Source organism: Bos taurus, chromosome 21 (genome assembly GCF_002263795.3).
Source record: "Bos taurus isolate L1 Dominette 01449 registration number 42190680 breed Hereford chromosome 21, ARS-UCD2.0, whole genome shotgun sequence".
NCBI classification, from domain to species: Eukaryota; Metazoa; Chordata; class Mammalia; order Artiodactyla; family Bovidae; genus Bos; species Bos taurus.
The window spans coordinates 6,820,076-7,108,433 of NC_037348.1; the positions used below are offsets into that span (position 1 = coordinate 6,820,076).

General features: G+C 38.7%; 2 protein-coding genes across 15 annotated transcripts; one reads left to right on the forward strand and one right to left on the reverse strand.

Moving 5' to 3' along the window:
- The first annotated feature begins 1,141 nt into the window (after nucleotides 1–1,141).
- On the forward strand, nucleotides 1,142–19,251 carry LYSMD4 (LysM domain containing 4). 2 transcript variants are annotated; one of them, XM_024981827.2, is made up of 3 exons: nucleotides 1,142–1,207; nucleotides 2,526–2,815; nucleotides 5,411–19,251. In XM_024981827.2, exons 2-3 carry the CDS (start codon nucleotides 2,534–2,536, stop codon nucleotides 6,020–6,022), a joined length of 894 nt encoding a protein of 297 aa, XP_024837595.1. In that variant the 5' UTR covers nucleotides 1,142–1,207; nucleotides 2,526–2,533; the 3' UTR covers nucleotides 6,023–19,251.
- Nucleotides 19,252–40,238: 20,987 nt separating this feature from the next.
- On the reverse strand, nucleotides 40,239–220,804 carry MEF2A (myocyte enhancer factor 2A). Of its 13 annotated transcripts, none has more exons than XM_059878953.1 (13): nucleotides 220,689–220,804; nucleotides 187,105–187,190; nucleotides 133,808–134,146; nucleotides 127,661–127,852; nucleotides 108,249–108,452; nucleotides 87,011–87,148; nucleotides 84,678–84,897; nucleotides 83,867–83,926; nucleotides 67,346–67,533; nucleotides 53,331–53,354; nucleotides 49,507–49,633; nucleotides 45,581–45,707; nucleotides 40,239–44,336 (listed from the first exon to the last, which is right to left on the reverse strand). In XM_059878953.1, exons 4-13 carry the CDS (start codon nucleotides 127,712–127,714, stop codon nucleotides 43,976–43,978), a joined length of 1,503 nt encoding a protein of 500 aa, XP_059734936.1. In that variant the 5' UTR covers nucleotides 127,715–127,852; nucleotides 133,808–134,146; nucleotides 187,105–187,190; nucleotides 220,689–220,804; the 3' UTR covers nucleotides 40,239–43,975.
- Between the last annotated feature and the right edge of the window lie 67,554 nt (nucleotides 220,805–288,358).

Below are 288,358 nucleotides of genomic sequence, written 5' to 3' on the forward strand. Positions count from 1 at the left end.
GGTAGCCTATCCCTTCTCCAGGGGATCTTCCCAACCCAGGAATTAAACAAGGGTCTCCTGCATTGCAGGCGAATTCTTTACCAACTGAGCTATCAGGGAAGCCCTGCTATCAGGAAAGAGGGGACCAAGGCCCAAAAAGCTTACAGAAAGATCACAGTTACACAGCTGGTAAATGCAGAACTGGTGTAGGTCTCCGTGCATTTTCCATAGTGCCTCAAAGCTACTGCTAACCTACTGTGCACCTTTGGGCGAGTCTCCCTTAGGAAGCATAAACTATGAACTAAGTTGGTGGAGGTGATGGAATTCCAGATGAGCTATTTCAAATCCTAAAAGATGATGCTGTTAAAATGCTGCATTCAATATGTCAGCAAATTTGGAAAACTCAGCAGTGGCCACAAGATTGGAAAAGGTCAGTTTTCGTTCCAGTCCCAAAGTAAGGCAATGACAAAGAATGTTCAAACTACTGCACAATTTCACTCATCTCACATGCTAGCAAAGTAATGCTCAAAATTCTCCAAGCCAGGCTTCAACAGTACATGAACCATGAACTTCCAGATGTTCAGGCTGGATTTAGAAAAGGCAGAAGAACCAGAGATCAAATTGCCAACATTCACTGTATCATGGAGAAAGCCCTCCGCCATGTGACACTTGATAAATTATGTTTCTTTAGTCATTGTTTGCGCGGTTCGCAGTGTTACACCGGTGGACTTTTCTTTTTTATCCTTTTGGGCGGGGCGCGGCAGAGCAAACTCCTGTGTTCAGACCAGAGAAGCCCCAGGCTGCGGAGATCCCCTCACCCTCCCACGCAGATCCCCTGGGGCTCCTTCTTGGCCGGAGGCCTCAGCTACCCTCTACTAGGTACCTGAGCTGTCGTTACATATCACAGACAGACAGGGGGTGAGAGCGCGGAGGCTCAGCGGAGAGCTGGGAGAGACAGAAGACAGGACGGGCCAGGGAGAGCGGCATCCACTGTCAGGCGGGTGTGGCGAGGTTCGGTCCAGGGGCTCCACCTGGGCCCCGCCCCGCCGCCGGCATCGGCCCCGCCCCTGGGATTCGCAGGTCCGGCGCCGACCTCTCCGCACCGCCGGAGCCGCCCATCACTGATTTCATCGGCTACCTCGCCGTTCCCGCCCCCAGACACCAGCTGATTTCCGCAGCCAATCGGCAGGCGCGGCGGCGGCGGGTCTCGGGGATCCCGGATGCTGAGGTACCGGGCCTGCTGGAGGGGGGCGACGGTCCTATTTCGGGGCAGTGGCATTGTCCCGCTTGTAGTCTGGGTAGCCAGCCGCCACTCCTGAGACTCTGAGGTCACCCTCCTGCAGCTGGAGGTGCCGCGACCCAGACTGTCGAGGGCTGGCCGGAGGTTTCTGAGGTGGAGGTCGGAGGTCGTGCCTCTGTGGAACGTTGGGACTCCGCCGGTCTGAGCAGAGGACGGTCTGCTCCCGGCTTTTTCTTAGACAGCTCCTGTTTGGGGGTCCCCCTTCCTTTCGCGGAAGGAGCTCCGAGGGGAATGGAGGCCCCGGGGCTTCTTGCAGGCGCTGAGCTCCGACGGGAACGTCCGCTCGAGCCCCGGCCGCCGCGGGTGACCCTCGGACATCCGGAGAGCCGCCTCTTACCTCCTTCCCCGAGAGCCGGCGGGGGCTCCAGGGTGCGGGGTGGGGGCTGGGGCCAGGGAGGGGTCGCTCCGTGGCCCCGCTGTTCCTAGGGGCCCGCACCCCTTCTGGCTCCCAAGAAACCCAGTGCCAATTGTTTCAGGCTGTCGTTCCTGGTTTTGGTATTTCATTTTGGAAGTTCATTGGAGCCACTTGGAGAGAGAAAAGGCTGCATTGTGGCCTCTGCACTTGTCTGGAAGTGAAAATAAAAACCAGACTTGGGAGGGTTCTGAAGGCCAAGGGAGCTGTGAGAAACCGAACGAATTCCTTAGTTTGACAGAAATCTTCCCCTTAACTTGCCTCACTTGTTACATAATGCAAGCCGTTTCAAGATCACAGTATTTAGTCTCATAATTCTTCTAAGCAAATGTTCTTAGTCTTGACCTTAAGTAAAACTACTTTGGAATGCTTGAAGAATTGAGCAATAATTTTTTTGTAAAAGGTTCTGAGTTTAAGAGTCTTAGTGCAAGGAAGGAAGTTGAGAGCAGTCCTTACCTCTCGTCAGTGATCCCAGCTGGTGCTTTATTACTCCAGGACCAAAAAGAGAAGTTATTTCTGTACATCTCTGGGTTCTGGGGAGACATAGCAATGGATGAGGAATAAAGGGAGAAGAAAGGGGATTCTTGTTTTTTGCTCAAAAATATGTAATTAGGAAAAAAATTATTTGCCTGTCTCTCCCTTCATCTCAGCCAGAATAAATACATTTTGATATTTTTTGTGCACAAAATACTCAACACATGTCATGAGTATGTGTTGAGTATTTATTTTAGGGAAAGAAGTCATCTCTAACAAGAAGAAGACATTTATCTTCATTGTAGTCCCAGAGGAATGAATATGCCTTGTGTGGAATTAACCTTGGGGTTTGGTTTTCAGTTAAGGAAATGAGGCAGAAGGAGGTGATAACCAAGACCTTCCAAAGCCCAGCTGTGGTCTGTAGGACTCCGACCAGCCACGTTTACATGTTTGAAAATGGTGTTGAGGACTCCGAGGACTCCTCTGAGGAAGAGTCCCACCGAGTGGCCCTGCGGCCCCGGGGCAAGGAGGGCCAGAAGAAGGGTGCCCACCACCCTCACCGGCCAGGAGCAGGGGATGTGGTGCTGCTGCAGCGGGAGCTGACCCAGGGGGACAGCCTCAACAAGCTCGCTCTTCAGTATGGCTGCAAAGTAAGAAACCCCACAAGAGAAGGCGCCACCTGCCCCTTGGCCCTGTGTTAAGAGGAACAGAGGCACTCACTGAAGGGTGGGGACCCTTCCTACCTCTTCTGGACCCCCAGAAGTGGTTGGGAGAAGCCTGTTTGAGAGTAAAGGACACTCCTATCTAGCTAGAGATGGAGGGCAGGTGGAATGACCTGTTTATCACAGAGAAAGGGAATTAGGAATTTCAGGTGATGGGACAGTTCCCTCTCTGCACAGTACTTCTGGTCTTCCTTGTCCTTCCAAACTGAAATTCTGAGACCTTTTTTTCTTTTGAACACATTTTATTTAATGCATAATGGGGCCAGAGATGCCAGGCAGAGTTTATCCAAGATTTCTTCGGTGTACTTTTTTTTTTTTTTTTTGGCTACTTTTCTGTTTTTAAACCTTTCTTGCTAATTGTAGCTTATTTGGTAAATTTTTGCCTTCTTTCTTTCAGAACTGCATGATCTATCCTTTGTATGCTGTGTATCTATATAACCCTGTTTCTCTCTTTAATTATGTTTTTAGCGTTCAGAGTGATTAACAATGGCAAAGTAAGTAGGAGAGTATTTATTGAATTGTTGCATTTTCTCCTAGATTCAAACTATTTCGTTTTGCTAGCACTATGCTACTATTTTCTATGGCTCTCTCCAAGGCTATATAAGCTACTTGTTTAAAAAATCCTTTTATCCTTGAAGGGTCTCTCATTTATCTATGCTATGCTAAGTCACTTCAGTCGTGTCCAACTCTGTGTGACCCCATAGATGGCAGCCCACCAGGCTCCCCCGTCCTTGGGATTCTCCAGGCAAGAACACTGGAGTGGGTTGCCATTTCCTTCTCCAATGCATGAAAGTGAAAAGTGAAAGTGAAGTTGCTCAGTCGTGTCTGACTCTGAGCGACTCCATGGACTGCAGCCTACCAGGCTCCTCCGTCCATGGGATTTTCCAGGCAAGAGTACTGGAGTTGGGTGCCATTGCCTTCTCCTAACAGGGATCAAATGACTCAACATGTTGTGCGGGACTGTTGTTTCCCACGGTATTAAACTGGTTTCCAGAGACTCATGTAAGCCTGCTCAGTTGCTAAGTCATGTCCAATTCTTTGTGACCCCATGGACTGTCGCCATCTAGCCTCCCCTGTCCATGGGATTCTCCAGGCAAGAATACTGGAGTGGGTTGCCATTTTCTACTCCAGGGATCTTCCTGACCCAGGGATCAAACCTGCATCTCCTGCATTGGCAGGCGGATTCTTTACCACTGAGCAACCTGGAAAGCCCCCTGGGACTCATAATGGTCTCTAAATTGTACTGAGATTTTTATTTGATCCTAATAATCAGCTTCTGTAGGCATACTAAATAGTTTATAGAGCAAGGGCTGAAAATTGAATCCTTTCCTACAAAGACCTGAATAGACACAGTGGGCTTCTTGGATGCTGATGTTTAACAAATCCAAAAGAACTATGTAATTTATCTAATAAGTGATCAGGTTTCCTATTTGAAGTAAATAAGTTTGATGTTAGCTTATTAGGATCAAAGACAAAAATATCTCAAGTACCTTAAGTTACAAGATATACACCAATACAATTAAATGGTAAAAGCAATTGCTAAATAATTAAAATAATGAAGATGGTCGATTTGAATGAAGTCTGTTCACTGTTATTTACATTCTAGTTTAAATGGACTTAGGAGTTAAAACCTTAGAATCTATCTCTGATGCTTTTGGTAAGTTTTCAAACAATCACTTGAGGGAGGATTTGTCTTTGACTTACATTTCCCCCTACTTTTTAAATCTTAAAGTTTGAGTATGAGGGGAGTTTGTTATGACTTCGTCATAAACTTTGTTGTGAGTCTTTAAAATTCAGGTTGCGTTCCTTTCTCAAGTCATAATATTGAAATGGAAGGTATCAGTCTGTAGTTTCCAACTTGATGCATTCTCTGTGCATGTTTCTAGTTATAAAAAGTGTTCTGAAAGCCTCAAACTGAATTAACTCTAGATTGCTTTTATTTTAAAAGTAAGTTTATAGGCCATATAGTACATCTGGAAAGGAAAACGTAGAATCATGAGAGCACACCTTTTAAGAAGTTGTTACAGATGAACTAGGTCCTAGTGTCGGTAGAGCTGGCTAAGGCTTTGTGTTTGCTGAATGCTGATATCTACTGCAGCTACTAAATTAAATTCTGATGCAGGAGAGAAGTCAGCCAGACAGGGGCACTGTTGCCTAAAAAGTTAACTGCAGAAAGGGCTACAGCCTTCTTTTACCATGAAGTGTTTCACCTTAAGGCTTTTTATTGAAGGCACACTTTAAACAAATAAATTCTTTTCCAAAACTGATCTTGAGTTGCTCCAATTTGTCAGTCTATACAAAAATTTGATGACTAAGCTGTACATTAAGGCCGAGTTAAAGCCAAAAACAATTATTCAGCCTGAACTCAATTATGTGTATAGTTAAACAGTTTTCGAGTGTTTGTCAGATTCTTAGGTGATGTGAGTGTGGACCATCACCCAGGAAGGTTAAGTGCCACTTTTTGGATATTAGTTTTAAACAGCTTTACATATTTTGTGATGTTTGTCTTCATGGCTTCCCTAGGTCGCAGATATCAAGAAAGTCAACAACTTCATCAGAGAACAAGACTTATATGCTTTAAAATCTATTAAGATTCCAGTGAAAAACCACGGCATCCTAACAGAGACCCACAAAGAACTTAGACCCCTCCTGAACTCATCCTCAGAGACCAGAGTGACCTTCGAGGAGCAGCCAGACCCACACAGAGCAGCTGTCAATGCTAGTGCCTCATCTAGCTCACTGACGGATTTCTTTAAGGGCATTGATCAGAATATTGAACATGCAGTTCAGTCAGAAATCTTTTTGAGTGAAAGTTACTCCATAGAGACCTCCAGTCAGCCACTGCTTCCTGCTCCTCCGAAGATACCAACAAATGGTGCAGACTGTGGAATTCAGTGGTGGAATGCTGTTTTTATCATGCTTCTAATTGGAGTTGTTTTACCAGTGTTTTATTTGGTCTATTTTAAAATACAAGCTACTAGTGAGACCCCTAGTATCTTGAATACAACTGCTATCCCTAATGGCTCCATGGCAGGGAATGCAGTTCCAGGGCAAGCCCCCAGATTAGCAATTCCAATGCCAACCATCCCCTCTTCAGACAGCCAGTTCAGTCAGACCACCCACGGGGGGAACTAGCTCTTGTTTCTAAGGAATCAGGCCAGCTATAGCACTTGGGCTTCTGCTAATGTTGGCCATATCTTAGCATGCTGCTTTTTTTTTTTTTCTGTGACATATGGACAGATTTCAGAAGTCACCATCATGTTCTCAGTCACATTCATCATGGGGAGTGGACTCATCCAAGCCTGTGGGAGCCAAAACATCAGCATTCTCAGCCTCTTTTACATCCAGAGAAGAGCGACAGGAGAGACGTTTGCACACGGCAAATGCTGCTCCTTGAAGGCATTTAGTGGACTGGACTCGTGTGTCTTCACAATAGCACTGTAGGCCCTCAAGTTGGACATGCTTGGAGGGAGATGAATGGCCTTGGCAGACGGACCTGCGTATGGGAGACCCTGGTGTCAGCTTTGTTTGTCTGTGTGTTGCTTTGTCCCCTGCCTATTGTGGAGGGATGACTGGCTCTGAAAAATGATGTTTTGTATATCTCCCCAGCAAAAACGGTATGCAATAATGAGATGTCACCCTGTTTCAGGGCGTGATACATTAGAGTTGTAACAAGCCCTGCTTCACATTTACACCCAGATAGCTTTTTTATGTCATATCTAGAATTTTGAAAGCCCTAAATCTAAACTGCTGTAGTATTGAGTAAGTAGCAGTTCTGTTCCTCATAATTTTAGAGCTCCTTAATCTGACACACAGGCACATTTTAAGCTCTTCCTGCGCAGCCGGCACTTCCTGGCCGGAACATTTGAAGGCCGTGGCCCAGTTTCACCTGAGGACCTTTTCCATAGTGATTGCTAACTGGATTCCCCAAGTCAGCATCCTTGGAAGGAGCTCTTTCTGATCTGTGTCGAGTGGAGTAGGTAAGGGAGAAACATGAGTGCCTTATCACCCAGGTCCCAACATGTGACATGTGCTCAAAAGAAAAACAGGTTTCAGAATTTCAGTTTGGAAGGACAAGGAAGACCAGAAGTACTGTGCAGAGAGGGAACTGTCCCATCACCTGAAATTCCTAATTCCCTTTCTCTGTTTTGAACAGGTCATTCCACCTGCCCTCCATCTCTAGCTAGATAGGAGTGTCCTTTACTCTAGAACAGGCTTCTGCCAACCACTTCTGGGGGTCAGGAAGAGGTAGGAAGGGTCCCCACCCTTCAGTGAGTGCCTCTGTTCCTCTTAACACAGGGCCAAGGGGCAGGTGGTGCCTTCTCCTGTGGGGTTTCTTACTTTGTGCAGATACCTCTTTGACGTAGTGTTTTTATTTTCTTCAGATATATTCCCAGAAGTGGAATTGCTGGATCATGTTGTAGTTCCATTTTTTAATTTTTGAGGAACGTCTGTTTGTTTTCCATAGTGGCTATACCAATCTGTAATCTCACCAATATCTCTCTTCATTGGAGAAATGTCGATTCAGGTTCTTTGCCATTATAAATTAATTTTTTTTTTTTTTTTTTTTTGCTGTTGAGTTACAAGTTCTTTATACATTTTAGATATTAACCCCTTATCAGATACATGGTTTACAAATATTTTTCTCCCATTCCATAGGTTATCTTTTTATTTTTTTAATGCTTTCTTTTGCTGTGCAGAAGCTTTTTACTTTGATGTAGTCCCATTTATTTATTTTTTTATCTTGTTTGTGCTTTAAGTGTCATATCCAAAAAAAATTGCAAACACTGATGTCATGGAGCTTACTGCCTGTTATTTTCTAGTAGTTTTATGGTTTCTAGTCTTTGAGTCAAGTCTTTAATTGATTTCAAGTTAATTTTTGTGAGTGGTGTAAGATAGGCATCTACTTTCATTCTTTGCATGTGAATATTCAATTTCCCCAGCCCTGCTGTCAAAAAGACTGTTTTTTTCTCCATTGATTATTCTTGGCTCCCTTGTGAAATCTTGCTTGACTCTATATGAATGGGTTTATTTCTGGGCTGTTGATTCTGTTCCATTGGTGTGTGGTTTTAATGTCATTACCATACTGTTTTGATAACTATTGCTACATAGCTTGTAATCAGAAAATGTGATGCTGCCTACTTTGTACTTCTTTCTCAGGATTGCTTTGGTTCTTCAGAGTCTTTTGTGGCTCTGTATAATTTTTGGTACTGTATAGTTTTTCTCTAATTCTGTGAAAAGTGCCATTGAAATCTTGATAAGAGACTGTTGAATCTATAGATAGCTTTAAATAATGTTAAATCTTCAATCCATGAGCACAGGATAGTTTTTCCTTTATTTGTATCTCCTTCATTTTCTTTCATCTATATCTTGTAGTTTTCAGTGTAGAGATATTTCATGTCTTTGGTTAAATTTATTCATAAGTATTTCATTGTTTTTGATGCTTTTAAGTGGCATCATTTTATTTCTTTTTCAGATAACTCATTGTTAGCATATAGAAACACTATTGTTTCTTTTGTATCCTGGAACTTCACTGAATTTGTTAATTAAATCTAACTTTTTTTTGGTAGAGGCTTTAGGATTTTGAATATGTAATATGTCAACTGCAAATGTTGACATTTTTATTTCTTCTTTTTTACTTCTGGTACTTTTTTTTTTCTCTTGATTCCACTTCTGATTGCTCTGGGTAGGACTTCCAGAACTATATTGAATAGAAGTTTTGAGAGTGGACACCCTTGTCTTGTTCCTGATCTTATGGGAAAAACTTTCAGCCTTTCACCATTGATCATGATATTAGCTGTGGACTTGTCATATTTATGGTCTTTGTTATGTTGAGATATGTTGTTTCTATACCTAATTTGTTAAGAGTTATTTTTTTTAAATCAGGAACAGATATTTTATTTTGTCAGATTCTTTTTCAGCATCTTTTGAGATGATCATGATTTTTATCCATTTTGTTAATGAGGTGTATCACACTGATTTATTTGCAAATGTTGGAACATCTCTGCATCTGTGGAATAAATCACAGTTAATCATAGTAAATGATCCTTTTAATGTACTAGTGAATTTAGAATGCTGATATTTTATTGAGAATTTTTGCATCAGGAATACTGACATATAAGTTTTTTTTCTTATAGTAACTTTCTTAGAATAGATAATGCTGGCCATGTAAAATAAATTTGGGAGTTTTCCCGCTTTGATTTTTGAGAATACTATCAGTAGGATTGGCATTAATTCTCCTTTAACTGTTTGGTAAAATTCACCAGTGAAGCCATCTGGCTGTGGGCTTTTCTCTGTTGGAAGATTTTTTATTACTAATTCAGTCTCCTCACTTGTAGTTGGTCTGCAGATTTTCTATTTCTTTCTGATTCAGCCTTTATAGGTTGTATGTTTCTAAGAATTTTTCCATTTCTTCTAGATTGTCCAGTTTGTTAGCATATAGTTGTTCATAGTAGCTCCATGGAGTCTTTGTAAATCTCTGAATCAGTTGTAATGTATTTTTTCATTTGTAATTTTTTTGATTTGGGTCCTTTCTTTTTTCCTTGGTTAGTCTAGCCAAAGATTTGTCTAATTTTGTTTATCTTTTCGAAGATCCAGTTTTTAGTTTCTTATCTTTTTAGTCTCTATTTCATTTTATCTCCTCTAATCTTTCTTTCCTTTCTTCAACTAACTTTGAACTTAATTTATTCTTCTTTCTGTAGTTCTTTGAGGTGTAAAGTTAGGTGGTTTATTTGAATTATTTCTTAATGTAGGTGTCTATTGCTGTGTGTTTTCCTCTTAGATCTGCTTTCTCTGCAACACATACATTTTGATACGTTGTGTTTTCATTTTGGTTTGTGTCAAGAAACTTATCTGTCTCTCTTTAAAAAGATCATATACCATGATCAAGTCAGATTTGTTCCAGGAATGCAATAATTCTTCCATATATGCAAATCAATCAATGTGATACACCATGTTAACAAATTTAAAGCTAACCATATGATAATCTCAATAGATGCAGAAAAAGCTTTTGACACAATTCAACCCCATTTATGATTAAAAAAAACTCCTTAAAAAATGGGTACAGAAGGAACCTACCTTAACATAATAAAGGTCATATACAACAAACACAGCAAACCTTATTCTAAATAGTGAAAACCTGAAAGCATTCCCTCTGAAATCAGGAACAAGACAAGGGTGCCCACTCTCACCATTATTACTCAACATAATTTTGGGAATCCTAACTATGGCAGTCTGAGAAGAAAAAGAATAAATGGAATCCAGATTGGAAAGAAAGAAGTAAAACTCTCACTATTTGCAGATGACAGATTCAAATAGATGACTGTTTACAGATACTGTACATAGAAAACCCTAAAGATACTGTCAGAAAATTATAGAGCTAATCGGTGAATTTAGTAGCATTGCAGGATACAAAATCAATACACAGAAATCACTTGCATTCCTATACACTAAAAATGAAAAATCAGAGAAATTAAGGAATCAATCCTACTTACTATTGCAACAAAAAGAATAGAATATCTAGGAATAAACTTATCTAAGGAGACATGTAAAGATGCTGTAAAGAACAATATCGCATAGGAACCTGGAATGTTAGGTCCATCAATCAAGGTAAATTGGAAGTGGTCAAACAGGAGATGGCAAACGTGAAAATGGACATTTTAGGAATCAGTGAATTAAAATGGACTGGAATGGGCAAATTAACTCAGTTGACCATTATATCTACTACTGTGGGCAAGAATCCCTTTGAAGAAATGGGGTAGCCCTCATAGTCAAAAAGAGTCTGAAATGCAGTTCTTGTTTGCAATCTCAAAAACGACAGGATGATCTCTGTTCATTTCCAAGGCAAACCATTCAATATCATAGTAATCCAAGTCTATGCCCAAGCAGTAATGCTGAAGAGCAAGTTGAACAGTTTTATGAAGACATGCAAAACCTAGGACTAACACCCTAAAACGATGTCCTTTTCATCATAGGGGACTGGAATGCAAAAGTAGGAAGTCAAGAGATACTGGAGTAACAGGCAAATTTGGCCTTGGAATACAAAATGAAGCAGGGCAAAGAGTTTTGCCAAGCAAATGCACTGGTCATAGTAAACACCCTCTTCCAACAACACCAGAGACGACTCTACACATGGACATCACCAGATGGTCAATACTGAAATCAGATTGATTATATTCTTCACAGCCAAAGATGGAGAAGCTCTGTACAGTCAGCAAAAACAAGACCAGGAGCTGACTGTGTCTCAGATCATGAACTCCTTATTGCCAAATTCAGACTTAAATTGAAGAAGTAGGGAAAACCACTAGTCCATTCAGGTATGACCTATATCAATCCCTTATGGTTATACAGTGGAAGTGACAAATAGATAAGGGATTAGATCTGATAGACAGAGCACCTGAAGAACTATGGACAGAGGTTCGTGACATTGTACAGGAGGCAGGGATCAAGACCATCCTCAAGAAGAAGAACTGCAAAAAGGCAAAATGGTTATCTGAGGAGGCCTTACAAATAGCTGAGAAAAGAAGAGAAGTGAAAGGCAAAGGAGAAAAGGAAAGATATACCCATTTGAATGAAGAGTTCCAAAGAATAGCAAGGAGAAATCAGAAAGCCTTCCTCAGTGATCAATGCAAGGAAATGGAAACAATAGAATGGGAAAGACTAGAGATCTTTTCAAGAAAATTAGAGATACCAAGGGAATATTTCATGCAAAGATGGGCACAATAAAGGACAGAAATGGTATGGACCTAACAGAAGCAGAAGATATTAAGAAGAGGTGGCAAGAATACAAAGAAGAACTATACAAAAAAGATCTTCATGACCCAGATAATCACGATGGTGTGATCAGTCACCTAGAGCCAGACACCCTGGAGTCTGAAGTCAAGTGGACCTTAGGAAGCACCACCACAAACAAAGCTAGTGGAGGTGATGGAATTCCAGTTGAGCTATTTCAAACCCTAAAAGATGATGCTGTTAAAGTGCTGCACTCAATATGCCAGCATATCTGGAAAACTCAGCAGTGGCCACAGGACCAGAAAAGGTCAGTTTTCATTCCAATCCCAAAGAAGGTTCAAACTACCACACAGTTGCACTCATCTCATATGCTAGCAAAGTAATGCGCAAAATTCTCCAAGTCAGTCTTCAACAGTATGTAAACTGTGAACTTCCAGATGTTCAAGCTGGATTTAGAATAGGCAGAGAAACCAGAAATAAAATTGCCAACATCTGTTGGGTCATTGAAACAGCAAGAGCATTCCAGAAAAATACCTGTTTCTGCTTTATTAACTACGCCAAAGCCTTTGACTGTGTAGATCACAACAAACTGGAAAATTCTGTAAGAGATGGTAACCAGATCACCTGACCTGCCTCCTGAGAAACCTATATGCGGGTTAGGAAGCAACAGTTAGAACTGGGCATAGAACAACAGACTGGTTCCAAATCGGGAAAGGAGTACATCAAGGCTGTATATTGTCACCCTGCTTATTTAACTTATGCAAAATGCTGGGCTGGATGAAGCACAAGCTGGAATCAAGATTGCCAGGAGAAATATCAACCTCAGATACACAGATGACACCACCCTTATGGCAGAAAGTGAAGAAGAACTAAAGAGTCTCGAGGATAGTGAAAGAGGAGAGTGAAAAAGTTGGCTTAAAACTCAACATTCAGAAAACTAAGATGGCATCTTGTCCCATCACTTCATGGCAAATAGATGGGGAAACAATGTAAACAGTGACAGACTTTATTTGGGGGGGCTCCAAAATCACTGCAGATGGTGACTGCAGCCATGAAATTAAAAGATGTCTGCTCTTTGGAAGAAAAGCTATGACCAACCTAGACAGCATGTTAAAAAACAGAGACGTTACTTTGCTGACCAAAGTCCATCTAGTCAAAGCTATGGTTTTACCAGTAGTCATGTATGAATGTGAGAGTTGGACTATAAAGAAAGCTGAGCACCAAAGAATTGATGCTTTTGAACTGTGGTGTTGGAGAAGACTCTTGAGAGTCCCTTGGACCTCAAGGAGATCAAACCAGTCAATCCTAAAGGAAATCAGTCCTGAATAGTCATTGGAAGGACTGATGCTGAAGCTGAAACTCCAATAGTTTGGCCACCTGATTTGAAGAACTGACTCACTGGAAAAGACTCTGATGCTGGGAAAAACTGAAAGCAGGAGGAGAAGCAGATGACAGAGGATGAGATGGTTGGATGGCATCACTGATTCGATGGACATGAGTTTAGCTTGGGAGTTGGTGATGGACAGGGAGGCCTGGCGTGCTGCAGTCCATGGGGTCACTAATGAACTGAAGGAGACAAAAAGAGCTGTGCACAGAAAACTATAAGACACTGATGAAAGAAATCAAAGATGACATAAATAGATATTACATGACTCTGGGTTGTAAGAATCAATATTGTGAAAATGAGTATACTACCACATGCAGTCTATAGATTTAATGCAGTCCCTATCACTTTTCACTTTCATGCATTGGAGAAGGAAATGGCAACCCATTCCAGTGTTCTTGCCTGGAGAATCCCAGGGACAGGGGAGCCTGGTAGGCTGCCGTCTATGGGGTCACACAGAGTCGGACATGACTGAAGCAACTTAGCAGCAGCAGCAGCATCACATTACCAATGGCATTTTTCAAAGAACTAGAACAAAAAATTTCACAATTCATATGGAAACACAAAAGACCCCAAATAGCCAAAGCAATCTTGAGAAAGAAGAATGGAGCTGGAGGAATCAACTTACCTGGTTTCAGACTATACTACAAAGCTCCAGTAATCAAGACAGTATGGTACTGGCACAAAAGCAGAAATATAGATGAATGGAACAATACAGAAAGCCTAGTGATAACCCCATCTATGGGCAGCTTATCTTTGACAAAGAAGGCAAGAATATATAATGGGGAAAAGATCTCTTCAATAAATGTCTCTTCAATAAATGTTGCTGAGAGAACTGTGTAAAAGAATGATATTAGAACACTTCCTAACACTATACACAAAGATGAAATCAAAATGGATTAAATACCTAATTATAAGGTCACAAATCATAGAATTCTTAGAAGAAAACATAGGCAGAACACGGTATGACATAATCATAGAAAGATCCTCTATGACCCACCTCCTAGAATAATGGAAATAAAAACAAAAAAAGTAGGATCTAGTTAAACTTATCTTTTGCAAAGCAAAGGAAACTATAAACAAGGTGAAAAGACATCACTCAAAATGGGAGAAAATAATAGCAAATGAAACAACTGACAAAAGTTCAATTTCCAAAATATACAAAGAACTCATACAATCCAATACCAGAAAAACAACCCAATCAAAAAATGGGGAAAAGACCTAAAAAGACATTTCTGCAAAGAAGACATTAAGATGGCTAATAAAAACATAAAAAGATGCTCAACATCACTCATTATTAGAGAAATGGAAATCAAAACTACAATGAGATACCGCCTCACACTGGTCAGAATGACCGTCATCAAAAGACCCACAAACAACAAGTGCTGGAGAGAGTGTGGAGAGAAAGAAATCTTTCACTTCTTGTGGGAATGTGAATTGATACAGCCACTATGGAAGACAGTATGGAGATTCCTTTAAAAACTAAGAATAAAACTACCATATGACCCAGCATTACCAGTTCTAGGGATATACCCTGAGGAAACCAAAACTGAAAAAGATACAGGTACCCCAATGTTCATTGCAGCACTGTTTATAATACCTAGGACATGGAAGCAACCTAGATATTCATTGACAGATTAATGGATAAAGAACCTGTGGTACATATATACAATGGAATATTACTCAGCCATAAAAAGGAACACATTTGAGTCAGTGCTAATGAGGTGGATGAACCTAGAGCCTATTATACAGAGTGAAGTAAGTTAGAAAGAAACATATATTAACACACATACACATATATATGGAATCTAGAAAGATGGTATAGATGAACCTATTTGCAGAGCAGCAGTGGAGATGCAGACATAGGGAACAGAAATTTATGGACATGGGTGGGGAGGGAGGAAAGAGAGGGTGAGATAAATGGAGAGAGTAGCATGAAAGAATATACACTACCTTATGTAAAATAGCCAATGGAGGTTTGTAGTATGAGTAAGAGTTGGACTGTGAAGAAAGCTGAGCGCTGAAGAATTGATGCTTTTGAACTGTGGTGTTGAAGAAGACTCTTGAGAGTCCCTTGGACAGCAAGGAGATCCAACCAGTCCATTCTAAAGGAGATCAGTCCTGGGTGTTCATTGGAAGGACTGATGCTGAAGCTGAAATTCCAATATTTTGGCCACCTCATGCAAAGAGTTGACTCATTGGAAAAGACCCTGATGCTGGGAGGGATTGGGGGCAGGAGGAGAAGGGGACGACAGAGGATGAGATGGCTGGATGGCATCACCGACTCGATGGACATGAGTTTGAGTGAACTCTGGGAGTTGGTGATGGACAGGGAGACTTGGCGTGTTGCAATTCATGGGTTCGCAAAGAGTCGGACACGACTGAGCGACTAAACTGAACTGAACTGAATAATTTCATAAATTATTTTCAGACTGTCTTGTACACCTATTTTTCCTTGCTTCTTATCCTGCTTTCTGTCTTTTGTATGTGTGTGTGTTTTGATGTCTTTTGGTATCATTTGCTTTGACTTATGTATCATGTTCTTTTGTGACTGTGTGTGTGTGTGTGTGTGTGTGTGTGCGTGTGCGTGTGTGCGTGCGCATGCTCAGTTACTCAGTCATGTCTGACTCTTTGCAACCCCCTGGACTGCAACCCACCAGGCTCCTCTGTCCATGGAATTTTCCAGGCAAGAATACTAGAATGGGTTGCCAGTTCCTACTCCGGGGGCTCTTCCTGACCCAGGGATCGATCCTGCATCTTTGGTGTCTTCTGGATGGGCAGGTGTGTTCCTTCCACTGCACCATCTGGGAAGCACCTTTTGTGTGACTACTATAGATTTTTCCCTCGTGATTTTCATGAGGCTTGCATGAAATATCTTAAAAGTATAACACTTTTAAACTGATATGGTTTTTGAAATTTACTCTTTTACTTCTGCCTCTGACATTTTAGGTTATTGATGTTAAAGTTACTTTTTCATATTATGTAAACCAATAGTGGATTATTGTAATATGGTTATTTCTACATTTATTTTTTCACTTTTAAACTAGAGGTGTAAGTGAATTACATGTATATTATAGAATCTAACTTTGACTATATATTTACTATTACCAGTGAGTTTTATGCTACTTTCCTGTTTTTATGGTGATAATTTGTGTCCTTTTATTTCCACTCAGAGAACTCCTTTAGCATTTCTTGTAAGATAAGTCTGCTGCTGCTGCTGCTAAGTCACTTCAGTCATGTCTGACTCTGTGCGACCTCATAGACAGCAGTCCACCAGGCTCCCCTGTCCCTGGGATTCTCCAGGCAAGAACACTGGAGTGGGTTGCCATTTCCTTTTCCAATGCATGGAAGTGAAAAGTGAAAATAAAGTCACTCAGTCATGTCTGACTCTTCGCAACCCCCTGGACTGCAGCCTACCAGGCTTCTCTGCCCATGGGATTTTCCAGGCAAGAGTACTGGAGTGGGTTGCCATTGCCTTCTCCGAAGATAAGTCTAGTGGTCATGAACTCCCTCAGCTTTTGTTTGGGAGAGTCTTGTCTCTCCTTTATTTCTGGAGAACAGCTTAGCTGGGTATAGAATTCTTGGCTGAAAGGTTTTTCTTTTGCTATTCTGACTGTATCATTCCTGGCCTGACAAGTTTTTATTGAGAAATTCACTTATGGGGGTGTCCTTGTCTGTAAATTCTCTCTTTTCTCTTGATAATTTCAAATTTCTTTCTTTGCTTTTAACTTTTGTCATTTAATTACATGTCTTGATGTAACCATATTTGAGTTCTTGGGATCCTTTGGGCCCATTGATCTGGATGTCCATTTCTCTCTTGAAATTTCTGACACTTTTAGTCATGTTTATTTAAATATACTTTCTGTACCTTTCTCTTCTTCTGGAATTCCCAGCTGATGGGAATTCCAGGTATAGATACACACACACTCTCACACACACACACATACACACTGGTTGTGTCTCATAAGTCCTATAGACTTTCTTCCCCCTTCTTCACTCTTTTTTTTTGTTTGTTTTTGCTTCTCTGATAGATAATTTCAAATGTCTTGTCTCCTAGATCATTTATTCTTTCCTCTGCATAGTTGAGCTTGCTTTTGAAGCTCTCTTGAATTCTTCAATTCAGTCATTGTATTTTTCAACTCCAGTATTTCTATTTAAGTTCGGGTTTTTGGTTTCTTTTTCTTTGTGGAACTTCTTGTATTGTTCATGCATTGTTTTTTCTAATTTTGTTTATTTGTCTGTCTTTGTGTTCTTCTGATTTACTAACCTTCCTTAAGAGAATTATTCTGAATATATTGACAGTGCATAAATCTTTATTTCTTTAGGGTCAGTTATTGAGCTTGAGCTTTATTAGTTTCCTTTGGTGGTGTCACCTTTACCTGGTTTGTGTGTGTGTGTGTGTGTGTGTGTGTGTGTGTGTAAATTCCTTACCTGGGTGTCTGAACATTTGAATAACTGGTCTTCTATTCCATACTTTATATGTATCATTTGGCAGAGATAGTTCTCCACCAGTCAGCTCAGTTTGGGTTTCTGGGCTTGTTTGCCCCTAACATTTTGGGGCAGGTAAGGCTTACTATTAAGGTCTATTTTGGGATAAGGACACTGCCTGGTGGGGCATGTGGAGCTTCTGGCTGAGAACAGTTGGGTTGCAATGGTGCCTTGGTTCCCTGCAAGACTATAAAATAGGCTTCATGGTTGCCTAAATTCTCTAGTCAGGCTTACTAGACAGTTGATAGAGGAGCCTATGAATTAGCTTACTTATTTGGAGAGTAGCTCCAAATAACCTTGCAGGTGTTCCTGGCCAGGCTTTCTGCAGGAAGGGGCCAGGAGCTGTACTCAGCAGTGGATGGGGCTATGAAGTAGCTCCATGACTGGGTAGAGCTGGGGAGCTCTCCAGACCCAAAAAGGCTTTTGTTTGTGATCTCTCCCAGTTGAACCAGTTTAAAATGGTGCCACTGGCTTTGCTCTGGCTACTTTTACTCTCTGCTCAAACATAATTGGGCTATGCAGCCTCCAGGAGTTCTTCCCAGCCTTTCTGGACAGGTGGGACGGCAGCTACCCTGAGTAGTGGACTGGGCTGTGACTCACCAGGCTCCAGTGATGACAAGGCTCTTCTTTTAAGGATCTGAATCGGGCAGACCTGACCATGCTGATGGTTAGCCTGTGCCATTTTTCAGGCTCTTTAGACGAGCAAAGTTGCTGGTTGGGACTATTACTTGAGCACTGCAGGTGGCAGCTTGGTCTGCCAAGATCTGAGTGCTGGTTGTAGCAGGACTTTCCCCACTTCTCTGTCACAATCAGATTCCAAGAGGTCAAGCCCTGCAGAATTCCCACAACCCCCATGGGATGAGAATGGCGTAGGGGCTCCCAAAGGGAAACCCACAATGCTGATGGGACTGGATGTCCACCCTTGGCTCTTTTTTCCCGCTAGAGGAGCAATAGGCTCAGAGAAGACATCTTGGCTTCATACTGTGCCTGTCTGTGGGCCAGTCGTGCAGACAGCATGTAGCTATTCCTCTTACCCTTCTAATGCAGTCTGTCTTGGTCTCTACAGAGCTTCAGTCTTACCCCTCTGTTCTTGAATTCTCTCAGTAGGTGTCTCATCCATGAATTATTAGTTGTTCTTCTTGTGAGGGTGAAGTGAAGTCAGGAATGACTTATGCTGCCCTCTTAGTGATATCAGGCCTTAAACACTTTTCATCAAGTCTAAGTTCTTAGTTGGGTTGCCCATCACAGTTTTTTTTTTTATTATGGTAAAATATATATAACATAAAGTTTACCATTTTAACTGTTTTAAGTGTGCAATTCCATGCTATTAAGTACACTCATAGTGTTGTGCAATCATCACCACAACTCTGATTTTCCTAAACAGAAACTCCATTAAAGAAAACTCCTTCTCCCCTTTCCGTAGCCCCTGGTTGACTTTCCATATCTATAAATTTGACTACTGTAGTAGTACCCAATTCCATGTAAGTGAAGTCATACAATATTTGCCTTTTTGTGTCTGGCTCACTTAGCATATTGCTTGCAAATTTCATGTTTTAGCATGTGGAGTAATATTCCATTGTATGTATGCACCACATTTTTTTTATCCATTCATTCACCACTTGGCTTGCTTCCATGAACATAGTTTTAAAGGGATCCTTTTAAGTAAATTTGCAATGTTTCTTATGCTGTTGATCAGAAGAAAGTCATAAACCTTACATTTGATTATTATTTTTGGTAGAAAAAATTTATAATTTCCAACAAATGTTGTCTTTTTCTTTTCTTCCTTTTTACTAAAACAAACTTCCTCACTGATTCATAAAATCTAACTGTTAATACATGCCTAGCTCTGTTGGGGATACAGCTGTGGGTAGTGTCCCTCCCCTGGTAAAGTTTATCTTCCCAATAGACAGTAAACAAGCACAGTCATTTCAGGTATGAAAAGTGCTGTGCAAGTGCCATAAGGGAATGTGCTGGGGCATACCTGTATGGGTACAAAGTCACTTTTGATCTGAACTGCATCCATGTGCAGGATCCTGAAAAGTGAAGTGAAGTTGCTCAGTCGTGTCCTACTCTTTGCAACCTACAGATTGTAGCCCACCAAGCTCTTTCTGTCCATGGGATTCTCCAGGCAAGAATACTGGAGTGGGTTGCCATTTGCAGGCAGATGCTGTAACCTCTGTGCCACGAGGGAAGCCCCAGGATCCTGAAAGATCCCACCAAATAGTCCTTACTCACTTTATTTGCACTCTGAAGCCTTTGGGAGAAAAAATGTGTTTAAAGTTTCAATGGACAGGGATATACACACACACACACACACACACACACACACGGAATACTTAGGAGGCATAAGAGGGGAAAGCCAGTCAGATATACATAGTCCATATTTACCTCAAGAAAGAGAAAAAAGGAAGAAAACCCTCAGTGTTACTGTTTAAAATGTAGCCTGGCACAGAGGAGCTTTGTCCAGACTTCCAACTGTGGACTTCCTATTTAAGCCTGGTCTCTCTAGGTGGTTTGGTGGCCGGAGTATCATCTGGTCCAGAGAACAAATAATCAGCACTGGAGACAGTTGTTGTGGTTTTTGGTTTCTTTTGACTTTATCTATCTAGCTGCATCAGGTCTTATTTGAGCACACAGGATCCTCGTTGGATCATGTGGGATCTGTCATTGGGGCACACGGAATCTCTAGTGCTGGTGCCTGGGCTTAGTTGCTCCATGGCATGCATGCATGCATGCAGTTGTGTCTGACTCTTTGACCCCATGGACTGTAGCCTGCCAGGCTCCTCTGTCCGTGGGATTCTTCAGGCAAGAATATTGGAGTGGGTAGCCATTACCTTTTCCAGGGGATCTTCCTGACCCAGGAATCGAACCTGGGTCTCCTGTATTGCAGGTAGATTCTTTACCATCTGAGCCATGGGAGCCTAATTCTCTGATCATGGATCTAACACACATCCCCTGCATTGCCAGGTGGATTCTTAACTGCTGGACCACGAGGGAAGTCCCTGGAGACAGTTTTTAAGAGAACAGGTAAAGCGGCAGATTTCTGGATAAGCTTAGTTTTTGGAGTCGGATGGTGTTAGAATTTCAGTTTCCCTGTCACTTGGCTGCTGTTAAAATGCTGTCATTTCAGGGCAGCGTTTGCAACCCTGCCAACATGAAGCTTCTATCAGAGGGTTTGCTACTTACTTGTAGCTATTGTTCAGGAGCAGTGCTGGCCTGTTCCTTCTGGGTTTTTCTCCAGCTACAACTCATGCTTTGATACCAGTTTTCTAATGAGCAAAGAGTAGCTGCCACTTCTTTCTCCAGGCTTTTTTTACCCCCATGATTACTTGGAAGTGTTCTTCTGATGCAAGCCAGGAGCTCCTTCATTATGGACATCTTTGACTAAATAGTTGAAACTGTGTGTAAGATGGAGTTTAAAAATGTTCACTGTCCCTGTCAGGAGCATGAAGGATATTGATTCCTGTGGTCTGGCAGGTTCACCAACACCCCCATGTCTGGTGCCCTAGAGGGAATGTCAGAGAAGGCAGTGGAATGGACTAATTTATCTATTTAAGTGACACACAGAGCACTACCTCTGTGCAAGGTCCTGGCTGGGGTGACTCACAGAGGTGAGGGAGGTGTGGCCTGGGAGTTATCACCTGGGAACAGTCAAGGCTCTGTGCAAGGCCTGGACTGCAGTGGGAGGGAGAGGTGGCAGGAGACGTCTAAACCCACTGAACTGAGAGAATAGCCACTCGGGTTGACAGGGGAAGGAGACTGAGCCCACTGTAGGAAGTACCCAAGCAGATGTGAAGATTTCGTTTTGGGAAAATACTAAGATGCAGCCCTAAGAGTGAAAACAATCATTAATCCATTACACTCATCAGATGCCAGATAATGCTCTAGGAGCTTTATACACACTCATTTCATCCTCACAATGTCCTTGTGAGGTTGGCACTTACTATTCCTATTTTACAGATGGAAAAACTAAGCCAAGAGTACATAGCTAGTAAATGGGGGTGCCAGGAGTCCAGCCCAGGCTGACGGGCTTAGGAGCTGCTGCTCTTAATCGCTTTACTCAGGACCTTGCTGCTCTGCTACCTGGGTGACTGTCCACTGTGGGGCTGGGGAAGGGCACTGACCACATGACCAGGGCTCACAGACCATGGTGGGCACTTGAACCTTAACTGCCCTTGGATTGTGGCTTCACAAAGTGGGGTTTGGGGAGAGGGCAGCAGAGAGTGAAGAATTAAGAAAATTTACTGGTTCACATGGGGCACTGGCCATGCAGTGACAAGAAAAGTCAGGTCTACTGCCTGAACCGTAGGAGAAATGTAGACTCTGCATTTTACCTCCCTGTTTTCTTGGTAGTGTCCCTGAGCAAATGAGCCAGACTCCTTGGCTGAGAAAGAAACCTCATTTGTGTCAGTAAAGTAGTTTCCCTTAGCTATTTCCCTGCCAAGACCCAACGCCTGGTGACAGGACTCCTCCAAGCTTATTTCCAGAGAGGATGTCTGGCTGTCTTCCTCAAGCTGAGCAGGGACACAAGGGACAGAATCCATTTTTGTCCATTCTCCAGGAACTGAGTACAGACTCTTTGCCTTCCTACGCAGCCAATTAGGCCCCATGGCCCCGGGAAGGACTGGCATGGTGGCCACGTGCAGCTCCAACCTGTGACCTCTGCCCTCTCCCATCTGTACTCAAAACTGTGCAGGGGCCTTGAGGGATTGCCACAGCAGTGCTTTTTCACACACTCAGGGAGACTTTCTCAGATCTTCAGAAAACACTATTATTTTTAAAGCCCATTCACTGCCCCTGAATAAGGAACACATGCTGTCATATCCATTGGTTCATTCATAAATCTTCCAAAGCATGAGTTATATGTCAGATCACCAGATATATGTGATAACAAGATATGATTTCTGCCTCTAAGGTATGTGTAAATCTAATGGGAAAGATAAAGCCTGTGTAAAAGTGGTGATATGTCAGAGCATGCTTGGGTCCAGGAGAGGGAAAAGGGTTTGATGACACTCAGTTGGTAAAGTAAGAAAGATTTTCTAGAGAAGTTGGTATTTCCTTAGTTGGCACCTGAAGGGTGGGTGGAATTTTGTAAGATGATAATGGATGGCTCTCCCAATGTTCTAGTGATGGACAAAGACCTAGAGGCTGGAAACCAGGAAGATCATGTGAACAGGGAACTGTGAGCGGCCTAGTGGTCTGGAGTGAAGGAAGTGTGAATGAACTTGTGGAAAATGCTGCAATAATAGTTTGGGGCCAGCTTATAGACAACCTTGAATTCTATACATAAATGATTTGGACATTATTTGATGGACATTGGCAAGGTATGGAAAGTCTTTGAACAGTAGAGAATGTTGGTGAGCACTGACTTTAAGAATAGTAATCCCACAGTTTTGGAGGGGAGAAACCTTAAAAAGGTGATGTAGGTCAGTATTGGCAATTTGTGGGTGTTTTTTGGGTTTTTGTTTTTGCAGGTGGTAACTGGAGATACTTTATTTTTCTTTTACTTGTTAAAAATTGAGGTATAGGGACTTCCCTGGTGGTACAGTGGATAAGAATCCACCTGTCAATGCAGGGAACACAGGTTTGATCCCTGGTCCAGGAAGCTTCTAAGCCCCTGCACCACAACTGTTGAGCCCACTCTCTTCTACAAGCCACAGCCACTGGGCCTGAGCACCCTATAGAGCCCGTGAGCTGCAAATACTGAAGCCTGTGCACCTCGAACCCGTGCTCCGCAACAAGAGAAGACACTGCGACTAGAGACAGCAGTCCTTGTTCTCCGCAACTAGAGAAAGCCTGCGCAGCAACGAAGACCCAGCGCAACCAGAAATAAAATAAACAAATGAACTTTTAAAAATAAATTTTAAAAATTGAGATATAGCTGATATACAATATTATATATGTTTCAAGTGGCCAATATCATGATTTACACTTTTTAAAAGTTATACTGCATTCATAGTTATTTTAAATGATTGGCTATATTCCCTGTGTTGTCTGAGAAATCTTTGTAGCTTATTTATTTTATGCATAGTAGTTTGTGCCTCTTAATTCTCTACCCCTATTACGCCTCTCCCCATTTCTGTCTCCACATTGGTAACTGCTAGTTTGTTCTGTGAATCTGTTTCTGTTTTGTTATATGCATTCTTTTTCTTTTTTTTTTTATAGATTCCCCATGTAAATGATGACATGTAGTGTTTGTCTTTTCCTATCTGACTTATTTCACAAGCATAATACCCTCCAGGTCCATCCATGTTGTTACAAATGGCAAAATTTCATTCTTTTTTATGGCCAAGTCGTGTGTGTATATATACACACACACACACACATATATATATATACACACATATATATACATATATATACACATATATATATCACATTTTTATACATGTCCATCAGTTGATGGACACTTCCATATCTTGGCAATTGTAGACAATGCTGCTATGAACATTGGTGTGCATGTATCTTTTCCAATTAATGTTTCTTTTTTTTTTTTTTTTTCCAGATACCCAAGTAGTGGAATTTCTGAGTCATATTGTAGTTTTATTTTGAGACACCTCCATAATGTTTTCCTCAATGGCTGCACCAGTTTACTTCATACCAACACTGTACTAAAGTTCTCTTTTCTTCACATCCTCACCAGTTGTTCTTTTTGATAATAGCCATTCTAACAGATGTGAGGGGAAAACTGTGGTTTTTAATTTGTATTTTTCTTTTTTTCCCCCAAGACTTATTTTATGTTTTTTAAATTTTTTTAATTGGAGGAAAGTTGCTTTACAATGATGCGTTGGTTTCTGCCATACAACAATGCAAATCAGTCATAATTATACATATATCAGCTCCCTCCTGAGTCTCCCTCCCCTCCCTTATTCCACCTTACCCCTCTAGGTCATTACAGAATGCCAGGCTGGGCTCCCTGTGTTATATATAGACTTCTAACTAGTTATCTATTTTATACATGTATATATGTCAATGCTACTTTCTCTGTTCATCCCACTCGTACCTCTCCTCACCGTGTCCACAAGTCCGTTCTCTATATCTGTGTCTCCATTCCTTCCCTGCAAACAGGTTCATCAATACCGTATTTCTAGATTCCATATACACGCATTAATATACTGTATTTGTTTTTCTCTTTCTGACGTCACTCTGTATAAAAGGCTCTAGGGTCACCTGCATTTTTCTCATGATTCACAGTGTTGCTCATCGTTTCATAGGCTTATTTGCTATCTGTGTGTCCTCTTTGGAAAAGAGGTCTTCAAGTCTATTCAAATCTTCTCTCATTTTTTAAATTGGGTTATTAGCATTCTTGATGCCAAGTTGTATGAGCTGTTTATATATTTTGGATATTAATCCCTTACTGGTCATATAATTTGCAAATATTTTCTCCCATTCAGTAGTTTTTTTCATTTTGTTGCTAGTTTCCTTTGCTGTGCAAAATTTTAATTAGGTCCCACTTGGTTATTTTTGCTTTTATTTGTTTTAGAGACAGATTTGAAAAAAAATATTGCTGTGATTTATGTCAGAATGTTTGGCCTGTTTTCTTCTAGCAGTTGATGATTTCCAGTCTTACATTTAAGCCTTTAATCCATTTTGAATTTATTTTTGTATATGGTATTAAGACATGTTCCAATTTCATCCTTTCACATGTAGCTGTGAGTTTTCCTGTGCCACTTATTGAAGAGACTGTCTTTCCTCCATTATACATTCCTGCCTCCTTTGTCATAGCTTAATTGACCCTAAGTGTGTGGATTTGTTTCTGGTCTCTCGGTTTTGTTCCACTGATCAACATGTCTGCTTTTGTGCCAGTATCATACTGTTTTGATTACTGTAGCTGAAATCAGGGGTGAGTGATTCATCCAGCTCTGTTCTTTCTCAAGATTATTTTGGCTATCCCAGGACCTTTTGTGTTTCCATACAAATTTTAAAATTATTTATTCTAGTTCTGTGAAAAATGCCTTTGGTATTTTGATAGAGATTACATTGAATCTGTATATTTCTTGGGTAATATGGTCATTTTAGCAATATTAATTCTTCCAGTCCATGAACATTGTATATATTTCCATTTGTGTTTTCTTCAGTTTCTTTCATCAGTGTCTTATAGTTTTCCAAATATAGGTCGTTTACCTTCTTAGGTAGGTTTCAGTTCAGTTCAGTTCAGTTCAGTTGCTCAGTCGTGTCTGACTCCTTGCGACCCCATGAATCGCAGCACGCCGGGCCTCCCTGTCCATCACCAACTCCCAGAGTTCACTCAGACTCACGTCCATCGAGTCAGTGATGCCATCCAGCCATCTCATCCTCTGTCGTCCCCTTCTCCTCCTGCCCCCAATCCCTCCCAGCATCAGAGTCTTTTCCAATGAGTCAACTCTTCACATGAGGTGGCCAAAGTACTGGAGTTTCAGCTTTAGCATCATTCCTTCCAAAGAAATCCCAGGGCTGATCTCCTTTAGAATGGACTGGCTGGATCTCCTTGCAGTCCGAGGGACTCTCAAGAGTCTTCTCCAACACCACAGTTCAAAAGCATCAATTCTTCGGTGCTCAGCCCTCTTCACAGTCCAACTCTCACATCCATACATGACCACTGGAAAAACCATAGCCTTGACTAGACGAACCTTTGTTGGCAAAGTAATGTCTCTGCTTTTGAATATGCTATCTAGCTTAGTCATAACTTTCCTTCCAAGGAGTAAGTGTCTTTTAATTTCATGGCTGCAGTCACCATCTGTAGTGATTTTGGAGCCCAGAAAAATAAAGTCTGACACTGTTTCCCCATCTATTTCCCATGAAGTGGTGGGACTGGATGCCATGATCTTCGTTTTCTGAATGATGAGCTTTAAGCCAACTTTTTCACTCTCCACTTTCACTTTCATCAAGAGGCTTTTGAGTTCCTCTTCACTTTCTGCCATAAGGGTGGTGTCATCTGCATATCTGAGGTTATTGATATTTCTCCCGGAAATCTTGATTCCAGCTTGTGCTTCTTCCAGTCCAGCGTTTCTCATGATATACTCTGCATAGAAGTTAAATAAAAAGGTTGACAATATACAGCCTTGATGAACTCCTTTTCCTATTTGGAACCAGTCTGTTGTTCCATGTCCAGTTCTAACTGTTGCTTCCTGACCTGCATGCAAATTTCTCAAGAGGCTGGTCAGGTGGTCTGGTATTCCCATCTCTTTCAGAATTTTCCACAGTTTATTGTGATCCACACAGTCAAAGGCTTTGGCATAGTCAATAAAGCAGAAATAGATGCTTTTCTGGAACTCTCTTGCTTTTTCTATGATCCAGCGGATGTTGGCAATTTGATCTCTGGTTCCTCTGCCTTTTCTAAAACCAGCTTGAACATCAGGAAGTTCACGGTTCACATATTGCTGAAGCCTGGCTTGGAGAATTTTGAGCATTACTTTACTAGTGTGTGAGATGAATGCAATTGTGCAGTAGTTTGAGCATTCTTTGGCATTGCCTTTCTTTGGGATTGGAATGAAAACTGACCTTTTCTAGTCCTGTCACCACTGCTGAGTTTTGCAAATTTGCTGGCATATTGAGTACAGCACTTTCACAGCATCATCTTTCAGGATTTGGAATAGCTCAACTGGAATTCCATCACCTCCACTAGCTTTGTTCGTAGTTCTAAGGCCCACTTGACTTCACATTCCAGGATGTCTGGCTCTAGGTGAATGATCACACCACCGTGATTATCGGGGTCATGAAGATCTTTTTTGTACAGTTCTTCTGTGTATTCTTGCCATCTCTTCTTAATATCTTCTGCTTCTGTTAGGTCCATACCATTTCTGTCCTTTATCGAGCCCATCTTTGCATGAAATGTTCCTTGGGTATCTCTGATTTTCTTGAAGCGATCCCTAGTCTTTCCCATTCTGTTGTTTTCCTCTATTTCTTTGCAGTGATCGCCGAAAAAGGCTTTCTTACCTCTTCTTGCTATTCTTTGGAACTCTGCATTCAGATGTTTATATCTTTCCTTTTCTCCTTTGCTTTTTTTTTTTTAATTTTATTTTATTTTTAAACTTTACATAATTGTATTAGTTTTGCCAAATATCAAAATGAATCCGCCACAGGTATACATGTGTTCCCCATCCTGAACCCTCCTCCCTCCTCCCTCCCCATACCATCCCTCTGGGTCGTCCCAGTGCACCAGCCCCAAGCATCCAGTATCGTGTATCGAACCTGGACTGGCAACTCGTTTCTTACATGATATTTTACATGTTTCAATGTCATTCTCTCAAATCTTCCCACCCTCTCCCTCTCCCACAGAGTCCATAAGACTGTTCTATACATCAGTGTCTCTTTTGCTGTCTCGTCACAAAAATAAACTCAAAATGGATTAAAGATCTAAACATAAGACCAGAAACTATAAAACTCCTAGAGGAGAACATAGGCAAAACACTCTCTGACATACATCACAGCAGGATCCTCTATGACCCACCTCCCAGAATATTGGAAATAAAATCAAAAATAAACAAATGGGACCTAATTAACCTTAAAAGCTTCTGCACATCAAAGGAAACTATTAGCAAGGTGAAAAGACAGCCTTCAGAATGGGAGAAAATAATAGCAAATGAGGCAACGGACAAACAACTAATCTCAAAAATATACAAGCAACTCCTACAGCTCAACTCTAGAAAAATAAACGACCCAATCAAAAAATGGGCCAAAGAACTAAATAGACATTTCTCCAAAGAAGACATACAGATGGCTAACAAACACATGAAAAGATGCTCAACATCACTCATTATCAGAGAAATGCAAATCAAAACCACTATGAGGTACCATTTCACACCAGTCAGAATGGCTGCGATCCGAAAGTCTACAAATAATAAATGCTGGAGAGGGTGTGGAGAAAAGGGAACCCTCTTACACTGTTGGTGGGAATGCAAACTAGTACAGCTACTATGGAGAACAGTGTGGAGATTCCTTAAAAAACTGGAAATAGAACTGCCTTATGATCCAGCAATCCCACTGCTGGGCATACACACTGAGGAAACCAGAAGGGAAAGAGACACGTGTACCCCAATGTTCATCGCAGCACTGTTTATAATAGCCAGGACCTGGAAGCAACCTAGATGTCCATCAGCAGATGAATGGATAAGAAAGCCATGGTACATATACACAATGGAGTATTACTCAGCCATTAAAAAGAATACATTTGAATCAGTTCTAATGAGGTGGATGAAACTGGAGCCTATTATACAGAGTGAAGTAAGCCAGAAGGAAAAACATAAATACAGTATACTAACGCATATATATGGAATTTAGAAAGATGGTAACAATAACCTGGTCTCCTTTGCTTTTTGATTCTCTTCTTTTCACAGCTATTTGTAAGGCCTCCCCAAACAGCCATTTTGCTTTTTTGCATTTCTTTCCTATGGGAATGGTCTTGATCCCTGTCTCCTGTACAATGTCACGAACCTCATTCCATAGTTCATCAGGCACTCTATCTATCAGATCTAGGCCCTTAAATCTATTTCTCATTTCCACTGTATAATCATAAGGGATTTGATTTAGGTCATACCTGAATGGTCTAGTGGTTTTCCCTACTTTCTTCAATTTAAGTCTGAATTTGGCAATAAAGAGTTCATGGTCTGAGCCACAGTCAGCTCCTGGTCTTGTTTTTGCTGACTGTACAGAGCTTCTCCATCTTTGGCTGCAAAGAATATAATCAATCTGATTTCAGTGTTGACCATCTGGTGATGTCCATGTATAGTGTTAGTTCTTTAATATATTTTGGTTATTAACCCCTTATTAGATATATGGTTTGCAAATATTTTCTCCTATTCTGTAGGCTGTATTTTCATTTTGTTGATTGCTTCATTTTCTCTGCAGAAACTCTTTAGTTTGATATTGTCCAAATTGTTTAATTTTTATTTTGCTTGTGCTTTTGGCGTCATATCCAAAATATCCTTGCTATGACCAATGTCAAGGAATTTTACCCTGTGTTTTCTTCTAGTTTATGGTTTCTGGTCTTATATTTAAGTCTTTAATCCATTTTGAGTTATATTTTGTGACTGGTGTAAGACAGGGTTCTGCTTTTATTCTTTTACATATGAATATTCAGTTTTTTCAGCACCATTGACTGGAAAGAGACTATAAAATTTTCTAAGCACCATTTAAAGGAAAGAAACTATCATTTCCCTATTGAGTATTCTTCACTCCGTTGTCAATATTGGTTGACTATATATCCAAGGGTTATATTTGGGGTCTTGCTTCTGTTCCATTGACTTGTGTGTCTATTTTATTTTGTCTGCACAGGGTGGGTTGCAGGATCTTAGTTCCATGACCAGGGATTGAACTATTGCCACCACAGTGAAAGTACCAAGCCCTAGCCCTGGACCACCAGGGAATTCCCTGTATGTCTATTTTAATATTAATACAACATTTTGATTACTGTAGCTTTGTAGCATTGTTTGAAATCAGAAAGTATGATACGTCTTTCTTTGTTCTTCTTTCTAATAGTTTTGGCCATTTAGAGTCTTTTATGGCTCCATACATATTTAAGGATTTTTCTTCTATTTTTCTGAAAAATGTCTTTGGAATTTTGATATGGGTTGCAGTGAATCCACAGATGGCTTTGGAGATGATGGACATTTTAACAATATTAATTTTTCCAATCCATGAATACTAGTTATCATTTTGCTTGTGTCATCTTCAGTTTCTTACATCACAGTTGTAGTTTTCAGGTAAAATAAATTTTACCTCTTTACCTATATGTATCCCTAAGTATTTTATTCTTTTATTTGGTATTATGAATAGGATTGTTTTGTTTCTTTTTCAGATGTTTCATTGTTAGTGTATAGAAACACAACTATTTTCTGTATGTTGATTTTGTGTCCTGCAACTTTACTGAATTTATTAATTAGTTCTAGCAATTTTAGAATTATGTCTTTAGGATTTCATATATAGATATAAGATCATATCATCTGGAAGCAAAGTCAGTCTTACTTCTTACTTTCTTATTTGGAGGTGTCTGTTTTTTTCTTGCCTAATTTCTGTGGCTGATATTTCCAGTATTATGAATTGCAGTGGTGAGTGTGCACCTTTGTCATGCTCCTGGTATAGGGTAGAAGGTTTCAGCCTTTCAGCAGTTGAACATAACATTTGCTATAGAGTTGTCATGTATGACATATATTGAGGTAATTCCTTCTATACCTCCTTTCTTGAGCATTTTTATCATGAAAGGATATATTCTGTCAAATGCTTTTTCTACATATGTTGAATTGATCATATGATTTTTCTTTCATTCTATTAAAGTGGTGTAGCATGTTGACTGATTTGCATAGGTTGAACCACCTTGTGTCCAAGGATAAATCTCTCTTGATCATGGTAAATTATCTTTTCACTCAGCTAAATTTAGTTTGCTAATATGTTTTTGAAACTCTTTGCATCTATCTTCATTAGGGATAATGGCCTGTAGTTCTCTTTTCTTGAAGTATCCTTTTTTGCTTTGGTATCAGGGTAATGGTACCTTGTAAATGAGTTTGGGTATATCCCCTCCTCTTCAACTTTTTTTTGGCAATAGTTTGAGAAGGATTTTCATTAATTCTTCTTTAGATGGTGGAATTCATCAGCAAAACCATATGGGTTTTCTGTGTTGGGAAGTTTTTGATTACTGATTCAATATTCTTACTCAATATTGGCCTGCTTAAATTTTTCTATATCTTCAGTAAGGTAGATTCTGTGTTCCTCAGAATTTTCATTTTTTTTCCCTAGGGTATACAGTTTGTTGGTGTGTAGTCATTGCTCATGATCCTTTGTATTTCTATCATTTGTAATATTTTTTAATTTCATTTTCTGATTCAGTCTAGCTGAAGGTTTCTCAATCTTATTTTCTTTTTAAAAAACCCAGTTCTTGGTTTCACTGATTTTTTTCCCTATTATTTTTCTGGTCTCTATTTCATTTATTTCTGCTCTGATCTTTTTATTTCCTTCTTTTTACTAAATCTAGGCTTTGTATGTTCTTTTTTCCCTAGTCCCTTGAGTTGCAAAGTGAAATTGTTTGCTTGAGTTTTTTCTTTGTTAAAATAGGCAGACATTTATCACTACAAACTTCTCTCTTAAGACTGCTTTTGTGGCATCTCATAGGTTATGATATGTTGTTCTTCCATTTTCATTGGGTTTCAAGCTAACTCTTAATTTCCCTATTTCTTTTCTGACCCATTGATTATTCAGTAACATGTTGTCTAGTCTCCATGTATTTGGGGTTTTTCCAGCTTCCCTCCTGCTATTGATTTCTGGTTTCATACCACTGTGGTTAGAAAAGATACTTAGTATGAGTTCATTCTTAAATAAGCTAAGACTTCTTGTGATCTCACACTTTAGCTTCCTGATCTATAACAGTTTAGTCTGATGGCATATAAAAGTTTTATCCATCTATTCCTCCCCCCCCCCCTTTTAGGTTTTTGATACCATTTACATATTTTATTGTGTGTTCATTAACAAATTGTTGCTACTTAAGCTATGCTTCATACTTTTGCCATTTAGTCTTTATCTAGAGTTAACTAGTTTGCACATCACCATATTACTGTATTTGAAATCTTATTATATCCTTTACCAGTGTGTTCTATGTTTTCAAATGTTTTCAGTCTGTTAACTAGTGTTTTTTTCTTTTTTAAGCTTGAAGAATTCCTCTCAGCATTTCTTATAATATAGGTTCAGTGGTAATGAGTCCCCTCAGATTTTATTAGGGAAAGACTTTATTTCACCTCTATTTCTGAAGGACTTTACTGGGTAAGGTAGTCTTAGATGGCAGTTTCTCTTAGCACTTTAAATATATCATGTCATTTTATCCTTGCCTAGTATCTGGTGAGAAATCTGCTAATAGCTTTATGGAGTCTCCCTTGTATAAGAGAATTTTTTCTCTTGCCATCAATCTTATCACTGTGTTTTGGAAAATAATGTTTTGGATTGGTGACCTGTTAGCTTTATGAACTTGAATGTCCAATTCTCAGGTCGGGAAATTCTGAGCCATTATTTCCTTAAATAAGCTTCTACACCTTTCCCCCTCTCTACTCATTCTGGGACTCCAGTAATATGTACTTTATTTCTTTTGATTATGTATTAACTCCTGTAGGCTTTCTTTGTCCTTTTCATTATTTTTTCTTCTTGCTTTTTGAACTGCACAATTTTAATCAATGTCTTCTTGCCCACTGATTCTTCCCTCTATTTGTTCAAATATGCTGTTGAAGGTCTTTGTTGAAGACTTCAGTTCAGTCATTGTATTCTTTGGCTTCAAAAAAAATTTTTTTTAATGTTTTCTGTCTTCATCGAGCTTCTCATTTTGTTCTTATATTATTTTCCTTGTAGTATCAAATTGTTTATCTGTGTTCTTTTATTGTCCTCTGAGCCTGTAGAGCAATTATTTTTAATTATTTGTTGGGAAATTCCTGAATCTCCATTTGTTTGGTCTGGATATGAGGCTTACTGTATTCCTTTGGTGGAGACATGCTTTCCTGGCTCTTTGTGATCCCTGTAGACTTCTGTACGCATCTGAGAATTTGAAGAGGCAGTCACCTCCACCAAATGTTATGGGGACTGATTCTGGTAAGAGAAGCCTGTCACCTGTGGAAAGGGGAACACCAGATTGTGTGGTGACCCCTGGTCTAGTGGCACAGGCTACATGGTAGCACTGGATCCAATGGAGATGTGATGTCTGTCTCAAACCAGTCAGATCTGCAGTACTGACAACTGTATTCCTAGGTGAGCACTCAGGGGTCTGAAATAGCTGCAGGAGATATGGGCCTTCTAAGCTGTGCCTCCTGGATCAAGTAGCTAGGGATTAGGGCAGACAGTAGTGGTGGCTGGAGCCAGTAGTGTGTCCATACTGTGCTGCAGGGGCCATGGCTGGTGCTTATGTAGAGGCAGAGGTTATTTTCAGGCACACTTGAAGTGATGGGGGTCAAGCCTGGCAGTAAGATGTGGGTCAGTGGTATTTGTGAAGGACCTGGGTGTCCTGTGGCTTCACACTCTCCCCCCAGGTATGCATTCTGCAGTGGAGGATAGTGACGGGGTTATGCCCGGGGGCATGCAGATCCTCAGCTGGAGGAACTAGCTACACAGGAGCCTGGTGGTGCTGGCCAGCAACAGAAGACACGGTCTCATCTGGACTCAGAAACAGCTGCTGGGGGCCCTGGACACTGGTGCCCTCTCCTATATGTTTTCTCTCCCCCTGGCTAGGCACACTGCAGTGAAGACCAGGGGTGGGGCTCAGGCTGGAGACATGTAGGGGCACTGTTGGAGGGGCTAGTTACAGGTAGGTGTGGTGGTACTGGCCAGGGACAGAAGGCAGGGTCTGATCCAGGCCTGCAAGCAGCTGCAGGTGCCCTGGATGTCCATGTGCTACACTCTCCCTGGGGCGTGTGTGCACTATAGTGAGGGCTGGTGATGGGAGTTGAGCTGTTGGCATGCTGGGGCAAAGCTGGAAGGGGGTCTTGATAGGTAGGCATCTTGTTGCTGCCAGTAAGGGAAGGCAGGGCCTGATCCTTGCCCCAAAGTAGCCTCTGGGGATTTTGGCTGTCAGGATGTCTATCTGTGGCTGTACCCCCTCATCTCTCTGTTTATGTGCTACAGTGGAAGCCAGTGACCAGCGTTAGGCTTGTGGCCAGTGTCAGGCTTGTATATACATGTGGGCATTTGGAGGGTCTAGTCCCTCGCACAGAGCCAGTGGTGAGGGTCAGGTGAGGGCACAGAGGCTTGTGTCTTACATTCATGGAGCTCCTGAAGCCAGAGTTTGCTCCAGGTGTAGTTCCCAGGTTCTGGTGGAGGTGAGGAGGGACTCAGGTGTCTGACCCCTTTGTGCAGCCACAGGGACCTTGGTGCACTACCAGATGCAGGTCCAGGCTCTGACGGAAGGCAGGAGAGGGAGGGGAGGGTGGGGAAGCAGGGACTGGAGCAAAGTGCAGCTGGCTGGTGTTCAGAATGTAAATGGTGTGGCTGGCAAATAGAGCAGCTGGCTGGTGACTTCAGTGGTAGAAGCTGCTGAGTTTTCCTGTAGGGCAAGTCTCCCACTCAGGGGACTCTTCATAGCTAGGAAGTGCCTTCTTGCCGCTGAATATTGTCTTGGATGATGGGATAATGCAGAGGCAAAATGTAGTATTTGTCTTCTCTTCTTGTTCAGTCATTCTCAGTGTTTCATTTTTTGTTCCATAGTGTTGCTAAAATTTCGAGAGATCTGGAGTGGTTTTTGTCAATAGCTGCCTAATCATTGATCTTTGTTTGGGGTCCGGGAAGCTGGTATGTCCTACATAGCCATTTTCCCCCCAGAATCTATTTTATTATCTTGCCCAATTGCTCTGGCTAGGACTGCAAGTACGTTGACCAAGAGTGGAGAGTGGGTGTCCTTGTCTTGTTCCTGATCTTGAAAAGCTTTCAACCTTTCACTGTTGCATGACTATGGGTTGGATGGTTGTGGGTTTGTCATGTTGAGGTTTGCCCTTTCTATACTCACTTCATTGAGCATTTTTATCATGAAAGGATGTTTTGTCAAACCCTTTTTCTGCATCTATTGAAATGATCATATGATTTTCATCTTTTATTTATTAATGTGATTTATCACATGGTTTTATTTGTATATGTTGAGCCACCCTTATATCCTAGGGATAAACCTCACTTGATCATAGTATCTTATCCTTTTAATGTGTTTTGCTAATATTTTGCTGAGAATTTTTGCATTTCTGTTCAGGGATACTGGCTTGTAATTTTCCTTACATTGTCCTTATTTGGCTTTGGTATCAGTAAGTCCTGGCCTCATTAAATGAGTTTGGCAGTGTTCCCTCCCATTCAATTTTTTGGGAATAGTTTGAGGACTGGCAATTCTTTAACCAGTAGGATTCACCAGCAAAACAACTGACCCTGGGCTTTTTTTGTGTTGGGAGGTTTTTGATTACTGATTTAATCTGTTATTGGTTTAGTCAGATTTTCTGTTTCTTCCAGATTCAGTCCTGGTAGGTTGTACGTTTCTAGGAATTTATCCATTTCTTCTATGTTGTTCAATTTGCTGGTATGTTAAGTCTTATGATCCTATATATTTCTGTATTATCAGTTGTAATATCACCTTTTTCATTTCTCATTGCATTCTCTTCTATTCTTAATTAATCCAGCTAAAAGTTTGCCAATTTTTTAATCAGCTTTGTTTTGAATCTTTTACATTTTTTTCTATGATCTTTTTTTTTTTTAATGATCTCTATTTCATTTCCCCTCTGATCTGTTGTTCCCTTCTCTCTGCTTACCTTGGCTTAGTTAGTTCTTTTCTAAGTTCCTTGAGATGTAGTTAGGTTTTTTATCTGGGATCTTTCTTTTTTGTTTATATATGCATTTCTGGGCTTCCCTCATAGCTTAGTTGGTAAAGAATCCACTACAATGCAGGAGACCTGAGTTCGATCCCTAGGTTGGGAATTATCCCCTGGAGAAGGGAATAGCTATCCACTCTAGTATTCTGGCCTGGAGAATTCCATGGACTATATAGTCCATGGGGTCACAAAGAGTCAGACATGACTGAGCGACTTTCACTTCACTTTATATATGCATTTATCACTATAAATTTCTCTTTATGAATCACTTTTGTGGCATCCCATTAGTTTTGGTATGTTTTGTCTCCATCTGCATGTTTCAAGATATTTCTTGATTTCTCTTTTTTGACCCATTAGTTGTTCAGGAGTGTGTAGTTTATATTCTGTTTATACCAGATACACTGGAATGATTAAACCAGAAGCTAGAGATTAGTTATCAGTAGAGGGCTGGCAGAATTCAGGGAAGGGGTGGGGTAGCAGGGGTGAGAAAAGAGTGACAATACTCGAGTATCTTTTGATAGTTCTGATTCTTACAACATATTGAAGGCAATGGGAACCTATTCCAATACTCTTGCCTGGAAAATCCCATGGATGGAGGAGCCTGGTAGGCTGCAGTCCATGGGGTCGCTAAGAGTCAGACACAACTGAGCGACTTCACTTTCACTTTTCATTTTCATGCACTGGAGAAGGAAATGGCAACCCACTCCAGTACTCTTGCCTGGAGAATCCCAGGGATGGAGGAGCCTGGTAGGCTGCTGTCTATGGGGTTGCACAGAGCCTGACACGACTGAAGTGACTTAGCTGCAGCAATGCTTCAGATACCATTCATTCATCTCCCCTCCAATAAAAAACAACCAGCATGAGACAGAGTGCATGTATGCTCAGTTGTCTAACTCTGCAAACCCATGCAAAACCTGCCAGACTCTTCTTTCCATGGGATTATCCTGGCAAGAATACTGGAATGGGTTGCCATTCCCTCCTCCAGGGGATGTACCTGAACCAGGGATTGAACCTGCATCTCCAGCATTGGCAAGTGGATTCTTTACCACTGAGCTAGCCACCTGGGAAGCCCATGAGGGGAGGGTACCTGAAGTAAAAACATCAACAGATGGTCCTAACTATATATTATATTGAATAACAACATGGAAGGTGGTTGGGAACTAAAACTACGGAAAACACTGCCCTCAACGGATAAATGTAAGGCCAGATGGAAAAGGAACTATACAAACGCTCTAATCTGGTCAATAAATGTTTCTCACTTAGGTGTGGACTGGCAATTTTTTTTGGCTTCGAGTCATGCAGGATCTTAGTTCCTAGACCAGGGATCAAACCTGTGCTCCCTGCAGTGGAAACACAGAGTCCTAACACTGGACCAACTAAGTCCCTGGACTGGCAGTTCTAAAACTAATGTGTACACTAAAATTGACGAAGTAAGTAAAAAAGATTGCAGATAGTAAAGTCAGGTTCTTACCTGAGGAGAAAGAATTTACAAATAAGGAAAAGAGAGGCTAAAAGGAATCCTGTGAAGTTGAACTGAAATCTAAAAGTATTACTATAAAACTCATGTTTTTCCACATACATGTTTAGATAACTAGCTGCAAAATATGGATTTGTCTGTTTTCAAGAGCATACATGAGTGCTCAGTCGTGTCCACCTCTGCGCAACCCCATGGACTGTAGCCTGTGAGGCTCCTCTGTCCATGGGATTATCCTGGCAAGAATACTGGACTGGGTTGCCATTTCCTCTTCCAGGGGATCTTCCCCACCCAGGGATGCAACCCACAACTCCTGCATTCACAGGCAGATTATTTACCACTGAGCCACCTGGGAAGCCAGTGAGTGAACATACCTACATTTATTTCCTAGCTTTGGCTGCAGAGAGGGCCAAAGAGCAGTGATACTCTAGTATCAATGAGCAAATAAAGTGCACTTACCTTGGTTTCTATATGGCATTCTCCAATACATGGATCTAGGAATCTTAGAGAGGTGGTTGTTCCAGTACCTGGAATGAGTATCAGTGTTTAACATCTTGCCAGAAAGTAAAGAAATGCTTAAAAAGTGGGAAGGAGCTTTTCCAAGAAACATCGGCATCTACCTGAAGGAGCTCTTAATGACCAAAGCTGGAATAACTTCAGAAACAGAATGATAGTACTAGATTATAACCCAAAGGGAAAAAAAAAAATCATGAATCCATTATAATAAAATAAATTAGTGGGGAGAGGGACAGCTCTTCCTTACAGAAGTCCAATTAATAAATGTAGAAGAAATCAGGCAAATACTTCAGAAATTAATTATTGTAACCAAGCAGCTAAAATTATTAGGTATGTTCGAGAAATCTATATAGTTTCAAAGTATCTCCCCAAGATACTTATCAACAAGGAAAAGACAGTAACTCTACAGTGGAGAAACCCAAAAGAAACCACTTAACCAAGTGGTCATGGTCAACATCACCTTGCAAACATACAACATCATGAAATGCATGATGCATTACGGACACACCTCTGTGGTATTCCTGCCAAAATGCATGCTCATTATAATCATAAGAAAACATCAGACAAATCCACATCAAGGGAATACTATTCAGGATAATTGATCAGTATTCTTCAAAAGCACCTTGTCTTTTTAAAGACAAGAAAAGACTGGGGAACTATTACAGAGACATAACAACTAAATACAATGTGGGATCCTGGGTTGGATCCTAGATTAGAAATAGTGGATAAAGTGGTGAAATTCAAATAAGGTGTTCAGTTACTAGTGTTATATCGGTGTTAAGTTCTTGCTTCTGATAATGGTACTGTGCTGTGCTTAGTCGCTCAGTGGTGTCCGACTCTTCGAGACAGTGGTACTGCTGCTGCTGCTGCTAAGTTGCTTCAGTCGTGTCCAACTCTGTGCAGCCCACCAGGCTCCCCCGTCCCTGGGATTCTCCAGGCAAGAACACTGGAGTGGGTTGCCATTTCCTTCTCCAATGCATGACAGTGAAAAGTGAAAGTGAAGTCGCTCAGTCGTGTCCGACTCTTCGCAACCCCATGGACTGCAGCCTACCAGGCTCCTCCATCCATGGGATTTTCTAGGCAAGAGTACTGGAGTGGGGTGCCATTGCCTTCTCTGAGTGGTACTACGGTTATATAAATATTAACATTAGGGAAAGCTGAGAAAGGGACATATGAACCTACTATTTTTTCAACTTTTCTGTAAGTTAAAAATTAGTTCAAAACTAAAGTCTAAGAAGAAAGGTAGGAGAGGATAATATGGTGAAACCAGTTAGTGTAACTGACTTTTTTCTTTCCCTAGCTACGTTTGGACACTTTGGTATTCACAGAGCAGCCTGCCTGTGGAGTCTAGGACACGTTCTCGAAGCTGGTTCCTCTGGAAGCAGACACTGAAGTGGAGGTGGGAATTCACCCTGGCAATGTGCAGTCCTGGGCTGGGACCCAGCTCTCACACTGTCTGGGGGCACATGTCCACTCAGCCCCTGCCAGCCCCTCCCTGGAGTGCTTCAGGTACCCGTTTGGAACCTTCCAACCCTTGTGTCAGCTGGCAGGAACACAGCTGTCTCCTCAGTTCTACAACCAAGTGGTACTTTGACTCCTTGTGAGAGACTGGACAGGCAGATGGGAGGTGGCAGGAGCCATCCTGCTGGCAGAAGGCCATCACTGTAAAACCATTTTCTTGGCTGGTACCAGTCAGACACAGAATCAACTTAAAAACAAGACAGAGCCTAGAGGAAGACAGGATGCATGGGAGCTAACTAGGAAGTCACAGTGAATTGATTTCAAGTAGCTGCAGCTGTGATTATTTTTAGCCACAGGCTTCAACCAGCTTTCAAAACCGGCTAATCAGAGTTTCACAGTAGCTAGCAAGTAAAGCCAGCACAAAAATTTAGCTTTTAATTTAACTGACAGCAAGAATCTGCTTAGCTGGGAGATGGCTCGGAAGGCAAATCAGAAGAAAAAAACTTTTCACCGCAAGTTTAAGATAATTTTTCACATCTGCCACTTTTGAAAATAAAGACTTATTTAGTAAATCTGTTTCTGCCACCCCAGCTCAGTATTATGTATGCATTTTGGGTAAAACAAATCATTTCACCACCTAAACTTGAAAGAAAAATAAACTGATGACAGTTAAGTTCTAACAGATGCCCCACATCCACCCCTGCACTCTAGTAGCGTATCCTGCAGGAAGCTGTTATCACAGCCTGAATGGGTTTAATGTATCCACACCAACAGGCACAGAACAGCCAGGCTGGCCGATGCTGGGACCAGATTGCTGGCTGCTTCCTGAAGGGTCCAGGGCCGCCCAGGAGGAGAGGCCTCAGGAGCCAATACAGGGGGGTGGGTGGGGCGCTGTAACAATTTCCTCGACCACATCTCAAAGGAAGTAAAAGGGACCTGCAGGCGGAAGAGGTTTGGGAAAGGGAAGGGAAGGGAAAAGAGGGCGACTGGTGGCAAACATGACAGAGTCTGGAGTACACAGGAAAAGCCAGTCCGTCTTTACTGTAGTGAGTGCAGGATACAAATAGTTTACAACAACCTCTAACATTTTCTTAACCATTTGATAAAAAGTTCACTATAATATTTATTGTATAATGAAGGAAAAAAACAACACATTCAGGGAAAAATTGAGATTAACTTATTTTTTCTTAAAAGGTTCATCTCAAGGATGGCAACAAAGTCCAGCTTGTGCCGCCAAACGGTTTTACATGTTCAAACCGTGTACAGCTTCTTGTGTGAACTGTTGACTACAAACATTTACCAAATACATAAATCTCTTTTAAAAAAGCCATTTTAAATATAGCAAAGCAGTGTCTTCTTGCACAGCAAAGTGAAGAAAGTTTCTACAGAGAAATAAAAGTTTTACATTTGTAAAATCTTTTTCACATTCTAATCATCTAGCTTCTTATGATCCGATGCCAGGAGTTTTCTGGTTCCTTATTTACTATGTATTTCTTGTGCGCATGATGGTTAATACAGAAAATATGTTAATGCTTTATTAGCTGTCCTTACAGTAAAAGGAAATGGTAAAACATATATTGTTCTTTTAGAACAAACCCCTGATTTAGTCTCTTAACACAATGGACATAATTAGGGCTCAAAAGATGGAGTTTTGATTGGGACCATCTGTAGACATACAATGGTGACTTTCCCTTTCAATGTAGTACCAGGTAGACTGCTGAAGGAAGTACAGCTGCTGGAAACCGTACTTGAACCAGTGCAATTTACTCTAGCTTTTTTTGTTTTTGTCTTTTAGTAATAAAATACTTCATCTGCAGGGATAAAATTTCTTGCGATGGTGTCATACAAAACACAGGAGTCCAAAAAGGGTAAGAAAAGTAGGTTCTAAAGTAACGTGGTTCGTGTCTTCCCCACTCTGAGCTGGTTCCCACCAGGAGATGCGTGTGTGTAATGTGTTCGTACATGGGGCGAGAGTGCCTCTGTCAAGTCCATATGCTCTAAGTCACACTGGGCATATGAGAAAAGGGTTAACAGTCAAATACTCAGTTCCTGAAAATGGAATACATTGTTACTTGGTCAGTGTAATTGAAATACAAACTCCGAGCCTTGGTAATATTATTTTAGAAAACAGTAGTTGTACTGATTATAAACCTGCATAGAAAGAAAGACTATTGAGATACAGTCAGAAAAGCCATCTCGTAAGGCACACAAGAAAATAGACAGTAAATGTGAATGTGTTAACTCCTATCCCATGTACAGCAGAAGTTCATGAACATGCATAAATAACAACCAAAGAAGCACTGAACACTTCAAAGCTATAAATGGTTTACAAAGTGGTAAGGATTATCTTGGAAATTCAGTGTTGGGAAACTGCGTTGTTTCAATTAGGTGTGATCTCATGAAGAAATGTGCCTGTAAGTTGTTCAGTAAAATAAGTATATTTAAAACAAAACAAAACAAATCCATTCTGAATAAAAACCAAATGTCTAAACCGATGAGAGGGGAGAGTGTATCACCCTCCCTTTTTTGGCCTCTATCAAAATTTACTACCCAAAATGTCATTAAAAACAGAATTCCACTTTGCAGCTGTGAATGCCACAAGTTTATCCTGTACCTAACTACCTATGTGTCAGCCAGGAAATCTGGCTGATGATTTGTCACAAACAGCATATGAGGAAAATGTCACAAGGAACGCAATTTAGGGGGAAAAAGCAAAAACGTAAGTAAAAATTGTAGGTAGCTGCTTAATATTAAGTTTAAAATATAAAATAGCAGTAATTTTCAACCCTTATTTTGAGTTTCTCAAGAAAACGAGTATTTAAAAATCGACGATGAAAGATATACAGGACTTTGAATTTTGTCATGGCACAAGCCCAGGGAACTGCCGAACTTGCTGTCACCACTTAGCTGTCTTCCTGAGAGAGTAAGGCCTTGGTCAGCATCTCAGTTGAGGGCATCAGGATGGCAAGAGTCATGCCAAGGATCTGCACCATGAGAGGACTTCTCCCCACACTGAAGTGTCATTCAATGCACAGAGTGTCCAGAATGATAGTTATCTTGTAACCAGCTGCATCAATCTATTTTAAAAGGTCAAGAAACAAAGATCCCTTCCCCCACAAATATTCTTCCCTAATCATTTACCACTTATAAAACCTTTGTGCTCATCTACTATTTTGCCATTTTCTCTAATATTAATTAAATTAGGTCAGTTTTTCTACTATATTTTTTTTCCTCACAAAAGGCAAGTTTTAAATAATGCCTTATAAAATCTGTTACAACACATTTTTACATTTATGCAGGATGAACTTAACATCAATTTTTTTTGCCACTTTGCTATTTATATACACATATAAAATATATAATAATGCTTAACCCATACGGCACAAAGATTACAATGTAACATCACACATTCACCACCAGTGAGGGGAGAAACCCCTTTATACAATCCTCTGAAAAGACTGGGCCAATAATTAAAATCCAAAGTACAGTATATTTAACAAAATAGTAAATATTAAACAGTGAATACTCTACTTAATAAGGATCTCGCCTTTTCCCCCTAAATTGGCGGCAATCCACAAAAATATACTTTTTAATCTGGTGACCATACAATACATAGGTACTTACATCAAAGGTGATAATATATTTAAGATGCTATATACACAAAGAGTTTGGCTCAACTTTTAATTTACATATAGAATAATAAGTGTTCATGGCTTTTTTTTTCCAAGGTTCTGCTTGCAAGATATTTTTGTTTTTTTCCCCCTCTCAAAATAAAAACTAAAAAGTTAAAACAAGATAAAGCTATTCTCTAAAAAAAAAAAAAAAAGTTACAACATACAGCTTTGGCTTATATAAATAATTCATAGCAGAATGTGTTCAAAAGTAGTGAATATAATTTTATATATAGTCATCAATTTATAAGGGTGTTTTCTTTTATATAAAATATACATGAGCTAAAATCAGTTTCTTTAATTTTATGATATGAATGTAAAAAGAAACTTCTGACATATTCCAATTATAACTTAATATATTAATTTACTGTTAATGCTCTATATCTCTAGGCTAATATTTTCTGAATATCTCATGCGTGTTTTCTATTCTCTCTCTTTTTTATTAGCTAAAGATCACTTCTTTGACCCAATACATTTTTGCACGTGCAAAACAGTTATGTGTGGGGCTTTTTTGTTATGTTTTTTAATATCAACAGCCCTTTCCCATGCACCTCTTTGCAACAGAGACCCATGCCAGGTTGGGTAATTAATATAAATGACATTTTATGTACAGTATTGCTTTCTTGGTTCCTGCTTTTCTACTGCTCTGTTCTACAAAGCATTTTTCTTAAGTAACTACAGTCACCGCACAGTTAAATAAAACAAGTAGGGGCCCTCTAGGTTTCTGCAAGCTAGTGTGGGAGAATTATATATAGGGTACATGTTTCTCTGCAAAAACTGGTTATCTTATGAAACAAGTAGTCCAAGGAAGTGCCAGACTAGACTCTGCCTACAGGGTGCTGTTTGCCGTGGTACGCACACCTGCACATCTACAAGAGTTAGCAGGTAAGTGCCTGATTCTGTGTACGCAACACACACCCACACATACACACACTCACACCCACATACATATATATGTAAAGGGATATATATGTATGTATGTACATATAAATATATTTAACTCATGTCCTTATTTACCAGTTTAGATATGTAGAGCAGTTCACTGCAGTAACACAAAGTACAAACACCTGCCTGGAAGCCTTAGGTCACCCACGCATCCATCCGCATCCGCTTTACGGAAGGGCTTTCTCTGTCCTCAGAGTTTGGGGGCCGGCCGAGCACAACGGGAGAGTGGAAGTCGCCCCGCGGATCCTCCCGGTCACTGCCGTCGTAGGAGCTGCTGGAGCTGCTCAGACTGTCCACAGGGGAGCGGCCCACCTCCTGCCGGGGCTGCGGCTGTGGGGCCTGTGGCGGCGGTGGCGGCGGCTGTGGCTGCTGCTGCTGCTGGAAGCCTGATGGGGTCATTCGATCCCGGGGAGGTGAAATTGGTTCTGACTTAATGTTGATGTTTTGGTTGGTATTAATGGATAAATTTGAACCCTGAGATAACTGCCCTCCAGCACTGAAGGAAAAAAACAAAGATCTGTTAGACAGCTGGTTTGTGACTGCATCTGCACGAATGGGATACTACAGATACCACCTGACTGACAGAGAGCCCAGGGTCTGAAACACTGCCATAACTCCCCAAGACTAGTTTTGGTGTTTCCTGCAGTGCTTCACACAGAAAAAATAACATATTCCTGGTAAAAACAGAAATGAGTAGTCAAGATTTCTAGTGGCTGGTTCTGTTACCTTAATCTTGGTACTTCTGTGGCTGAAGTTTCCAAAACAGTGTCAGTGACTGACGCGCGGGGACCAAAGTGGCAGAGGGACAGTGGCACCCTGACCCCAACTCCCCCTCCGCTCTGCTCTGCCTCTGTGATGACACCCGCCACCTACACTCACAGCAGCTCTCAGAAGGCAGCCACGTCACCCCACTCTCCAGACGAGTCTCAGAAAGGCTAAGAGAGTGGCTCAGAGGAGGACACAGTAAAGTGTGCACACGCCTCTTCCTCAGCCTGAGCACCAAGCCTTTTCTGCCTGCCTTTGCATGGCTATTTTTAGTATGCTCATTTAGGATGCTCTGCACACGCCCGAGGGCCAAACACCTGTGTAAGCAAAGAGATTTCCCTCAGATACCCTGGCCATTTCTCCATGACATAGTTCCCGAGTTGATGACCAACGACAGTGTGTACTGTGGAGCTACCAGGATGCAGGGAGCCTCTCTGGGGACTTTTAGGCCAAGAGGCTGGGAGGCCGGGTGTCCCTCGTATCCTGAGCAGGAGCGACACAGCTAACCTGTTACGCTGTCCCCTCTTCTGGACCGTTCTCCTCCAGCTTCTCCTTGGGCTGACTATTCTAGTTTTACCAAAACACCATTCCTTCTCTTCCTGCTAGTGATGCCTGTCCTTCCTGAGCACCACTGTAATCCCTTTTCACGCAGTCTGTAAGGAACATTCTCTTGCGAACCCTTCCTGGAGAGGTACAATGTGTGCAGTGGACTGGGGTCAACCACATGAATCCCCCATAGCCTGACCCATACATAAGAAACCCAGCCCCTACCACCCTTCCCTACGATCCAGGGATAAAGCAACGGGCACAGCTCATTTTCTTATTCTGTCTGTTGATGTTAACCAAAGCAAGGAAAGAGAAGGGTGGCAGGTAGGCCTGAATACCTTCAGGTTACCTTTCTTCTAACAGTGGAATGAGACACAGGTTGGGAAGCGTAGGTAGAGGTTTGGTGAAAACATCTAGTCAGTTACTCACACGAGAGAGTTGAGGGCTGCTTGTCCTAAATGGTGCTGCTGCCAGGCAGACACCTGTCCCAGAGACAGCATTCCTGGCGAGTTGAAGCCCTGCAGTGCTGACAGGTCTGCACTAGTCAGCGAGTAGTCTAAAAAAGAAGGAAATGTTGCTTGTGTGTGTAATAAAAGGACCATACAACACCTGCTTTTCAAATAGTTGTGCCCATAATTTTCTTAGTCTGAAAGAAGCCAGGTACTTCATAGCATCAAAAAACTCCCTTTGTGCTTAGTCGCTCAGTCGTGTCCAACGAGCCCCTGAGGCTCCTCTGTCCATGGGGACTCTCCAGCAAGAATACTGGAGTGGGTTGCAATGTCCTCCCCTCCAGGGGATCTTCCCAACCCAGGAATAGAACCCAGGTCTCCTACATTGCAGGCGGATTCTCTACTGACTGAGCCACCAGGGAAGCCAAAAACAAGCTTATGGTCTACAACTGACAAAAAATTTTCTTTCGGGAGGTTTCTAGGACCTAGCTATATTCAGTTGTCTGGGATTATTTCAGTAAAAAAGGTTTCAATTTTGTACTAAACATTTATAGCTTAATTTTTCACAAAAAGTTGAGATACTTATTCCAGGATTGTAAACAGAAATAATAAAAATGCTGTCACTAAAAGATGTTCCTATACAATTGCTATTTAAAATATATATGCCCACCACTACCCTCATGAACAAAAGAGAAAACACTCCAGTTCATCCTGACTACAACTAGTTCAGCATGTCTCATATTTTTGAAGTACAGGGGAAACAGAAAAGATTCAGGACCCCTTTTCATGGGCTGTCAAGCTTAGTGACATAGACAGTATATTCACTATCATACAATTAATTGCATTTTTTCGAAGTACAGGAACTGTCAAAGATCCCTGATTGCATGCAAAATGAAAGTTCATGAAAAACTTTGTGTTATAAGACATAAATGCTTCAGTCATAATCATTTTGGCCAAGACATAGCATGTTAGTTATCACTCACATATAGAGTTATTTCAGTTCAACATTAACATTTGTTTTTTTCCATTTAGTTCTAAAGAGAGGTGGCAAAAGCTCTTCTACTTTTAACTTCTTTTTCATGTCTTGAGAGAAGTATTTAAAGAAATTAGTCTCCCTGGTGAATTAGCATTTTAAAAAAGAACCTGAGTTTAAACAGCATAGCTGTGCTTGGGATCTTTTTTCAGTCACTGCTCTCTAACATTGCCTTGCCCCTCCCCACAGAAGCTGGGTCGGGGGGGTCCATCACACTGCGCCTTCCACAGTGCCTCCAAGTCCTTCCAACTACCCACTTGACATGTCTACTTGTCATGATGTTTCTCCAGACACATCAAGTCTGACATGATCCCACTGGACTCATCATTTCCTCCAAACCTGCCTCTCTCTAGTAAATGGCACCAACTCTCCTATAACTGTTCATGCCAAATCTGTGGGTGTTACCCTTGATACTTACTTCCACCACCAACAATCAAGTCTAGTCAATTCTAGCTACTGTCTCTCAAGCCTGCCCACATCTCACCGTCTCTATTGCCACCAGCCTAGTTCACACCTTTAGCACTCATTAGTTGGACTATCATAGTAGCCTCTTGTGTGGTCGCGCCATGAGTGCTGTAGTTAAGTGATCACACAAAACAAATATAGTCATGATACCGCTCTGCTTAAAACCTTTTTATGGCTTCCCAATGTCTCAAGATCATGTCCAAAAGTCCTCCGCAAGGCGTATGCATCCCAACCTCCCTCTGTGGTTTCAACTCTACAGCCATCTGGCCACGTCAGCCATGCTCCTGCTGCCTCTGCACACAGTGCTCCCCGTTCCTGGGGCACTCTCCCTACTCTGCCTGGCTGAGGCAGGTCGAAGCCTCTTCAGGTCAAAGCTTCAGTATGGCCCTTAACAGGATGGTGATAAATTACTCCTAGAGCTATTTGTCTTGTGTCTTTCTCCTCTGATAGACCCTACGTTCCATTGTTAACTGTGCGCTCCTGTATATTGCCAGTGCCTGGCACAGTGCTTGTCACACAGAACACACTCAATCAATCTGTGCTGAATGGATCCATGAATAAGGTAAGAAGCTGGGAGTGATCTTACAGATGGGCATGAGGAAGTGTCTATATGATTCCTCCACACAGAACTACTGTACTTTTTGAAATGTTGCTCATTTATTTATCCCTGTACTGACTGACTGGCATGTGTTTGATTCTTAACTATGTACAGAAAAGTAGTTGATATACTAATGAAAGACAAAATATAGATGCATGTTTTAAAAAGATAAATACATTAAAGATAATGTGGTAACATTAAACAGAACAGGTGCTCTGAGAGAGAAGTAAGTAGTTACAGGAGTGAGACTGATAAGGGATGGTTTCAAGAGAATGTGACTCCATTTTTGTGTTTTGGTAATTCCTTCTGGACTTTGGAAAAAATATTCTTTAAAGCCAATGGCATTTCTAAAAACAAATATAGTGGGGTATCTAAGTTTTCTACTGGAAAAACCTGTCATGAAATGCTCAGTAAACTGTAATGTAATGGTGACACCCAGCTCAAGAACCATCTCCTCGGCCAACGCTCCTCTGAACATTCTAGCTCACAAATTTTCTACTTTCCTCACCTTTTAAAGATCAGAGTATAAACTGGTAACCTCAACAACTCAGGACTTCGCCTCCATAGGTTACCAACTTGGGTATGTCTCCTTTTCCAGAATAAACCTGGGAGAAAATGTATGTCCCTAGACTAGTGTTGCTCATATAGCTGGTGACCAGGACAATGAAACAGAATTTCTATGAACGTATAATCCCTGGCTTTACTCTAGATTTAGTTGATGGATTTGGACATTTTTTTTTTTTATATTGATTGTTGGAAAAGGTAGTAGACATTTCCTAAGAAGCTTTCTTTTCAACAAAACCATTTAAAGTCATTTTTGTTTTAAAAGAACTACTTGGAATTAAAGCAGCAATCAAATATATTAATGGCTCTGCACCCCTCAGGGAGCTCCACAGAGCAGGGTGAAAGACTGTGCTACAGCATTTACCCTGAAGTCTGAAATTAGATGATCTTTATTAATCTATCAGAATCACAAAAATGCCCTGCCCTGTGGTCTCTGAAAAACTGGCAAGGTATTTTTAACTCTTTCTCTCACTCCTCCTCCTTTTGAAGCATCAGGTGTTTGGCTCAGCTAGTGAGAAAGGGAAGCTCCCCCATGTGTCCTCTGCCAATCCCTAAATGGCACATCTAGAGAAACCTTCATACATCGGGCTCTCCACACAGCACTCCTCCAATCACTGCAGTATTTTTAAACTTATCTAATATACTCCCTAAATAGGGTATTTGTGGATGAAAAGTCTAAATACCATGAATGAGTGAAAAGCTCACCTCAGAGGTGAGGAGTGACTGGCTTTGAAGAGAAATAAGAAAGCTCCTGGTCTTGCTCCCGAGGCACAAACAGTAGAAACCAAACGGGCTATCACAGGGAAGAAAATGTGACCTGCTGACACAGCCACCTAGATCCACCTCCCTGAGTTCCGAGGTCCCAAGGGATGCTGTCTTTCCCAAGGTAGGTTGACACAGCATACAGAAAAACATCTTATTTTAAAAGCTTGGAAGAGTGAGATGCTATGTAACAAGAACTACATAGAAAACACCAAGTGTTTTGCTCCGTTTGCTATGCGTCATAATTTGATAAGAGCTAGTTGTTTCTCAGGGGTAAGCAGAAGTTCATGCTGGGGAATCTTTCTATAATCAATGTGTATTGTGTAATTTTTTCAAGACTAGCATGTGTTTCATTAACATATCCAACTGTGAATCTAAGAAACTTGAAATAATTTCAATAAATATATTTTTTAAAAAATCACAAAAGTACACACTGAAACAAAACAAATAAAAAAACCCCACAAAAGGAACAGGGCAGGCTCACCTGTGTTGTAGGCAGTTGGCATTGCTGAGTACACCAGGCCCTGCGGAGGCAGGCTTGGAGTTGTCACAGACACCACTGGGGTAGCTAGGGGTTGAGTGGCTTGAGAACTGCTTATCCTTTGGGTATTCTGTGAGAGAGTAGAAAAAAGTGTTATTCTATGAGTATTTATATTTAAGCTTAATATTTAAAATAGAACATTCAATTTAAAAGTGACATTTTTCACAGTTTTATGATGTGAACATCATTCCCTGAAGCAAGTGATTATGTGAAAACTTTAAAAATACTAATGAGAATAACTATTTAATTTTAAGGGATGTATTTTACATTAATCATTCATTTTCTCCTAGTGCCTTTTTCAGAGAGTTTATTGATGTCAGAGATACATCCTTAAAATAGAAAACTTGCATTAGGGCTGATAACACTTATATGTTAACATAAATGAGGATTTGATGCCCCTTATAAAGACTGCCAGGCTACCCTACCTAAGTAAGATATGTGTAGATTTTAAATACCTGAGGATAGCAAGGTTATCTGTGTATATATAGATTATAAGTCCATGAGAGTCCAAAAGAGTTCAAAACTACTTCTATTTGCTGGATTTACAAATTAACAGGGTTTTAAGTCATAGCTTACTAAACTGCAGCTTGTATTCATATTTCCTTCCCTGAGATCCTGCAGTTAACACACACACAAATATGTATATGTGTATGTATTTAGATATAAATTTTTATTAAGATTTTTCTAAAGAGCAGTTTTAGGTTCACAGAAAAATTGATGAAAAGGTACAGAGATTTACCATATACTCCCTGACACTATACATGCAGAGCCTCTCCCATCATCCAACATTGACCTGTTTTTTAATGGCAGACTCAGCCACGTATCCCTTCTTCAGACACTTATGAATGGAGAAGCTTTGAGTATAGAACTTTTAAATAAAATATAACACTTCTCATAGGGCTGCAGATGACCAATGGTAAATGCTTGCTGACCAACAGCATCTACATAGCATCCTATCTACAGTGGGAGTGAAACAAAATGAACTACAGAATAATCAAGTCAGTTTAAGACAGTCACCATTCTCTAAGGGTATGGGTATGAAAGAGCAGTTTCTCACAACGCGCTGCCTCAAGCGAACACGTTCTAAAACTGAGAATCAGTGAAAGAGAGACTCCAAGTTTCATGTGGTTAGAACACAAGAAGGCTAAAGCATAACTCCAGGGTTTTTTTCTAAATGAAGAAATTACAGCCTGGTAACTGACATTTAGGGGGCCTAAGCCATATCAAAGTATAACTCAGTGCCCTTGAGATTACAGAGAGTCAGGATGTCATTCAGTTTTCTCTATCACTATTTCAAATGGTAATCAGATTGAAGACCTTTGGTTAGATCTAGATATTTCATATCTCATTTTATTTTTTTTTAGTTTGTATTTTCTATCCAATCTTAAGTTAGAGGATATTAGAAAGACCACTCAGGCTATACTGGCCTGATTCTTGTCCCAGATTCACTAATTCCTGAGCACTGGAAAAATCCTTCACCCTCTCCAAATCTCTTTGGTTGTAAAGCAGAGAAGATGGTGATCGCTGCACTGCTGCTTTGCAGTACTACTGTGAGAATCTAGTAAGGCAACAGTAAGAAGTGCTTTGATAAATTAAGTACTTCGGAAATGTAAGATATATCCTTAAATTGTTCTAAGATACTCTCTGGCCCAAGATTTCTACATAACTGGCTTTTTTTGTTGTTTTTTTTTTGAAGGTAAATATCCACAGCTATTCCCTTGGAGCTGTCAGAAAGGAGAGTTGTTCTAGAATTGCAAAACTTCTAAAGGCACCTCTATAGCCTGGCTCTAAATGGGCCTTTAGTGTAGGTTCCAGGGCACTCACTTTGGGTCAGACCCACTCATGATTCTATTCTAGAGCTCAAGCCAATTTGAACAACTTTCTAGATTCTAACAGATTGTGTCTCTGATTGTGATTTGGTTCTGACACACAGAGCTCTGCATTTTAATTAAGTTTTAGAATTTGAATTAACTTAAGTTTTAGAGAATATCAATGACTACAGTTTCTGGTTAAATGTTTGTTTCTTAATCAAAAGTATTTTTATGTGCTAGATTTTAGTCTTCAAATACTTAGAAATTTACCTTTGAGATTTTGTAATTGAGGGTATACTTTAAGGAATGTAAAAGTCAACATATAACAACTAGGTATACATTTTTGTCTCAGCATCAAGTTAAAAATTTTAGTGCATTTTTGAGACAGAGATCTACTTTGAGAGAACAGAGATCTGTTCTCACAAATTTTGTCACTGAAACTTCAGGAGTCAAATACTAGGTGAAAAACACAGTATGCCATGGTCTAGCCTGGCTCTATCCATGCCCTACCTTCACCTCCACGGAAGTCTCCTAATGTGACCTCAAGATGGGGTGGTGGTGGTGGTGTGTGTGTCTGTAAAACAGTGACACTCCAATACATTGGTTCTACCCATCAAGGCTCATAATCTCAACGGCACTGATTTCCACAGCCACTAGAGGGCAACATACTGCTAGATAATTCATAAATTCACAAGGAAGCATTCATGATTAACTTCTTAAGGGTATAAATAGTGAGATTTAATCTAAGACACATTATTTAATCTTAAACTATCATTTGCTAATCATTATTGTATCAGTAAGTAAAGTATTTGCCTAAAAGATACTTAAAATCTGCACATGATATAATCCAACACCACAAGAATCCCATGGCCAAGAGATTTCCATGGATTGTCTAGTCCTTGGGGTCCCAAAGAGTCAGACACGACTTTCACTTTCATCACTTTCGGTGTATTTTAGTTATCCAATGTGAAACCACATCCAAAACTGTGAGAGTGATCACAAAGTTAAAGAAGAATCTTTAATTTTAAGGACAGAGCACAACCTTATTTGAAAAGAAACAAATTGCGCAAAACACACCAGCATGCAAATATATGTAATAATAAAATGTAAAACGAACAGATGCCTTTCCCCCATGCTTTCATGCAATCTAAACCCCTGCCCATGCTAAAAACTAAACATTTTCAAGTCTTTAGTTCCCTTAAAGTCACCTAATTAGCAGCTGACTTCGAAATCAGAAGATCAGTTCTGTGAGATTTGAGTTTTAGTTCCCAAAGAAAGAGCAACTGAAAGTTATTTTTAGTCAAATTTATTTTCTAGAAGAAAAGCCAATAGAAATCATTTGTTTTTGAAAAAAAGTAACAGCTACTATTAAGGACAGAATATCTTCTGATAGAAAAAAAGGAAGTTTGTGTATGTTCAATTAAAGACATTCGTTTTAATAAACAGGGAACCCCCTTGTGGTTCAGATTGTCTCATGCAGGATGAAATAATTCTAACTCTGTGAAAAAGGTGACCTCACCAAAAATGATGTAATCTTTTTGAAAGAAAGAGAAACAACACAAGACAGTGTGTTACAATCTGAGGAACTGTGAGGGTGAAGTCATTTTCTAAAAATATATTAATAATTTGGGGAACTATGTAAGGTATTTTATATCTTTCCTTAAAAAATTCTTTAACATGTCTTGTGATCACGGGCAGCTATTGTTTATAAAGGCTCTATTCCAAAGTTTCCAGAACAAATAAAACAGGTCAAGATATATAATTGTGAGTAGAAAAACCACATTCTGCAGTACCAGTGCTTGGTTCAGTTATTCAGAATGTTTGGACAGTATTTAACAGCAAGGAAAAAAAAAAAATCTGTGTAACAAAGGGAACATTACTCAGATAAAAACATTGAAAAGAATTAGTACTTTCCATATCTTTTTCAATTCCATTCAAGTAGAAACCCACACTCACCAACTCCAATTCCTCCTCCTCCGACTGCACTCAGCACATAAGAGGAATAAGAGAGTTACTAAGACTGTTGGTACTTGATATAAAATACTTCTTTAGAAAAACATGTTATCTGAACACTGTGAGTTGTCTGGAAATCTAAAGAGATGATTATATAGGCAGTGAGTACAAATATACATTATTTATTGTCTCTGTACCTGTAGCTGACTTCAAAAGACAGGAAAGATTCTTTTAAGTTCTCTAGGGCCAGGATTTAAAGATCCTCCTACCCCAGTTTGTTCTGTTCTTATGCCATGCTGTGATAACATATAAAAGGACTTCCTAATCGTGAAACTAGTTTCTGTTTGGAATCTGGAGAACGCTAACACTATTTTTTTGTTTTTGTTTGTTCAGACACTAAGTTGTGCCCAACTCTTTGTGACCCCATGAACTGCAGCACGTCAGCCTTCCCTGTCCTTCACCATCTCCTGGAATTTGCCCAATACTTACATCTAAATCTCCCATCCCTACCCTACCTGGTTACACATGTACATTTATCTTAATTAAATTCTGTGGTGGGCAGAATTTATTTTGTCTTCTTTTTTCCCACAGTAACTAACACAGTATTATGAAACAATAAGAACTCAAATATTTGTTAATAAGTATAACAGTTTTACAAATTTATATATTTATCATTTGCAAATATAATTTTCAAATGAGTATAATAATTTCAATGGAGAAAAGCCACATAAAGAAAATGAGAGGAGAAATGAATTGATAAATCATACAGAAAAGAGATGAATGAAACATATTGCTCCTTTTCTTTATACACATATAAAAATATTAATATACTAGAATAATCCAACTAGTTTTTAAAAATTATTTTACTTGAGTAAGTCAAGCTTCTCTGTCAATCTGCGAAAGGTATCTTTATAAGCATCAGTGATCCATGAAGTCCCAATCTGAAAGCAGGTTTATCTGCAGACAACAGTGTGAAAGAGGAGTGAGGCTCATCACTGACTCTGAAAAATAACTACCTGGCCTATAAACTGCTGTTTCAAACGTGGCAAAATCCTCTTCAACTGTTTTGTTATACATATCTTCACCCATCTCCAACTGTTAAGACACAACAAAATACTATAGGTGTGTGTGTATTCATTTTTCACTTTAACCTACAGGGATAACAGTGTAAATACTGATAGTTTCTGGGGCAGATTTTAGAATTCCACAGAGATGCTTCATGAACTCTTAAAAAAGACCAAGATAACTGACAAGTTGCTAAATGTCAAACTTGTAGTTTGTCCATCAGTTTTGCAGTTTATTACAATTCTTATAAACATACTTCTATGCCTTAAATGAAACTTCCTATAGTTTTTATTTCTGAAGGATAGTGGCAGTATTCCACATCCAGTTCCTGAAAGACGAACCAAATGACTAGGATTCTCCACTATAAACATCACTATTTTTCTTTTTATAATCAACAATTATTTGGGGAGTGATATTCTGAGATTTTTTAAATATCATGTTTCTCCTTAAATTTTTGCTAACTTTAGTACTCATCCATTGACCTTGCCTTCAAGGTCTGCACTGTTGTATTACAATGGTGATTTGCCATTTCGCTCATTCTTTCTACAGGCATTGATTAGAAGTCTTCTCTAAGGAAGAGCTGTCCCTTCTACATTTATTCAATCACTAAGTAACAGTCTCATTATTTTTTAATTCTTTGTGTTATAATGCAATAATATTATTTTTTTTTCTTTAAACCTTTCTTTTTTGAGCAGTTCAGGAAAACTGAGGGGCATACAGATTTTCCATAAACTCACATATACATAGCTTTCCCCATTACCAAAGTGGTACATTTGTTACCATTATCACCCAACATCCCTAGTTTACATTTAGGGTTCATTCTTGGTGTTGCATAATTCTATGGGTTTGTTCAAATGTATCAATAATTATAATATCAGAGTGTTTCACTGCACTAAAATGCTCCATGCTTTGCCTATTCATCCCTCCCTTTCTCCAACTCCTGATCTTTTTACTAAAAAAAAGAAAAGTTTTGCCTTTTCCAGAATGTCATATATAGTTGGAATCATGCAGTATGAAGCCTTTTCAGATTAGCTTCTTTCACTTAGTAATCTGTATTTAATTTTCCTCCATTTCTTTTTATGGCTCAATCACTTATTTCTTTTAGCACTGAAAAGTACTCCATTGTCTGGATGTACCAGTTTATCCAGTTACCCACTGAAGGACATCTTGGTTGCTTTCAAGTTTTGACAATTATGAATAAAACTGCTATAAACATCCATGTGCAAGTTTTTATGCAGGTAAATATCAAGGAGTGTGATTGCTGGATCATATGGTAAAAGTATGCTTAGTTTTGTAAGTGGAGAAGGAAATGGCAACCTACTCCAATATTCTTGCCTAAAGAATCCCGTGGACAGAGGAGCCTGGTGGGCTGCTGCAGAGTCAGTCATGACTGAAGCGACTTAGCATGCATGCATGCATTGGAGAAGGAAGTAGCAACCGACTCCAGTATTCTTGCCTGGAGAATCCCAGGTACGGAGGAGCCTGGTGAGCTACCGTCTGTGGGGTCGCACAGGGTTGGACACAACTGAAGCGATTTAGCAGCAGCAGTTTTGTAAGACGTCACCTGTCTTCCAAAGTGGCTTACCATTTGGCATTTGTGACAGTTCCTATTGTTCCACAAACTCACCAGCATTTAGTGTTCTCAGTGTTCCAGATTTTGGCCATTCTAACATGCATGTAGGAGTATATCGTTGTTTATTTTGTGGATCATGCCTATAGTGTTATATCCAAAAATGCATCACCATACCCAAGGTCATTTAGGTTTTCTCATTTATTATTGTCTAAGAATATTAGAGTTTTGCATTTAAAAATTTTGGTCTGCAATCCATTTTGAGTTAATTTTTGTGAAGAGTCTGAAACCGAGTAGGGCCCTGTGGGGCTCCCAGGCACAGAGGCCTTTCTGTCCCCCATTTCTTGTAAGCAAGACTTTCTACATGCATTGATTACAATTCCTAAGGAAGAGCTGTCCCTTCTCCATTTATTTATTCAGTCACTAAGTAACAGTCTATTTTTTATTCTTTGTGTTATAATCCAATAATATTATTGTTTATTTTGTTGTTTAAATTATTCTAGATCTGGCCATTGGGAGCTCCTCTGAAAGGTTGGTTCCTCTGACTTGACATGTATTTCCTTATCTGCTGGCCCCTCTGGATCAATGTGTATTTTCCTGGCCCTAGCTCTACAATCGATCACTTCTGCAAGGAGGCTTGATTCCTGTCACTGGAGAATGGTGTTTAGAAACTAGGACCTGAGGGCTAGGTGTGCTCGGTTTCCAGGTGTCACTCATTTAAGACTCAGCAGTCAGAGTGAGGAAATATCAGATGTATTCGAATTCATGTGTACACACATCTATACTTTTGTATCTATCTGTATATATGTTTAAAAAAATACATTTATACTGAAACCTCCAACTATAAATCCAGAAAAATAGGGTTCATTATAACCTTCCCATTCACCTTGCTTAACTGAAACTTTCTCAAAAAACCTGGCTTTATCTACAATGTATAGTATTCACTTATTTAAGGGTGTGTGTGTCTGTGTGTGTTTAACAAATTTACCATCTTGAGCAATAGTTTCCAAAGTTATTTAGACCAGTTCATCCCCTTCCATACCATATCACTCATTTTTAATAATTATTCATGTATTTCATCTTGGGTTCCCCTGGAATCCTGGTTGATTTTTTTAACTGCATATAGTTAAAAAAAAAAAAATCACTCTGTATTGTATAGTTTTGTAGGTTTTATCAAAAGCATAGATTCATGTATCCAACAATACAGTATCACATCCCCTCAAACATTCCCTATACTACTCCTTTTGTAGTCACCTTCTCTCCCTACCACTGGGAACTACTTATCTGTTCTCCATTTTCCAGTGTGAAATATAAATGTAATCGTATCTTTTGGATTTGGCTTATTTCAATTAGCAAAATTCATTTAAGTTCATTTATACTGTCATGAATTAAATTCATCCTTTTTTTTTTTTTTTAATTGCTGAGCAATATTCCTTTCTGCAGATGTACCAGAGTGTGTATATACATTCAGCTGCTGGAAGGTTATTTCTGTTGTTTTCTTTGGGAGAAATTAGTGAAAAATACAGTTTCTGTGTAAGCATGGTTTTCAATTCACTTGAGTAAATTCTCTAGAAGCAAGACTGTTCAGTTGTATGACAAATACATATTTAACTTTATAAGAAGTTGCCAAACTGCTTTCTGAAGCAGCCCTACTATTTTGCATTCTAAGTAGGAATACATGAGAATTCCTTTTGCTCTGCATCCTTGCCAGAACTTGGCACTTATAGTTTTTTTGATTTTGTTTTTGTAATTTTAGCCACTCTTAACAGGTATGCAGTTGTATCATTCTGGATACAAGTCTTCTACTAGATCGCTGATTTTGTAAATATTCTCTCCTAATCTGTAGACTGATTTTTTATTCTCTGAACAGGGCCTTTTCATGGAGTGAATCTTAAACTTTGATAAATAGCTATATATCCATTTTTTATGGACTATGCTTTTGGTGTAATTCTCTATGTTTTCTTCTGAAGTGTCACAGTTTTGTGTTTTACATTTGGATCTATAATACATTTTGAGTTAACTTTTGTACAAGGTATGAATTACACTTTGAGGTTCTGTTTTTGCATACTGAAGCTAAACTGCTGCAGCACCATTAGTTGTACTGACTGTCCTTACTCCACTGAACCGCCTTACTACCTTTGTAAAAAACCAACTGAATATATTTTCTGGGCTCTCTTTGACCTATGGTGCTCATCTTTTTGCCAGTACCACACAGTCTTTTAAAAAATATTTATTTGGCTATGCCAGGTCTTAGTTGCAGCATATGGGATCTAGTTCCCTGACCAGGAATTGAACCCAGGCTCCCTGCATTGGAAACATAGAGTCTTAGCCACCAGACCACCAGAGAAGTCCCCCACACATTCACTACTGTAGCTTTACACTACGTCTTGAAACCAGGAAGTGTTAGTTTATCTTGTTCTCTTCAAAACTGTACCGGCTATTGTAGTTCCTTTGCCTTTCCACACGTACTTTAGAATCTGCTTGCTGATACCTACAAAAATCTGTGCTGTGATGTAAACCAGGGTTGTGTTTAATCTTCCAACCAATTTAGGAAGGAATAACATCTTGACATAGGTTTCCCTGGTGGCTCAGTGGTAAGGAATCTGCCTTCAATGCAGAAGATGTGGGTTTGATCCTTTTAGGTTGGGAAAATCCCCTGGATAGGAAATGGCTACCAACCTCAGTATTCTTGCCTAGAAAATCACATGGACAGAGGAGCCTGGCTGGCGATAGTCCATGGGGTCACAAAAGAGCTGGACACAACTTAGCAACTGAAAACAACGTATTTGGCTCTTTGGTTTCTTTCAACAATCTTTCATAGTTTTAGCATGAAAATCATATGGTTAGATTTGTAGGTATTTTTTGAGTAATGTTTAAATGATATTTTAAAATTTCATACTCCAACATGAAACTTCCACTTGAAGATTTTTTGGTAGGTTCTTTATGCTTTTCTACATATTATATCTTCTATGAATAATGTTTAATTTCTTCCTTCCAAGTATGTATGTTATGCATTTAATTTTTTTGCCTTACTGCCTCATCTAGGACTTCCAGTATAATGTTGAATATGAGTGGTGAGAATAAAACATCACTGTCTAGTTTCGAATATTATTTTACTACAAGACTGAAATTTCCCCTTATTAAGTGTATTAGTTGCAGAATTTCTGAAAACAGTCTTCATTAGGTTAAAAAAGTTCCTTTCTTCTCCTAGTTTGGTGAAACTTATTTTTATCATGAATAAAAGTGGAATTCTTTTAACATGGTAAATTATAGTGATAAACTTAGAATCAGCCTTTGGTCTGACTCTTTTTCTCTACTGTCTGTTTTAAGTTTCATTAATTTCTGCTCATTTTTTCCTTTTCTTCTGGTTCCTTTCAGTTGTTTGTTCTTTTTTCTCTCCTAAAGTAAAAGCTTACTGATTTGGGACCTTCCTCTTTTCTAATATAAATGCCATCAATTTCCCCTCTCAAAACTCCTCCTAGTTGGTCTCCAAAATTCTGATATGCTATAGATTTCAAAATTTCATGTTCTTTAATCTCTATATGTGGCGGTTTTCCTGTTGTCTTTCTGTTATTGATTTTATTATGGTCAGAGACTGTAATCCATATGATTTCTATTCTTTGAAATTTGCTGAGGTTTTATGACACTGGATACCCTGCTGCATGTTGCAAGTGCACTAAAGAAGAAATTTATGTTCTCCTATGCAAAGTGAAGGGTTCTATAAATGTCTCTTACATCAGGCTGGTTAAATATTTCTCAGTCACCCAGATCCTTAACTGAATTTTCTGCCTACTTGTTGTATCAACTACTGAGAGAAGAGTGTTGAATATTCCAACTATAATTATGGATTTTTCTCTTCTACTTTTTAGTTGTATCATCTTTGTTTTCTGTATTTTGAATGTTTACTGTTAGTTGCATACACATTAAAGATATTTCTTGGAATATGTAATATTCTTCTTTCAGTTCAGTTCAGTCCAGTCGCTCAGGCATGTCCAACTCTTTGTGACCCCAGACTGCAGCACGCCAGGCTTCCCTGTCCATCACAAACTCCCGGAGCTTGCTCAAACTCATATCCATCAAGTCGGTGATGCCATCCAACCATCTCAACTTCTGTCATCTTCTTCTCCTCCTGCCTTCAGTTTTTCCCAGCATGAAGGTCTTTTCCAATGAGTCAGTTCTTTGCATGAGATGGCCAAAGTACAAAGGAGTTTCAGCTTCAGCATCAGTCCTTCCAATGAATAATTCAGGACTGATTTCCTTTAGGATTGACTGGTTTGATCTCTTTGCAGTCCAATATGAGTCCAAGGGACTCTCAAAGTCTTCTCCAACACCACAGTTTAAAAGCATCAATTCTTTGGTGCTCAGCTTTCTTTATGGCCCAACTTGCACATCGATACATGACTACTGAAAAAACCATAGCTTTGGTAGACAGACCTTTGTTGGCAAACATTTGTCAGCAAATATTCTTTATCCTTTTTTATTTATTTTTTAACTTTACAATATTGTATTGGTTTTGTCATATATCAAAATTCTTTATCCTTGATAATATTTATTGTGAAGTCTACATTGTTTGAACTTAATATGGCTGTACTAGCTTTCTTTTGGCTAATGTTTGCATAGTATATTTTCCTCCATCTTTTTACCTATGTCTTTATATTTAAAGTGGAGCCCTTATAGACATTGTATAGTACGACCTTTTTATTTTTTTTAAAAAACCAATCTGACATTTTGTCTTTTAACTGATGTTTATTACCATGTTTATTTGTATAGTTGTATTAAAATCTACAATCTTGCTAGCTACATTTCATTTGTTCCATCTGTTCTTTATTTTTTGCCCTTTCTCCCATTTCTTGGGATATTGGAGCATATTTTGTATTTCCATTTTATCTCTATTGCCTTATCATTTATACCTCTTTTTATTTCCTACAGTTTTACTTGGGTTTACAATATCTGCTTTCAGTTAATTTGAGTTAAACTTCAAATGTATACCTCATCATGTGTAAAGACCTATAAAAGTATATTTCTAATTCTCTGCTCTGTCATCATGTTAGGTTGGTACAAAAGTAATTGTGGTTTCGCACTGTTGAACTTTGCTGTTTGATATTGGAATACATTCTTAAATAAATGTGGTTATGTCATACATCATTTTAATGTACAATTCTCACTTTATTTTTTTGCTAATGACTTACTTTGTGTGTATGTTAATCACAGTCGTGTTTGACTCTTTGTGACCTCTTGGAGCCTGCCAGGCTCCTCTGTCCATGGAATTCTCCAGGCAAGAATACTGCAGTGGGTTGCCACTTCCTCCTCCATAATAACTTACTACTTGCTGTTTATATTTACTTTAGACTAGAGAAATGATGTTAGACAAAAAGCAAATTCGAGCAATTTTCTTATTCAAGTTTAAAATGGATTGTAAAGCAGCAGAGACAACTTGCAGTATCAACAACACATCTGGCCCAGGAACTGTTAACAAACGTACAGGGCAGTGGTAGTTGAACAAGTTTTGCAAAGGAGAGAAAGCCTTGAAGATGAGGAGCACACTGGCCAGCCATCAGAAACTGACAATGACCAAGGAGAGGATCATCAAAGCTGAACCTCTTACAACTACAGCAGAAGTTGCCAAAGAATTGAACACTGACCATTCTACAGTCGGTTGGCATTTAAAGCAAACTGGAAAGGTGTAAAAGCTCGATAAGTGGGTGCCACAGGAGCTGACTGAAAAATAAAACTGTCGTTTTGAAGTGTCATCTTCTTTTATTCTATGCAAAAATGATGAGTCATTGCTTGATGGGATTGTGATGTATGACAAAAAGTGGATTTTATATGACAACCAGCAATGACCAGTTCAGTGGTTAGACTGAGAAGAAGCTCCAAAGCACTTCCCAAAGCCAAACTTGTACCAAAAAAAGATCACAGTCACTGTTTGGTGGTTTGCTGCCTGTCTTATCCACTATGGTTTTCTGAATCCTGATGAAACCATTACATGTGAGAAGTATGTTCAGCAAATCAATGAGATGCATCAAAAACTGCAATGCCTACAGCTGAAATTGGTCAACAGAATGGGCCCAATTCTTTTCCATGACAACGTCTGACCACACATTGCACAATTAATACTTCAAAAGTTGAATGAATAGGGCTACAAAGTTTTGCCTCATCCACCATATTCACCTGACCTCTTGCCAACCAACTACCACTTCTTCAAGCATCCTGACAACTTCTTGCAGAGAAAATGCTTCCACAACCAGCAGGAGGCAGAAAATGCTTTCTAAGAGTTCTCTGAATTCCAAAGCATGGGTTTTTATGCTATAGGAATAAATAAACTTATTTCTTGTTGGGAAAAATGTGTTGATTATAATGATTCCTCCTTTGATTAATAAAGATATGTTTGAGCCTAGTTATAATGATATAAAATTCATGATCCAAAACCACAATTACTTTTTCACCAACTTAATATATTTTATTTCTACATGTGCTGTAAACACAAAAGTCACTGCCACTACTTTTGCTTTAGAGAGTCAACTATCTTTTGAAGCAAGTAAGAAGAGGGAAAACAGCCAGATCTTGGTTTCTAATAACATTCTCCAAAAACAGGCCAAGGTTCCTCAGAGAAATGCCTGATTGTAGAACTGGAGCAGAAAATACACAAGATGATCCTGAAGCATTCCAAAGTAACCAGAAAATAAAACAGTAACTCCTCTACCTTTACCCCCGCTAAAAAAAACCGAAAACAACAAGGGTATATAAAAGGGGACAGGAACCAAGTGAATAGTCCTCAATAGCTAAAGCTGGAACAATTTGAGCAACAGAATAAACCAGCACTGGTAAAATCATATATTAACAAAATTTAGTACTACTACAACCCAAAGTATAAAATCAATGTACATGAGTTCATATTAATATAAATAAATGATTAAATGAGAGAGAACAATAAGTGACCTGTGCAGAAGAACTCCAAATAATGTATAATCTGTCCTAAAAGAGGTGGAATATAACCTCCATTCCTTATATGTGGGCCTCACACAGTAAGTTCCTTCCAAAGTGGGCAGTATGGGAAGGGGTAGCAAGTGAAATACTACACCAGCAAGGTTATCAAAGTGATCAACAGTCATGGAAATAGTATGTACCCTTGATATAATGTGATGAAGAGGGCACATTAGTTCCATGACCTTCCTCCCTCAAATGTGTAACACCAGCCTAACCATGAGGAAAACATCAGAAACACTCCAACTGAGGAACATTCTACAGCATATCTGACCAGTACTCCTCAGAATTGTCAAGGTCACTAAAGTAAGTAAAGTCTCAGATAAATTTCAAAGACAAGAAGAGCCTAAAAAGACATGACTACTATGTCTACTACTACTAGACATACTACTATTCAATATGGTATCCTGGATTAGATTCCAGAACAGAAAAAGACATAAGGTTAAAAACTAAGAGTATGTGAATACTCTTAGTTTAAAACAATGTATAAATGGACTTTATAACAATTTATCAACATTGACTCATTAGTTGTAATATTAATCTGTTAGTAACAGGAGAAACTGAGTGTGAAGCATATGGGAACTTTCTGTACTATCTTTGCAATCTTTATATAAATTTAAAACTGTTCTAAAATTGAAATTTATAAAATGGAAGACAAAATTAACTTTATTTTTAATCTTCATTTATTCCATTTCCATTCTTTATTTTTATTTATTGTTCAGACCCCAAAATTTTCTGGTAGCATATTCTTTCTTCCAAAGGACATCCTTTAATATTTTTTGTAGAGTATGTATGTCTCTTGGCAATAAATTCCCACATTTTTGTTGAGAAAGTTTTTATTTCTTTTTCATATCTTGAAAGATATTTTTGCTGGGTACAGAATTCTAGGTTGAGAGGAGGTATTGCTTTGTTTTTTGTTTTCTTTTGACTCTTCTCTTTACATTTCAGTTTGGGTAATTCTGTGGATGGATTTTTATAACACTGTACAGGAGGCAGTGACTAAAACCATCCCCAAGAAAAAGAAATAAAACAAAGCAAAATGGTTGTCTGAAGAGGCCTTACATATAGCTGAGGAAAGAAGAGAAGCGAAAGGCAAAGGAGAAAAGGAAAGATATACCCATCTAAATGCAGAGTTCCAAAGAATAGCAAGGAGAGATAAGAAAGCCTTAAGTGAACAATGCAAAGAAATAGAGGAAAACAACAGAATGGGAAAGACTAGAGATCTCTTCAAGAAAACTAAAAGATACCAAGGAATACTTCATGCAAGATGGGTACATTAAAGGACAGAAACAGTACGGCCCTAACAGAAGTAGAAGAGATTAAAAAGAGGTGGCAAGAATACACAGAAGAACTGTACAAAAAGAAGATTCACGGCTTCAACAGTACATGAATCGAGAAAACCCTCAGATGTACAAACTGGATTTAGAAAAGGCAGAGGAACCAGAGATCAAACTGCCAACATCCGTTGGATCATAGAGAAAGCAAAGGAATTCCAGAAAAACATCTACTTCTGCTTCCTTGACTACGCTAAAGCCTTTGACTCTGTGGATCAAAACAAACTAGAAAATTCTTAAAGAGATGCAAATACCCCACCACCTTATCTGCCTCCTGAGAAATCTGTATGCAGGTCAGGAAGCAACAGTTAGAATTGGACATGGTACAACAGACTGGTTCCAAATTGGGAAAGGAGTACGTCAAGGCTGTATATTGTCACCCTGCTTATTTAATTTACACACAGAGTACATCATGTGAAATGACAGGCTGGATGAAGCTCAAGTTGGAATCAAGATTGCTGGGAGAAAATAAATATCCTCAGATATGTAGATGATACAACCCTAATGGCAGAAGTGAAGAGGAACTAAAGAGCTTCTCAATGAAGGTGAAAGAGGAGAGTGAAAAAGTTGGCTTAAAACTCAACATTCAAAAAATGAAGATCATGGCATCCAGTCCCATCACTTCATAGCAAATAGATGGGGGAAAATGCAAACAGTGACAGATTTTATTTTCTTGGGCTCCAAAATCACTGTGGACAGTGACTGCAGCCATGAAATTAAAATATGCTTATTCCTTGAAGAAAAGCCATGACAAACCTAGACAGCATATTAAAAAGCAGAGATATCACTTTGCTGACAAAGGTTCGTCTAGTCAAAGCTATGGTTTTTCCAGTAGTCATGCGTGGGGGTGAGAGTTGGACCATAAAGAAGGCTGAGCACCAAGGAATTGATGCTTTTGACCTGTGCTGCTAGAATAGACTCTTGAGAGTCCCCTGGACAGCAAACAGATCAAACCAGTCAATCCTAAAGGAAATGAACCCTGAATATTCACTGGAAGGACTGATGCTGAAGCTCCAATACTTTGGCCACCTGATGCGAAGACCCAACTCATTAGAAAAAACCCTGATGGTGGGAAAGATTGAGGGCAGGAAGAAAAGTGGGAGACAGAGGATGAGATGGCTGGATGGCATCACCAGCTCAATGGACATGAGTTTGTGCAAATTCCATGAGATGGTGAAGGACAGGAAACCCTGGTGTGCTGCAGTCCATGGGGTGGAAAAGAGTCAGACATGACTGAGAACATAAACAACTTCTGTTTATATTTCAGTTTGGGTGATTTTTACTTACAGTAGACCTACAGGTCTTCCTCCTGCCAGGCCTTTAGTGCAGAGTCTGAGTTAATTTAATTAAGAACTAGGCTGAGTTTGTGTTTCGTTGCTGGTATTGTTACCCTCAATATAGTTACCACAGGCCTCAAATGCCTCTGGAGGCAGTGGGAGACAGGTTTGCTAGAGGTTTTTTTGCTTGTTTTTTCCCCAAAGAAAACTGCTACATTCTCAGTTTTAAGCCTTCTCCTTTGTGTTATGCATCAGGCTGCAGCCTTCTCAGAAATTCTGCCATGATATGGCACTGTTCCTTCTTCTTCACCACAGGCTGAGAGAGTTTCCCTTTCCCATTGCCCCAGTACAGTGGGAATTCACCAGTCCCCTAAGGGTGACCATTTGTGTTGTTCATCTCTTCATAGATTAAGACTCCTACTCCATAGGAGTGAAATAGAAGTACCCAGAGAAAACTTTTTGCCCATACTGTAATGGTGGCTCTTCCCCTATCCCAGCTGTATACCAAAAAGGAGATTTTTTTCAGAACATTCCCAATTTTTTCTGCAAGAGAGAATAAGACTTGCCCTATATCGCTATCCCAGAGGTTTTACAGAGCTCTGCCAGTGAACACTCGGTCTCCAGAAATTCACCAATCACCCTAGCTTAATTTATTATCTGTGTCTTGCCCAGATAAGTTCGTGCTCCAATGTTCTCTCCCTGCAGTATCTGTCCCTCCCCAGAGTCTGGGCCAGCTGAGTGCCCTGAAATCTCAATACTACAACGTGTTCAAGAAAAACTATGAACTTGCTTGTCCAACATTTTTTAGTGTAAGGCTGGGAACAAATTTTCAGTTTTCTATATCTCTGAATGAAAAAGCACTTTGCTTTTTGACTTAATGAGTTTCAGTTTTGGCTCTCTTTTGTACTATGTTGGACCAGTACTGACCTTTCCCTTGGTCTCCTTATCTTACCTAGCGAAGATCACAGTTGGAGCTTCAAATGATACAATGCACATAAAGAAGTCTGGGAATCCATAAAGTATTATACAGTGTAGAATAATTATCTAAACCTTGATAGCACTGCTTTTACTTAAAAATCTATCAAATGGCAAGTTCAGCAGCTGCATAGTAGAAAGACCACCTGGTACATCACATTGATTATTTGAAGTCAGACAGATAAAACTTGCATATATAACTTTTTCTGTAGAAAGCTAAGGTGATAAACATTCTCCCCTTCTTCATAGACCCAGGATACAAAAGCAAACGAGGCTGGAACATTGTTAAGGAATAGAGTGGGAAGACCTATATTCTTTATAGAATTAAATGGGAAGGTTATTTGACAAGGAGTAAACAAAAAAACTTATTAGCAGAAGTTTTTACACATTCTTTCCTATTCTATAATAGTTCTCTTTGTATGTAGAACTTTCTAATAGAGTTTTTATTACAGAAAAGAATATGCTAAAGATACTGAAACTACGCAAAAGCACAGAGAAGTACTTAAGTCAAGTTTAATTTATCAAATTGAGGATGAGATCTCTAAGTAAAGATTTCAGTCCAGTAAATGAAAATTAACATAATAACTTCTCCATATTTAGCTTTAATTTAAAAACCATTAAGTAGGTTTATCTCCGTTTTTTTCATAATCTGTTTCTGTATATTTAAAATAGACTTGTCTCTTCAAATGCTAATTTCCAACAGAAATACTCATTAGGAAAAGGTCTAGATCCCATGGAAGTATAGAAAATTCCAAAGGAAAACATATACTCTGTATAAAATCCATGTTTTAAAGAATGAAAGGTTTAACGTACCAGTGGAGGCATCATGCCCTTGCTGGAAGGGGGGATGACAACTCGAAGATCTGGTTTTCGACTGTTCATTCCAAGACTGCCACCACCTGGAGGAGGGGGAGACTTCGTAGGCATAACTTTGCCTAAACTATTTGCACCAGTAGTTCCGATCAAATTTGGAGAAGCTCTTGAGTTTACAAATCCATTCCCTGGAAAAAAGAGAATTCATTCTTTACATGAAACGAGTCATTAAATACTTTGGTACAAATGTATTTTCCTCAGCCCCAGGTTTCAAGTGAATCTTATAATACTACTCATAACCATCTTATCTTGGAATAAGCAAAAAAAAAAAAAAGTCAACCTAGTCTGAAATACATTAAGACTTAACACCACTTGTTTCCAGCCTTACTACTTGGACCTGCTCAGAGAAACTTGAAACACAAGATGTTCCTAAAAGGGTCTCTCTGACTGAGGGACCAAGATGATGGGAGATATAAGAAGATGCCTGAGACCAACCTATTCATTCATTCTCACAAGAAAACAAGGGCATTCCTACTAAGTTCAGAGCATCTCCTTAACTGAAGCTTATTTAGCACTCAGCTCTAAAGCCTTATTTTCACCAAGTAGTTCTTCTTTACAGCTCTACCTAGTGCTGTTCTATTTCTTTAGCTGCCACTCAGGTCTTCATTAAGTATTTGTGATTACTATAAATTTAATCATCTAATTCCTACTTTTTAGCTTTCCTTAAGAATTAGAAAAATAGAGGAAAACAACAGAATGGGAAAGACTAGAGATCTCTTCAAGAAAATCAGAGATCAAGGGAATATTTCATGCAAAGATTGGCTCAATAAAGGACAGAAACAGTATGGACCTAACAGAAGCAGAAGATATTAAGAAGAGGTGGCAAGAATACACAGAACTGTACACAAAAGATCTTCATGACCCAAATAACCATGACAGTGTGATCACTTACCTAGAGCCAGACATCCTGGAATGTGAAGTCAAGCGGGCCTTAGGAAGCATCACTATGAACAAAGCTAGCAGTGGTGATGGAATTCCAGTTGAGCTATTTCAAATACTAAAAGATGATGCTGTTAAAGTCCGACACTCAATATGCCAGCAAATTTGGAAAACTCAGCAGTGGCCACAGGACTGGAAGAGGTCAGTTTTCATTCCAATCCCAAAGAAAGGCAATGCCAAAGAATGTTCAAACTACTGCACAATTGCACTCCTCTCACATGCTAGCAAAGTAATGCTCAAAATTCTCCAAGTAGACTTCAACAGTACATTAACTGTGAACTTCCAGATGTTTAACCTGGATTTAGAAAGGGCAGAGGAACCAGAGATCAAATTGACAACATCTGCTGGATAAATGAAAAAGCAAGAGAGTTCCAGAAAAACATTTCCTTCTGCTTTACTGACTATGCAAAAGCCTTTGACTGTGTGGATCATGACAAACTGTGGAAAATTCTTTAAGAGATGGGAATGCCACATCACCTTACCTGCCTCCTGAGAAATCTGTACGCAGATTAAGAAGCAACAGTTAGAACTGGACATGGAATAACAGACTGGTTCCAAATCAGGAAAGGAGTACAACAAAGCTATATATTGTCACACTGCTTATTTAACTTATATGCCAAGTATATCATGCGAAATGCCAGGCTGGATGAATTCAGCACAAGCTGAAGTCAAGATTTCTGGGAGAAATATCAACAACCTCAGATACGTATATGACAGCACCCTTATGGTAAAAGTGAAGAAGAATTAAAGAGCCTCTTGATGAAAGTGAAAGAGGAGAGTGAAAAAGCTGGCTTAAAACTCAACATTCAGAAAACTAAGATCATGGCATCTGGTCCCATCACTTCATGGTAAACAGATGGGGAAACAATGGAAACAGTGAGAGACTTCAAAATCACTGCAGATGGTTACTGCAGCCATGAAATTAAGACGCTTGCTCCTTGGAAGAAAAGCTATGACCAAACTAGACAGCATATTAAAAAGCAGAGACGTTATTTTGCCTACAAAGGTCCATCTAGTCAAAGCTATGGTTTTTCTATTAGTCATGTATGGATGAATGTGAGAGTTGGACCATTAAGGAAGCTAAGCACTAAAGAATTGACACTTTTGAACTGTGGGGTTGGAGAAGACCCTTGAGAGTCCCTTGGACTGAAAGGAGATCAATCCTAAAGGAAATCAGTCCTGAATATTTATTGGAAGGACAGATGCTGAAGTTGAAACTCCAATACTCTGGCCACCTGATGTGAAGAACTGACTCATTGGAAAAGACCCTGATGCTGGGAAAGACTGAAGGCAGGAAGAGAAGGGGATGACAGAGGATAAGATGGTTGGATGGCATCAATGACTTGATGGACATGAGTTTGAGCAAGCTCTGGGAGTTGGTGATGGACAGGGAACTTTGGCGTGCTGCAGTCCATGGGGTCACAAAGAGTCGGACACAGCTGACTGACTGAACTGAACTGCTAAGCAAGTCAACTGGATATAAGATGTTCATCAAATAATAATTTTATGCAAAAGCAGGAAGGTTTAATAGAAACCAACAGAATGGAAGACTGACATTAATAAGTACAGATTAAAAATATTTCTCTTAAAAACAAACATGAATGTGTGTTCTTAATTTCTCTGATAATATATAGAAGATTCTTATTTACTTGATTTGCACTCAAACCTGAAGGATAAAGCAGTATTTCCTCTCAAATACATTATAAAATGATGCAAAGGTATAATTTAGAAAAATGCATTATCAAGAAATATTAACTTTTTCCCTGAGGAATCTATGATGTTTTTCAGTTAGATATGGTACCAGAGCAACCCATGAGAATTAAATTACAAGAATGAAAGGGGACCTAAAAGCACAGTATTTCTGAGTGTGAAGTCGGAGTCTATAGCGGATGATTACAAGATGATGTAAAAAGCATTTGGTAACTTGCCAGACTGAAACAGATGTACCATTCGTTATTTTGTGGAGTATAGTGATATACTACCTAACGTATGCCACCTTACTTCCAATTCATTTTTTATGACCAAAAAGAAGATATTGTTGGGACAGACTTTTGAAGTATATACTTTTAAGTATATAACTCATCTTGTCACAGCTTAAAAATTTAGGAATAAAGTACTGACTCTAAATGAATAAACCCAATATAATGTGACTTTTATTAAAATGTGTTTTCAGGCTTTATGATAGCTTATGCCTTGATACCACTGTGACAAAAATGCTTAGCAATGAATACTATACCTCTAGAAAGTTGACAAAGTTAATCTTAATTATGGTCCTATAGCTCTAAAGCAAGTCATTCAATTATATCAATCTGGCTCCTATTTCAGAATAGCTTATCAGCTCAAATACTGCACTGAAGTGGCTAGAAAGCACTCCCATGTTCTTAATTCTACTCTTCTAGGGCTTATTACTATGAATCTATCTGAGAAGTTGAACTGACATGGAAAGGATTTTGAAAATCTCCAAGGATTCTGAAAAATTCATCCAAAGCAAGGTTAATAATTAACTCTGTCATAGTTGACAAGTTTTTCATAAAATTAAACTTTCAGCAGATTACTCAATAAAAAAGTAAATAAATGAAAATATATTTACATCTATAAAATTATGTCATTTGTATAAAGAAATTAAGTTTCTAAAATTTAAAAAGACCATGGGTTTTAAAATCACTGATGACTTATTTACTTGATTCAATGAAAATTCCTATATGATGAAGAACATGGATTCTGTCCATTAAACACTTAGGATCTAAAACAGAAAATCATGAGATTCAGGTTCTTCTGTATTTCCTCTAAACCTCTTCTGAGTGCACAGTCCCTGAAAGGCTACATTCTCCTTCTCTTTTAGAGACTTCATGCATCCCCATGGGTTCAACTTCTGCCTCAAAATGACTCTTAAATCTGTATTTCTGCTTTGTGTCTCCTAATTTCCAGGCTACACACAACCATGTGGTGGGAAGTTTCCCCCAGATATGCTGCTGTCATTTCAAACTCAACCTGTTTTAAATGACTGTTCTACTGTTTCCTCCATCCTGCCCATCCTCACTTTCATAGAGCTATCAAGCTTTGCTAGTCTTTCTTTATAATCCCTTTCTCCTTACCTATCTCTTCTTTTTAAGTGTCACTGACTCTGTTGTAATGCAAATCCTTATTACCTTCACTCAACCCTATCAACTCCAAGATCTCACTGAGCTCATTCTACTCCTGTATATTTTTTTCTCTTTCTCTACATGTTTTAGAAAAGTGAAATTGCTGGATTTTGGTGATTTTACTTTGCTTGATCTTTGAACATAGGCCCAAAGTTAAAGAGTTCCCCAAATCATCTGAATTACAGCATTACCTGAGTATTAAATGAAAATTCTCTCTAGAGAAATTTACTTAGTAAACCATACTCAATAAGCAGATTGCCTCCAAGATAAATGTATACAATTTATAATACGTGCAAAACCAGCAGGTTTTATTTGGACAAGAACATATATAATATACTCACAAAATCATTTTATAAGAAAAAAAACAAATGAATGCTCTAATTTACTATAATAATTTTATGACTGAAGAGGTACCATATTGTCAAGGCTGTGTTTTGTCACCCTGCTTATTTAACTTATATGCAGAGTACATCATGTGAAATGCCACCAGATGGAAGACTCACAAGCTGGAATCAAGATTGCTGGGAGAAACATCAACAACTTCAGATAGGCAGATACCACTTTAAAGGCACAAACTGAAGAGGAACTAAAGAGCCTAGTGAAAAAGTTGGCTTAAAACTCAACATTCAAAAAACTAAGATGGCATCCAGTCCCATCACTTCATGGCAAATAGATATGACAAGATTTTATTTTCTTGGGCTCCAAAGTCACTGTGGATGGTAACTGCAGTCATGAAATTAAAAGACACTTGTTTCTTTGAAGAAAAGCTATGATAAACCTAGACAACAGCATATTGAAACGCAGAGACATCACTTTGCTGACAAAGGTCCATACAGTTAAAGCTATGGTTTTTCCAGTAGTCATGTACAGGTGGACCATAAAGAAGGCTGAGTGCCAAGGAATTGATGTTTTTGAATTGTGGTGTTGGAGAAGACTCTTGCGAATCTGCCCTTGGACTGCAAGGAGATCAAACCAGTCAATCCTAAAGGAAATCAACACTGAACATTGACTGGAAGGACTGGCGGTGATACTGAAACTCCAATACTTTGGTACCTGATGCAAAGAGCTGACTCATTGGAAAGATCCTGATGCTAGGAAAGACTGAGGACAATAGGAGAAGAGGAAACAGATGATGAGATGGTTGGATGGCATCACTGACTCAATGGACATGACTTTTGGCAAACTCTGGTAGATAGTGAAAGACAAGGAAGGGTGGTGTGCTGCAGTTCATGGGGTTGCAAAGAGTTGGACAGGACTCAGCGACTCAACAAGAACAACAAAGTTCAAAAACTAGAAAAAAGGAGGGAAAACACATTCCCACTATTCTAACTATTATAATCATTTTAGGTTTCTTCTCCTTTCCATGTATATATTTTTGGCATAGTTTTAAATCACAACTAAAAAGGAATTAAGTTGAAAATTTTAATTTACTTAATTTTCATATGTTGAATATGTTTATATTTTCTTGTTATTCCCTACTAGAAATAAAGTTGCAAGGAACCTTTGCATAATCTGATTGATTTCTTTAGGATAGATTCTTAGAAATGTAATAACTTACACATTTCTTACACATCTTAGAGGAAAACAGGTGTTTTTATGACTACTGAAATATATTGTCAATAACTTTCCAAAATGACTGCTACTAATTTGCAATACTACAAACACATAACAGATCATCAGCTTTACCCACCTTCATCAGCTTTTCATGTCACAATAAAAAGTGGCAATAGTTGGCAATTACTAGGTGGGGATTTTTTGTTTCATTTTTATTTGAATTTATGATTATTATCAACAATGAACATTCTTTTCAATTTTAAAAATACTAGTTGGGTTTCTTTTCTGCATTGCACATTTAAGTACATTAAATGTTTATCCATTTATCAAATATTAGATGTGGCTTGTACTTTATCTTCTTCTCTTTTACATTTTTATTGGACTTTAGTTGCTTTACAATGTGTTAGTTTCTACTGTAGAGCAAAATGAATCAGCTATACATATAATTCCCTCCTTTTTAGATTTCCTTCCCCTTCAGGTCACCACGGTACATTAAGTACAGTTCCTGTGCTGTAGAGTATGTTCTCATTAGTGTTCCATTTTATAAACAGTATCAACAGCGTATATGTGTTAATCCCAAGTCAAACCTCTTCTCCCTTGGCATCCACATATTTGTTCTCTATGCCTGTGTCTCTATTTCCTATTTCCTTTTTCTCTTAAGAATGAAAAAAATTTATTCTCTCACATAAGATGGCTTGGGGCTGCAGGCTCAGTGCCTTCAGAGCTCAACATGGAGGGGCCACAGTCTTTACAGCTTTCCACTTTGCCGACCTTGGCTGTTGTTGGCTTGTCTTTATTCTGACTCACTTCATGATTTTAAGATTAACCTGCCTATCAGCTGCCACATGCAGACAGTAACGCCCAGTCTCAAAAGGCTGCCAAATCTTTGTTGAGTGTGAATGTGTGAACTGTTTTTCTCTCTAAATGTCAGAATTAACTGTATAACTATTATACAATACAATTAATAGTATATAATACAATACAATTAATAGTATACTACTATACAATTACATTCTCTTATAGTTTTAAGTATCTCAACATACGTGATTATAATTATTTTTAACAGCAAAGTGTATTTCTAAAACTTTTAATACATATACAGAAAATTTTATGAAACAAAAACTTAGAGGAGCAAGGATTTATCATATGAACCATGAAACCATTAGCAGACCAAGAAAGAGAACATTGTTAGAACCCCAAAGAATACTGCTAGTTTGATTACTGCTACAGTTCCTTCATATTCACTGAAGTATAGCGTTACTTCATGTAAAGATACTATCATATACTCATCTACTCTACTGTGGACAGAAATCTGGATTCTTTCTAGATGCTGGCTGTAATGAATAATGACATGCATATTCTTTTACATATCTCTTGGTGCTCATGATGCAAATATGCACTTCTCTAGTATTTAAGGATGAGTGAAAATGCTGGGTCATGGAATAAACACATTTGCCTTAGTAGATAATGTCAAAATGATCACACCAATTAGCACTACCATCATCAGTGTATAAGAGTTTGGGCTTTTCCATACTCTTGTTAACACTTGGTATTATCTAGTTTGCTTTAGCTGCTTTGGTAGGTACCCAATGCTATCCTGTGGTTTTAATTTTGCATTTCCTTGATTACTGAATCACAAGCTTCTTTTCACATGTTTATTAGACACTTGGATAGTTTTTTTCTTTTTTGAAATGTCTGTTTTCATGCACATTTTTAAAACTAAATTTTCCTTTTCTTTATAATTTGTAAGTATTCTTCATAAAAAGTTCTGTTTTATATGTACGCCACATATATTCTCTGACTCTATATTGCCTTTTCATTCTCTTTATGGTATCTTGATGAACAAAGGTTCCAAATTTTAACACAGGCAAGCTGATCAATCTTTTCTTTACGGTTAGGCTTTCTCTGGTTTCCTATTTAGCAAGTCTCTCCTTATCCTGAGTTTTGTTGTTCAGTCGCTAAGTGATATCCCACTCTTAGTGACCCCATGGACTGCAGCACGCCAGGCTTTCCTGTCCTTCACTATCTCCTCAACCTCGAGTTTGCTCAAACTCATGTCCATTGAGTCCGTGATGCCATCCGACCATCTCATTCCTCTGCCACCTGCTTCTCCTCTTGCCCTCAATCTTTTCCTGCATCAGGGTCTTTTTCAATGAATTGGCTCTTCACCATCAGATGGCCAAAGTATCAGAGCTTCAGCTTCAGCATCAGTCCTTTCAATGAATATTTAGAGTTTATTCAACACTTAAAAAGTTCAAGGATACTTCTGCTTTCAATAGGACATGGGCCTGAAGCCTTCCAGCTTTTAGAAACAGACAGAAGACTCCAAAAAAGTTAAAATAAGATTAAGGCAAATGGGGGGTTCACCTGAAAATGTATTATGCATTTGAAAATGACAGGATCAGTAAAACTGATGGCAGTTTAAAGATAAAGTGAAACTACCTGGAACTGGTCTATCAAAGTCTCTAAATGTGGACGAATACAATAAGTTATCGTATTTAAGTATAAAACATTTGGTTAAAACAAGTAGAATGTACAATCTCTGCTTACAGTATAGAATATTCTTTTCAATGTTTACATTCTTTTTGTATAAAAACAAAAAATGTCATTTTGTGTGCAAAGAACCAAATGTGACCACATGCTGAGCCACACACACAAGTATACAAATTTCAGAGAATTTAATCATATGGAGTTAAGTACTCTGGTAATAAAACAGTTGAGCTAGAAAACGATACCCGAAGATAACTACAAAACACCATGCATTTGGAATTAGGAAATTGACTTCTAAATAACTATAGATCAAAAAAGAAGTTATAATGGAAATCAGAAAATAGAAATTAGAATATATTTTGAATTGAACATTGATACAAATATAACATTTCAATAACTTCTGCTCTTATCTTTATAACTTACTTCTAATTTTCTTTAACTTGTTTATTCCTACAGAGATACAGGCTTATTTAGCTCAGGGTTTTCCAGCCTTCTGTTTTAAAAGACAGATTTCTCTTAAAGCACAACTTTACCTGCATCCCACATGGGTTTTATAAGCCTTCTGGAATCTGTGGCTTGATGTGTTTGTCAGGTTTGGAAAACTCTCAGTGATTATCTGTTCAAATACTGCTTCTGGCCAATTTTCTCTCTTTTTGCCTACTGAGACTCCAATTTTAACTATGTTATAACTTCTCGCTGTACCTTGTAGGTCTTAATCTTCTTTTGAATTATCCATCCTTTAATCTCAAAAATTCTAAATACTGTTCCTGTCTTATCTTTTAATTCACCAATTCTCCCTTTTGCTTTGACTAAATCTCTTACAAAACCCACTTAATAAGTTTTAAACACTATTATATTTTTAGTTATAAATGTTCATTTTTAAAGATGCCAGTTCTCTGGACAAAATTCTTAATCTTTTTATTTCTTTGACACAATAAACACTGCTACGTTAAAGTCAAAGTTTGTGCCTAATAATCCCAAACCCTGGAGTTTCTAAGAAGTTGGTTCTATTGTCCATTTTTAATGCAGGCTTTCATTTATCTTGTATTGCTCCTAACTGTGCTTTTAGTTAGTAATTTGCTTGTATGTCAAGCAGAAATAATAAGGTCTGGGAGGGTGTTTTATTCTTTTTATTATTATTCTACAGGTACCCAAAATGACATAATGATCTCAGTTCGTTTCCAAGGCAAACCACTCAATATCACAGTAATCCAAGTCTATGCTCCAATCACTAATGTCAAAGATGAAGTTGAACAATTCTATAAAGACCCACAAGACCTCCTAGAATTAACAACAAACACAACAAAAATGTCCTTTTCTTCATAGGGGACCTCGATACCTGGAGGAACAGGCAAATTTGGCCTTGGAGTACAAAATGAAGCCGAGCAAAACCTAACAGAATTTTGCTGAGAGAACACACTGGTCATAACAAACACCCTCTTCCAAAACACAAGAGATGACTCTACACATGGACATTACCAGATGGTCAATATAAAAATCAGATTGATTATATTCTTTACAGAAGATGGAGAAGCTCTAGACAGTCAGCAAAAAACAAAATCTGGAGCTGACTCTGGCTCAGATCATCAGCTCCTTATTGGAAAATTCAGGCTCAAGCTGAAGAAAGTAGGAAAAACAACTAGTCCACTCAGGTATGACTTAAATCAAATCGTTATACAGTGGAGGTGATGAACAGATTCAAGGGATTAGATTTGGTACACAGAGTGCCTGAAGAACTATTGACAGAGGTTTGTAACACTGTACAGGAGGTCATGACCAAAACCATCCCCAAGAAAAAGAAATACAAGATGGCAAAGTGGTTGTCTGGGAGCTAAGAAAAGAAGAGAAAGAAAAGAAGAGCAGCAAAAGACAATGGAGAAAGGGAAAGATATACCCAACTGAATGCAGAGTTCCAGAGAATAGCAAGAAGAGATAAGAAAGTCTTCTTAAGTGAACAATGCAAAGAAATAGAGGAAAACAGTAGAATTGTCTAAAAGACTAGATCTCTTTTAAGAAAATCAGAGATACCAAGGAATATTTCATGCAAGATAGGCACAATAAAGGACAAAAACGACAAGGACCTAACAGAAGGGATTAACAAGAGGTAGCAAAAATACACAGAATGATACAAAAAAGCTCTTAATGACTAAGGTAACCACAATGACATGATCACTCACCTAGAGCCGGACATCCTGGAGTGTGAAGTCAAGTGGGCCTTAAGAAGGATTACTACAAACAAAGATGGTGGAGATGATGGAATTCCAGCTGAGTTATTTCAAATCCTAAAAGATGATGCTGTTAAAGTGCTGCACTCAGTATGCCAGCAAATGTGGAAAACTCAGCAGTTCCACAGGACTGCAAAACGTCAGCTTTCATTCCAATCCCAAAGAAAGGCAAAGAATGCTCAAATTACCGTATAATTGCACTCATTTCAAATGCCAGCGAGATTATGCTCAAAATTCAAGCTAGGCTTCAACAGTACATGAACAGAGAACTTCCAGATGTGTAAGCTGAGTTTAGAAAAGGTAGAGGAACCAGAGATCAAATTGCTAACATCCTCTGGATCATAGAAAAAGCAAGGAAACTCCAAACAAAAAAATCTACTTCTGCTTCATTGACTACACAAAAGACTTTGACTGTGTAGATGACAACAGTGATATTCCTGAAGAGATGGAAATACCAGACCACCTGACCTGCCTCTGGAGGAATCTGTATGCAGGTCAAGAAGCAACAGTTAGAACTGGACATGGAACAACAGACTGGTTCCAAATAGGAAAAGAAGTATGTCAAGGCTGTATTGGAGAAGGCAATGGCAAGCCACTCCAGTACTCTTGCCTAGAAAATCCCATGGATGGAGGAGCCTAGTATGCTGAAGTCCATGGGGTTGCTACGAGTCAGACACAACTGAGCGACTTCAGTTTCACTTTTCACTTTCATGCCTTGGAGAAGGAAATGGCAACCCACTCCAGTGTTCTTGTCTGGAGAATCCCAGGGACATGGCAGCCTGGTGGGCTGCCATCTATGGAGTCACACAGAGTTGGACAAAACTGAAGCGACTTAGCAGCAGCAGCAGCAAGGCTGTATACTGGCACCCTGCTTCTTTAACTTATATGCAGAGTACATCATGAGAAATGCTGGGCTGGATGAAGCACAAGTTGGAATCAAGATTGCTGGGAGAAATATCAATAACCTCAGATATGCAGATGACACCACCCTTATGGCAGAAAGTGAAGAACTAAACAGTCTCTTGATGAAAGTGAAAGAGGAGAGTGAAAAAGTTGGCTTAAAGCTCAACATTCAGAAAACTAAGGTCATGGCATCTGGTCCCATCACTTCATGGCAAATGGATGGGGAAACAATGGAAACAGTGGCTGACTTTGTTTTGGGGGGCTCCAAAATCACCGCAGATGGTGACTGCAGCCATGAAATTAAAAGACGCTTGCTCCCTGGAAGAAAAGCTATAACCAACCTACACAGCATATTAAAAACCAGAGATATTACTTTGCCAACAAAGGTCCGTCTAATCAAAGCTACGGTTTTTCCAGGTAGTCATGTATAGAAGTCAGACTTGGATGATAAAGAAAGCTGAACACCGAAGAATTGATGCTTTTGAATTGTGGTGTTGGAGAAGACTCTTGAGAGTCCCCTGGACTGCAAGGAGATCCAGCCAGTCCATCCTAAAGGAAACCAGTCCTGAATATTCATTGCAAGGACTGATGCTGAAGCTAAAACTCAAATACTTTGACCACCTGATTCGAAAAAGTGACTCATAGGAAAAGACCCTGATGCTCGGAAAGATTGAAGGCAGGAGGAGGAGATGACACAGGATGAGACAGTTGGATGGCATCACCGACTGGATGGACATGAGTTTTAGTAGGCTCTGGGAGCTGGTGATGGACAGGGAAGCCTGGCGTGCTGCAGTCCATGGGGTTGCAAAGAGTTGGACACGACTGAGTGACTGAACTGAACTGAATCCTACAAGATGATTTTTCATTAGGAAAAAAAAGGGGGGGAGGGTTCTACTGTAGTATCACTTTGAATAACCACAGTTTAAAGTATTAGTAAAAATGCTAAACAGGTTAGCATTGTAAAGGCTCTGAGATGTCCTACAGTAAAGAAACCTGCTTAGTTTTACTTGGTACAAGGTTTGCCACTCATATAGGTAAGTAATTCTTTTCATGTAGTTCCAAGAAACATACTTTGAAAAATGTAGATGAGAAATCATATCCACAATTTTTAATAATTTTCTTCTTAATTTCTCTTGGAATTTAAAATGTTTAATCTTTATATTAAAAAAGATTTCAGGGATAAAATTGAGTTTAAACTACTACTACTACTACTACTACTAAGTCGCTTCAGTCGTGTCTGACTCTGTGCGACCCCATAGACGGCAGCCCACCAGGCTCCCCCGTCCCTGGGATTCTCCAGGCAAGAACACTGGAGTGGGTTGCCATTTCCTTCTCCAATGCATGAAAGTGAAAAGTGAAAGTGAAGTCGCTCAGTCATGTCCGACTCTTCACGACCGCATGGAGTGTAGCCTACCAGGCTCCTCCGTCCATGGGATTTGCCAGGCAAGAGCACTGGAGTGGGTTGCCATTGCCTTCTCTGAGTTTAAACTATTTTTCCAAACTACTAAACGAAAACGGCATCATTGCTGAAATAGGCTAAAATACATTTTCTGACTCTTCTTCACAAAAACTAACAATACTTCTACAATACCTATGAGAGACCATTTATTGGGGTGGGGGGTGATTTACAGCAAGAAATATGTATGCTATAAGTACTGCACAAAAATAATAACTTCCATTTGGTATCTGAATTAAGTGATGCAATGTGTCTACTTAGTTGAATATGAATTCTAAGGTGGTACATATTAAAAAGCAGTTACAACAAAAACATCATTTAGGATATAAAGCAAACAAGTAGAAAAAGTAGAAATACACCTAGCACAGGTAAAATAGGTATATAATGTACGAACCAGCGAGGAATCAAGACATTCAATCTTGATGTGTCATAAGACTGAGGTTATACTGTATTACTGTGTAGTAACAAATGGACTTTCAAGTAACTCACTAAGCAGTTAAAATATCTTAATACTTAAATTTTAAATTAAAAAAAATTCATGTTCACTAATCATGATCATTAACATGATTAATTAACACTATTAGCACTAAACATATTAAAACAGTTGCCTATGACTGGGGACTGGGGGTGGGGGAGGAGAAAGGGAACAGGAGTGGAATAGAAGTATAAAGGAGTAAGTGAATAGCATACTGAGAGATGCTGAGATGATGTGCCATGATTTGAACAGTGTGACTAATGTGACCCTCCAAACCTGAGGGTCTAGAAACAAGCGGAGGAAGCTTACAAAAGAAACATGAATGTAAAAAAGAAATAAAAGTAACAGGATTAGATAATATGTAAAAGGTCAAATTAAGATGATGACAAAATCTGAGTCTGAACTCATCAAATGGAACACAGAAAACTGAGCAGCAAAGTCTAGATTTATAGTTGCGCAGCAGATAAGAAAGAAAAGAGAAAAAGCTTTAGGGAAGTATGGACAGTACAAAAACCAAAAATAAAGCAAGAAAAGAATTAAAAGACTTGTTTGGTAGGAAGGAGAACAATGTTTATCAAGCCAGAAGGATGAGAGGAAAAAACAAAGGCAAAGGGAAAACACATTAGAAATCTTCAAATAGTTATGAAATAAAAGTAATTTGGGAATTAAAACTGAGAACTAGTCAAAATTAATATTAAACAAAATAGAAATTATTGATTCTAGCCTTAAGCAGGCTGGAAAGTAGAGAGGAGAGAAAGATGCATAGTGTTGGGAGACTAAAAGCATGTAGGAAAATGCAACATAAAAAGAGTATGCTGCTGCTAAGTCACTTCAGTCGTGTCAGACTCTGTGCGACCCCACAGATGGCAGCCCACGAGGCTCCCCCGTCCCTGGGATTCTCCAGGCAAGAACACTGGAGTGGGTTGCCATTTCCTTCTCCAATGCAGGAAAAGTGAAAAGTGAAAGTGAAGTCACTCAGTCCTGTCGGACTCTTAGCGACCCCATGAACTGCAGCCTACCAGGCTCCTCCGTCCATGGGATTTGCCAGGCAAGAGTACTGGAGTGGGGTGCCATTGCCTTCTCCAATAAAAAGAGTATATGGGCATATAAGCAACTAAAATAGAGTTGAAAAGAAATAAACTATAAATATTAGGAAATACAGTTACAAGGATAGCAGTCCTAATGTATAATTGGTAAGACCTTTATGAATTTCTCCACATTTAATTATCTGTTAAAAAAGATCATACAACAGGTCCTATCTGAGTCCATTAAAACAGAGATTAATACAGAGGCAGAAACAATTAGGCATTTATTCCTACTTTAGGTCACTATATGTTTTTTAACTCTCATTAAATACTGTTTTTCTTTCTTTCTAATCATTTTAAATTAAGTTATTCAATCATCAAAATTTTCTTAAGGCAGATAAGTAGAAGCTGCTCAGTCATGTCCGACTCTTTGCGACCCCATGGACTATACAGTCCATGGAATTCTCCAGGCCAGAATACTGGAGTGGGTAGCCTTTCTGTTCTCTAGGGGATCTTCCCGACCCAGGGATGGAACCTGGGTCTCCCACATTGCAGGCGGATTCTTTACCAGCTGAGTCACAAGGGAAGCAGCTCCTCACATTTTTGGTATAAGTGGGTTGAACATATGTAATAGGGAATTTTTCTATAAGTGATCTGTTTTCAGATGTCTCTTTGATCATGCAATAGCAATCCCACTGCTGGGCATACACACTGAGGAAACCAGAAGGGAAAGAGACACGTGTACCCCAATGTTCATTGCAGCACTACTTATAATAGCCAGGACATGGAAGCAACCTAGATGCCCATCAGCAGATGAATGGATAAGAAAGCTATGGTACATATACACAATGGAGTATTACTCAGCCATTAAAAAGAATACATTTGAATCAGTTCGAATGAGATGGATGAAACTGGAACCTATTATAGAGTGAAGTAAGCCAGAAAGAAAAACACCAATACAGTATACTAACGCATATATATGGAATTTAGAAAGATGCTAACAATAACCCTGTGTACGAGACAGCAAAAGAGACACTGATGTATAGATCAGTCTTATGGACTCTGTAGGAGAGGGAGAGGGTGGGGAGATTTGGGAGAATGGCATTGAAACATGTATAATATCATGTATGAAACGAGTCACCAGTCCAGGTTCGATGCACGATACTGGATGCTTGGGGCTGGTGCACTGGGACGACCCAGAGGGAGGGTATGGGGAGGGAGGAGGGAGGAGGGTTCAGGATGGGGAACACAGGTATACCTGTGGTGGATTCATTTCGATATTTGGCAAAACTAATACAATATTGTAAAGTTTAAAAATAAAATAAAATTAAAAAAAAATAAAATAAAAAGTATACATTCATAATACTCTATTATTCTTATAGTCAAAGTAATAGCATATATGGCTGTTAAGAGTAATCAATAAGGTAGTTAAAAAAATAAAATAAAATAAAAACAGAAGGGAATTCCTTCCCTTGCTTTCAGATAAAAATGAAGGTAACTGGGATTATCATACATGAAGAGACCAATACAACTAAATCTGATGGTAACCCAAAATAATACAGTTATTCCTGTGACTCTATGACATATATGCCATGTTTCTGTAATGTTAAGATCATAATCTATCTTTACCAGGATTTCACGGCTGGGCAGACACATTTACGAAATTTTTAAACTGAGAGTAATCTTGGGAGGGGTTCCAAAGCAAAAGAGCCAATCTGGTAGCAACCACGACAAAACGTCAATGCTCCACATGTGACCATCAAAACTGATCCCGTGGAGACAGACCCACTATTAGTGGTCTATCTATTAGGCCCACTGTTTCTTCCTATGGCAATCTCCCTGAAAACATTTCATATAATTGTAAAATACAGCAGTCTGCTAACAGTCTGACTTTGGTAGGGACAGATGACACGGAAAGCTTCTCTTTAAGAAATTGTCTTAATGTAAAAATTGTATTAAGGCAATTTAGTCTTTAGAAAAGAACAATGTCTGCTATGAAGGAGGCATTCAATAAATATTTATTGAATGAATAAGTGAATGTAAGGCCAAGGTATGAGGAATAACACAGGGGTATCAAAAACTCTTAGTGAAAGCAATAACTAAACAAATCATAAAGTGACATGGTCTACTCTAGTCATTTATCCCCATATTTTCCTCTCTACTTGGTAGAAACCCTTGTTTGAGGGACAGTATTCCTTTTCTCTCAGATAAGACAGATGCCAACAAAGTGAGGCAGTAGGAATTCACTCACCCACTGGGCTGCTTCCAGCTCCATTTGGCACTGTGAGGTCTGAAGTGCTCAACATCCCACCTAACAACATTACAGAGAGAGGAGAGAGGGCAAGGAGTGAATGTGAATTGATTCTCCTTATCTGAATGAGAATGAATTGACCAGAGGTAACCCTCACTTCATTCCTAAAAAACATGAAAATAAAAACTAGTCCAGTCTGAACTAGGCATTATGATGTAGTCAAACATATAGGCACTCATCTATCAAGCTCTGGACATGTCTGCCGTCTTGTGACTCAATACCAAATAAGTACATGTTGACAAGAATTAGGGGCAGTGCTAATGGAGTGCCATAAAATCTAGGAATAGTGGGACAGGAGATAATTGCATTATACACAGAGATGCAGTAAATGCACCTCAAATTTCTGAGTTAATGAACAAATCAGGCGGAGGGGGATGCAGAGAATGCTCTAATTCTAAGTGACTCTACCTCTCCATTTATTTTTTAACACAACTGGCTCACAATCAATTTTTAATCTTTATGATATCCTAAATAAATTTTCTGCCTGTCTAGGTATAGCATCCCCATGATATGGAAAGCTTATTTTCCAAAATAGGAAGGTTCTCTATTTGTTCCACAATACCTGTACAATGCTAGAGCCACAGACTTTCAAAAAAAAAAACACTTTAAAATGGGGGCAATTATGTAGTAGTGACTCTTGCTCATCAAAGCAAGAACATTATGAGTAGCAGAATAAGAAACTGTTCATATTAGCAATTAATTTTTTCATTCTTTTAGTTAAAGAATCAGAAGAATAACTATCAGTACATACCTGCACTGCCAGTACTGGGTGGTCTCTGAGGAGCTCCAGGGGATACATTTCTATGTAATGTGGCTTGAGGTGGAGAGAGCATGCTTGTATCTGCTAATGCTGAGCTGGCTGCCAAAGATGGGGACACAAGTGAACTCCCTGGGTTAGTGTAAGACAAAGCACTGGGGCTGGTCACAGGGACTGTGACAGACATTGAGAAATTCTGAGGTGGCAAACCGGGCTGTAAATAAAGAACAAGGAAGAGAAAACTGTTAGTTTCATTTTCATCTACTTAAATTTAATAACTTACGCACTTTAATTTGGTAAGGTAACACTAGTTACTAAAAGCAGAAGATGGAGGTAAGTTCTTAAAATAAATTTGCAGGTTTAAGTTACTTTCTTTACAATTATATGAGAATATTTACCATGAACATTTCCAATTTCAATTTTTATACAGTAATACATATATGCTAGTATAATATATACATTATATATTTCAAATATTCATAGAGATGAACATGAAAGGCCAGAACCTGATATTAAAGATGTGCTGTCCAACTTAAAACATTATAAATACATCACTGTTACCAAGAAAGCATAAATTAGCACTTATATACATGCAAATAAGTTTAGTAACATGACACTTCAGTTGGGAGATTCCAAATATAACAAAAGAGAGAAAGGATGTACACGTATCATAAACTTCATACATCAAATCTGCCCTTGTCTGATTTAATTCACTACACTTCTTAATGGACAAAACTGGAAAAAAAAAAAAAAAAAAAATCCAAATTTTTCTATGTATATAAAACACAATGTAACGAGTGTAATAAAAATGCAAAAAAAAAACTTAAGCAAAATTAACTACTGACAAGTTATCTTTAAATGTATAAAGATTAAATTACAAAGTTATGTTATTTTATTTCCCTCCAAAATATACCATGGTCCCTTAAAAACACTATTTTCTATTTTCCTCTTTCATTTCCTCCATAGGCCACTTATACTTGTTAACCATGATAAATATAACAATCCTCTTTATAATCTGAGAGAAAATAAAAACTTTCCTCTCCTTACATTTTAAAACAGTGATTTCCCAATTAAGGTAATACTGCTAATTCAAAGTTGAAAGAGTATAAATAATTAAGTACTTTATTCAATAGTTTATTTCAAGGAGAAAATTATAACTCATTAAAAGATATAAAACAACAGATATATGATAAAAATTTTTTAAAGGTAAAGCAATTTTATTTATACAAAGTTTTTGCAGGTTAATGTTATCTGCAAGGTCACCAACATCCATATGAGGTCAAAACGAATTTTGCTTTATTTTTTCTGTTGTTATGTTTATTAAGAAGGGTATTACCACAAAAATATCTCCTTAAATCTGTTGTCCATGGGCTTCTTCTTATAGCATCAGACTATTTTGAAGAAATAATCCATAATACATACATTAGGGCATAGTTTTAAGAGAATTAACTCTGGTAGTGAAATAAATAGCAGTGGTACCAATTTATTCATGAAGACTACAACACATATATAGTGTTAGAAAAATTAGATCAAGAATAATGTCTTAAGCAACTCTTGCCAATGGAGCTTCAGTGAGAACTCTTTGAACTATCAAAAGAGCACTTTTTTAGCATTAGATGTGTGAGCATGGAAAATTTTTTAAGTAACTTTGTTTTGCAACCAGTTTAAGAACACTGTTTCCTTAAGTTAAAATCAAGTCAGGGTGCTCTTCCTTAACACTGACAGGGCAAGAAAAGAATAGGAATTTGGAGGTACTGTCGCCAAGTTGTTTTGGGACACTTACAAAGAGTCAAAAAGTAAGCTACTATTATAGCAACTATATAAAATAATTAAAAATAATTTTGAAGCACCAAATTATATAATAAAATCTAGCCATATTTTATAGTCTCAAAATCTAAAGTCTATGTAATATTTTAAAAGTCATGAGAGGGAGAGGGAAGTCTCAAATGCATCCTTATATTTAAAATCATGGGAATTTAAAGCTGGAAGGGACCTTAAAAAATTATGTGAGCCAATTCATTCACTTTACAGATGAGGAAACTGGAATCTAGGATGTTTAGATGCCCTATTCAAAAGTAAGGAGATAGTAGTAGAGCCCAGATTAGGATGTTTTCTCTTCACTTCTACATTTAAGACACTGAAGATGTACTACTGTTAAGATTTCTGCAATTTTATCTTGAGGTTCTATAAATTCAAAACAAATTAATACCACCCCCCTCCCTCCTTCTACTTACTGCTGTCATCACCCACTGTGAAACAAACAACAAGAGGTGTGGTCAGTCTCTTCATGCACAAGATAAAAGCACAAACCATACTTTAGTACTCACTGCGATTTTATGATTCCGCATCATATTATCAAATTCCTCATTAATTTTTTTATATTTTTCTTCTGTATGTGGAGTTAGCACATAGGAAGTATCAGGGTCTGGGCTGTCGCACCCTCTGTGTTCCTTCTTGTTCAGAGCCTAAATAATGAAGTTAACAAAAAGGATCAACAAATAAAAAGTAGAGGTAAAGTAAAAGTACTTACAGGGCCTCGTTTGAAAATAAAATCACTATCTTCATTTAGTTTGCTGAATCTGTCCTCCGAGAGTGGACTGTGCTCAAAGTAATCGTCAGCATCAGGACTCTCACAACCATTAAGGCCTTTTTTTCTTAAAGTCTGAAATACAATTGGAAAATTCACACACAAATGATACTAACTTGCCATGAGTCTTTTTTGTAAAAATTAAGTAAGAGAGCACAGACTGAATGAACTGAGTAATACAAGAGCCACTGAAATGGTTTTAAATGATCACAAGTGTACTGTAATTCTTCAAATAAGGTAATCCTTATACATAAGCAAAATTATGTTCCCATTGTACATTAAGAGAAAAGGAGTATTTCCATATTTGGATTCTTCCTTTCCAAACTTCCTAAAGAATATGAAATTACTCACTGCTCTGATAGTTACAATCTAAATCTGATTACAGCCTGATCAACTTGTCTAACAGGATCAACGAGTATGAGATCCCAAAATATATCAAGATGATACTTTGAGAAGTTATTGCAGCATTTTTATGAAATGAACATTTCAGCAACTTCATCTACTGACATTCCTTTTTGCCTGAGAGTTTATCCCTTTCACCAGAAATAATATGCACGCTATCCCAGTAATTTCATCTCTAATTTGTTCTTAAATGCTATAATTTTCCTGCCAATGCAGGAGATGTAAGAGATGTGGGTTCGATCCCTGGGTTAGGAAGACTCCCCTGGATGAGGAAATAGCAACACACTCCAGTATTCTCAGGGCTTCCCTTATAGCTCCGTTGGTAAAGAATCTGCCTGCAATGTGGGAGACCTGGATTCGCTCCCTGGGTTGGGAAGATCCCCTGGAGAAGGGAAAGGCTACCCACTTCAGTACTCTGGCCTGGAGAATTCCATGGACTATATAGTCCATGGGGTCGCAGAGTCAAAGAGGACTGAGCGACTTCACTTTCAAGTATTCTTCCCTGGAGGATCCATGGACAGAGGAACCTGGAGTTCTAGAGTCCATGTGGTCACAAAGAGTTGGACACAACTGAAGCAACTTAGCATGCACGCACACGGATTTTCCTACGTAATTCTCAAGTATAAAAACTCAAATACTTATTTATGTATGACAGCAATGACTCTTTCCTACATAGAATGTACATATTGCTGACTTCACAAATCTTTAAATTTTGTGATTAAAAACTAATTCAGCAAGATTTTTCCCACCCTCTGCCAGCTGTTTCTATAGAGCTCCTTCATGGATTAATTTAATCCACTGAATTGACTTTCTGGAGAATTTTCTTGAATGTCCTGGACGATACTGATTATTTTTCTGTTTTCTTACTTTAGGATAAAAATAAAGTTGTTTTTTTTTTTCATATTGCATTTTTCTAATTAAAATCACCACAAAATGACTTGTTTAGTTAAAAGAGTAGGGCTTAATATTCTATACAGTATTACTTCCAGAATGTTTAAATTAAAAAAAAAAAAAATCCTCATGGATCTTATTATAGAGTAGAATTTTTTTTAAAGTAGATTTTTAAGCTCAACAACTTGGATAGCTTTTAGATTTGCTGATTTTCAAGCCAACCATAGAGAAATTTTCAGATGTTAAAATTTTCCAAGTAGGCATACCAACTTAGCCTAAGAAATGTTTGAACAATAGACTAACACTAGATGAATGCATTTGTACTGCAAATGATTATGTTAACTTAAGGTATATTTTAAATTAATTCATGATAATGGATCTTGGTATCCTTTCAAATATGATTTATAATAACTATGAATACTATTTTAATTCTTCTTTTCTTGAAAGTAGTAAAATATAAACACACAATACATTAAGATATGAAAATTTTTTAAAAATTTATCTGGTCTATTTTAAAATTTCACTTTATTCAATTTGATGCTTACAGAATTAGAAGTAATCATTGGGACATCTATGTTAGCTGCTCCAATTTCTTGGCATGCACTGGGAATCCCGCCCATAATGCCTCAAACTTCTACCACAACACATCACTAAATATGAGCAGACAGCATCAGTTCAGTTCAGTCACTCAGTCGTGTCCGACTCTTTGCGACCCCATGAATTGCAGCACACCAGGCCTCCCTGTCCATCACCAACTCCCGGAGTTCACTCAGACTCACGTCCATCGAGTTAGTGATGCCATCCAGCCATCTCATCCTCTGTCGTCCCCTTCTCCTCCTGCCCCCAATCCTTCCCAGCATCAGACTCTTCCAATGAGTCAACTCTCTGCATGAGGTGGCCAAAGGACTGGAGTTTCAGCTTTAGCATCAGTCCTTCCAATGAACACCCAGGACTGATCTCCGTTAGAATGGACTGGTTGGATCTCCTTGCAGTCCAAGGGACTCTCAAGAGTTTTCTCCAACACCACAGTTCAAAAGCATCAATTCTTTGGTGCTCAGCTTTCTTCACAGTCCAACTATCACATCCATACATGACCACTGGAAAAACCATAGCCTTGACTAGAAGGACCTTTGTTAGCAAAGTAATGTCTGCTTTTGAATATGCTATCTAGGTTGGAAATAGCTATCTAGGTTGGAATGCTATCTAGGTTGGAAACACATACTCCTTCCTTCCAAGGAGTATGTGTCTTTTAATATCATGGCTGCAATCACCATCTGCAGTGATTTTGGAGCCCAAAAAAATAAAGTCTGACACTGTTCCTACTGTTTCCCCATCTATGTGCCATGAAGTGATGGGACCAGATGCCATGACCTTCGTTTTCTGAATGTTGAGCTTTAAGCCAACTTTTTCACTCTCCTCTTTCACTTTCATCAAGAGGCTTTCTACTTCCTCTTCACTTTCTGCCATAAGGGTGGTGTCATCTGCATATCTGAGGTTATTGATATTTCTCCGGGCAATCTTGATTCCAGCTTGTGCTTCTTCCAGCCCAGTGTTTCTCATGATGTACTCTGCATAGAAGTTAAAGAAGCAGGGTGACAATATACAGCCTTGACGTATTCCTTTTCCTATTTGGAACCAGTCTGTTGTTCCATGTCCAGTTCTGTTGCTTCCTGACCTGCATACAGGTTTCTCAAAAGGCAGGTCAGGTGGTCTGGTATTCCCATCTCTTTCAGAATTTTCCACAGTTTATTGTGATCCACACAGTCAAAGGCTTTGGCATAGTCAATGAAGCAGAAATAGATGTTTTTCTGGAACTCTCTTGCTTTTTCTATGATCCAGCGGATGTTGGCAATTTGGTCTCTGGTTCCTCTGCCTTTTCTAAAACCAGCTTTGTACATCAGGAAGTTCACGGTTCACATATTGCTGAAGCCTGGCTTGGAGAATTTTGAGCACTGCTTTACTAGAGTGTGAGGCAGCATACACCACACCTATTTCTCCAAAATTGGCCTCAAGGCTCTAAGTAATATATGTGGGTCTAAGTAATCATTGAACTTTTATGTATACTTGGTCATAAAAAGTCCTATTGTTTATAACTAAAAGGTGAAGATAAATTCTGCCCCATTCATGGTAGCAAGTTCTGCCTGCCAAAGCTCCGCAACTTGCTATCAGCAATGAAGATGTTAACACTCGAATACTGGAACACAATCAACTCTTATAACCAACACAGCTATAGAAACAGAACAAATACAGTAGATGCCTATATACAGATTTTATCACAAAGTTGATTTATTCTACCCTGAAATCTCCAGATATTTTCCCCTCATATTCCTATACCTTAAGGCTAGGTAATTCACAGTCTTGCTCTTCTACTAACAACAATCACCCGAGTGTGTCTCTCTGAACATTTTCAAATTACAGAAGAAAAAGAATATGGTCTTTGTTTAATAATCACACACTTTTATCCTAGAAGAATAGGGTTAACCCTACTTGTACTAATGAGGAAGAAAAGTGTTCTGGTATCTCCAGTTCTGCAAGCCTTCACTTTAGATGGGGTTCCTGTCATGGTGAGAGAATTCAAGAGGTTGTATCAGCTCTACAGATAAGCTCATGTACCTCTGCTGGATATCCAACTTGGGTTTTATCACTAGAACATGAAGAGTTGTTTTGAGGATCCAACTACCATAAAAAGACTTTTTCTGTCTTCTTTATCAATACCCCATAGCATAATATTAAGAGTTTCTCCTGTGTCACTGGTACTAACAAGTGGAATTCTGGTATCTATTAACAAGGCCAGGCGAGGCATCTAAGAAACAGGCTAGCTTCAGCTTTCTTAAATGCTGCAAGCCAGCCGCAATAAAAACACTTGGAAAACACAACCTGAAAGGTCACCATTAAGGGGGCAGTCTGCTTTTAAGTGTGAACATTCAAGAATATTAGCACTGTGTACTCTCTATAGTTATTACTGATGATAATAATGTTCCACATTCTTAAGTAAGCAAGATTTTAAAGTGTTTTATTCTTGTACATGTGATGGACATTTTTTGAGGCCATTATGGCAAAACTTAAGGGGAAGACTCTATTGTTCCAGAATAATTTGATATTTCAGGGGCATACATCACTTAACTTAATGTATCCTATTTGCTTTTCTTAAATGACTGTATTCTGAAATATAGATTATGAATTGCTAAAGGGATCAATGGGTGATGAAAAATTAAATTATTAATCAATTTAAGCTGTCTTGATACAATCTGTTCTGTGTCTTTATATCAGTGTTCCAAATATATCTAAAGGGTCTAACTAGAAACATTATTTACATGAAATTGTAAAATTAGTGTACCTACAAATTTTATCAGTCCATTTCTACAGAAGACATTTTATTTTTGGAGTGTCAGTTAAACACCTTTACAAAAACAAACTTTCTACTTGTCACAACAAAGTTAAATTCTATTATGATTTTAATAGCTTTTCTTTTTGTGATATTGGGGAATTTTACGTAGATTTAAAATAATACCCTTAGATAACATTTACCTTCAATACTCGTTACATAAAGACAGATTGTAAAAATTTCTTAAATGGATGAAAAATAACTGCTAAGTGTCCTTAATTTAAAGCAATGCATTCATTAGGACACATCCTTCCAGGTTATCTGATTCACTGTGGTTTGTGCCGGTCTTCAAGCTCTTTTACAACTCTGCAGAAACAAGTTTATTTGTAGAAAGCTGAGACTAATACAAATAATTACTGTTTATAGACATACAAATAGATTCTGTCTGCAGGAGGTCTCAACTGATCTCTTTTCTCACTGAAGAAGAGGTCAGTTTTGCATCTATGAAGAAAATTCATTTTGCCTTCTTGATGAGTTTAGAGTGTTATTCACTCAGTCACATTCAACTCTGCGACCCCATGGACTCTGGTGGAGGAGCCCGCCAGACTCCTCTCTCCCCTGGCATTCTCCAGGCAAGAATACTGGAGTGGGTAGCCATTCCCTTCTCCAGGGATCTTCCCAGCCCAGGGACTGAATCTGGGTCCCCTGCATTGCAGGAAGATTCTTCACTGTCTGAACCACCTGAAAAGCTTCTAGATGGGCTTATGCACTTCTCTTTGGCTTTACCTTTAACCAGTTGCAACATTTTTTGTGCTCCCTCAGAAATCAGTAAGTTAAACTCTTGACATGTTCATTATATAGCTGAGAGTCATGATTTTACCTTTTGCTGGAGAAAAAAAAAAAAAACCTGTTTAACAGTTTTAAGAGTGAAATCACCCTTGACTCATGATTCACAGCAGATCCAAATGCAGGGGAAAGAGTCTGTTCTTTTTAGAACTTAGTACTGGACTGAGTATTGATTTTTAAAAGAAAAAACAATGTGCTGTTAAAATTTTTGAAAGTATTTGATTATCTAATTAATGACCTGTATTAATTATGGTATCAACAACTAAGATAATTATGATCAGAGGATTATCAGATTTCAGTTATCTTATTCAAGAAATTAAGAATAATCCTTAATTTTTGTGACAATTCATAAATGAAATTATTATTCATACAACAGTATTAAGAGCATAATCATCTAAAAGATAATTATGCAAACCACAGACTCTCTCGAAACAGGGTTCCTTCTCCATCTGAAGCTTACGAGGGCCAAAGTAAAATTCAAGCTATTGGGGAAAGAGTAGGTAGTGTTTTGCCTATAAGCATTTCCAGGGAGAAGGAATCCCTATAATATATCTAAACTTTCCACACAGGATATGCCCAAATTAAACTTACAAGTAAGAGGATGTTTTCTTCTCAGTTTTGGTATTAATTAAATCAGTTTTGTTGAAATGAAGAGTAACTTGAAGCTCACTTTATAGTTGGGTGAGAGTAATGATTTTGTACCTTCTTCCAAATCTATTCTGAAACTTTGAAGAACTATACACCCAAGTGGCGAATGCACATTTTCATTTGGATATTTGGCTAATATCACTATTTCAATTTAATCAAGATGGAATTTATTACCTTTTATCAAGTATCAATACATCTCCTCTTTGGACTTAGCTATTTCTAGTCAACACAGCAAGCAATCTTGCTGTTTACTTTGCTCTCTCCCCACATTAACGTGGAATTCCAAATTTTGTAGATACATTATTCCATTTCTACTGCCACCATACTCATGCAGGCCTGTGCTGCTTTATACCTGGCCTCTTATTATACCTCCCTTTACTTCTCTTCCTTCTCATTTGTCCCATAAATTGTTACAGACTCAGTTCTCTTCCATATCACTTTGTCTGTCACCCTTGTTTTAAACATTTGATGGCTCTCGGTGATCTAAAAGCAGTACTCTCTCAACTTTTTAGATTATCCCACCCCACCTGTAAACATATTTCATGCACAACCCCCAATATATGCATACACTGAAAAAATTATAAGCATGAATGACTGTCAATCTTCTAAAATAGTAACAAACGTATCTTGGGATAAAATATAATTTCTATTATTTTCTCCCTGAACCCCAGTAGTTTTATACATCTTACATCCCTCCTGAAATAACAAATGTGGAGTACAAAATCAAAATTCCTTATCCTAACTGCGAGTTACCTAAAAGCCTTTTTTTCCTTTCCCATTTTTATGCTCCCTGAAACTTCTGACCCAGCCAGAGTAGTCAAAATTATTGTCCTCCTTACAGTCATAAAAATCCCTCACTGATGTCACCCCACTTGCTTGAAACCCTATCTTCTCTCTTATCTGTATGACTATCTTATAAGCTCACTGTGGCCTAGTTTAAACTGCATTTTTCCATGAAACCTTCTTTCCCCACTGCTTCATATACTGAAATTGTAAGAGCACTTACTCTTTAGAGCATTCATGTAACATATGCAACATTGTATTTACTTATCTTCTGCATATTTTCTGTATTCTTCAACTAATGTATGAACTTTCAAAGACTGAAGTCTAGACTGCTTTACATTTTCAGAGTCTAGACAAACAAGGTGTCACACACACATGAAGTATGTGTTTATTAATACCTGCACAATAAAAAAAACTACATAGCAAAGAAGAGACCAGGATGATGTGATGTTACTTCAGATGTTTTCTAAAACATAAAGTTATGAATTTGCTATATTTTAGCAATAATATAAGGCAATTCACAGACATTAATTTGTACTAGGTTGATCCACAGAAATTATTGACAGCTGACTGCATTTGAATCACAAAAATACAATTTTATAACTATAATTTCATATGCAAGTTCAACTCATAACAATCTAGACTCTGAAAGCTTCTGGGATACTCTCCAGTGGGCTTTTGGATAGGAAAGATTAGAACTGGTAGTGCAAGAAGACCTCTCATTTTAAGTGTACATTTAGCTATAATCAACTAACAGCCAAAAGTTCTTATTTTGGATCTATGTTGAATAAAGAACACTGAAGAATAAACCAAGAGGTCTAAAAATCAAAAGTCATACTTTTCTTAAATAAGAGAAACTCCATGTCATCTATAGAGGATCAACCCTGTTAAAAAAATTATGTTAGCACTGAGACAAAGGTCCATAGTTCACTAAATCTTTTATACTACTGAGAAAGCATCAGCAAGACAGTATCATAACTTAAGTTTCTTTAAAATTTGGGAATTATGTTCTGGTTACAAAAATGGCTAATTGTGTAAGAACCTAGAACATCAATTAGTTTCACATGAAGACCATCAGTTGTGCCTTCAGGAGAGTCTTTTTGCACACTAGCCATGGTGGCAGAGATGAGGGACTATGGAAACTTTGAGACAGAGTTCCTCTTCAGGCCTTAAAGAAGCCAGGTATTCCTTTCAGACTTGGGTGCCATCTGCCTATATTTTTCCAATAAATTCTTCTTTAGTTAGAGTCACTTCAAATGAATTCCTATTCTTTATAATCAAAGAACCTTGATGAAAAAACCTGTCACAATTCTTTGAGTCATTAGTTAATAGTCTCCTTACCTAAGTCATCTAAGTCTCCTAAGCAAGTCTGGCTAATGCCTCCACAACTGAGACCAGAAAAGATCCCAAGCTTGGAAAAACTTACTCAAATAATGGTATATACACCAACAAAGATCTTTAAAGTCACATGTTCTATTGTTCTACTTATAAAGTATTCACAACCTTGATCTTTCAAGTTCAAAGAAACACTTTTAGAATTCTGGGTATATAAAACACTGTTTGGCTGGCCCTGAACATTTGCTTGTCACTTTCTGGTTTACATTACTAAATCTGTTGGTGAAACTGAAGACAGCAAGAATAAGGGAAGAATAAAAAGGAGATAGAAACCAGGAAAAAGAAACCCGAGGAGGCAAGAACAATGCTGTTTTAGACTTTTTTCTGGATATCTCAGGTTTTTTTTTTAAAACAGAAACATATTTCAAAAAGAATTATAAATTAGGCAGAGGCAGCTAACTTTAAATAGATTTCCTTTTGCTTATATTTTTTCATCAGCAAAAAATAACATTTAAACTTTCAGATATAATAAAAATAACATTTATTCTCCATGGAAATCATATACACGATGCAGATATATATAAAATATATATGCCCTAATACATATATACACACTGTAACCTTTGGTGTTTGTTCACAGAATGAAGAAATCTAGGACTCAGGATATTGTTCATTGTAAATATACTTAAATAAACATTTGAATCATGTGGAGTCTGAAACAAAAACTGATAAAAATCCCAGAGGACTGGTATTTTCTGGAATTTTTAGATGATAATGAATTTTGGATTCAGGAGTCTGTACTGCCTGTTTAACAGAGCCCTTGTCAGATAAGACTGTATTTTTAACTACCGTCAACCAAGAATTAAAAATATTCTTTGACACACTCAATTTCATAATGATAACTGTCAAATTCCATTCCAAAGTAGTAATAATCATAGCACCTAGAAGTGAAACTAGGGAATTAAAAGTACTCAAAAGGTATATACACAGAGTTTTAAAATGTACGATGAGCTCATCAATTATACCAATCCACATTATCACCCACCTTAAATCACATTTCAGTGAAACAACTAAGCAACTCCATAAACACTGGCTGAAGGGATAATTTGTCACCTCTAGCATAAAGAATATATGAGTGCTTAAAATTATGGAATGATGTCTTAAATCCCAAGGAACTTAAACTAGATTTTAGAACTGTTTTTAAATGTGAAAAGTTCTCCTTTTTTCCATTTTTAATAATTGTTTCCAATTCTGAAAGATACTTATTCTTCCTAGACACTTTGAAAACAAAAACGTTTTTTAAAAACTGGACATAATACATAAAAGGGCTTCCATCGTAGCTCAGTCGGTAAAAGAATCTGCCTACAGTGCAGGAGACCTGGGTTTGATTCCTGGGTCAGGAAGATCCCCTGCAGAAGGGAATGGCAACCCACTCCAGTATTCTTGCCTGGAGAATCCCATGGACAGAAGAGGCTGGCAGGCTATAGAACATGGAATCACCAAGAGTTGGACACGACTTAGTGAATAAACCACTACCAATAGAAGGTGCATCAAAATTTATATAAAATTCAACAATTACAAAGTGAACAACAGTAATTCTAATCAGGTCAAAAAATACACTAGAACCAGAACCGTGTGTATCTCCTTCAATCACATAACCCTCCCCTCTCTCCTCCATAGTAATACCATCCTAAGTCTGTGGTGTCGACTTCCTGTACTTTTATCTTCCTGTACTTTTACTTCAACCTATTAGCTATTATGAAAATGGAGCTATGCACATTTTTGAAGACATAGTTTACTGTTTATCTGCACACACTTCTCCAGGGTATATTCTTAAGAGCAGAATTGTTAATTCATAAAATGATATCGTCACACTAGATAATGCTGAACAATTTTTTAAAGTAGTTGTATCAACGTATTCTACCTGCAATGAAGATTTAACTTGCTTTCCCTTCATTACCAAGAAAATGAAACACATTTCAAAATTACTGGCCATTTGCATTTTCTCTTTTGTGAGGTGCCAAGTGTTCCAGGACTTTGCCAATTTTCTATTGAGTTGTCTTTTTCTTATCGCTTTACAGTCATTCTTTTACTTGTAATCAACATAAGTTCTTTGTCACTTTTATGTACTGTTGAAAAAAAATCCTTTCCTATTCTGTGACATGTTTAACACTTGCCTCTGGATGAAAACAGGTTCTTAATAAAATCAAATTTATTCATTTTTCCTTTACAATTATCCTTTATGGTAGCAACGTTTATGTCTTGTACAAGAATTCCTTCCCTACCTAAAAATCATGAAGATATTCTCCTATATTATATCCCAGAAGTGTTACAATTTTGCCTTTCACATTTAGGTTGATAATATTTCAGGATATCAATTTTGTATAAGATACAAGGTAGGTTCAATCTCACAGTTCCCCAGTATATATGTATCCAATTATCCCAGCATCACTGCTTAAAGAGTTGGTTCTTTCCCCCTTTGACGTGCAATACCACATTATGTGCATGGTTCTTTTTTTGAGCTATTACTTCACTCATATATTTAGTATTTGTCCCAATGCCACATTACTATAGCTATAACATTAGTCTCAATATATTGTAATACAAAGCTTCTCATCTTGCTATTCTTCAGAGTATCTTCTTATCCCCTTGAATTTCCCTATATATTTAAGGATCAGTTTTTGAATTCTTGAAAAAATTAATTCCTTGGGATCTTGACTGGCATTTCCTTGACTCTATATGGATTATTTATGTAGCATGGACATATTAAAACTTTCAGTCCATAATAATAGGATACTCTGCTAAGTCAACCCTGATTCCTGGGATAAATCCAACTTATAATGCGTGAATTAGAACACAGCCTAAATCCCCAATTTAATCCTACTTCCCTATTCAAACCAAGTGGAATAGCATCATATAAATCTCAACATAGCTAAAAATCTATCATAATTAACAGATGAGGTAACAGTCTATTTCTATAAACTTTTATCTGTTTCCAGCTTATCATTCTTACAATTATTTGACCACTTAGACTTTTAAATACCTTTAACAGCTGTCCAATGACCACAGGACAAATGTCAAATGTCACAGCCTGGAATACAAGACATTCCATCAACTATACCCAATTTGTTTTCCAATCTGTTTTTCCTTTATTACTCCTCTACACAAACTCTCTATTCAACAGAAATTCTGTGTATGATGTGAAACAGATATTGATTTTTTTCTATGTGCATACCCCAAATCATTCAGTAGCTAATATATCCAAGAAATGCTAGTTATAATACTAATTATATCTGAATTGTTATTAAGAAAAATATCAAATGATAGTATTTGAGAATTGTAATAACACATCTCACAAAACAGCTAAATATCTACCTAAACTCTTAACTTTCTACTGTCCTGTGGAATGTAACTGGTAGGTTTCACTCTTCAAAGTAACAGAGCAATTTTTAAAAACTTAATGAGCTATACAAATGTGGAAAACAGCAATAACAATATTCTAATTACTTAATACTATGAGATAATTCTGTATGAACACTGGTGGCATCAAGAAGCAAGCAAAAATTTTAAATTCCTATACAAATACTAGTTGATATTTCCAAGTTTTGTTCGTAGAACATAAATATTTTTGAAGTTAAGACAGATTCTAGAAATAAGTCAAGTCCAGAAATTGCCACAAAATAACTAACCAGTTATATGCAAAGAAAATTTGTACAGAAGCAAAATCTTTCAGAAAAAGATTCTCTGTTAAAGTATAAGAGGTAAATTCCAATATGAGTAATCAAGCATTCATACATTCAAGAAGACTCAAGCATATAGCTTATTTACCAAAATTATTCACTAACATTTTCAAAACAGTATTAAAAGTTTACTTTCTGGTACTTTAGTGCTAATGAACTAAAATAAGAACTACTAGAAATATTATTTGAATAAATAAATATAATCACATACCAGTGTGCTAGAACAGCCTTAGGATACATAAGGATTAAAGCATACATTAAAGGTATGAATCAATCCCTCAAACAAAAACCTAGATAATTATAATGTATGTGCATACTATCATTCAAAACTGTTTATATAAGCAGTTTACACTACCACTGGAATTGTTTATAGGTACAACACTGATTGCACAATTGTAAATTAAAAAGTACAGTTATGACTATCTATTCCAAGAAAATATCTTGCTTTCTTCAGACTCTATAGATTCCAAAACTGAGTTCCTCTCAGGACTGAGCTACAAAAATAACTTCAAAATATTAGGTTGGTGCAAACGTAATTGTGGTTTGAAGTGTGAATTTCAAATCATTATAACTAGCCTCAAATACACCTTTATTAATCAAAATAGGTACCATTATAATCAACACATTTTTGCCAATGAGAAGTAAGTTTGCTTATTCCTGTAACATAAAAATCTGTGCTTTGGGATTCAAGGAACTCTTGGAAAGCAACTTCTGCCTCCTGCTGGTTGTGGAAGTGTTTTCCCTACAAAAAGTTGTTGAGATGCTTGAAGAAGTGGTAGTCAGTTGGCAAGAAGTCAGGTGAATATGGTGGATGAGGTAAAACTTCATAGTCCTATTCATTCAACTTCTGAAGTGTTGGTTGTGCGATGTGTGATGAGCGCTGTTGAGGAGAATTGGGCCCATTCTGTTAACCAATGCCAGCTGCAGGTGTTGCAGTTTTCTATGGATCCCGCTGATTTGCTGAGCATACTTCTCAGATGTAATGGGTTTGCTGGGATTCAGAAAGGTGTAGTGGATCAGATGCACGCAGACCACCAAATAGTGACCATGACCTTTTCTGGTGCAACTTTGGCTTTGGGAAGTGTTTTGGAGCTTCTTCTCAGTCCAACCACTGAACTAGTCATCACTGGTTGTCATATAAAATACACTTTCCATCGCACCTCACAGTCCGATTGAGAAATGGTTCACTGTTGTTGCACAGAATAAGATGACAATTCAAAACGACCATTTTTTAAATTTTCAGTCAGCTCATGAGGTACCCACTTATTGAGCTTTTTCGCCTTTCCAATTTGTTTCAAATGCCAAACGACAGTAAAATGGTCGACACTGAGTTCTTAGGTAACTTCTCCTATGATCATCTCAAGTGGTCAATGGCAACTTTCAATGGCTGGCCACTATGCTCCTCATCTTCAAAGCTACTGTCTCTTTTGCAAAACTTCTTGAACCACCACTGCACTGTATGTTCGTTAGCAGTTCCTGGGCCAAATGCATTGTTGATGTTGTGAGTGGTCTCCACTGCTTTATGACCCATTTTGAACTCAAATAAGAAAATTCCTTGAATTTGCTTTTTTTCTAACATCATTTCCCTAATCTAAAATACACAGGAAATAAGAAATCATTAGTAAAAAAAAAAAAAATAGAGTAAGAAATGTGTATTAAAATGATATATAACAAAACCACATTTAAGAATGTATTCCAATATCAAAGGCAAATTTCAACACGACAAAACCACAATTACTTGTGCATCAATAAATATAATATATAGTTATCCTCTTAATTTTAAATGGCCAGTTTTTTTTTTAACTGAATGTCTATATTAGCTATCTTTATATAAAATAACTGAAATATCACTTAAGACTATAGATATATGCCGACTGAGCTATCCTCATTCTATTACTCTTTATATCTTTGATGAATATTTAAATAGATAGGTCGCCGATGCCATCTCTCCTTCGAATACCCTGGATCAGCCGGGGCTGGACCCCGGCAGATATATCTTGCTTTTCAGGCATACCCATATCATTGTTGAATATGGTAAGCACTCTACATCTTTTGCTCTAAACAGGCTTCTAGCTTTAATAGTGATATAATGTTTATATGCTGAATGGTTAATATTTGGTGGTAAACATCAGTATCTTAGAATTCTAAGTGCCTTGAATCCATACTGAAATGTATCCAACAAAGGGACTTCTGAGGTAAGATAAGAATATAGCCACACATAATCCTATTAGGGAAACAGAGAAATATGTCCAGTTATCACCATATTCCTAGTGTCCAGTACAATGTCTCATATACAGTATGATAAACATCAGTTGATAAATTAAAAAATGAAGAAATAATGCATTACATCCAATACTTGTACCCTTTTCTCTTCACTTCTCTTCAACCCCTTTCAAAAAAATTATAAGGCAATTCTAAAAATTTACAGCTTGGGAAGTGCAAGACTCAGTAAAACTCAGGTAGCTTTATTAGGCTCTTTCAACAGGTACCCAGATCTTCAGAAGGGAGTCAAGGGTATTATACATCTGTTTGGGATCTAGTTTACTTCTCACGTTTTAGCTGTCTCCACTCTTCACACTACACTACAGCTATTCTTAGCTGATTTTTAACTTTGTAAAATAAGCATGCTATGCTTCACTTCCTACTTTTCACATAAGCTGTCCCACCCAGCCTACCTTTCTTCTGATTCTAACCCCCTTTCTCTCTCCAACCCTACCCTTTAAAGGACTCAGGTGATGGTGTCACCTCTAGAGGGAGTTTTTTCTGACCACTCTTCTCCCAATTCTCTGTACCTTCCTTCCCTCCTCGGTCAAAAATTCGGTCAATGTATCGAAGAACTTCCCAAGAAAACAGAACAATTTATCTCATCATAAGCACTGAAACACTCAACCCATGACACACAGGGATATAAAAAGGATACAAAGATATTTATCAATAATCACAAGAAATACATTACAGAAACGTGATTTGTATTATGAAGTGATATATATGTATATATATATCACAACCCTTTCCACCCATGACATGAACTCCTGTTTATTTTTCAGTAACATCAATCTCTGATGGAGAAAAACCTGACTTCAAGAAAATAAAATCACACGCAGAGATGCACAATTCCTTATAAAAACCACACAAATGAAAACCAATAATTGTATGATAAATAATAATATTCAAATACATAGCAAAATGAAAATAGTAAAACCAAAACTGCAGGAGCTACGGTGACTGCTGCGTGAGGTGATGGCGCAGGACATGTGGGTGGAAGAGGAGGGCCGTGAGGATTGGGGGCCTCACCCTGTGCATCACCGTCCTGCTGCTTCAGGCTCTGTTAGAATAAAAGAGCAGGGCAGGGGGCTGGAGGTGGAGGAAAGCTTTGTCTTGTCTTCAGATGTTTCATTATTTTTTCCCTTTCCCTGCCGCTCCACTGCAGCCCTGTAAAACATTAGGCAAGCCTCTTAAACACTCCCTGTCTGTTCCATTCCTCATCTGTAATATGGGGAGAAAAAACTGATGGGCTCAAAGAGACTTTTTGAGGATGTAATAATACTGTCAGAAATCCTAAACATAATCGCACCTCCAGTTCTGTAGCTAGGTAATCTCAGGAGAAAAAGTCATCTATCTTTTTTGCTCAACTGAGGAACTGGAGTCCATCTCCCCACACATCCCCACCAGATCCCCTAAATACATTCAAAGAAGCACTTGATAATCATATAGAATTAAATCAAAATGTCACCCATTAACAACAGTTTGCAATTCACACCAATATCAGCATACTATCTTGAACTACTCTTTAGAAGGTCTTAAAAATTATGACTTATGCTTGCTCACGACTGAAATTATTTCAGAGAAGTCTTAGGGATAAAAATATTTTAAAAGCTGGATAACCACTGCCAAGAGACTGCATGTTAACTTGAAGTTTCAGTCTCACTGCACTTAGGACAAGTTGATTCAAGTTAATACCAGGATGCTCAGGTCTCATTTCAAAAGTTTCTGATGCAATAGGTCTGAGTTGGAACCTCAAAACTTTTTAACAAGTTCTCTGGTAATCTTGATGCTTCTGGTCAAGGCATCACACTTTAAGAACCACTGATTTTAAATAGCATGAATCACTGGTATGATTACTTTTGCTACCAGCTGTTTATATTTAATAATTCATAAACGCATCTTATATTGATGCCCTATCCTCCTTTCTACATTATTTGCAAATTCTGTTGTAATTTTAAAGCAGGGAAGAACTATTAAGACTCAAAAAGTAGATTTTCTCTTCCTTCAGAATGCAAATTATCATCATTTTACTTCATTCATCACTGTGCCTCAATTTCCTCAACTGTGAAATGGGGACAATTAGAGGGATTCAATAAAATAATTTTGTCATTGTCATTAAGTCACTAAGTTGTGTCTGACTCTTTGTGACCCCATGGACTGCAGTGTTCCAGCTCCTTTGTCCTCCACTATTTCCCAGAGTTTGCTCAAATTTATGTCCCTTGAGTTGGTGATGCTATCTAACCATCTCATCAATAAGATAATAATATCAATAAAAGCCCTTGGAAGAGTACCAGGTCATAATGAGTACATTGAGAAATGCAATTACCTCACTAATTTTCTGTTCATTATTGAGGAAAACTTACTCATGTTTGTCATATGTTAATACATTACTGGTATATGTATAAAATCTTATCTGTTTATGGTGAAATGTTGCAGAGCTCCGATGGATCTGGTAAACTGGGGAACAAAGGGAGGAGTTAATGTTAAAGACCCAGGTTCTAATCCCACTTTTCCCATTAAACTGCTACACAACTCTAGGCAAGTCATTTAACTCTGGTCTCAATTTCTGCTTCTGAAAAAGCTTACCTTGGATATGAAGATCAAATAATATATAATGCAAGTGAAAAGAAATTTTTTAAATACTATAGTATTCTGTGATAAATAAAGTACCTCTATTTGGGAACAGTTCACAAGATATTAATAAGAAAGACAAATGGTCATGGCTTCTGTATTTACATGCTTAAATGGCAGCACAATGATCTGAATCACCACATTAACTATTTATTGAATGTTCAATACCACCAAGTCATTATTTTAAATATATTACATGGAGAAATACCTAATATTTCAAATATTATTGCAGATACTGCAAAGTGAAAGCTATGTCATTACAAAGTAATCTTGGGCATTTATTGTGTAGCAGCTGCTACTTCACTTCATCCCTTTAGCATAATTTTTATTTTGATGCAGAACCATTCTATGGTCTAGGCTTTTATTGAGTTTAAATTCAATTTATACACACATGTGAATGAATAATGGCAACTAATTACCCTGGTGATTTTCATTTCTAGTTTCTAATACTCTAGGATATATCTAATATTCTTATAAAATTGCATAATAAAGTTCACAGATTTTTAAATCAATATCCTGAAAAGAAGATTTAGGGGTCATAACATTTCCTTTGTACCTTCGGTTAAATTACTATCTTTGATAGGACCAAACAAAATCTGCCATCTTTTTTTGTGTACTTAAATAAAAAGATATAATGTATATCTTTGATGTTTTTTAATCAACTATACGTAATAAAGTAGTAAAACTCATTTTTTAATAAAGAATGTACCACATCATAGGTGATATATATATCCAACACTGCAAACCTTAATTTAAAAATACCTAAATGCAACTTAAAATACATAAATGCTGTTGATTTTTAATAAGCTATAAAGAAAAAAATTCTTATCAACTATGATTAAAATGTTAAAACTGATTAAAATTTTAAAAGACTAGTTTTAAAATGTAATTAATATGAAATAAAAAAAGCAAAGATACAAACACCATTCTGTATATGTGTTCTTAATACCTGTGGTTAAAACCTGGAAGGTAGATGAATGTATCATGTCCTCCTATGTTTATCATCACAATATTCAAATACCAACTACTTCTACTTTATTGTATTTATTCTACAGCACTCCCAGAAAACATATTAGATTTAATTTCATGTGTGTCCTTATTTCGTAGACTATGTAGATGTGCTCAACAGTACAGGGCACGCATCCCTCTCTTCTACACAGTACATGCCAAAAGGGCCTGTGTGTTAGATCCAATAGAATAGAAATGCATCCACACAAGACTCCATTTTAACATATTCCAGATTCTGTCAAAGAATATTTTAGTAATATGGGGGAAAGTAAAATCCTGCTAGTTTTAAAAACTATCATATGCAACAGGAAATGGGTGACTTCAGAGGCCATATGAAAGTTGTTCATGAAGTTTTCAGTTAGTCTCACTGTTGTTTATACTACATAAGGAAACAGTCTAAAGTAGATCACTTGAAGCTGTTCATGACTCTATTTACTGCTGATGTACTCAGCCACATGAGATAGCCAAAGAGTCCAAAACCAACTTGTCATAAGTTTAATATAAAATCTTCAGTTGGTAAAAGTATATTTCAGTGGTTTACAGAACTATAGGTAGGAAAAAAAACAGTATTGTGGCTTGATTTTGAAATCTAAAAATCACTTTGTGGAGTCCCTGGCACACAGGAGTCCCTCAAAAATGTTTGTTAAATAAACAAACACAAGTCTAAATGTTTGCTTCCAATTACTATAACTGTTTGAAACAAAACTATATGTAAAAGGAAAATATACTTAAAATGATACTCTAAAAATATACTTAAGATATTCATAAAGCACTTAGAAAGTGGCCCATAGGAAGCTCTGTATAAGTATTTGTCATTACTCTTATCCTATTAACTTAGTCTGGTTCACAACAATCTTGGTAGCTCCATTAGTATAAAGCCATCACTACAACCAATAAAAAGAACTCAAGTATGTTTGCACTACTAGTGAAAATGTAGTTGTGTTATCACCTTTACATGTGGAAGAAAGACTGTCTTACAATGGTAATCATCCAGTTTTATGAAGATTAACTCAGTAAGACACTGACATACAAGAAAGGTGCCTTAAGTTTTATAATTTTATCCTATCGCAACAAATTAAATCCCTTATAATTCAATGCATCTTCTTTTATTCATATGTGTCTTGTATTTATATAATTCAGAGCTTCAAAAAGAGCTACTGGTAAAATCCATGTTTGCTTATGTCTAAGAAATTCAATTAAAAAATAAATCATCAAAATGCCAATTGGTAATTGAGCTGCAAATATTTTCTTTCATACTGAAGCAAACTGTAACATAGGAGGAGTGCTAAAAAATGATTGGGATTTACTCTCTTACACTCATTGCTGACCACAACAGAGATGAAGACTCAGGTAATTTGAAAATTCTGTGAGGATTAAATCACCCTATATTCTTCATATTCTCTAAGAAAGTAAGCTTTAGGCTGTGTGAAGTACCCTCAACTTCCAGGACCCAAGAACAAAAACTGCTGGAATGAAAGAGCAGAGTAGTTAGGGTCAAGGAGGTGGCTGCCTTCCATAACGAAACTAGTCTGAATACCTATTTGTTTATTAAGGTCAACTCTTTTTCTTTGACTTAAGGTAGTGGAGCTTTTAGTAAGACAGAGACTTTTTTAAAATAAGATGTCATTTTAAACTAAACACCAGGGATACCTTCTGTTTCAAAGAAATCCAGTTACAAAGTCTCTTATGAAGTTTACTCAAATCAAGATCCCCTAATTTATAAAATTACGATTCAAAATGCATTCTGATACGTAATGAGGAAAATGTCTACTAGTTTATATTGCGCATAAGTAATAAGATTTACCATAAAAGCTAAATGATATAAAATAATTTACAACTGATAAAAACATAACTGTGCTAAGGAGTTTAGTTAAAGATGTAACCATGTAGTTTAAGTGATCAGCAAAAGCAAGATCAAAAGCTTCACAGACCCTGAAGGGAGTGAGACACAAATAAAGCAGTGGGCACAGCAAGCAACAGACTAACTGTAACTGTAATCAGACTATTACTTTCCATTTTAAGCAATTGATTATTTAAAAAATAAGGATTTTTCTAATAAAAGTAGCAGATTTTTTTTGGCAGTTAGAATCAATTACTGTCCAAAAGGAATGGTTAAGGCAGAAAAACATGGGAGATATTTTAAATGCATTTTCAGAACTATAACAATGTGTTGAGACAAATAAATTAGATCCCTACACAATAAAGTATCTTAATTTCAATTTCTGAAATAAAACCTAAATTGAGACTACATTTCTTCTCTTATGGTTATTTTTGCTTCATTTCCCACGATTTCAGTATTTTAACCAAGGAAATCTCTAATGTATTGAAATAGTTTTCTAATATTACAAAATTAAAGACGTCTTTTTAAGCAGTGGGGGAAAAAACCTGTTTTGAACAAAAATAAAACAAAACTTCTAAGTATAAACAAAAAAAATAAAAGTAAATACGAAACTAGTATAAAATGCTATAGACATACACACAGAAAGTTATCTTTTATAAGAAGATTTTTATAACAGGAAAGAATTAAAGGGAAAAGCATATTGATTCTCCTTTTTAAGGTTTTGTCCTAAAATACTTTCTGAATGGACTAAAATGATTCTAAACAACTCTTTTTCTTTATTTTCACTAAATAGGTTGGTAGAACTATGAGATGTCGAAGGAAAAGAAATTAAAAAAAAAAAAAGGGACCATCCTCCTCCCACAACTAAAGGACTATAAACAAAACAGAATAAATTCTTCCATTTCATTAGTGTTTAAAATTGTGGGTAGTCACTGAGGTAATGAAATAATTAAGACATAAAAAAAACTAAAACTTCATACTGTCCAAAGTGATACAGTTTCTTACAAGATTAATTCTAAAACTCATATAAAAAGTAATCACAGATGAAATGTTACATTATATTGATGCACATACTGTATCAGCCTTGTTTATTTTTTCTTGGTGATTAAGATATGCTTATAAATGGGTCATCACATAGTAATAATTAGATCCTTCTAAGAAACAATTCAGAGAAAAAATATGTTTTTATGTATGTTTTGGCTATAAAAAGCAATCTAATTTAATTACTATCTGCAATTCAGGCATCACTAGATGTATTTGTTACCTCAACAATATCCGAGTTGGTTCTGCTTTCGTGAGGTTCATTATATTCCGTATACTTGAGAAGAACCTTGTCCATATCAGTGCTGGCATACTGAAACAGTTTGTTAGAGCTGTTGAAAATGATGAGTGCTATTTCACAGTCACAGAGCACACTAAGTTCATAGGCTTTCTTCATTAATCCAAACTTTCTCTTTGTAAAAGTGACCTAGAAAATTTAAAAAAGTGTATTTTTATTAAAAGTTATTAGTAGTACTGGAATATAGGCTACCTGAAGATGAGTTCTCTTTTAATAATGAGTCTGATTTCAAAGGTGAAAAAACTTCCTAGCTTCATACTCCACATGAGTCTCCTTTCCCAGCATGCCAAAGGACTACAATTCTACATATATTTTGTACCCCCAAGGGCTTGACAGAGTAGTCTCCTGAGGAGGCTTCCTTTATCCTTGGCTGCGACTCTGGGCAAAGAACCAGAGAAGGAAACAGCTAACTAGTGGCCTCTTACCATCCAGCTTCAGAAGGCCTTAGAAGGTCCAAGTCCTGCCTCAAGTAATCCATCGTGTGTGTGTGCTTAGTTGCTCATGTCTAACTGTTAGTGACCCCATGGACTGTAGCCTGCCAGGCACCTCTGTCTAGGGATTTTTTAGGCAAGAATACTGGAGTGGCTCCATTCCCTTTCTCCAGAGGATCTTCCCAATCCAGGAACTGAATCCTCATCTCCTGTATCTCCTGCACTGCACTGGATTATTTACCCGCTGAGCCATCAGGGAATCCATCAATCCCTAAACAACAAAATACATCCACTCACTAATCTAAATTATCCTTCCTCTCCTTTCCAATCCCTTCTATTTCACCCATGAAAATTCACAGTCTAGATCAGCAAATTCCTCAATGTCCTCAAAGTCTCCTTTGAATATTTCTCTAACTGAAACCTGTCACCTGAAGCCCTCTCAAATAGAGACTACTTTGTTTCTTTTCAAATACTACATCTCCTGTACTCAAGGGTCTAGAAGATATGTCCTTTTTTGCTTCCCATTCTCTCCTCAATTTTCCTTTCTTCTCTAAAAACCCCCAATGTTTTGAAGCTCAAGCTATTTGCAATGAGGGAGACAGGGGTTTAATCCCTGGGTTGGGAAGATTCCCGGAAAAGGGAGAGGCTACCCACTCCAGTATTCTGGCCTAGAGAATTTCATGGACTGTATAGCCCATGGGGTCGCAAAAGTCGAACACGACTGACCCATTTTCACTTTTCAAACTCTCCTTGTGGGGACCTCGAAATCATTTGTCCCCATGCACTGATACGTGTCATATAAGTATCTCTTTCTGAGTGAGTGAGTGAAAGTCTCTCAGTGGTGTCCAACTCTTTGCCCATTTATTCCTTTATCTTTAGATAGTGAAAGTGAAAGTGAAGTCGCTCATAGCCCACCAAGCTCCTCCGTCCATGAATCTCCAGGCAAGAATACTGGGGTGGGCTGCCATTTCCTTCTCCATTATCTTTATCTTTATATAAGTGGCTGACAATTACTGGGAACATAAATGTGCATGCACACTAACATCCACATCCCCCTTGTTTTTCTAAACTGATGACCATACATCTTAACTAACACTTAAGGTTGCCTGACATTATAACTTAGCATATTTATCCTATCATCCCATTCTGATAGATAAGGATAAGAGGCTTGTGAAAGCTTCCTGATGGGAGGTACTGGCTACTGTGCAAACTGGATCTTGCTCTGATGGGCGGGGCCATGTTCAGTAAATCTTTAATCCAATTTTCTGCTGATGGGTGGGGCTGTGTTCCCTCCCTGTAGTTTGGCCTCAGGCCAAACTATGGTAGGGATAATGGCATAATGGCCACTTCCTTCAAAAGGACTTATGCCAGCATGTCACTGGTAACCAAGACTGTTATATAGAGTGCACTTGACCCCGCAGCAGATAGAATGAAAACCACAATCACAGAAAACTAACCAAACTGATCACATGGATCACAGTCTTGTCTAACTCAATGAAAGTATGAGCCATGCAGTATAGGGCCACCCAAGACGCATGGGTAAGAGTGAAGAGCTCTGACAAAAAGTGGTCCACTAGAGAAGGGGATGGCAAACCACTACAGCATTCTTGCCTTGAGAACCCCAAGAACAGTATGAAAAGGCAAAAGGATATGACACTGAAAGATGAACTCCACACATTGACAAAGTGACCAAAATGCTACTGGAGAAGAGCAGAGAAATAGTTCCAGAAGGAATAAAGAGTCTGAGTCAAAGTGGAGACAACACCCAGTTGTGGATGTGTCTGGTGGTAAAAGCAAAGTCCAATGTTGTAAAGCACATTGCATAGGAACCTGGAATATTAGGTCCACAAATCAAGGTAAATTGGAAGTGGTCAAACAGGAGATGGTAAAAGTGAATATCAACATTTTAGGAATCAGTGAACTTCATGGACCAGAACGGGTGAATTTAATTCAGATGATCATTATATCTACTACTGTAGGCAAGAATCCCTTAGAAGAAATGGAATAGCCATCATAGTCAACAAAAGAGTCAAAATGCAGTACTTGGATGCAATCTCAGAAACGACAGAATGATCTCTGTTTTCAAGGCAAACCATTCAATATCACAGCAATCCAAGTGTATGCCCCAACCACTAATACTGAAGAAGCTGAAGTTGAACATTTCTATGATGATCTACAAGACCTTCTAGAACTAACACCCAAAAAAGATGTCCTTTTCATTTTAGGGGACTGGAATGCAAACGTAGAAAGTCAAGAGAAACCTGGAGTAACAGGCAAATTTGGGGTTGCAGTACAAAACGAAGCAGGGCAAGGCTAACAATTTATCAAGAGAACGCACTGGTCATAGTGAACACCCTCATCCAACAACACAAGAGAAGACTCTACACATGGACATCACCAGATGGTCAATACAGAAATCAGACTGATTATATTCTTTGCAGCCAAAGATGGAGAAGCTCTATACCGTTAGCAAAAACAAGACTGGGAGCTGACGGGGGCTCAGATCATGAACTCCTTATTCCCGACAATCTTGATTCCGACTTGTGCTTCATCCAGCCCAGCACTGTGCATGATGTACTCTACATATGGAGAAATATCAATAACCTCAGATATGCAGATGACAGCTCCCTTACAGAAAGCAAACAGGAACAAAAGAGCCTCTTGATGAAAGTGAAAGAGGAGAGTGAAAAAGTTGGCTTAAAACTCAACATTCAGAAAACTAAGATCATGGCATCCAGTTCCATTACTTCATGGCAAATAGATGGGAAAATAATGGAAACAGTGGCAGTCTTTATTTTCTTAGGCTCCAAAATTACTGCAGATGGTGACTGCAGCCATGAAATTAAAAGATGCATGCTCCTTGGAAGAAAAGCTATGACCAACCTAGACAGCATATTAAAAAACAGAGAAATTACTTTACCAACAAAGGTCCATCTAGTCAAAGCTATGGTTTTTCCAGTGGTCATGTATGGATGTGAGAGTTGGACCATAAGGAAAGCTAAGTGCTGAAGAATTGATGCCTTTGAACTATGGTGCTGGAGAAGACTCTTGCGAGTCTCTTGGACTGTAAGGAGATCCAATCAGTCCATCCTAAAGGAAATCAGTCCCAAGTGTTCATTGGAAGGACTGATGCTGAAGCTGAAACTACAATACTTTGGCCACCTGATGCGAAAATCTGACTCATTAGAAAAGACCCTGATGCTGGGAAAGAGTGAGGGCAGGAGGAGAAGGGGCAACAGAGGATGAGATAATTGGATGGCATCACCCACTCAATGGACATGACTTTGAGCAAGCTCTGGGAGATGGTGAAGGACAAGGAAGCCTGGTGTGTTGCAGACCATGGAGTCAGGAAGAGTGGGACAAGACTGAGCGACTGAATGACAACAAAGCCCATTCTCCAGGTAGAGATACTTCCTATCTTCTCTCCCTCAAATCCACTCTCCACTGATAAGTGGAGTGAAGTCACTCAGTCATATCCGACTCTTTGCAACCCCATGGACTGTAGCCCACCAGGCTCCTCCATCCATGGGATTCTCTAGGCAAGAGTACTGGAGTGGGGTGCCATTGCATTCTCCAGGGGATGTTCCCGAGCCAGGGATAGAACCCGGGTCTCCCACATTGTAGGCAGATGCTTTACTATCTGAGCCACCCTGCTTCAAAGCACTGGGAAAACAGAAGCAAGCAGCAACTGTCTCACTTTCTATCACCGAATCTATCTGTCCAACCGTTTTGTCTGTACGTTTCCACTCTTCCTTCTCTGCTGGTATTACCGACATCTGTTTCTAGTCTTTTCCAGATGCTGCCCTCTCCTCCTTCATCATGGTTTCCTTCCTCTCTGTCAGATCAAAGGCCATAAACTTATGCTCAAGCATCTTCTTTGACTTCATGCTGCCTTTCCAGTCACCACCCCTTCTTCTTGCCCTTCTTTATGCTCTACTTCACAGTAAAAATATTTGAAAGAAATGTCTATAGTTACTGCCTCGAATTTCTCACCACCTATTCTCTCCCCATCCTACTGCAATCAGACTTCCAGTCCTCATATTCTGTCTGCTAAGACTTGCCAATATCATCACACTGACCTTCAATTTATGTGATTGAAGTAAATGATCACTTTTTTTTCTTATCTTACCATATAGCTCATTTGACAAAGTTGGCCATGTTCTCAATCTTGAAACATTTTCTTCTCAAATTGTTTATGGCACCACACTGTCCTAGTTTTCCTTACTTGAATGACTTCTTCCTCTCAGCCTTTAGAGCTATACCGTCTTCCTCTGCTCAACCTTTATACATTGAAGTGCCTGTGAGCTTTAGATCAAGGATCGCTTCTCTTTACCCTCACAGTCCTTCCAGGTAATTGCATCCAGCTATCCAGCTTCATAATTTTAAAAGTAACAAATATGCTCTTTCTACAGTCTCCTCCAGTTCAGCAAATGACACTGTCATCCATTCAAACAAAAGCAAATATCTAAGAGTTATCCTTCATCTCTCCAATCACAATAATCTACTCTATCTAGTCCCTCAGTAAATTGTGTTAGCTCCACCTCTAAAACATATCCCAAATCAATCCACTTCTATCTACACCACTATACCACCCGAGGTTAAGTAACATGGTATCTCATGTGAATTATTTATAGAATCACCTTATTAGATTTCCTGCTTCACCTATTGCACCCTACAGTTTATTGGCCACATACCTGACAGACTGATATATTTGAATCGTAAATCAAAATGTATAGGTAGGAGTTTATAGAGTTTTTCACTGCACTGAGAGTAATAGTCAAACTCATTAAGGAAACAAAATAAACAATCTGCCTTCAAAATGAAATATCATCTCTCTCTCACACACAAACATTATGCTGCACTGGTGTGTACAGTGTGTGGGTTTTTCTTAACCACCAGCTACTACTCCCTGTCTTAGGAACTTGGCTATTTCCCCTCTCTGTGGAACACTCTTCACATCACATCTTTCTATTTCCTTCTCTTTCCTTTAAAAAAAAAAGAAAAATCTCTTATCATTATTTAATCTTTTTAAAAAGTCCTTAAAATACAAATACACAAATATATGACTTTATATAAATGTATATATGGAACATAATGTGTTTTGTTTGCCTCCTTTTAACCCATGTTTTCAACTTGGTATTTTTCATCTCACATTTTTGTACAAGATCATATAATCATATATACATTTAGATGTATACATATAAAGGATCTTGTCAGCATTTTATGAATCTGCTGCTGCTGCTAAGTCACTTCAGTCATGTCCGACTCTGCGACCCCATAGACTGCAGCCCACCAGGCTCCCCCGTCCCTGGGATTCTCCAGGCAAGAACACTGGAGTGGGTTGCCATTTCCTTCTCCAATGCAGGAAAGTGAAAAGTGAAAGTGAAGTCGCTCAGTTGTGTCCGACTCTTAGCGACCCCATGGACTGCAGCCTACCAGGCTCCTCTGTCCGTGGGATTTTCCAGGCAAGAGTACTGGAGTGGGGTGCCATCGCCTTCTCCTTATGCAAATGGGACTCTTATCAATACTCTTTGACATTGTTTTGAACTGTGGTGTTGGAGAAGACTCTTGAGAGTCCCTTGGACGGCAAGGAGATCCAACCAGTCCATCCTAAAGGAAATCAGTCCTGAGTATTTATTGGAAGGACTAATGCTGAAGCTGAAGCTCCAATACTTTGGCCACCTGATGTGAAGAACTGACTCCTTAGAAAAAACCCTGATGCTGGGAAAGACTGAAGGCAGGAGGAGAAGGGGATGACAGAGGATGAGATGGTTGGATGGTATCACTGACTCGATGGAGATAAGTCTGAGCAAGCTCCGGGAATTGGTGATGGACAGGGAAGCCCGGCATGCTGCAGTCCACGGGGTTGCAAAGAATCAGACACAACTGAGTGACTGAACTGAACTGATCCAATACTTTTTGTTTTCCTCATCAAGCCACACCTCATGAATGTGTAAGTCAAATAGTATTGTTCTTAGGTACTCTTCTCAATAATTTCATAATTTTTTCATAGAAATGTTACTACTCTTACAACGTGCAAAATAAAAATCTTATTTCTTTTTCTGCACACCACAACTGTAGCTCCCACTCACTGCAACTAGAGAAAGCCCATGCTCAGAAATAAAGACCCAGCACAGAACAACAACAACAAAAAAGCCAACAACACAATTTTTAGGTTTACTACCTGGTAATCAGTATATGTTTTTAATATTCTCCTTTATTGAATTTACTATTGTTTCTGTTTGGGTAGGTAATTCTTAACCAATTTGGTGAATGCTCTAGATATACTTGTATACACTATTTTCTCAGTGTAGTGTTCAATATATCACTTAGTGTCAATTTTATTCATTATGCCAGTTAGATCTGGTTTACCATCAATTATTTTTTGTCCATTTGATCTATTTCATACTAAGACTAATGTGTTTAAGTTATTTCTAATTATTAGTTTCCACTTATGTTGCTCTTTTAGTTTTTGCTTGGTAAAAGGTGGTATTTAGTCTATCAATATTCCTAATTCTTACATCTTCAGGATGAATTACAGCCTTCAGCATTGAAAAGTATCTTTCTTTGTCCCATTTAACGCTTTCTGTCTTCAACCCTACATTGTTTAATATCAGGATTATATCTGTTTTCTCATTGCTTTCATTTGTCTGGTATACCTTTTCTCATCTCTTTCTTTCTGATATTTGGGGTGGATGAAACTTGAGCCTATTATACAGAGTGAAGTAAGCCAGAAAGAAAAACACCAATACAGTGTAATAATGCATATATATGGAATTTAGAAAGATGGTAACAATAACCCTGTATGCGAGACAGTAAAAGAGACACAGATGTATAGAACAGTCTTTTGGACTCTGTAGGAGAAGGCGAGTGTGGGATGGTTTGGGAGAATGGCATTGAAACATGTATATTATCATATGCGAAACGAATCACCAGTCCAGGTTCAATGCAGGATACAGGATGCCCGGGGCTGGTGCGCTGGGACGACCCAGAGGGATGCGATGGGGAGAGAGGTGGGCGGGGGGTTCAGGATGGGGAACACATGTACACCCATGGCGGATTCATGTCAATGTATGGCAAAACCAGTACAATATTGTAAAGTAATGTTGGGTAGTTAAGAATAGGGAAAAGGATTTCAAAATGGCAGTAGCTAAAAGACAAGGAAGGGAAAAGGCCGCGAAAATAGAACAAAGGAAGGACCGAGGACCTGAGTGAAGACCTCAGGTAGAACAAACAGCACTCCTGGCTAAGCCCAATTTGCATAGGGCAGGCCCAAGGGAGGAAAAAACATATAAAAGGAGGAGCCAAAGTGCTCTCTCTCTCTCTCTGCTCCATGTGCGTGCGCGCGCGCGCTCTCTCTCTCCCCTCCACGTGTGTGTGCTCTTTCTCCCTACCTCCTACAACCCCGCCTCCCACGCACCGGCAGGCTCCTCCACTCTTTTTGCGTCTTTGTGTTGGCATGCCCTCACGCTTCCAGGATGGATTCTCCTGCTATCTTCTAAATAAAATAGAGCTGTAACACTGATTTGTCTAAGAACTATAACATGGTTTGTCCAAGACCCGAGAGCTGTGACATGCCGACAGCTTTAATGTCCGTCGCTCCAAATCTTTGTTGCGGCCGAGACAGAACATAGGAGCATACACTCGCCCAACAGTAATTAGCCTCCAATTAAAATAAATAAATTTATATTTTTAAAAGGGGGATACCAAAAAAAAAAAAAAAGTTAAAACATTTTAAAATCAATTTAAATAAAGAATATTTATCAAAAAAAAAAAAAGATTCCATTGTGTCTCCTTCTGCCTATATTTGGACCTTGTGAACTAAATGGAAATGTTTTTCCTTTAAATAAACAGTTAGGCTCATTCACATTTATTGATATGATTGATAATAGAGATTTCATTGATATTTTAGTACTTTAATATTAATATTTATATGTATTATGTATATTTCCTGTTATTTTTCTCTAAATGATGTGTTTTGTTTGCTTCTCTGAGTAAAATTTAATGAAGATTAGCATTTTTGTTCTACTGGTTATCTTTGTAGTTACAACTTTTGTAAATGCCCTTAGTCTCTGTTTTCATGTTTCATGCCCTCACTATTTGGTGTGTCAAATCTTAGTGATTTTTTTTAACTCCCACCTACTGAGTAAATAATTACCAGTACGTTTGTTCTACTTTCCTGATTCCCTTTTCTTTCTTACCATGTCTCAGCTGCATTATTTGTTTTTTTCAAACCAAAGTAATATATAATAAATAATATATAATACATTATTGTTCCACCCTTGCCCCCATTGTCGCTTTAGGCTTATATCTATAGTTAAGTATATTAAATATTGGTCAAGGATCTTTTTCCTTATTTCCTCAGGCATCTCTCAGCTGTATGGAGCTTATCTTCTACTAGACTGCATAAAATAGCTCTTGAGTACAGAATTACCTGAGCTCTAGTAGGTTTAACTTGAAACATCTTTGTATTTGAATACAGCTTAACTGCAAATGAAATCCTACCTTCAGATATTTTCCCCTGCATTTATTGAAAATGCTGCTCTGTTGTCTTCCTTTGTATCTTGATTTTGCAAAATTTGATGCCAGTTTAATTCTCTGTACTTACAAATTGGCTTTTGTTTTATACCAGAAGCTCTGATGATTTTTTTCTTTATCTTAAAATCTATGGGGATGTAGAGAAGAGAATGGATATGTAGGGAAGGGAGGGATGGATGGGGAGAATAGCACTGACATATATACACTACCATCTGTAAAACAGGTAAGTAGTTGGAAGTTGCTGTATAGAAGAGGGCGCACAGCTTGGTGCTTTGTGATGACCCAGAGGGGTGGGATGGGGCAGGGTTGGGAGGGAGTTTCAAGAGGGACTGGATCTATGTAAACATATAGCTAATTCACTTTGTTATACAAGGGATATTAACACAACATTTGAAAGCAATTAGACTCCAATAAAAAAAAAGAGAAAAAAAGAAAGGATAGAAAGGAAATGTAAACAAACTAGAAGAAAACAAAATTGTCTTTATTCATAGATAACATGATCGTCCATGTGAAAAATCGCTACAAACAAATTAATTCCTAGAACTAAATAAAAGAAAACTAATGAATCTTTTGTAATCAAATCCAGTTTTACAAAGATAAAGTCAGTAGCAGAATGAAAAATAAAGTTCATTCAACTACCAAAAAAACACCCTATTATAATACTTTCAGTAGGACATGTATCAAAGTTGACCTCCGCAGGTCAACCTAATCCTTGCTGCTACTGCTAAGTCAATTCAGTCGTGTCTGACTCTGTGCAACCCCACAGACGGCCGCCCACCAGGCTCCCCCATCCCTGGGATTTTCCAGGCAAGAACACTGGAGTGGGTTGCCATTTCCTTCTCCAATGTATGAAACTGAAAAGTGAAAGTGAAGTCACTCAGTCGTATCCGAATCTTAGCGACCCCATGGACTGCAGCCTACCAGGCTCCTCCATCCATGGGATTTTCCAGGCAAGAGTACTGAAGTGGGGTGCCATTGCCTTCTCTGACCTAATCCTTGGAATCTTATTTATGAAAACTTTATATATCAGTTCTATGGTTTCATTTTTTTTCTTTTATACGTAAGTTGGATCTTCTTTGTCTCTCTTTCAACCATTTTCTCTCAAACCCTTTGGCATTACTTATTTTCATTCATTTAGCTGTTCCTGCCTGCCTTCAATTAATATTAAAGATTCATTTGAGTATATATTCCTTGGCCACTTTGTAATTTAGCCTTTGTTTTAATATTATTTTACCTTTTTTTCTTTCTTTCAATTGACTTAATCAGCTTAATCACTTTGTTTCACCCATGCTTTCTTATAAAAATCCATTTCCATTCTTAGTATTCAAAATTCTGAATCTTGATTTTTGTCTGTAACATTCCTAAATACTTGTTTAAGGAAATTCATTTCAGCGTGGATAGTCAGCATTTTTTTTCCCCCACTGCCTCATTGTATGGGGAACAATCTTGTCACATGAACAGCTGTAAATATCATTTTGTTTTCTTTGTAACAGTTTATATAGGAGATGAAAGTAAAAGATGAGAGTGAAAAAGCTGGTTTAAAACTCAACATTCAGAAAACAGATCACGGCATCTGGTCCCATCACTTCACAGCAAATAGATGGGGAACCACTGGAAACAGTGAGAGACTTTATTTTTTGGGGCTCCAAAATCACTGCAGATGATGACTGCAGCCATGAAATTAGAAGACGCTTGCTCTTTGGAAAAAAAGCTATGACCAACCTAGACCGCATATTAAAAAGCAGAGACATGACTTTACCAACAAAGGTCCACCTAGTCAAAGCTATGGTTTTTCCAATAGTCATGTATGGATGTGAGAACTGGACTATAAAGAAAGCTGAGTGCTGAAGAAATGATGCTTTTGAACTGTGGTGTTGGAGAAGACTCTTGAGAGTCCTTTGGACTGCAAGGAGATCCAACCAGTCCATCCTAAAGGAAATCAGTCCTGAATATTCATTGGAAGGACTGATGCTGAAACTCCAATACTTTGGCCACCTGATCCGAAGAACTGACTCACTGGAAAAGACCCTGATGCTGGGAAAGATTGAAGGTGGGAGGAGAAGGGGATGACAGAGGATGAGATAGTTGGATGGCATCACCAACTAGTTGGACATGAATTTGAGAAGGCTCCAGGAGTTGGTGATGGACAGGGAAGCCTGGCGTGCTGCAGTCTAAGGGGTGACAAAGAGTTGGACACGACTCAGCGACTGAAATGAAGTGAACTGATATAGAAGAAGATTGCCTGCATCATTGAATTTCTACAGAAAGAATTAGCACTGGTTAGTGGGCAGCGATTGAAAATATTCTTAGTTCAAGAGCACCTCTCCTTTTAAAGAAGTTAAGTATGGTCTCTTTAATGAAAGGCTTTTGGGGGGAGTACTGGCAGTGGGGAAAAGAGTTTTGTGTCCTTTAGTTAAAATACCTTTGCATATTCTTTTGTCTTGAAGGATGTGTGTGTGTGTGTGTGTGTGTGTATCTTCTTTTCATTTCCATTTACCTAACATTTTTAAAAAGTACCTCTGCCTTCCTTCTTGCCCTCTTTTTCCTGAAATGGCTGCTTTTTCAAGACTATAGACTTGCTTGGGCATATACTTTTAGTCCTTTCTTTACCTGTGGTCAATTCAGATCTACAAGGCATATTTTCCATAACTTTTTAACTTAGTTAGAATTCCTCTTTTTGGTAGTGATTTCAAATCAGTCTTAAGACAGCTACAAGGTCTCCTCTTCTCTTTTCCCAATACATTTACCTGATGTATGCTTTAGTTCAGTTCAGTCGCTCAGTCGTCTCTGACTCTTAGCGACCCCATGAACAGTAGCATGTCAGGCCTCTCTGTCCATCACCAACTCCCAGAGTTCACCCAAATCCATGTCCATCAAGTCGATGATGCCATCCAGCCATCTCATCCTCTGGTGTCCCCTTCTCCTCCTGCCCTCAATTTTCCCCAGCATCAGGGTCTTTTCTAATGAGTCAGATCTTCACATCAGGTGGCCAAAGTGTGGAGTCTCAGCTTCAACATCAGTCCTTCCAATGAACACCCAGGACTGATCTCCTTTACGATAGACTGGATGGATCTCCTTGGAGTCCAAGGGACTCTCAAGAGTCTTCTCCAACACCACAGTTCAAAAGCATCAATTCTTCAGTGCTCAGCTTTCTTTATAGTCCAACTCTCACATCCATACATGACACCACTGGAAAAACCATAGCCTTTACTGGACAGACCTTTGTTGACAAAGTAATGTCTCTGCTATTTAATATTCTGTCTAGGTTGGTCATAACTTTCTGTCCAAGGAGTAGGCGTCTTTTAATTTCATGGCTGCAATCACCATCTGCAGCGATTTTGAAGCACAGAAAAATAAAGTCTGACACTGTTTCCCCATCTATCTGCCATGAAGTGATGGGACCAGATGCCATGATCTTAATTTTCTGAATGCTGACCTTTAAGTCAACTTTTTCACTGTCCTCTTTCACTTTCATCAAGAGGCTCTTTATTGTTCTTCCCTTTCTGCCATAAGGGTGGTGTCATCTGCATATCTGAGGTTATTGATATTTCTCCTGGCAATCTTGATTCCAGCTTGTGCTTCCTCCAGCCCAGATTTCTCATGATGTACTCTGCATATAAATTAAATAAGCAGGATGACAATATACAGCCTTGATGTACTCCTTTTCCTATTTGGAACCAGTCTGTTGTTCCATGTCCAGTTCTAACTGCTGCTTCTTGACCTACATACAGGTTTCTCAAGGGCAGGTCAGGTGGTCTGGTATTCACATCTCTTTCAGAATTTTCCACAGTTTATTGTGATCCACACAGTCAAAGGCTTTGGCATAGTCAATGAAGCAAAAGATGATTTTCTGGAACTCTTTTGCCTTTTCCATGATCCAGAGGATACTGGCAATTTGATCTCCGGTTCCTCTGCCCTTTCTAAAACCAGCTTGAACATCTGGAAGTTCACGGTTCACGTATTGCTGAAGCCTGGCTTGGAGAATTTTGAGCATTACTAGCATGTGAGATGAGTGCAGTTGTGCGGTAGTTTGAGCATTCTTTGGCATTGCCTTTCTTCAGGATTGGAATCAAAGCTGACCTTTTCCAGTCCTGTGGCCACTGCTGAGTTGTCCAAATTTGCTGGCATATTGAGTGAGTGCAGCACTTTCACAGCGTCATCTTTCAGGATTTGAAAGAGCTCAACTGGGATCCCATCACCTCCATTAGCTTTGTTCGTAGTGATACTTCCTAAGACTCACTTGACTTCACATTCCAGGACGTTTGGCTCTAGGTAAATGATCACACCATCATGATTATCTGGGTCGTGAAGATCTTTTTTGTACAGTTCTTCTGTGTATTCTTGCCACCTCTTCTTAATATCTTCTGTTTCTGTTAGGTCCATACCATTTCTGTCCTTTTTGTACCCATCTTTGCATGAAATATCTAACTCAATGAAACTAAGCCATGTGGTGTGGGGTCACCCAAGATGGCTGGGTCATGGTTGAGAGGTCTGACAGAATGTGGTCCACTGGAGAAAGGAATGGCAAACCACTTTTCTTGTCCTGAGAACCCCATGAACAGTATGAAAAGGTAAAAAGATAGGACACTGAAAGATGAACTCCCCAGGTTGGTAGGTGCCCAATATGCTACTGGAGATCAGTGGAGAAATAACTCCAGAAAGAATGAAGGGATGGAGCCAAAGCAAAAACAAGACCCAGTTGTGGATGGGACTGATGACAGAAGCAAGGTTTGATGCTGTAAAGAGCAATATTGCATAGGAACCTGGAATGTTACATCCATGAATCAAAGCAAATTGGAAGTGGTCAAACAGGAGATGACAAGAGTGAACATTGACATTCTAGGAATCAGTGAACTTAGATGGAATGGAATGGGTGAATTTAACTCAGATGACCATTTTATCTACTACTGTGGGCAGAAATCCCTTAGAAGAAATGGACTAGCCATCATAGTCAACAAGAGAGTCAAAATGCAGTACTTGGATGCAATCTCAAAAACGACAGAATGATCTCTGTTCGTTTCCAAGGCAAGCCATTCAATATCACAGTAACCCAAGTCTATGCTCCAACCAGTAACTATGAAGAAGCAGAAGCTGAACAGTTCTATGAAGACCTATATGACCTTCTAGAACTAACATCCCCAAAAGATGTCCTTTTCATTATAGCAGACTGCAGTGCAGAAGTAGAAAGTAAAGAAACACCTAGAATAACAGGCAAATTTGGCCTTGGAATATGGAATGAAGCAGGGCAAAGGCTAATAGTGTTTGCCAAGAGAACGCACTGGTCATAGCAAACACCCTCTTCCAACAACACAAGAGAAGACTCTACACATGGACATCACCAGATGGTCAACACCGAAATCAGACTGATTGTATTCTTTGCAGCCAAAGATGGAGAAGCTCTATACAGTCAGCAAAAACAAGACCGGGAGCTGACTGTGGCTCAGATCATGAACTCCTTATTGCCAAATTCAGACTGAAATTGAAGAAAGTGGAGAAAACCACTAGACCATTTGGGTATGACCTAAATCAAATCCCTTATGATTATACAGTGGAAGTGAGAGACAGATTTAAGGGACTAGATCTGATAGACAGAGTGCCTGATGAACTATGGTTGAAGGTTTGTGACACTGTACAGGAGACAGGAATCAAGACTATCCCCAAGAAAAAGAAATGCAAAAAAGCAAAATGGCTGTCTGAGGAGGCCTTACAAATAGCTGTGAAAAGAAGGAAAGCGAAAAGCAAAGGAGAAAAGGAGAGATATATCCATGTAATGTAGACTTCCAAAGAATAGCAAGGAGAGTTAAGAAAGCCTTCCTCAGCAATCAATGCAAAGAAAGAGAGGAAAGCAATAGAATGGGAAAGACTAAAGATGTATGCTTGGGTCACCACAAAGACTTGCAATAGATGTCAAGAAACAGCACACAGTGACTTGGAAATAATTTTCTACCTGGAGGTAATGTGAATTTAGACATTCTTTGCCTTCTAGTTGTGCCAAGGTTGTAGGTTTTATGTTCCTGTTTTTCTACATTTATTTTTGGAGAAATTATGTTGGAAGAGTCAGCATTTATTCAGCCACATTACTCTGATTTCCAAGAATTCCACCTATAAATCTGAATCTTTATTTTGCAACAGGTTTATACATTTTTCTACTTGAGACGTACTTAGCATTTTGTTTTAAATGTTATAAAATTTAAATGTAAGAAATCAATATTAATAAAGCCATTTCAGTATTAGTCAAAATAAACTAATTTTATTTTTACATTTTAATTTTATTCCAGTATTACAGTCACTGTAAAGAAAAAGAACAGGACTAAAGGCTAGCCTACAAAATTCAGTGCCACTATAAACTGAGGTAGATTTTATTTTAATCTAAACCAGCTTTCCTGATTTTGTGTCAAATCTAGAGTAATACAATTCTTTGAATTCAAGAAGGTTAGATTATACCATCTCCAAAAGATCTTTTATATTTTAAATCCCAAGGACCTGAAAAAATTTTACACCATATACATTTAGACATATCTTTATTTCATTGTTGAATTTAAAAGTCCAGGAGAGACTGCAAGTGTTTGTTCTAGCACTTCCAACTCCAGTGGAAGTTGCCACTCAAGTAATAAAACAGAACAAAATGAAAATTAACAACTCTTCTTAGATTCCTCAGGGAGCTGAGGTCCCAGGGCAACTTCTGCCCCACCTGCCAAACTGGAAACAGACAGACAGATACTGTGAACCATAAATCACCAGAGCCATAAACAGAAACCACCACAAGAATCAGTACAAGGGTAGGAAAATCTGAACTCTAATTAGTGAATTGCTGGAGGCTAATTTTGGACAAGTATAAAGATTAACAACTCTAGGGAGACCCAGTTTTGGAGGGCACACCTACACTTACGTGAGTTTTACCCATAGGACCTCTATCAGATTCTCATAGTAAATCAAAATAATCAACTAAGATGATATAAAACAGTCCAAATATATATACAAAGCATGATAAAGAGTAAGGTCCAAGAAAACTGGGGAGTCAAGATATATTATTAGAATAGATTTTAAAAAATCCAGCCATATACTATTTACAGAAATATACCTAAAGTATAAAGATATAGATAGGTTGAATGTAAATGTAGAGAACTAGACCTATCAAGAAAATATTAGCCAAAAGAGAGATGTAGTAGCTATTGTAATGTGAGACAGTAGATTTAAGTAGTTTAAAACAGCATGCCTTACCGAGGAAAGAAAAAGTCAGTACGTATTTTAAAAATTCACCAAGAACATGTAACAATTCTAAATACGTATGAGCCTAATGAAATATTCCCCAATATCTAAAACAGTATGTGTTAAACTAGTAAAATATATACAGAAAATGACAAATCCATTATTGTGGTAAGTGTAATTATTGACAGGTCTCACTGAGCCAAAACCAAATATGTAAATAAAATACAAATAATACAGATAATGAGAACACAAAATAAGACTGAACTAATAGACATGTAGAATCCTGTATGTAACAATTAAAAGAATACACATTTATCTAAAGTTCAATTGGAACATTTACAAGCTGATTATGATTTAGAAAATGAAGCAAGCCTTAAATCATTGTAAAGTGTTCATAATCTACTGGTAAAGGCAAAATAAACTACTGAGAAACACTGAAATAAGTCCTGTCATAAAAGAGTTTACAAAGTGTTTTGGTAAAGACTGAAATATACTATCTGAAACAGATTAAGTACACACAGAATTAATATCTGGAATATATGAAGAACTTCTAAGAAAAAAATCAACAACCCAGCAAAACCACAAAACCACAAACAGGTAATATTTTACCTTCATTAGGCCAAAAAACATGCAAAATAAAATGAAAAAACATAAAGTGAGAAAGAAAGGAAGAAGAAAGGTAAAGTGTACAGGAAGAAGAAATTTTCATAAATTACTACAGTATATCTGGTACAACCACTTGGCGGAGCAACTTGAAAAGCTCACAATAAAATTATGATGGATATATTCAACCCAGCAACTCCTCTAGAATCACAGAGACATGCCCACAGATGTAGCCTGGGCATCATTTCTAACATAACATGCAGCAAAATTTCTAAAAAATTGGAAACAACCTAAATGTTCTCTGATAGAAGTATTGAGAAATGAATTGAGGCACATTCATTCCTACAAACTACTTGTAGTACATGAATGAGTAACACAGACAAATGTCTGAAATACTACACTGAGTGAAACAGCAAGTGCAGATGAGAATGCTATTATGTAAGATTCTTAAATTGTGCTGAAATAATAATAGTATGCTTAAATAATACAGAAAATAGAAATTAAATCCATTATGCAAGGTTCCTTTGGGGAAGAAAAGAAGAATGAGACTTGCAAAAATTACAAAGGAAGTACATTTCTAATTTTCTTCTTTTACAAGGAAAGGTATCTGCAGCAAATATGGCAGAATCGACCTACATTGCTTCTGGAAAAGTAACAGTGTTTGAGGTATTGTTCTCTGTATTCTGCCTTAAAATAATTTTTCAACTCTTTTTTTTTTTTTTTTAAGTATAAGAGGATGTCTGCCTCTAAATGGAGTGACTGGTGGAAGAACAAAGAACCCACTGAGATCAACTATAAAAAACAGTGAAATACACCAAATACATGTTCTAAGACATCAGAAAGCTGCTGAAGCAAGAAGGACTGAAGATGCCAAAACTCTAGAGGGATGACAGACTTCACTTCCAGTTAGAAGCTCCTGGTGAAACTGGGTTTGTCCTTCTTGTCCTTCTAATACTTCTTTTAAAAAAGTAAACTTCATATTAAAATATAACATAAATGAAAACCCACAAACCCGAAGTGTGTGGCTCACTGAATTTTTTGGGGGAAAAAAAAAAAGAACATGGCCTTATATTTAGCATAACCCAGAAACCCTCTTTGTCCTGTCTCCCAGTCATTATTACCTTGTCTCAAGTAAGGTCAGAAACCCAGCCTCTAGCACCACAGATTAACTATGCCTATTGTTGAATTTTTTTATGAATAGCTTGTGTGTTTTTTTGTGCTTTCCTGGGATGATTTTTGCAATAAAACGGACAGGGCCAACAGAGTATCCATCTGAAAAGTGGCAAATTTTGACCCCTCCACCTCAAACCACATAAAAACCAAGTTCCAAACAAAGAATAGATCTAAAACCCAAAAGCCTATTTACAAGAGAAAAATATGTATATATATACATATATACACACACAGACTGTGTTCTTTCCACACAATGGAATATTATACATCAACGAAAATTTACTAAGTATCTCCATGCAACAATAACAGTGAAGAATTTCACAAACATAATGCTGCACAAAGAACGCATGCTGTTCCAATGATATGAAGTGTGATATTTATCTTATGAGCTCAAAAACTCTAGTAACTCAAAACTCTATTTGCTATTACTGCTTGATCTGTGGAAGAAAAGCAGTAACAAACCTAGACACTATTAAAAAGCAGAGACATTACTTTGCCTACAAAGTTCCATATAGTCAAAGTCATGGTTTTTCCAGCAGTCACATAAGGATGTGACTACTGTATGTAGAACAGAATCAAAGGGCAAAAAGATATACTGAAAAATGAACTCCCTGGGTCAATAGGTGTCCAATATGCTACTGCAGAAGAGGGGAGAAATAACTCCAGAAAGAATGAAGAGACTAAGCCAAAGCAAAAACAATGTCCAGCTGTGGATGTGACTGGTGATGGAGGTAAAGTCTGATGCTGTTAAGAACAATACTGCATAGGAACCTGGAATGTTAGGTCCACAAATCAAGATAAATTGGAAATGGTCAAACAGGAGATGGTAAGAGTGACCATCGACATTTTAGGAATCAGTGAACTAAAATGGACCAGAAAGGGTGAATTTAACTCAGATGACCATTTTATCTACTACTGTGGACAAGAATCCTTTAGAAGAAATAGAGTAGCCTTAATAGTCAACAAAAGAGTCCAAAATGCAGTACTTGGGTGCAATCTCAAAAACAACAGAATGATCTCTGTTCATTTCCAGGACAGGGAAGCCTAGTGTACTGCAGTCCATGGGGCTTCAAAGAGTTGTACACGAATAAGCAACTGAACTGAAACCTACACAATGGATGGTACCAGTAGAACTGCAGTGATTTTACTTTGCTATGTTGCTTATCTGTGTTTCTATAATTAACAAAACGATTTCTATAATAATAATAAAAAAGTTACTTTAAAGCATATGATGGAAAGTCAGAAATTTTGGTAACTAAATTTTTTAATGTAGTCTAGAAATAAAAATATTTAGACTTAATTAAATTAAAACACCATTCTATTCTACACCTTTTTTAAAAAATTTACATCTATTAAAATAGATAAGTTAAAATTTTCATTTACCTGTCGGTTCCTTTCATCCATTATGCGTGTGATTTGTATTTTCTTCCGCCCCATTTTCAGTCACCTTTCCTTCCTTGTAGTCCAAATATTTAAATCAAAAATTAATTTTCTTTAATACCCTAATGCATGGTACACTGCTTCTATTACTTCAGCTTCTAGTTGGAGGGCTATAGCCAAAATTTTCTGTAAGATCTGAAAGAAAACACAAATTAGAAAATTTACATTCTGTAGCACATCGTGCAAATGCTTTACAAATTTTAAACCTGCCTTTGACTATATTATTAGTTGAAATTTTTCACTACATAAAATCAGTAAACAAGTTGAAACCTTGTTAATTTTACCACTAAAATATCTCCTGAACTTTTTCATGCCCCTAATTCTGGCTAAAACAACGTAATTATAACAATTATAACCTTTAAGTTTTTCCTTAATGCATATAATAACAGCAAATATTCTTAATGGCTTTTGATGGCTCCCATGTCAAAGGATGAACTCATAAATCTACATGTGTAGTCCCAATCTGCTTTTACAAATTCTTCCTGCAAACTGCCCTAGCTACTAACAAAATTACTATTTGTCAATCCACAAAGACATTATATGCTTTCATAATAATACATACCTAAATGAAACTATTCCTTTAGCCATTTAATTAACTCTTCCTCATCAATCAAGATTCAGTTCAAATGTCATCACTCTGGATGAATAAAAGGCCAATAGCCCTTCGTAGAATAAACCACAGCATCTTATTTTGTACATAAGTTCCAAAATCATTTACCTCTCAGACTGTGAATCTTTCAAGAATAACGATTTTTTTCCCCCATTTATCTCTACAGTAGAATGACTGGCAATGATATAATTTGTTATGCTCTGAACGATAGTTTCATCAAAAACACAATGCTATTAAAACTTAATAAAATATTTACAGAGGGATGGGAGACAAATCTTAAAACACAGTAATGTTTTTAAGTAATGTTTTAAACAAAACTTAAAACACAGTAAAGATTCAGGGGAATCTTTTGAAGTATTTTTTAACACTGTACATGTAACTCTACAGAACTTTAACTGTACCGTGCAAATCCAGGGTTTGATTAAATTTGGCTTTTGCTCAAAAGCGGTGAGCTTTCAATTTTTATTATTATCTCAGCATTTCTTCCATTTCTTCCTTTATTCATCCTGTTATTTCATTTATACATATATTAATTGATAATCTATTAATAACTAATAACCTATGCAAAACAGGTACTTTGAAATACTGAACGAGGTACCTGTGATAAAATAGTCAAGGAAAAAAGGCAAAATTTCTAACCTCACAGTTCAGAGTCTAGTAGGGGCAGACATTAGTCAAACCATCATAAAAATGGGTAGGTATAAAAACTCATTTATCTGACCTAAATTCATGGTCAGGGCAGGCTTCACTGAGAACTGCTTCATACTCAAACCTGAGTATGCAGGTGTTTATACCAGACAGAGAATAGTATGTGCAAAAACTCTGTGCCAAGAAAGAGCAAGAAATATGAGAGGAACTGAAGGATGGCTAGTAACTTGTATGAATCAATCAAACAAGTAGCTGTGCTGTAGAATGTCTGCTTCTTTACAGACTATAATATAAACCATAGAAGTTGGCTTATTCCAAATCATGTTCCCTAACAGATGACAGGGCACCCAATTCCCATTATGAAAACTTGCACTGTAGCAAGCAAGACAAATATTCACACATTTCACCACTGAGATAATACGTTAAATTCTATAAGGTATATGCACTGTATTATCTTGTATGATCTGTAAAATTCTAAACATATCTGAGCATTTTGCTTTTGACAATGGTAGAGTAGGTTGCTTTAAACCACTATGTCCCTGAGTATCACTAGAAAAGCAGAGCAAAAAGTAATCTGTTTAAAACCGAAGAACTTTCAAGACAGTGAGAATTTGCACAGAAATTCTTCTGAGACCTAGATGAAACAGGTGGGACCAGACTTAAGACTCACTGATTCTTAAAACATCAGCTGAGAGTCTGAGAAGCTAAGCAGAGCTTTCAACAGTTCTTTGCATAGGGGCACAAAAATTCAATTCAGGGTCTAGTCAGGAGGAATAGCTTCAGTAAACACATTGGGAAGCTGGAGAGAATCCAGAGGACTATACCCTATTGTATAAAGGTAAACCAGAAAGAGGCCATGCAAGGAAAGAATCGCTTCAAATCATTTCAATCTGACCATATTAAGGTAATGTAGGCTAAACCTAGAATCATTAGCCTAGCTGCATACCAACAAAATCTTTCCAAAAGGTTCTGGCAAAAGTAAATCTTATCAGCAAAAAGACCCCAAATTTAAGTTATCTTACCATTTTTCACATAAAAGTCTACAGAAAAAAACCCAATGAAGATCTGACTGAAAACCAAGATTTTAAAATAGCACTAGAAATAGACCCATAGTAGATCCAGATAATGGTGCCAGCAGAAAACAGTTTTAATGCACTATTGACCAGAGTCACATTAACACATCTTTTGTTACCTGGAAGTTATTGATCGGAGATGTTTCAATATTCATATATAACAAATCATCAACCACAGGAGTTAGTTTCTGCAAAAATCCGGCAGCACCATGTCATAAAATAAGCTACTTTAATGTGTTAAAAGGAGTTTGTTTGTTTTTTAAGAATTTTAAACAATGCTGCTGCTGCTAAGTCACTTCAGTCGTGTCCGACTCTGTGTGACCCCATAGACGGCAGCCCACCAGGCTCCTCCGTCCCTGGGATTCTCCAAGCAAGAACACTGGAGTGGGTTGCCATTTTCTTCTCCAATGCATGAAAGTGAAAAGTGAAAGTGATGTTGCTCAGTCATGTCCGACTCTTAGCAACCCCATGGACTGCAGCCTACCAGGCTCCTCCGTCCATGGGATTTTCCAGGCAAGAGTACTGGAGTGGGGTGCCATTGCCTTCTCCGAAACAATGCTAAAAACATGGAAAACAAAAAATTGAAAAATACAATTTTAAAAACAGAAATTAAGAAACTGATGGATGACTTTAACATTAGGTTAGATACAACTGGAGAATGATCCAGAAGACAGAAAAGAAAAACATACTTACCCTGAGGCCCAAAAAGACACAAAAATGGGAAATACATGAAAAAATATGACACATGAAGAAAAGGTCCAAAATACACGTAACTAGAATCCAGAAAGAAGGTAACCACATAGGAGGGAGAAAAAAATACTTAAGGGCCTGATAGTTTAAAACTTAAAAACACAAAGGAAAACTGAACAATAACATCAAGCCAGATTCAAGATCTAAACTCCCAAGCATAACAAATACACAGAAAACCACACTTAGGCAAATCAAAGTAAAGAGGGAAGGTGGAGGAATGGACAGAAAAAAAAGAGACAGAAACAGCTGCAACAGATCTAAAAAGCAGCCAGAATAAATTAAAGAATATTACCTCTAAGAGTAACAGTAAGATATAGCTGGCTTTGAATAAATAATGGAAGCCAGAGGAAAACAAAATGATGTCCTCAAAGTGCTGGAAACAGGGGAAATGTCAAAACAGAATCCTATATGTGAAAAAATACCCTTCAGAAATGAAGACAAAATAGAGACATTTTTAGTCAAACAGAATCAGAGAATCTATCACCAGGAAGCACTAAAGAGACTTCTTCACGTAGAAGGAGAAGAGGGCTTCCAGATGCAGCTTGGATATACACCAAGAAATGAAATACATTGAACAGGGTAAATCTGTAACTCTAAATGAATACTGACTAAACAGAATAATGACAATATTTTGTCGAATTTAAAATATTACAATGCACAACAATAACAGTACATAATTTCTGGAGGGGTAATATTAATAAGCTAAAGCGTTCTAAAACCTTTCAATGACTAGGAAATGGAAAAAGTTCTCATTTACTTCAACAGTACATGAAAGATGTATGTGGTAATCTCTGGGATAACCACAGGGAGGTCAATTAGAGTATATATAGTTGTTCCTCGGTATTTATTCCAGGAACCTCAGTTCAGTTCAGTCGCTCAGTCATGTCCAACTCTTTACGACCCCATGAATCGTAGCACACAAGGCCTCCCTGTCTATCACCAACTCCTGGAGTTCACTCAAACTCCTGTCCATAGAGTCGGTGATGCCATCCAGCCATCTCATCCTCTGTCGTCCCCTTCTCCTCCTGCCCCCAATCCCTCCCAGCATCAGGGTCTTTTCCAATGAGTCAACCCTTTGCATGAGGTGGCCAAACAAAGGAGTTTCAGCTTTACCATCAGTCCTTCCAATGAACACCCAGGACTGATCTCCTTTAGAATGGACTGGTTGGATCTCCTTGCAGTCCAAGGGACTCTCAAGAGTCTTCTCCAACACCACAGTTCAAAAGCATCAATTCTTCGGTGCTCAGCTTTCTTCACAGTCCAACTCTCACATCCATACATGACCACTGGAAAAACCATAGCCTTGACTAGACGGACCTTTGTTGGCAAAGGAATGTCTCTGCTTTTGAATACACTGTCTAGGTTAGTCATAACTTTCCTTCCAAGGAGTAAGTGTCTTTTAATTTCATGGCTGCAGTCACCATCTGCAGTGATTTTGGAGCCCCCCAAAATAAAGTCTGACACTGTTTCCACTGTTTCCCCATCTATTTCCCATGAAGTGATGGGACCAGATGCCACGGTCTTAGTTTTCTGAATGTTGAGCTTTAAGCCAACTTTTTCACTCTCCTCTTTCACTTTCATCATGAGGCTTTTTAGTTCCTTTTCACTTTCTGCCATAAGGGTGGTGTCATCTGCATATCTGAGGTTATTGATATTTCTCCCAGTAATCTTGATTCCAGCTTGTACTTCTTCCAGCCCAGCGTTTCTCATGATGTACTCTGCATATAAGTTAAATAAGCAGGGTGACAATATACCGCCTTGACGTATTCCTTTTCCTATTTGGAACCAGTCTGTTGTTCCATGGCCAGTTCTAACTGTTGCTTCCTGACCTGCATATAGGTTTCTCAAGAGGCAGGTCAGGTGGTCTGGTATTTCCATCTCTTTCAGAATTTTCCACAGTTTATTGTGATCCACACAGTCAAAGGCTTTGGCATAGTCAATAACGCAGAAATAGATGTTTTTCTGGAACTCTCTTGCTTTTTTGATGATCCAGTGGATGTTGGCAATTTGGTCTCTGGTTCCTCTGCCTTTTCTAAAATCAGCTTGAACATCTGGAAGTTCATGGTTCACGTATTGCTGAAGCCTGGCTTGGAGAATTTTGAGCATTACTTTACTAGTTTGGGAGATGAGTGCAATTGTGTGGTAGTTTGAGCATTCTTCGGCATTGTCTTTCTTTGGGACTGGAATGACAACTGACCTTTTCCAGTCCTGTGGCCACTGCTGAGTTTTCCAAATTTGCTGGCATATTGTGTGCAGCACTTTCAAAGCATCATCTTTCAGGATTTGAAATAGCTCAACTGAAATTCCATCACCTCCACTAGCTTTGTTCATAGTGATGCTTTCTAAGGCCGACTTGACTTCACACTCCAGGATGTTTGGCTCTAGGTGAGTGATCCACACCATCATGATTATCTGGATCGTGAAGACCTTTTTTTACAGTTCTTCTGTGTATTCTTGCCGCCTCGTCTTAATATCTTCTGCTTCTGTTAGGTCCATATCATTTCTGTCCTTTATCGAGCCCATCTTTGCATGAAATGTTCCCTTGGTATCTCTAATATTCTTGAAGAGATCTCTAGTCTCTCCCATTCTGTTGTTTTCCTCTATTTCTTTGCACTGATCGCTGAGGAAGGCTTTCTTATCTCTCCTTCCTATTCTTTGGAACTCTGCATTCAGATGCTTGTATCATTCCTTTCTCCTTTGTTTTTTTTTTTTTGTTTTTTAGCAATATTTTTATTTTTTATTTTTTTTAACTTACATTTTATTTTATTTTTAAACTCTCCTTTGCTTTTTGCTTCTCTTCTTTTGACAGCTATTTGTAAGGCCTTCCCAGACAGCCATTTTGCTTTTTTGCATTTCTTTTCCATGGGGATGGTCTTTGTCCCTGTCTCCTGTATAATGTTGCGAACCTCTGTCCATAGTTCATCAGGCACTCTATCTATCAGATCTAGTCCCTTAAATCTATTTCTCACTTCCACTGTATAATCATAAAGGATTTGATTTAGGTCATACCTGAATAGTCTAGTGGTTTTCCCTACTTTCTTCAATTTCAGTCTGAATTTGGCAATAAGGAGTTGATGGTCTGAGCTGCAGTCAGCTCCCGGTCTTGGTTTTTGCTGACTGTATAGAGCTTCTCCATCTTTGGCTGCAAAGAATATAATCAATCTGATTTCAGTGTTGACCATCTGGTGATGTCCATGTGTAGAGTCTTCTCTTGTGTTGCTGGAAGAGGGTGTTTGTTATGACCAGTGCATTCTTTTGGCAAACTCTATTAGTCTTTGCCCTGCTTCATTCCGTATTCCAAGGCCAAATTTGCCTGTTACCCCAGATGCTTCTTGGCATTCCAGTCCCCTACAATGAAAAGGACATCTTTTATGGGTGTTAGTTCTAAAAGGTCTTGTAGGTCTTCATAGAACCGTTCAATTTCAGCTTCTTCAGCGTTACTGGTTGGGGCATAGGCTTGGATTACCGTGATACTTAATGGTTTGCCTTGGAAACGAACAGAGGTCAGTCTGTCGTTTTTGAGACTGCATCCAAGTACTGCATTTTGGACTCTTTTGTCAACCATGATGGCTACTCCATTTCTTCTAAGGGATTTCTGCCCAGAGTAGTAGATATAATGGTTATCTGAGTTAAATTCACCCATTCCAGTCTATTTTATTTGAGGTTGCTAAAGTCTCTTATCCTGGGTTTGATCCCTGGGTAGGGAAGATCCCCTGGAGAAGGAAATGGCAACCCACTCCAGTATTCTTGCCTGGAAAATCCCATGGACTGAGGAGCCTGGTAGGGTACAGTCCATGGGATTGCAAAGAGTCTGACAGGACTGAGTGACTTCAATGGCATAGCATATGCATAAAAACCACACATCCTCTCATATACTTTAAGTCATTCTTATTTTACTTATAATACCTATTAAATGTAAATGCTATTAGTTTCTGGCATGGGGTAAATTCAAGTTTTGCTCTGAGGATTTTTCTGGAATTTTTTCTGGGATATCTTCAATCCATAGTTGATTGGATCCACAGGTACAAAGTCTGTGGATATGAAGGGCTAACTGTATAGCTAACAAAGCTATTAATAACAGAGGGGGGAAAAGGATCAATAAATAATCCAGATTAGATTTTTTTTAAACCTAATTATAAAGTGATTATAGAGAATACATCTAAAATATGGGATTATGGAAAGAATAAGCATAAATAAAGATATATTTTGTAAGACACAAACCACAGGAAAGGTTGTGGGGCTATACTCTATCACAGAAAACTTTAATGCATGAGGAAGATATATATAGATACATGGGTATAAATATAGTGGAATACTTCATTATAATAATTGTTCAATTTACCAGGAAGGCACCACAATTCCAAATTTGAATGTACCAGTAACACCAGAAGTCAGGTATCTTTTCCTGAAGAGCAGATATTCTTTGCAAAATCCTAATCAGAAGCTTGTTTTTTCCTACTTTTAACATGAAAAATCATATAACATATCAACTAAAACTCCCCAATCACTTCTAATTTAAACTTTAACTACATCTTTTGGGCTTCCCTAGTAGCTCAGATGGTAAAGCATATGCCTGCAATGCAGGAGACCTGGGTTCGATCCCAAGGTCAGGCAGATCCCCTAGTGAAGGAAATGGCAACCCACTCTAGTATTCTTGCCTGGAGAATCCCATGCACAGAAGAGCCTGGTGGGCTACAATCCATGGGGTCACATAAAGTTGGACACGAGTGAGTGCCTAACACACACAAATATATAAAATATCCATTTATCATAGTAAATTATCATGGTTATGATGTAAAATGCACATTATATGACATCACATGCAGTAAGTTTGCTTTCCTTCTACACAATTTAACATTTTCTCAACACGTTTGGTGCATTATACAAATCTATGCAAAATCAAGGGCCAAATATGCAAGGCAACTAGAAATTTATTCAAGATAAACACACACAGCAGATAACAGCTCAAAGACTCACCATCCTGAGCCTGACTTAATTCTGCCATACTATCTTTCTTACTGCCAGCAACATTAGAGATGCACAATCCTTTTGTTTTGTTGTTGTTCAGCTGCTAAGTCGTGTCTGACTCTGTGACCCCATGGACCGCAACACACCAGGCTTCCCTATCCTTCACTATCTCCCAGAGTTGGCTCAAACTCATGTCCATTGAGTTGGTGATGCTATCCAACCATCTCATCTCTGTCATCCCCTTCTCCTTTTGGAGACACTCAGCAGATGCTTCAAAACGTCTACAAGTGCTTCTAATATTTTAGAAATTTCATTTGGAGGGTAATTTGTGTCCTTCCTCATAGACTAATTTGTTAAAATATTGCATTAAATTTTATAGATGTAAAAACCATTTTTTCCTAAATAAACTAATAAACAAGGATATGTTATATAAAGCCAACGTGAATAGAACTACGTGAAGTCCACAATTCTAACAAGTGCATTTTAACACAGCTTTCTCAGTAATTTAAGGAACAAACATACCAAAACAAGAACAAGCAGACCAGAAGACACAGGAAAAAATTTATAATGAACAACCTGACATATAGAAACTATACCTAACAAATGCAGAAAATAACATTCTTGGTAAATGCATAAAAAGCATTTACCAAAAGTGAGCACAAACTGGAGCAAAACTAGGTGTTAACAAATTTCAAAGGACAGGCATGTCTGTAATCTCAGACAAATTAAGCCATGAATTGATAACAATATAAGAAAATCCTTATATATATGAACATTAAATAATAAAACTCTAAACAGCCCATGAGTAAAAGGAGAAATCATAGGGAGAGCTAAAACAAATTTTTAATGGAATGTTTTTAAAATACTTCCTATCAAAATGTATAGGACATAGCTGAAACTGTTCTTAAGAAGAAAATTTTTAGCTTTAAAATATATATTCAGTAGAAAGGCCAAAAACTACTGTTCTAAGTAACCATCTGAAAGAGGTACAAAAAAAAAAAAAACTGAACTCCAAAACAGAATAAATGATAAAGTAAAGGTAAGAGCTGGATCATCAAAAAAAGCAAGAGAGTTCCAGAAAAACATATATTTCTGCTTTATTGACTATGCCAAAGCCTTTGACTGTGTGGAAAATTCTGAAAGAGGTGGAAATACCAGACCACCTGACCTGCCTCTTGAGAAACCTATATGCAGGTCAGGAAGCAACAGTTAGAACTGGACATAGAACAACAGACTGGTTCCAAATAGGAAAAGGAGTACGTCAAGGCTGTACACTGTCACCCTGCTTCTTTAACTTCTATGCAGAGTACATCATGAGAAACGCTGGGCTGGAAGAAGTACAAGCTGGAATCAAGACTGCTGGGAGAAATACCAATAACCTCAGATACGCAGATGACACCACCCTTATGGCAGAAAGTAAAGAGGAACTAAAGAGCCTCTTGAAAGTGAAAGAGGAGAGTGAAAAAGTTGGCTTAAAGCTCAACATTCAGAAAACTAAGATCGTGGCATCTGGTTCCATCACTTCATGGGAAATAGATGGGGAAACAGTGGAAACAGTGTCAGACTTTATTTTGGGGGCTGGGGGGGGGCGCTCCAAAATCACTGCAGATGGTGAGTGCAGCCATGAAATTAAAAGACACTTACTCCTTGGAAGGAAAGTTATGACTAACCTAGACAGCATATTCAAAAGCAGAGACATTCCTTTGCCAACAAAGGTCCGTCTAGTCAAGGCTATGGTTTTTCCAGTGGTCATGTATGGATGCGAGAGTTGGACTGTGAAGAAAGCTGAGTGCCGAAGAATTGATGCTTTTGAACTGTGGTGTTGGAGAAGACTCCTGAGAGTCCCTTGGACTGCAAGGAGATCCAACCAGTCCATTCTAAAGGAGATCAGTCCTGGGTGTTCATTGGAAGGACTGATGCTGAAGCTGAAACTCCAATACTTTGGCCACCTCGTGCAAAGAGTTGACTCATTAGAAAAGACCCTGATGCTGGGAGGGATTGGGGGCAGGAGGAGAAGGGGACGACAGAGACTGAGATGGCTGGATGGCATCACTGACTCGATGGACGTGAGTTTGAGTGAACTCAGGGAGTTGGTGATGGACAGGGAGGCCTGACGTGCTGCAATTCATGGGGTCGCAATGAGTCGGACATGACTGAGCGACTGAACTGAACTGAACTGAAAGGTAAGAGCAAAAAGTAACGAAACAGAAAATAAACATACAACAGAGAGCGACAAAGCGAAAAGTTAGTTATTTAAAAAACTGGTATTAATTGATAAACTTCTGAAAAGAGTAATAGAGGAATAAAGGAAGCAATACAAAACCTATCTGGTCCCAAAAGTGTTACATAAAGAAACTAGACTGTCCTATAACATACATTTATCACATGAAAATTCATACAAACAATAAAAAATGTGACAGTACAGTAAATTATGTATTAGCATGAAATTAAATTAGCATGTATAACTCTAACCACTACCTGCTGTTATGTCCAGCTCACACACTCGAATAACCTAATTCCAACAATCTTTTGATCCCAGTAGGTCCTACAATTTATTAAGCTTGTCACATTTTACTGTCCCTCATCCACTTTATGTGGATATAGCTCCTTACCCAGTTTAATTTTCATACATTCTTACTCCTTTGGCTCAGGCTATCCCTCCTCTGCCCATATTTCCTGGGGAAAAACTGACCCCTGGCAAGGACAGCTTACTCCCATGTAGCTGAATATGGCTGAAAAACAAACAACTATGCTAATTATAATTACTCTGACTAAACTCATGAAGATCATGAACCTCAAACCTTAAATATTCCCTTCATACTGCCTAGCAATCTTCTATTTCCCAATTTCCTAGCTGATTATTTAATACCATATTATATGTCCTCACATCTACAACACTCATCCTTAACCTTCACACAGGTGATGACTTTGCTACCTACTCTATTGACAGGAACAACAACAAAAAGCGCAATCAGAACAGAAACTCTTCAAATCCCTGCTATCACAACTATCAACCCACCAGAATCTATCTCATATACTCTGCCTTCCTTCTTTTTAAAATCTTGGCTCAAACAATTCTTCTTTTCTTTCCTTCAACGTCAATTTTTTCTTCTATACTGAAGAGTTCCCAGTGGCAAAAAAATAAAAGATGCTATTATTTCACTTACCTAAAACAAAACACAGAAAACAAACAAAACATTTTGGTCTTGAGAAACATTTAAAATACATTAAATGATAAATTAATGTTTGCTGATTGTCAGAAGTTCCAATTCTGTAAAGATGTCAATTCTCCCCAAATTAAGACTCCACGCAATCCCAGTCAAAACACCAGCAGGTTTTCTTTTACCATACGCAGAAACTGACAATATTAATCTAAAATTCACTTGGAAATACAAAGTTATAAGACTAGTGAAGGCTACCTTGAAGGATAAAGCTTAAAGACTCACATATCATCATTTACCACAGTGGTCCCCAACCCCCGGGTCACAGACTGCTACTAGTCTGTGGCCTGTTAAGAACTGGGCCACACAACAGGAGGTGAGTGGAGAGGAAGCCAGTGAAGCTTCATCTGTATTCACGGCCACTCTTCACTGCTCGCATTACCACCTGAGCTCTACCTCCTGTCAGATCGGAAGCAGCATTAGCTTCTCATAGGAGAGCAAACCCTACTGTGAACTGTGCATACAAGGGACTTAGGCTGTGCACTCCTTATGAGAATCTAAAGCCTGATGATCTGAGGTGGAGCTGAGGCACTGCGGAGGGACTGCAAACGCAGATTATTAGCAGAGAGGTTTGACTGCAGAGTCATAATAAATCAACTTCTTCCAGATTCATATCAAAACCCAATCAGTGAGTGGCAAGTGACAGTCAAGCTGCACCTGGTGGCAGGCTATATAGTGGCAAGTGAGTTGATGTACTTCCTTGTACAGCTGCATCTGGGGCCAGGCTTTAAGGCAGAATCCAATATTATTTTACTCTGTGCATGGCCTGCCCATTATTTTATCTACCTCTTCCATCTGCATCTCTTTCCTGCACTGCACACTTGTCTCAGTCATAGTTTTGGTAAGCCCACTAGCTAATCCTAGCCAAAATGAGTAAAAAAGAAAAACATCACTGGAAGGCCTCTTTGCAAAGGGGGAAAGATCTAGTGATGAGACAGCAGAAGATTCTAAGACTGTTAACAAAATGAAAACTGCATTTAAAAGGAAATACCAAGAGTCCTATTTAAATTACGGTTTCATTGCAACAGGTGATTCACATTCTCCAAGCCTGCTTTGCATAGTATGTGGCAACTGGCTACACAACAAAGCCATGAAACATTCCAAACTGCTCTGCCTCCTGGAGACCAAGCACCCTGCATTAAGACAAGTCTTTAGAATTTTTCAAAAAAAACACTGTGAACACAAAGAACAGGAACAATCATTGAAGGCCACCACTTCTTCAAACGTGTCTGCACTAAGAGCATCATTCTTAATGGTTTATCTCATTGCTAAAGCTAAGAAGCCCCTTACTAATGGTGAAGAGTTGATCCTGCCTGCTGATGAGGACATTCATTGTGAATTTTCAGCAGAGGCTGCAGTTTAAAAGGTAAAACGTGTTCTTTTTTTTTTTTGACTAGCACCAAAACTAGACAAACTGATGAAACAGCAAAGAATACTGAGGCACAGTTGTCAGGGATGGTTAATGAGTCACGTGGTACTCAACTGAGGTTGACAAGTCTACTAGTGTTGACAGCAAGACAATAATGCTTGTTTTCATGCAATATATTTTTCAGGAGGATATGCAAGAGGATATATTATGTGCACTTTTGTTGCCAACCAACACCACAGCTGCAAGTCTTCGAATGACTACATATCAGGGAAACAGAACTGGTCATTTTTTGTCAGTATTTATATGGATGGAGCAGCTGCCATGAATGGACAGCTTTATGGTTTCACTAGTCAGGTCAAAGAGGTTGCTTTCAAATGTGAGTCTACACACTATGTCATCCATAGAGAAATGCTGGCTAGCCAAAAAATGCCACCCGAACTTAACAGTGTTTTGTAGGATGTGATTAAAATTATCAACCACATTAAAGTACATGGCCTTAACTCACCTCTGTTCACGTAACTGTGTGAGGAGATGAATACAGAGCACATATGTCTTCTCTTATACTCAGATAGCTTTCTAAAGGTAGATTACTGGCTAGAGTTCTCGAGTTACAAGAGCTGCTCTAGAGATTTCTTTTGGAAAAATAGTCACCACTAGCAACACATTTCAGTGACACAGAATGGGTCGCAAACCTTGCTTACTCGTGTGACATATTAAACCTGCTCAGTGAACTCAATCTGTCACTTCAGGGGAGAAAGACGACTGTTCAAGTCAGCAGAAAAAATGGCTGTGTTCAAAGTCAAACTGGAATTATGGGTCAATGAGTGAACATTGGGGTTTCTGACATATTTCAAATATTAGCAGAGATTTTGAAAGAGACTGAGTCAGGGTCTTCTTTCTGCCAGCTGGTGCATGATCACCTGTGTCAGCTTTCAAAAGAGTCAGCGTTACTTCCCAACCACAAAAGACCTCTGAACTGGGAAGGAACGGATCCAAGACCCATTTGTGAATAAGCCAGGTGAATCGACTTTGTCTGTGCTAGAAGAGCATCAACTGCTTGATGCTGCAAATAACAGCAGCCTTTAAAGTATGTTTGAGACAACTTCAGATCGCCATACATTCAGGATTAAAGTCAAGGCAGCATATCCTGAGATTGCCACAAAAGTTCTGAAAAGCCTGCTTCCATTTCCAACATCCTCTCTTTGTAAAGCGGGGTTTTCTGCAGTGACAGCTATCAAAATGAGATTACAGAAACTGAATATACCATCACCCCAAGAAGGGACTGTCTAGTTGCAAGAAACCAAGCTCAGGGCTCCCACTGCTTCTGCATTATGGTGATCTATATAATTACTTCATTACATGTCATAATGTAATAATGAAATAAAGTACACAGTAAATGCAATGAAACGGAATAATCCCCAAACCAACTCCCACCCCCTGGTCTGTGGAAAAACTGTCTTCCACAAAACCAGTCTGTGGTGTCAAGAAGGTCAGGGACCACTGATTCACCAGGCTTATTATAAAGCTAAAGTAATTAAGGCAGTGTGCCCCCAAATTGTTCTGAAAAGAAAACTCAAGGCTAATAGAAGAAAAGAAATTGTAAACATCAGAACAGAGAAAGTGAATAGAAAAAGAAGAGTAAAAAAAAACTCAACAAAACCAAAAATTGGTTTTGAAAAAAGGTTACAAAAAGGGACAAACCTTTAGCTAGATGGGTTTTGAAAGAAGACTCAAATAAAATATCAGAAATGAAAGTGGAGACAATATTACCAGAAATAAATATGACAGTAGCAGACTACTGTAACAAAAGTATACCAACAAATGGAATAAACCAGATAAAATCCACAAATTCCTAGAAACACAAAACCTAAATAGAAGAAAGAAAGAAAAGCTGAATAGACCTACAACTAGTAAGAAGGCCAAATAAGTAATCAAAAATCTCCTAATAAAGAAAAGTACTCAACCCGATGGCTTCACTGGTGGGCTCTACCAAAGATTTAAAGAAGAACCAACACCAATCCTTCTCAGACTCTTCCTGAAAACTGAAGAGGAAGAAACATTTCCTAAGGTCAGCTCTGCCTGATAATAAACCAAAGACACTATAAGGAAAGTATAGATCCATATCCCTATGAACACTGATGCAAAAACCCTGAACAAAATGCCAGGAAACTAAATTCAGCAGCATAGTAAAAGGATTGAACACCAAGACGAAGTGGGATCTATTGCTTGAATTCAAGAATAGTTCAACATACTACAATTAATCAATGTGATATGCCACATTAAAAAAATTAAGGAGAAAAATCACATAATCATCTCAATTGATGCAGAAAAAGGATTTGACAAAACACACTATCATTTTATGATAAAAAAAAATCCTACTAGGAATAGAAAGAAACTACCTCAACATAATAAAAATATATAAGAGAAAGCTCCAACAGCTTACACCATACTCAATGGTGTAGGGCTGAAAGTTTTTCCTCTAAGTTCAGGAAGAGGACAAGGATAACGAATTTTGCTACTTCTATTCAATAATGTAGTAGAAGTTCCAGCCAGAGCAAAACATCAAGAAAAACAAATAAAAAGCATCCAAACTGGAAAGAAAAAAGCCTAATTATCTGTTTGAAGATGACATGATCATATATGTAGAGTTCCCAAAAGATTACACAAAAAACCTTGCTCAATAAATTCATCAAAAAAGTACAATACGAATCAAGACACAAAAATCAGCTGCATTTCTATACACTAACACTAAACAGTTTGAAATAAAAATCATTCCATGCACAATAGCATCAAAAAGGATAAAATATTCAGGAATAAACTTAGTCAAGGAAGTACACACTGAAAACTAAAAAAGACTGATAAAACAAAGAAAACAGACACAATAAAAAAAATCCCACATTCACAGATTGAAAGACTTAATTTTGTTAACATACCAATAATACCCAAAGTGATCTACAAATTCAACACAACCCCTATCAAAACCCCAATGATTTTTTTGCAGAAATAGGAAAAACATTCCAAAAATTCATATGTAATATCAAGAAACAGCCAAAACAATATTGAAAAGGAAGAAATTGGAAGTCATACTGGCTAACATCAAATTTTCCACAAAGCTACAATAATCAAGACTATAGTACTGGCATAAGGACATACAGACCAAAGGAACAGAACAAAAAGCTCATAAATAAATCCATGCATGCATGGTCAAATGTCAAAAGGTGTCAGTGGATGCTATCAACAGAATAAAAACAGCAACCCACAGAATGGGAGGAAATAATTTTATATTACATATCTGATATGAGATTAATATCTAGAATACATAAAGAATCCTTAAAACTCCACACAAAAAAAGAGCCCATTTTAAAAACAGGCAAAGGACTTGAGTAGACAGTTCTTTAAAAAAGATACACAAAAGGCCAATAAGCACATGAAAAGATGTTCAACATCACTGATCTTTTGGCAAATGCATATCATGAGATAACACTTCGCACCCATTTGGATAGCTATTTTATCACACAAACAAAAAATAAAAAACAGAGGACCAGTGTTAAGGTAGATGTGGAAAAATTGGAACCCTTATGCATTGTTTTGGGGAATCTGAAATGGTACAGTTGCTGTGAAAAACTGTATGGCTCTTACTAAAAAATGTAATATAGAATCACTACTGATCCAACAATCCTACTTTGAGGTATACACACAACAGAATTGAAAGCAAGGACTTGAATAACATATCTGCACACCAATGTTCTCAGGAGAATTATTCACAATAGTCAAAAGATAGAAACAACCGAAATGTCTACTGGAAGATGAACAAAGCAGCTTAATGTGGTGTCTGTATACACACACACACACACACACACACACACACACACACACGGGAATCCTTTTCAGCCTTAAAAAAGGAAATCCTATCACATACTATAACAAGGATGAACCTTGAAAATATTACGCTAAGTGAAATAAGCCAGCTGCAGACAGACAAATACTGTTTAATTCCACTTATATGATATTCCCAGAGTAGTCAAATTCAGAGACAGAAGGGATAGTGTTTAATAGATACAGTGTCAGTACCGGATGATGAAAGGGTTCTGGAGATGGACTGTGGTGATCACTGCTTAGCAATGCCACTGGACTGAAAACTTATGAATAGTTAAAATGGTAAATACTGTGTTACGTTCACTCTTGCCATCTCCTGTTTGACCACTTCCAATTTAACTTGAGCCACAAATCTAACATTACAGGTTCCTATGCAATACTGTTCTTTACAGCTCTGGAATTTACTTTCACCATCAGTCACATCCACAACTGGGCACTGTTTTTGCTTTGGCTCAGCCTCTTCATTCCTTTAGGAGCTACTTCTCCAGTACCATATTGGACCCCTACCGACAGGGGGGGTTCATCATTCAATATAGTCGTATCTTTTTGGCTTTTTATACTGCTCATGGGGTTCTCAAGGCAAGAATGCTCAAGTGGTTGCCATTCCATCCTCCAGTACACCACATTTGGTCAGAACTCTTTGCCATGACCTGACCATCTTCGGTTGACCCTACACGGTATGGCTCATATTTCATTGAGTTACACAAAGCTGTGATCCATGTAATCAATTTGGTTAGTTTTCTGTGATTGTGGTTTTCATTTTGTCTGCCCTCTGATGGATGAGGGTAAGAGGCTTGTGGAAACTTCTTGATGGGAGGGACTGGCTGTGGGGGAAACTGGGACTTGCTCTGCTGGGCAGGGCCATGCTCAGTAAATCTTTAATCCAATTTTCTGCTGATGGGTGGAGCTGTGCTACCTCCCTGTAAAAGTAATGGTGACCTCCTCCAAAAGGATTTACACCAACCTAAGTCATTTTTGTTAAAATCAGAACTACATTCTTAAAAAGATTCCCCATAGGTAACTTCAAATATAATCTTTAAAAACTGTGAATCATTGTACTATACACATGAAAATTATATAATACTTTAAATCAAATAAACCTCAGTAACAATTTCTTTAAAGATTTTTTTAAAAATTCCCAGCATGGGCTCTGCCGTCCTAATTTAAGAGATATCACGGACTCTGGCACTCAGATTCAGACCAATTCATACTAACACTGATTAAACATGTTCAGTCTTTTAAAATCAATTTACTATTTTAAAGAAATTTGTTGCTTAAGTAAATAAACATTTTAAGAGTGTGGACTTGAAACAGAAGGTAATCTTTACTTTCTAAACCTGGCCTTTCTTGATACCAACTTTTGACTTCATCATAACATCCCATTTTGGTGATTCTGGTAAATCAATTATTTATTAATTTTTTCCAAAAGTTACTAAAATAAACTTTGTAATAAAAGTAACTATGTGCAATCAACAACTGAATGTTTTTAATAAATAAACAGGTATCTATCAAGAGAAAATCTCTAATGACTCATTTCTTTGTTAAAAGAAGGGAATGTAAAAATTCAATTTTGGATATAATAAACTTGAGACATTCATGTATCATATATTGAAAATGTCAAAAAGGAAGCTAGATATAAGACCCAGACCTTAGAGCAAAAAATACACTTTGGGGAGTCATGTGGGAAACAATGTGCTCACCTAAGGATAAAATGTAAAGTGAACAGGGAGAGTGAAAGCCCCAAGGAAGATTTATTATTATTGTTGCAAATGAATAGCCCAAAATGATCCTCAAGACATAAGGCTTTAAACAAGTTGGCCAATATTAAAAAAAAATTTTCAAAAAGAAATCAGATTTTCAGCCTCGCTTGAAAAAACCATTCTACTTTTAAGAATTTATTCTAAGGAAATAGTAAGACAAAGACAAAAAATATATACATATATGGATGTTCATCCCAATGCAACCAAAGTAGTGAAAATGTGGAGGGAAGATATATGCAAGCATATAGGAATGACCTGTTTATATAATAAAATGCCACAGCCATTAAAAAGGTTGAACATTTTACAGCAAATGTCCACAATATATTGTTGTGGGCAGAAAATATATAATTCTAGTATCATTTTTTAAATTCTGTAGGTATAGTATAAAAGAGGTACTGTATACTCATGTTAAGGAAACTAATAAATAACCTGTTGACATTTTTTAAAGATTATTTTCATTTTTTATAAAATAAACATTATTGTGATAAAGAAAAAAATTACAACAAAAACTAATGGCCACTTTTAAAATTAAAAGAAAATTAAAAGTCTGAAAGATAGCAAGCATGAACTTTAAACATTACTGAAATGTTCCTTCTACATGAGCATCTTGTGCAATTTCCAGTTGTTCTTTGTTCATAACTTGCTTGGAATTTTGAGGCGTTATTTGACTGAGAAGGTCCATTACAAGTGAAGTGAGAAAATGCGGGCCCTAGACCCAAACAATGTCACTAAACTAGCTATGCAACCTTTGGTACATGATAATTTCTAAGTAAAAGTAACTTTTTATAACCAAAAATTGAAATTATATATGCTATATGTACCACACAAGGCTAGAATACTGTATTTGCAAATATTTGAGGGAAATGACTTATTATTACTTCTGACAAATATATCTCTAAGCATGGTATAACATGTTATACATAATATTTATGATTAGAAATGAGTAATTTACTGTGTCTGCTATTTCACATATTTACGTCCCCTGAAACGTATTTATACTTTTACTGCATATACAGCAGAAATCAAGAGAAAAAATTAGATGAAAAACAGTATTAATAATTTTCAATAACTGAATGTCAAATTGGTATCTAAGGTTATACCTTATAAAAAGCTAATAAACATGAAATATATACTAGTAACATGTTACAATATATAGTAATATAGTGCCTAATATTATATAGGGTGTATACAAACACACATATACATTTATGTATATATAGCTTGAAATTTTCTCCTTAGGTTCAGTAGATACTCTCACTTGATTTCTTACTTTTTCTATAAATATATTATCAATGAACAGATGCCTGAGAGTGGTGCACATGCAGAGGTGGGGCCAAAACCAAAGCTAAGTCCCAAAGACCGCAAGACTAATGAAAACGAAAGGAAATCTCTCCATGCAGCTACACAAGCTGCAGATTAAATCCTTGTGATCCTGCTTGCTATATCCTGCCTCTGTGAAACACCTGAATAGACGAGTGTTCCCACAACTCAGACCAGTCTAACTTTGGTGGCAGTAAACTTGGGAGCAAGTACATGTGGGAGTTAAACAAGATCACAGTGAGCGCCCACAGCAGGTCCAGAGACCTACATAGAGTTATTGGATGGCCTCCAGTGTACTGTGGTTCACTGTTGGAGCAAATACACTGACAGCAGAGACCCCAGGAAAAAGATTCTAATTGCTATTATTTATTATTGTTCAGCTGTTGTTTTTATTATTTCTTCTAGTATATTTTTTCTTTCATATTTTTAATTTTTTCTCATTTTGTGCTTTCTTTTTCTCTTTTTTTATTCTCTCTGCTGTTTTCTTCCCTTTTAACTTACTTCTGTTTCTGTGTTATTTTTTATTCTTTATTTTTGTTAGGTTAGTATATATTGACTAGTCTCATTTTTAAGTTATTTTGTTTGTTAGGGGCTTTTTATTTTTTGTCTGTTTCCTTGTTTCTGTTTTTTGGTTTTTTTTTTCATCATTTCTGTTGGGTTTGGTCTGTTTGTTTTCTTTTTTAGTGTTGTTCTTATTTGTTTCTGTTTGCTTTGTTATCAGTCTTGGGTTTTCCTTGTCTGTGTTCTTTTCCTTCATTTTCTTTTTTCTCTGGCTGTGCTGCACGGCTTGTGGGTTCTTAATTCCCAAGTCAGGGGTTGGGCCTGGACCTCCAGAGTGGGAGCACCACCAAGTCCAGGAATAGTGGACTGCCAGAGAATTCCCAGGTACATAAAATATTAATCAGCATGAGCTCTCCCATAGGTATCCATCTCGACTCCAAGACATGTCTCCACCTAACTGCCTAGAGGTGACAGTGCCTGACACCTCATGCCAAACAACCAGCAAGACAGGAACAAAGCCCATCCATTAGCAGGAAGGCTGCTTCAAGTGGTACTAAACTCAGAGACACCCCAAAACACACACCCCAAAACTTGACACAGCTCTGTTCATCAGAGGGGAAAGACACAGCTCCATCCACCAGTCCCTTTCACAAGGAAGCCTCCACAAGCCCCTGGACAAACCTCACTGACCAGGGAGCAAAACAACAGAAGCAGGAGGAACTATGGCCCTGAAGCCCCTGTGAAAAGGACAGACCACAAGTTAGACAAAATGAGACAACAGAGAAGGAGGTTGCAGACAAAGGAGCAAGGTAAAAACACACAAAATCAAATAAATTAAGAGAAGTTAGGCAATCTACCCAAAAAAGAATTAAGTGTAAAGAGAGTAAAGATGATCAAAGATCTCAATAGCAGAATGAAGGCATGGATAGAAAAGATACAAGAAATCTTTAACAAGGACTTAGAAGAAGTAGAGAACAACCAACCAATGATGAACAACAAAATAAATGACGTGAAAAACACTGGAAGGAACCAATAGCAGAATAAACGAAGCAGAAGAACAGATAAGAGAGCTGAAAGACAGAATGGCAGCGATAACTGCCATGGAGCAGAGTAAAGAATGAAGAGAAATGAGGATATTCTCACAGACCTCTGGGACAACATTAAATGCACCAACATTAAAGAGAAAGAGAAACAGCCTGAGAAAATATCTGAAGAGACTATAGTCGAAAACTTCCCTAATATGGGAAAGGAAAATGTCACCTAAATCTAGGAAGCTCAGAGTCCCATACAGGATAAACCCAAGGAGAAACACACCAAGACACCTATTAATCAAACTAACAAGAACAACATACAAAGAAAAAAAAACTGAAAGCAGCAACAGAAAAGCAACAAATAACATACAAGGGAATTCCCATAAGGTTATTAGCTGATTTTTCAGTGGAAACTCTGCAGGCCATAAGGGAGTGGAAGGATACATTTAAACTGATGAAAATGAAAGAGCTACCACCAATATTATTCTATCCAGCAAGGATCTCATTCAAGTTCAGTGAAGAAATCAAAACCTTTACAGACAAGAAAAAGCTAAAAGAACTCATTACCACCAAACCAGATTTACAACAAATGTAAAAGGAACTACTCTAAAAAAGAAACACAAAGCTAGAAAAAGACCTACCAAAACAAACCCAAAACATTTAGAAAATGGTAATAAGAACACACATATTGATACTTACCTTAAATGTAATGCAGTAATTGCTTCAACCAAAAGATACAGACTGGCTGAATGGATACAAAAACAAGACCTTATATACATGCCATCTACAAGAGACCCACTTCAGACCTAGGGACACATACAAACTGAAAGTGAGGGGATGGAAACAGATTATGCAAATGGTAATAAAAAAAACACTAAAGTAGCAATATTCATATTAGACAAAATAGACTTTAAATAAAGAGTATTACAAGAGACACGTAAGGACAGTATATAATGATCAAGGGATAAATTCACGAAGACATACTGTAAATATTTATGCATCCAACACAAGAGCCACCTCAATACAACAGACAAATGCTAACAGCTATAAAAGGTGAAACTGACTGTAACACAATAATTGTGGGGGACGTTAACACTCCACTTACACCAAAGGACAGATCATACAGACAGAAAATTAATAAGGAAATACAAGCCCTAACTGACAATTATTCCACACACTTAACTGACACTTATGATAGAATATTGCATTTCAAAGCAGCAAAATACATTTTCTTCTCAAGTGCATATGGAACATTCTCCATGACAGATCACATCTTGGGTCATAAATCAAGCCGTGGAAAATTTAAGAAATGGAATAATATCAAGCATCTTTTCTGAAAACAACACTATGAGATCAGAAATCAGTTACATGAAAAAAAAAAAACTGCCAAAAAAAAAACACCACCAAACACATGGAGACTAGACAACATGCTACTAAATAACCAAGAGATCAATGAAGAAATCAAAGAGGAAATAAAAAAAAAAAATCTAGAAACAAATGACAATGAAAACACAATGACCTAAAACCTGTAGAAAGCCACAGAAGCACTTCAAAGACAGAAGTTTAAAGCAATAAAATCCTACCTCAGGAAACAAGAAAAATCTCAAATGAACATTGTATCTTATACCCAAGGCAACTAGAGAGAGAAAAACAAAAGCCAAAGTTAGTAGAAGAAAAGAAATCATAAAATCAGAACAGAAATACATGAAATAGAAATGAAGGAAACAATAGTTGGTGTTTTGAGAGGATAAACAAAATTGATAAGCCCTTAGCCAGCCTCAACAAGAAAAAAAAGGGAGAGGACCCAAATCAATAAAGTTAGAAACAAAAAAGAAGTTACAACTGACACTGCAGAAATACAAACGTTCTACTACAAGCAACTATATGCTGATAAAATGGACAACCTGGAAGAAATGTACAAATTCTTAGAAAAACAAAATCTTCAAGACTGAACCTGAAAGAAATAGAAAATATAAACAGCACAGTCACAGGTAATAAAATTGAAACTACGATTTAAAATCTTCCAACAAACAGAAGTCCAGGACCAGGTGGCTTCATGGCTGAATTCTATCAATTTACAGAAGAGCTAAGACCTATCTTTCTCAAATCCTTCTAAAAAAAAAAAATTACAGAGGGAGCAACACTCCAAGCTCATTCTATGAGGCCACCATCCTCTAATACCAAAATCAGAATTACAGGTCAGTATCACTGGTAAACAAAGACAAAAAATCCTCAACAAAATACTAGCAAACTGAATCCAACACCACCTTAAAAGGATTATACACCATGATCAAGTGGTATTTATCCCAGGGATGCAAAGATTCTTTAAGATATACAAATCAACCAATGTAAGACACCCTATTAAAAAACTGAAGAATAAAAACCATATGATCATCTCAACAGATGCAGAAAAAGCTTTTGACAAAATTCAATATCCATTTACGATTAAAAAAAAAAAAAACTCTCCAGAAAGTGGGCACAAAGGGAACATATCTCAGCATAATAAAAACCACAGAGTCGGGCATAACTTAACAACTGAACAACAAAGTGACCAACCCAAAGCAAACACTATTCTCAATGGTGAAAAACAGAAAGTGTCTTCTCTTTGAAAGGAAAAAAACAAGAGTGCCCACTCACCACTATTCTTTAACATAGTTTTGGAAGTCCTAGCCACAGCAATCAAAGAAAAAGAAATAAAAGGAATCCATGTTAGAAAAGAAGTAAAACTGTCACTGTCTGTAGATGACATGGTACGATACAATGAAAATCCTAAAAAAAAAAATCCTAAAGATGCCACCAGAAACTATTAGAGCCAACCAATGAATTCAGTAAAGTTGAAGGATACAAAATTCAATACATGAAATCTCTTGCATTACTATATACTAACAACTAAAGATCAGAAAAAAAAATTCAGGAAACAATCTCATCTACCACTGCTGCTGCTGCTGCTAAGTTGCTTCAGTCGTGTCCGACTCTGTGCGATCCCATAGACGGCAGCCCACCAGGCTCCCCCATCCCTGGGATTCTCCAGGCAAGAGTACTGGAGTGGGTTGCCATTTCCTTCTCCAATGCAGGAAAGTGAAAAGTGAAAGTGAAGTTGCCCAGTCATGCCTGACTCTTAGCAACCCCACAGACTGTAGCCTACCAGGCTCCTCTGTCCATGGGATTTTCCAGGCAAGCGTACTGGAGTGGGGTGCCATTGCCTTCTCCACATTTACCACTACAACCGAAATAATAAATTACATAGGAACAAACCTACCTAAGGAGTCAAAAGACCTGTACAGAAAACTATAAGATACTGATGAAAGAAATCAAAGATGACACAAACAGCTGAAGAAATATACCATATTCATAATGGGAAGAATCAATATTGTGAAAATGACTATACTATCCCAAGCAATCTCCAGATTCAGTGCAATTCCTATCAAATTACCAATGGCATTTTTTTAAAAACCAGAACAAAAAATTTTATAGTTTGTATCAAAACACAAAAGATTCCAAACAGTCAAAGCAATCCTGAGAAATAAAAACAGAGCTGGAGGAATCAGGCTCCACAACTTCAGATTATACTACAAAGCTACAGAAATCAAGACAGTGTGGTACTGACACACGCGCGCGCACACACACACACACACACACAGATGCAAATCAATGGAATAGGACAGAAAGCCCAGAGATGAACCAACACACCTACGATCACCTAATCTATGACAAAGAGACAAGAATATATAGTGGACAAGATACAGTCTCTTCAATAAGTGGTGCTGCAAAAACTGGACAGCTACATGTAGAAGAATGAAATTAGAGCATTCCCTAACAACATATACAAAAATAAAACTCAAAATGGATTAAAGGCCTAAAGGGAACTCAGACACTATAAAACTCTTGGAAGAAAATACAGGCAGGACACTCTTTGACATAAAATGCAGCAAGATCTTTTTTGAGCAATCTCCTGGAGCAATGAATATAAAAACAAAAATAAACAAATGGGACCTAATTAAACCTAAAAGCTTTTGTAAGGCAAAGGAAACCATAAACAAGACAAAAGAGACAACCCTCAGAATGGGAGAAAATATTTCCAAGTGAAACAACAGACAAAAGATTAATCCCCCAAAATATACAAACAGCTCATGCAGCTCAATATCAAGAAACAAACAAACCAATCAAAAAATGGACAGAAGACCTAAACAGACATTTCTCCAAAGAAGATACAGCAGATGGCCAATGAACACATGAAACGATGCTTAACATAACAAATTATTAGAGAAATGAAAATCAAAACTAGAATGAGGTATGACCTCACACCAGTCAGAATGGCCCCCATTAAAAACATCTACAAATAATAAATGCTGAAGAAGGTATAGAGAGAAGGGAACCCACTTACACTGTTGGTGGAATGTAAATTGATACAGCCACTATAGAGAACAGTATGAAAGTTCCTCAAAAAACTAAAATAAAACTACCATATGACCCAAAAATCCCATTCCTGGGCATATATTTAGAGAAACCATAATTTAAAATGATACATGCGCCCCAATGTTCACTGCAGGACTATTTACAATAGACATGACATGGAAGCAACCTAAATGTCCATCAGCAGATGAATGGATAAAGATGCAGTACATATATACACAATGGAATATTATCAGTCATTAAAACAATAAAATAATCATGGATGAACCTAGAGACTGTCATACAGAGTAAAGTTAGACAGAAAAAGAGAAAAAATTATCATATATTAACTCATATAAGTTGAATCTGGAAAAATGGTACAGATGATCTTATATGCAAAGCAGAAATAGGCACAGACATACAGAACAAATGTATCGATACCAAGGGGAAGGGTGAGGGGGATATGGGATGAACTAAGAGATTAGGAATGACATATACACTACTATGTATAAAACGGGCCTCTCTTGTGGCTCAGCTGGTAAAGAATCCGCCTGCAATGCGGGAGACCTGGGTTCAATCCCTGGGTTGGGAAGATCCCCTGGAGAAGGAAAAGGCTACCCACTCCAGTACTCTGGCCTGGAGAATTCAATGGACTGTATAATCCATGGAGTCACAAAGAGTCAGATACAACGGAGTGACTTTCACTTTCACATATAAAATAGATAACTACTAAGAACCTCCTCTACAGCCCAGGGAACTCTATTCAGTGCTCTCTGGTGACACAAATAGGAAGGAAATCCAAAAGGGAGGAAATGTATGTGTATGTACTGATGATTCCCTTTGCTGTACAGCAGAAACTGATACAGTGCTGTAAAGTGACTGTATTCTAATAAAAATAAATAATAAAAAATAAAATATATCCAAAAGTTGTCTTCCTCAAGGCGTCAGAAGCCCCTGGCACAGAAGCACTGCCTACCATACACACAAAGCAGTTTTAAACTGTCCCACTTAAACTCTGTGTGTGCATGTGTGTGCTCAGTCATGTCCAACTCTTTGCATCCCCATGAACTGTAGTGGACTGTAGTCAGCCAGGCTCCCGTCTATGGAATTTTCCAAGAATACTGAAGTGGGCTGTCATTTCCTACTCCAAGGGATCTTCCCAAGCCAGGGATCAAACCCACATCTCTTACGTCTCCTGCACTGGCAGGCAGATTTTTTACCACTGGCTCCACCTGGGAAGACCAACTCACATATAGTATTATCAGCCACCCCCCAACCCCAAATCACTGGAAGAGCTCCAGAGGTTCTTTTTTACATAGAATAAGGAGATATCGTCAAGTACTATGTTCAAAAATTATTTGGATCAGTTGCTTCCCCTATTCTGAGTGATGGTAGCTATTCACCTACTATATACACAAATGAGCTCACTTCTATGCACATTCAGTTCTAGGATTTTTTCCCCCGTATCCTTTTAATTTTTTAATATGCAGAATATTAACAAATTTATACACATCAAAAATATACTGAAACCTAGAATCAAAGCAACTGTCCACTTATCCCTATCTCTTTCCCCTTCCCTCCTCTTACAGGTAACCAATTTCAACATTTACTAGTTTACCTTTTCTGTGTTTCTTCTCTATAAAACTAAGATAATATAGATACGTTATACAGACATGGTATTTTCTTTCAAACATGGAAGTAATTCTATGTGCCTCCTCTTTTGCAACTTTACTTTTCTCACTTATTGTATCTTCTTTTTCACTTATTGTATCAATTCATAGAGATCATCTTCATTTTCCTCACTAAATATCATTGTAACATATACTATTTATTAACATAATATGATGAAAGCAGGCTTAATGCCAAAAGCTTGACAAATAAAATCAACATAATAAAACTTACAAGTATTGAATTTTAAAGGAGAAAAAAAGAAGAGACATGTTAATCCTATTCATTTTATGGACAAGAGAAACTAATGTTTAGAAGTAACAGTCTCAAAGTTACAAAGTTCAGAGTAACATATCATAGAACCAGCAAATATTGAGTATTAGGCACTAGGCTAAATACTAAGAAACCAAATATGAATGTTTAAAATAAAAACTAAAAAAACTTTCTGTCTTTAAGAGAGCCATGGGAATAAATGTCAATATAGTGCTACGTTCCAAAACATGCTGCTGCTGCTGCTGCATCGCTTTAGTTGTGTCCGACTCTGTGCGACCCCATAGACTGCAGCCCACCAGGCTCCCCCGTCTCTGGGATTCTCCAGGCAAGAATACTGGAGTGGGTTGCCATTTCCTTCTCCAATGCATGAAAGTGAAAAGTGAAAGTGAAGTCGCTCAGTCGTGTCCGACTCTTCGAGACCCCATGGATTGCAGCCCACCAGGCTTCTTGGTCCATGGGATTTTCTAGGCAAAAGTACTGGAGTGGGGTGCCATTGCCTTCTCCGAAACAAACATAAATATATAAAATTTACAAACACAGTAAAAGGGAGAAAATAGAAGCGGGGAAAGTGGAAGCAATGACAGATTTATTTACTTGGGTTCCAAAATCACTGCAGTTGGTCACTGCAGCCACGAAATTAAAAGACACTTGCTCCTTGAAAGAAAAGCTATGACAAACCTAGACAGTGTACTGAAAATCAGAGACATCACTTTTCCAACAAAAATCTGTATTGTCAATGTTATGGTTTTTCCAGGAGTCCTGTACAGATGTGAAAGCTGGACCATAAAGAAGGCTGAGCACCAAAGAATTGATGCTTTTGAATTGTGGTGCTTTTGAAGATTTACCAGAAGGACCAACGCTGAAGCTGAAGCTCCATTATCTTGACCACCTAGTGCCAAGAGTCGACTCACTGGAAAAGACCTGATGATGGGAAAGATTGAAGCCAAAAGGAGAAGGGGGCAGGAGAGAATGAGGTGGTTGGATAGCATCACTGACTCAGTGAACATGAACTTAGCAAACTCTGTAAGCTAGTGGAGAACAGAAGAGCCTGGTGTGCTACAGTTTATGGGGTCACAAAGAGTTGGACACGAATTAGCGACTGAACAATGACAACAAGAGGAGGGAGCAACTATTTCATTTAATTGGTTTGTTTGATTTCAAGTTTATTAACATATTTACTGGGATAGAGAGTACATGGTATGAAAGACAATATGAAACTTTAACAAAACTATATATAAGGAGATGAAATGGTTGTGCCACAGGTAGGATAATGAAAAAAGACAAACTGGAGATGTAAGCAGGAGATATGAACTTTATCCTAAATCTAATGTGAAACCACTGATATTTCTACCTGGCTTTGTGTGACCTTGGAAATATCACCTGACTTCTCTATGCAAAACTATAAACTATGGATAATAATAACATATGTATGTATCATATGGACATTCTAAAGAATAAATGCAATTTGCATAAAATTCTTCTTAGAGATGGGAATACCAGACCTCCTGATCTGCCTCTTGAGAAATTTGTATGCAGGTCAGGAAGCAACAGTTAGAACTGGACATGGAACAACAGACTGGTTCCAAATAGGAAAAGGAGTTCATCAAGGCTGTATACTGTCACCCTGTTTATTTAACTTATATGTAGAGTACATCATGAGAAACGCTGGACTGGAAGAAACACAAGCTGGAATCAAGATTGCCGGGATTGTCAGATATGCAGATGACACCACCCTTATGGCAGAAAGTGAAGAGGAACTAAAAAACCTCTTGATGAAAGTGAAAGTGGAGAGTGAAAAAGTTGGCTTAAAGCTCAACATTCAGAAAATGAAGATCATGGCATCTGGTTCCATCACTTCATGGGAAATAGATGGGGAAACAGTGGAAACAGTGTCAGACTTTATTTTTCTGGGCTCCAAAATCACTACAGATGGTGACTGCAGCCATGAAATTAAAAGACACTTACTCCTTGGAAGGAAAGTTATGACCAACCTAGATAGCATATTCAAAAGCAGAGACATTACTTTGCCAACAAAGGTTCGTCTAGTCAAGGCTATGGTTTTTCCAGTGGTCATGTATGGATGTGCGAGTTGGACCGTGAAGAAGGCTGAGTGCCGAAGAATTGATGCTTTTGAACTGTGGTGTTGGAGAAGACTCTTGAGAGTCCCTTGGACTGCAAGGAGATCCAACCAGTCCATTCTGAAGGAGATCAGCCCTGGGATTTCTTTGGAAGGAATGATGCTAAAGCTGAAACTCCAGTACTTTGGCCACCTCATACGAAGAGTTGACTCATTGGAAAAGACTCTGATGCTGGGAGGGATTGGGGGCAAGAGGAGAAGGGGATGACAGAGGATGAGATGGCTGGATGGCATCACTGACTCGATGGAGGTGAGTCTGAGTGAACTCCGGGAGTTGGTGATGGACAGGGAGGCCTGGCGTGCTGCGATTCATGGGGTTGCAAAGGGTCGGACACGACTGAGTGACTGATCTGATTTGATCCGATCTGAATGTTAGCCAGGACTTCAGCTCTAACATTCCACAATTCTAATTAATATTTACATACTTCTAAAATGAAACATACAAAATCATTTGAAGATTATAATCTCTGCTGAACAAAGACTGATTTTACCTTTGTGAATACTATGCAGACAACATAAACCATCAGTGTATAAATTTCAAGGACATCCAAAAAATTTTTAAAGATGTCACTGAAAGTGAAGTGAAAGTGTTAGTCACTCAGTCGTGTCCAACTCTTTGTGACCCTGTGGACTGCAGCCCGCCAGGCACCTCAGTCCATGGAATTCTCCAGGCAAGAATACTGGAGTAGCCATTCCCTTCTCCATGGGATCTTCCTCATCTAGGAATTGAAACCTGACCTAGGGATTGAACCTAGGGATTGAACCCTGCATTGTAGGAAGATTCTTTAACTGTCTGAGTCACCAGAAAGCCCTAAAGATGTCACTATGGGAGTGGGAAAAACTATTTCTCCAAACTGACTTCCCTGGTCCGATAAGACACTATTTTCTACTGTGTTTTTGTAATTTTAGGAAAACCAGAAAATGCTGCAAACAAACAAAAAAATGCTACATCAATTTACCCAAATCCTCTCAAATGAAATGTGAAAGCGCATGACTCTCAGCTGTCACTCTTACAGTAATCATGGCAAATCTTTTGAAACTGAAGGGAGGGATCTGTCTGGCCTATCCACATAGTAAGGACATAGTAACAATTCCACAGGTGCCCAGCAGTACCATTACTCTGTCATTCCAAAAGTTTGTGTTGGTTAATTTTAAAAAATTAATTATATATACATATTTTGTAGCTAAATGTGCGATAAAAAAATCAACTGAAAGTCAAGAGCCAGGCAACAATCATTACTGTTTTCCAGTGACATCTCAACAAGAGTATGAGGGAAACTTTCCCATCTTTGACTGGATTCTCAGAAAATCACTCATAACAATTCTTATTACCATGCATCTACATTAAACACTTTTCCCTAAGCCTTATTATTACTTAATAATGATTAATGCTCAATAGTTAGAGAGAGACATGAATTCCAATATTTTCCTATTACATAAGTAAACTGTGTCCAGAAGCAAAAAGAAGTCTCCTCAGTCCCAAAGTTGGTCAGGAAAAGAAGTGAGACCAAGAAAGGCATCCTAGCACAGTGTTTTACATGACAGTTACGCAAGGCAAGGATCGCATTTTCAACATTATTATTAGAAGGAAGGACACTTCCGGGAAGGTAAAAACTTTGCATTATTTTCAAGATAATTAGATTTCCAGATATCAAGACATACAAGACCATAAGGAAAGTAATACTTTGAACTCAGTGAAATTTGCCCAGTTTAACTGATAAGGTATTTATTGATAACAATTAGAAACAACATATTTTTAGAACAGCCAAGGGTAAGAAAAAATCTTCAAGTGTTTCAATGTTCAGTTAAAAAATAATAAAGGTATAAAAAGCACAGACACAAAAAGAGACTTGAACATTCTCACATGAATATTCTAGCTCTATGTAGCATTCTAGCTTAGCATCGTTTTCTTCTACAGACAGAACAGAGAACAAAAATCTTTAACCTGCTACACTTTACTTCATTTTACTCTGGCCATTACAAATAGAAGGAAGACTCCTAACAGAGTCCAGCCTTTCACTCCTAAAGGAACTCAAGACAACAACTGATTATTTTTAGGGCAGAAAAGATTTTATGTAATTAACAACAAATAATGCATCCCCAAAATTTTGACATATTTTCATTACATTTCTATCATCCCAAGATATGATTCATTCAATTTCAATTAATTTCAGTGTATACGTCCAAAGAACTAACATACAGCCAAAACCCCTAAAACATATATTTTAAGAAAATATACACATTAATTACCTAATTGATATTAACATTTTTTGCAACACTCTAAACTTTATAAAAGAAAGGACTTTATCTATTAAAAAAAAAACAACACTCACTTCAGCTAAGGATGTTAAGGCTTCCCTGGTGGCTCAGTGGTAAAGAATCTGCCTTGCAGGAGAAGCAGGTTCAATCCCTGGATCAGGAAGATCCCATGTAAGAGGGCATAGCAACTCACTCCAGTATTCTTGCCTATAGAATCCCATGGACATAGGAGCCTGTTGGCTATAGTCCATAGGGTCTCAAAGAGTTGGACACAACTGAAGCGACTGAGAACAAGGACATTAAAAACATTAGAGGCTCCTATCCTAACAAAAGCATAATTTTACTGAACCTATCAAGAAGCTGAGGTTGCAAGACAACCATGTAAATTATAAAGGATGACAAGCCTCTCTGAGGAGACAGGACACAAGAACTAATTCACCTTTGGCAGAACATGGGAGAAATACACTGCTACAAAAGCTGGTAGGAAAAAAATCAAATGACACTAATGTTTCCTTAAACAGTGATTACGAAGTGCAGTACTTGGGTAAAATCTTGAAAACAACACAATACTCTCAGTTTGTTTCCAAAGCAAATCATTCGATATCACAGTAATCCAAGTCTATGACCAAACACTAATGCTGAAGAAGCTGAACAGCTATATGAAGACCTACAAGACCTTCCAGAAGTTAACACCAAAAAAAGATGTCCTTTTCATACTAAGGCACAGGAAAGTAAAAGTAGGAAGTCAAGAGACACGTGAAGTAAAAGGGAAGTTTGGCCTTGGAGTACCAAGTTAAGCAGGGCAAAGGCTAGCAGAGTTTTGCCAAGAGAACGCACTGATCATAACACCCTCTTCCAACAACACAAGAGACAACTCTACACATGGATATCACCAGAAGGTCAATACCAAAATCAGATCGACTATATTCTTTGCAGCTGAAGATGAAGAAGTTCTATACAGTCAGCAAAAATAAGACCAGGAGCTGACTGTGGCTCAGATCACAAACTCCTTATGGAAAAATTCAGACTTTGAGTTGAAGAAAGTAGGGGAAACCGCTAGGCCATTTAGGTATGACTTAAATCAAATCCCTCACGATTATACAGTGGAAGTGACAAATAAATTCAAGGGATTAGATCTGATAGAGTGCCTGAAGAACTATGGACAGATGTTTGTAACTTTATATAGGAGGCAATGATCAAAACCATCCACAAGAAAAAGAAATGCAAAAAGGCAAAATGGTTGTCTGAGGAGGCCTTAAAAGTAGCTGAGAAAAGAAGAGAAGCGAAAAGCAAAGGAGAAAAGGAAAGAAATACCTATCTGAATGCAAAGAAGCAAAGAACAGCGAGAGGACGTACAAAATCCTTCCTAAGTGAACAATGCAAAGAAATAGAGGAAAACAGAACAGGAAAGACTATTTCTCTTTAAGAAAATTAGAAATATCAAGGAAACATTTCATGCAAAGGCAGGCACAATAAAGGACAGAAATCACATGGACTTAACAGAAGCAGAAAATATTAAGAAGAAGTGGCAAGAATACCAGAAGAACTGTACAAAAAAAGATCTTAATGACCCAGATAACCACAATGATGTGATCACTCACCTACAGCCAGACATACAGGTATGAAGTCAAGTGGGCCTTAGGAAGCAGTACCAAGAACAAAGCTAGTGGAGGTGATGGCATTCCAGCTGAACTATTTCAAATCCTAAAATATGCTGTTAAAGTGCTGCACTCAATGTGTCAGCAACTGTGAAAACTCAGCAGTGATCACAAGACTGGAAAAGGTTAGTGTTCTTTCTTTGGGATCAAAGAAAGGTAATGCCAAAAATGTTCAAACTACTGGACAACTGCACTCATTTCTCATGCTACTATGGCTATGCTCAGTATTTTTCAAGCTAGGCTTAAGCAATATGTGAACCAAGAAGTTCCAGATGTACAAACTGGGTTTAGAAAAGGCAGAGGAACCAGAGGTCAAATTTTGCCAAAATTTTTGGATCAAAGAGAAATCAAGGGAATTCCATAAAAACATCTATTCTGCTTCACTGACTATGTTAAAGCTTTTGCCTGTGTGGATCACAACAAATTTAAAATTCTTAAAGACGTGGAATACCAGAGGTGGAATACTAGACCACCTTACCTGCCTCCTACGAAACCTGTATGCAGGTCAAGAAACAACAGTTAGAACATGATAGGGAACAATGGACTGGTTCAAAATTGCGAAAGTAGTATGACAAGGCTGTATATTGTCACCCTGCTTATTAACTTATATGCACAGTCCATCATGCAAAATGCCAGGCTGGATTAATCACAAGCTGGAATGAAGACTGCTGGGAGAAATATCAACCTCAGATATGCAGATGATGCCACTCCAATGGCAGCAAGTGAAGAGGAACTAAAGAGCCTCTTGATGAGTATGAAACAGGAGAGTGAAAAAGCTGTCTTAAAAATTCAACACTCAAAAAGCTTAAGATCATGGCATCTGGCCCCATCACTTCATGGCAAATGGAGAAAAAGTGGGAACAGTGACAGATTTTATTTTGACTAAAAATAACTGTGGGCAGTGACTGCAGCCATTAAATTAGAAGACACTTGCTCCTTGGAAGGAAAGCTATGACAAACCTAGACAGTGTGTTAAAAAGCAAAGACGTCACTTTGTTGACAGAGGCCCATGTAGTCAAAGGTAGGGTTTTTCCAACAGTCAGGTATGGATGTGAGAGTTGAACCATACAGATGTGAGAGTGGGACCATAAAGAAGGCGGAGAGCAGATGAATTAATGCTTTCAAACTGGTGCTGGAGAAGACTCTTAAGAGTCCCTTGGCCTATAAGACCAAACCAGTCAATGCTAATAGAAATCAACCCTGAATAGTCTCTGGAAGGACTGATGCTGAAACTCCAATACTTTGGCCACCTGATGAGAAGAGCCAACTCTTTGGAAAAGACTTTAAGGTGGGAAAGATTGAAGGCAAAAGGAGAAGGGGGCTGCAGTGCGTGAGATGGCTAGATACCATCACTGACTCAATGGACACGAATAAGAGAAAGTTCCAGAAGATGATGAAGGACAGGGAAGCGTGGTATGCTTCAGTACCTGGGGCCGCAAAGAGTCGGACATAACTTATCAACTAAACAACACAACACAGCAGTCTTTACAAGAAATGCTGTGTGAGTTGAGCACACAATGAAACACTGCTAACCAACAGCAGTATTGGGTGATAGGAGGCAAAATTCAAAGATGAGCAATCAATTCCTATAACTGATTCTCATGTCTGGTTCATTTAGTCACCATTGGTTCCTGTCTCACTGTAGTAGATAACTTTTTAACGAAGAATCACTTGTAGCTCAGGCAGGATTTTATTAAGCAGGCAGCATTCATAAGGACAAATTAGTTACAGCTTTGTTACAACTCAAGCAGGAAGCAGGCGGTTCACTTCCCAGAGGCAAAGGCAGATCCATCCAGGCGGGAGTCCCATCCCATCTGGCATCCCTTTGTATACTTAGTCTCCTCCCCTTGAAGCCTAATTGGTTCAGCCCTATGCAAATACGATACCTGTTCTGTCCCTGGGGTCTATTTACATCCTACGCAAATAGGGGACCTGTACCAGTGTCCACCTGATTGGTTAAACGCAGGACCAATCAGAGAAAGGGGGTGTGTTTGGGGCATATTTTTTTGATGAAGACTCCCACTCTGTTCCTTAACCTCCTCTTTCATTGACTTTTGTGCTGTTGTTAATTTTTACCCTCAGCCTGATTCTGCCATCTTGGACTCATTTTTCTATTCTACCTGACAATAATCATATGCAAATTAAAAGGTGATTAACAAATGACTGTAACAAAGATAAAGCAGCAAAATGGAACAGTAAACTTGTAGACTTAGATAGTCAGTTCAGTCGCTTAGTCATGTCCGACTCTTTGCGACACCATGGACTGCAGCACGCCAGGATTCCCTGTCCATCACCAATTCCCACAGATTACTCAAATTCATGTCCATCGAGTTGGTGATACCATCCAACCATTTTATCCTCAGTCATCCCCTTCTCCTCCTGCCTTCAAACTTTCCCAGCATCTGGCTCTTTTCAAATCAGTTCTTCACATCAAGCGGCCAAAGTACTGCGGTTTCAGCTTCAGCATCAGTCCTTCTAATGAATATTCAGGACTGATCTCCTTTAGGATGGACTGGTTGGATCTCCTTGCAGTCCAAGGGACTCTCAAGAGTCTCCTCCAACACCACAGTTCAAAAGCATCAGTTCTTTGGTGCTCAGCTTTCTTTATAGTCCAACTCTCACATCCATACATGACTACTGGAAAAACCATAGCTTTGACTAGACGGACCTTTGTTGGCAAAATAATGTCTCTGCTTTTGAATACTGTATAGGTTGGAATAGTTTTTCATCCAAAGAGCAGGTGTCTTTTAATTTCATGGCTGCAGTCACCACCTGCAGTGATTTTGGAGCCCCCCCCAAAATAAAGTCTCTCACTGTTTCCATTGTTTCCCCATTTATTTGCCATGAAGTGATGGGAATAGATGCCATGATCTTAGTTTTCTGAATGCTTAGTTTTAAGCTAACTTTTTCACTCTCCTCTTTCACTGTCATCAAGAGGCTCTTTAGTTCTTCACTTTCTGCCATACGGATGGTGTCATCTGCATATCTGAGGTAATTGATTTCTCCTGGCAATCTTGATTCCAGTCTGTGCTTCCTCCAGCCTGGCATTTCCCATGATGTACTCTGCATATAAGTTAACAAGCAGAGTGACAACATACAGCCTTGACGTACTCCTTTTCCTATTTGGAACCAGTCTGTTGTTCCATGTCCAGTTCTAACTGTTGCTTCTTGACCTGCATACAGATTTCTCAGGAGGCAGGTCAGGTGGTCTGGTAGTCCCATCTCTTTAAAAATTTTCCACAGTTTGTTGTGATCCACAAGCCAAAGGCTTTGGCATAGTCAATAAAGCAGATGTTATTCTGGAACTCTTGCTTTTCCATGATCCAACAGATGTTGGCAATTTGACCTCTGCTTCCTCTGCCTTTCCTAAAACCCCAAAAGCTACCAAAGTACCCTGCCCAAAATAGATGTTCAATAAACAGTTGCTTAGTTAATGAATGGAGGCAATAAATCAAAGTATTAGAAAGATTTCAGGCCTCAGGCTGTGAAAATTCTCTAAAGTCAATCTTTTGAAAGAAGTCAGTTGTTTTTCACTGAACTACAGGTCACTAACATTTATCCAGTATCTACATGTACCAATAGCTGTGTCAAAAATTAATGTGTGCTATCTCATTTAGTAGTCACAATAACCTTGTAAGGTAGTTAGCATTTGCTCCATTTCCAGGGTGAAGCAACTGAGGACAAAACAGCTAGTCATCATCCAAAGTTACACCAAGGGGGCAAAGTTAAAGTCTGGGCTATAATGCCATGTGCAGTACAACAATAAAGCATCATGGGTTGGGGGGAGTGGGGGTAAATTCAGAGACTTGGATCAACTAATATACACAGCTATGTATAAAAGAGACAAATAAGAACCTACTATATAGCACAGGGAGGGAAACAACAGTATAACAGCATCAGTAGGACAATTTAAGTGAAGAAAGGCTATCAGTTAAAAATGTCAGGGGGACATGTTTGGATGGGAATGATCCATCACTAAATAAACTGAACTGCAAAATCTTCAAGGTGTGATGCAACTCCAATTTCATCAGTCTAGCATTAAGATAATTTCTTCTAAATTGTGTGTGGTTGTACAAGAGAAACCACAAGACTGCACTATGTGCTTCCTTTCTATGTCCACTGAACTATCTCCTTAGTTCCAGCATCAGAGGGCAAACTGGACATGGAACAACAGACTGGTTCCAAATAGGAAAAGGAATTCATCAAGGCTGTATATTGTCACCCTGTTTATTTAACTTATATGCAGAGTACATCATGAGAAATGCTGGACTGGAAGAAGCACAAGCTGGAATCAAGATTGCCAGGAGAAATATCAATAACCTCAGATGTGCAGATGACACCACCCTTATGGCACAAAGTGAAGAGGAACTCAAAAGCCTCTTGATGAAAGTTAAAGTGTAGAGTGAAAAAGTTGGCTTAAAGCTCAACATTCAGAAAACGAAGATCATGGCATCCGGTCCCACCACTTCATGGGAAATAGATGGGGAAACAGTGTCAGACTTTATTTTTCTGGGCTCCAAAATCACTACAGATGGTGGCTGCAGCCATGAAATTAAAAGACGCTTACTCCTTGGTAGGAAAGTTATGACCAACCTAAATAGCATATTCAAAAGCAGAGACATTACTTTGCCAACAAAGGTTCGTCTAGTCAAGGCTATGGTTTTTCCTGTGGTCATGTATGGATGTGAGAGTTGGACTGTGAAGAAGGCTGAGTGCCGAAGAATTGATGCTTTTGAACTGTGGTGTTGGAGAAGACCTTTGAGAGTCCCTTGGACTGCAAGGAGATCCAACCAGTCCATTCTGAAGGAGATCAGCCCTGGGATTTCTTTGGAAGGAATGATACTAAAGCTGAAACTTCAGTACTTTGGCCACCTCATACGAAGAGTTGACTCGTTGGAAAAGACTCTGATGCTGGGAGGGATTGGGGGCAGGAGGAGAAGGGGACAACAGAGGATGAGATGGCTGGATGGCATCACTGACTCGATGGAGGTGAGTCTGAGTGAACTCCGGGAGTTGGTGATGGACAGGGAGGCCTGGCGTGCTGCGATTCATGGGGTTGCAAAGAGTCGGACACGACTGAGCGACTGATCTGATCTGATCTGATCTGATAACGGGCTGCCAAAATACAAAGGCCATGAGCAGTTATCAGTTAACTGAGTGAGTTCTGACCTCCTACAAGGTCTCCATCTCCCAACCCCTCTTATTCTGCAGTGATGACGCCCTTCCTATATCTGCCAAGGATATAGTTTCAAGCATTTGCAGATGAACCTGAGCTTCTGCCTACTTCCCATTACTAATCCTGCCTCAATGTAGCCAAAATAAAAAAAAAAAAAATCAATAAATCAATATTCCTCCCAATCCCTGTTCTTGGAGGATCAGAGGAATCACAATTTCTGGATTACCAATGGCTAGCTCAGGTCAAAGAGGGTGGCCGGGGGGTTGGGGGTGAGGAGGGTATACTTCAGGCTGAGGTTCTCTCAGTTACTACAGCTGTTTACTGTTTATGCACCAAACAATAATAACTATATATTTCAATAATTAAATCAATAAAACTCCTCAATTTAATGCAGTGACTCTCAACTTAAATGGATATTAAATTCAACTGAGGAGCTAAAACATCTATTTTGCATGCATGAACTTACCCTGGCCCCAAAAATCTATCAAATCATAATTGAGACTAATGTCTAAGCAAGAGTAATTTTTAAAGGTTCCACATACTGTTATGCACCTATTATGATGCACATCCCTAGCTCAGAGCAACTGCTTTATTATGTTACAGCACTAAATTTCTTTTTCATTCAAACACTGGTTGGCTATGTGTGACACTTAAGTGACAAAATCATATAAATCAATAAAGATCTAATTGTATCATAGCTACACATATTTATATTCATTTCCACAAAGAAATACCTTCTCTCCCATTTTCTTGAATTACAGGGCTGTCTTAGTCTTTTTCCCATATTTGATAAAGAAAGACAAGAAGAATTTTGTAATCCTTATATGTCTTCTATGAGGAGAAACAGCTTAAAGATACCAAGAAGCAGGGAGAACATACATTCTGGTGTACCTGGACATGCAACTTTATTTTTATTGTATGGGAGTAATTATTAAGTGAGACCCCTCACTCTCAAAATCCTGGTTTGAAGATAAATTACATCAGAAGTAGGCCAATGTTTTCATTTCTATATGCCTTTTAACCAAGCTGCAATTCATATATGCCATTAAGATCATCTTTTTAAAAGTATACAATTGAGAGTATACAATTTTGCTCTTTTTTTTAAAACAATATTCAAAGTTGTGCAACCATCCTTACTATCTAATTCCAGAACATTTTTATCATCCTAAAAAGGAGTCCAATGCCCATTAGCTATTATTCTCCATTCCTTCCTCTCCCCAACTCCTGAAAATTACTTATCTACTTTCTGACTCTATGAATTTACCTCTTTGAGGTAAGTCATAAAACAGAGTCAGACAATAGGCAGCCCTTTGTGTCTGGCTTCTTTCAGTTTTCAAGGCTCATTTGTGTTAAGTATTATCAACACCTCATTCCTTTTTTGGCTGAATAATATTGTATTCTATGGATACCACATTTTATTCATTCAACAGTGATGAACATTTGGGTTATTTCCACTGCTATGAACAGTGGTGCCCAGATTTTTGTGTGTGAATGTTTTCAATTTTCTTGGGTGTATGTCTAGGAGGAAGATAGCTGGGTCATATACTAACCTTATGTTTAACTTTCTGAGGAACTGCCAGGCTGTTCTCCAATGGGTATGAACCATTTTGCCTTCCTACTCTTGGGGATTTTCCTGACCCAGGCATCGCACCCATTTCTTGCGTCTCCTACACTGGCACACAGAATCTTTACAAGGCAAGGGTTCCAATTTCTACACATCCTCATCAACACTTGCTATTGTCTTATTTTTGTGACAACTATCCTAATGGATGTAAAGTGGTATCTCAATGTAGTTTTCACTTGTGTTTCTCTAATGACCAATGATACAAAGCAGCGGTCCCCAATCTTTCTGGCACCAGGAACAGGTCTCGTGGAACGCTATTTTTCCACAGACTGCAATGGGAGTGGGGGTAGGTGGGATAGATGGTTCAGGCGGTAATATGACGGGGAGCAGCAGATGAAGCTTCACTCGTTAGCCCATCATTCATTTCCTGCTGTGCAGCCCAGATCTTAACAGGCCACAGACCACTATCTGCCCAAGGCCCAGGGGTTGGGGATCACTGATAGAGTGTATCTTTTAGTGAACCTATTGGTCAATGTATATCTTCTTTGAAGAAACATGTATTTCAAATCCTTTCATAAATTGGGTTATTTGCCTTTTTATTGTTAACTTGTAAGAGTTCTTCATATATTTTGGATACTAGACGCCTATCCGGGGCTTCCCAAGTGGCACAGTGTAAAGATTCTGTGTGCCAACGTAGGAGACGCAAGAAACGGGTGTGACACCTGGGTCAGGAAAATCCCCAAGAGTAGAAAATGGCAACTCACTCCAGTATTCTTGCCTTGGCAATCCCATGAGCAGAGGAGTGGGTGGGTGGGCTACAGTCCATGGGGTCATCAGAAGTCAGACGCCACTAAGTGACTGAAGACAGAACAGCATATAAAGCAAGGAGCCAACTCTGTTCATTTACACATGGATATCTAGGTGTCCTAGCATTGTTTTATGAAAAAGTCTACAAACAACAAATGCTGAAGAGGGTGTGGAGAAAAGGGAATCCTCTTACATTGTTGGTGGGAATGTAAACTGATATAAGCACGAAAGAAGACAGTACAGAGATTCCTTAAAAAACTAGGAATAAAACCACCATCAGTTCAGTCGCTCAGTCGTGTCTCACTCTGCGACCCCATGGACTGCAGCATGCCAGGCTTCCCTGTCCATATGACCCAGCAATCCCACCACTATGCATATACCCTGAGGAAACCGAAACTGAAAAAGACATATGTACCCCAATGTTCACTGTAGCATTATTTACAACAGCTAGAATATGAAAGCAACCTAAATGTACATCGACAGGTGAATGAATAAAGAAGCTGTGGTACATACACACAATGGTACATACACACTCAGCCATAAAAAGGAATGCATTTGGTCAATTCTAATGAGGTGGATGAACCCAGAGCCTATTATACAGAGTGAAGTAAGTCAGAAAGAGAAAAACAAATATTGTATATTAACACATATATATGGAATCTAGAAAGATGATACTGATGAAATTATTTGTAGGGCAGTAATGGAGACACAGACAGAAAACAGACTGATGAACACTGGCGGGGGGGCGGGGGTGGTGGAGAGAGGATGGAAGGTAAGAGGAGAGTAACATGGAAACATACATTACCATAAGCAAAATAAAGAGTCAATGGGAATTTGCTGTATGACTCGGGGAACTCTGACGGGGACTCTGTACCAACCTACAGGGGTGTGGATGGGGAGGGAGGTGGAAGGGAGGTTCAAGAAGGAGGGGACACATGTATATCTATGGCTGATTAATGTTGATGTTTGGCAGAAACCAACACAATACTGTAAAGCGATTATCTATTACATCTTTTAAAAAGGCTATCGTTTCCCCAGTGAATAGTCTTGGCACCCTTGTCAAAAATCAATTCACCATAAATGAATGGTTTTACTACTAGACTCTCAATTCTACTCCACTATTCTATATGTATATCCCTACATGAGTAGCAAGCACAATGTCTTGATTACTATAGCTTTGTAGTAAGTTCTAAGATCAGGTAATGGGAATCCTCCAACTTTTATTATTTTTAAAGATCATTCTTTGGTTATTCAAGGTATCCTGAATTTCCATGTGAATTTTAAGATCAGCTTGTCAACGTCTCCAAAAATAGCCAGCTAAGATTCTGACATGGATTGCACTGAATCTGTTTGGGGAGTACTGCAATTTTACTAAGTTTTCCAATTCATAAATATGGTATGCCTTTCCATTTACTGAGGTTGACTTTACATTTTTTCGACAATGTTTTCTAGTTTTCAGAGTAGAGGAAATGCACTTCTTTGTTAAATTTATTCCTAAGTATTCTATTCTTTTGATACTATTATAAATAAAACTGTTTCCTTAATTTCATTTATGGATTTCACTATCATTCTACATGATTTGTGACTTCAAAAATACAGAATAACATTTTAAAAAGTAATTAGAAGCTTACTGCATTTATTTTTTATTGAAGGTAGTTGATTTACAATACTGTGTTAGTTGCAGGTACACAGAAAAGTGGTTCAGTTATATACACACACACACATAATAAACATAATTTTCATATTATTTTCCATTATAGGTTAAGATACTGAATGTAGTTTCCTGTGCTATAAAGTAAATCCTTATTGCCTACCTACAGAGGATGAGATGGTTGGATGGCATCACCGACTAGATGGGCATGAGTTTGACTAGGCTCCAGGAGTTGGCAATGGACAGGGAAGCTTGGCATGCTGCAGTCCATGGGGTCGCAAAGAGTCTGACATGACCGAAGCAACTTGGCAGCAGTAGCAGCAGCAAGTAGTATCTGTTAATCTCAGATTCCTAATTTACCTCTCCTCATCCCTTTTCCCTCTTGTAACTATAAGACTGTTTTCTATGTATGTGAGTCTGTTTCTGTTTTGTAAATGATTCATTTGTATTATTTTTTAGATTCCACATATAAGTGATAACATATGATATTTGTCTTTGTCTGACATACCTCGCTTTGCATATTCTCTACTACTTTGCATGATAGCTATACATACTACACACTACACACACACACACACACACACTCTCTCTCTCTCTCCCATCTTCCTCATCTATTCTTTATCCAATGGACACTTAAGTTGTTTCCATGTCTTGGCTATTGTGAATGGTGCTGCTATAAACACTGGGGTGCATGTGTCTATCTTTCTGAATTAAGAGTTTTCGTCTTTTCCAGATACAAACTCAGGGTAAGACTGCTGAATCATATGGCATTAATAATTCCATTTTTGGTTTTTAAGAACCTCCGGGGAACCTCCATACTGTTTTTCATAGTGGCAACACCAATTTACATTGCAACCAACAGTGTAGAAGGTTCCCTATTCTCCACAGTCTCTCCAGCATTTATTATCTGTAGACTTTTTGATGATGGCCATTCTGACCAGCATGAGGTGATATGTTACTGTAGTTTTGATTTGCACTTCTCTAATAACTAGCAAAATTGAGCATCTTTGCATGTTCCTACTGACCATCTGTGTATCTCCTTTGGTGAAACAACTACTTAGTTCTTCCACCCATTTTCTGATTAGACTATTCTCTTATACTGAATTTTATGAACTGCTTGCATATTTTGGAAATTAAGTCCCTGCCGGTCATTTGCAAACATCTTCCCCCATTCCATAGGTTGTTTTTTTGTTTTGCTGATGGTTTCCTTTGCTGTGCAAAAACTTTTAAGTTTGATTAGCTCCCATTTGCTTATTTTTGCTATTATTTCTTTTACCTTGGAAGACTGATATAAGAAAATATTACTATGACTTATGTCAGAGACTGTTTTACATATGTCCTATTCTAGGAGTTCTGTAGTGATATGTCTTATTTCTATTTTTGTGCACAGTGTGAGGGTGTGTTCTAACTTCACATGCAGCTGCCCAGCTCTCCCAACACCACTGATTAAAGGGACCATTTTTTTCTCCAAACATTCTTGCTTTCTCTAAGACTGACTGAAGGTGCATGGGCTTATTCCTGGGCCCTCTATTCTGTTCCATTGATCTATTATGTCTATTTTTTTGTGCCAATACCATAGTATTTTGATTACTGTAGCTTTGTGGTAGTCTCTAAAGTCTGGGAGGGTTTTGTCTCCAGCTTTCTTCTTTTGTCTCAAGACTGTTTTGGTAGTTCAGGGTCTTCTATGGTTTCATATGAATTTTAGTATTTGATGTATTTCTGTGAAAAAAAAACGTCATGGGTATTTTTATAGGGATTGCAATAAATCACTAGATTACTTTGAGGTATGGCCATTTTAATAGTATTCACTCTTCCAATCCAAGAGTATAGGATATATTTCTATTTCTCTGAATCACCTTCAATTTCCTGTATCAATCTCTTATAGTTTTAGCATACAGGTCTTTCACCTCTTCAGTTAGATTTACTCCTAGGTATTACTTTGATGTGATTCTAAATGGGATTTTTTTTTAGCTTTCTTTTTCTGATATTTCATTGTTACTCTAAAGAAATGCAACAGATTTCTGTACATTAATCTTATATCCTGCTACCTTGCTGATTTCACATATTAATTTTTGTGTAGCGTCTTTAGGGTTTTTGGCAGATGGTGACTGCAGTCATGAAATTAAAAAATGCTTGATGATTGGAAGAAAAGCTATGACAAACCTAGACAGCATATTAGAAAGAAGAGACATTACTTTTCCAACAAAGATCCATCTAGTCAAAGCTATGGTTTTTCCAGTAGTCATGTATGGATATGAGAGTTGGACCATAAAGAAAGGCTGAACACCGAAAGATTGATGCTTCTGAACTGTGGTGTTGGAGAAGACTCTTGAGAGTCCCTTGGCCTGCAAGGAGATCCAACCAGTCAATCCTAAAGGAAATCAATCCTGAATATTCATTGGAAGGATTGATGCTGAAGCTGAAGCTCTACTTTGGCAACCTGATGTGAAGAGCTGACTCATTAGAAAAGACCCTGAAGCTGAGAAAGACTGAAGGCAGGAGGATGACAGAGGATGTTGGATGGCATCACCAACTTGATGGACATGAGTTTTAGCAAGCTCTGGGAGATGGTTAAGGACAGAGAAGCCTGGCATACTGCAGTCTACTGGGTCACGAAGCGTCAGACACAACTGAGCCACTGATCAACAATAATACAGAGTATTATTTACAGAGTATTATGTTATCCACAAATAATGACAATTTTACCCCTTCCCTTCCAATGTGCGTACCTTTTCTTTTTCTTGTCTGACTCCTGTCGCTAGGACTTCCAATACTATGTTGAAAAGAAGTGTAAGAGTGGGAACCCTTGGCTTGCTCATAAACTAGCAGGAAGGCTTTCAGCTTTTCACCAAGAGTATTATGTTGGCTATGAACTTGTCATAAATGGCTTTTATTATGTACAGATATGTTCCCACTATACCCACTTTGGTGTGAGTTTTTATCACGAATGGATGTTGAGTTTTTTCTGCACTTATTGAGATGATCATGTGGATTTTGTCTTTTCTTTTCTTAATGTAGAGTGTCACACTGATTGATTTGTGTATGTGAACAATCCTTGTTCACATACCCTGGGATAAATCCAATCTGTTTGTAGTGTATTTTTACGTGTTGCTGGATTTGGGTTGCTAGTATTTTGTTCAGAATTTTTGTATCTATATTCATCAAAGATACTGGCCTTTCTTTTTTGGTTGTGTTTTTGTCCAGTTTTGGTATCAGGGTGATGGTGGCATCATAGGATGACTTTGGGAGTGTTCCCTCCTATTTAATCTTTTGGAAGACTTTAAGAAAGATTAGTATAAGTTCTTTGTATGTTTAGTAGAATTTCCCAGTGAAGCCATCTGGCCTGAACTTTTGCTTGCAAGGAGTTTTTTTTAAATTACAGATTCTATTTTCAGATCTAGTGTTTGGTCTATTCAAATTATCTACTTCTTTTTGATTAAGTTTTAGTAGGCTATATGCTTCTAGAACTTGTTCATTTTTTCTAGACTGTACAATTTGCTGGTATACAATTGTTCATAATATTATCTTATAGTTTTTTGTATTTCTGTAGTATCAGTTGTTATTTTTCTTCTTTCATATCTTATTTCTTTGGGTTTTCTCTCTTATCTTTTTGGTGAGCCTAGCCAGAGGCCTGTCGAATTTGTATATCCTTTCACAAAACCAGCTCTTGGTTTTATTGATCTTTTCTATTACTTGTTGATCTCTATTTTATTTGTTTCCACTCATATTAATTTCCTTCCTTCTTCTGACTTTGGGTTTTGTTTCTTCTTTTTCTAATTCTTTTAGGTGATAGGTTGGATTATTCATTGAGATTTTTCTTGTTTCTTGAGGAAAGTCTATATCACTATGAACTATATCACTATGTCTCATCAAACTACTTCTGAGCACCCCTTGGATTTTGTAAGACTATTTTCATTGTCATTTGTCTCAAGGTATTAACTGATTTCTTTGATCTCATTGCTGACTCACTGGTTTTTTAGTAGCATGTTACTTTTTTATTGTATTTAAACATGAATGCCATAGGTCCTTTAATTTATATCTACTACAAAAAGAAAAGGGTTTTCCAATCCCTGGGTTGATATCCCCTGGAAAAGGGCATGGCAACCCACTCCAGTATTCTTGATTGGAGAATCCCATAAACAGAGGAGCCTGGTAGGCTACAGTGCATAGGGTCACAAAGAGTCAGATACAACTGAAGCAACTTACTACAGGATCACAGCACACAAGGTGAAAAAAACTGATCTAAACAAGCAAGAGACTCTAGTAGTCATCCACTTTAATAAAAAATATTCAAAAAAATCAAGCAGTGCCAGTTTTCATCCCAGTTTTCAGTGGGCAATGCAACCCCCTTATGCATATGTACACATTTCACACACAGGCACAAATGATGTCTTGCATTTCCTTATAAACTATATAAACAAAATAACCACTCATTTTCATAGTCACAGGAACTTGAGGGAGACTATTTTACTGTAAGTTTCAATGCAATTAGAGATTCCCTGCTCCTACAGAATTATCTTTCAGTTAATTTTAATATAAGAACATTTCTTTTTACTCTAAAATAGAATGTTTTAATTATTGTTTACAAACAATTAAATCCAGGCAGAAATTCAAATTCTAAATTAAGACTATCACTTAACTATTCTTTTATGGAAAATGAGCAAAGCATTCCATTTCATCCAAAATTGCACATACTGAATCCTAATTACACATTTTAAAAATACAAAGATATGCTGTGAACATAGCAATGGCTACTAGTCAGTATTTAATGACATGATTCAACAAGGAAAACAAATTTTACTTTGAATATAAAGGTTATACACTTATAGCTATTATTTGAAAATGCAGTTTTGCTATATAACTTATGTAAAGGCAAAACATGCCCTACAAACACTTACACTTAATTTTATGAAGCTCTGACTTATACTGTTATAAATTTTAGGTAAAATTCAAAAACATTAACATATGATTCAAGAAATAAGATCAATAATGGTACAAAGTACAGAAAGCATTGAGAAAATAATCCCATACTAACTACAAAAGGGATTGCCTAACAAACTTGTGGATATAGATATTCTGGCCTAAGAAAATATTTATAATGCTATAACCGTATCATAAGAAAGGCAAGAAATCATACAGTCTCAAGGCAACATGAATAAAGGTGGAGGCTGTACCCTGCACATGGACATATGGCCGAGAGAAGGAAAGTGGAGACTGAATCCAGTTTGTTCTCCACTCTCTAAACCCTGAACCCTGGCAGAGAGCATCATTCATTTAAAACTGGGAAAAGAAGCTTTTTTCTAACTCAGCAAGGGCTAGCTGTGGCCTGGCTATACCACATCCAAACAACTACCTTTTAGAAAAGTTAAGACAACTGAGATACTAAATACTGTGTCCTTTCTAAAATCATAACACCAAAATACCACTTCTCATTATGAATTTATTTTTAATGTTTCAGGTTAAATCATTAATATGGCAAAACATAAATAGGTTGAGGAGAGAGGAAAAATCATCTAAAACTCATAATTAAAATATAATCATGAGAAATAAAAAAACACACTGGATACATTAAGAACAGAGTATACATTGAAAAAAAAATCAATGAACCTGGAAACATGACATTAACTATTCAAATAATGAAAGGGGGCGGGGAGTCAACAGCCAAAAGACACAATCTCAACTGTTTAACTGAAATTCCCTCCCTCCAAAATACTGCCTAGGATTAGTGGATACTGGGAAGACATAGTGGCCAATGTTTCTAAATTTGGTTACCAAAAAACACTCAAAAACACTAAAACATCATTTTCTCAAAGAAAACCATATAAAGGCATATAATTGATAAAAAAATTATAATCAAATGACATCATAATCACAATCACTGAAAAAGCTGTAAGGCTGAAGAGCAATCAACAAAATAGAAAGTTTACATATGAGGCAACAAAAAATAACAGCAGACTTTCTGTCAGGAACTATACAACTTATTTTAGAAATGACTTCACAACACATTACCAGAGATAAAGAGGGATATTTCAAGTCAGAAGGCTCAATTCATCAAAAATATATTTTAAAATGCATGTACCTATTAATAGAGCTATTAATACACATACCTATTAATTAATAGCTATTAATATTAATTAATATTAATTAATTAACAGAGCTAGTAATTATTATTAGAGCTAATAATTATTATTAATTAATTGATATTAATTAATAGAGCTATTAATTAATACACGTACCTATTAATTAATACATGAAAAAGTGAAGGGAGAAAAAGACAAATTCACAATTAAAGTTGAAGATTTCCAAACCCTTCTCTCAGCAATTACTGCAACAAATGGAAAATCAGAAGGGACAAATCTTGAAGAACACTACCAATCTGACTAATATTTTTAGAAAGCTTCACTCGACAACACAGAATACACATTCTTATTAAGCATACACAAAACATTTGTTTACAGACAACATTCTGCACTCTACAATAAACACAGGAAGTATGTTATTGAACCACAACAGAATTAAATTAAAAACTTATTAGAGAAAAACATCTAGAAAATTAAGAACTATTTCAAAATTATATAGGTCCAAGAAAAAAAATCACAAAGCAGCTTAAGAATTCTTTGAACTCGTGAACAAACGCATGTAAAGATACTCTGTATGATGCAGACAGAGAAAAAATTTTAAATATTAAGTGCTCCTTTAGAAAACAGTGGTCTCAAATAATAGAAAGAGAGGATATCACTATAGATCCTTCAAACATTAAAAGAATTAAGAAATATGAAACTTCATGCCAATAAATTAGACAACCTACGTAAAAACAAATTCCTTAAAAGACACATAAACTAAAGCTTTTCAAAAAAGAATTAATATATATCTGAATAGGCCAATATCAATTTATTCAATCAAATAAATCGAATTCACAGTTTAAAATCTTCCCACAAAGAAACTGCAAGGCCAGAGATCTACTTTGGTGAATTCTACCAAACACTGGGGTAGTAGCAAGTATACACCAGTATAATTGCTATGAGAACCTCATGAACTGTATAAATGGACAAAAAGATATGACACCGAAAGATGAGTCCCCCAGATCTGAAGGTGTCCAATATGCTACTGGGGAAGAGTGGAGAGCTACTAACAGAGCCAGAAAGAACGATGCAGCTGGGAAAAGCGGAAACAATGCTCAGTAGTGGATGTCTGGTGATCAAAGTAAAAGCCAATGCTGCAAAGAACATTATTGATAGGAACCTGGAATGTTAGGTCCATGAATCAAAGCAAATTGGAGGTGGTTAAGCAGGAGATGGTAAGATTAAACATCAATATCTTAGGAATCAGTGAACTAAAATGGACGGGAAAGGGTGAATTTAATTCAGATGACCATTATCATCTACTACTGTGGGCAAGAATCCCATAGAAGAAATGGAATAGCCCTCATAATCAACAAGAGAGCCCAAAATGCAGCCTCAAAAATGAGAGAATGATCTCAGTTGTTTCCAAGGCAAGCCATTCAACATGACGGTAATTCAAGTCTTAAAGGAGATGGGAATACTAACCATCTTACCTGTCTCCTGAGAAACCTGTATGTGGGTCAGGAAGTAACAATGGAAAAACTGCCTGGGTCAAGATTGAGAAAGCAGTACGACAGGGTTGTCTGCTGTCACCTTATTTGTTTAATCTATATGCTGAGCACAGCATGAGAAATGTCAGGCTGAATGAGTTACAACCTGGAATCAAGATAGGCAGGAGAAACACCAGCAAACTCAGATATGCAGATGATACCACTCTAATGGCTGAAATCAAAGAGGAACTAAAGAGCTTCTTAATGAGGGTGAAGGAGGAGAGTGAAAGAATCGGCTTAAAACTAAATATTAAAAAAACTAAGATCATGACATCTATCCCCATTACTTCATGGCAAACAGAAGGGGAAAAGGAGTAGTGACAGATTTCCTCTTCCTGGGCTTTAAAATCACTGCAGATGGTGACTGCAGCCATGAGATCAGAAGACATCTGCTTCTTAGCAGGAAAGCTATGACAAACCTAGACAGTATGTTGAAAAGCAGAGACATCACTCTGCCGACAAGGGTGCGTATAGTCAAGACTATGGTCTTCCCAAGTGGTCACATATGGTTGTGAGAGCTGGACTGTATAAAGAAGGCAGAGGAACAAAGAACTGATGCCTTCGAACCATGGTGCTGGAGAAGACTTTCAGAGTCCCTTGGACAGCAAGGAGATCAAACCAGTCAATCCTGAGGGAGATCAGCTCTGAGTACTTGTTGAAGGGACTAATGCTGAAGCTAGAAGTCCAGTATTTTGGTCATCTGATGCCAAGAGCTGACTCACTGGAAAAGTCCCTGATGCTGGGAAAGACTGAGGGCAGAAGGAGAAAAGGGCATCAGAGGATGAGATAGCTGGATGGCATCACCAAAGCAAGGGACACGAACTTGGGCAAACTTCAGGAGATGGTGAGGGACAGAGAGGCCTGGCACACTGCAGTCCATGGGGTCACAAAGAGTTGGATATGAGTGGTGACTGAATACTACCACCAAACACTTAAAGAACAACAACTATATAAAAACTTTTTGAGAAAAAAATCTTTTAACTCATTCTATTATCCTGATATAAAAACCAGACAAAGACATTATTTTAAAAAAACTACATACCAATCTTGAGAAAGAAAAACAGAGCTAGAAGGATCAACCTTTCTGACTTTAGACTATACTACAAACCTATAGTCATCAAGACAGTATGGTACTGGCTCAAAAACAGAAATAAAGACCAAAAGAACAAGACAGAAAGCCTAGAGATAAACCCACACACCTAGGGGCACCTTATCTTTGAAAGAGGAGGCAAGAATACACAATGGAGAAGACAGCCTCTTCAATTACTGATGCTGGTAAAACTGCACAGCTACACATAATAAGAATGAAATTAGAACACTTCCTAATGTCATACACAAAAATAAACTCAAAATGGATTAAAGACCTAAATGTAAGTCAGACACTGTGACACTCTTAAAGGAAACCATAGGCAGAACACTCTTTTACATAAATTACAGCAAGATCCTCTTTGATCCAGCTCCTAGAGTAAAGGAAAAAAATAAATAAACAAATAAGACCTAATTAAACTTAAAAGCTTTTGCACAGCAAACGAAACTATAAACAAGATGAAAAGACAACCCTCAGACTGGGAGAAAATAATCACAAATGAGGCAATGAATAAAGGATTAATCTCCAAAATACACAAGCAGTTCACACAGCTCAACTTCAGAAAAAATAAACAACTCAATCAAAAAATGGGCCGAAAACCTAAGCAGACATTTCTCCAAAAAAGACATAGAGATGGCCAACAAACACATGAAAAGATGCTCAACATCACTCATCATTAGAGAAACAGAAATTAAAACTATAATAAAGTATCGCCTCACAGTGGTCAGAATGACCATCGTCATAAAACATACAAACAATAAATGCTGGAGAGGATGTGGAGAAGAGGGAACCCTCTGGCACTGCTGGTGGGAATGTAAATTGATACAGCCACTGTGGAGAACAATATGGTGATTCTTTTAAAAGCTAGGAATAAATCTACCATATGACCCAGACCCTACTATTAGGCACACACCGTAAGAAAACCGTAATTCAAAAAGACGTAAGTACCCCAGTGTTCACTGCAGCACTATTTACAATAACCAGGACATGGAAGCAACCTAGATGTCCATCAACAGATGAATGGATAAAGAAGTTGTGGTACATATACAGAAAATAGAATATTGCTCACCCATAAAAAGGAACAAAACTGAGTCAGCTGTAACGAGGTGCATAAACCTAGAGTCTGTCATACAGAATGAATTACTGCATATACATGGAATCTAGAAAAATAGTACTGATGAACCTATTTGCAGGGCAGCAATAGAGATGCAGATACAAACACACTTATGGACATAGTAGGGGAAGGAGAAGGTGGGACGAATTAAGAGAGTAGCACTGACATATACACACTACCATGTGTAAAACAATTAAGCTAGTGGGAAGCTGCTGTGTAATACAGGGAGCTCAGCTTGATGCTCTGTGACAACCTAGATGGGTGGGATGTGAGGAGTGGGAGAGGGGCTCAAGAGAGGGGATACATGTATTCAGTTCAGTCGCTCTTTTGTGTCCGACTCTTTGAGATCCCATGGAGTGCAGCATGCCAGGCCTCCCTGTCCATCACCAACTCCCAGAGTTCACTCAAACTCATGTCCATTGAGTCGGTGATGCCATCCAACCATCTCATCCTCTGTCATCCCCTTCTCCTCCAGCTTTCAATCTTTCCGAGCATCAGGGTCTTTCCCAAGGAGTCAGATTTTCATATCAGGTGGCCAAAGTACTGGAGTTTCAGCTTCAGCGTCAGTCCTTCCAATGAATACTCAGGACTGATCTCCTTTAGGATGGCTGGATTGCCTTGCAGTCCAAGGGACTCCCAAGAGTCTTCTCGTCCTTTGAACTCTGAACACTATAGTTCAAAAGCATCAGTTCTTCAGTCCTCACCTTTCTTTATAGTCCAACTCTCACATCCATACATGACTACTGGCAAAATCATAGCCTTGACTAGATGGACCTTTGTTGGCAAAGTAATGTCTCTGCTTTTTAATATGCTGTCTAGGTTGGTCATAACTTTTCTTCCAAGGAGCAAGGGTCTTTTAATTTCATGGCTGCAGTCATCATCTGCAGTGACTTTGGAGCCCCAAAAAAATAAAGTCTGATGCTGTTTGCAGTCTTTCCCCATCTATTTGCCATGAAGTGATGGGACTGGATGCCATGAACTTCATTTTTTAAATGCTGTTTTAAGCCAACCTTTTCATTCTCTTCTTTCACTTTCACCAGATGCTCTTTAGTTCCTCTTCACTTTCTGCCATAAGGGTGCTGTTATCTGCATATCTGAGGTTATTAATATTTCTCTGGGCAATCTTGATTCCAGCTTGTGCTTCTTCCAGCCCAGCATTTCTCATGATATACTCTGCATATAAGCTAAATAAGTAGGGTGACAATATACAGCCTTGACGTACTCCTTTTCCTATTTGGAACCAGTCTGTTGTTCCATGGCCAGTTCTAATTGTTGCTTCCTGACCTGCATACAGATTTCTCAAGAGGCAGATCAGGTGGTCTGGTATTCCCATCTCTTTCAGAATTTTCTACAGTTTATTGTTATCTACAGAATCATATTTACAGCTGATTCATGCTGCTATACAACAGAAACCAACACATTATAAAGCAAATACCCTACAATTAAAAATTTTTTTAGAAAACTACAAACCCATGTATGCCATGAACATATATGAAAGCATCTCTCATTAACACAAATTTGTACTTAACGGAAAAAGACCTAAGATCAGGAGTAAGGCAACAATGTCAGCTCATCACTTCTATTTAACATTGCACTGAGACTACTAGGCAGTGCAATAAAGCAACAAAAGAAATAAAAGGTATAAAAATTTTCAAAGGTAGAAGTAAAACAGTCTATTTACAGACAAGATGAGGGTCTGCCCAGAACATCTGAAAGAATCCACAAAACTGCCACCATAACTAGTGAGTTTAGCAGAATCATAAATTACAAGGTTTTATGCCAAAATCTATTATATTGCTATATACTAAAAACAAACAGTTGGAACTATTACATAACCATTTACAATAACATAAAAATGGTAAACAGAGACCAACAAAATATATGTAATATCTTTACAGTGAAAACTACAAATACTGCTGAGAAACTAAAGACAAATGGGGAGAGATACCAAGTTCATGCATCAGAAGACTCAACATCTTTAAGAGGTTAATTCGCTCCCAATTACCCTCCATGATAAAAGCATTAATAATCAAAATCTTGTTAAGGCTTCTCTGCAGAAAATGACAAGGTAATTCTAAAATACATAGAAATGGAAAGGACTTAGGCTAGAAAACAACCTTGAAACAAAAGAGCAAAGGTGGAGGGTTTACACTACCTGATTTTAATATAAGACTTACATAAAGCTATGATAATCAGGACAGTAATGTCATAAAGATAGATACATAGATCAATAGATATAATAGGGTTCTGAAATAGGCCCACATATAATGTCAACTGATTTTCAACAAAGTTGCCAAGGTAGTTCAGTAGGGAAAAATACAACCTTTTCAATAATGTTTCTTGAACAATTTGACTTTCATAGGCAAAGAAATAAATCTTATCTCTTATGTAATACCATACATTAAAATTAACTCAAATGACATAAAAGACTTAGAATGTAAGAGCCTAAAGCAGTTTTAAGACTTGAAGAAAAAGAAAAAAGGTAGGGAAAATATTGCCCAATATCTGTGCTAATTCCTCCAATTTCTACTTCAAATTAGGGCAGAATCATTAGGGAAAACAAATCTGAGGTTCTTAAGTCAACATTTGAAACTACTCAAAAGGAAAGAGCATTTCCCTCTAAGTACTCAGTAACTCCAAGCCAAGTAGTTCTTAATTCAATCACAACTCTCAGAACCACTCAAAGCCTGCTATAAAGAATAATCTTTAGAATTGAGTAAAAGAAGTTATCATAGACGATTCCCTGAAGCAAATACAACACCTAAAGCTATGCTCATAGCCACCACAGAGGTGCAGGGAAGATACAGAAATATAGGGAAATTATAGGGGAAATTCTCTAGAATGGAAATGGCTAAATTCCTGCAGTGCTTTAATTCAATTCACTCAGTGTTGAGCTATTAGTGAACAAAATATATACATACGAGTTGAGAAAAGAAAAAAATCAAACATTGAAAGATTTATAGAAAACTAAACAAGATTTATATTTCAAAATGTGAATTAAACTTCATTTTCCCCATTCTTCCTGTGTATATACAAGTTTTCAACTAAAGGATACTTTTCAATTAAAAAATAATACCTTTTCCCCTAGCTCCCTAACCTGAAAAATATCATAAAATGGGTTGTTCTGAATTCAAGATTTAACAAGAAAAATGTATGGCCATAGGAAACTTGATATTGGAATAAAGTATTATAAGAAAAAACTCATTTTGTAAGTTCATAAAAGTTCTTCCTACCACTGAAGGAAAAATTTAAACCTTACATTAAGTAGCAAAACTATTCTTAAAATGAAAAGAATAACAACAGAAAATATTTTAAGTACCTTTCACAAGATTTACTGACATAACCATCAGGCTTGATCAATTATATCTAATAGAATGTCAATGTGAACATATTACAACACACCAAAAACCATCCCCTAATGTCAAACAGGATATGGCAAGAGTGAATGTCAACATTCTAGGAATCAGCGAACTGAAATGGACTGGAATGGGTGAATTTAACTGAGGTGACCATTATATCTACTACTGTGGGCAGGAATCCCTCAGAAGAAATGGAGTAGCCATCATGGTCAACAAAAGAGTACGAAATGCAGTACTTGGATGCAGTCTCAAAAATGACAGACTGATCTCTGTTTGTTTCCAAGGCAAACCATTCACTATCACAGTAATCCAAGTCTATACCCCAACCAGTAACGCTGAAGAAGCTGAAGTTGAACGGTTCTATGAAGACCTACAAGACCTTTTAGAACTAACACCCAAAACAGATGTCCTTTTCATTATAGGGGACGGGAATGCAAAAGTAGGAAGTCAAGAAACACCTGGAGTAACAGGCAAAATTGGCCTTGGAATACGGAATGAAGCAGGGCAAAGACTAATAGAGTTTTGCCAAGAGAATGCACTGGTCATACCAAACACCCTCTTCCAAGAACACAAGAGAAGACTCTACACATGGACATCACCAGATGGTCAACACTGAAATCAGATTGATTATATTCTTTGCAGCCAAAGATGGAGAAGCTCTATACAGTCAACAAAAATAAGACCAGGAGCCGACTGTGGCTCAGATCATGAACTCCTTATTGCCAAATTCAGACTGAAACTGAAGAAAGCAGGGAAAACCACCATTCAGGTATGACCTAAATCAAATCCCTTATGATTATACAGTGGAAGTGAGAAATAGATTTAAGGGACTAGATCTGACAGAGTGCCTGATGAACTATGGACGGATGTTCATGTTCATGACATTGTACAGGACACAGGGATAAAGACCATCCCCATGGAAAAGAAATGCAAAAAAGCAAAATGGCTATCTGAGGAGGCCTTACAAATAGCTGTGAAAGAAGAGAAGCAAAAAGCAAAGGAGACAAGGAATGATATAAGCATCTGAATGCAGAGTTCCAAAGAATAGCAAGAAGAGATAAGAAAGCCTTCCTCAGCGATCAATGCAAAGAAATAGAGGAAAACAACAGAATGGAAAAGACTAGACATCTTTTCAAGAAAATTAGATATACCAAGGGAACATTTCATGCAAAGATGGGCTCCATAAAGGACAGAAGCAGAAGATATTAAGAAGAGGTGGCAGGAATACACAGAAGAACAGTACAAAAACGATCTTCACAACCAAGATAATCACGATGGTGTGATCACTCACCTAGAGCCAGACAACCTGGAATGTGAAGTCAAGTGGGCCTTAGAAAGCATCACTACGAACAAAGCTAGTGGAGGTGATGGAATTCCAGTTGAGCTATTCCAAATCCTGAAAGATGATGCTGTGAAAGTGCTGCACTCAATATGCCAGCAAATTTGGAAAACTCAGCAGTGGCCACAGGACTGGAAAAGGTCAGATTTCATTCCAATCCCAAAGAAAGGCAATGCCAAAGAATGCTCAAACTACCACACAATTGCACTCATCTCACACCCTGGTAAAGTACTGCTCAAAATTCTCCAAGCCAGGCTTCAGTAATATGTGAACCGTGAACTTCCAGTTGTTCAAGCTGGTTTTCGAAAAGGCAGAGGAACCAGAGATCAAATTGCCAACATCCGCTGGATCATCGAAAAAGCAAGAGAGTTCCAAAAAAACATCTATTTCTGCTTTATTGACTATGCCAAAGCCTTTAACTGTGTGGATCACAATAAACTGTGGAAAATTCTGAAAGAGATGGGAATACCAGACCACCTGACCTGCCTCTTGAGAAACCTATATGCAGGTCAGGAAGCAACAGTTAGAACTGGCCATGGAACAACAGACTGGTTCCAAATAGGAAAAGGAGTACGTCAAGGCTGCATATTGTCACCCTGCTTATTTAACTTATATGCAGAGTACATCATGAGATATGCTGGGCTCGAAGAAGCACAAGCTAGAATCAAGATTACTGGGAGAAATATCAATAACCTCAGATACGCAGATGATACCACCCTTATGGCAGAAAGTGAAGAGGAACTCAAAAGCCTCTTGATGAAAGTGAAAGAGGAGAGTGAAAAAGTTGGCTTAAAGCTCAACATTCAGAAAACGAAGATCATGGCATCCAGTCCCATCACTTCATGTGAAATAGATGGGGAAACAGTGGAAACAGTGTCCGACTTTGTTTTTTGGGGCTCCAAAATCACTGCAGTTGGTGACTGCAGCCATGAAATTAAAAGACCCTTGCTCCTTGGAAGAAAAGTTATGACCAACCTAGAAAGCATATTAAAAAGCAGAGACATTACTTTGTCAACAGAAGTCCGTCTAGTCAAGGCTATGGTTTTTCCTGTGGTCATGTATGGATGTGAGAGTTGGACTGTGAAGAAAGCTGAGTGCCAAAGAATTGATGCTTTTGAACTGTGGTGTTGGAAAAAACTCTTGAGAGTCCCTTGGACTGCAAGGAGATCCAACCAGTCCATTCTAAAGGAGATCAGCCCTGGGATTTCTTTGGAAGGAATGATGCTAAATCTGAAACTCTAGTACTTTGGCCACCTCATGCGAAGAGGTGACTCATTGGAAAAGACCCCAATGCTAGGAGGGATTGGGAGCAGGAGGATAAGGGGATGACAGAGGATGAGATGGCTGGATGGCATCGCTGACTCGATGGATTTGAGTCTGAGTGAACTCCGAGAGTTGGTAAGGGACAGGGAGGCCTGGCGTGCTGGGATTCATGGGGTTGCAAAGAGTAGGACACGACTGAGTGACTGAACTGAACTGAACTGAATGTTTTGTGAAATTACATATTTTACAATATTCTAATATCACTATAACTCACTTCTCTTCCATTTTGAACAGAAAACAGAATTCAGGTGATGTTTCACTTATGAAAGCTTTTTGAAAACTACATATCTTAGGCCAACGTAAGTTTTTAAATCAAAATAGCCTACTCCAGAACTCTGCAAATATGGACTTATGAGTTAAGGCAAAAAAACAAGTCACAAAAAAAGCTCACATGTTAAAAAGTGTTCTTAAATTTGCTTAAATTTTTCCTTCAATCCTTCTACCTTTCAAGAAATATGGCTAGACCTGTCCACTTTGTCTTTCATTTGAAAATCCCTCTATTCTACCAATTTATTGTCTCAGTTAATATGGACTATAGATTTTCTTTATCTTCAATATGTGTAATTGTCATGGAAGATGAAAGTGGAAAAGATGTAAAAGTTTGGAATTATCTCAGCAGTGTTACTATTCAAGAAACTGTCACCATACAATATTACATATATTGTGTGTATGTGAATGTCAGACTGGATTTTACAAATTTCCTTAATTAATCTACATTAATCCCCAACATAAACTCCAAAATGACTGTTATTCAAGCTCAAGAGACAGTCAATTTTTTTCAAAAACATTCCCATTGTGTTTATTTACTTCATAACATAGAAAAATGAAAAGAATGTCTTACTAGAAGTGATGTATCAGCAAAAAGTGCACTTAGATGTGATCCTTTCAGAAAACTCTTCTTTATTCCTTTTTCACAAAATCCAATTCCTTAATAAAGAAAAAAATATTAAGTTGGTTATTATTCTTAACTCTAAAACAAAATTAAATATAATTTCATTACTACAAATTTCAACACTGAACACTACCCCTGGCAGATAGTTCTACAAATACTTACTGAATAGAAAAATAATTTAAAAAATTTTAATTTTTAACTGGAGGACAATTGCTTTACAGTGTTGTTGTTTTCTGCCATACAACAATGTGAATCAGCGGTAATTATACACATGTTCCCTCCTCTGGAGCCTCCCTCCCCGCCGTCCCAACTGTGAGATCATCACAGAGCACCAGGCTGAGCTGCGTTATGCAGTGACTTCGCGCAGCCATCTGTTTCACATGCAGCAGTACGTATGTTTCAACGCTACTTTCTCAATCCCTCCCCCTCTCTCCCCACTACTGTGTCCACAAGTCTGTTCTCATATGTGTGTCTATCCCTGCCCAGCAAACAGGTTCATCAGCACCATGGAAAATACATCTTTACAACTCAGTTGTTTTATCTGGCTAATAGAAACATAATGTTAGCGAACTGGGCATTTCTAATGTCATTAATCCAATTTTTCAAGTTTTCTTTAATGTTTAGTAATAAATGGCACCCCACTCCAGTACTCTTGCCTGGAAAATCCCATGGGAGGAGCCTGGTAGGCTGTAGTCCACGGGGTCCCTAGGAGTTGGACACGACTGAGCGACTTCACTTTCACGCATTGGAGAAGGAAATGGCAACCCACTCCAGTATTCTCACCTGGAGAATCCCAGGGATGGAGGAGCCTGGTGGGCTGCCGTCTATGGGGTCGCACAGAGTCGGACACGACTGAAGCGACTTAGCAGCAGCATACTACCCGTGCCAAGATCCACAAATTGGTGTCCCAGGTCCCATTTTCCTATCCTCTGTATCCCAAGATATACTTTATACTTACATGGTACACAGAGCCTACTGAACTTACGTTCTCATAAAATAGTTGAAAATGTTCACTGTATTACGTTCTAATTTAGGAAAAAAAACTGTCAAAGGGTCAGTGACTTATACTGCCATAAAATGTGTATGTAGTCAATGCAATTGCATATACTTAAGAGTTTTCATTCTTTTAAAGGGAACAATGAAAATGAACATAAAATGCCAAAAACAAGTATGAAACTGAAGTGTTCCTTTATTAATGTGAATAATAGACGTTATTCAGTTTCATACTTGTTTTTGGCATTTTATGTTCATTTTCATTGTTCCCTTTAAAAGAATGAAAACTCTTATGCTACGGAGAAGGCAATGGCACCCCACTCCAGTACTCTTGCCTGGAAAATCCCATGGACGGAGAAGCCTGGTAGGTTGCAGTCCATGCAGTCGCTGAGGGTCGGACATGACTGAGCGACTTCACTTTCACTTTTCACTTTCATGCATTGAAGAAGGAAATGGCAACCCACTCCAGTGTTCTTGCCTGGAGAATCCCAGGGACGAGGGAGCCTGGTGGGCTGCCGTCTATGGGGTCGCACAGAGTCGGACACGACTGAAGCGACTTAGCAGCAGTGAATGCTAACCAATGGTGTAGTGCATAAAGAATGATTCAGTCTTGTTACACTTTTGCTTGGAAACAGAAGACCGGGGCCTCCGGCATTGCAGGTGGCTTCTTTACTGACTGAGCTATGAGGGAAGCTCCAATAGCAAGACACTTAGGTACAAAGAGAAAGATGTAAGCCTCTCCTCACCCTGGTTGGCCAGGATCAATTATAATGTTAATCTATTCAATTAGTGCAAAAAGTAACTGCAATTTTGCATTGTTAAAATTTGCTGTTTGATATTATAATACATTTTTAAATAAATGTGGGTAAAGTTATACATCATTTTAATATGCATTTCTCTCTTTTTTTTTTTTGCTAATGACTTATTACTTGTGTTGTTGTTCAGTCACTCAGTCACGTCCAACTCTTTCCAACCCCATGGACCACAACACACCAGGCCTCCCTGTGCTTCACCCTCTGAGCCTGCCCAAACTCATGTCCCTTGAGCTGGTGATGCCATGCAACCATCTGGTACTCCGTTATCCCCTTCTCCTCCTGCCTTCAATCTTTCCCAGCATCAGGGTCTTTTCCAATGAGTTGGCTCTTCACATCAGGTGACCAATGTATTGGAGTTTCAGCTTCACCATCAGTCCTTCTAATGAATATTCAGGATTGATTTCCTTTAGGATTGACTCATTTGATCTCCTCGCAATCCAAGGGACTTTCCTTTCAAGAAGCAATCATCTAATTTCATGGCTGCAGTCATGGTCCACAGTGATTTTGGAGCCCTAGAAAATAAAAAGCCTATCACTGTTTCCACTGTTTCTCTATCTATTTGCCATGAAGTATCGGGACCGGATGCCATGATCTTAGTTTTCTGAATGTTGAATTTTAAGCCAGTTTTTTTCACTCCCCAGTTTCACACTCATCAAGAGGCTCTTTAGTTCCTCTTCACTTTCTGCCATAAGGGTGGTGTCATCTGCATATCTGAGGTTATTGGTATTTCTCCTGGCAATCTTGATTCCAGCTTGCGCATCATCCAATCCAGCGTTTTGCATGATGTACTCTGCATATAAGTTAAATAAGCAGGGGACAGTATGCAGCCCTGACATACTCCTTTCCCAATGTGGAACCAGTCCATTGTTCTGTGTTGTGTCTTGACCTGCATATAGGTTTTCACAGGAAGCAGGTAAGGTGGTCTGACAGTCCCATCTCTTGAAGAATTTCCCACAGTTTGTTGTGATCCACAATGTCACAGGCTTTAGCGTAGTCAATGTAGCAGAAGTAGATGTTTATGTCAATGAAGTCGATGTTTATGTCAATGTTTATTTATGTCAAAGTAGATGGTAAGTCAATGAAGCAGAACTAGAAAATTCACTAAGCATGGCCCTGCCCACCAGAGCAAGACTCAGTTTTACCCACAGCCAGACCCTCCCATCAGGAAGCTTCCATAAGCCTCTTATCCTCATCCATCAGAGAGCAGACAGAATGGAAACTACCATCACTGAAAACTAACCAAACTGATCACGTGGATCGCAGCCTTGTCTAACTCAATGAACCTATGAGCCATACTGTGTATGGCCACTCAATACAGTCGGGTCATGATGGAGAGTTCTAACAAAACATCCACTGGAGAAGGGAATGGCAAACCACTTCAGCATTCTTGCCTTGAGAACCCCATGAACAGTATGAAAGGGCAAAAGATATAACTTGCTGTGTATTTTATATTTATTTTAGACTAGGGAAATGATGTTAGATCAAAAGCAAATTCAACTGATTTATTTATTCGAGTTCAAAATGGCTCGTAAAACAACAGAGACAACTCGCAATGTTAACAATGCATTTGGCCCAGGAACTGCTAATGAATGTACAGTGCAGTCGTGGTTCAAGAAGTTTTGCTAAGAAGACAAGGGCCTTGAAGATGAGGAGGGCAGTGGCCAGCCATCGGAAGTTGACAGTGACCAACTTAAAGGATCATCAAAGCTGATCCTCTTACAACTAAAAGAGAAGTTGCCAAAGAATTCAACGTTGACCATTCTATGGTCATTCAGCATTTGAAGCAAACTGGAAAGGTGAAAAAGCTCGATCAGTGGGTGCCTCCTGAGCCGACCAAAAATCAAAAAAGAACATCGCTTTGAAGTGTCATCTTCTCTTATTCTACACAACAACCATGAGCCATTTCTAGAGTGGATGGTGACACGCAACGAAAGACAACAATCGGCGACAACTAGCTCAATGGATGGACCAAGAAGAAGCTCCAAAGCACTTTCTAAAGCCAGACGTGCACCCAAAAAACGTCATGTCACTGTTTGGTGGTTTGCTGCCCATCTGATCTACTACTGCTTTCCGAATCCTGGTGAAACCATTACATGTGAGAAGTATGCTCAACAAATCAATGAGATGCACAGAAAATTGCAGTGCCTGCAGCCAGCACTGTCAAAATAATGGGCCCAATTCTTCTCCATGACAACAGCCAACTGCTCGTCACACAATCCACGCTTCAAAAGCTGAACGAATCTTGTTACAAAGTTTTGCCTCATCCACCACGTTCACTTGACCGCTTGCGACCAACTACCACTTTTTCAAGCATCTCAACAACTTTTTGGAGGGAAAATACTTCAACAACCAGCAGGACGCAGAAAAGAGTTCCAACAGTTTCCAAAAGTTGGTCTGATGCATAGATTTTTATGCTGCAGGAATAAACAACTTATTTCTCACTGGCAAAAATGTGTTGATTATAATGTTCCTAACTCGATTAATAAAAATGCGTTTGAGCCTGGTGATAATGATTTAAAATTCAAGGTCCGAAACCGCCAATTACTTTTGTACCAACCTAATAGCAATTTAGAATTGCATGACTCAGTAATTATGGCAATCCCCAAGTAAATCTGCTTCATCAAATGAAAATGGTAATTTCTCCACACAAACACCAGTATCTTGAATCTTAGTAGTATTAATTATTGTGGTACTGCAGTTTTGTTTCTAACTGAACTGTACACCCCTTTTAGAGGCAGGGGGAAAGCCACAATATGCCAAATATTCATTTTATATAAACAAATTAAGTATTAAAAAATTGAACTTTAAAACACACACATACAACTAAGCCTTTTGTTTTTTGTGAGGTTAAAAGGAGCTAGAAACCTGATTTCTGCTTTCAATCTAATTGTACTGAAATGTAGAACTCAGAAAAAGGTCCTCAAATACAGTTACAGTACTAACTTCTAAAATCTAATAATTCAAAACAAAACTATTTTTCATGTTTCTCAGCCTAAACAAAACTAATTATTTTAAATGTACTTTGACACTAGATTTGTGTCAGTGTCACAGAAGGAATTAAAAGTTTAGCAATCTGACCCTTGGTAAATAACTCATTAAATACAAATTTGATGATTACACACATGGTACCTATTCTTATATCAAAAATATTAATTCCTCAATTCTATAAGTTAACTATTATTGGCAAGTTTATTTTATATACAGTTCTAAAATAGTTGCTAAAAGGCAATATTCTAAAAAGCAAGTTCTTATAGTTTATAACAATCTATAATGAAATATACCCTCACCCTCAAAAAATAAAACCAAAACTAAAATGTTAGTGGTTCAGTCAGTTATCATTAAGTTTCACATACTGAATATCCAAAATCCCATTACTCTGTCCAGGCAACAGCTAGACAGCTGGTACCTCTAACAGCCAGCTCTCCCAAACCTGGTCCCCACCAATTTCCTAGCACCCTCTACTTCTATTCCCTTCTCCATCAACAGTTAACACTGTTGTTAACCTTGACTACAAGCTATCCTAGTCCAGGACAACAATGGCTTGTTAAGTTTCATTCAAGTTTTGACCTCTGACTGGAAACAGCTTTCCCCCTTGTCTCTTAGGTAGACCAAATGTCCAGTTCAAGGACATCTTCTGTGAAGGCATCTTCACGTTTCCTTTACCATTACCATCACTTAGAGGGGGGCAAACTAAGTACAGTTTTATAGGTATGAGTCTATTATACTATATGCTTATTTAACAGAAGGAACTTTTTTGTACTTTATTCATTTCTGTATCCCCAATATCTAGTCAAAATCACTGCAGATGGTGACTGCAGCCATGAAATTAAAAGACGGTTACTCTTTGGAAGGAAAGTTATGACCAACCTAGATACATATTGAAAAGCAAAGACATTACTCTGCCAACAAAGGTCTGTCTAGTCAAGGCTATGGTTTTTCCTGTGGTCATGTATGGATGTGAGAGTTGGACTGTGAAGAAAGCTGAGCGCTGAAGAATTGATGCTTTTGCACTGTGGTGTTGGAGAAGACTCTTGAGAGTCCCTTGGACTGCAAGGAGATCCAACCAGTCCATTCTAAAGGAGATCAGCCCTGGGTGTTCTTTGGAAGGAATGATGCTACAGCTGAAACTTCAATACTCTGGCCACCTCTTGAGAAGAGTTGACTCACTGGAAAAGACCCTGATGCTGGGAGGGATTGGGGGCAGGAGGAGAAGGGGACGACAGAGGATGAGATGGCTGGATGGCATCACTGACTTGATGGACATGAGTTTGAGTGAACTCTGGGAGTTGGTGATGGACAGGGAGGCCTGGCGTGCTGTGATTCATGGGGTCGCAAAGAATTGGACATGACTGAGCGACTAAACTGAACTGAATATCTAGTCAATATCTGGCACACAATTCAGCATGTATTCAGAAAACATTTACCAAGCATCCAATATATTCCCGACACTTTTCTAGGTGCTAGGAATAAATTTCTATATCTACTCCTGACTTAAGGGAACTTACATTCTAGTGGAAGTGACGTGCAACACATAGTGAATACAGGATATATAATGTACACAGCAGGTTAGTATAAAGTCCTTAATGAGAAAAAAAAAGCAGAAAAGAAGTACTATCATAGGGAGGGGATTAAAATTTGAGAAAAGGTATCCAGGAAAGGCCTAACATAACAATGATACTAATAATAACTAAACGGCAGCAATAACATTTGAGTATTTACCATATACTAATCAGTATCCTAACTGCTTTACACATATAAAGTGATGTAAAGCTAACCATAACCTCATTATTAGCCTCAGGAGGAAACAAATACTAAGCAGCAACTAGCCAAAGTCATACAGCTAAATCAATAAAGCAGTAAAGCCAGGGTTAGAACCCAGGAATGCTTTTAACAGCTATGTATAACCACAGTTCAGTTAATACTTGTGCTGAATAAATTCAGTAAATGAAATAAATGAATGTATAATACAGCAATAGACTCAAAACACAGCAAAGTATATCAGTCTCAGAGGGCTAATACATTTGAGCAGCTTCAGAAATACAATGCATATATCAATACCCATGAAGACATCCTGACAAATAACAGGTCAGTGCTTGACACAAACAAAAAATGATAAGCACTGATCATTTCTCTACAACCTTAAAAAAACATTTTAAGTTTTTATATTACAATTACCATAACTAAAAATTATACAAACAGTACCACAAAAATCACATGGAGATCATTAAAAAAAAAAAAAAACTTTTAAAAGGGGTACCCTAAAATAAGTCCTTTAAATGTATTATCATTTCAGTGATAATTAAATGTTGAAATTCATATTTTATACTGTAGCACAAGTTATTGTCATCTTCCAGTTTTCTGTATCAACAAAAAGGGTTAAACGAAATGACCAAGGTTCAAAACCTTTCTTCAAATGTCCCAAATTTGCTTTATCAAGCAAACAGACAAAATCCAGTACAACTGTTGTTACTGAAGACCCGAATGACCTAAATTAAGTGATCTGTTCCCTACCTCGTATCTCTTGCCATATTAGCTTGTTATTTAAGTGTCTAATCAGTGAATGTAAACAAACTAGAAAGCAAAGTGAAACCAAAGTGCCGCTAACACGACACTGGCATTCCTAGTTTCAAATCTTGAGGGCCTAAGAAGTATCTCCTCAAATCTTGATTAAAATTATTGATAAAATTATGAAGGAAATTACTATCTTTATGTTTGGAAATTATCAAAATTTCTGCATATTTTGAGCATAAAATTTGAGCATAACACACTGTCAAAGAAAAAGAGTTGTCTATGTAAAAACAGTTTGAAAAGTCAATCCAGATTAAGACAAAAATAAAACAGGCAAAAAACACCCCAAAACATAAAGTAACTGTCTATAAACACAATACAAGGTGTTTATTGGCTGAGATATGAATTTCAAATACATTTCAAAAGTTACCAGAGATTACATAAGATTTGGAAATGTTCAAGTTTCAACCAGAAGGGAGAAGGATCTCACTGAAACCTGGGGCAATCAGTGGAAACCAAAGCAGAATGACCTTCTTAGTAGTAGTGCTAACCTGCTTTTCCATAAGAAATTGAATACACTGCCAAAACAAATTAAAACCTGTTGAGAAGAAACCAACAAAATCCACACAACAGCATGATGAATGTCCAAGAGTCAATCGAAACTTACTAAACATAAGAAAATGGAAAAATGTGTTAACATATTAAGGGGAAAAATTTTGAGAAAAGAAAACAGACCCAGAAACAAGAAAAAGATGATATTCTCAAAGATATAAATGTTAAAATGCTGCAAGTATATTAAAGGATTTAATGAAAAATAGAAAAAAGATAATTACTTTGAAAAGAATCAAATGAATCTCTGAAGATGAAAAATACAGTATTCAAAAAAAAAAAAAAAAAAACTGGATATACTTGGCAACAGATTCAACAGTGCAGGGAAAAAAGATCCCTAAATTGAAGATGTGAAAATAGAAAGCAAAAAAAGAAATGAAGAACAGAGCATCAAGTACCTGCAAGAATATCAAAGGCAGTCTAAAAGTGGTGTAACTGTAGTCCCAGAAGGATAGGGAGTCAGAAAAAAATATCTGAAGAAATAAAGGCAGAAGAATTTCCAAATTTGAGAAAAACGAAACCTATATATTCAAGAAACTCACTGAACAAAAAACAAGCACAAAGAAACCATACCAAAGCACATAATAATCAAACTGCTAAAATCCAGTAATATAAAAAAAAAAAATCTTAAAAGCAACGAAAGTAAGGGAAAACTTGTTTTAACAAGTTTAAACAAAGGAATAACGCCTTTAAAGTGCTAGGGGTAAAAATCTGTTAATTAAAATCAACATAAAGCAAAAAACCCTTCACAGATGACGGACAAATAAAGACACTTTCAGATATACAAAAGCTCAGAACCTGTCACAAGTAGGCCTGCTCTACAAGGAACACTGAAATAAGTTCTTCAGGAAGAACAGCAGAACTGTACAATTAAGTGAACATAAACTTATGGACTTAGTTAATAATAATGCATCAATATCAACTGTAACAAAGGTATCACAACAATGCAACATGTTAATAATAGGAAAAGGAGACAGATAAAGAATGAGAGAGAGACAAGTATTAATATATGAGAACTCTGTATTTCCTGTTCAATTTTTCTATAAATCTGCTCTAAGAAACAGCAGATAAAAACTTATTTCTACACAAAGGAAGACCAACAGAAATGATGTATGAGTTTATTTTCTTTTAATTTTTAAAAAGATACAAGTTTGTAAAGCAAAAGTAGCAATAATATATAAAAATAATAACATGCAGCATAAAACAGATGATGAAAATAGCACAAAAATGAAGGGGAGAAATTTTATTTCCAAATTGGAAACCAAAATGTCCATCAAAGGCGAATGAAAAAAATTGTGATATAAACATATAAAGGAACACTAGGCAACAGTAAACTGGAACAAAATACTGATAGACATAAACATGGATTAACTGCAAAAACATTTTGGTGAGGGAAAAAATCCAGACACAGAATACATATTGTATGATTCGATTCAGGAATACATTTGCAAAATTTTGAGAAACCATCAAATACATACGAAGGCCAAGCATTATGAAAACATGTATACAACACAGAAAAGCTATACACCATATGTAGTTAAGACCAAGAACAATCAGCATTATCTTTTGAGTCTTAGTTTTCTCATCTATAAAACATGACAGTAATAGTTTATATACTTCATAAATTTAGTTAGAGAATTAAATAAGCATATATACTTTGCATATTGCCTGGCACACAGTACAAGCTCAATAAGTGCTAGCTTTGTAAAGAAATAACCCAGAAAAGGAGGCAAATGGAACAGATGGAGAATGCCACTGGAAGTCAACTAGTCAGCAATATTCCTATTAAAAAATGATCACTTTGTTGAAGAAATCAGAAGTCAAAAAATGTATACATGAGTGTGTGTGTGCTGAGTGTCCGACTCTTTTTGACCCTATGGAACTGTAGTCTGTCAGGCTTCTTTGTCCGTGGAATTTTCCAGGCAAGAAGACTGGGGTGAAAGACAGAAATTCAGATCAATGGAACAAAACAGAAAGCCCAGAGATAAGGTGCACCTATGGACACCTTATCTGTGACAAAGGATCAAAAAGACAATCTCTTTAACAAGTGGTGCTGCAAAAACTTGTCAACCACCTGTAAAAGAATGAAACTAGAACATTTTCTAACACCATACACAAAACTAAACTCAAAATGGATTAAAGATAAGTATAAGACCAGAAACTACAAAACTTGTAGAGGAAAATATAAATCACATAAATCACAAAAACATAAGCATACACACGGAGGAAACCACAAAAACATAAATCACACAAACGTAAAAGACATAAATTACAGCAAGATCCTCTATGACCCATTCCCCAGAGTAATGGAAATATAAGCAAAAATAAACAAATAGGACCTAATTAAGCTTTTGCACAACAAAGAAACTATAAGCAAGGTGAAAAGGCAGCCTTCAGAGTGGGAGAAAATAATAGCAAATGAAGCAACTGACAAAGAATTAATCTCCAAAATATACAAGCAGCTCATGCAGCTCAATACCAGAAAAACTAACAACCCAATCAAAAAGTGGGCCAAAGAATTAAATAGACATTTCTCCAAAGAAGACATACAGATGGCTAACAAACACATGAAAAGATGCTCAACATCACTCAGTATCAGAGAAATGCAAATCAAAACCACAGTGAGGTGCCAGCTCACACCAGTCAGAATGGCCATCATCAAAAAGTCTACAAACAACAAATTCTGGAGAAGGTATGGAGAAAAGGGAACACTCTTACACTGCTGGTGGGAATGCAAACTTTTTAAGTGTAGAGATTTCTTAAAAAACTGGAAATAGAATTGCCATAGGACTCAGCAATCCCACTGCTGGGCATACACTCCAAGGAAAGCAGAACTGAAAGAGACACATGTACCCCAATGTTCACTGCAGCACTGTTTACAATAGCTAGGACATGGAAGCAACCTAGATAGATGTCCATTGGCAGATGAATGGATAAGGAAGTTGTGGTACATATCAGCTATAAAAAAAAAACACATTTGAGTCAGTTCTAATGAGGTGGAGAAAACTAGAGCCTATTAGAGTGAAGTAAGTTAGAAAGAGAAATACCAGTATAGTATATTAATGCATATATATGGAATTTAGAAAGACGGTAATGATGATCCTATACACAAGGCAGCAAAAGAGACACATGTGTAAAGAACAGATGTTTGGACTATGTGGGAGAAGGGGAGGGTGGGATGATTTGAGAGAACAGCATTGAAACATGTATATTACCATATGTAAAATAGATGACCAGTGCAAGTTCAATGCATGAAGCGGGGCACTCAAAGCTGGTGCTCTGGGACAACCCAGAAGGATAGGGTGGGGAGGGAGGTGGGAAGGGGGTTAAGGATGGGGGGACACATGTATACCTGTGGGTGATTCATGTCGATGTATGGCAAAAACCACCACAATATTGTAAAGTAATTATGCTCCAATTAAAATAAATAAATTAAAAAAAAAAAAAACCTGGGGTAAAAAAAAAATACTGGAGTGGGTTACCATGCCCTCCTCCAGGTGACCTTCCCGACCCAGGGATCGAAACCTTCTCTCTTATGCCTCCTGCATTAGCAGGTGGGTTCTTTACCACTAGCGCCACCTGGGAAACCCAAACACTGTACACAGCAAAAGCCAAATGAGACATCTTGGAATATATTTGGAATCATTTAATATAACGCTAGAATTGAAAAAAAAATACTACTAAGGCCTTAAAAGGATAGATTTATAAACACATAAAAAGATACTAAGCCACAAGAAACAGTACCTTTTTGTTAATTTCACAGAAGCAAGCACTGAAGGAAGAAAGTGATTTCAAGCACACAGGAAACTAGGGACTTTCCAAATACAGGAGGTAAGAAAGATGACACAAATGAGAGCAAGTGTGAACAAAAACAGCAAAGCAGGGTGTACAATGGATGGATGGGCAGGACACAATTATGCATCACCTTGAAAACAGGAAAGCATTTCAACCTAATACTACAGAAAATACAAAAATAAGACAAAAGCAAGACTAATCCTGCCGAGTGGAATAATGCACAATTCCAGCATCAGTATAATGTTAAAAAGCTGGGTTCTTATACAATGCCCACTAAAACACAATCTGTTACATTCTTAGCCAGCAAATGGAGAAGGCATCATTTGCGTTAAAATGTGATAGTATACTGATGCCAAGAAATGCCCATCTTTCTCCATGCCCTTCCACTTCCATCTGCTTCCCCCGAAGTACCCATTTACTCCAAAACATCTCTTCACACAGCCTCTGTTTAAAAATAAAAATAAAAAAGGAAATAGCTTCAAGATATAATTCACATGCCATAGAATTCATACATTTCAAGTTATATACACCTGAATGTTTTTTATATTCACAAGAATGTGCAACCATCACCAGTAATTCTAGAACATTTTCATCACCCTTAAAAGAAACTTGTATCTCTCAGCAGTCACTCTCCACTCCCTATTCCCACCCCACACCCCAAGCCCTGCAGTGAGGCATCAACTTTTTGTCTCTCTAGAATTGCCTATTCTGAACATTTCATATAAATTGAACCATATTATGGTCTTCCATGACTAGCTTATTTCACTTAACAGTGTTTTCAAGATCCATTCGTTACAGCATGCATCAGTACTCAAACCCACCACCTTTTATTTATTCATTCATCAGTTGACAGACATCTGAGTTGTTTCCACTTTTTACCTATTACAAATAATGCTGCTATGAGCAATGGTATATGAGTTTTGTGTGGATATATGTGTTCATTTCCACTGTTATACAGTATCTTTGCATTTTATTTTCTATAATCTTGCTTCATTATGGTATCTAACATCTTCCTCATAATGATATACATAGCTGAAGTTAAGCCACAAATGACTAAGCATTTTACATAAATTACTAGTTCCCATTTTATTCTCCAAATAATTTATCACCCTCAAATCTATAATCAGCAACCATACAGCATTCATATTAATATTTAATATTAACATTTATTACATGTTCTGATACTGCTATATTTCACCAAGTGGAGGATGTTACATCTCAAATGCTGAAGCTCCATCTGTTCTATGCTTCAACCCAACCTTAAGGGTTAACACTCCTAGTATTGCTTGTCAGGCATATAGTTACTGGAATTTATCATTTTTTACAGTCCTCAACCACTCGAACCCCAATAACAAAAAGTATATTTTGTCCACAAAAAAAGTTTAAAAATCAACACACTTTCAAATTTCACACTAGGCACTTAACATGATGAATGGCCAAATATACATCACTTTGGTTAAACAGTCTGGTAAGCTGCCGAAGTGCATCAAACAGATGTCCATATTAATAAGGATGTTCACCAGAATCTAGAAAAAATTTGAACACTTTATTTCCTACAGTTTGAATTGGAATATGCCTCAGAGGTCTTTTTAGGAAGACAAGCTCTAAAACTTAAGAAATGAAATGGAATCCAGGCATAAAATCCAGACTACCAGTCTAATCCACATCAAAAGAGGATTCGATCTATTTAAAACTAATAGTAACAACAAAAATACCTGCACTAATGGAAAAGAAAAAACACAAACCACCCTAAAGTTATTCTCAAAGATGAATACTATAACTTGGGATTTTCATTGCAAATAATTTGATATTGCTAAAGGGCCGCTTTGAGCCTTAAAATAGAGAGGTGGGTGCCTTTAGATTATCCCGATAGTATTACCTCTGCTTGCATTCTGGTGTAACTTTTCTAAGTGGCACAGAATTAGGAAGATTTACAGCTACTGCCCTAAGAACTGTACAGCATCTACTACTTCTAACACTGACAACATATCCTAGGAGAGCTGTGGCAATTATAAACCACTGTAACAGTGTACTTCCCTGCTAAGCAGATCCATGGAAGTGAATGTGTCAAAATTTCATCTACTGTATCTCCTAGCAGAAAAAAATGTTCAGAATTACTGATCCAGACCAGTAGCAGAAGTTCAGTCCAAAACCTCAGTTCAGCCCAAATCCTAGGGTAAAATCTAGGGTCATTTTAAAGACAGAAATTTAATAGATCACTATATATTCACTAAAAATCAACATGAAAATGCAACAATAAGACACAAGCATAAAACCTTCAATGCAGTGTGTATACATTTACTGCCTTTATTATAACATCAAACATGGTAGGTACAAAATGACAGATCCAAACTTTAATGGAGGATTTCAAAAGAAAAGCCTCCTAATTGGAAGGAATCAGTTCTTTATGGAGAACACAGCATTTGGCCTGACATGGAAAGACAATCAAGAAGTGAGATACAGAGAAGAGGGAGAAAAGAATATCTATCTTTATACATGTCTTCTACTTGAAAAGCATATATTCCCATGAATTTATCTCAAATAAAGAATGAGGCTAGAACTGTCCTTTTTAAACAAAGTGTTGTTAAGCATTATTCTTTAAAGAACCAAGCTTTATTAGACATATTATCTTCCCTATCTTGTTATATAGGTATATTAATATTAAAGAAGGCCCTGGTCCATTCCAAGTTTAAAAGACTTTTCAACAGCTCTTACTTAGCTGAAGAACCAAGCTGAACCTGCTCAACATCCAAGGTGCTCTGCAATCTGGTCTCATGCTCTCTTCCTTGTTTACTGTCTTCTACTTCTGAGCCAAAAAACAAAATGATCTCTCTTTGTTTCCAAGGCAAACCATTCAATATTACAGTAATCCAAGTCTATGCCCCAACCAGTAATGCTGAAGAAGCTGCAGTTGAACAGTTCTATGAAGATCTGTAGACCTTCTAGAAGTAACAACAAAAAAAGATGTCCTTTTCATCATAGAGGACTAGAATGCAAAAGTAGGAAGTCAAGAGATATCTGGAGTAGCAGGCAAAACTGGGGTTGGAGTACAGAATGAAGCAGAGCAAAGGCTAACTGAGTTTTGCCCAAAGAACGCACTGGTCATATCAAACACCCTCTTCCAACAACACAAGAGACGACCCTACACATGGACATCACCAGACAGTCAATACTGAAATCAGACTGGTTATATTCTTTGCAGCCAAAGATGGAGAAGCTCTATAAAGTCAGCAAAAACAAGACAGGGAGATGACTGTGGCTCAGATCACGAACTCATTACGGCCAAATTCAGACTTAAATTGAAGAAAATAGGGAAAACCACTAGACCATTCAGGTATGACATAAATCAAATTCCTTATGACTGTACAGTGAAAGTGTATAATGAAATACAATGAAAGTGAAAGTGAAATATATATTCAAGGGATTAGATCTGACAGAGTGCCTGAAGACCTACGGATGGAGGTTCGTGACACTGTAGAGGAGGCAGTGATCAAGACCATCCCCCAAAAAAAGAAATGCAAAAAGGCAAAATGGTTGTCTGAGGAGGCCTTATAAATAGCTGAGAAAAGAAGAGAAGCGAAAGTAAAAGGAGAAAAGAAAAGATATATCCATCTGAATGCAGAATTCCAAAGAATAGCAAGGAGAGATAAGAAAGCCTTCCTCAATGATGAGTGCAAAGAAATAGAGGAAAACAATAGAATGGGAAAGACTAGAGATCTTTTTAAGAAAATTAGAGATACCAAGGGAACATTTCATACAAAGATGGGCACAATAACGGAAAGAAATGGTATGCACCTAACAGAAGCAGAAGATATTAAGAAGAGGTGGCAAGAGTACACAGAATGCAAAAGCAAAAGTCGCTCAGTCGTGCCCGACTCTTTGCAACCCCATAGACTATACAATTCTCCAGGCCAGAATACTAGAGTGGGTAGCTTTTCCCTTCTCTAGGGGATCCTCCCAACCCAGGGACTGAAGCCAGGTCTCCCACATTGCGGGCAGATTCTTCATCAGCTGAGCCACAAGGGAATAGTACACAGAAGAACTATACAAAAAAGATCTTCATGACCCGGATAACCACAATGGTGTGATCACTCACCTAGAGCCAGGCATCCTGGAATGTGAAGTGAAGTGGACCTTAGGAAGCATCATTACGAACAAAACTAGTGGAGGTGATGAAATTCCAGTTGAGCTATTTTAAATCTTAAAAGATGATGCTGGGAAAGTGCTGCACTCAATTTATCAGCAAATTTGGAAAACTCAGCAGTGGCCACAGGACTGGAAAAGGTCAGTTTTCATTCCAATCCCAAAGAAAGGCAATGCCAAAGAATGTTCAAACTACTGCACAACTGCACTCATCTCACATGCTAGGAAAGTAATGCTCAAAATTCTCCTAGCCAGGCTTCAACAGTACATGAACTGTGAACTTCTAGATGTTCAAGTTGGATTTAGAAAAGGCAGAGGAAGAGATCAAATTGCCAACATCCATTGGATCATCGAAAAAGAGAGTTCCAAAAAAACACCTACTTCTGTTTTATTGACTATATCAAAGCCTTTGACTTGTAGATGACAACAAACTGTGGAAAATTCTTCAAAAGATGGAAATACCAAGACCACCTGACCTGCCTCCTGAGAAATCTATATGTAGGTCAAGAAGCAACAGTTAGAACCAAACATGGAACAACAGACTGGTCCTAAATTTGGAAAGGAGTACGTCAAGGCTGTATATTGTCACCTTGCTTATTTGACTTATATGCAGAGTACATCATGAGAAAAGCCGGGCTGGATGGAAGGACAAGCTGGAATCAAGATTGCCGGGAGAAATATCAATAACCTCAGATATGATGACAGCACCCTTATGGCAGAAAGCAAAGAAAGAACTAAAGAGCCTCTTGATGAAAGTGAAAGAACAGAATGAAAAGTTTGGCTTAAAACAACATTCAAAAAACAAAGTTCTTGGCATCCGGTCCCATCACTTCATGGCAAAAAATGGGGAAACGCTAGAAACAGCAACAGACTTTATTTTTTTGGGCTCCAAAATCACTGCAGATGGTGAGTGCAGCCATGAAATTAAAGACCCTTGCTCCTTGGAAAAAAAGTTATGGCCAACCTAGACAGCATATTAAAAAGCAGAGACACCATTTTGCCAACAAAGGTCCATCTAGTCAAAGCTATGGTTTTTCCAGTAGTCAGGTATAGATGTGAGAGCTGGACTACAAAGAAGGCTGAGCACCAAAGAATTGATGCTTTTGAACTGTGGTGTTGGAGAAGACTCTTGAGAGTCCCTTGGACTGCAAGGAGATCCAACCAGTCAATCCTAAAGGAAATCAGTGCTGAATATTCACTGGAAGGGCTGATGCTGAAGCTGAAACTCCACTACTTTGGCCACCTGATATGAAGAACTGACTCACTGCATAAGACCCTGATGCTGGGAAAGATTGAGGGCAGGAGGAGAAGGAGATGACAGAGGATGAGATGGTTGGATGGCATCACTGACATGATAGACAGGAGTAGTGAGCAAGCTCCAGGAGTTGGTGATGGACAGGGAAGCCTGGTGTGCTGCAGTCCACGGGCTCACAAAGAGTTGGACAGGAATGAGCAACTGAACTGAACTTCTGAGCCAAACTGGGTTCAATACATATGGAATATCTTTTGTGGAATATATTTTCTACATTTCTGACAATAAAGCTTGACATCCAGTTCAAACATCAATTCTCTCATGAAGCATCCCCTGGTCACTTCTAAACTCTTCCTTCCCTGAACTCCCTAATCTATACACTGTGTCTACGATTTACACATCACATGGTAATTAATGTAGCACAGTAATAAATGGGGTTGTACCCTTTCTACACAATCACCAACTAGAAGCAAAGAGCTATATCTTATATGTGCTTATGTTTCTGCATCAACGATACAGAAACAATAGTTAAAGTAGTGACAATGGAAAATGAAAAAAATACAAAAGGAAGCCTCAAGGGAACAGAGCCACGGACACTGCTTCCGGGCTACCATATTTACCAGGAAGAGAAGGCATAGGGCAAGGAAAATAAACTGTATAAAATGCCTGTAAAGTCATTATTTATGACTTATGGAAGCTATGAAAAAAGAAATTAAAGCTCATATATGAGGTACAAAAGACAGACAGCTGGGCATAAGTACTGTCTTTAAACACCATGAAAAAGGCCGGAGGAAAATTCCAAAAACACATCATTAATAATAAAAGGTTTTGATTTATATTATGAAAGATTTCTGATTTTAAGGTCAACACGCCTTTTAATTCTGGCCTAGATTTTTAAAAATAAATGCATGATGACTAGTAGAACATGTCAATTTCCCTCCAACAGCATAAAACACTGATCAAAAACTTGTTAATTCTATGGAAAGAAATGTTTAAATGTAATAAATATTTTAAGCAACTAAATTCTAGAAACCAAACATAAATAACTTCCAACTTTAGGTTAAACTTCTCATGTTAAAAAGACAGACATATAAAGTATATAAGATAGAGAACCAATTAACTTTAGCTACAATAAACACAGTGCTAACCTATTAAACACAATAAAAGTGTACAACTAAGAAATAACACAATACCTACAGTTTATTGTAATCAAAGAACAACAGTTCAAATCATAAAACTGAGAAGGCTGAAAAGGAGTAGAAAAACAATGAGAAGAGATACAAGTAGTTTAACTTTCAAAGAAGTCAACATCTATCAGATCAATTTCCAAGTTTAGAAATTATCTTTTTCAAAAAGGTATTATATTATACTGTCATTAGAATAAAGAAGTACTAAGTCTTAGGTTGAATATAGGCCTATAACTCATTCATATTATAATAAAACCAAGGTGTTTCTAATATACATTATAGAAATAAATCTTTGAATTAATAACTTGACAGAAAAAAGTACTTAAGACTCCTGTAATAACCTAGAACCTGCATTTGTATGCCAGCAGAATGAAGTAAGAATATTTAAACTAGCTTAGTTTTCCTACAAGTCTTTACTTCCTAAAGTCTCCAGCTCAGCAATGGAAGTTGATTTACTCATTTCTTTTCATAACTAAGAGCTTGGTAGCACCAATAGCGTAAGTAATAGATTCCTGCTCTCCCTCCCCCAAAAGTAGCCACTTTAGTGAGGATGCTGGTGGAAGCATTATCTAAGTAACTAAAAATATTCCCCCTATTCTCTGGTGGCTCAGATGGTAAAGAATTCACCTGCAATGTGGGAGACTGGGTTCAATCCCTGGGTTGGGAAGATCCCCTAGAGGAAGGCATGGCAACCCACTCCAGTATTCTTGCCTGGAGAATACCCATGGACAGAGGAGCCTAGTGGGCTGCAGACCACGGGGTGGCAAAGAGTTGGACACAACTGAGCAACTAAGCACTACACAAACCATGTGAAAAAAATGAGGAAAAGGAAATTCTACTCAAAGCCAAGCTTTCAGCCCAGCCTGAAGACCAAAAACAACAACAAAACAACCATGATTAGAAACAGAAAAACTACCAAATTTCAATGCTTGACCTCTAAGACTGTCACTCCACTCCCACAAAACCACAAGGCTTGGTGCCAGCAAACAGGCCTTAGGGTCACTTGCAAAGATCACCAAAAATATTAAACCCACTCTAAATCTGGGAAAATACTGGAGAAATGGGCAGACCAGACCACAGAAATATAGGCAAGGAAGTTCACACTTCTGGTGATTTAAACGAATAGGTATCATTCAAAGTGCGATCCACCATGTAAAGTGGTACAACCTTGAAGCACAATGCCCTAGGAGAAGACAGAAAAAAAGGAAGTGTGTCCTTTGGCAACTGGATGGTTCCTTGGAAAAAGAAAAAGGGGAAATTTTAAGGCCTTGCTAGACCAAAAAGAATCATAGAATTGTAAGTCTCATAATCCATCTCTTCAACCATTAAAACAGACAAATAAAAACTACTGAAGTAACAGGACTATTCTATACTGACAGAAGAGGGCACCATTAAACTAGGAATACCATAAAAAAAACCCACTACCATAAAAATGAACAAAAGAAAAGTGCAATCCAGAAAATCAGGGAACAGAATTTGACATATCATGTGAGGGAAAAACCCTACCAAAAACAACCTCAAAGCAGAAAAAAAATCTTTAAGTCAGTATTCCAAACAGAATTAAACATTTTCTATTAATATAGTATCCCTAGTAATTAAGAACTATTATTATATTAATAATTGGGTTAATATATTCAAACAAGCATTTGAGGATATGAAAACCACTTTGACTCAGACAGCAATTGAAAAACTAAAAACAAAAACAAGAAGGTTAAAAGTAACTGAATTAAAAAAATTAGAAAACAAATTACAGAAATGAAGAATAAATTTGCAAGGTACCCAAGGGAGAATTGACTCAAATGAAAATTATCTACCACAGTCCATAATATAACAGCATCTGTTACAAGCCACATCCATCCACATCTAATGTTTCATCTGATTTCAGGTAACTATCTACGACTTCATAATAATTCACAAGCCACAACCCTTCCAAAATTCATCTACATTAGCAAACTTCATGTCTTTCCCATACTAAAAAGGCATATTTACTCTTTATGATTACTTAAACCATTTAATACAATTAAAACTGTATTTAACCACAGTTAAAACCATGGCTGTTATTAAATAGGTTTATTAGGTTCTTGTGTGTGTGTCTTCAGTTGCTTTAGTATGTCTGACTCTTTGCAATCCCAAGGACTGTAGCCTGCCAGGCTCCTCTGTCCACGGGATTTTCCAGGCAAGAATACTAGAGCAGGTTGCCATTTCCTCCTTCAAGGGACCTTCACAAACCAGGGATTGAACCCACACCTCCTGCACTGCAGGCAGATTCTTTACCACTGAGCCAGAGGGGAAGCCTTTTTGAGTACGTTCTCCTAGATCCATTGATGCCAAAAACCCCATGATCTTTACTACACAACTCTGCACAGCACAGTGATTTTTAGGAACACACATGCTACATTTTAGTGGAACCAACTGTAGATGTGAATGTATGGGTTAGTATACATATATTTCTTAGCTCTGCTGAGAAGGCATAGAAATAATGATACCTCAGGGGCAATTAGCACACCTAGCTATCCAGATCTTGGTTTCTAAATGCCATCCTCCAATAAAAGGAGCCAAGGCTCTTCAGAAAAGAAGGTGATTCCAGGACTGGGAAAGATAAAATACAAGATGAGCCTGGAGCAATTAAACAGCCTCCTGCTTTGTTAAGAAAGATATGTTTATTTGTTGTGGGCTTTTTTCTTTTTTTGATTGTTTAACTTAAGAAAATCTTAACTGCAACCCCAAAATTAAAAGACGCTTGCTCCTTGGAAGAAAAGCTATGACAAACCTAGACAGTGTACTAAAAAGCAGAGACATCACTTTGCCAACAGAAGTTCATATAGTCAAAGCTATGGTCTTTGCAGTAGCCATGTACGGATGTGAGAGCTGAACCATAAAGAAGGCTGTGTGCCAAAGAACTGATGCTGGAAAAGGCTCTTGAGAGTCCCTTGGACACCAAGGAGACCAAACCAGTCAATTCTAAAAGAAACCAACCCTGAATATTCATTGGAAGGACTGATGAGGAAGCTGAAAGCTCCAATACTTTGGTCACCTGATGCAAAGAGTCGACTCACTGGGAAAGACCCCGATGCTAGGAAAGACTGAGGGCAGGAGAAGAAGAGGGAGACAGAAGATGAGATGGCTGGATGGCATCACTGACTCAATGGACATGCTGCTGCTGCTGCTGCTAAATCGCTTCTGTAATGTCCAACTCTGCGACCCCATTGATGGCAGCCCACCAGGCTACGCCTTCCCTGGGATTCTCCAGGCAAGAACACTGGAGTGGGTTGCCTTTCCTTCTCCAGTGCATTGAAAGTGAAGTCGCTCAGTCGTGTCCGGCTCTTCACGACCCCATGGACTGCAGCCTACCAGGCTCCTCTGTCCATGGGATTTTCCAGGCAAGAGACTGGAGTGGGGTGCCATTGCCGTCTCCGCAATGGACATGAGTTTGAGCAAACTCAGGGAGATGGTGAAGGACAGAAAAGCCTGGCGTGCTGCAATCCATGGGGTCAAAAAGAGTTGGACACAATAACTGATAAACATCATCAATTGAGAACATAGTATCTGAAAGATTTCACTTTTATTTTCCAAGGGCAAACACTGAGAATCTTGAGATAATCAAAACAGAGTTACTCTGCCTTAGGGCACATACTTAGGCTTTTTTAAATAGACAATTCCTCCTCTTTCCCTGCCCATTACATATCTTCATTTCCACTTCTCTTCAAATACCCATTCCATGGCCAACTCCTTAGACACTGTCATTAACAGGAACTGTTCCACTTCTAAGAGTAAATTATTCATCCCACTCTCTGACTATACCCTCTTAATCTACCTAAGCACTCTATCACAAGTAAATTCATCATCTTCCTCCAGAGCCTAATCCTCCCTTGTGCTTCCTATTTCAGTAAACTCATTCATTCTGTCAACTGCCCAAGCCATAAAACTAATCATCACCCTAAACTCTTACTCTTTCACCTTCCACAAGCCCCTACTATGTATCTTCTCAAATCCAACTATTTATTCAATCCTCATTCCACTACCATAGTCCAGGCCACCTTAGCCCTTTTAACTAGTTTTTTGTAATATCCTCCTCAATTACTCTCCTTACCTACCAACTTTAACTCTCTCCAAAGAAGCTGACACAGAGCAATCAATATTACCTTTTAATTTCCTGCCAGGCTTAAGATGCTAAGATTTTCCCTAAAATACAATACAAATTCGCTTAGTCGTGTCCGATTCTTTGCGACCCCATGGACTGTAGACTACCAGGCTCCTCAGTCCATGGGATTTTCCAGGCAAGAATACTGGAGTGGGTTGCCATTTCCCTCTCCAGGGGATCTTTCCGACCCAGTGATCGAACATAGGTCTCCCGCATTGTAGGCAGACTCTTTACCATCTGAGCTACCAGGAAAGCCCCACAAATTCCTTAACATAGCTTAAAGGGCTCTTCAAATCTGGTCCCTACTTATCTCTCCAGTGTCATCTCTCTGGCACTGCTTGATTCATCCAGAGGTACTCTTTTGAGTTTCTCCAAGCTCCCTAAGCATATTTCTTGTCTTTATTACAGGTCTGGTAAACTCTACCCATTCTCTTCACAAAGCTAAGTCCTATTCACCCTTTAGACTTCAACCTAAGTTGAAGAAGTCACTGGGATAAATTTTCCTCAGTTTAGTTGCTCAGTCATGTCTAATGCTTTGTGACACCATGGACTGCAGCATCCCAGGCCTCCCTGGCCATCACCAACTCCTGGAGCTTGCTCAAACTCATATCCATCCAGTCTGTGATGCCATCCAGCCATCTTATCCTCTGTCGTCCCCTTTTCCTCCTGCCCTCAATCTTTCCCAGCATCGGGGTCTTTTCAAATGAGTCAGCTCTTTGCATCAGGTGGCCAAAGTACTGGAGCTTCAGCTTCAGCATCAGTCCTTCCAGTGAATATTCAGGGCTGACTTCCTTTAGGATGGACTGGTTGGATCTCCCTGAAACTGGGTAAACTGTGCCTTCCATGTGCTCCTGCAGCACTCCACACATCAAGCACACAGCAAAGTGTTCATTCTTATTCCATCACGTAGCCCTGTGGACTGAATAAGATAATGAAAACCAAACTATGAAATAAATTACCAAAGTAACACAATGCTTACAAAGAATTAGAACCCAATGACCTCTGACTCAGGAACACAATATTCTTTCCACTATACTTTGCAGCACTTAATTCTACTTTCATAAACAAGTCAATGTTAATTAGATATAAAGCATATAACCTAGAGTTAAAAAGGATCTAGATATCATCTCATTTTATGATTAAAGTGAAGCCCAGAAAAGGCTAAAGAACACTACAAAACAGCAATGCCAGAATTAGTCACTTTGATGTTCTTTAATTACATACTTTAGTCTCAGGAATAAGGTTTTTAAAATTTTAAAGCTGAAAAACTTTTTACTTCAAGGTTAGCAGAATTATTAAAAACAAAACAAATGAATCATCAATTCACTTAAAAGTTTCCATAAAACTTTTAACAAAACACAAGATTATTTGACTATGGTATAACACTAATAAAAATAATACTGAGTCATTATTATATTTATAATATAAACAACACATGGGTACCAATCATGCTCAAGGCACTGTGAAACATATTCACTGAACAAACAAAAATACAAAACAGAATTCCTATTTCCACAAAGTTTAAAATAAGTTTTGGAAAATGAGACCCAACCGTTACAAAATTAAACAGAAAAATTACAGGACAAATTAGTCCCTTAAATGGTTAACAGTTTCAAAAGAAGTGATTCTGTTGCAAGGTGTTTCAGGAATGTAAAGAAAAATCACAATCTACTGCCTGAGCAATTTGCATAAACTCAAAATTTCTTAACTTGGTCAGCTGAAAGGGCTCAAAACAATGATATTCCAGTGTCAACAAGCTTACCTGCTGTCCAGTTCTTGATTTCTAAATACTCTGACCCAATGAAAGAAACCAGGATTCCTTGAAGAAATGGCTGATTCTAGGACAGCAGCAGAAAAAGCAGACAATGAACCTGGAATATCTTTTGTCTCAAAAGGAATGAAGTGCTCCAAAAATGATAGGAATGTGTCAAAACAATCAAAGAGTTAACTTGAAGGAGCTCCCACTGACCAAATCTGAGTTAATTTGGAACATCAAAGTGAATACTGACAAGTAATGAGAGAATAATCTACTTAATTAAAAAAAAAAGAATCTCTGAATTTATATTGATATTAAATAAACAAATGAGAAGGAAAAGCTCTAATTTACAACTTACTAGAAGGCCAAGTAACAAATGTAGAAGAAACAGTAAAAAAACGCCACTTTGGAACCACTGTACAATAACTGATTCAGGCAAAAATCACTAATGAATGTTAAAACCATTATGTGAACATTTTAGGGAAAACAAAAACACAGCCTCAAAGCGGCTCCCCAAAGATTATTCAATAATAACAAGGAGGAAAATGAAAACTTTTATATGGAGAAAAAATTGGTAGGCAAACCTTAACCAGTGATACAAGTAAACATCAACAACAAGGGATCAGACAGACATGATATTGCCTCCTGATAGTGAAGCACTGAAGTAAAGATGCATCAAAGTTTATGTGGTATTCCTACCAAAATCGCAGAACCTGAATCTACCAACGAAGAAGCAACACAACAAACCCAAAGTAATGGACATCCTACAAAACAAAAGACTGTACTCCTCAAAACTAACGATTTCATGGGGGAAAAGGTTCAAGGACTGTCTCAGGTTAAAGGATATATGACAACTAAAATAAAATAAAAAAGGAGTTGAAAAAAAAAAAACTATTAAAGAATCTTACTGGCACTACTGAAGAGACTCCAACATGAACTGTATAATAAACTACTGTATCAATATTAAATTTCTTGAATCCATCATACTGTGGTTATGTAAGAACATCTCTTTGTTCTTAGGCAATATTGCTGAAGCATTTAGGGGTAAAGGATCACGATGTATGAGACCTACTCTCAAATGGCTCAACAATAACAATAATTATGACAGGAAAAGGAGGGTAGAATAGGAAAAAGAAGATCTAGAGAGTGGATTTCTGCTATTACATCGTAATACATGGTATGCTGGATGTTTAATATGAGGTTTCCTTGTCAGCAATGTACATTAATGCAGCATTTCTATCCCTTGTATGCATCTGTGATGTTCTGCCTCAAAAGATACGCCTCTGACTTTAACTGAATACACTTGAATCTTTGGTATCCTCTATAAGATGTAATGAAGGAGCTTCAAATTATAGATAAAATAATACCAGTTTCCAGACTTTGAAATCACTCTGCAAATACAGAGAACCATAGGCAAATATACTAAATATTAACAATTGATGAATCTAGGTGACAAGTATATGAGCTCACTGTATTAGTCTTATAACTTACATTTAAAGTTTTCCCAAAACAAAACATTAAAACAACAACAACCTTCTGCCAACACCAAAACATTACTTTGGGTAAACTGAGTCATTTCTGAAAAATAAAATCTTTTGACTCCCAGATTCTTTTCTCCCTTTTCTTCATGATCCACATCACCTTAACACTATTAAAAGTTTTCATCACCAAAATAAACATTTTGACCAAGTAGTCCCCAACATGCAAATAAGTTACATTTCAAAATCTCATTTGTAAGTCAGATGTTTAGAATGTAGAATGATCTTCACCATTACAAACAGTGGTTAGGTTCCTAATGCTGGGAACAAAAACTCTCACAAGATGGAATCTCAGGAAATGCTCAACAATCTGGGATTCTAACCTTAACCCAGAATGCATGTCAATATGTACAAAAAATGCACAAACCAGTATTTTATAATCTGGAAAGCACTTTTACCATTTTTAAAGTCTCATTTGGAAAACTTGGTTTGGGTTGGTCATCTTAGTTGTTCAGACAACTTTCACTCAATTCAACATTTACTGAGCATTCACTATGTGGCAAGACAGACAGGTGTGTACTGAACATACTAAAAGACCAAGGCAGTATCTCTGACATAGGAACTCAGCCTAGCAGAAGAGAGTGACGTCAACTACATTACTTTAAATGTTCAATGAAAGTGAAAGAGGAGAGTGAAAAAGTTGGCTTAAAACTCAACATTCAGAAAACTAAGATCATGGTATCTGGTCCCATCATTTCATGGCAAATAGATGGGGAAACAGTGACAGACTTTATTTTTCTGAGCTCCAAAATCACTGCAGATGGTGACCACAGCTATGAAATTAAATTAAAAGACACTTACTCCTTGGAAGAAAAGTTATGACGAACCTACACAGCATATTAAAAACCAGAGACATTACTTTGCCAACAAAAGTCTGTCTAGTCAAGGCTATGGTTTTTCCAGTAGTCACGTATGGATGTGAGAGTTGGACTATAAAGAAAGCTGAGCGCCGAAAAATTGATGCTTTTGAACTGTGATGTTGGAGAAGACTCTTGAGAGTCCCTTGGATGGCAAGGAGATCCAACCAGTCCATCCTAAAGGAAATCAGTCCTGAATATTCATTGGAAGGACTGACGCTGAAACTCCAATACTTTGGCCACCTGAGGCGAAGAACTGACTCACTGGAAAAGACCCTGATGCTGGGAAAGACTGAAGGCAGGAAGAGAAGGGGACAACAGAGGATGAGATGGTTGGATGGTATCACCGACTCAATGGATATGAGTTTGAGTAAACTCCAGGAGTGGCGATGGACAGGGAGGCCTGGCATGCTGCAGTCCGTGGGGCGCAGAGTTGGACATGACTGAGCAACTGAACTGAACTGAAATGTTCAATAACGCATTTTACTCTACAAATATTGTTTGCATTGAGAAAAAGGGAGGTAAAATTTGTCTAAAAAGATTAAAATCAGTATCAAGATAACATTTGGGGTATAACTTAAAGGATAAATATTTCAGTAGGTATATGAACAATGGAGCATTCCAATCCCTGGCAAAAACATGAACAAGCTACAGAAATACTACATTCAGATAACAGAGAGAAACACCATACTTACGCAATAACCAAAGAAGATACCTACAAATATACTAAGTATTCTTAACGGAAATAAACAAAATGTGGGAGAGAGTAACTACTGGACTGCAACATTAAACAGGATGGTCTGAGTGAAGAAGTGAGATTTGGGCCAAGTTCCAAAGAGTTTGGCCAGGTCAGCCTTATGAAAAGCATCTCAAGCAGGTGGTACAAAAAGTGCACAAGACCCTAAAATGGAAGTAAAGAGTTTAAAAAACTCTGAGAGGTGCAAGTGGCTGGCCTCCAATGAAGGAAAAGACGATGAGAATAAGAAAGATCAGAATGGGAAGTTTAAGGAAAAATAACAAGATTGAGGCTCTTAAAATGGTCCCTAGGGTTGCAGTGTGAATAAAGAACTTATGAGGAATAGGAAAAGAAACAAGACGTCCAGTTAGGAGGCTACTGCAGTAATTCATGTAAGAGATCATGATGCCGTGAAATAAAGAGGCAGCAATGAAGGGCTTCCCTGGTGGCTCAGCTGGTAAAGAATTCACCTGCAATGTGGGAGACCTGGGTTCAACTCCTGGGTTGGGAAGATCCCCTGGAGAAGGGAACACCTATGTACTCCAGTATTCTGGCCTGGAGAATTCCACAGACTGCATAGTCCATGGGGTTGCAAAGAGTCGGACACAACTGAGTGACTTTCACTTCACAATGAAGGCTAAGAGCAGTGGATTAGCACAATATAAACTCTGAAGGTACAACAGAATGTGTGGATGGACTGGATCTGAGAGAAAAGAAAGGAATCCAAAATGTTATCTTAGGTTTCTGGCTTGAGTACTGCCACTTACTAAGACGGGGAAGGCCAGCAGAGACATCAGGGTATGAACATAAGAGGGAGAAAGAAGCTTGGGAGAGAGGAATAAATAGCTACATTTTAGTCATGTAGCTAACATTATGTTTGAAATCCCAACTAGATTTCCAAGTGGGTATCAAAATCAGGAAAATTCTGGGCCAGAAAAGTAAAAGTGGGAGACATCAGCATGAAAATAATAGCCTTTTCAGGGAAGAGCAAACAGCTGGCCTTAACTGGGTCATAGAAACTGAAGGGTTGTTGCTGACAATGAGCCTGAAAAGATAGGATAGAATATATTACGAAGTGAACCATGATTAATAATGGCAACAGCAGTAGTAGTAATGATAGTAACAGTAAGAAAAAAAAAAAAAACTACATTTTTAGGTTCCAAGCACTGTGCTATAAGCTTGATAATATACATCTCATTCAATCCTCTCAACAACTCTGCAAAGTAGATAATATTATAATCACTGTTTTATACACTGAGCTTCAAGAAGATTGAGAACTTGCCAAAGAACAAAAAGTGCTAGAGTGGGTATTCTAAAACTTAGGCAGTCAGATTTTAGAGATCAACCTCTTATCTCTTACATTACTACCTCTTTACTGATTTTATATGCCTTTGAAGTTTTTCTTAAAAGAAGTATAACATTTAGATCTGAATTTTAGAAATATAATTCTAAAAAAAAAAAAGAAATACAATTCTAGTCTTTATGTAAAAGATAAATTGGTAGGGGTGGGGATAAAAAATAAGACAAGTAAACACAGTATTAGTCAATGCAAAAGACCTTGTTTTAATAAGCCAACAGTTATTAGTTATCTTACTAGGTTACATGAAGAGTTTCCTTTTGTTCCAAGGGTGACAAATCATACCTCAAAGTAATCCAAGTCAACCTCCACAACGATGCTGCTGGCAACAAAAATGAGCTGCTGAAAAAGGTCCAGCTCATGCAGTATAAATTTACCACCCACTACCAAAACATTTCTCAAAACATGTAACAATGTAACTTTATTGATTGCTGAATTTAAGTTCATAAATTAAAGTTTCTGTATTTGTATAAGGAGAAAAATAAAATTAGTACTGACTCAAGACAACCATAAAAAGATGTGCCTTGGTTGATAGTTATTAGAAATCATATCAGCTAGTATGTTTTTGCACCCTTGTTAACAATTCCTCTAGCTTTCAGCATCATCAATCATTAAACTGATGAAGTAGTAAATTATCTGCTGTCCTACACCATTGTTCAAATATCTGAGAGTCCACCTCATAAACCGGCTAATTTTTTTTATGATTTCGAGTGATTAACAAGATGATTCAATGTTAAATAAAATACTCAGTAAGTATCAATTCCAATAGTAATTACTAAAATCAGCAAATGACAAACATCTATATAATGTAGTATTTATTAATTATGTGTTAACACATATCCTGTGCCATGCATGAGACTTATCAACAAATGGGCTTACACTCTCAATTATAATAAACTGGAGTCATCCATTTATCATAGAGTACACAGATAAAGCATACAAAAATAATTTAGTTCCACCAAACAAATAAAATGAAGAATAAAAAATTATAATTACCCCACTAGAGAAAAGCTATTTTTTACATATATATACACCAGGCTTCCCTAGTGGCTCAGTCAGTAATGAATCTTCCTGCAAGGCAGGAGACCCAGGTTCAATCCCTGGGTAGGAAAGATCCCCTGGAGAAGCAAATGGCAACCCACTCCAGTATTCTTGCCTGGAAAATCCCACGGACAGAGGAGCCTGGCGGGCTACATATAGCCCATAGGATGCAAGAGTCAGATGTGACTTAGTGACTAAACCAGGTATGTTATAAAAATATTTTTTATAATTTCAAATTTTAAATACCATATTTTAAAGATGACTCTCACAGATATCACTAAGAGATATGTTTCATTGAAAGTTAGGAAATTTACTCACATTTGACTTTGATTTTTTTAATATGCAGAGAGATCATGGAAGTTAGAATCCAACAATGATTGCAGATAAGCCAACTAAACATTTAATGTATAATTATGACAATGAATTTAAGATGTTGGGGTATTTTATCCCAAACAAATATATGAGCATTCTCCTGTATTCATGCATTATATGAACTCCCTTTTGGTAACAAACACAAAGGTACATGTAAGAGGCAGATCACCTATACAATCTTCATAGGAAGGAAGGGATGAAGGGAGATGAAGGCAATATACATTTTGTACACATTTTGTACATTAAGCCTCAAGCAACCCCTAGGACCTATTCATTTAACAATTCTATGGGGCAGGTGGTATAATTCCTTCCCATTTTACAGAAGATGTCTCATATCTTTGTCAGTGGTAGAGCTGGGATCAGAACCAAGATCTGACAACAAAGTCAAGCAGCCTTCCTTTCTTGCAAATCAGCGCAATGTGTTAAAGTGTTTTTTGCAGAAAGTTATCCAACTAGAATATAGACTTTATTTTCCATATTTATAGTTGTCTTATTACTACACATTGAAAGACCACTCCTCACTTTAGTAAGAATATTCTGAAATTTTCTTTCTAATCTAGAAAAAAAGGCAATGCTAAACATGTTCAATCCACAAAACATTATTTTTCATTGCTCCATCACTAATAAAAGAAAAATTTCAGCTAGACTTTGTAATATTAATATCTTCCAAGTGTATAACTTTCAAAGCAAAAAGATACACGCAAGGTCTGATTACAAGACAGAATATATAAAATTTAAAATGCCCACAGAAAATCGAGGACCAACATCATTGTATGTTACAACAAATCCCTCTTGCTAGACTTTATAAAAGCAGCAAAAGGAGAGGAAAAAAGATGGCTTTCCAAAACCTGACTGATAAGCATGCTATTTCCCAGTAACAAATTTATGGTTTCTCTCTCCTAGATCAGAAAACACATCTACTAAAAAAACTCTTTACTGAAATATTTCAAAATCATATTCTAATAAATATTTTCATAATTACTTAACTACTCTCAGAATACACTTCAATATTTCTCTCCTGATAACCAATGAGCAATGACACTGCTGCTTGAATATTAATAAAATTAAACTGCACTGCATCCTAAAAGTAAAATGCAAAGCAATAATGCAACTGCCCTGAAAAATAAAGCCTCACCATTCAAAATAACTCATCTTGAAAAGATTATTTCCAGTTCCATTTACCAAAGTAAAGGTCTTTGTCACAAGTACTCCCATTAAGGAAGCATTAAAAACTCTTAACAATATAGATCATTCTCAAGCTTTAATTTAACAGTGATATTACAATTATTACCTCTAAACCCCAAAAAGCTACTTTCCTTCTACTGAACACCCTCCACCACTCAATCACTCATTACTCTAAACAATTAGTGGGGAGAAAAAAAAAAACTTAATGGGAAGTAATTTAAGGAGTTAAACATAATTTTATCATCTTTTCTCCAAGATGAATAAAACCATAGTTATATATATATAACAACAGGGTGAATTAAATGAAATAATTGTGTTTAGAGAGATCACTACCACCTCACAATGGCTTTAGTAAATAAACTTTCATTGGAAGCACTCTTTCAACAGATTTATTAAAGACTGTGTCTACAAAGTACTTAAATCACTAGTTTTAATTCTTCGGTATTTTCACTGCAACACCATTACCACAACTTTTTACACTTTACTACACTGCTCACTGAGAATTAAAAATGATTTCAGAATCAGTTAGTGCATCATCATACAGAACTAGACACATAACATGTGTTCATTGTTTGATATAAAGTCTAACTAAATTTGTCATCCACTTTAGTGAAGACACTTTTGACTTTTTTCCTAAAACAAAAGCTGCCATTCACAAGAAAAGACATGAGTAAAGATTTATAACTTCAAAAATAAACCAAACCAAAAAATGCACATACAAAAGTCATAATAAACAAGTTATTTTATCATTTCTTAAATTCATACTAAAATAAATGCCATTTCTGTGTTTGCAGGAAAAAAATCTTTAAGCTATTTTGTTTACCTTTGCCACAGACTGTACAAGTACTGCCAAGGTAACACAGATTTTAAAACTGACAACTGGAGTACTTGGCAGTTGCCAAAACAACACAGCTGGATTCTTAAAGGAAAAGTGCTCTTGTGTAATGTACACCTAATTACAGCTTTAGAGAACCTTCTCTCCACTTACTAAAAAAAAAAATACACATGGAAAACATACTGCACTAAAACTTGACAATTTTCGGACAAGATTTTTCTTAAAAATACACGTAACTCTTAACACACCACAGCAGGCCTTTTTAAAAGCACACTTATTAGAATCACAATCTCACTGTAAACTAAAATGCAGGTTAACACTGTGCTATGACTCTTCAATCCACACATGGATCCCTATCGGATCCTGACAGGATGCGCGCTACTTATCTCAGGAATCAGTCATCAGGTCTGAGGACATTTTTACAGTGACACTTTAGGGGGGCGGGGGGGAAAGAACACAACAACTTGTTTTTTCTGATTCAGAAACGCTCACATTTCCAAACTTGTTTACACTATCTCACCTACTAAGGGATCCTCATGGATCAAAGACAGACAATCGAACTGAAGGACAAAGTTTCCATCACAGAAAACCTTCCCTGCGAGCCGGGATCTACTTTGGATGGACGTCCGGGGGGCAGCGAGCGGTTCCCTATGCTGACCCTTGTCCCCCGCGACGTCTCCCTGCACCGTCGGGAGTCCGCACCCGCAGGTGCCCCCAGCCCAGGCCACCTTCTGGCCCCAAGTACCGAACCGGCCAGTGACAAACACACACACACACACACCCCAACACACACAGAGAGTTCCGCTCCGTTAGACCAACCTTCTTCCAAAACAGAAGTGAGGGAACTTCTTCCAACAAGAGCGCAAAACGCCCCCTGCAGCAGGGGTCAGTCGCTTCGAGAAGACCCCTGCCTCGCACAGCAAGATTAAGAAAAGGGCCCTCGGGCGTTTCCTCACAGAGAGCCTCCGGACCCCCAGGGAACTCCCTCAACTTTCAAGGAGGCGACGTCCGCCACCGCCCCCCAGCCCCAGACGCGACGTGCGCCCCGGGAGACTCCGAGCGCCCAGCCCGCGCCGCCGCGCCTCCCTCAGCCGGCCCGCGACGCCCCTCAGCCCGCGGGCCCGCCCTCGGGGCACCCCGCCCCCACCTCCACAGGAGGCGCCGACCCCGACGCGACCACTGCTACCGCCTCCCCGCACCCCACCCGGCCCGCCGCAGCGCGCCTCCGCCCCGGCCTCTGCCAGCGGGACGCGGCGCCGCGCCGCCGTCCCGGGGGCCCCGCGGCCGCCCCTCCCGAGCGGCGCCGCCCCCCTCCCCGGCGCCCCCCAGCCCTCACCCAGTCCTCTCGCCGAGACGCAGCCCCTCGGGCCCCACCGACCCCACCGACCGAGCCCTGTCGCCCGCGGCCCTCACCCGGTCTCCGGCGAATGCGGGCGGGCGCGTACACGCCGCAGCCAGGGCCCGCCACCCGCGCTCCGCGCCGCCCGGAGCCGCCTCCTTCAGCCCCGGACTCGCCGGGACATCCGCGCACGGATCCCCACACCGGGGCTATTTTTAGGAGACAGGCCCCGGCCAGACCGGAACTCGTTCCGTAGGCGCGCGTGCGCACTGCCCCCACGGCCCTCTGTGTTCCTCCGCCAGGCTCGCCTCTCCCTGCTTTCCCCTTGCTCCCTCTCTAGCGTCTCCCTTCAGGTTCCCTCTCAGGGCTGAGTTATCTTCTTGGTGGGGCCCAGAGCACTTGGAGTGGGAAAGACAAAGGTTACGGGCCGGGAGAACCACACCGTGTGAGGACGAGCACTGCCCCACAAAGGCGCGCGGGGCGGACTATGTTTTTTCGGGTGGGTGAGGAGACGAATCACCCAGCACAGGAAGGAGATGACGGCGGTTTGGCGCCGGGGCTGCGCGCCGGAGCCCGCTTCCCTCAGAAGGACCGTGTTCTCCTGGAAGGGATATTGGTCACTTGATGAGGGCTCGGGCGCCTCCCAGGGCGGGGCGGCCCGGCGGCGTCGCGCCCCGCAGCCCCCGCCTCCCCCGCGGCGGCCTCCCAGAGCAGCCGCCGAGGCCCGGCCGGGAGCGGCTTCAGTGACTAGGCGCGTGGCGGGTCGTCTAGCGCGGCCGCTCGCGCCGGACAGCCCGGGGCGCCAGGGGGCGGGGCTCCCGGGGGCGGGGCCGGCGTCAGGGCGCGCGCCCGGCGTGGCCGCGAGTCCGGTGCCAGGCGGCGTCGCTCGGGAGGGACCGGACCTCGCCCGCCGGGCTTCTGGAGCCGCCACCCTGCGGGGCGCACTCGGCGACCCCCGACCTCCGTTCGCGGCGCCCACGGCCTCGGTGCGGCGGGGACCGCACCTGTGTCCTTGCCGGGGCTGCCCCCAGGCCACCCGCCCTGAGCGAGCGCGGTGGGACCCAGGCCCCTGGCACTCCGAGGCAGGTCGGACCCCGGCCCCCCCAGACGGCGGGACTTGAAGCTGCGTGGAAGGTGGGCGACGCCTTTCGGGGTGGTCAGCCAGGCTCCCTGCGTCCCAAGAGAGACTCAACCTACTAGTCTTTACTACTAGTAATAGTTGCTAGTAGGCGCAGCTGGTATACCTTGAGCCTTGAACTGTGTCAATAGTTTGCATTTGATAGCTCGTCATCCTTACAACATCCCTATGAAGTAGATTCAGTTTCTGTTCCCATTTTACATAGGAGGAAAAGGAAGCTCGAGTGCTGAAGTGACCTTCTGAGGTTACAGCTGAAGAGGAGGGCACTGGGCACTTGAACTCCTGACCACCCTGCGTATTGCCTTTTCTGAGAGAGGTGCGAAGGAGATGTGTTTGGGGAGCTGTTAGTTTTTGTCGAGGGAGGTCATTAGGAAGTGAGCCGTTGTGGTCTGCATCGTGAAGGCTGCTCGCCTGGCGTTTCTACAGTCACGCTGCCTATCTGCACCTATGCAATGGACACAGAGCCAAATAATTATATTCGTTTAAAGATGAAAAATTCATTCCCAAGGCACTTGAAAAACAAAGTGGTTGGGGTGAGTGAGCAGATTCGCAGAGGCTATGGGTAGAGGAACTGAAGTTTCAAAGGAAGCTGGAGACTAGCAGGCTTCCTCCCTCAAGGACAAGGCAACCTACTGGGGAGAACCCAACACAAAAGTGACACACAAACACCAGACACTGGCAGATAAACCTGGAGTTCTGCTTAGAGCCCCACGATGCGTTCAGAGGAATCAGCAGCAGGAAGGTTTAAAAAAAAAAAAAAAAGGTAGAATTTGGTGTGACCCTGCAAACCATGTGGAAATGCACACTTTTTAACCTGCCAGAAGCTGCAGAGCCAGCTGGATTTGGCTTCTCTGCTCCAAGAAAACAGAAGAGTTGAACAGTTTTCCTTCAGAAAAAGGTGCGGTGGAGGGCCCACGAGCAATGGCTTCCCTCATTCACCTACTCTTCATCCTGGAAGGAGAAAAGGGACAATGAGAACAAATTTTTCTGAAAGAGTTTTTCATACTCTCATTGTTCCTTCCCATCTACCACCCTTGGCAGAAGCTGACCGTCTTGGAGGTACAGAAGACTCAGTTCAGACTGCCTACCTCCTACCCATTTAGTGCTATTGGTCATTCCAGAAAGTCAGATAGAGAACTTGGCTTTGAGTCTAGCCAAAGCAGAAATGAAGAGTGTTTGTGTTGCATAAGAGCACCTCTTTCCCCAACTGCCCCCTCACCACTTGCAAATCAAAGCCCTGGTCTAAAAATTGAAGGAAGGAGGGGGAAAAGTTTAAGAATTCTAGAGCACAGCTATTGTAAAATCCATTAGCAAACCATAATCACTTATTTGTAACTAAAGTAACCAATCTTAGGAAATTATCACAGCCTTTATGGTCTCAGAAGCATGTCTGAAGTCCAGTGTCTCCAACAATTTGCTGCACTCAGCTGGGCATAGACACCATGTGCCCGTGGCTTCAAAGGAACTTCGAAAGAGCAGCATCTCTTAGTCCTCCAACTTTTTCTGTCCTCCTAAAAGCACTTAGGTGTCCAATTGTGTCTCAACTGAAGGGACTCCACATTGTACTAGGCAGTGTGATAGGTGAGAAGGAGCAGCCCTTCCTTTAAAGAGGCTGGCAGGCCATGGGGGAGGTACACCTTAAAACACAAGCCAACTTGATAACCACCGGGAGAGGGGTTTCCAAGGAGACTGGAAGAGCACTGAAGATGAATATCTAAGAGGGGAAGAGAATTAAGGAGGTCTTCTTAGAGGAGACAACCCCACAGTGAATCGAAAAGCCTCCAAGAAGGATGAAAAGGGGTCCTCTCATTATGTCATGATCTGAAGAATAAAGCCCAAGCTCTCCAGGAGGCAGAGATCTCAGACCACTGGTCAGCCTTAGCCTTAGCCTTTTCTGCCACATACCTCACCATCCCCATTCAGAAATATGAATCACACGCCAGGCTATTTCCTGTGTCTCCAGGATAAACCCCTTTTCATCCTTCAGGTCTCCATTAGGCATCATTTTCTCTAACAACTCTTCTCTAATACAGTGCCTAGTTGAAGTGTAAATATTTCTGTACGTATGTCTGTTTCCTTCCTTCTGGTGAGTAAGCCCCTTGAAGACAAGAAATGTGATTTATTCCTTAATTGACCTGCTGTATCTAGCACAGTGCCTGACATGTAGTAGACAGTCAAATGTTTGTTAAATATTTATGAACAGCCTATAGGCAAGGGAACTGCTGTGTGCAAGGACCCCATGAGTTTGGCTCAAGAGAGAAATCACAGCTAGAGCAGTGTGCCTGGAGCCTGGAGTCTGATCAAGCTTTGAGGAGTGGTGGGAGACAAACCTGGAAGAGCAGTCAGGAGTGAGACAGGGCAGAGCCTTAGCCCATCAAGTCAGGCCATTTGGATTTCTTTCTGAAAGCAAAGGGAAACCCTGACAGATTTCAAGCAGGTGAATAGCAAGATCTATTTGGCATTTTAGAAGGTTTGCTGAGGGCAGTAGTGGGGTTGGATGGGAGGGACCAAGACTGGAGGCAGGACAACCAGTTAGGAGGCCCTGGCGGTTTAGCCAATGCTGTCAGAACCTCTGTCCTTCCAACCCCAGATATCTCCGCAGACTGTCCCCAAACATGCTAATGGCTTCCTGTTTCTCTGTTGAGGCTCTAGCCCCAGGAGAGGGCTTGCTTGGATCAATAGATATACACACCAGCTTCTCCGTACCTTGTAAAGACAATTCTGAGGCATGTACCTCAAAGTTTCTCTCAGGGGTCCCAGTGGATTGGGCCCCAGTTGTTCTCAATAGTGATCCACTCATTAGCACACTTTTTGATGTCTCCCCTCATTTCCCACATCTGATTTTCCAGCTCCCCCACAGCCCTTCCCAGCATCACCTCCCAAATAAACCACATGCACCAAAATTCTTGGTTTGGGATCTGCTTTTCAGAAGACCCATTGAAGACAAATCGCAGATGAGATAAGAAAGAAAGAGGACCTGTCTGAAGACAGTTGCCTGATGGTAAGGAGACGGCAGAAGCAAAACATGGAGCTAGAAGGAGAATTGACTGCTTGTTGACCATTGAATCTGGGATCAGGGAAAGCAGGGGAGACTCAGCTGCCTCCAGGTTTCTGGCTTAGGCTCCTGAGTGGGTAACTGCAGCATCGTTTAAGTGGAAGACACTCGAGGAAGGTGAGGTTGAGGGGGCTGGATGAGGGGAGTATGATGAGTTCCAGTCTCCTTATGTTGAATTGACATGCCTGTGGGACAAATTATCCTTAGCCTTGTGGGGCTGGAAAAAGATTCAGCTAGATGAGATTGGACAGTATAGGGAGGGCTTCCTGGAGGAGGAGAAATTTAAGCAGAGTTTTGAAACTGAGGTATATGGGCTGGAGGAAAAAAAGAAACAACTGTGGATCAGAAGAATAACAATGACAGGAATGGATAGTAAAAACAAAACAAAAAAGATTTATAGGGAGGAAAAAGCAAATTTATTTGAAACAGGGAAAATACAAAGAGCCCCCAAAGGATTTCAACTTGTGAGCTACTTGAAGATAGGGGCCATGCCATATTCAATCTTGTGTCCCCCACTCTTACACAAAGTTGATATTTATTAATTATTGTGTGAACCAGGAAAAGTGTCTTAATAAATATTTTTCATGATGTCTTGAAGGTTTTAAATGTTTCAAATTAGTAAATTTAACTTTGTGTAAGGATTTGTGTCTTGTTAAGATATATCACATTTAAGAGAAACATCTTGCTTGTAAAGTTCTACTAGTAAATTTTACTTATAAATCTGACATAAGCTCTAATGACTTGTAAATATTTCAAAAAATCAAAATGCCACATTTTAAATTAAGCCTAAAGCTAAAGACATAATCCAGTTTGTACTGAAGTGTACACCTCAAGTTCTTTAGTGTTAAAATCTTGAACGTATGTGTGAAAGAGACCTTTTGTGCATTCCTCTTCTATTGCAAGTTCTGTGCTAAACATCCAGATCTAAATGCCATTTTCCAATAAAAGGAACCAGGGATCCTTAGGGAAGTGGCTGATTTCAGGAGAAAAGGCAAAAAAAAAAAAAAAAAAAAAAAAACCCTAGATAAACCTATGGTGCCAGAAAGTTCTTTTAAAAAAAAAACAACCATAGGGCAGGTTAAAGGGACATAGGAGCCAATCTGAAAGAGCTGCCAATGGCCAAAGCTGGACCAATTGGAGCAGCAGTGTAACTAATGCTGGTATTAGAGTGTAACCTATAGAATAAAATGAGACCATACTGATATGAATACATAACTGACTGAGTAAATAAACAGGAGAGAAAGTATAGATTTTACTTATAGAAGAATTCCCATTTAAAAAAATGTAGAAAGAATGAGAATGAAAACCACCGTTAGGCAAACACCACAATTAATAACTGTCTGTAGGGAAGAATGTTCAGTGGGTGCAAAAAATAGTGGGGGAAAGAATTATGAGAACGTGACATTTATATATTCTCAAAGTAGTTCCCTGCAAGATATTTGCTAATTATGGAGAGAAAAATAGTAACGTTATGATAGGGAAACCCAGAAGACACCACCTGAGCTGAGTGAACAAAATCCTCATCACCAGCAACAAAGTCCATTCACATTATGCACCCTGTCTGCGTGAGGCGATGAGAAGGGCATGCCCTTCTTTCATATTCCTGCCCAAAATGTCTGATCTGAATCTAATAGAGAACCTCGGATAAATACATATCTAGGCACATTCTACCAGACGGCTGACGAACGTTCATCGAAAGTGTCCAGAGGAACTGTCACAGATTTCAGATCAAGGAGGCTTGACAACTTAATGCAAAATGGGATCCTGGATTGGACCCTGGTTCAGAAAAGGGACGTCAGTGAGAAAATTCGTGAAATTCAAGTAAAATCTGTAGTTTAGCTAATAGTGTTATGTCAGGGTTAATTTCCTGGTTTTGATAATTATAGTATCCTTATGTAAGATTACATTCAAGGAAGCTGGGTGAATTCTTTGTACCATGTCACTTGTGGTAAGTCTGAAAGTATTTCAAGATAAAAAAACTTTTAAGTGACAAAATATTTTAGTATTCTATAGTTTAATTCAACTCTGCAACAATAAGCCTCATGTGGAGTTTAACTTAAAGCATTGTTACAATGGTAAGTTCAACTTCAAATTGAGCAATATTAGAACTATTGGGAAATATTTTTAAGTATGAATGTTTTGAGGTGGCCAACGTTCTGAATGGGGAAGAAAAAACTGAATATGATACACAACACTAGGGTCCATGACTGCCATGTCTATGGCTATTTCTAAACACCAGATAGTGACGCACACGTATAACTTCTAATGTTACCTGTTACATCTTTTGCAAGCATTAAAAATGTTTTCACTTTTCTTATTTGAATATATCATGGGCTTTTATTCTTGAATACCTTATGATGAAAAGGATGAATTCAGGTTCTCAAAGAAGAGGATAAAAGACGTTTCCTTTACTCAGTTTATAATCTTACATGTCAAAGTCTACATGAAGATTAAGTAAACTTCAAAAATAGAGAAATCGAATCTTTGACAGCTGGATGTTTTATACAATTGAACTTCAAATAAGTCTTTCAATTTCTATGATATGTTGTCATTTTTGTTGTATTTTATTTTTTTCCCTCTGCACAGAGTTTATTCTGACTTTGTGATCCTCTCCACAACCAACAATACATTCACACGTCAATTATAGTAACTCTCAACCTTAAGTTTATTTTCTTTTCATTTTTTTGTATTCCATTCAAAGAGGGGCTGCATTTCACATATTCTCCCAACATCCTACTCACATCTACCCCTTGAATATGCGATTATGATCTCTCTCCTTTTATTGTCACAAATATGTCTTCTAAAAGCTGGAACTGTCCTAGTTCCCCCTCAACAATTTCTTTCCAGATGCATCGCAGGCATTACCAGGCTCTATTTGTCTAATTAGGATCTCCATTTAGACCTATTCTGGGCCTGTGTCTCTAGGATCTCATAAAGAGAGAGAGGGTCAGTGTTCTCTGTGATGGCTGTGTTACATAAATCATTCCCAAATTGCTACTTATGATCTAGCAAAGATTTTTATCTGTTAGGATTGTATGATGTTAAAAGCTGAAACAAATCTAGGAGTCACCAAAACAAGGAAGACTACAAATTTTTTAGTGCAATGGCCTTTGTACAAATCACACCTCTCCATTTCCCAGGTATATAAATTTGGGAGAGCTGCTCAACTTCTCCAAACCTCTATCTTCCTACCTATAAGATGATAGGAATCCTTCCTCAAGATTGTTTTGAGGACAAAGTAATCTATGTGCATAAATAGTAGCTACAGGTTTGGCTGTTCATTGACTGATTTCACAAACTTATACTGAGCCCTTACTGTGTGTCAGACACTGTTCTAAGCATGGGGAATACAGAGAAAATCAATGTTCTTAGGAAGTTTGTAGTCATGGATATACACAGACAATAAAAAATATATGTAAACAAGATGTCAGATAGCGATATGGGCTATAATGAAAGAAAAACACAAGATCGTAAGAGAGCCGTCTAGAGGAGACATTAGCTGGGGCTTCCAAGCAGGCTTCTCTGAGGCAGTGACATTTAAACTGGGTGACAAAGTAGTGTCTCGGGCAAAGGGAGGGACAATGTCCTGAGGTGGGACTGAGCTTATTTTGTTCAAAGAACAGAAAGAAGGCAAGTATGGCTGAAGCAAGGTTGGGGAACCCAGGATGGTTGTAGGCTATTGGAGGGTTGTTGTGGCATTGTTATCTAAGTGGGAAAACAATGAAAAAGCAATAGATTAAATTACCAGCATGTTAGTAAACATTCCTCACTTTCCATTCAGAAGGGGCAAAAAAAAGTGTCGGTTAGCACTTTTTTAGCTGCAAATGACAGGAACTCAGGTCAAACAAACTTAAACCAAAATTAAAGGGAGAATTGACTGACTTGTTTGACTGAAAATTCAGGGCCATTTCTAATTCCAGCATTGCTGATTGGAAGCTAAAACACTCACTCACACACTCTCTTTCCCTCTCCTTTTGTCTCTGCTCCCCCATATATTTTGTTCTGTGCCCTCCAATTCTTATGTTGAAACATAACCCCCAGTGTTCAGTATGAGGGGGTGGGGCCTTTGGGAGATGATTAGGTCATGAGGGCAGAGGCCTCACGATGGGGTTAGCACCCTCATAACAGAGACCCAGAGAGCTCCCTTTCTCCTGCCACGAGAGGACAAAGCAAGAAGGCCATCTGTGAACCAGGAAGCAGGCTCTCACAGCACACCTAACCTGCCAGCACCTTGACCCTGGACTTCCCAGTCTCTAGAACTGTGAGAAATAAATTTCTGTTGTTTATAAGGCATCCAGTCTATGGCATTCTGTTATAGCAGCCCAACCAAATGAAGACTTTGAGAAAGAGCGTTCTTTAAATTTCTATTTATCAAAGTCCCAGAGTTAAGACTGGCCTGGCTAACATGTCTCTTTGTGAACCAGTCACTGTGACCAGGTGACAGAATGCTCTGACGGGTCACATCTGAGTCACTATCTGCCACTGGAATATCCTGGAAGGGGAATTGAATGCATCAAAACCTCAGGAGCTCATGAGAGCAGGGACAGTAGTTCTCCCCAAGTTGAGGTGCTTTCATCAAAAGAAAGGGCCTGTGTGCCAGACAGACAAAAAGAAAATAGACATTTTTACCAAACTAACCTTGGGTCCACTTGCTCAGATGCCGTAAAGCCGGTGACACCGGGTTTATAACACTGTGACACGTACTGACACTGGGATGTGGTGAAGGAAAGTGCAGCATGTATTGCAGATGCTAAGCAAGCTGTCCAGGCAGCTAGTGCTCACGGGCTTGAACTCCCCAAAGGCTTTCAGGGAAAGGTTTCTAAAGACAGGGTGAGGGACGGGGGTTGTGGGAGTGGGATCAGCTCATGGACATTCACCTGATTGGTTGGTGGTGAGGCAGTCTGGAGTCAGCATCATCAACCTTATGGTTTCAACTGGTCTCAGGTCTCTCTGCTTATGGGCAGCATGCAGTTAACTTCTTCTACGTGGTGGGGGTTTCCGTATCTGCTGCTGCTGCTAAGTCACTTCAGTCGTGTCCGACTCTGTGCGACCCCATAGACGGCAGCCCACCAAGCTCCCCATCCCTGGGATTCTCCAGGCAAGAACACTGGAATGGGTTGCCATTTCCTTCTTCAATGCATGAAAGTAAAAAGTGAAAGTGAAGTCGCTCAGTTGTGTCTGACTCTTAGCGACCCCATGGACTGCAGCCTACCAGTATCTGCAAACGAGCCCAAAAGATATGGCTCAGAATAGTGTCTGTAGTCATTGAGGAGGAAATAAATGTCCCCGACTCTGATCTAATGGCTAAACTATCGTAATTTTGTTTTGCTTGATATTCATACATTTTTTTCACTTCTCCGATTAAATTTATTCTTTGACTCAAGTCTTTCTACAGACAAAAAAGGCAGGTGGAGGACCTGGGAGGGGGTCTGTTCTGGGAAGGCCCCATAGCGTCCTGCTCAGTTACAGATATCGCAACCAACTGAGTAGCAAGGGTTGATTGCTTGTATTTAGACAATGAGTGGAGAAAGTTGGTTCCTACCCTCAAAGCTAACCCTGGGCTCCTAATGGAAAAGAGACACAGAAGGAAAAGTATCAGTAAGAAACCTAACCGATTGTATTATAGAGCCTGAACTTCTACATTCTGCCTTGACATCTGACCCTCACAGGGCTGCAGAGTCCTACCCATGAGTTCCTTGTTCTCACCAGACATCCATGGCCCCTACCCAGCCCCTGTCAGCCAGGTCAGCCAGACCCCACCCAGTTCTAAACCTCATAGGTTTCATTTCATTCATTCAGCCCACACAATTATTCAAACAAGGAAACCACATTGTCCTGCAGGAACCAGTGGGCATCTCACCCTCCTGTTACTATGGAGTACTTCTCCCACTGCTCTTGCTGGTTCCCTCTGCTCCTGAGAGCAAGCCCAGAGTGGCACTGTGTGGAGTCCAGTCTCTTCCTCCCTCAGGCTGTGAGCTAATATGAATCATAAACTACTGCCAGTCTCATCTGTCCACGGCTGGGTGTCACGTGTTTGGCCATCTTGTGTTTTTTAGGCAATCCCTCCTACTCCAAGCGGGTGAATAGGAGGTGATCAGGTCACAGACTTCAATAGCTTTTCTAAGAGTAGTCAGAGCCATTTGCACTTGTCAGTAAATTTGAGCTCTCTGGACTCCAATGAACCCTGAAAGCTTCTGCTGGTGGGTCCTGGGGACCTCCACACACACACAGGCAGACTTCTTCATACTGCGGCTCTCTTGCCTGGTTCCCACATGATCTTCTTTCATACGAGGTCTGGCCAGCAGGCGTGGTATCTTACTCATCAGAGCCTTTGCCAGAGTCTAGCTGAGGACCTGACACATAGTAGGCTTCCGATAACTGGTCCCTGGGTGAAAGAATGGATCTTTGTCTTCAATCAGGCAATGGCAAAGTGTGGAACATTCTGGTCTGATGCAACCGCTTGAAAACTTGGTTTAAGTTAGAGCCAAAGTGACCAACCCAGAAAATCTGAGAATGGAAAATCTATTTTATCCTGGGCTGTACAGAAGAAGGAAATACTGGAGGTCAGAAGCCATGGTTTTCAATGTTCACATTAGCAAAGTATCAAAATGCCTTTTTTTTTAAATGAAGCTTCATTTTTATATTATTTTCAATGAAGTCCCTGTTTTTGTCAAAAATTTCAACCTCTGCTGGGTAATTGCACAACCCTTGGCTTTCCTTGGCACGACTGAAGTTTTTTGGTACATGCTGTAGGCAAGATTTTTATGAGGCCTGATTCTTGTCTTAACTTTATTTGATCATGTATATCTGTAATTCAGCACGTAGATTAAAGCAGACAGACAGCACCTCTCAGCACCACAGAAAGATGATAACAAAATATTTATCATATATGTATCTACAGGAATGCAAAACACCTTTCCAGAAATCATGCTTCAGCATGTTGTGTGAGCTAAGCACACGGTTTCAAGGGGTTGGGTCCTCTCCTTGAGAATCACTTGCAATTTCCAAGGGCTTGGATAAATTAGATTCAGCCTGCAAAAAAAAAAAAAAAAAAACCTGAAGAGCTTCATCAAAATTCTTCACCAGAATTCTCTGTCCTGGTCTTTGGATCTATAAAAGGGTGATTTTTTGAGCAATTTCTCTTCAGAACACCTGTTCTAGAACTGAACACAGTGGCAGAGCTGAGGTTAAAGAAAGACTTTTTTCACCTTTTGGATTAAAAAAGATGAAAAGATTTGTTAACACACTGAGTTGGCAAGGGTGTATAGAAACTGGCACCCTTGTACCTTTGTAGTGGGAGTGAAAATTGGTACAGTCTCTTTGGAAGGCAATTTGGTTAGTATTTATCACAATTTTACATACACATACCTTGGCTCAGCAATTTCACATCTAAGAATTTACCCCACAGACATACTTTATATATATATCCACACACAGATATACTTTATATATATATATTTTTTTTTTGCAGAATTGTTTACTACAGCAAAATAATTTTTTTTAAATATATCTATCAAAGTGTTGTTGTTGTTCAGTCACTCAGCTGTGTCTGACTCTTTCTGATCCCATGGACTGCAGCATGCCAGGTTTCCCTGTCTATCAGCATCTCCTGGAGTTTGCTCAAACTCATGTGCATTGAGTCAGATATGCCATCCAATCATCTCATCCTCTGTCATCCCCTTCTCCTCCTGCCCTCAGTCTTTCCCAGCATCGGGGTCTTTTCAAATGAGTCAGTTCTTTGCATCAGGTGACCAAAGTATTGGAGCTTCAGCTTCAGCATCAGTCCCTCCAATGAATATTCAGGGTTAATTTCCTTTAGGGTTGACTGGTTTGATCTCCTTACAGTCCAAGGGAGTCTCAAAAGTCTTCTCCAACACCACAGATCAAAAGCATCAATTCTTTGGTGCTCAGCCTTGTTTATGGTCCAACTCTGATATCCATATATGACTACTGGAAAAACGATAGCTTTGACTATATGGATCTTTGTTGGCAAAGTATTGTCTCTGCTTTTTAATGCTCTGTCTAGGTTTGTCTAGGTTTCTTCCAAGGAGTAAGCGTCTTTTAATTTCATGGCTGCAATCACTGCCCATAGTGATTTTGGAGCCCAAGTCTGTCACTGTTTCCATTGTTTCCGCATCTATTTGGATGAAGTGATGGAACCAGATGCCATGATCTTCGTTTTCTGAATGTTGAGTTTTAAGCCAGCTTTTTCACTCTCCTCTTTCACTTTCATCAAGAGGCTCTTTCGTTTCTCTTTCCTTTCTGCCATAAGGGTGATGTAATCTGTATATCTTAGGCTATTGATATTTCTTCCAGCAATCTTGATTCCAGTTTGTGCTTCACCAAGCCCAGCATTTCACATGATGTACTCTGCTTATAAGTTAAACAAACAGGGTAACAATATACAGCCTGGACATACTCCTTTCCCAATTTTGAAACTGTCTGTTGTTCCATGTCTGGTTCTAACTGTTGCTTCTTGACCTGCATACAGGTTTCTCAAGGTGAGATGGGTAAACAATTTATGGTACAACCATACAAGAAAATATTATTCAGCCATCATATATTCAGTTCAGTTCAGTATGCATGCATGCTAAGTCACTTCAGTCACATCCAACTCTTCATGACCCTTTTGGACTGTAGCCTTGTCCATGACATTCTCCAGGCAAGAATGCTAGAGTGGGCTGCTATTTCCTTCTCCAGGGGATCTTCCAGACCCAGTGATCAAACTTGCATCTTTGCATTGGCACATGGGTTCTTTACCACTAACACCACCTGAGAATCATATATATATATATATACACACACACACATACATATATATATATATATATATATATATGTATGTATATACACGTATACATACATACAGGTAGCCTGTGTGTGTGCTTGTGTCTGGGTGTGCGTCTGTATGTGTGTGTGTCCCAAGGCCAGCGGTTTTCAACAGGAATAACACTGATAATATCTGGAGACAATTGGACAGGGCAACTAGTGGGTAGAGACCAGAGAGGCTACTAAACATCCTGCAGTTCACAGAACAGCTCCTTCTCTCCAATGACTATAATTATCTAGCACAAAATGTCAGTAGTGCTGAAGATGAGAAACCCTTCTCCTAGACAATCTGAAGTTTCCTTAGGTAATAATAGTGGCTACCTCTGAGAAGAGAAACTAGAAGACTGGATGTAAACTTTTGTCCCATTGGAAATATGTACTACATCTAATGTACTCAGTATGAAGCAATTTGAAAATGTTCATTCTCATGCTCTCTCGGGCAGGGCACCAGAAAGCAACAGGCCCTGATGGGAGCCTTTTCTCTGCCTCTTTTGCTTCAGATCTCGTCTTTGCTCTGAGCAAATGACAGACACCCTGAGTGAGCTCGAGGCTGAGAAAAAGTGCTTTGTATTCACAAGTTCCTGGGCCATTTCTGGTCACCCAGGGATAGCAATATCGCTGAAGTGTTGACTCTGAAAGTAAAGTGTAACTTTCCTTTTTGCTTGCCTCTGCTCATGTGGACTTGAGAACTGGATGGTGTAGAAAGGCAAATGCTATTTGCCTTCCCCATATGTATCAGTAAAATAAGTCAACTCAGGGATCTGCTTCTTTAATGGCCTTAAGGTGCCATTTTTATATTTCAAATCGTAAATTATCTCTTAAAATGTTTTAACCATCATTTTGAATTTGGCATATAAAAGTTTACTCATAAAAGTTTGCCAAAGTAGGATGTTCATAACGCATTGTTTATTAAGTCTGAATCTGAAAATAAGAGAAGTGTCTGGGAGAAAATTGTTATATAAACTACATCAAAGTCATTCTATAGAATATTCTGCTGTTAAAGACTAAAGAAGAGCCACACATATTGATATGGTACGATCTTGAAGATACATCACTGAAAAAAAGCAAGTTAGAGAAGAGTGTATATAATAGGCTTCATTCTGTATAAATTATAAAAAAAAGAATATGTTTAAAATTCTGTATTGGCATATGCATATTTTGCTTTCTGGAAAGAAAATATGACACTCTTAACAGTGACTTCTTTGGTGAAAGGGACAGAGGGCAGGGGAGTAGAGAGAGTCACGGGCTCTTGGCATTTCATACTCTTAGATGCTGTTTAAATGTTCTAACCATGCACCTGTGCATGCAACATTTAAATAATTTTTTTCAACAGAGGTTATCAAGATGGCAAGAGCATGGACCAATTAAAATCTTTTAGTATTCCTATTTGCTTATAAAAATACACACAACATACAAATATTATAAAAGAAAATTTAGAAAATATAAAAATTTAAAAGAGGGAAGGGATGATCAAATTAAATAGATAATTTAAACTGTTCTTTAAAATTACATAGAGCCAAGCAATGTACAGTAAAATGAGATATGAGTGATACCATTGAACAAATTTGAATAAAACATCTTGTTGTTTTCGTTACTATTACCCCTTGGTCTATTAGTATTTTTGAGTGTCTACTACTGTGGGCAGGAATCCCTTAGAAGAAATGGAGTAGCCATCATGGTCAACAAGAGTCCGAAATGCAGTACTTGGATGCAATATCAAAAACGACAGACTGATCTCTGTTCCTTTCCAAGGCAAACCACTCAATATCACAGTAATCCAAGTCTATGCCCCAACCAGTAACGCTGAAGAAGCTGAAGTTGAACGGTTCTATGAAGACCTACAAGACCTTTTAGAACTAATACCAAAAAAAGATGTCCTTTTCCTTATAGGGGACTGGAATGCAAAAGTAGGAAGTCAAGAAACACCTGGAGTAACAGGCAAAATTGGCCTTAGAATACAGAATGAAGCAGGGCAAAGGCTAATAGAGTTTTGCCAAAAGAATGCACTGGTCATAGCAAACACCCTCTTCCAACAACACAAGAGAAGGCTCTACACATGAACTCTATACATGGTAAACACTGAAATCAGATTGATTATATTCTTTGCAGCCAAAGATGGAGAAGCTCTACACAGTCAGCAAAAACAAGACCAGGAGCTGACTGTGGCTCAGATTATGAACTCCTTATTGCCAAATTCAGACTTAAATTGAAGAAAGTAGGGAAAACCACTAGACCATTCAGGTATGACCTAAATCAAATCCCTTATGATTATACAGTGGAAGTGAGAAATAGATTTAAGGGACTAGATCTGATAGATAGAGTGCCTGATGAACTATGGACTGAGGTTCCTGACATTGTACGGGAGACAGGGATCAAGACCATCCCCATGGAAAAGAAATGCAAACAAGCAAAATGGCTGTCTGGAGAGGCCTTACAAATAGCTGTGAAAAGAAGAGAAGCGAAAAGCAAAGGAGAAAAGGAAAGATATAAGCATCTGAATGCAGAGTTCCAAAGAATAGCAGGGAGAGATAAAAAAGCCTTCCTCAGCGATCAATGCAAAGAAATAGAGGAAAACAACAGAATGGGAAAGACTAGAGATCTCTTCAAGAAAATTAGAGATACCAAGGGAACATTTCATGCAAAGATGAGCTCGATAAAAGACAGAAATGGTATGGACCTAACAGAAGCAGACGATATTAAGAAGAGGTGGCAAGAATACACAGAAGAACTATACAAAAAAGATCTTCATGACCCAGATAATCACGATGGTGTGATCACTCACCTAGAGCCAGACATCCTGGAATGCGAAGTCAAGTGGGCCTTAGAAAGAATCACTACGAACAAAGCTAGTGGAGGTGATAGAATTCCAGTTGAGCTATTTCAAATCCTGAAAGATGATGCTGTGAAAGTGCTGCACTCAATATGCCAGCAAATTTGGAAAACTCAGTAGTGGCCACAGCACTGGAAAAGGTCAGTTTTTATTCCAATCCCAAAGAAAGGCAATGCCAAAGAATGCTCAAACTACCACATAATTGCACTCATCTCACACGCTAGTAAAGTAATGCTCAAAATTCCCCAAGCTAGGCTTCAGCAATACATGAACCGTGAACTTCCAGTATTTCAAGCTGGTTTTACAAAAGGCAGAGGAACCCAGAGATCAAATTGCCAACATCCACTGGATCATCACAAAAGCAAGAGAGTTCCAGAAAAGCATCTATTTCTGCTTTATTGACTATGCCAAAACCTTTAACTGTGTGGATCACAATAAACTGTGGAAAATTCTGAAAGAGATGGGAATACCAGACCACCTGACCTGCCTCTTGAGAAACCTGTATGTAGGTCAGGAAGCAACAGTTAGAACTGGACATGGAACAACAGACTGGTTCCAAATAGGAAAAGGAGTACATCAAGGCTGCATATGGTCACCCTGCTTATTTAACTTCTATGCAGAGTACATCATGAGAAACGCTGGGCTGAAAGAAGCACAAGCTGGAATCAAGATTGCTGGGAGAAATATCAATCACCTCAGATATGCAGATGACACCACCCTTATGGCAGAAAGTGAAGAGGAACTCAAAAGCCTCTTGATGAAAGTGAAAAAGGAGAGTGAAAAAGTTGGCTTAAAGTTCAACATTCAGAAAATGAAGATCATGGCATCTGGTCCCATCACTTCATGGGAAATAGACGGGGAAACAGGGAAAACAGTGTCAGACTTCATTTTGGGGGGCTCCAAAATCACTGCAGATGGTGACTGCAGCCATGAAATTAAAAGACGTTTACTCCTTGGAAGGAAAGTTATGACCAACCTAGATAGCATATTGAAAAGCAGAGACATTACTTTGCCAACAAACGTCTGTCTAGTCAAGGCTATGGTTTTTCCAGTGGTCATGTATGGATGAGCAAGTTGGACTGTGAAGAAAGCTGAGCGCCGAAGAATTGATGGTTTTGAACTGTGATGTTGGAAAAGACTCTTGAGAGTCCCTTGGACTGCAAGGAGATCCAACCAGTCCATTCTGAAGGAGATCAGTCCTGGGTGTTCTTTGGAAGGACTGATGCTAAAGCTGAAACTCCAGTACTTTGGCCACCTCATGCAAAGAGTTGACTCATTGGAAAAGACTCTGATGCTGGGAGGGATTGGGGGCAGGAAGAGAAGGGGTTGAGAGAGGATTAGATGGCTGGATGTCATCACTGACTCGATGGACGTGGGTCTGGGTGAACTCCGGGAGTTGGTGATGGACAGGGAGGCCTGGCTTGCTGCAATCCATGGGGTTGCAAAGACTCGGACACGACTGAGTGACTGAACTGAACTGAGTCTAAACAAGAAGCTTTGTAGTTAAGTCTATGAAGGAGGTAAAGATGGTTCAGATGTGGACACAGACATATACCCCATGAGTTACCTGCCAGTGAAAGTGATTAATTTATACTGCACCATGTCTGCCCGGGAGCTAGCCAGGGTTAGGGACTCATTCAGCTCCCAAGTAAGAATCAGGCCCACCGACTGGGCCAATCAGGTTTGAGGACCAATGGCAAGGTCTCCCTCAGATGGACTGGGACCTGAGATCGCCATCATTTTACTGAGTCCTTGACAACGGAATTGACAACAGAGGCTGATTTGAAATAAAACGCTCATGATTAAAATGCATTCAAGCAGGCACACATTTCCCAAACTATGAAATCCAATGTATAAATATAATCATTTGTTTAAATCCTTCTGATAGCAGATAATGTAAATTTTAACCAAATAGGAGCAAAACAGGTTATTTCTTACATTGAATCACATCCATTTCAGGAGTCCCCCTCTCTCCCTCTTTGACACTGACCATATACTGGAGTGGAGAAGGAGATACTCATTCTTGGCCATTCTCTGTAACCAGCTGGCATCCCTCAAGGACCTGAAGTCCACTCTGGTTGGTGTCTTCTGAGATGGGGATGCCCCTCTCCCAGGCGTGAGGTTCCTCCAGGTGACCTATTGGTCATAAAATGCATGTAAAACCCTTATAGGACCAAGATCCATGAATCAGATCATCGAGATTTCATTCTTGTTTTATGGTTCTCCATACTGGCTGCACACTGGAATCAACTGAGAAGTTTTAAAAAATGATTGGGCTCCTCCTTTCTTCCCTTTCCCTTCTCTCTGCACACAAAGTGTTAGTCACTCAGTTGTGTCCAACTCTTTGCGACCACCTACCTGGACTGCCCACCAGGCTCCTCTTGTCCATGGGATTTCCCAGGCAAGAATACTGGAAGGGGTTGCCATTCCCTTCTCCAGGGGATCTTCCTGACCCAGCAATCGAACCCAGATCTTCCGCATTGCAGGCAGATTCTTTACCATCTGAGCTACCAGGGAAGTCCCAGTCACCTTTCCTCCCAGATCTGATTTTAATTGGTCTGGGGAGCAGCCCAGACGTTGAAGATTCTAGTAGTCTTTAGGTGATTTGAATGTGCAGCTTTGGTTGAGAACCACTGCCTAGCTCCTCCAGGAAATTTCTTCAGTTCATTGAGGTTTCAGTTGGAAATGGGGCCCTCTGATCCATTAGTTCCCATCCCATCTTCCTCCTTTGACATGACGTATTATTGCACTAGTTAGAGCTGGCACACTTTTAGTTACAAATATACCCCAATGTGTAATGGCTCAACGTATGAGGAACTTTCTTTCTCAGGTAACAGTCCAGGTGGGCAGGGTAAGCTGTGCATGTGTGTGGTGGGTAGATGTCCTACTTTCTACAGGTCTCAGGCACAAGTGCTATGATTCTGCCATCTGCAACAGTAGATTCCAAGGTCCCTCTAGAGGTCACCGAAACAGTCAGCTGAATGAGGACAAGAGCATGGAAAAACACATAAGGAAGGTTTTGATGGGCAGGCTAAGAAGTGGCCTTCAGATCTTCTCTTCTCATTGCATTGGCAGGAATTAGTCATATAGTCACATCTAACTTCAGGGGAATCTGGGAAATGTAGCCCAACCATGTTCCCAAGAAGAAGCAGAAAATGAATCTTGAACCACTGTAGTCTCTACTGCATCACTACAGCTGCTTCTGGCAAATAGCTTCAACTCTCTAGCCCTTCTCTGCATTTTTCACAATTAGCTGGCAACACCCTAACTTATGATTAAATCATCACCTGCCTTAAAAAAAAAAATTTATATTCCCACAAACTGTACATGAATGTTTATAATTGCTTTATTTATATATTTACTTTGGGCCATGCCACTAGGCTTGCAGGAGCCTAGTTCCTTGACCAGGGACTGAACGTGCACTCTCAGCAGTGAAAGTGCAGAGCCCTAACCACTGGACTATCAGGGAATTCCCATCACCTGACTTTTTGCTCACTGCACCTAACAGATGGGGAAAAGGTGGAAATAGTGACAGATTTCCTCTTCTTGGGCTTTAAAATCACCGCAGATGGTGACTGCAGCCATGAAATTAGAAGATGACTGTTTCTTGGCAGGAAAGCTATGACAAACATAGCTGCTGCTGCTAAGTCACTTCAGTCGTGTCCAACTCTGTGTGACCCCATAGATGGCAACCCACCAGGCTGCGCCGTCCCTGGGATTCTCCAGGCAAGAACACTGGAGTGGGTTGCCATTTCCTTCTCCAATGCATGAAAGTGAAAAGTGAAAGTGAAGTCGCTCAGTTGTGTCTGACTCTTAGCGACCCCATGGACTGCAGCCTACCAGGCTCCTCCATCCATGGGATTTTCCAGGCAAGAGTACTGGAGTGGGGTGCCATTGCCTTCTCCGTGACAAACCTAGACAGCATATTAAAAAGCAGAGACATCATTTTGCTGGCAAAGGTCTGTCTAGTCAAAGCTATAGTTTTTCCAGTAGTCCTGTACAGATGTGAGATTTGGACCATAAAGAAGGCAGAGTGCCAAAGAATTGGTGCTTTTGAACTGTGGTGCTGGAGAAAACTCTTGAGAGTCCCTTGCAAGGAGATCAAACCAGTCAATCCTAAAGGAAATCAGTGCTGAATAGTCATTGGAAGGACTGCTGCTGAAGCTGAAGCTCCAATACTTTGGCCACCTGATTGAAGAGCTGACTCTTCGGAAAAGACCCTGATGCTGGGAAAGATTGAAGGCAGAAGAGGGCAACAGAGGAAAACATGCTTGGATGGCATCACCGATTCAGTGGACATGAACTTGAGCAAACTCCAGGAGATGGTGAAGTACAAGGAGGTGTGATGTGCTGCAGTCCATGGGGTTGCAAAGAGTCAGACACGACCTAGTGACTGAAAAACAAGAACAACACCTAAACAGATGACCATGGCTAGACACAACCTGATATTTAGTTCATGATTTTAAACCTCAAGTAGGTACCCAACACTTGTAGCAATCTGACTACATTTCTTTCATAAGCTTGTTCTCTTCAACCTCTTCCCAGACTTAGCATGTTGAAAATTGGACTTGATTGATCCCTCAACCCAAACCTGATCCAGGCTTCCCCATCTTGGGAAACATGGCTATCCAGCAAGTGGCTCAACCCAGGTAAGTGGCCATCCTCCTGACTCCTCCCCTCCCCCACTACAGCCCATTATCAAATCTCATCAGCTTGCCTCTAAAACATCCTAATTCTACCCTCCTCCACCTCTCCAGGCCAAGCAACCATTATCCCTCATCTGCAAAATCGTCTACCAGCCCTTGCCTCTCTTACGCCCTATTCCTCTAGACAGCCATGGGGCATTCCTCAAACCTGAGCGCTATCGTGTCACTCACCTGCCCAACCCCCTAAAGTGGCTTTCATTGCACCTTTTAAAAACTCAGTCTGGCTACCAGTACTTACCTGGCACCCATTGCATAATTGCCCCTTCTCCAACTCCATCCAGCATCACTATTCCCCCTCTCCTCGAACCTCCGTGTCTCTTCCCTTCTGCAAAATCTTCACACTTGCCATTCTCTTTGACTAGAATGCTTTCCTCCTATCTGTTTAAATCTGGCTCCTAAATATCCTTTAGGTCTCAAATTAAGCCCCAGTGGAACAGACTAACCCAACCACCCTTCTGAGCAGGTCCCATTATCCTCTAGCATTTCACTGTTTCCCTCACAGCACTCATTACTATCTGTAATTAGTTGTGTGTGTATACTCTTTTACTGTTCCAACGTTTAAGATTCTTAGTGACTCGAGGGTTGGGCTATGTCTGCCTTGTTACTGTCTATTGTGGATATCTGATATATTCTATTTACACTGGTTGAATGCAGTATAGATCAATGAATGTAGTGCAATAGATCAATGCTTCTTAACACTTATTGATTTATTATTACTGTTATTTAAGAACCTGATGAAAGCTTTAGGCCTTTCCCCCTGAAAAAAGGTGCATTGCATTAAGTTTTGGGTAATTTCTGGGCCTCCAGAAGCCTATTCACTCAGAAATTTGATTAATAACTCTAGAACTAAACGGCACTTTTAGCTCTAAGATTCTTATCTTATAGTAACACATTTTATTGTATCAACTATTCTGTTAACCAATAAAAGTACCAATAAAGGAAACAGTAAAACCTTAATAAGAAGGCATCCAGGAAAGGTAAGTTTTTATGGGATGGTGAGAAGCAGCAGGAAATTCCAGGCATATAGAATCCCAGGGGTAGCTAAGAACCAGGATGGACCAACCCCCTTCCCCACCCCAGGCAGCCTGATAGATGATGCAGCTGCAAAGGTGGGGGGAGGGAGAGCCCACTTGCCAGGTTGTGAATGTGGGTTTTCTAAAGGGCCCTGGAGAGATGTTGGGGCACCCGTATTTCATCTTGGCAGCTGAGACTGATGGGGGGTGGTGTGCTCACTCAGTTGTGTCTGACTCTTTGTGACCCTTGGACTATAGCCCATCAGACTCCACTGTCCACGGAATTTTCCAGGCAGAAATACTGGAGTGGGTTGCCATTTCCTCCTCCAGGGGATCTTCCCGATCCAGGGACTGAACCTGCATCTCCTGCATTGCAGGTGGATTCTTGATAGAACAAACTCATCAGGGGACTCTTCCCAAGGTGAATGGGGAGGGCTCTGACAGTATGTCTTTCCTCGCCTGAATTCCTTCAGCATGTCCACATTCTGGCATGCTCGAGGCACCTGTTCCCATTGTTTCTCTCCTCCTGGACAGCAGGGTCCATGTCATCCCTACAGCAAGCACTGCAGGGCCTGCCCACAGAAATGCTTGTCTAGGGGTGGATAATAAAATCTTTATGTAATGATAATATAATGAATAATTTAATTCCATAATGAATGGATGTTGTCCTGTGGTCAGAGCACTCACAAGCTCCAGGGGAGACTCTAGAGGGGCTGGGGGCAGGGGTGGCATCCAAGGGCCCCCCTCCAGGGAGGTGGGACTCATCATAGAGGAAGCTTTAAGACTGGGACAGCTCATCATGTCTTAATGTAAGGTGACATGTGACAGTTGAGTCCTCAGCCCAACAAGTGCTAGGACACCTGTCGGCATAGCTGCTACAAATTCCTGGGCAGGTCACAAGAAGAGCCCAGGGTCAGCCATCTGAAGGGTATGAGGGGCGTGGGCAGCCACAGGGCCCTCACCTGCAGGTCACAGCTGTCCCCGGTCTCGGGCAGGCAGGCCAGGAGCCCCCCGTCACTGCTGCGTCCAGAAGCTGATACTTTGATTCAGCTGTTGGACATTCTGTGAAGCGTGTGTTGTGGGCCACTGTGGTCGATGACGCTAGTGCTTAAAATTCTGAGACCAGCTTAGATGGGCTGCGGTGCAGTCACTATTTACACAGAAAGGCAGCTTCTGTGCAAAGTAGAAGCTGTCCTGCACCTACATGTCCCTGAATCTCACTAAATCTTCCATCAACGGACATCACCTTGTTTCAAGAGTTCCTCTTCTTTGTTTATTAAAGACATTTTGAGAGAGGTCATTATCAGGACTGTATGTTATTTCAGCTTTCAATTAATAGTTTAAATATTAAATTGGGACTCTGTAAATAAATGCATTTAGAGTAAAAGTAGGGATGGCGTATACTAACCCTAAGTGTATACTAATCCTAAGAGAGTAAAACCCTCTGGGATTTGAAGGAAAGGGGAGGAAAGAGTCATTGAAGGGAGGGATACTTAGCTGCTTCTTTTACTTTTATTTATTTATTTTTTCTGTTTTTTTTTTTCCTTTCTTTTTTAAAAATTTATTTATTTTAATTGGAGGCTAATTACTTTACAATATTGTAGTGGTTTTTGCCATACATTGACATGAATCGCCATGGGTGTACACGTGTTCCCCATCCTGAACACCCCTCCCACCTCCCTCTTCATCCCATCCCTCTGGGTCATCCCAGTGTACCAGCCCTGAGCACCCTGTCTCATGCATCGAACCTGGACTGGTGATCTGTTTCACATATGATATTATACATGTTTCAGTGCTAGTCTCTCAAATCATCCCACCCTCGTCTTATCCCACAGAGTCCAAAAGACTATTCTATACATCTGTGTCTCTTTTGCTGTCTCACATATAGGGTTATCATTACCATCTTTCTAAATTCCATATATTCTTCTTTTACTTTAAAAAAAAAAACACACAAAGATCTGAGGCAAATACAGCCAAATATTAACATCTGTTAAATCTAGGTGGTGGAGGCTCTGTGGATGTGTATAATATCATTTTCGGCACTTCTTGTACCTTCAAAATGTTTATAATCAAAATAAATGTTTTTTTTTAATGATGGGATGTAGAAAGGACATAGACTTTATGAAACTTAGGTATGTATTGGGATTTCTTAAAGTTCTACATGTGATTATTTTGTTTGGAGATGAGAGAAGGGACATAAATATCACGTTTGCATATGGAAAGCATAATAGTAATTATAGCAAATACAAACATATGAACTTAGTATGTGCCAGGCACAGTTCTAAACATGTTGCTCATTAACTCACTTAGACACTAGCACAAACCTCCATCTGGGGTTGTGATCATTTGACACGACAATGGTTTTATTACTGTGGTTTCCAACTCGGACTCACTAAGTGAAAATAAGCAGGCAAGCATCAAGCCATTGAAGATCAGACTTCTGTTTCTCGGTGCATGGGCTTCAAGAGTAAGTAAGCCAGGAAGAAACCAACTTCCATCTTTGATGTAGCACCCTGGTGGGAGATGAACCTATGGAAAACCAACCACACTTCTAGAAGAGACAAGTGACCAGACACTGTAAAGGGACAGACATCTTGGGATGGCTGTCTCCCAGTCATGCTCCATTCCCTTAAAGATAACCATTGAATGTATATATGGATTGTATATATGCCCTTTGATTATTTTGCCTGCTTGTGACACTTATGTAAACAGATGCACTTGGAATGCATTCTTGTGTCTTGCTTGTTTTACTAAACATTTATTTATGGGATTCATTTCCATAACTGTGTATACCAGTAGTTCATTCATTTTCGTTGCAGCAGAGTTTTTCATTGTAGGAATATGCTGTAATTTATCTACTCATGAAATTACTGATGGACCTGTATGGAGTTTTCAGCTGAGGCTCTATGACTTGTGCTGTGTGCTGAATACTCTTGTATATGTCTTTTGGTATAAATTCATATGCATTTCTGTTGAGTAGATCCTTAAATGCTCAACTTTTGTAGACACTTCAGTTGGGTTTCCACCGTGGTTGGACCAATTTGCACTCTCTCCAGTGGTGTTCAAGTTGCCCTGCAATATCATTAAAGCTAAAATTTGCCTGTATTTTAAAGACTTGTTTTATGTGGATATTTTTAAAGTCTTTACTCAATTTGTTACAACGTTGATCCTGTTTTATGTTTTGTTTTATTGGCCAAGAGGCATGTGGGATTTTCGCTCCCTGACCAGGGACGGAACCTGCATCCCTTACACTGGAAAGTAAAGCTTTAACCACTGGACTGCCAGTGAAGTACTGTCTTTTTTTTTTTTTTTTAATGAATACCTAATATACATGCTCACACTTAGCATTTTTCCAGGAAAGAGAGATTTGGTGGGGCTACAGTTTCCTTCTATGTTGTTTTTCTCTTTTCAAAAAGTTTCATGTTTATCCACATATACTTTCTATTCTAGGTGAATTTATCCTAGAAAATTCTTTCTATTCTACTCTTATTTATCAAGCTCCATAAAAATGTTACTAATTGCTACATTAAAGTTATGCACATTTAAAAATTTTGATAGATACTGCTAAATTGCCCCCCAAAAGCCTGAGTAATATATAGTCCTACCAACAATGGAAAAGAGTAGCCATTTCCCCTCACTTTCTCCAATCCTAGATACTAAAAAATTATAAAATTTTACCCCAAAGGATATTTTATTGTATTTAAATTTGCAGGGTTTTTATTTTTTTGAGGCAGATTGAATAATTTTTACATGTTTATTGGCCATTTTTATTTCCTCTTCTGTGATTTGCCTGTTCATATTCTAAACTAGTGTGTCTCTTGTTTGTTTTTTTAAAACTTCCATGTATCAGAGTATTTTCCTTTTTTAGATTTGCACTTTGCAATATGAGTCACACTGGCCATATTTGTCTATTTAAATTGAAAATAATTTAATTAAGTAAAATTAAGGCTTCGGTTCCTTAAACTGGTCACATCTGAATTGGGCATAGCTGCATGTGGCCTGTGGCTGTCCCTTTGGGCAACACAGAATGTGAACATTTCCCTTATCGCAGGACATTCTATAACAGTGCTGGTCTAGGTAATAACCCTTTTTCTGTATTGGTGTGGAAATATTTTCCCTTAGCCCATCCTTCTCTTTTTGACTTTTTAATGCTTTCTTTTGTGGTACAGAAAGAATATATTTTTACATGGCCAAATTATTAATCATTTTTATATGGATCTTGTTTAAGAAAATCTTAAAAGTTATAAACATTTCTACTTATTTTTTCTAATTATTTATGAGATTTGTGTTGCTCTTTAATCTATTTAAAATTATTTTATAGTGCAAAACAGGAGCTCAATTAAATTTTTCACAATGGATTGCCAGTCTTTCTAGAAACATATACTGTGCTTGAAAGAAGAAAAACCAGAAATATCAGTGAACAGTACTGATAACAACCACATACCTTTGATCAAGGTAATGAAAATTTCCTTCTGTTTTAGTTTGCTAAGCAGTTTTGGCAAGAATAAGCATTAAATTTTGTCAGCTGCTTTTTCTGTACTTCTCAAGAGGATCTTTGCTTTTTCTCCCTCATTAGGACAAATTCTACCCTTCAGTTGGGAAAAATGTACTATTTTTAATTCATTAGTGGACTTGATGTGCTAATATTTTATTTAGAATTTTTGTATATATTCAGAAAAAAAGACTGGCTTTTTTCTTGTTGATACACAGTATTCCATTGTATGAGCGTATTATACTTTGTTTAGTCCACTCACTATTAATGGACATTAGCATTTCCCAATATTGTTCTAATTATCAACAATGCTTCAATGCTGCTGCAACCGTGTATCTGTGTCATTTTCACCTGGATAAGAATATCTAAAAAATAAATTCCCAAACATGAGACTGACAGCTCAAACAGTAAGTCTGTGGATATTGCCAAATTGACCTCCATCAAGGTTTTTACCAATTTACACTCAGACTGGAAATGTTTGAGTGGCTGTTTTCCCGACAGTGTCCTTGAACTGGAACTCCATCTCCTTGACTCAGCAAGGCTGCCTGGGTCTGCCTGTGTCTTTCTGCCATACCAGTGGTCCAGAAATCGTCTTCAGGCAGAGAATGGGGCAATGCTCACCTTATTTATTTCCCTTCTATGAGGGATCACAGTCCCGTGCTCCCTGTTGTTCAATGTCTAAAACCAGCTGTTTACAGTATTTTGCTGTTTTCTAGTTGTTTGTAGTGGGAGATCAAATCTGTTCTTGCTACTCCATCATGGATCAGAAGCAAAAGTCCTACTTTTATTTTTAGTTTTCAACTTTTCTCTATAAAGCATAGAGTTGGGTTTGGCTTTATAAGTCAATCTGAAAATCTCTTAAACGGGTGACTTAAGCTGCTTTACATTGATTGACATGCCAGACATGTTTGGCCTCAGTTCTGTCTTTATTTTATGTTATGCTTATTTTTTATATTCAAGTCATTCCTATTCTTCTTTTTTTTCTTTATTTTTGGGTAAGGTTCTTCATCAATTTAGGCAGCCTTATATTTTTAGTTATTCTTTACCAATTCAGAAATTCATCTCTCACTTTTTTTCCACTTGCTTCTATAAAGAAAATGGTAATGAAGTTTTATTTATTGTATATAGATATAGATCTTAGGATAACTGCTATTATTATATTTATTTTACAGATGATGAAATAAAGCTCAAAGAGCTTCAGTTCCCAAGATTACAAACCAGGAAGGTGCAGAAACAGAATCTGAATCTAAGACCACCTGATTTTGAAGTCCACATTCATTTTATTCTATTCTATACAATATTAACTATATTATATACCAAATCACACTACTCTATAGCATCACACTACTCTATACTATGCACCTGCCTTACTTTCTGGGGGTGAATTTGCAATTCTGAAAAATATGCATACTATAAAGTTTCATGTTGTTGTTTAATCGCTGACTAGTGCCTGACTCTTTGCAACTCCATGGACTGTAGCCCACCAAGCTGCTCTGTCCATGGGATTTCATAGGCAAGAATACTGGAGTGGGTTGCCAGTGCCTTCTCCAAGGGCTCCTCTTGACCCAGCATTGAACCTGAGTCTCCTGCATTGGCAGGCAAGTTCTTTAAGAGTGAGCCACCAGGGAAGCTTCATAAAGTTTCCTGCTGCTAAGTCGCTTCAGTCATGTCTGACTCTGTGCGACCCCATAGACGGCAGCCCACCAGACTCCCCCGTCCCCCGGATTCTCCAGGCAAGAACACTGGAGTGGGTTGCCATTTCCTTCTCCAATGCATGAAAGTGAAAAGTCAAAGTGAAGTCGCTCAGTCCTGTCCAACTCTTGGCTACCCCATGGGCTAAAGTTTCCTAAGTGTTATTAAATAACCATTACTGAGTTTAAAGACAGGTACATTAGTTCAGTTGTTAAGTTGTTGGTTATAACTGTTTTTATTTCCAAATGATAACCAAAAATAATTTTTGCATGGGAAAGAGGGGTATTTTTCCCCTCATATTTTAAACTTTCCTACAAGGAATGGATTTAAAGAAGTTAGGTAGTTCCTTAACTCAAATCTAAGTCAGGGGCAAATTTCCTACTTAGTAATTAAAGAACTCATATGTATTTCCTCAAGGGACAGAGAGGCCAGAGCCCTTTCAGGTCATGCCTGAAGATGAGCACAGACAGATTAATATGGACACAGGGAGGTCATGAGGCAGCCGGATATTGAGACAAAAATCCAGGGTTCCTGTCCTGAGTCTGTGGCTCATGAGCTGGGGAGCCTTGGGCAAATAAATCACTTACCCTCTTGGGATTTCAGTTTTCTCATTTTTAGAAAGAGTGTGTTGGACTACATATCTTATGTAAGATCTCCTTTAGGGCAAAAATGATAAAATTTTATATCCTTAAAAATGGGGACTGTGTGAGTTACACTGTTATAGTTAAAAAACACACACACAGCTTATAAAAGCACTATATACACTAGATATCTAAAGGAAATGCCAACATATTAAAAAAATCAAATGTATATCTCTGGGTGGTAGAATTTCCCTCTGAATGTTTTTCTGCCTCTTTCAATTTCTGTACAATGAATATGTATTATTCGTGTAATCTGGAAAAATGTATTTTTTTAACACATTGGAAACTGCAAGAGAACCAAAAATAGAATAAAACAACCCAAATTTTAATGTAACCAGGATACCAGACAGAAGGCCCAACATCCCACACATTATGAAACGTTTTAAGATGTCAGGGGGTCAGGATCTCATCTGACAGATGGACTCACCAGTAACCCAGTCCCTCTCAGCAGTATCCGGAGACAGTGTTTCCATAATGACTCACAAGGACTGTGCCAGCCAGCCCCAGAGCATGGCCTTTTCCATTTCCAGCTCCAGAGTTGTGACGGCCTGACACTGTGGTTCTCATGGAATTCTGAAACAAGCCTGGCTTCATCATAATGACTGCCTATTCAAGGCAGAAATGGGAAGGAGGATATGACTAATGACATTTGGAGGCATTATGGGAACAAAACCAAAAATTACAGTGACTCTCTGGTTGGGACACGCTGGATAGGAACAGAACTGTGTATTCACAAGTCCAGGAGTTTGTGGCCTGGCCAGAGGACTAGAGGCAAAAATAAACAGCAGACCTGCCTAATTTGTCAGTTATGAGAGATGAAGACTTGAGATTCAGGATGAAAGGTGGGAAGAAGCCATTTGACAGGTGGGCTTCCTAGCACTAGGGCAAACTTCCTTGGTCTGGGAACTGTAAAGAAAGGAAGACCTGTTTTGGCATGAAAGACAGTCTCAGTTTTCTGGTAAGCACCACATTCCCCCCTGCCTCAGATCTATCCCCACGGCACATCACCATGATAATGGTAGATTTAAATAAAATCATTGCCATTTTGTAAGCTCAGCCCATTGTGTAAAATCCACTTCTTCCAGGCCCTCTGGTTTCCATTGATTAAAACAAGGGTTCTTATCCTAGAATTGTAGATCCTAAGGGTCTACAAATAGAATTCAGGGGTCCTTCAACTTAGGAGAGAGAGAGAGAGAAACCATTGCTTGTTCATTTCTCTAGCCTCAGACTGAAATTTAGTATTTCCTTCCAAATGCATGTTGGCAACAAACCACAGTTATATTAATGATGCCTTGACATTACTCCCAAAAGAGAGTATGGAAACATTTAAATCACATTGCAATTGTTGCCCATGTCTCAGAATATTGTTTATGTTCATTACTGCTTGAAAATTACAGAACTTGGACCCGCCTCTAGAACTTGTTAGCTAATGCATTAATTAAGAAGTACATCTATTACTACAGTGCACAAATCAGTTAGAAAAATGTGTTAATAACTATAAACACTATAACTGTTTACTTTGGAGCCCTATATTTTACTTTGTATATTTGCAAACATTATTCTGAGAAACAGCCATAGGTTTCACAAGATGGCCAGAGGGTTCACAGTGTAAGAGCAGTTCAATATTTCTCCAATAAATGATACGCACTTTTTTCTTCACCCACATTCAATATGAATGTCAATTCAAGATACTGGCCAGTAGCAATAAAAATAGTGACTCTTGAGAGATGGATGGAATTTGCAGAGCAGAGCATTATTAGAGAAGAAAGAGTTACAAGGAGAAAGGACTCTAGATATCTGCAGGAGATGCCCTCAAATACTCATCTCAGGACAGATCAGCATGTTTGTGAGAGAAGACAACCCACGACTGAGCAAAGAATCCCCCACAAGAATCTGAGGGAACAATTCCTTGAGCTCACACTGAGCGGGGGCCTAATAAGATATTGGGTATTAGTTTTGCCTCGATAGTGGAGGGAAATTAGCCCTAAACAAAACATTGCAAAACACTACTCTGGTTCCTCCTATCAAAGCTTAAACATAAGATCATAAAGAGTCAAACTAGTCCCAAGTAACTTACCTGAATTTCAGAACAAAGCTCAAGAATATTAATAGGAATAGAAATACAAAAGTGCCTAGCATCTAACAAGGTAAAATTTACAACACCTGTATCCAACTTAAAAAAGCACCTGGCATGCAAAAGAGCAGGAAAATATGAACCATAATGACAAAAAAGTCAATAAAAACTGACCCCAAAATGACATGAATGTTATAAATAGCCAGCAAAGACAGTTATTGTAACTGTTTTCATGAATTCAAGAAGATGTATGAAGATTATATATGTATTAACTTTGTTAAAAAAGTAATTACACTTTTGGATTGTGAATTTTAAACCACTATAACTAGGCTCCAGAGAAGGCAATGGCAACCCACTCCAGTACTCTTGCTTGGAAAATCCCATGGATGGAGGAGCCTGGTGGGCTGCAGTCCATTGGGTTGTGAAGAGTCAGACATGACTGAGCGACTTCACTTTCACTTTTCACTTTCATGCACTGGAGAAGGAAACGGCAACCCACTCCAGTATTCTTGCCTCGAGAATCCCAGGGACAGCGGAGCCTGGTGGGCTGCCGTCTATGGGATCGCACAGAGTTGGACACGACTGAAGTGACTTAGCAGCAGCAGCATAACTAGGCTCAAACACATCTTTATTAATTAAAATTGGAGCCATTACAATCAACACATTTTTGCCAAAGAGAAATCAGTTTGTTTCCTGTAGCGTAAAATTCTGTGCATCGGGATTTGATGACTCTTGGAAAGTATTTTCTGTCTCTTGCTAGTTGTGGACGCATTTTCTCTGCAAAAAGTTGTTGAGATGCTTGAAGAAGTGGTAGTCAGTTGGCAAGAGGTCAGGTGAATGTGGCAGATGAGGCAAAACTTTGTAGCCCCATTCATTCAACTTTTGAAGCACTGGTTGTGTGATGTTTGTGGAGAAGAATTAGGCCCATTATGTTGACCAATGCGGCTGCAGATGGTGCATTTTCAGTGCATCTCATCGATTTGCTGAGCATACTTCTCAGATGTAGTGGTTTTACCAGGATTCCAAAAGCTGTAGTGAATCAGATCAGCAGCAGACCACAAAACAGTGACCGTGACCTATTCTGCTGCAAGTTTGGCTTTGGGAAGTGCTTTAGAGCTTCTTTTCAGTCCAACTACTGAGCTAATCATCTCTGGTTGTCATATAAAATCCACTTTCCATTGCACATCACAATCTGATCAAGAAATTGTTTGTTATTGCTGCATAGAATAAAAGAAGACAACACTTCAAACGATTATTCTTTTGATTTTCAGTCAACTCAAGAGGCACCTACTTATTGGGCTTTTTCACCTTTCCAATTTGCTTCAAACACCAAATGACTGTAGAATGGTCAATGGTGAGTTCTTCAGCAACTTCTCCTGTAGTTCTAAGAGGATCAGTTTTGATGATCCTCTCAATTGGTCATTGTCAACTTCCTATGGCTGGCCACTGTGTGCCTCATCTTCAAGGCTCTTGTTTTCTGTTCAACACTTTTTGAACCACCACTGCACTGTGTATTTGGTTTGTAAGCAATTCTTGGACCAAAATGCATTGGTGATGTTGCAAGTTATCTCTGCTGCTTTACACTCATTTTGAACTCAAATAAGAAAACTGCTGGAATTAGATTTTTGCCTAACATCATTTCTGTAGTCCAAAATATGTCATTATGAAAAAAAATAAAGCGAGAAATGTGCATTAAAATGATGTATAACATAACTACACTTATTTAAGAATGTATTCCAACATCAAACAGCAAAGTTCAACAAATGCAAAGCCACAATTATTTTTGCACCAACCTAGTATAATCTACATACACAACATAAGTATTTGTTGTTCAGTCGCTAAGTCGTGTCTGACTCTTTGCGACCCCATGGATTGCAGCAGGCCAGACTTCCCTGTCCTTCGCTATCTCCCAGAGTTTGCTCAAACTCTATTGAGTCAGTGATGCCATTGAACTATTTCATCCTCTGTCACCCCTTCTCCTCTTGCCCTCAATCTTTCCCAGCATCGGGTCTTCTCCAATGAGTTGGCTGTTTGTATCAGACGGCCAAAGTATTGGAGCTTCTGCTTCAGCATCAGTCCTTCCAGTTGATTCAGGGTTGATTTCTTTCAGGATTGACTGGTTTGATCTCCTTGCTGTCTAAGGGACTCTCAAGAGTCTTCTCCAACACCACAGTTCAAAAGCATCAATTCTTTGGCACTCAGCCTTCTTTATGGTCCAACTCTCACATCCATACAGGACTACTGGAAAAACCATAGCTTTGACCATATGGACTTTTGCTGGCAAAGTGATGTCTCTGCTTTTAAATACACTGTCTAGGTTTATCATAACTTTTTTTCCCAAGTAGCAAGTGTCTTTTAACTTCACGGCTATAGTCACCGTTCACAGTGATTTTGGAGTCCAAGAAAAGAAAATCTGTCACTGTTTTTATTTTTTCCCCATCTATTTGCCATGAAGTGATGGGACCAGATGCCATGATCTTAGTTTTCTGAATGCTGAGTTTTAAGCCAGCTGTTTCACTCTCCTCTTTCACTTTCATCAAGAAGCATTTTGGTTCCTCTTTGCTTTCTGCCATTAGAGTGGTATCATCTGCATATCTGAGGTTGTTGATATCTCTCCTGGGAGTCTTGATTCCAGTTTGTAATTCATCCAGCCCAGAATTTTGCATTATACTCTGCATATAAGTTAAATAAAGCAGGGAGACAATATATAGCCTTGACATACTTCTTTCCTGATTTGAATCAGTCTTTTATTTCAACATCCTCGTGTCAGTAGTTGTTTAGCAGCTAGTTGCAATTTTGGTGTTCTCACTGGAGAAGATGAATGCATGTTCTTCCAATCCACCATCTTAAGACTTAATGCAGCATAAGTATACATGCATACATACATATATATATATATATTAAACTACCCTGTATCTACTTACAATGTTTAAATGTATATCAGAATTCAAAAGATGAAAACTACCATGTCTGAGAAGAAAAAATACACAAGATAGTATTAATACCAAAGAAGATAGGATTGATTTGATGCTGTAGAACAAAAGCTCAGTGAGCATGAAGACAAAGAAACAGGAACTACCCAAAATGAAACACCAAGGGGAAAAAAGACTAACCAACAGTAACAGAGCATCTGTGAGCTATGGGGCAGCTTTAAGTGGCCTAATATATGTGTAAATGGAATCTCCACAGGAGAGGGCAGAAAAAATATGTGAAGAAATAATGGCCCCCAACAAATTACTAAAAACTTTAAACCCACACTCTAAATTTAAAAAGCTCAATGAAACTCAAGCTTCAGATTTCTCAAGAAACTTGGAGAAAACAAAGGTACATTGTAATCAAATTTTTTAAAGCCAGTGATAAAGAAAAAAATCTTAAAACCAAGAAAAAAGACATAATCTTCTGAGGAATAAAGGTGAAGAACATAGCACATTTCTTATCTGAAACAATGCAAATGAGACAATAGTGGATGAATATCTTCAAAGCACACCCCCCAACACACACACACACACACACCCTAAGCACCCAGGTGGCACTACTGGTTATTATACAAAGTATTTAGGGAAAAAATAATATCATATTTTAAAACTGTCCCAGAAAATTGAAAAGGAGGAATATTTTCAACTCATGCTATGAGGTCAGCATTATACCCTGATACCAAAATCAGACAAAGATATTACAAGAAAAGAAACTACAGATTCAAATGCCTCATGCACATAGATATGAAAATCTTGACAAAATTTTAGCAAATCAAAGTAATTCCTCTGAAGAGCCTAAACTTTTTAAAATAGCTGCATATTATCTGTTTATTGAATCTTCTCTAATGCCAGCCTGGAGTGAGGGACTACATATGTATTTATATAGTCTCTAAACCTCATCAAAACTCTTGAAAGTAAATATTGTTAAACACATTGTATAGATGAGGAAAATGAAACTCAGAGAAGTTACATCCTCAAGATCACATAACTGTTAAGTGGATTTGAATACCAGGTTTCTGGGTTACTTCTCTGCTTGCTGAAGAATGTAAAACATTTTCATTAAGGAATTCTAACTGTAACTTTAGTCTGAATTGTTCCCCCAAAATGAACACAAAAGGTAAGATAATTTATTCTCAGTTGACCTGTATCACAAGAAAAGTTAAAGAAAGTTCTTCATGAAAAAAGAAAGTGACACCAGATAGAAATATGCATCTACACAAATTAAGAGCAGTGGAGAAGTGGTAAGAGCTTCCCCAGTGGCTCAGCAGGAAAGAATCCATCTGCAATGCAGGAGACACTGCAAGAGACGTAGGTTCGATCCCTGGGTCAGGAAGATCCCCTGGAGGAGGGCATGGCAACACACTCCAGTATTCTTGCCTGGAGAATCCCACGGACAGAGGAGCCTGAATGGCTACAGTACATAGTGTTACAGAGTCAGACATGACTGAAGCAACTTAGCAGGCACTGACGTGTGTGGAAGTGGTAAATAAGTGAGCAAACAGAAAAGTCTTTGCACTGCAGACTGGCCATGCATCTATTTGTCCCCTGCAGAAGGTTGGATGGGTTCACGACTACCTGTGGTAGATTGCGGGGTGCCACTGGGGGGTTATTAGAGCAAACTTTAGATTCTGAGGGCTTATCTCAAAGTCTGAAAAGGTGAGTACTTCAGTTGTAGACAAATAGAAAGCTAACAATTATTCACACTGGAAGAACTACTGTGTGTGCCTGCTTCCCCCAAGAACGCTTCAGTTTACAGTGCCAGCAGGAAGTCATGGGAGTGTCTGTAGCCATCTGTTGCTGTGTGGAGCAATACGAGTGGGTTGTAAGGACAGGGTGAGGTAGCTGCACTGTGTCTGACCCTGCGGTAAGTGACTCATATGCCTCCATCTGTCTACGCTTCACGCACTGTTCTTCCCATTTTACAGATGAAGAAACTCAAAGATAAAACACTACTGAAAAAAGCAAAATACAGAACAATGTACACAGTATACGATGTTTCATGTCAAAGAAGGGCGAATAAGAAAATATACATGCACGCATTCACACATATACATATGTGCTTATTTCCACAAATAGAAACATAGAAGCTAATGAAAATGGCACCAGGATGGTGGCAGGATGGGAAGATGGGAGAGTGGGGAGACAGCAGTGTGGTAAAGAGACTGTAGCTGGCACAATGTCCTTCTCCTTTTTAATAGCTTTGAATTTTGATCTATGTAAATGTTTCATATGTTCCAAATACAATATTTAATTGAAAAGAAATGAAAAAAGAATTAAACATTAAAACTGAACACAAGCTAATGAACACTATCAAATTGATAACATATTTATGCAAAGAAAATAATTATTTCAAGTTCAATTCTCTGCATTCTTGGAGGTGAGCTTATAATTTGGAAAGCAACAAAACAGTGTCATAATAATAAGCAGAGAGGAACTGCTGAACAGAAGTCCTGTTTCTGTTCTATCTGTTCCTTGAGGACAAAGAGCTTCCTCTACAACTTTCAGTTTCCTGTGTAAATTAAAAAGCTGGAACTGAACAATTAAAAGAAATACGAGCTATCAGTTTGATGACCTTTCCGTAAATAGGGAAAAATATAATAACAGGGTGCCAATGAATATGTTGAAAGGATAGTTCAATTAATTTAAAGAGCTAATTGGCATGGTTTAGAGGAAGCTATAGTAATCTAGCTGCTGCTGTGCTTAGTAAACAAGAAGTTGAGCAATTTAATTTTTTGCGGAAAGTAGAGGATTCTCAGAGAAATCAGTGAAAGATGAGGGACCTCCTTTCATTGCTGAATATTTGTATTATGTGGATCAAAATCTGGTGTAAAAATATCTGAGGGGCATGATGGTGCTAGATCGGTGGATAAAAGTATGAAAAGCAATTGAGAAAAAAAAAAAAAAGACTACATAAATACATACGTAGTCCCTCACTCCAGTGTCTAGATTTGCTAGACACTTGGCAAATCTCTGTAATATTTGGTGAATGAAGTCAAAGAGGGTTGTGCTATGTATTAAATAATGACTGTCAAGCAGGCACTCTTCATCATGGATATTGTTCAATTAAATGATACAGAGTTTACTTAGGGTTAACTCGAAATAGCTACCAGTTTCTGAATTATGGTTTTGGTTTTTGCTATTCTCAGACATGAATATCTTAGTTTCTAGAATTTTGAATCAAGCTAATTATCATAGCAAAAAGAAATATTTCTTATTTTTAAACTCTTTTAAAATATTTGACTATTTGGAGTAAAATAAAAATAATGTACCATGGGACATACATAGAAGTACCATAGCACAAAGTCTTTTTTTTTTTTTTTTAAATTTTATTTTTAAACTTTACAATATTGTATTAGTTTTGCCAAATATCAAAATGAATCCACCACAGGTATACCTGTGTTCCCCATCCTGAACCCTCCTCCCTCCCCCCTCCCCATACCCTCCCTCTGGGTCGTCCCAGTGCACCAGCCCCAAGCATCCAGCATCGTGCATCAAACCTGGACTGGCGACTCGTTTCATACATGATATTATACATGTTTCAATGCCATTCTCCCAAATCTCCCCACCCTCTCCCTCCCAGAGTCCATAAGACTGATCTATACATCAGTGTCTCTTTTGCTGTCTTGTACATAGGGTTATTACCATCTTTCTAAATTCCATATATATGCGTTAGTATAGTGTATTGGTGTTTTTCTTTCTGGCTTACTTCACTCTGTATAATAGGTTCCAGTTTCATCCATCTCATTAGAACTGATTCAAATGTATTCTTTTTCATGGCTGAGTAATACTCCATTGTGTATATGTACCACTGCTTTCTTATCCATTCATCTGCTGATGGACATCCAGGTTGCTTCCATGTCCTGGCTATTATAAACAGTGCTGCGATAAACATTGGGGGTACACGTGTCTCTTTCCCTTCTGGTTTCCTCAGTGTGTATGCCCAGCAGTGGGATTGCTGGATCATAAGGCAATTCTATGTCCAGTTTTTTAAGGAATCTCCACACTGTTCTCCATAGTGGCTGTACTAGTTTGCATTCCCACCAACAGTGTAAGAGATTCCCCTTTTCTCCACACCCTCTCCAGCATTTATTGCTTGTAGACTTATGGATTGCAGCCATTCTGACTGGCGTGAAATGGTACCTCATAGTGGTTTTGATTTGCATTTCTCTGATAATGAGTGATGTTGAGCATCTTTTCATGTGTTTGTTAGCCATCTGCCTGTCTTCTTTGGAGAAATGTCTATTTAGTTCTTTGGCCCATTTTTTGATTGGGTCATTTATTTTTCTGGAGTTGAGCTGTAGGAGTTGCTTGTATATTTTTGAGATTAGTTGTTTGTCTGTTGCTTCATTTGCTATTATTTTCTCCCATTCTGAAGGCTGCCTTTTCACCTTGCTAATAGTTTCCTTTGTTGTGCAGAAGCTTTTAAGTTTAATTAGGTCCCATTTGTTTATTTTTGCTTTTATTTCCAATATTCTGGGAGGTGGGTCATAGAGGATCCTGCTGTGATGTATGTCGGAGACTGTTTTGCCTATGTTCTCCTCTAGGAGTTTTATAGTTTCTGGTCTTACATTGAGATCTTTAATCCATTTGAGTTTATTTTTGTGTATGGTGTTAGGAAGTGTTCTAGTTTCATTCTTTTACAAGTGGTTGACCAGTTTTCCCAGCACCACTTGTTAAAGAGATTGTCTTTAATCCATTGTATATTCTTGCCTCCTTTGTCAAAGATAAGGTGTCCATATGTGTGTGGATTTATCTCTGGGCTTTCTATTTTATTCCATTGATCTATATTTCTGTCTTTGTGCCAGTACCATACTGTCTTGATAACTGTGGCTTTGTAATAGAGCCTGAAGTCAGGTAGGTTGATTCCTCCAGTTCCATTCTTCTTTCTCAAGATAGCTTTGGCTATTCGAGGTTTTTTGTATTTCCATACAAATTGTGAAATTATTTGTTCTAGCTCTGTGAAGAATACCATTGGTAGCTTGATAGGGATTGCATTGAATCTATAAATTGCTTTGGGTAGTATACTCATTTTCACTATATTGATTCTTCCAATCCATGAACATGGTATATTTCTCCATCTATTAGTGTCCTCTTTGATTTCTTTCACCAGTGTTTTATAGTTTTCTATATATAAGTCTTTAGTTTCTTTAGGTAGATATATTCCTAAGTATTTTATTCTTTCTGTTGCAATGGTGAATGGAATTGTTTCCTTAATTTCTCTTTCAGTTTTCTCATTATTAGTGTATAGGAATGCAAGGGATTTCTCTGTGTTGATTTTATATCCTGCAACTTAACTATAATCATTGATTAGTTCTAGTAATTTTCTGGCAGAGTCTTTAGGGTTTTCTCTGTAGACGATCATGTCATCTGCAAACAGTGAGAGTTTTACTTCTTCTTTTCCAATTTGGATTCCTTTTATTTCTTTTTCTGCTCTGATTGCTGTGGCCAAAACTTCCAAATGGTGAAAGTGGGCACCCTTGTCTTGTTCCTGACTTTAGAGGAAATGCTTTCAATTTTTCACCATTGAGGATAATGTTTGCTGTGGGTTTGTCATATTTAGCTTTTATTATGTTGAGGTATGTTCCTTCTATTCCTGCTTTCTGGAGAGTCCTTATCATAAATGGGTGTTGAATTTTGTCAAAGGCTTTCTCTGCATCTATTGAGATAATCATATGGTTTTTATTTTTCAATTTGTTAAAAGTGGTGTATAACATTGATTGATTTGCAGATATTGAAGAATCCTTGCATCCCTGGGATAAAGCCCACTTGGTCATGGTGTATGATCTTTTTAATGTGTTGTTGGATTCTGATTGCTAGAATCTTGTTAAGGATTTTTGCATCTATGTTCATCAGTGATATTGGCCTGTATTTTTCTTTTTTTGTGGGATCTTTGTCAGGTTTTGGTATTAGGGTGATGGTGGCCTCATAGAATGAGGTTGGAAGTTTACCTTCCTTTGCAATTTTCTGGAAGAGTTTGAGCAGGATAGGTGTTAGCTCTTCTCTAAATTTTTGGTAGAATTCAGCTGTGAAGCCGTCTGGACCTGGGCTTTTGTTTGCTGGAAGATTTTTTATTACAGTTTCAATTTCTGTGCTTGTGATGGGTCTGTTAAGATTTTCTATTTCTTCCTGGTTGAGTTTTGGAAAGTTGTACTTTTCTAAGAATTTGTCCATTTCTTCCACGTTGTCCATTTTATTGGCATATAATTGTTGATAGTAGTCTCTTATGATCCTTTGTATTTCTATGTTGTCTGTTGTGATCTCTCCATTTTCATTTCTAATTTTACTGATTTGATTTTTCTCCCTTTGTTTCTTGATGAGTCTGGCTAATGGTTTGTCAATTTTATTTATCCTTTCAAAGAACCAGCTTTTGGCTTTGTTGATTTTTGCTATGGTCTCTTTTGTTTCCTTTGCATTTATTTCTGCCCTAAGCACAAAGTCTTAAGGGTGGAAATGGAACTATACTATTTTAAGATTACTGTACTATGGAAGTTATATAATATTATTTGAAATAAGATTAAATAATTGAATAAATATGATATATAAGCAAATTAATTATTATAATATATTAAATTACTGCATTATAATAAATATGTGCTAAATTATTATATTAAATTATAATAAATATATAAATAATATTATATATATTAAACCATCAGGTCAAAGGATGTGAGTTTGACCAAATTCCAGGAGACAGTGAAGGACAGGGAAGCCTGGCATTCTGCAGTCCAGGGGATTGCAGAAAGTTGGACACAACTGAATGACTGAATAACAAAATGCATAATCTTATCTCAAATACAATTTCACATACATACAGTTGATTCTTTTATGAGTTTGAACTCAGCAGGTCCACTTATACAAAAATTTCTTTCAGTAAATATATACTATAGCAGTACACAATCAGAGGATGGTTGAATCCATGGATGTGGAACAGCTTGTAGGGAGGGCTGACTGTAAAGATACATGTGAATTTTCAACCACACAGAAGGTTGGTGCCCTAATATTCCTGTTGATCAAGGGTCAGCTGTATTTATGTATGTGCTATAAACTGCAACTGCTGAAAAAATAAAACCAAGCGGTATAGTTGATAAGCTGATTGTGGAGATATTACAGGATCATAAAAACACTCAATCCAAAAGAAAGCAGGAAAAGAGGAGAAAAAAAGGAAATACCAAATGGAACTAATAGTAAAGACATAACAGTGAAAGGGAAAGTCACTCAGTCATGTCTGACTCTTTGCAATCCCGTGGATTATACAGTCCATGGAATTCTCCAGGCCAGAATACTGGAGTGGGTAGCCTTTCACTTCTCCAGGGATCTTCCCAACCCAGGGATCGAGCCCAGGTCTCCCACATTGCAGACGGATTCCTTACCAGCTGAGCCACAAAGACATAGCAAGATAGATTTAAATCAATCATATCAATAATTACACTAAATATGAATGATGTAAACACTTCTGTGAAAAGCCAGAGACTGTCAAATTAGATAAAAAGCAAGATCCAAATATATACAGTCTACAAGAAAGTCTTTTAAAATATGAAGTCAAATATATGCTAAAAATGAAATGATGGGAAACAATACACCATGTGTGCAGAAAAGAGTTAATATAAAAGGCCCTAAGACTGCTGTCCTTGTCATTCTCCACATACATAGACTGAAAATACCACTCAAATAAAAAGTCCTTCTCTGCATATACAGATTGAAAAAAAAGGCTCAAATAAAATCTTTTCAAAAGATACAGAAAAACCATTTGTTACAAATTCAACATCTATTTATGATTTAAAAAAACAGCTTCTCAGTGAACTAGGATTAGAAGGCAAACGTGTTAACCAGATAAAGGGTACCTACAAAAGCCCTAGAGCTAATACATTTAGTAGTGAAAGGATGGATTCTTACACTTAAAATCAGTGTGTTGGGGGGCCTGTTTGTAACTGGTGTATTAAATTAAGAGCATGCAAACTATGACCTGCTGAATGAGGAGGCACATGCCACCCAGAGTGTTGGCAAGTGGCTCCTTCAGCATCTAAGCTTCTGCTTTAGAGAAGTGAAAATCCTGGGGTAGTTCTGATTAAAGGTATAGTTTCAATATATTAACAGAAGAAGTAAAGTCACAAAATGTATTTTAGAACCCAGAAATGGGGTAGGAGTGTGCAATGAACCAGGCAAAGGGCAGTCCCCCATACCAGGTCATGATCCAACAGGGGAGAGAGAGCAGGTAGGAAGCAGTTGTCACTTACAAGGTGATTGGGGTAGAGGTCACTAAAATTCCAAGGGCTCAACAATAAGTAGTTATTTTAAAAGGTGCCCCAGGGAAAGCAAAATGGGAACTTGTGGTAGGAATCTTAATCTTGACTCTGGGTGTGAGCAAGATTATCATACTGTAAAATGCATAGGCAGCAGCTCAAAATAGCTGTTTTGTGATCGCAGTCAGAAGCAAGGTAAAGATAACTACTCTCATCACTTCCTTTCAAAATCTATTGATGATCCCGGTCAATGCAATAAAACAAGAGAAAAAAAAAAAAAACCAGAAGTTACATAGATTTGAACAGTGTTGAAGGATGGAGGGAAGTGCTCACTGAACTGAGAAAGTATACTGAAACCCCAAAACAAAGCAGGCAACTCCATATAGTCAATAGATCAGTTTGCAATAAGGTTTTTTACTCATAGGGTTAGGAATTGGGATTGGCTGAACAGTGATCTCGGAGAAGGCAATGGCACTCCACTCCAGTACTCTTGCCTGGAAAATCCCATGGACAGAGGAGTCTGGTGGGCTGCCATCTCTGGGGTCGCACAGAGTCGGACACGACTGAAGCGACTTAGCAGCAGCAGCAGAACAGTGATCTAGAAGCATTTGCAGCTGCACTCTACACCACTAAGGGGCCATTGGGACACTTTTATTGTTAACCTAGGGTATAGGGGTAGGTGCTTGAACACAGGGCATGCATTTCTAAGTTAAGATTTATGAATGAATAACTAGATTTGTGGGTGCTGGGAATACGTCAGCTAAGGCTTTCATCATTGTTTGGGGACCAACAGAGCATAGAGGCCACCTGATCTTAAAGGTTACTAAACAATATCTATTAATTACAAAGCCCTTGATGACAGAGAAGTCCTGGGTAGGGTGATTTGGAGGACAGAAGAAACTGGAAGCCCGAAGATAGCACTGACATCACTGACGCTTTGGACATGAGTTTGAATAAGCTCCGGGAATTGGTGATGGACAGGGAATCCTGGCGTGCTGCAGTCCGTGGGGTCACAAAGAATCAGACACAACTGAGCGACTGAAATGAAGATAGCATTAGTTATGCTAACAGTCATAGAAGCAGAAAAAGTAAACTTTCTTGGTTAATGGAAGACAGATCTACATACAAGAAAATCTGAACGGATCTAAAAAAATGGCAAATTTGGCAAGGTTCAGTTTAGTTCAGTTCAGTCACTCAGTCGTGTCCGACTTTGTGAGACCCCATGAATCGCAGCAAGCCAGGCCTCCCTGTCCATCACCAACTCCCGGAATTCACTCGAACTCACGTCCATCGAGTCGGTGATGCCATCCAGCCATCTCACCCTCTGTCGTCCCCTTTTCCTCCTGCCCCCAATCCCTCCCAGCATCAGAGTCTTTTCCAATCAGTCAACTCTTCGCATGAGGTGGCCAAAGTACTGGAGTTTCAGCTTTAGCATCATTCCTTCCAAAGAAATCCCAGGGCTGATCTCCTTCAGAATGGACTGGTTGGATCTCCTTGCAGTCCAAGGGACTCTCAAGAGTCTTCTCCAACACCACAGTTCAAAACCATCAATTCTTCGGCGCTCAGCTTTCTTCACAGTCCAACTCCCACATCCATACATGACCACTGGAAAAACCATAGCCTTGACTAGACGGACCTTTGTTGGCGAAGGAATGTCTCTGCTTTTCAATATGCTATCTAGATTGGTCATAACTTTCCTTCCAAAGAGTAAGCATCTTTTAATTTCATGGCTACAGTCACCATCTGCAGTGATTTTGGAGCCCAAAAAAATTAAGTCTGACACTGTTTCACTGTTTCCCCATCTATTTCCCATGAAGTGATGGGACCGGATGCCATGATCTTCGTTTTCTGAATGTTGAGCTTTAAGCCAACTTTTTCACTCTCCCCTTTCCGTTTTATCAAGAGGCTTTTTAGTTCCTTTTCACTTTCTGCCATATGGGTGGTGTCATCCGCATATCTGAGGTTATTGATATTTCTCTGGGCAATCTTGATTCCAGCTTGTGCTTCTTCCAGCCCAGCATTTCTCATTAGGTACTCTGCATATAAGTTAAATAAGCAGGGTGACAATATACAACCTTGACGTCCTCCTTTTCCTATTTGGAACCAGTCTGTTGTTCCATGTCCAGTTCTAACTGTTGCTTCCTGACCTACATATAAGCTTCTCAAGAGGCCGGTCAGGTGGTCTGGTATTCCCATCTCTTTCAGAGTTTTCCACAGTTTATTGTGATCCACACAGTCAAAGGCTTTGGCATAGTCAATAAAGCAGAAATAGATGTTTTTCTGGAACTCTCTTGCTTTTTCGATGATCCAGCAGATGTTGGCAATTTGATCTCTCATTCCTCTGCCTTTTCTAAAACCAGCTTAAACATCTGGAAGTAATTACATTTATATTTTATAAGTTGGTAGTTAAAATTATAGTACCAATTATAATACATTAGAAATACACATTATATATGAAACATTGGAAATAGAAATATATTTACAAAATATGTGTGAGAGCTATACCCTGAAGACTTTAAATCTCTGCTAAGAGAAATTTTAAAAAGTGTGAATAAATGAAGAGATATACCATGTTCATGGATAGGAACATTGTTACAATGTTAACAATTTACAAATTATTCAGATTCAATGCAGTACCAATTGAAATTCCAGTAAGCTTTTTTCTGGGCATGGGAAGGGAGATGGTGTACAGGCTGATAAGATAATTTATATGGAATTTATATAAAATTTATATGGAAATTCAAAGGACTTACAATAGCCAAAACAAATTTGAGGAAGAACAAAGTTTGAGGTTTCATGCCATCTGAACTGAAAACTCAGTGTGTGTATGTATATACACATTTTCTCTCTGTTCCATTGAGAGATATATACACACACACACACACACACACATATATATACATATATATGATATGATATGTTATAAGGAGTTTAGGTTTGTTTGACAAACAAATATATGGGTAATTGAATTTCAGCAAAGGTGCCACATAATTTAATAAGGAAAGGCTTGACTTTTCAATAAACACCGTGGGGACAACTGGACATTCATATACAAAAACAAACCTAGACTCCTTACATCATGTTGTGTAAAAAAATTACTTATAAATGTATCACAGACCTAAATATAAGAGCTAAATCTACAGAATTTCTTCAGAAGGAAACATAAGCATCTTTGTGCCAATAGGTTAGGCAGATTTATTAAATAAGACATAAACATAAAACATAAGTGAAAAAAATGATAAGCTGAACTTCAGCAAAGTACAAATCTTTTGCTTTTCAAAGATATTGTTCAGAACCTGTCAGCCAGTGCAGGAGACATCAGAGACATGAGTTCAATCCCTGGGTTGGGAAGATCCCCTGGAGAAGGGTATGGCAACCCACTACAGTATTTTTGCTAGAGAATCCCATGGACAGAGGATCCTGGTGGGTTAAGTCTGTAGGGTAGCAAAGAGTCAGACATGACTAAAGCGACTTAGCATGCATGCAAAAAAAAATTTGTGAAAAATGTAATAAAGGACGTGTGTCCAAACTATGTAAACAACACTGACAGCTAACTGAATGGTGAGTTGAATAATTCAGTTAAAAATGATTTTAAGTGTTCAAAATATTTGAACAGATAGATCGTGGGAAAATATAAAAATTGTAAATAAGTCCATAAGTAGGTACTCAATATTATGTCATTATGTGAATACGAATTAAAGCCACAATGAGATTCTATTCCATACCCACTAGGATGTCTAAAATGAAAAGACTTGACAATATCAAGTTGGAGCAATAGGAATTCTCATACACTGCTTGCAGGAGTGCAACAGGGAATAAATACTGTGGAAAACAAATAGTTTGGTAGCTTTTAAAAATTGATAACACACATTTGCCATACAAGTACACAAACCTAACAATGCTAGATATTTAAACAACATAAATGAAAATATATTATTATGCAAAGATGTGTACTGAAATGTTCATAGAATTTTAATTTTATTCATATTGTATAAGAACCTGGAATGTTAGGTTCATGAATCAAGGTAAATTAGAAGTGGTCAAACAGGAGATGGCAAGAGTGAACATTAACATTTTAGAAATCAGTGAACCTAAATGGACCGAAACAGGCACATTTAATTCAGATGACCATTACATCTACTACTAAGGGCAAGAATCCCTTGGAAGAAATGGAGTAGCCCCCATAGTCAACAAAAGAGTCTGAAATGCAGTACTGGGATGCAATCTCAAAAATGACAGAAGGATCTCTGTTTGTTTCCAAGGTAAACCATTCAGTATCACAGTAATCCAAGTCTATGCCCCAACCAGTAATGCTGAAGAAGCTGAAGCTGAACAGTTCTATGAAGGCCTATAAGACCTTCTAGAACTAAAACCCCAAAAAGATGTCCTTTTCATCATAGGGGACTGGAATGCAAAAGTAGGAAGACAAGAGATACCTGGAGTAACAGGCAAATTTGGCCTTGGAGTACAAAATGAAGCAGGGCAAAGGCTAACATAGTTTTGCCAAGAGAATGCACTGGCCACAGCAAAAACCCTCTTCCAACAACACAGGAGAAGACTCTACACACAGACATCACCAGATGGTCAATACTGAAATTCAACTGATTATATTATTTGCAGCCAAAGATGGAGAAGCTCTATACAGTCAGCAAAAACAAGACCAGGAGCTGACTGTGGCTCAGATCTGTGGCTCAGATCAGAACTTCTTATTGCCAAATTCAGACTTCGATTGAAGAAAGTAGGGGAAACCACTAGACCATTCAGGTATGGCCTAAATCAAATCCCTTATGATTATGCAGTGGAAGTGACAAATAGATTCAAGGGAGTGGATCTGACAGACACAGTGCCTGAAGAACTGTGGATGGAGGTTTGTGACACTGTACAGGAGGTAGTGATCAAGACCATCCCCAAGAAAAAGAAATGCAAAAAGGCAAAATGGTTGTCTGAGGAGGCCTTACAAGTAGTTGAGAAAAGAAGAGAAGCAAAAGGCAAAGGAAAAAAGGAAAGATATACTCAGTTGAATGCAGAGTTCCAAAGAATAGCAAGGAGAGATAAGAAAGGCTTCCTCAGTGATCAATGAAAAGAAATAGAGGAAAACAATAGAATAGGAAAGACTAGATCTCTTCAAGAAAATCAGAGACACCAAGGGAACATTTCATGCAAAGATGGGCACAATAAAGCACAGAAATGGTATGGACCTAACAGAAGCAGAAGATATTAAGAGGTGGCAAGAATACACAGAAGAACTATACAAAAAAGTACTTCATGACTCAGATAACCACGATGGTGTGATCAGTCACCTAGAGCCAGCATTCTGGAATGCAAAGTCAAGTGGGCCTTAGGAGTGAAATGGTACCTCATAGTGGTCTTGATTTGCATTTCTCTGATAATGAGTGATGTTAAGCAATAAATGCTGGAGAGGGTGTGGAGAAAAGGGAACCCTCTTACACTGTTGGTGGGAATGCAAACTAGTACAGCCACTATGGAGAACAGTGTGGAGATTCCTTAAAAAACTGGACACAGAACTGCCTTATGACCCAGCAATCCCACTGCTGGGCATACACACTGAGGAAACCAGAAGGGAAAGAGACGTGTACCCCAATGTTCATCGCAGCACTGTTTATAATAGCGAGGACATGGAAGCAACCTAGATGTCCATCAGCAGATGAATGGATAAGAAAGCTGTGGCACATATACACAATGGAGTATTACTCAGCCATTAAAAAGAATACATTTGAATCAGTTCTAATGAGGTGGATGAAACTGGAGCCTATTATACAGAGTGAAGTAAGCCAGAAGGAAAAACACCAATACAGTATACTAACACATATATATGGAATTTAGAAAGATGGTAACAATAACCCTGTGTATGAGACAGCAAAAGAGACACTGATGTATAGAACAGTCTTATGGACTCTGTGGGAGAGGGAGAGGGTGGGAAGATTTGGGAGAATGGCATTGAAACATGTAAAATATCATGTATGAAACGAGATGCCAGTCCAGGTTCGATGCATGATACTGGATGCTTGGGGCTAGTGCACTGGGACGACCCAGAGGGATGGTATGGGGAGGGAGGAGGGAAGAGGGTTCAGGATGGGGAACACATGTATACCCGTGATGGATTCATTTTGATATTTGGCAAAACTAATACAATTATGTAAAGTTTAAAAATAAAATAAAATTAAAAAAAAAAAACTGCAAAAAAAAAAAAAGTGGGCCTTAGGAAGCATCATGACCAACAAAGCTAGTGGATGTGGTGAAATTCCAGATGAGCTCTTTCAAATCCCAAAAGATGATACTGTTAAAGTGCTGCACTCAATATGCCAGCAAATTTGGAAAACTCAGCGGTGGCCACAGGACTGGAAAAGGTCAGTTTTCATTCCAATCCCAAAGAAAGGCAATGCCAAAGAATGTTCAAACTACTGCAAAATTACACTCATCTCATACGCTAGTAAAGTAATACTCGAAATTCTCCAAGCCAGGCTTCAATAATACGTGAACTACGAAATTCCAGATATTCAAGCTGAATTTAGAAAAGGCAGAGGAATCAGAGATCAAATTGTCAACATCTGCTGGATCATCGAAAAAGCAAGAGAGTTCCAGAAAAACATCTATTTCTGCTTTATTGACTATGCCAAAGCCTTTGACTGTGTGGATCACAATAAACTGTGGAAAATTCTGAAAGAGATGGGAATACCAGACCACCTGACCGGCCTTATGAGAAACCTGTATGCAGATCAGGAAGCAACAGTTAGAACTGGACATGGAACAACAGACTGGTTCCAAATTGGGAGAGGAGTACGTCAAGGCTGTATATTGTCACCTTTTTATTTAACTTATATGCAGAGTACATCATGCGAAATGCCAGGCTAGGTGAAGCACAAGCTGGAATCAAGATTGCTGGGAGAAATACCAACAACCTCTGATACACAAATGACACCACCCTTATGAGAGAAAGCGAAGAACTGACGAGCCTGTTGATGAAAGTGAAAGAGGAGAGTAAAAACGGTTGCTTAAAACTCAACATTCAAAAAACTAAGATCATGGCATCTGGTCCCATCCCTTCATGGAAAATAAATGGGGAAACTATGGAAACAGTGAGAGAGTTTATTTTGGAGGGCTCCAAAATCACTGCATATGGTGACTGCAGCCATGAAATTAAAAGATGCTTGCTCCTTGGAAGAAAACCTATGACCAACATAGACAGCATATTAATAAGCAGAGACATTACTTTGCCAACCAAGGTCCATCTTAGTCAAAGGTATCGTTTTTCCAGTAGGTATGTATGGATGTGAGAGTTGGACTATAAAGAAAGCTGAGCACCAAAGAATTGATGCTTTTGAACTGTGGTATTGGAGAAGACTCTTGAGAGTCCCTTGGACTGCAAGGAGATTCAACCAGTCCATCCTAAAGGAAATCAGTCCTGAATATTCATTGGAAGGACTGAAGCTGAAGCTGAAACTCCAATACTTTGGCCACCTGATGTGAAGAATTGACTCATTGGAAAAGACCTTGATGCTGGGAAAGATTGAATGCAGGAGGAGAAGGGGATGACAGAGGATGAGACGGTTGGATGGCATCACCAATTCGATGGCATGAGTTTGAGCAAGCTCTGGGAGTCGATGATAGACAGGGAAGCTTGGCATGCTGCAGTCCATGGGGTTGCAAAGAGTTGGAGATGACTGAGTGACTGAACTGAACTGAACTGAATTTTATTTATAACAGCTCCCAAAGTGGAAACAGCCCAAACATCCATAAGCTGATGAATGAACAGACAAATCCAGGTATATTGTTCAGCAGACTGTGACTCAGCATCAGAATGTAACAAGCTACTAATATCTAGAACAAAGGGTTAATTTCAAAAGCATTACGACTAAGTAAAATAAGCCAGGACTTGTAGGATTCTACTCGTAGACAATTCTGGAAAATGTACATCTATCACTACAGTCTAGTGATACTGTCCTACAGAAAGCAGATCAGAGGTTTCTTGGGGTTGTGGGTGGAATGAGAAGAATTAGCTGCCAAGTGGTACAAGCAAAATTCTTGGTGATGATAGAAATGTTGTACATCAAGATGGTGATGGTGGTTAATTTGACAAAGCTCATCAAACTGTATACTTAAAATTGTTGCATTTTATTGTGTGTAAATTATACTTCAGTAAGGAAAGAAAAGTGGTATTTAATTTGTTTCAGCTCATGGTACTGCTGCACTTTAATCCCCTTGTCCGGTGCGTAGCTGGCAATATAATTATGGTTGCACAGCTTCCCTTCTCCCACCAGCTGCCCCCAGGTTTTCCTCAGGGGAAGCACACTTTTCCTCTATCAGTCTTCTTCAAGAATGGACCCTTCCGGGCTTGAGTCAATTAGCATCTTATATTCCTCTGACCACTGTGATTGGCTCCAGGATAGGCACATGGTCTGATCTGGACAAATGAAAGTCAGGAGGTATTTCCTGGGGGATTCTGGGAAAGAGCTTCATTCTTCTCCTCTGGGAATAGGCTCTTCCTCTAGTTGGTAGATGTGAGGGTATGTGTGGGGGTATGAGTTCTGGAATTTGCTAAAACCATTGCTACTACTGTGGAAGCTGGCCTGGGAGGAAACCAAATGCAGAAGAGGGCAAGGCAGAAAATCCTTAAAAAATTATATTGGTTTCATAGGGCTGTCATAGCAAGACCCCAGAAACTGGGTAACTTAAACTACGAAATTTGTCTCCCAGTTCTGGAGGCTAGAAGTCTGAGATCCAAGTGTCGGCAGGTTGGTTGCTTCTGAGGGCTGTGAGGAGACTGTCCAGGCCTCTCCCCCAGCTTCTGGTGGTCGGCAGCCGTCTTTGGAGTTCCTTGGCTTGTAGATATACTTCCTGTGTACGTGTCTGTCTCTGTGTCCAATTGTCCCCTTCTTACAAGGACACAGGTCATACTGGATTACAGCCCACTCCAACCACCTCAATTTAACTTGGTTACCTCTGTAGGGACACTATTTCCAAATAAGGTCACATGATGAGGTCCTGGGCCAGGACTCCAACATAGCTTTTTGAGGGAGAGACACAATTCAGCTCATAACAAAAATGGAGCCATTTGTCTGAGAATGTGGTGAGTCAGTTAGTCACACAGTACCTGAAGACTGCCCTACCACTGACTTCTACATTGTTGGAGCCATTAAATACTATTAAATACCATTTTTACTTTAGAATGTTTGGGTTGAATTTTTTTTGTTTGCATCTGAAAAACTCCTAATTTTTCTAGACAGGCAACTAGGGAAACATTTCAGGACTTCTTTTTAAACAATGGAAAGACGATATCAGACTATAATTACGGTTCTCAAAGAGCTGTTCCCAGATGGGACATCAGCATCTCCTGGGAACTTAGTAGAGGTGCAGATTCTCAGGCCTCAGCTCAGACCTATGGAATCAGAAATCCTAGGTGTGAAACCCTGTGTGTTTTCACAAACCAGGCAGGTGATTTGAGGCCTGGTCAAGTTTGTGAGCTGTAAAATAGACTGCGGTTTGATAGGCAAAAGCTAGAAATACTTTTTTATTCATGGCACAACCACAAAGGACATCATTTGCAGGGCAAATGAGCTGAGGCAGGAAACCATTCCAGTGCCCACTCCTTTTCTCCTCTTCTCCTCCGTGAGTGTACTTGTTTGTTTGTTTTTGATTGTGGTAAAATATTACAAAACATAAAATTTACTATTTTAATCCATTTTAAGTATACAATTTAGTGGCATTAAGTGCATTTATAATGTCATACAATCATCACCACCATCCATCTCCAGAAATTTTTCAACATCCCAAACTGAAATTCTGCATCCATTATACCCTAACTCCCCATTTCCTCATCTCCCCAGCCCCTGGTAACCTCTATTATACTTTCTGTCTCTGTGAATTTGTCTATTCCAGATACCTCATACCAGTGCAGTCGTACAATATTTTGTTCTTTTGTGCTTGGATTATTTCACTTAGCTTTCAAGTCTGATCTTTTGTTTTTATAAATGCCCAAATCAAATATCCTTTGCCAGCTTCAGCCTATAGTTCTCAAGTTTAATCTGGTAGCATGGTCATCACTTTCCTTATCTAATACATTGACTAAATACACTTTTTCATAATATGTGCCACCCCTCTGTTTGAAGATATTTCATTTGACCTTCTTATTTAAACATTTAAGGATAAAGAACAAGTTTTCAGGGGGTTGGGCATCCATAAGACTAGCTAAGTATGGGTTTAGGAAACAATTTCTGTTCTTAGTATTCTCTAAATAGTTTACTTTCCCCTAAGAATCTAACTTTCTAATACGTTGAGCCTGTAGATTGTAATGAAAATTGGGAATTTACTCTTAAAAGCGGAGAAGGCAATGGCAACCCACTCCAGTACTCTTGCCTGGAAAATCCCACGGGCAGAAGAGCCTGGTCGGCTGCAGTCCATGGGGTTGTGAAGAGTCGGACACGACTGAACGACTTCACTTTCACTTTTCACTTTCCTGCATTGGAGAAGGCAATGGCAACCCACTCCAGTGTTCTTGCCTGAAGAATCGCAGGGACGGGGCAGCCTGGTGGGCTGCCGTCTATGGGGTCGCACAGAGTCGGACACGACTGAAGCGACTTAGCAGCAGCAGTGGCACTCTTAAAAGAGGCAACTTCTTCCAGTTTTCACCATGGAATGTCCATGATGTGAGGTGACCAACACTGTACCTCCACAGCAATCGCCTTCACCTGACAGCAGTTCTAGACCTCTGCAGAGTGCCATCCTAATATCTCAATTTCAAAAGACAGATGATTTTGTAGAAGATGCTACTACGTACAACTAAAATAGGTTCCCACTTGTAAATTTCAAAATAAAATTCACTTTCTTAGTACTATCTAGTTAACACACTTATTTTTTACTTTTCATTATGAAAAAATTTTAAACATTGACAAATGAAAGCCTCATGTATGCATCATCCAGTGTCATCTGTTATCCACATCTTGACAAGGATGTTCCATTTAATCCCCCCACCAACACACATATACACACACTTGTATTTTTTTTTTTGGAGTATTTAAAATAAAATGCTAGATATTAGTATATTCACCAGTATATTCTTAAGTATGAATCTTTCACCAGTAAGAACTACTGCTTACATATCCATAATACCATTTTCATTCCTAACAAAATTACTCTTCTGTCTTTTAAGACCCAGTCCATAATCAAATGTCTCTAATTGTTTCAAATATGGTTTCTTACAGTTGCTTTTTTGAATCAGGATCCAAGAAAAGTCCACAGATTCAATCTGGTTATGTCTCTCTGTGAAGTTCCTTCTCTCGTTTTACGCCACGTGTTGAAACAATTAAATTGTTTGAGGAGTACACTTTTCCAGATTCTGTATTTGACTATTTCCTTGTGGCATTGTTTAACTTATTTCTCTACCCCATGTACGCCTGTAAACTGGGATTAAATCCTAGAAGATTGATAGGTTTGCATTATTTTCATTTTTTAATTTCAGAAGAATATATAATAGATGGGGTTCTGTACTTTCTATTGCCTCAAATCAAAGACTGAACACAGTGTTTGACTGTCACATTTTCAGTGATGTTAAGGTTACTTAGGATATGTAGTTTTTTCTGCCTGATTCATCTTTTATAAAGTTTCCCATCAATATTTCTGCTAGTGACATCAGCAACTATTGACAGTCAGTGCAGGGTACATCAAGAACTTCAAGAATATTTAATTCCTCTGAGTCCAAATATTATTTCTAGAAATGAATAATAAAGAAGAAGAATATATGTAACAGAACTTTAGGAGCAAAGATGTTTGTTGCAGCATTATTTAAGAAGAAAGAAAAAAAAAAACAGAAAAAAGGATGGAAATAAAGGAAGAAAGAAAGGGAAAAAGAAAAAGAAGCAATCTGACAATACAGAAAACTGAAACATGGTTACTTAAATAACTGTAAACTGCACAATGAAATAAAATAAAACTTGGAGTGCTTTTCTGATTTGTTATTGTTTCTCACAATTACCAATTTTTCAAAATAAATAAATGCATTACTTTCTTCATTTTTAAAAAGTTATAACAAAGAGTTCTTAGCCAGATGGCATGGTACAGCAGATGTCTGGTTATTTGAGAGTAAAAGAGAAGTGGAAAAAAATTATTTCTAAGATCATTTCTTCCCTGATGGCTCAGATGGTAAAGCGTCTGCCTACAATGCAGGAGACCCGGGTTTGATCTCTGGGTCAGGAAGATCCTCTGGAGAAGGAAATGACAACCCACTCCAGTACTCTTGCTTGGAAAATCCCATGGACGGAGGGGCGCTGTAGGCTACAGTTCATGGGGTCGCAAACAGTCGGACACGACTGAATGACTTCGCATCACATCAAGATCATTTCTGGATCTAAAATTCTATGGTTCTCAGTTCCCTCTAATGAGTTACAACTCAGTAAAGGCAGAGCAGGTTCTGTCCTTTTGCAGACCAGCATCACTGAATCTTGATGACATTGCACTCTTTGCCTTAGGACTAACCACTCTGCTTCTCTCCTACCCAAATCTCTATCTTGGATAAAGATCCAGTCAATTACTTCATCATTTCATCAGGTACTCCTTCTCCTACAGTTTTTATGGACTCTAGGTTGTTGTCTTTTGGGGGATCCTGGGATAGTATTAAAATCTTGGGGGGGACATTTTCTAAATTGACTGAAAACATTAAAAAATAAAAGACTGCAGAATTATGATATGAATAATTTAACACATAGAATTATCTGGATGAGACATCTTGAGTCTCCTTTCTAGATTTATTTAAAAATACTAAAAGGTAAAAACATGATGTCAACATATGCTGTTCCTTCTGTTAGGAATGTTCATTTCCCCTCCCCCCAGCTAGCTTCATTTTATTCCTCAAAACTAAGATGAACCATCACCACCTCAGGAATTCTTTCTGTGTGTCTCAGATTAGATTTGGTGCAAGTATATGTTTCTATAGATCCTGGTTCCTTCTTGTATGCAAGGAGGCAGCTGTACACTTATAGTGAGATAATGTCTATCTGCCCCTTTGGAATGTATGTTCCATGGGGGCTGGGACTATGTCAGGTGGTCACCTAAGAGTCTCCACTTTCTTATTCTGTGCTTGATACATACTAAAAGTTCCATACATATGTGTTGAATGAATGCAAGCATAGTTTCATCAAAACCAATGGGTTGACTTCAACTAAAGTTTTTACTAGTAAGACTGAATTGAACACAACACAACACCCTATGGCTTGACTCAATTAAGAGGTCATTGTAATACTTTTCTTCACACGTGTGCGAGTTCCAGATCCATATCCATTGACCACACCACAAGTACATCACCAGTGTTCCGTTTCCTCCAAGTTCATCTCTTCTACAAAAGTTCTCCTCTTTATTGAATGGCCTTAGCTTTGACATTTCATTCTGAACTATATCTAGCTGTGCTTGCTCTAAGTATCCTGAAGTTGTCTGAAGCTTTTGTCTTCTAGTTGGACTTCCCTGAGGGCTCAAATTATAAAGAATCTGCCTGCAATGCAAGATACATAGGAGATGTGGGTTTGATTCCTGGCTGAGGAAGATCCCCTGTAGGAGGAAATAGCAGCCTACTCCAATATCCTTGCCTGAAAAATCTCATGGACAGAGGAGCCTGACAGGCTACAGTCCATGGGGTTGCAAAGAGATGGACATGACTGAGTAAGCACACTGACCCTCTGTTAGTCAACAGTTCCTTGAACCAGAGAATATTTTTTTTCAAGTAACACAATAAATAGACAGTGAAGGAATCTTGGTTGACTGACATTAAGTTATCCTTCATACTTAAGTATCTGTAAAGTAAAACATAACTTGACCATTTGATGATTGCCTCAAAACTGACGAATCCATTTTCTCTAAGGTGGCTATATATAACCTTTGGAGATTGCAATCAACTTGAGAATGAGGAAAGCTACAGAATTCATGGAAAAATGCTCATTAGCAAACTTCAGGTTTAGTAGACTTGGACTGAGTTGTATATTAAGTAGAATACATAGAACATAGTGTGAAAATACACTTCTTTAATTCAGACCCATAATGAATGTGATGTGTGATCATTTCGTAAGTTCATAGTCCTGAGATGCTATATAAAAACTGTGTTCTCTAGATGGCAATTACTTAAATAATTTGGGAGATTAGAGGTGGAGAAAGAAATTAACACTAAATAACTTTCCAGAGTGAAGTGAAGTGAAGTGAAGTGAAGTCGCTCAGTCGTGTCTGATTCTTTGTGACCCCATGGACTGTAGCCTACAAAACGCTCCTCCATCCATGGGATTTTCCAGGCAAGAGTACTGGAGTGGGTTGCCATATCCTTCTCCAGGGGATCTTCCCGACCCAGGGATTGAACCCAGGTCTCCCGCATTGTAGGCAGATGCTTTACCATCTGAGCCAAATGTCAGGTTGGAAGAAGTACAAGCTGGAATCAACACTGCCGGGAGAAATATCAGTAACCTTAGATATGCAGATGACACCACCCTTATGGCAGAAAGTGAAGAGGAACTAAAGAGCCTCTTGATAAAAGTGAAAGAGGAGAGTAAAACAGCTGGCTTAAAATTCAACATTCAAAAAACTAAGATCATGGCATCTGGTCCCATCACTTCATGGCAAATAGATGGGGAAACAATGGAAACATTGAAAGAGTTTATTTTGGGGGGCTCCAAAATTACTGCAGGTGGTGACTGCAGCCATGAAATTAAAAGACGCTTGCTTCTTGGAAGAAAATCTATAACCAACCTAGACAGCATATTAAAAAGCAGAGACATTAAACTGTTGACAAAGGTCTGTCTAGTCAAAGCTATGGTTTTTCCAGTAGCCATGAATGGATGGGAGAGTTGGACTATAAAGAAGGCTGAGCACCAAAAAATTGATGCCTTTGAACTGTGGTGTTGGAGAAGACTCTTGAGAGTCCCTTGGACTGCAAGGAGATCAAACCCAGTCCATCCTTAAGGAGATCGGTCCTGAATATTCATTGGAGGAACTGATGCTGAGGTGGAAGCTCCAATACTTTGACCACCTGATGCAAAGAGCCAACTCAATCGAAAAGACCTCGATGCTGGGAAATATTGAAGGCAGGAGGAGAAGGGGATGACAGAGGACAAGATGATTGGAAAGTATCACCAACTCAATAACATGAGTTTGAGCAAACTCCAGGAGACGGTGAAGGACAGAGAAGCCTGGTGTGCTGCAGTCCATGGGGTTGCAAAGAGTCGGACACGACTGAGCGGCTAAACAACAACCTACCACATCAGCGACTTCATTGTCCAGGGCCCTGTGTATACATGATCACGTTTCTTGACACCCAAACCCTGGAGACAGCTGTTACTGCTCCATTTTACAGCCAAGGAAACTGAGGTTCAGAGGGTTAATCAACTAGCTTGAGATAATACAATTACTAAGGAGTGGAGCCAGGATTTAAACCCAGGACTGAAGAGTACATATGGCCCAGAACTCTTTCATATAGCATATGCTTTTCAAACTCCAGCCAGACTTTGTGTAAGTACAGCTTCCAAACTTCACTCTGCATTGATGTGTAGAAATTTTACTCACAAATCTGTAATGCACCTTTTTCTTTTAGGCACCCATATTTTGAGTGCACAAAGTATTAAAAGTGTGCCTGGGCACATGTAAAGGAGTATTTCGGCAATAAGAATAAGAAAGTAAGATCTTAGAATAAAAATATGAAAGGGCTTATTTCTTTTGCCATTCATCTTAGACAAAGCAGTAAAATTTCATTAAAGTTCGAATATGTAACTATTACCATTATTAGAAAAAAGAATTTAATAGCAGAGTTCTAATCTCTATCAGACTCAGTCCCGTCTGAGTCTGTCTGCACGTGTGCTCAGTCATGTCCGACCCTTTGTGACACTATAGACTGCAGCCCACGAGGCTCCTCTGTCCAAGGAATTTTCCAGGCAAGAATACTGGAGTGGGTAGCAATTTCCTCCTGCAGGGGATTTTCCTGACTGAGGGATCGAACCTATTTCTCCTGCATTGGCAGGCAGATTCTTTACTACTGAGCCACCTGGGAAGCCCTATTAGAATCAATGCTTTCCTTTAAATCAAAGATTTTGTTTTTTTATGATCCTGCAATGAAAGTCATAGATTACCTACCTGAATACATTATTTCAAAATAATTTATATGCTTTAACTATGAAGCAGAGAATATTTATGTTAAAATAATATGCATTTCAATATGTAGATACTCAGACATGTCTAGACTAGAAAACATAATGAACTAATCAGTTTTTTGCACCAATATGTAGAATCACACTTACAGATACAGTCTAATCCTAGAGTGTTATTTTGAGGGTCCAAACACCACAAACTGTGTTGCTAATGAGGATGTGATTTTCTGAAAAGGTGAACAATTCTCGGTGGAGTTTCAAGCAAAATGCAACAGTCTTTTCTAAATTTATGTGATAGCTGCATTCCTGGAAAATTTAGTGCATCTTAAAATATGCAAATATTACTTTCTGTTTATATGTAAAACAGAGTATTAGAAATGCAGATAATTGCAGACAGCTTCCCTGGTGCCTCGGTGGTTAAGAATCAGCCTGCCAAGGAGGAGACCTGGGTTTGATTCCCTGGGTCAGAAAGTTGACCTGGAGAAGGAAATGGCAACCCAATCCAGTATTCTTGCCTGGGAAACCCCATGGACAGAGGGGCCCGGTGGGCTACAGTCCACGGGGTCACAAGAGAGGGGGACATGACTTGGCAACTAAACAGTAACATTTCTTGGCCCCCACTGTATCAGTGCTTGATAGGATATCCTAAAATTGTGAGAGATCTGGGACAATTGTTTGCCTTACAGGGTTGCCCTACAGACACTGTCTAGGCATTCTTGGCCCCTGTCCTCTAAATGCCAGGTCAATTGTTATGGTGACCACAAACTTTCTCCCTTCCCCTGACCATGTTTCCAAAATTTCCCACAGTGAACAACTGACGTGCTAGGCCCTATACATAATTCCCTATAGATGTCAATAATAATTTATTATTTTTCCCATTCAATAAACAATACATATCCTTTTATCTGTTAGACATTTTGCCATGCTGTGGATGTACAGTTGTGAACAAGTCAATGGTTCCTGACCACAGAGTGAATGATCTCTCAGAGCAGATGGGTGACAAAAACTTAGAAGTGAATGTATAATTACAAACTGTGTCAAGTGCTATGAAGGAAAGAACTGGATACTATGAAACAGAAAGCACTTCAGCTTAAAGAAGAGTATCAGGAAAGTCTCTCTGAGCCATCAATTTAAGCCAGGACCTGAAAGATGTCAAGGAGGCAGTCACGTGAAGTTATTCTGTGTTCTTCATGAAGGAAGAAAATGAAGCCTGGAGAAGTAATCAGTCCAAGGTCACACTGCTTCTAAATAGTTGAACATATTTGAACCCAAATTGTCTAGTTCCAAAGGCCATCAGCTTTACAGATCAAAAATGGATAGATGATTTCTCCAAAGTAGATATACAAATGGCCAATAAACATACAAGAAGATGCTACACACAGTTAGTCAATAGGGAAATGCAAGTTAAAATACTAATAAGATACCACTTCACATGAGAATGGCTATGGTAAAAAACACAATAATAATAAGTCTTGGAAAGGGTATAGAGACATTGGAGTTCTTAAACTTTGCTGACGAGACTGTAAAATAGTTTAGCCATGGTGGAATATAGTCTGGTGATTCCCTGTAAAGTTATGCATAGGATGACCATATTCCCCAGCAATTCCACTCCTAGGTATATAACTCTCCAATGGAAAACAGTCACTCAAACAATTCCTTTTTTCATAAATGTCCATGAACACTGTTCACAATGGCCAGAAGGTAGTTAAAAGCCCTCAGATATCCCTCAGCTGATGAGTAGATGAACAAATTGAGGGATATACACACAGTGGGATATTATTCAGCCTTAAAGAGGAATGATGTTTTGAAATATACAACAAAGTGGAAGAATCTTAAAACCAATCTACTGAATGAGGGAAGCCAGACACAAAACAACACATACTGTATGATTCCATTGTACGAAATATCCAGAATGGTTAAGTCCATAGCGACAGAGAACAGATTGGTAGAGCAGGAAAGGGGGAAGTGGCTGCACGGTGGGCAAGGGGATTACTTTGGATGGAAATGTCTTGAAACCAGGTCAGGAGGTCCTTGTAAAACATTGTGAGTGATCATAGAAAAAGAAAGAGAGTTCCAGAAAAACATCTACTTCTGCTTTATTGACTACACCAAAGCTTTTGACTGTGTGCATCACAATAAACTGTGGAAAATTCTTCAAGAGATGGGAATACCACACTACCGTACCTGACTCCTGAGAAATCTGTATGCAGGTCAAGAAGCAATAGTTAGAACCAGACATGGAACAAATTGTGAAAGGAGTGTGTCAAGGCTGTATATTGTCACCCTGTTTATTTAACTTATATGCAGAGTACATCATGTGAAATGCTGGACTGGATGAAGCACAAGCTGGAATCAAGATTGCCAGGAGAAATATCAATAACCTCAGATATGCAGATGACACCACTCTTATGGCAGAAAGTGAAGAGGAACTAAAAAGGAATGATGAAAGTGAAAGAGGAGAGTGAAAAAGTTGGCTTAAAACTCAACATTCAAAAAACTAAGATCATGGCATCTGGTCTGATCACTTCATGGCAAATAGGTGGGGAAATAATGGAAACAATGACAGACTTTACTTTCTTGGGCTCCAAAATCACCGCAGATGGTGACAGCAGCCATGAAAGTAAAAGACGCTTGCTCCTTGGAAGAAAAGCTATGATAAACCTAGACAGCGTATTAAAAAGCAGAGACATTACTTTGCTGACAAAGGTCCACCAAATCAAAGTTATGGTTTTTCCAGGAGTCATGTATGGATGTGAGAGTTGGACCATAAAGAAAGCTGAATGCCAAAGAATGGATGCTTTTGAACTGTGGTGTTGGAGAAGACTCTTGAGAGTCCCTTGGACTGCAAGAAGATCAAACCAGTCTATCCTAAAGGAAATCAGTGCTGAATAGTCATTGGAAGGACTGATGCTGAAGCTGAAACTCCAATACTTTGTCCACCTGATGTGAAGAACTGACTCACTGGAAAACACCCTGATGCTGGGAAAGATTGAAGGCAGGAGAAGGGGATGACACAGGATGAGATGGTTGGATGGCATCACCACCTTGATGGACATGAATTTGAGCAAGCTGTGTGAGTTGGTGATGGACAGGGAAACCTGGCATGCTGCAGTCCATGGGGTCGCAAAGAGTTGGACATGACTGAGCGACTGAACTGAACTGGAAAATACAGAACAAAATTACATATAGTTCCACTACATATTACAATTATTTTTAAGTATATAAATTAATACTTTTAGTTGAAGTTTCAATATCAAACTCTCAAAAAGTAACAGAATGAGTAGACAGAAAAATAGAAGGATATAGTAGACCTGAAAAACATCATGAACCAATTCAACGTAATTAAGATTTATACAATCCAACATAATTAAGATTTATACAATTTTCACACAGCAGCAGGATACAAATTCTACTCAAGTTCCCATAGACTATAAACCAAGAGACACTATAACATATTCAGGGACATAAAACAAGGTGCAAATTTTTCATGGTCTAAAGGTATTGAAATCACACAGAGTCTGTTCTCTTATCACTGTCAAATTATGTTAGAAATCAGTATCAAAAGATATTTGAAAATAACTCACATATTTTCACGTGCAAAGTGACATTGACCAACAGAGATCTTTGACTTAGCCAGTGAAAGCCTCAATAAAGTTAAAAGACAACACAGAGGGTGATTACAGAAAAGAAAGAATTTAAATGAGAAATTAATACCAAAGATACTTTTAAAATGCCATGTTTTTGGAAATTAAATGTCCACTTTTAAATGATGGATGTATCTAAGAAGCCATAACAAGGAAAATTAGAAAATATTTGTAACAAAAAAAATGAAAAGAGAATTTATCAGAATTTGTTGCATACAGCTGAAATTGCTCAATGCAACTAAATACAATGTGGAACCTTCAATAAGATATGAAAGCAAATAATGGACACTCACATAAAATTTTGTGAAATTTGAAAGAAAATCTGTACTTTAGTTAATATTACTGTATCACATGTTAATTTCCTGTTTTTGTTAAAATGAAATAATATTCCTTTATATCCTCAGAAAAGTTAGGAGTTTCAAGCCTCAAATTTTTTCAAAATAACACTAAAATAATAAACTTTATAGACTTTTAGCACTAAAACTAAATGCCAGAATAGATGAAACTATATCAAAATTTTTAGTGAATGTAAATTAGAAATACAGCATTCTAATCCTACTTAGTCAAACAAGTGGAACCAAAATGTCACAATTTTTTAGCTAAGCAAAAATTCATGTTTTCTAAAGTATATATATTATAATATTATTAGTATATATAATATATATACAAAAGTTTTTCTACTATACTTGATAGAGACTTGATAAAAAACAACAAAAACAGAGACAGAGTAATTGGAAAACAAAATAATGAAATTGGAGCACTGAATATGAAATGAAAAAAGTGAAATAGACTAGATAAAAGTCAAAGTTACTGTCCAGTTGTTTTTAAACATGGCTGATCATTAGAATCAACTCTGGAGATTTGAAGAAAAAATACCTAGGCATTTGTATTTGTCAAAAAATTACAAGATGACTCTACTATGGCTCTGAATTTGAAAAAGTGATTACAGGTTTTTCTATTAAATGGTGCTCATGCTATACTGGAGGAGAAGGGGATGAGATGGTTGGATGGCATCGCTGGCTCAATGGACGTGAGTCTGAGCAAGCTCCAGGAGATGGTGAAGGACAGGGAATCTGGAGCGCTGCAGTCACAAGGAGTTGAACACGACTGAGCGACTGAACAACACCATGTTTGTGCTCAGCTGCTCGGTCGTGTCTGACCCTTGTGACCCCATGGACTGTAGCCCACCAGACTCCTCTGTCCATGGAATCTTCCAGGCAAGAATACTGAGTTGCCATTTCCTACTCCATGGTGGAGAAGGCAATGGCACCCCACTCCAGTACTCTTGCCTGGAAAATCCCATGGACGGAGGAGCCTGGTAGGCTGCAGTCCATGGGGTCGCTAGAGTCGGACACGACTGAGCGACTTCACTTTGACTTTTCACTTTCATGCATTGGAGAGGGAAATGGCAACCCACTCCAGTGTTCTTGCCTGGAGAATCCCAGGGACGGGAGGCCTGGTGGGCTGCCGTCTATGGGTCACACAGAGTCGGACACGACTGAAGCGACTTAGCAGCAGCCGCAGCAGCAGTCCGTGGTATCTTCCTGACCCAGAGATCTAATCCTCGTCTCTTGCATCTCCTGCATTGGCAGGCAGATTCTTTACCACAGAGCGACAGGCAACGCCTACTAAATGGTAGTTTTAGTGATATCGAATTCTATTATTTTCTGTTGGCCAATCGTGATGCCATGGTATTAAAACAAATAATAGTTCCATAATCACAATAGTTTCCCTGATAGCTTAGTTGGTAAAGAATGTGCCTGCAATGTAGGAGACCCCAGTTCTATTCCTGGGTCAGGAAGATCCCCTGGAGAAGGGAAAGGCTACCTACTCCAGTATTCTGGCCTAGAGAATTCCATGGACTATATAGTCCATGGGGTCACAAAGAGTCGAACATGACTGAGTGACTTCCACTCACTCAGTCACAATAGTAAAAGATGTTTACCATTTTTCACAGTCAATAGCCAAAGAAAAAATAAAAAGTAATTACAATTGTAAGCCATAATGGAAACATGATTAACCTAACAATAGAGAATAATTACATACAGTTTGGGAAGGTCAAGCAGTGATGTGGTAAGTGGAAGTGCATATATGCACATTTTCATCCACCCAGCCAGTCTGTCTTGGTGCATTTAATCCATTTACATTTAAGGTAATTATCAATATGTAAGCTAATTATCAATTATCAATATGATCCTCCCACCATTTAAAAAAATTATTTTGGGTTTAGATTCTGTGGGTCTTTTTTCTTCTCTTGTGTTTTCTGCCAAGAGAAGTTTCTTCAGCATTTGTTGTAAAGCTGGTTTGGTGGTACTGAAGTCTCTTAACTTTTGCTTGTCTGTAAATCTTTTGATTTCCCCATCAAATCTGAACAAAAGTCTTGCTGGGTAGAGTATTATTGGTTGTAGTTTCTTCCTTTTCCTCATTTTAAATATATCATGCCATTCCCTTCTGGCTTATAGAGTTTCTGGTGAGAAATCAGCTGATAACATTATGGGAGTTCCCTTGTATATTATTTGTCGTTTGTCCCTTGTTGCTTTTAATATTTTATGTTCATCTTTAATTTTGTCAGTTTGATTACTATGTGTCTCAGAGTGTTCCTTCTTGGGATTATCCTATCTAGGACTCTCTGTGCTTCCTGGACTTTTCTGATTATTTCCTTTCCCACATTAAGGAAGTTTTCATGTCATTTCTTCAAATATTTCTCGAGACATTTCTCTCTCTTCTTCTTCTTCTGGGACCCCTATAATGCAAATGTTGGTGCATTTAATTTGTCCCAGAAGTGTCTTTGTGCCTTTTCATACTGTTCCTGGGGTTCTCAAGGCAAGAATGTTAAAGTGGTTTGCCATTCCCTTCTCCAGTAGACCACGTTTTGTCAGAACTCTCTACCATGACCCATCCCATGGCATCTGGTCCCATCACTTCATGGCAAATAGACAGGGAAAAAGTGGAAACAGTGACAGATTTTATTTTCTTGGACTCCAAAATCACTGCTGACAGTGACTGCAGCTATGAAATTTAAAGACTCTTCCTCCTTAGAAGGAAAGCTATGATAAACCTAGAGAGTGTATTAAAAAGCAGAGACATCATTTTGTTAACAGAGGTTCATATAGTCAAAGTTACGGTTTTTCCAGTAGTAAGGTATGGATGTAAGTTGGACCATAAAGAAGGCTGAGCACTGAAGAATTGATGCTTTCAAACTGTGGTGCTGGAGAAGACTCTAGAGAGTCCCTTGGAGAGCAAGGTGATCAAAATAATCAATCCTAAAGGAAATCTATAATGAATATTCATCAGAAGGACTGATGCTGAAGCTGAAGCTCCAATACTTTGGCTAACTGATGCAAAGAGCCAACTCATTGGAAAAGACCCTGATGCTGGAAAAGACTGCAGGCAGGAGGAGAAGAGGATGACAGAGGATGAGATGGTTGGATGGCATCATAGACTCAATGGACATGAGTTTGAGCAAGCTCCAGGAGAGAGTGAAGGACCGGGAAGCCTAGCATGGTGCAGTCCACAGGGTCACAAAGAGTTGGACATGACTCAGCAACTGAACAATAACAACAGCAGAGGTCTCTTAGGCTGTATTTATTTGTTTGTTTGTTTGTTTTTTCCATTCTCTTTTCTATATTCTATTTAGTGGCAGTGATTTCCACCATTCTGTCTTCCAGGTCACTTATCTGTATTATTCATCTCTATTTGTTCTTTAGTTCTTCTAGTTCATTGGTAAACAGTTCTTCCATATTCTCCATTCTTTTTCTGAGATCATGGATCCTCTCCACTATCACTATTGTTAATTCTTTTTCTGAAAGTTTGCCTATCTCCACTTCATTTGGCTGTTTTTCTGGGGTTTTATCTTGTCCCTTCAACTGGGACATAATCCTCTGCCTTTTCATTTTGATTAACTTTCTGTGATGTGGTTTTCATTCTGGCAGTTGTGGGACTGTAGTTCTTCTTACTTCTGTCTGCCCCATGGTGGATGAGGTTAAGAGGCTTGTTAAAGCTGCCTGATGAGAAAGGTTAGCAGTGGGAAAAACTGAGCCTTGCTCTGTGGGTGCTGGTAAAACTTTAATCCAATTGTCTACTGATGGGTGGGGCTATGCTCCCTCTCTGTTAGTTGTTTGGTGTGAGGTGACTGAGCCTTGGAGTCTACAGGCTCTATTCTAGGGTTAAGGATGAGTTCTAAGAGGGCTCATGCCAAGGGGCACCTCCCAGGACTGCTGCTAAGTGCCCCCAACCCCACAGCAAGCCACTGCCAACCCTCCAACGTTATCAGGTAGATCTGGTTCAGTCTACTGTGGGGTCACTATTCTTTCCCCTGGGTCATGGTGCATGCAAAATTTTGTTTGTGCCCTCCAAGAATGGAGTCTCTGTTTCTCCCAGTCCTGTGGAAGTGCTGCAATCAAATCCCACTGACTGTCAAAGTCAGATATCCTGGGGACTCCTAATCCCTTTGCTGGATCCCCAGGCTTGGAAGCCTGACATAGAGCTCAGAACCATCACAACAGTGGGAGGACTTCTTTGGCATTATTGTTTTCCAGTTCATGGGTTGCCCACCCAATGGGCATGGGATTTTATTTTACTGTGATTGTACCCCTCCTACCATCTTGTGGTAGCTTCTCTTTTGTCTTTGGACATAAGGTATCTTTTTTTGGTGGGGTAGAGATCTCTTCAAGAAAATTAGAGATACCAAGGGTATACCTCATGCAAAGATGGGCTCGATAAGGACAGAACTGGTATGGACCTAACAGAAGCAGAAGATATTAAGAAGAGGTGGCAAGAATACACAGAAGAACTGTACAAAAAAGATCTTCACGACCAAGATAATCACGATGGTGTGATCACTCAACTAGAGCCAGACATCCTGGAATGTGATGTCAAGTGGGCCTTAGAAAGCATCACTACAAACAAAGCTAGTGGAGGTGATGGAATTCCAGTTGAGCTATTCCAAATCCTGAAAGATGATGCTGTGAAAGTTCTGTACTCAGTATGCCAGAAAATTTGGAAAACTCAGCAGTGGCCACAGGACTGGAAAAAGTCAGTTTTCATTCCAATCCCAAAGAAAGGCAATGCCAAAGAATGGTCAAACTACTGCACGATTGTACTCATCTCACATGCTAGTAAAGTAATGCTCAAAATTCTCCAAGCCAGGCTTCAGCAATACGTGAACCGTGAACTTCCAGATGTTCAAGCTGGTTTTAGAAAAGGCAGAGGAACCGGAGATCGAATTGCCAACATCTGCTGGATCATTGAAAAAGCAAGAGTTCCAGAAAAACATCTATTTCTGCTTTATGGACTATGCCAAAGCCTTTGACTGTGTGGATCACAATAAACTGTGGAAAATTCTGAAAGAGATGGGAATACCAGACCACCTGACCTGCCTCTTGAGAAATCTGTATGCAGGTCAGGAAGCAACAGTTAGAACTGGCCATGGAACAACAGACTGGTTCCAAATAGGAAAAGGAGTACGTCAAGGCTGTATATTGTCACCATGCTTCTTTAACTTCTATGCAGAGTACATCATGAGAAATGCTGGGCTGGAAGAAGCACAAGCTGGAATCAAGATTGCCGGGAGAAATATCAATCACCTCAGATATGCAGATGACACCACCCATATGGCAGAAAGTGAAGAGGAACTAAAAAGCCTCTTGATGAAAGTGAAAGAGGAGAGTGAAAATGTTGGCTTAAAGCTCAACATTCAGAAAACAAAGATCATGGCACCTGGTCCCATCACTTCACGGGAAGTAGATGGGGAAACAGTGGAAACAGTGTCAGACTTTATTTTTGGGGGCTCCAAAATCACTGCAGATGGTGATTGCAGCCATGAAATTAAAAGACGCTTACTCCTTGGAAGGAAAGTTATGACCAACCTAGATAGCATATTCAAAAGCAGAGACATTACTTTGCCAACAAAGGTCCATCTAGTCACAGCTATGTTTTTTCCAGTGGTCATATATGGATGTGAGAGTTGGACTGTGAAGAAAGCTGAGCACCAAAGAATTGATGCTTTTGAATTGTGGTGTTGGAGAAGACTCTTGAGAGTCCCTTGGACTGCAAGGAGATACAACCAGTCCATTCTAAAGGAGATCAGTCCTGGGTGTTTTTTGGAAGGACTGATGCTAAAGCTGAAACTCCAATACTTTGGCCACCTCATGCAAAGAGTTGACTCATTGGAAAAGACTCTGATACTGGGAGGGATTGGGGGCAGGAGGAGAAGGGGACGACAGAGGATAAGATGGCTGATGGCATCACTGACTCGATGGACATGAGTTTGAGTAAACTCTGGGAGTT

Excerpts from the sequence above, each read along its gene's own strand:
- LYSMD4 (XM_024981827.2), top strand. The coding sequence starts at position 2,534 with ATGAGGCAGAAGGAGGTGATAACCAAGACCTTCCAAAGCCCAGCTGTG. Across the intron at positions 2,816-5,410 it reads CTCTTCAGTATGGCTGCAAA|GTCGCAGATATCAAGAAAGT; the intron begins GTAAGAAACCCC and ends TGGCTTCCCTAG.
- MEF2A (XM_059878958.1), bottom strand. The coding sequence starts at position 127,714 with ATGGGGCGGAAGAAAATACAAATCACACGCATAATGGATGAAAGGAAC. Across the intron at positions 108,453-127,660 it reads TGGATGAAAGGAACCGACAG|GTCACTTTTACAAAGAGAAA; the intron begins GTAAATGAAAAT and ends TAAATTTTCTAG. Across the intron at positions 87,149-87,213 it reads TTATTTTCAAACGAGGCCCT|GCTCTGAACAAGAAGGAACA; the intron begins GTAAGTACTTTT and ends TTCATTATTTAG.